At 40.6% G+C, this 288,358-nt stretch overlaps 7 protein-coding genes across 17 annotated transcripts; 3 read left to right on the top strand and 4 right to left on the bottom strand.

Moving 5' to 3' along the window:
* The first annotated feature begins 25,324 nt into the window (after positions 1–25,324).
* On the top strand, positions 25,325–46,912 carry LOC118230273 (noelin-3-like). The gene is made up of 6 exons (XM_035423141.1): positions 25,325–25,835; positions 36,806–36,949; positions 38,914–39,069; positions 40,098–40,317; positions 41,227–41,333; positions 41,594–46,912. The coding sequence occupies exons 1-6, from the start codon at positions 25,767–25,769 to the stop codon at positions 42,269–42,271; spliced, it is 1,374 nt and encodes a 457-aa protein (XP_035279032.1). The 5' UTR covers positions 25,325–25,766; the 3' UTR covers positions 42,272–46,912.
* A 22,316-nt stretch (positions 46,913–69,228) lies between these two features.
* LOC118229163 (retinal-specific phospholipid-transporting ATPase ABCA4-like) lies at positions 69,229–111,504 on the bottom strand. Of its 3 annotated transcripts, XM_035420874.1 has the most exons (51): positions 111,373–111,504; positions 109,063–109,173; positions 107,330–107,423; positions 106,541–106,682; positions 105,945–106,084; positions 105,122–105,249; positions 102,959–103,156; positions 100,818–100,907; positions 98,576–98,816; positions 97,850–97,989; positions 95,939–96,055; positions 95,303–95,500; positions 94,656–94,861; positions 93,462–93,638; positions 91,976–92,198; positions 90,999–91,220; positions 89,945–90,149; positions 88,590–88,682; positions 88,009–88,230; positions 87,339–87,516; positions 87,091–87,222; positions 86,473–86,612; positions 85,910–86,047; positions 85,330–85,520; positions 85,132–85,243; positions 84,398–84,603; positions 83,830–83,887; positions 83,075–83,158; positions 82,653–82,828; positions 82,155–82,279; positions 81,872–81,970; positions 81,405–81,594; positions 80,391–80,485; positions 80,185–80,217; positions 79,671–79,776; positions 78,940–79,014; positions 77,366–77,535; positions 76,438–76,615; positions 76,230–76,345; positions 75,599–75,746; positions 75,234–75,357; positions 74,532–74,661; positions 73,891–74,011; positions 73,734–73,796; positions 73,470–73,576; positions 72,925–73,066; positions 72,367–72,501; positions 71,795–71,898; positions 71,471–71,563; positions 70,871–71,120; positions 69,229–70,306 (listed from the first exon to the last, which is right to left on the bottom strand). In XM_035420874.1, the coding sequence occupies exons 2-51, from the start codon at positions 109,126–109,128 to the stop codon at positions 70,181–70,183; spliced, it is 7,047 nt and encodes a 2,348-aa protein (XP_035276765.1). In that variant the 5' UTR covers positions 109,129–109,173; positions 111,373–111,504; the 3' UTR covers positions 69,229–70,180. The 3 variants fall into 3 exon arrangements, with proteins under 3 accessions (XP_035276765.1, XP_035276766.1, XP_035276767.1); XM_035420875.1 differs by lacking the exon at positions 111,373–111,504 and having other exon boundaries at positions 88,009–88,227; positions 109,063–109,128; XM_035420876.1 differs by lacking the exons at positions 83,075–83,158; positions 111,373–111,504 and having other exon boundaries at positions 109,063–109,128.
* Positions 111,505–112,526: 1,022 nt separating this feature from the next.
* Positions 112,527–154,305, bottom strand: LOC118230067 (rho GTPase-activating protein 29-like). Of its 5 annotated transcripts, none has more exons than XM_035422798.1 (23): positions 154,135–154,305; positions 151,622–151,982; positions 133,361–133,504; positions 128,751–128,847; positions 128,552–128,624; positions 128,238–128,298; positions 127,642–127,782; positions 127,322–127,386; positions 126,949–127,059; positions 126,194–126,274; positions 125,729–125,896; positions 124,681–124,818; positions 123,815–124,005; positions 122,524–122,696; positions 120,882–121,010; positions 119,646–119,744; positions 118,780–118,943; positions 118,164–118,352; positions 117,762–117,899; positions 117,207–117,439; positions 116,234–116,558; positions 115,850–115,958; positions 112,527–115,563 (listed from the first exon to the last, which is right to left on the bottom strand). In XM_035422798.1, exons 2-23 carry the CDS (start codon positions 151,887–151,889, stop codon positions 114,569–114,571), a joined length of 4,092 nt encoding a protein of 1,363 aa, XP_035278689.1. In that variant the 5' UTR covers positions 151,890–151,982; positions 154,135–154,305; the 3' UTR covers positions 112,527–114,568. The 5 variants fall into 5 exon arrangements, with proteins under 5 accessions (XP_035278689.1, XP_035278688.1, XP_035278687.1 ...); XM_035422797.1 differs by having other exon boundaries at positions 115,850–115,961; XM_035422796.1 differs by having other exon boundaries at positions 120,876–121,010.
* Positions 154,306–159,275: 4,970 nt separating this feature from the next.
* Positions 159,276–166,683, top strand: LOC118230570. Its single transcript, XM_035423683.1, has 5 exons — positions 159,276–159,379; positions 160,818–160,998; positions 161,274–161,440; positions 161,624–161,757; positions 162,832–166,683. The coding sequence occupies exons 2-5, from the start codon at positions 160,825–160,827 to the stop codon at positions 163,605–163,607; spliced, it is 1,251 nt and encodes a 416-aa protein (XP_035279574.1). The 5' UTR covers positions 159,276–159,379; positions 160,818–160,824; the 3' UTR covers positions 163,608–166,683.
* Positions 166,684–167,615: 932 nt separating this feature from the next.
* Positions 167,616–182,104, top strand: hltf (helicase-like transcription factor). 4 transcript variants are annotated; one of them, XM_035421247.1, is made up of 25 exons: positions 167,616–167,709; positions 168,079–168,287; positions 168,815–168,981; positions 169,164–169,297; positions 169,841–169,932; positions 170,716–170,787; positions 171,486–171,677; positions 171,773–171,847; positions 172,082–172,142; positions 172,286–172,352; positions 172,580–172,653; positions 172,752–172,796; positions 173,300–173,401; positions 173,657–173,748; positions 174,235–174,378; positions 175,050–175,188; positions 175,413–175,548; positions 175,746–175,925; positions 176,221–176,345; positions 176,803–176,981; positions 177,545–177,667; positions 178,740–178,852; positions 179,396–179,576; positions 180,145–180,225; positions 181,244–182,104. In XM_035421247.1, the coding sequence occupies exons 2-25, from the start codon at positions 168,084–168,086 to the stop codon at positions 181,388–181,390; spliced, it is 2,925 nt and encodes a 974-aa protein (XP_035277138.1). In that variant the 5' UTR covers positions 167,616–167,709; positions 168,079–168,083; the 3' UTR covers positions 181,391–182,104. The 4 variants fall into 4 exon arrangements, with proteins under 4 accessions (XP_035277138.1, XP_035277137.1, XP_035277136.1 ...); XM_035421246.1 differs by having other exon boundaries at positions 167,631–167,780; XM_035421245.1 differs by having other exon boundaries at positions 167,641–167,877.
* A 256-nt stretch (positions 182,105–182,360) lies between these two features.
* Positions 182,361–194,975, bottom strand: gyg1a (glycogenin 1a). 2 transcript variants are annotated; one of them, XM_035421249.1, is made up of 8 exons: positions 194,818–194,975; positions 192,790–192,925; positions 192,158–192,332; positions 191,173–191,335; positions 186,730–186,856; positions 184,791–185,013; positions 184,246–184,296; positions 182,361–183,660 (listed from the first exon to the last, which is right to left on the bottom strand). In XM_035421249.1, the coding sequence occupies exons 1-8, from the start codon at positions 194,822–194,824 to the stop codon at positions 183,496–183,498; spliced, it is 1,047 nt and encodes a 348-aa protein (XP_035277140.1). In that variant the 5' UTR covers positions 194,825–194,975; the 3' UTR covers positions 182,361–183,495. The 2 variants fall into 2 exon arrangements, with proteins under 2 accessions (XP_035277140.1, XP_035277141.1); XM_035421250.1 differs by lacking the exon at positions 184,246–184,296.
* A 2,413-nt stretch (positions 194,976–197,388) lies between these two features.
* Positions 197,389–205,167, bottom strand: LOC118230825 (type-1 angiotensin II receptor-like). Its single transcript, XM_035424199.1, has 2 exons — positions 204,762–205,167; positions 197,389–200,448 (listed from the first exon to the last, which is right to left on the bottom strand). Exon 2 carries the CDS (start codon positions 200,385–200,387, stop codon positions 199,308–199,310), a length of 1,080 nt encoding a protein of 359 aa, XP_035280090.1. The 5' UTR covers positions 200,388–200,448; positions 204,762–205,167; the 3' UTR covers positions 197,389–199,307.
* Between the last annotated feature and the right edge of the window lie 83,191 nt (positions 205,168–288,358).

A 288,358-nucleotide genomic window follows, 5' to 3' on the forward strand; every position in this document is an offset into this window, starting at 1 on the left:
CATTGGCACAAGACAAAGCAAAACATTTATGCTGAGCTTGTACTTATATTCTGGCCTGCAACACCATAGTAGTTAAGATTTGATGACCGTGATGTTCAATAAAAGCAGTACTTTAAATTTTAGTATTGTCAACCTGCACAAAATAACCGCTATTAAATTCTTTGGACATAGCCATAGTACATGGAGTAGTCACATGAATAAAATATATCTTAATCAAATGAACTCTTAAACATCATGCAACTCAAATGTAAGCATAAAACATGGAGTTCCATTTTTATCCCAGCTTCATTTCAAGAGAGTTGTGGGCATGTGTAATATTTTACAGAATTCAGAAAAAGCCGTATACTATTAGAAATATCGACATAAATGTCTACATAAGAACAGCAGCTGTAGAAGAACCATTTGATGAATCAGTTTCTTAGCAGTGAAATTTCTCTCCTCTTTCTTGCTGAAGCTGAGACCTTGCATTTTCACAAATGTTATTTATATTTATGAGGGCAGGAGTGCAAACAAAAGCAGTGGAACACGGATGTTCTTCCTTGGCACACCTCATGCACAAACTAATATAGCACTATAAACAACTCTGGCGTAAGGAACAACTTAAGGAATACATGAGCTTAAGCTCTGATTGCTATAGAGAATATGTGGTAACAACACAGTAGTGAGGGTAAAATGTCTGTGTCTTCGAAATGTTGCTTAGAATTGATACTAAAACAGTTTGGGCAATACGTTTGCTATTTGTGTTCAGTTTACAATTGTCACATATGGGTGTTATGCAGCGAATATCTCACAATGTGTTGTGAATATCTGTCAAAGTTGAGAAGCAAATATTAGTCATTTGCTGGTAGCATACATCCAAACCAGTGGAGCTCATGTATGTCAGTGTTTCTGTAAAAAATTTAGTCTGGTTTATATAGTGGTCTTCTTTATGTGTCCCAGGTGTAGTTCAGCAAGCATGGGCAGCTTTATCAACAGGCCCAGTAAAGTGAACATAATTTGTGGTACAAGTTCCTTGAGGTTAACAGAAATTGGCTGTCTCTTCCAGTTAGTTCGTTCAATGGACTAGCTCCCTTAAATGGTGGGCTTTAAACAATTTGCACATGATGTGCAAAGGTTCTACAATGTACACACCACAAGGTGAAAGGCAAACAGCGGTTATCACAGTTCATATGTAAATTATGGATGATTCCAGATAATATGCATATTTAATTCCTGAATATGAATATTTGAAGATGAATCTTTGTGACTAAATCCAAATAAATCTTACAGGGCCAGTAGAACCCACTGAAAATTTTAATTAGTGACTTTGCGACACTGAATACTGTGGTGGTACCATTGGTACCACTTAATGCTCTTGGTTACTCAACATTGCAAACAGTGCTATGTATTTAAGATAAAAGTGACCATAGAATTTCTTACAGTAATTGCGGACCTTAACATAAAATATTTTACGTTTTTTTTTTTTGTACGACTTTCTCCATAAGTGACAACTGTGGAGCTAAGGACTTAGCTCCACATATATATATAAACCAGTTTTACTGTCCTTCACCTAAATGTAGAATATGCCTTTTTATCATGTCACACTGGAAAATGGTATTGTCATCAGCAGAATTTGTCATTTAAATACAGAATGTTTGATCTTCCATCACGCTGACTGCAAGTATTCTGACAACACACTGGTACATGCATTAATGCCATGTATAGGAAAATCGTGATTGCCAGTTACCAAGAAATAAAGATGAAAAGCCTGCTGTCCTGGAAAGCAAAATGCATGAAAGAGAAGATAAAAACTCCATCATTCATCACTGGCTGAGCGTAATTCCCTTCACAAATTAGAATTAATCGCACAGTAAGCTTCATATATCTGTCATATTTGCCCTTATATGTCATCCTCCAAAGGCTCCGCACTGCTCCAAGTTATTGTTCCTGAACAGCCACTGGGGAAATCCAATCAACTCAAGACTTTCTCTGCTGTGGGATGTGACCTACTCACGGAGAGACTGAAAATATATGACTGTGCATTGGACTGCAACGGCTGTGATTAAGTTCCCAAAAGAAAGCAACAACCAGTCAGCCGTCTGACCCTGCTAACTCAAATGAAGTGTGGATAAACAAGCTCTAGAAAAACATTTACGTGCATTATGCAATAATGTTTCGCTACACTGCCACACCTCCCTAGAGAGGAGAGAAACAACACAAGGAAAATATTTCTACTTATCTTCTCCTTTGCGTGATTATAATAAGTGACCTTGCTTCCCACATCCCACAGGGTAAAAAATTCAGATATAAAATAACAATAACAGTGAATGTAAGGATAATGTATGTGGTTAACCTGCCACCTGAATGTGTTTATGATTGGTCAAACAACAACCTATCCAGGTCTAGTGGACAGGTGGTCAGGTTATAGGAGTGATTAAATTGAGATGCATCTGCATCTGTACTGGGGAGGCACAAGGATGGCACGGGAACAGAGAAAGGAGAGAGGAGAAGGGGAGGCTTGAGAAGGTAATGAGTAAGGGACAGGAATATCTGGCCATCTTTAGAAATGTGAGGATGTTATCAACTTTCTCCTCAATGCAGACATTGTAGCCATCAGCAGAATTGGTAGAGGGAGGTAGGGATTTGGATTTGATAAAAGTTCATCTTAGCAGAAATGCCAGCTCATGAAAATACAGAAAGCAGGGTCTGGTACGTGGACAGAGCAACAGGATTTTGGTTAACTGCACCTGGATTTAAGTTTCCCCCTTAAGTTGCTGCCCATAGTTGGGTCCCGGTGGCCTGTAGGTTGTCAGATAATCAAGAAGAGGAGAGGATGCCGGAAAAGGTCCAGGAACAAGTGGGCCGAGGTGAGTCGGCCACTGAAAAGAGAGACAAAAGCAGAGTGTGTTGCCGTGTCAGTAGAAAGATGAGAAAAAAGAGGTGGGGGGAAGTAGTAACTTTGGAAGAGAGGGGTATTGGGTGAGAGGTTTCTGATCCATGAAAGGAAATCTTTGTGCAAGCAAATTTTCATTTGAGAAAGAAGTTGTTGCTACAGTGACTCTGCACCTTAAATAAGGACTGATATAAACAACAAAAAATGTACCTACTAAAACTAGTCAAATAACTAACTATGAAGTACAACATGACAACTATGAAACAGACAAATCAATACTAAACTCTACTGAATACCAAAAAGAAAGCCTTCGCCAGCTCCTGAAGACAGTGATGCAATTACTAAATAACTAAATAACAGCAACATATGTTGATACCTTTTTAACATCCTTATCGATATATATATAACCTTCTTTATTATGATGCACTTAACCTCTTACTAAGTTTCCTTTTCCTACTGTAGTACTGAAAAAATAAAAACTTAAGATGACTTTGACAACATGGGCAATTTGCCTTTCAAAGAGCCTTCTAGCTACCCTTATTTATTTTTTGAGCCTTCGCATATTACTGTATTCCACCTTATTTCTGTCAGAAATGGTCTTATTGTGCCTCAAACTCCTAATGACATGCATCCATTAAGATTTTGGAATTAATTTTGGAATTAATTTGCCATATGCAGTGCACAAGAATTTTAAAACAGCACCACTTCTCATGCCCATTTTTGTAATCAAGGAGTTACACCCTGTCTATATTACTCAAAATGCTCTTGTACCTAATTAAAGTTAATGCATATGAAGTTCAAAATTGTAGAGCTAGATGATATGATCTTAATTTGCCAAAATACATCAAAGCTAACATGACTATAAAGTCCACAATGTGTGTTTTTGGCTGCACCTAGTTTTGACAGAGGATGACAGAGGACAGAAATGAAACAGGCCTTTGAACACAACTGGTATACACTGGTGTATAATCTGATACAACAGAGTTATCTCGTTGCATTTGTACATTTCATCTGAACAGAGACAGTTAAGTATATTGGTTTACAGCTTCATAAAAAAAATAATCCCTCTTTCCACCCAGTACCGATCTCTCAAAGATACTATGAGAGACAAAGATCATTTCTTTGATGGACCATTGAACACAAAAACCTTCAGGAAAAAAGAAATCTATATCCAAACCCAAGACAGGCATTTGAATGAAAACATGGTACATCAATCTCAAACATTATTCAGATACTCGCACTTTCATTGATTTCTGTCCCAGGTATCACTAGAAGAGAAAAAATTTATTTCTTGTATTTCATTGGTAACCCCACTTAGAAAGGTTTTTTCCCATCCGGCTGCCTGTTCACAGTTCAAACAGTATATTATTTTGAGACAGACCTATACTACCAGTCATATGATGTAATCTCTATGGGAAAGATGGTTCTATTCCAGTTATTTTCACATATATTGAATTTGTGAAGTCCAAGGCAGTTGACTTTTTTTCTAATATGAAAAATGACATATGGCTCCTTCCTGTGCACAGCAAACATATAAATCTGAAGTTACTTCATCTCTGAGATAAGACAGAAAAGTCTTTATGGTTTCTTTGAAGTTTTTTGACATATTGAATACTTTTTTTATTAAAAACACAACACCAAGACCAGATGGTCTTTTCATCGTTCCTAAGTAGGGCTGATAGGTCAAGGGTTTTCCACAGAACTTCACTGTATTAATCAGACCTTTAATATAACAGATTAACACTATTCAGAAGGTAACATTACCGTGTTGGGTGTGAAATTATGAAAGCGAGGCTCTTGCGCTTAATGTTTATTGTCAACAATGAGAAAGCTCCTGAACTGCCAATCACTTGAAAGGTCCATCTTGCAAACGAGGTTTCTGTGGCAATATGTAGGCGTTATGCCTTCATTAAAATTTGAAGAACATCACACACCTACTCAGAAATCAAAGTACAGTCTCACGCCAAGGAATCTGATGAAAAGAACTTTTAACAATTAGCACTTTCTCTTTAACTTTTTTGGAAAGTCCATGACATCTCATCGATACATACATAACTTGGAATGGCTGAAGCAACAGGTGATATCAGTGACATAAGCTTCATTGCTACAGTGGTAGAAAAATACTGCTGAAAATATGTACTCCAATCTCCTATTCTGAGAAAAATTCTTAGGTCAGAATCAGGGAATTAAAAAAAAAAATGTATTTCATCATTGTCTTCAATGATTTTTGTAGACATCGAAACATCAGTCCTACCCTGTTCATTAAAACAGTGCCTTTTGCCCTGACCAAGGTGTGCTCCAGTGTTTGGGCCAGTCCCCGTGAAGTGCCCAAGTGCCCATCTTAAAAATGCATTTGTTTTTACACAAAAATTTGTGCACCCTAAATTTGGAGACAGAATTTGAACTTCAGTAAATCAGAGGCATTTATATGATTTTCTCTCGCCCAAAGAGTTGAATTTCACATTTCAAACACATTCTGTGTAGCAGGTAGGAAAAAATCAAATGTGTCGGTCATATTTGCAACCTTTCAACTAGTCCATCAAGAAAGAAAACAAAAAAACATGGTAACTGGATCAGCGTTGTGTCTTAACAATATAAAAAAAACACTGTACAAACACTGAATAATTTTATGGTACTATTGTATATTTTATAAAGAATCAGGAGATTTGAAATTATATGCAGTTGACATATCTTATAGCCAGATAAACTCATACATCAAGCAGTATCATCCTGCACACAGAATATGTCTATACAAACATATCTCTTCTTTTGATTCTTCTATTCAACAAAAAAATTCATCTTTCCTCAGTGATGGCCTGAAATATAAAATAAGATACTTCACACAGGATTAACAGAACTCTGAAGAGTATATTTGCATGCAGAAAGATGCCAAAGCATAAACCACGTTAGAGCATAAACCATGGCAAGTATTTCTCAGGTGAGAAGTATCTCTCAAGCACGGTGGCCCAACCCTGTTACTGGAGATCTACAATCTGTACATTTTCATTTCAACACTAATTTGGCACACACGATTCAACTAATTAGCAGGGGAACAAGATTTCTAGCTGTTGTATGAGGCATGCTTTGTTATGTTTGGAGTGAAAACCTACAAGATGGTAGATCTCCAGGAATTGGGTTGGGCGGCCCTGCTCTAAAGGATAGAATATAATCATTGTACGACTCAACTCATTTCTCACACCGTGTTTTGCACCTGGGGTGACATGTTTTAAAAACTAGCCCAATGAAAATCTTTAGTGGTGGACAATCACTGAACAACATTCCACTGCCAAAGCAAAACACATTGATGGTTTAACTGTTATAGTGGACATAATAATTTTTCAAAACTACAGCCAAAGCTTTGTTTTAAAATTCCTACCATACCATGAAGACACTGTCATATAATAAGAGATACCTGCACGTGTATAAGCTTATACATTTGAAAATATGCCGCAAACATTACAGGAGTGCAGTTAACCAAAGTTGTGAGAAGGAATCCTTATGCAACAATCAATTTCTCAAAGTCATGCTAGGAAAGCCCCTCCAGTTACAGTCCTCAAGAATACAAGATGGCTTCAAACTCTTTTGCTGGAAGCGTTACCATGGTAACCAATCTCCAGGAGACCTGTGGAACACAATCCAGCTCTTAATCACTGCCGTGCATGCAGAACAAGACTTTAATTCTCATTAAATGTAGATGACAATGCCCTGAAGAAGTTTGAGGAGCATTTGTTATTTAACTGTATAAGTGTATGGTGCGTTAAAAATTCTGGGTAAGGGCATCAGTGAACTTATTGTAGTTCAACAAACACAGAAATAACATAAGGGTCCTTCACCATTTTCCCAATTTTAATTGAACTTTAAGTGCTCATTGAGTAAAAAGAATGTTAAAGCCTTCTCATACCATAGGACACCCTGTCTGTAAGCAGAACTCAGCTCCATAACTGCAGGATCAATCCTTTGTTTTTTTTTTTGCCTTGTCTCTGAAATATCCTCCCTGACCACATCAGGGATCACCAATCAAAAGCTGGCCTAAAAATTGATGTGTATCCTGTTTTGTAACTCTGTGTATAATATTATAATTTGTATGTATATTTATCATTGTTCATTTACCATAACTTTAATTATTATATTCAATTTAACCTTTTTTTTTTTTTTTTTGAATGCATTGGGTTTATATTCAGTGCCAAGATAAGATAATTAGTGGTTTAGAGCAGAAAGGGTCAGTTTAGGTATAGCATGACAACTTTACAGAGAAAAATGATACATAAGAAATTTAAATGAATAAAACTCAATGTCAAAGCCACAGTAATTTCACTGAGACTTTATTCAATCAAATCAACATTTGTCCTTTTAATAAATCCAGGTATTATTTTATTCACCAGCACAGTCAGATTTGTTAGACTTGGTAGCTTTTGAACAACCGTAAATGTACATCAAAGTAAAGGACTAAGAGTCTGAAATTTACACTGCTCGATTTTACAGGAGGAAAACAATGTTTGCAGTTTGCATGAAAAACTGACAGCATTTGTAAAATAAATCTCAGGTATATTGTTTGTTATTGGCAGGCAAATGAAAAAAATTTATTATCATTGTCCTTGATTCTGATTGATAGTCTTTATAGGTCAAAGACCATTTCACCAGGATTTCATTTTTGTGGTCTCAGGTGGTCATTCATGTCCTCTAAATGTTCTCCCTTGTTTGAATGTCATAATAAAAGAACACATTAATACTCAAGGATGAAACAAACTCTTGCTGTGACCATCTTATACATGAGTGTCTTCAAATCATAGCGAAACTGCTCAGAGAAATAGAAAGCAGGCTTTTCATTAGAGTTTAGAGGCCAAATTCTAAGGGACTTTGAAACTCTTAAGGACGCAGCTGCATTGTAATTTCTTATTGTTATTCACAACAAAACCAGTCTTTCTGAGGTGTCCAGCTAGAGTAATAGATGGAACAGGTTAACTGAAATCCATAAATCATCAAATTACTTTTTTTCTCTATTCATGCTCACTCTGATATATGTATGTATGTTAACAATTCATATTTAAAATGCCTACATAAGAATGCCAACATTTAAATTACTATACAGACACATGCAAAGACACGTGGATGTCTATTGAGGTCTTAGGGTCATTGGGCACAAATAGTGGGGTTTTTTGATTGCATTTACATAGAGTTTGCACCAAATGCTTTGGTTGAAAGTATAGGCCTTTGTCCTTGTCATTGTTTCTCTATGCATTTGTAAGCGCCTGCAGGTATTTTTGCATGCACAATTATAATTATTTCAGAGGAGGCACTGTGCACTTGTCTCTTCTTTAGAGCAGTCTCACTTTCACCCCCTGACAAAACTAGAGAACATCAGATGATTGTCTTTCAAACTTCACTTTCACCCCCTGACAAAACTAGAGAACATCAGATGATTGTCTTTCAAACTATCACAGGAAACTTCAATGGTTTCATTTTACAAAAAAAATAAATAATCAAAGATTAAAAGCAAGGCACTGAGCAAAGCTGCTCAAAGATTCTAGAAGCTTCTTGAAGCTACGCTCTTGAGGGTAGATCTACTATGGTACGATACAGTGCACAGTGTAAAAATGACTGATTGAATAAACCACACTATTCACTCACAATAATACTGATGCAAATCAAGAAACTCATAATAATGCCCAAGTAGTTGGTTAAAGCATGTTAGCGATGCTACAAAAGCACAAGACCAAGACCAAGACCAAGACTTTTAGAAACAAGCAAAAACAATGGCAGGGCAAAAGAGTTTTCTAAACAGGAAATTAAGATCTTGGCACTGTGGTTCAGTGCTAACTTGCCAAAACTGAATTAAAGAATTCAACTGCAATGGAAAAGTCTCAGATATGAAAGTAAATCACACATAGTATCAGAATTATAGGTGCTACTTGATGTGATGGAGCAGATGTAAAAAAATAAAAAAAATAACAAAAGGACTGATCTTAAAAGGAGCACCAAAGGAAAAAGGGTTTCCAGTTCATCTCAGACACCATTTATGGGTGGGGTCCTCCAGCTGAGTAGAGACTTGATGGTAATGTATTGTATGTAATGAAATCTATGATCTGGAAGAAACTGCCCAGAAAAGTATTCAACCAGCTAAAGTGGTCAAACTGTATGATACTGGCACTGTTCAAACTCACACTCAAGGTGAGCTAATTAAATTACGCTATATTACAAACACTGTCATTCGGCTTTTTTATATGCATTTTATTAGTATGTTTCGTGTAGCCTATGCCATTTTACAATGGCACAGAGAAAGTACCAATTTGTTTTAACACCTAATTCCATTTCCACTGGCTTTCAGGCAGAATTTAAGGGGCTTTCTGGATAGTCTGAATCTAACCGCTGTCCAAATTTTTCTACTATATTTGCTGTAGCCCACAGTTTTAACTGACCTCTTACAGCAGATGGACCTTAAAAGAAGAAGAGGCGGGATCACCAGCACAGGTACAATAATGTGTTACCTTTTCAGTTGCAAAACAGGACGTCTCAGTAATAATAACCACGTTTCAACGTCTCTGCTGCATTTGGTTTTCACGTGAGGCTGAGCCTCAGATGATTATCTGAGCACAATTATGTATTTTTCAAAATTCAAAATGGGCCTTGGTGTCAAGTCTCGGAATTATCTCGGAATCTACAAATAAAGTGAAAGGCTCATTTCGCTCACAGCTATTTTTGAAGCTGAACAAGTGCTGATTCAATACCAATTATTGGGAAATTGCCTCTCATTTTACAAGGTAATCATTTCAATTTGGCACACAAATAATGGCGCAGGAATAATAATGACTAAAAAAGGAACCATTGAGCCATAGATATGATTGGTTGATTGACCAGCGAATGGAATCCTTCAATATTTCTCAGAACAACTTACTATGTCAATTCATAGAATTGGCCCATTTCAAATAAATGATTTTTTATTAAAGTAACGTTCTTACTGGAGTTGTTAAAGCACTTGTTGACATACAATGAAATAGTCTACTTTAATTATAGCAGAACAAAATTACATGTAGCAGGTGTTCAACATCATCTTTGTTGTCAAGCAATCCGAGTATTGAATGACTCAGCCTGTAACAACAAATCATTTCTGTCACTTTAAAACCCTAACAGGGATATTGTTGTAAAGAAGATCCACTTTCTTGCATGCCTAATATCAGTGGTGTCTTCCTCTTACAACTATGACAGCTGCTTTTGTCATTGACAAGTTTACGCATTACGTGGCTTTTATATAGAATGTGCTACATTAACCATAGGGTGTCGTGTTGTCTTAAGTGGATGTAATACGAATTGTGAATGTTAATTTACAATCATCTTTGTGAATCAGACAAGCATTGTATTGCGACATGCTTTGGGCTGATTGAACTGGCCAATTAGATTTACAGTAAATTACGCCTCAGTTATATAGTTTAAATAAAGAATGAACATTCTAGCTTCACATTAAGCGTGAACACTTTGTATGACGACCAGAGTTAATGAATGAATATTATCTTCTAATAATGGTTAAACAATAAAAATTGGCTCCACTAACTAATAAGAAAATTTAAGACAAAGACATATCTCTGTTTCAGATATTTTTGCTTAACTAATGCACAGTTATGTATGACAATGGATGACACTAATGTTATGCTGCCGAATTGCTAGTAAAACTGGATAAATATACTCAATCTTACAAGGCCGATGAAACTGTACTGTAGGTAATAGTTAGATTCATGCAAGGCAGACAAGTAACAACGAAAAATACTACTTTAGACAGTACCATCCAAAGTCCAAAGCCTCATTGTCAAATTAGCATACAAAAAAAACATTGATATACAAAACAGATCAAATTCTTAACTGTGAGGCCAACATCCAGTACTCACAAATATATAGAGCATATACTTTTACTGCCAAACACTCATGTGCACATGTATACACACGACATACATACAACTGTTCTTATGCATGTCAGCAGCACACCCACAGGCAAACATACTTTGCCAAAAGCCTTGTAGAGTTGCAAATATGAAAAAAAAACCTCTTTGTAATATATTAGTGTAGTTCTTACCTGTAGTATGAGGAGATAAACTTATTTTCCAGGTTTACGGTGTTTCCTGGAGGACTTGGCCTCTGCTTAAATGAAACATATCGGCCAAAGAAAGAATCGTTCTTAGTGGCAATTATACACAATCATACATAGATGCATTTATGATGACAAACAATCAAATAAAACAAGTTAGAGTTTATGTTTTGAAGGGGGATATGCATAGTTTCCATGCTCCGACAAGTGTGGACCGATACACCGATTACTATGTGCCTGTGTACTGAGGGTGATAAGGCATTGTTCATTGTTAAGATAGAGATTGATGCGTATCATTATGTTCTGGAATTACTGTTGTAAAGGCTTTATGGTGCGCCATTAGTATTAAATACTAATTTTGGTGCAATTACTTTGTAAATCCATCTTAATCAGCTGTTGTAAAACAAATATTCCTGATTGTCTAGTTTTATTTGACTGAACAAGACACGCACATGCAGTGTACCAGTGCTGAAGCAAGTCTGGTCTGCAGAAAAAATGACAGAGCAAAGACTGCATTATAAGCCAATCAATACGAATATATTTATGGCCTATACTGACATAAACACAGTGGGATTATGTCAAAGTGCTGAAAAGGACTGCAGTGTTGAGTGTGAGTGTTCTGTACTGCATAGCATTTCCACAGCATGTCAAATATCCAATTCAAGCATGCAAATGAGTTTAATCCCTGTGCTAAGGTTTAAAGAAGTGATTTGTTAAGTGAAAGAGGGCAATATCTATAAGGGACCACACAAAAAAGTCAATCTTGTGAAATTAATGTTGAGTGAAAAAGACATTTGCATGGTCTGTTGTGGAATAATTCTACCCAGCTCTTGGCTGAATCAGTTCCGCTACCAAGCACAGGCTGTTGCCAAGTTCAGAGGTGAGCAAATGATTCATGCTTGGTCAGTTAGCGATTCTTTTAATACAAGTTTGAGCTTCTTTAACTGTTACTTTAATATCAGTGGTATACTTTAAATAGATGCTATAATTAACCCTGTTTAATTGAGACATTCAGATACTTTAACGTGCGTTATCATGGTGATATGTTTTACATTTTCAAGTGTTTCATCTTAGATATATTACATAATTAAAACTCTTTTATAAAGATTTTTGAGCATGTGTCTTGTGTGCTGTTTGAATGTGAGAGTCCTTTCATCAAACTTGGAAAAACTCTGACACACGATTAGTTCATCCAGCTAAAGATTTTGGTACCTACACATGAAAAGAAATTATACCTGACTGAAGGGGTGTGATGTGACTTACTGTAGCTTATAGCAGTGGAACCCAATCATATGTGTAGGTTTTAATTCCAACCAATCACTACACCTGCAGGTGCAGTAATTGGTTGGAATTAAAACCTGCATATCTTGGCAGATCATGGCATATGATAGGGTACCACTAGGTGATAGCTAACTACAGCTTTTGAGATCAACTACACATGCACTAACACATATTCGCAGATATTATAATGGTGTTTCCGCAAATTAATTTTTCGCCTTATTTTCAGTTTTAGCACACATCCTGAGTAACTACCATCCCTTTTTTCAAAGTAAACTCAATTTGTGCATTTGAAGACTAGTTATGAACTATGAACTATGAATCAACGGTGGTGTAATAAACAAATATAAATGCCTGTAATATAAATGGATTCAAAAGCCAATGTGCAATGGCAAAAGTGTCAGTCATTTGGAGGCTGGGAGGGAGACGCATATGGTCCCATGAATTACAGCAGAATTGACTGTGTGAATTATTAAAGAGATAGATAATGTTGTGTTTATGCTGCCCATTACTCCGTAATTACCATCTTATAGATTATTAAAGACTCAGACCATTTAACTGTAAATCAAACTCAAAATGGCCAGCCATTCCAGGCTCCATCATTGATGTCATTAAACAGAATCATTCAAGGACTGTGAAGTGTAAGGTAAGTAGTCTGTTTACGAAAGGGGCATTAATAGTGTGTGCTTGAAGGGAAATCTTTGAGTAGATGCAAATGAATATTAACTTATAGCTTAAAGAAAATAGTGTATGTGTGTAAGACACTCAACATCTGGGGACAAGGTGGATGGGTAGGCAAATTCAGTAGACAAAGCTGTTGGAGGCCAGTATACCAGTATAACAGAACCCTACATCTGATGTATGTGTATATTAATATTTATTATAATAATAATAATGTATTTGTATTCTTGTGGTTATTATATAATTATAAAAATATTATACAAATATATGATTTCAACAGCTGAAAATGACATTATGCTCTAAATGTAGTTTTCTGTAGAAATAAGTCATTAGGGCAAATGCAAGTTATTTCCTGCATTTTCACTACAACCCTAGGCATTGTGGTACATTGACAGCCTTCAGTTGTGAAAAAAATGTATTATTCACTATTTATTATTATTTATCCCGTCTGCTATCGAAAATAAAAAGCATTACGATTAAACGTTAATTATTAATTACACAAGAAATGACCCTTTGACCCACCTCACCCCCCAGCCAGGTATAATGCATTTGCATGTTCCCAAAACAGGCTATATCTAGTTTTGACCTGAGCAGCTTGCAGTCAATACAGCTAGCTGCTATGGCTCATAAATACCATGTTTATGGATGCTGGGGTGTTTCTGGCAGTAAGGACAGGCTCATTCTTCAGCGGCCTCACGGGAGCCCTCTGTGCTGAATTGGGAGCACTCCGTTCACCCCCTTGATCCAAGCTGTGGCAGGCTACAGCAGTGGGTACGGGCCAGGCTGTGGAAGGGGACGTGACTGGGGTTTAATGGTCTCTCTGGTTCGGTCAGGAATCTTTACTTGCCAGATCTATCTCAAGCTACGTGTAATGAGAGCTCTAGCCTTCACTTTCGATGAGCTTATTTTATTAGGGATGGAGAGAGGGAGAGAGACAGAGAGAGAGAGAGTGAGAGAGAGAGGGATACAGTTAAAAGCAAAAAGTACAAGCCATGATTCAATATTTAAGAGCAAACATTTATAAAAGGACTGTTTTTGTACCTCATGAACCCTAAATATGCCTGTCATGTGAGGGATTTGTAGAGCTTGAATGAACTTGTAAAACAATGCTACTCAGCAGTGTGTGCAGGTATTTGCTCCAACCATGCACTGCACCATCTGATTTCACTAATTACATTACATTACATCCTAGGTTCAGGAAGTAACTCTACTAACAAAGATCTGTCGCTGGTCAATACCACGTTATTTTTACAACTTACAACATCGCAGTAATGTCAAAATAGACATCGTGGGGACTATATATAAGTTCCTTTTAATGACATTATTGTGTAGCGGCATTGTACTCACTTCCCATTGATGCCCATTATGTTGTGAAGACTATAAATGTGAAGTTCCTTTTAGTCGCATTGTGACAGCGTTAGCTTTAGGTTGTTTTATTGTTTTAAAATGTAATTAGCCTACATTACACGTACATTGCAGATGCTCGTGTTGATTTACACAACTTAATCATTTTTACATACTACACATACATGCACAGCAGATTCAGATTAAGCACCTGGTTCAAGGGCACAACGGCAGTGTCTTACCTGGGAATCAAACCGTCAACTCTGAAGTTACAAACGTAGTTCCTTTACTATTGCACTGGGTCATGACCCACACAGAGGTGGTCCGAATTGATGTCTTAGTAGTGACTTTGCTCTGACTTTACCATCGCCACTAGCACCAATGACCACAACATACATGACACAAATGCAACACAGTATTGCACTTCGAATGCAACTGACCCTTCAAAGGATGAACATATTTAAAGGTATAAAGTGGGTTAAATGTTCAATGGGAAAAAAGAAAATTATTTTGTTGAAGTGTTATCTGGCATCACATGGATGACAGAAAAATATAGTGCTTCCAATTTCTCTGCAGGGTCGGTCACAGCTCCTGCAGTCTGCCAGCAGGTGTCTCCATAGTGTTTCGGTGTCCTGTGTTTCTCCCTGATTGTTCTATTGGTTGATTGTTGTGTTAGTCAGTTTCACCTGTGTCTAGTTAGTATTTGTCATCACGCCCTTATGTTTCCCTTTATACATGGCGCCTGTTTCTCACTTTCTTTGCTTGCTTTTAGTCACCTCTTGTGTACAAGCCTCTCTAGGTTCTCGTAGTCCTGCCGTTTGTTGTATAGTTTCCCTTGTCTTTTGTGTTCCAACCTAGTTTCCTGTGTTCATGCCTTGTGCTAGATTAGCACACTTGTGTGCTTCCTGGTTTATAGTTTTGCCCTGTGAATCATTAAATCCCTTTTTTGTCATTGTACTGCCGCCACCTGAGTCTGCCTTTACATTTGGGTCAACCAGTCACCCGTGACAGTAAGACCATGCCAGATGAACCTAGCTGAGGCAAACCTGTTTCCTACTGCAATTGCTACACAGGGTACCACAACTGCCCATCATAAACAACATATGCACTTTAATGAGAACCTGTAGTTCCTCACTGCCTCAGTGCTCCAGCTGTCACCTCCAGAGGGGATTTGCGTACTGTGACCACTGGCCCAGTCATCAGTGAAGCTGGATGCCTCCGGCAGGAATCACATCTCCTTCCACCAGAGCAATATGACGGGAAGCACGAAAAATGCAAGAGCTTTCTGACTCAGTGCTCCCTAGAATTTGAGCTACAGTCCTTGTGTTTCCTCACAGAGCACGCAAAAATCACTTATCTCCTTGCTGCCCAGGAAAGCCCTCACTTGGGCAACTGCACCCTGGGATCAGCAGGACTCAGTTTTTTTTCTGTTATCAAGTCTTTGTCAGTGAAGTGAACACCGAAAAGTCTTTATGATTTCTGTTAACTGCCATTCCACATGCAGGAGATTGCTGACCTTGAAACTACAGTCCAGCACTGTTGCAGACTTCTCCATTGACTTTTGTACAATGGCCATTAAGTGCAACTGGAATGAGGAGGATTTAAATTCTCCCAAGTCTCTTTCCTTGGTTTTATTGTGTCTCAAGGTCATGGACCCGAAGGAAGCACAAGCTGTGCTGGAATAGTCGACTCAAATTTGTAAAGCAAATACAATTGTTTCTTACAATGGACTTTTATCACAAGTTAATTAGGAACTTTAGTTCTGTTACTATCACTCTCACTGCCCTAACTAAGTCTACCACTCATTTTTTCCCGGTCCCCAGCTGGGGGAAGTTTTTTATAGAATTGAAATCGTTTTACCTCAGCTTCTGTGCCAGGCCATCCTGATACTGCCAATCCTTTTACAGTAGAAGTTGATGCATCGGGCAAGGGGCAGCGTTATCAAAACATTCCAAACACAATAGCAAATTCCACCCTTGTGCTTTTTCCAAAAAAAAAATGATAAAGGAGGCCAAAAGGCTTAGTGCTGGTTTTCATGTTTTAATTTTATGATTTATTTCAGACCTGGTTATAAGAATGTGAAGCCATGACCTGTCTCACTTGTTTGATCCTGCAGCTAAAGGTAAAGAGCTTGCATCCATCAATCTGACATTCTACACTGTAGCGCCTATTAGATGGAGCATTAAAGCTATCGTCAAAAGAGCATAGCAGGAACTGAATCTGGGAGGGGGGGGGGGTCCTGTTAATGTTCTGTATGCCCCTAGCTCTGTCAGGTCCTAAGTCATCCAGTGGGCTGATTAGTCCCACCTCACTGGCCATCCTTCCTAGAACTGTTGAGTCTTTAAAGAGAAAGTACTGGTGGCTATCATTAGAAGGCAATGTCTCCTCTTTTACTACTGCCTGCCCTGTTCGTACCCAGAACAAGACCCAGTGTCAGGCTCCCGCTGGTATGCTGCAGCCACTTCCTGTTCCCAGTTGCCCTTCATCACACATTGCTTTAGATTTCATAGCAGGTCTCAAGGTAACACAATGTTCATGGTTATCGTGGACCGTTTTTCCATGGTTGCTCATTTTGCGGCTCTTCCTAAGCTTTCAGCCAGTGACACTGTTCAATTAGGCAACATATTTTTTGTATCCATGGCCTACCTGTATATATAACACACCACCATTCATTTAAAAAAAACTTTTTGCAGCCTCATTTGGATGACTACCAGTTTGTTCTCCAGCCATCATCCTCAGTCTAATGGACAGACTGAATGGATTAACCAGGAGCTAGAGGCGTCTAGAGATGTCTTGCAACATTTGGCTTCCAATAACCCCTAGTCTTTGTGCCAAGTACTACCTTGGACAGAATACTGTAATTTTTGATTAGCTCGGCCATGGGCATGTCACTCATTCAGTACCAGTATGGTTTCCAACCTCATTTGTTTCCTGAAATGGAGGGAGAATGGATGGTGCCCTCAGCCCGGGCTTTTGTCCACCGATGTCAGCAGACCTAGAAGAAAGTTCAAAGGTCTCTCCCACAATCATCAACCCTGGGTCCCTGGGTGCAACATTCTGGATCCTAACTTAATCCGTGAGTACCATCATTGCAACCCCCACACCCCTAATCAAATGTCAGGAACCATTCGTAGGGGAGGGGGTTCTGTCACGGTTCCTGCTGTTCACCAGCAGGCGTCTCCCTAGAGTTTCTGTGTTCTGTGTTTCATCCTGATTGTTTAATTGATTGTTTTAGTGGTTGATTTTTTTTGTTTAGTCTAGTTCGCCTTTTTCTAGTGAAACATTTTTTTTTTTTTGTGAAACACAAGTTGGAAGCAATGGAACAATGTAAAACAGAATCATTTTAGGGGAGTAACCATGTTACCATGTTTAAGTAGTTCATATTCAAAAGGCTCTATTTTATGAAACAGAATCTCAGCACCTTTACAACAGGAAGAGAGCAACCGAGATTCTGAACCTTTTGAATATGAAGTACTCAAACATGTTTACTCCCCTAAATGGATTCTATTTTGCATCGCTCCACCACTTCCAAGATGGAATCTTTGAAATCCTGAATTACAGGCTGCCCAACAAACTCACCATTATAGGACAGCTGAACAATAAGAGACACAACTAATGCTTGTTAATGAAATATCTAGCTTCTTCACGGACTAGGCTTTCAGACACCTACGGAAAATGTTTGGTCCATATCTGACATTTCTACTAGTACATCTTTCATTAATTTGTACAAACAGATTAAACGGTTGTTTGTAAGAAAATTATACAAGGCAGAGACACAAAAGTACAAAGATGATGTACACCTTTCTTGGAGGTATCTGATACTTTAGCTGGATACTCCGCCTGACCGCATGTAAGTGATGGTTTCAAATAATCTATTTTGGAATCTATGTTGGAAGTGATGGAACCATGTAAACAGAACCAATTTAGGGGAATAACCATGTTTTTATGTACTTCATATTCAAAAGGCTCTATTTTATGAAACAGAATCACAGCACCTTTACAACAGGAAGTGAGCTGCTGGGATTCTGTTTCATAAAATAGAACCTTTTGAATATGAAGTACTCAAACATGTTTACTTCCCTAAATGGATTCTATTTTACATCACTCCACCACTTCCAAGACTTGATGGAATCTTTGAAATCCTCAATTACAGGCTGTCAGGTGGCCTAGCCTGCTAAAGTACCAGGTGCCACCAAGGCAGAGAGGGTAAAAACATGGAGGTGAGATGAATGTACAGAAAATAGCTGGCTGATATGTGAAAGAAAACTGAAGTAGGGTGAAGGAGTGATTACTGAATATTATTTGCGGTTGAGAAGATGGATGACAAATAAAAATATACAACAAATTAAAAAAAAAAAAACCTATTCATTAGAGTTAACAGGTGGTCTGGGTGGGATAAAATGCAAACAAATTATTCATTGCCAAATCAGCAGTTTCAAATAGCTTCATTTCAAAGGCGGTGCTAGGGTAGCGCATTTGGCAAAGCTAATTAGTTGGCTTTTGTTTTTGTTTTTTTTCCAGCTGATACAACTCTTAATACCAATGTGGTTCAGTTGGTATGAGAATACTCTGAAGAAAGGAAACTTTACAGGACCTAAAACCTAAAATATAATACTTCATGTAGTGGAAGCCAACAGTGGGACTTAGCATCATGTGTCAGCCATCTGTCTGGGTTTAATCTTCCACGTGCTGTCTGACTAGATGTGGAGAAGTGATAGAGAAGACACTGGCTCTTGGCCCATAGTGGCTGTCAGTCCCATACACCACAGACAGTGAAAACCAGGTCCCTGGCACTACATACAAACTGCTGGCATAGGGAGCAGAACATTGCATCTGCTTGCTTGCTGTACTCGAACCACGCAAATGTCTTAACATATTCAGGAGGGAAGGCTCGCATCTGCGTACCAAAAACAGTTTTGCGATACTTCTGAAAACCAGGCTGAACTGGTCCACCATCCTTTGTGGTTAGTGGGTGCTAGATTGACTTGCTCCCTCACATTCTCCTGGAATGCTGCTCTGGTGCAGATTGCAATCCTACCTCCAATGGTGTAACATATATACATTGTTTCTATATGCTTTGTAACAAGCTTTTAAATTATATGAGCAAAATTAAAGCCAGGATTCAGAAGTAGTGAAGAAAATGAGCATAAACCTTGTATACCCCATCTTCTGATTTTTATTTATTTGGGGGGGTTTGGGAAACTTAGCTTTTCCAGCCTCTTAATAGCACCACCTATAGACACACCCCTTGTGCCACTCAACCCATGTTGATGCCAATAGGTCTGCAACTAGTACCAAACCAGAGAAGGGAGGAGAAAAAATACTATTTGCACTATACAAGATGATCAATTCCTAATACTGCTGTCACCTAAATAGGCCCCGAAAAGTAACAACTGAGTATCAAAACGAACCTATCTTCAAAATGTTCTCAAAGTTAATTTGTTTGCATCTTGCAGTGTAGCCTCTGCTCTGGCTTCCATTGCAACAGATACATTGTACAGGGTGAAACAGTGTACTATTACATATATAGGCTATTAAAAGTAAACATTCAGGACCTATTGAAATATATTTGTTCAATTACCATAAGGCCAGTATGGCATTTTATATAATAGCTTTTATAACGATTTATGTAAGTCGACATTTCTATCATAGTCCAGCAGTTTTCTGACTCATTGCAATGACCTTGCATGTAGACCTGAATGTGATGAAATATACTTTGATTTCGTATTGCATTTGACTTTCATGTTATGAATGATATCAACAGTAACTCATAAATATGCAATCTGCACTTGCAGAGCATCCGGTTTTGAGATTAGGGTTACGTAAAAGGTCTCTATGACAGCAGGCTGCAAACATTTGGACTGGATAAATAGGAAGGAAATTAGTCATTCGTGAAGCATGTAACTTCTCAAACCAAATGACACTACACATCTGGAGAAAGAAAGTGCACAAATAAAATTAGAATGAAACTCTTCATACAACAGCTGTACATAGACATTACCAGTTGATTCAAAATAAAACAGCCACAATAAAGGGTAATGCAATGGCAGTGCACGTATACATTTTTTTAAAGAAATCATCCAATATAATAATCCAGAGCCAAATGAGTTCAATATCACATCCTCAGATGTTACATTTGCATGCATACCTAGAGTCCATCAATCACAAAAGTATAAATCTCAATGGAAAGCAAATCTGTAATTAGCTGTTGGGTAAGACTTTGAGTGGGAACACAGGCCTTTCATCTCAACCAAAGTTGTGAATAGAATGAATGAAAAAGTAGCTCTGATGGACCCTGCACTCTGAGGCTGTTGCCGAGCAACTACTCCCGAGGGGCGGGAAAGTTCAATTCCTCACTGGCTCACTCAGAACCACTGCCTCGAAGACCTTGTCAGGGAGAACAGCAGGTGCACTTAGGCTGAACTGGTGCAAGCCACAAATCTTTTTTTTTTTTTTCTGTGGAAAGCTTAGCAGCCGTACGATCTGAGAACCCTCAAAGTCAGTCAATCTTGAGTCCATGATATGAATTAATGGACCTGTGTGTGTTTGCGTGTATGTGTGTGTGTGTGTGTGTGTGTGTGCGCGTGTGAGTGTGTGTATGTGCGTGTGTGTGAGTGTGTGTATGTGTTTGTGCGTGTGTGCGTGTGTATGTGTGTGTGAGTAAGGAAATGGTTTCACACTCTGATTTATTAATTTTTGCAAATGATGGCATTTGTTCCTATCATTTTTGGTACTGAAAGAATATACATGCAGAACCTTAGCTCGCTCTTCCATCCATAAATTATATAAATTTTGGAAATAAAACTTGGTAAAATCTTTTTGGCAGACTAATCCAACCAAAAAGATATGCAACAGAGACCTTTCTCAGGGTAAGAAAATGAATACTTTAACATTCATTTTCAGGGTGAACTCTTTCCCTTTAACATTCATTTAAAGTTTACCTTTAACATTTTTGGATTAGATAAGTATTTGAAAATGACCTCTCGAGAATGGACAAGAGAATAAGACACAGAGCCACTTTTCTTATTTCCTCAGAGCCACTCTAGACATGGTTGAAATTGTTTCAGCTGCTGTGAAAGAACCAATACGGCCTGGATATTGGCTGTTGACTTCTGGCATAGTTTCTGTCGACAGTTTATCAGATATGAGAATAAAGAATAGACAGAATGTTTGTGTGTCTCTGAAAACTTTTTGTTTGTACTTGTCTTCAAGGAAGAGTAGTGTGCAAAATTTTACCAGATAAACAATTATGTTCTGTAATATGCAGTAGAACGGGCATAAAATGGGCAGTAAACCTGAAAGGTTCATACCCTTGAAGGCCAAACATTGTTTTAACCAGAATGCATTAATGAGGAATTCAATACCATAGACCGCTGCCTTTTACCATTGACTATTTTATCAGAAACAGGCATGTAATTACGTGGATCGCATTTAAAAAGTTGCCCTTTGTGAATATCTCATTACAGCATGAACTCCAGCTGAGCCGGGCTGTACCCACCCTGCTCATGAATAAAGCCTTCCGCTTTTAAATCCTATTATCGGGCAAATGCGATGTAAAACACAGTTCGGAGACGTAATTCCCTCTGGATGGCCTTGGTGAGACTGATTTGAATATCTACTCTGTTTTTTTTGCCTCTAATGTCCCAGAAATCAAACTTTGAAATGTCAGCTCCTCGCTTTTCCTTTCGCTTGTTGTGCCCTCCCAACCCAAAGGTAAATTAAATATCTAATTACTGCTTGAGGTGCACTGGCATAGCACTATTTCTGAAGCAGTATTTAGACTGAAGAGCAATGACAACTCTGATGAAAGGAAAGGTCTTAATATATGTTCCATTTTATTATTCGAAAAGCATATTATATGGTGGACAGTGCATAATGTAGTCTGCACAGGGACCAAATACATAATTCCGCCTATTTGTGAAGTATGAGTGATGAGAAAAAAACCGATGTCCTCATTTTCAGGGTATAAATGCAGCTAGCAATCACTATCACATAAAAAGAAATTCCCAGCTTACATTTTTGTTCTTCCTCAAAAGATTCTTTGCTGGTATGTCTTATGTTTAAAAACAAAAAAATTGTTAAATGGATTAATAGTGAATTTTTTTTAGTCCTTTATCTCTCGCACCACTTTCTCAAGGCAATCAGGATTGCTTGTTTCAATCTCTGCATAATCTTTATATTCAGATAATATCCTACTATTTGAAGGTAATCCGCAATTATTATTGCCCCACATCATAAATACTCTGGATAAGTGCGATATCTTAATCTTACAGTGAAATAAACTGGCCAAAGTATGCAAAGCTTTTTAATGGACATTTCAATCCCACCAAACATAAAAAAATAATTTTAATGACCCACGACACCTGGGTTTAATATGCATTTGCAATACTTTAACTCTTTTCATATGCCAGTAAAACTTCAAAGGGTTAAAGTAAATTGTTTATTATTATGTTGAATAATCATTTTACCCATGTCTACAATTTACCAATCATTTTTGCTTACCTCTAAATCCTTGAATAAAGGGCACAGTAATATTTAGGTAGACCTTAATAGATTGATCCAAATATCAATATTGTTGTAAAAATGTATCTTAAGCTGTAATTAATTATCATTTCTAATTTTATATGGAACAAAGCAACTGTGAATAAAATTCTCATAATTAAACTGCAGACTGCCTAAAATAGCATACTACTCATAAGCATTCTCATTGGAAGAGTATTCTCATGATATTTCTCTAAAAATTCCACTAACTTTGCAGAAATAAATATGGTTTATCCCTACACACTCTGAAGGGCCTTCTGTAGCCCCTTCAAGAAAGTGTAAAATATGATTTGATTTTAATGCATTGTATTAAATATGGTTTTGGGCATCTGTTCTGCAAACATTATTTTACTGAGGAACCAGTTCTGATTTTTGAATCTGGGCAAAATAATCACTCCAAACAAATGTAATGTTCCAGCCTCAAAAATGCTATAAACTACGATTGCCACATGAATGAATGATTTCCACTGCATTAGCAGTTAATGTAACATTGTTATGTAAAATTACTAAAATCTCTCAAATCAAGGGCTAATATATTTACTCTGAAAGCAAAGCAGAAAGTGCAGATCTGGGACCCATTTTGCCATTTAGCTCATCAAAAGAAAGGCATGTCCACTTCCCTATTTTAACAGCCATCCATTACATTCACGTGGAAGTTTGTTCTCTTTTCACAGACTGTCTAAAAACAGTATACCTACTATTTCTGATGATTTTGATGATTGATGATTTTTCTAATGGCCTTTGTTTGTTCTAGGATATAGAGCAATAGTTAAAAGAAGAGTGGACCATTCTCCCTGTTTTCATATTTTTACTTTATCAGACAAGAGCACAGAGGGTAACAGGTAGAGAAGGGACCACAGCACAGAAAGTGTACATGAAAACAGTGTCAAGCCCTTGTAATCTGTGTTGTGAGAAGGTCATGGATTTTAGTCCTTTAAATGCATGATGCAGAAATGCCCAAATGTGTACTCGTTTGGACCCACGTTTCTGCAAATAAATAAGACAAAACTTAAGAATGTTTGACGACAAGAACAAGTGCACCATTCAACTGCTGACTTGAGAATACCTAGCAGTGCGTCAAGCCTGGTCTTCAACACTCCAAGGGTTATTGCTTCTAGTCTCGTCTCTCTATTCCATGGACTGTGTGAAATAATGTCTCCTGATCAGTGCAGAATTTATTCTTTAACTAAATTCCATCTTGGGCCCTTTGTTCAACTGGGAGAACTGAAGAACTCAGATTATCCCTTGTTCACCAACTAACCTAATTTTTTTAAGTCTCTTCATGTCTACATTCTATAAACCAAAACAAACAAATCTGGCACAATAGAGTGACAGTTATAAGGTGACAGTCTGTTCTCACACCTGTCATATCATTATGGTGAGATGTCAACCAACTGGCACAAAATGGCGTGACAACAGGTTGCTTTCATCAGTATTTTACTGATTTCAAGGTCATTAAGGGTTTATGTCCTCATTAGTCTTATAAGGAAGCCATTCATTTGATGAGTAATCTGTGAAAAATATAGGGTGAGCCAGAGAGAGGGGAAATCCAATGAACGGCTAGTTTCCAGCACCTAAGGCAGAATCATCAATATTAAGGATTTAAGCTTAACAGGGAAAAAAGAGAAAATATGAACCTGTGACTTGCCAGTCTCGAGAAATAATCAAACTCACATGTTGCCTTTTGTATAGAAATAGTACAATAATAGGTCAAGGTTTCTGCCGCACAAAATGCTGCATAGTTCACGAGTCAGTCAGCTAGATGAGTGTAAATATCTTGACCCCATGCACACACATAGAATCATATATTACTGGAGATAGTAATGCCAGACCTACTGTATATGTGCTGCAAACTACTGCACCGAATACCCACTGGTCCAATGAACATTTGTCCTTAATCTTCCATAAAAAAAACGTTATACTTATTTATTTGCCACATATGTTTATTTAATGTGTATGGCCTCCAATTTTGTCATCGCTGTACATGCCAAACTGGGTCTGTGGAGAAAAAGTAGCCCTTGCATCTCATTTTGAGTGAGTTTTAAGGACGACTGAGCAGAACTGTAACTTGTCATTTTTTTAAAAAGAAATTTAAATATTTTGTTAATTTTTATGTTTCCATCATACTGCCCCTGTCAGACAAAATGAACAGCAGGTTCACATACCCACATCCATATAATAAGATGTCTACCAATGAAATTTAACAATTTCACCTGTAAGAGACTATGTTTTAAGAAATTAAAATGTGATTGTGAGTTTTGCAAAAATATTATAACATAAAACAAGACACTAAACAGTGGCAACTAATTGCATAGTGGGCACAACGAAAAATAATTAACCATGTATTTTCTATGTGAACCCTTGAGTTTTTAATTTTTTTTTTTTTTTCCAATATGCTGTTGCTTTTTTGTAGTACATAAATATATGAATTACCATTTATTGAATATAATAATTGCTTCCTTGTTATTGATTAGATGTTCTCAAGGCAAAAACAGCTGATTGATGCTTCAGGACTGTGGACCTTTCAAGGACTATGAGTACCCGACTTACGTTTATGTTTTACAGGAGCCTAACTGAATTCTGTACTCTCTCTCGCTCTCTGTATGTGTGTGTGTGATCATATGTTGGTTTATGCCGCGCACTGTCCTTATCCTGATCAACATGAGCACTTATTGCAGAAGACCCACGAGAACGATCAAATCCACCAAATGATGTCATTTCAGACATACAGGTCTCAACACCTCCCTCGCAGCCTACCATTGCTATCCATCTGCTCAAACTTTTCTGTGATCAGTGCCACGCGACGCGTTCCGACGCGACGAAAGCCCACGGAGCGGTAATGAAAGTGGATCTATCTTTTCTTTTCTTTTGGGAGGACTTTCACCGTCGGCCGCTAACCACTAGTAAAGCTTACAAGGTCCCGCTGTGAACACTGCGCGTGAATAAACGAGGAAAAGACAACTGTCGCCATACAGAATGCGGGCACTGTGCAGTATTCTGGATCCTGTACTACTGCTGATACTGTTCGGATACTACCCGTCTATGGTGAGTACCCACTATCGTTTCGTAGGCTGCATGCTTGATATCAATAAGCACGTCTAAAGAAGGAAGACTGTAAAAGTGACTATAAGGAACACAAATACTCAAACATAGGCGCTCTTAATATTGGTAAATGTGTCAACACCGAAATCGCAAAGAACACTGCATTTGAAATAATATTTAAAAAACTAAATTGATATTTTTTTAAACGAAAAAAACGACGCTACATTAAAGAGGAAATTGCTGCTATTCAGCATCCAATGCAACACACTGTAGATTTTCATATTCGAAGATCATGGGCTATCGGGCGTTTCTCTCATCCGAATGACAGCGCGGTCATTGAAAATATTTGAGTAGCATACAGCCTAGTACATACTGGACTCAGTTAATGTCATTCAAGGCATTGATCTTGGGGAAAAAGTACAAGTGGGCTTAACCGAGTAGAGTGGTCGTAAGTGTTGTTACACAGTTAGAAAATTGTTTCTATCTTAGGTAGGCTATCTGAAGTTTAAAACACATTTGTACCTATAGCTTTTGTCTATCGGGTTTTTTTAATTAAAACTTACTGTGAGCTGTTCCGAAAACCTGCGAATTGTGTGACATCCTATATGAACAGCTTGTCCATGAAAGAAGGTGAATTTAATTTTCACTAGAAATCGTGGAGGATTTGTATCATGAATGTGAATGGGTAGTTCTTGCAACCGTGCACTTGTATTAGGCTATATATTGTTTGAAAATGCCCGTTTGTGACGCAGTATTTTTCGTATCTATATTGGTATGTGGGTTTTCAATTAAAATAGGCTAATAAAGACAACTGCGCGACTTCCTATTATAATCGGCCAATTAGGCTACTTTCCAACAGGGCAGTCGTGTTCAGGTTTGGTCACGCTTTGTAACAAATTCAAAAACCGTCACGACAATGTTGCCTAAACGTAAATGGCCGATACTGATTGCCAATGCTTACGACAATACATAGGCCTATACTGTTGTGGCATAGATTTGTGTTGTTTATTAATGCTACAGATATGGCCAACGTGACAGATAATATTTGCACTAGTAATTCCTCTCTTGAACACACGAGCAAGTTCATTCTTGAGAATCACTTTTCCATTACGCGCATGCAACATGAATATGTAAGCTATAGCAGGGAACTAATACTACATTGAACAAAAATAATTAGACTGACTGAATATTTCAGTTATGTCTCAGCTAATGCTTTCATGTGCGATTTGCAGCAGGGCTTCGCCTACCAAATACGGGTATGGTTGCTCCTGTCTCTGAGCAAAGCATGTTAACTGTAGGCGTCTGTTCTACACGCGCACATGTAACCACATGCCTGCTGAGAAATATAGCGTATTCAATTAGGGGTGTATTTACTTCAAAGACTTACCTTCCAACTTTTTACACTAGCCTACTTGTTTATGTTTATGTTATCCAATGTTGGTCAATGTTTGACTGAAACATCCACTTCCCGGCATTTTTATCGATTTCACTTCTCTAATGAACGTTGCCCGACGATTAAAAACGGAAAGTCCCCCACGCTTTGGTGATTCCGTTTTATTTATTTATTTTTTCACGAATCAATCATTCCTTGCCAAATTTATCTTACCCACCTCGCTCGCAAGCACCATTGTGGTCGATAGCGCATGTCCAGTGTATGATTAAACATTATATTGGTAAACAGGTAGTGGTGAGCATTACCGTTTTATTTATTTATGTATTATTATTATTATTATTATTATTATTATTATTTAGTTTTGTTCGATTTTGATTCGGTTTTGGAAAATAATCACGGTTTTCGGTTTCGATTTCAGTTTATTTATTTATTTTTTTAAATAAATATGAATGCATTATGAAATAATGGCAATTGAAATTATTTTTGAATGTATTTTTTATTGAAATTGCAACTTCAAAAAATATAAATTTGCAAAGGCTTCAATGTTGTGACTGCATATTGTAGCAGTTCACTTGCAAAAATGATCATTAATTTGGTCTTTAAAAGTAGATGTGAATATTTCAAGTGTGAATATTCAATATATTGTATCACACTCTATTGGCTCTGGAAGTAAAGAGATTTTCTCTTTGGCAGGCAGGCAGCCAGCAGTGGTGGGTGGACCGATTCTTTTCACAGTATCGGTTCCTTCGAGCTGATACATGTAAATGTATTGAACCTTTCAAACCTCCCGGGTTTTCATACTTTTTCTAAAAATGGCGTCAGTTTCTCCGTGACACTTTGTTATAGTACATGCACGTTCGACAACTAGTGCTGCACACCCCACCAAACTTCTCTTCAATGCATTACCATTCATCATGTATAAGTTTACATTAGTAAAGATTAATATTCATTTTAATACATTGATTCTGCATCTTACTTGTATGTAGGTAGGCTATGTAAGCCCAATACGATGTTACAGAAATGTGACTTTACTACATCAATTTGTCGTTCTTCCTGGGCAAGTAGCAGACGTCCTAGTTCAAGAGAACGGTTCATTCGATCTCGTTCAGTGAGTGCAGGCTGCCCGTCTCGACTCAAGTCCGATTCAACTCGCTCATTCATTGACGTCCTATAGTTCGAGAGGACGGTTCATTCGATCTCGTTCAGTGAGTGCAGGATGTCTGTCTCGAGTCAAGTCCGATTCAACTCGCTCATTAATTGACGTCCTATAGTTCGAGACAACAGTTCATTCGATCTCACTCATTTATTAGTTGTCCCATTGACGTCATATAGCTCGAGAGAACCGTTCATTCGATCTCGCTCATTCACTGGTTGTCCCATTGACGTCCTATAGCTCGAGAGAACTGTTCATTCGATCTCGCTCATTCATTGGTTATTCCGCTTGCTATGCTTTGAGCGCTGCACCTACCGTAGCAGGCAGAAGTTTTGAGTGGAAAAATGCAGGGAGAGTCCGATTCATGAGCACTCGGACATTCGACAGGCTTGCTCAGTACATACCGGACACTAAAGAGTCGTTCAAAAAGATTAGTTCATTCATTTTCCCATCACTACTAGCCATCACCATTCAATGTCATCAGCCTACTGTTTTCGGGTTTCCTTAGTAGAAACATTAGCATCTCAACTAGTAATGTTGACAAAATTATTACACCAAATTTGAGGCAGATATGACATTCGGCTGAGTAAAAACTAGGCTACCATTTTGTTAGAAGCATTTTTACAGGATATATATTTGTTTTTGGGTACAATCACACAAGCTAGTTAACACTTGACTGTTATTCAAACTAGCTGTTAAGCTATTTTCAAGTCTAGCCGTCTAACTGGAAAGCTACAGCTATCTAGCTAGCTAGACAGTGGAACAGTTGTACTGTTGCTAGCTAACTAATTTTTCCGAACAATACTAACATTCGGTGGCTGGAACTCCTCTGTAACATAAAGAGGCCTAATCATAGCTGGCTGGCCAGCAGTCTATAAGTGTCGTGCACTGTCAGGACCCTGTAGGTTAAACTGATTAACACTAACACAAACAAGAACAGTAACAACACAGTCTATGCAAAAATAGAAGCAGTAGTTAAGACACAAGAGCATTAACTAAGTCAACTACGAAACAGCGACCTAGTTACAACAAAGTGCTGAAGTCCTTTATATATGCTTTATATTTTTGGCTGGGTCTATAAACAATGTGTAAAAATAACATAAGAGTTTGCCACTTAGATGCAACATTGGCTCATTTTAATTTGTTATAGGAAAAAGTACAATATGGGCAAAGACATTCTATATGATTGGCTGTACTGTAATGTTACTATCCTGAACTTGGGTACTAACATAATGTAAGCAGTACACGGTGGAAATTGTTCAAGATGTCATTGCCTAGGGATGATAAATCTACCCCACCACTTTGAAACTGTCCCGGTCAATTATGCTTTATGTTATGCTTTATGTTTATATTCATTTATTCGTCAGGATTGATCACCATGAACAATGGACACAAGAACGTTATGGCAGGTAACATTATTATTAGTAATATAAATAATATCAATAACAATATAATAAAAACTATAATGATGGTGGATTTGTGTAATCTTAGGTCAAGGTTTAATACTGAATGTATTCAGATACACCAGATCTGTGCAGGCAAGTCTCAATATAACCCTTTTCAGCATCGATGAGTCAATCACAGCCTCATGCTCGTTCATGCACGGGTGTGCCCGTGTAAGCAGGTGCGTGCACAGTCACATAAAACCATCCAGACCAAATTGGAATGAAATAAATCTTGTATATTCTTCTGTGGGGCTCAGAAAAAAATTGGTGCCTGGAGAGTAATTGGTTAAGTGTTAAGAGAATTTTTTTAGTTTTAAAGTACTGCCCAAAATAATTTTATTTGGCCAGGGTAAATTCATAGTTTTGAATGGACTTTAATATGGAAAGAAGCGTACCAAACTGCAATACCTCGAGTAAGCACTGGAGTTTGCGAGCTTTATGGAGAATGGCAATCCCAGGTCCCCTGGTGTGTCCAAACTATCACATAACTTGTGTGTCAGTAGGCACAGTGGACTATGGTCATTGTAGTTCTTCTGGTGCTTATTTCAGCTCAAACTGTGTTGAGTTTCCGAAATCAAAACTAGCTGGCTTTTAAAAACTACAACTTAAAAAGTACTATACCGAGAGTGGAGAAAAACACAGTTCATCCTCTGAATTAAGCCAATTAGAATAATCAAACCGACGTTGATAAATTAATTATTTAAACGCAGGAAAAAAAAACACATAAATGTGGGTTATTCGCCCTGCACTAGAAACAGGGCATCTGCTTAGTGGGCTGGTCTAACATTTTGAGCCACTCATTAAACTGACTCATTGCTCAAAATAAGAGGTTGTTGTATGACTACACCCCATCTGTTTATTGAAAACCATGATATGACGTGGACATGTTGGTCGTTATTCCATGAAAGCCTTGACTATAGACTGTGGGTTAGAGTGAACTACAACACTGCTGTCTTCCAGAATGATGTTGTTTATTTGATGAGTTGGTAATGTTGCTAAATATTGGATTTAGTGTGCCACTGCGATTCTGGGAAAACTATAGAGGTGTCACTTCAGGAAAGGGTTCAAACAGAAATAATGGATTGCCAACATGAACAACGTGGTTAAAAGAATCACCAGTATACCACCAAGGGTTAAGGCTTTGGTTGATCCACCAAACACATTAATTGACCTTGTGCTGGCCATTTTATGACTTGACTTTCTTAATCCATCTGAACACAGGGTAGGATACACCAAAATGTAACTTTCTTTTTGTTTTCCCTGAAAATGTAAATAGTCTGCACGTCAGTCTGAAATGTGCATGAGCAACACATGGATTCAGCACTGGTGACATGTAAACAACCAGTCCTTTTCACAGACAAGCTTTTGGTAGTCCACCCACTCATATCTGCCATGTGGTTTTTAGACATCACCAGACAGCAAATTCCATATTCTGAGCGAATCTCAGAATCGTGAAGGGCTGTTTGTATTGGACACTTTGATTTCAAACTAGGTTGAGTCAGCGCGACGAAACAATAAATATAAGGAAACTGTCAACGGCTGGGGTGCTGGCACAGTGCATGTTGAGAAAATATTACTGCATCCCTTATCACAGCTGAATATTAGCATGCATTATTCATTCCAACAGACCATTTATTGTTTTTTTTGTTTGTTTTTTTAAGATCTATGAATATTCCATGCCAGGGAAAAATGTTGTGCTCTTGTCTGAAGAGAGAACATTTTGAACTGAGGAGAATTATATGGTATATGTTTTTATTATGGTGAAAAAAAGCATCACTGAATATCCAAATTTATGTCAAAAGAAGAATAAAATCGGCCAAAATTATGTCCACCAGATGCTGCAAATGTAGTAAAATGATTGTATTATGCAGATATATAACATTAAGGTTCCTTGGCTCCAAAAAAAAAAAAAAACTGCAAGATGCATTTCTGCTAATTGGAAACAGGATCACTAATTCAGGTGATTAACATGGCAATGCAGACTTAATCTTCTACTTATTTATTTCATTGAACAGCTGTGGCTGTTATGGATGTCCTAGGAGTAGGAAAACAGAATTGCACCTTGAAATTATATAAATAAATGGAAACAACTTTGTTTTGATCAATACTTCTCCCATAATGCAATCACAAGGTGCATTCAGTCGACGTGTACTAAGCAGGGCTGTCACGATGCCAAAATTGTAACTTTGGTACCGATACCAGCACAAGTATCAGGATGCTGATACTAAAATGAAGGCATGGTGAGGAGGGTATCTCACAGATGAATTGACCAGGGTCGCTATTTAATGCAGAACCACCTTAAGTCATGTCCGACCTGTCTGCTAGCCCGTCATCTGTTGAAGCCCCTGAAGTGGTCGGGATGGTTACTGTACTTGCTTAGCTAATTTGGACACATTGCCTCGCTTAGGCTCTTAATTCTTTGTATGTTTTTTATTTTATTTTATTTTTTATTTTATTTTTTGCAAAAAGTTTGGAGTGTCTCTGTGTCTCTGGGGCACCCATCTCATCATTTGCTCTTGTAGCCCCAATTACGTGTCGGCATCTAAAAATATGATTCTTTTACATTTTTGCTTTCATTGGTTGCTGATTCAAGGTGCACTGGCATAACACCTACACCACTGTAAAGCGTTGACTCTTGTCACATTGATGCAAAAAAAAAGAAAACAAAAGCCTTGATCTGTAAAATACTACAGATAACAAAAGAAGTGACGAGGTAATCCTCTTCTTGAAAGTAAGGCTGAAAATAAATAGGTTTATTTTCAGTTTGATGATTATGGTATTTTATAATCCAATAATTGTCTGTGACAAGTCAAACAACTGCTAATACTACAGTGATGGCATTAATAGCGCTAAAAACCCCCCATCTGATCCCTAAGCAATCAATCTGCTCTTTGTATACAGTCTAGCAGCAGTCATTATTCATTATGCGTTGTTTCCATTTAGCTGAAAGTGTTTTCATGAGCATATGAAAACAAGTATTTCTATGTATGTAAATATAATGTCAAACGCGAAATTCTGTTTTACTAAAAAATCCACTTCTTACCTTACAAACAGTGGAAAATTATCTCAATTAGATAATATAGGGCTGAGTAAACAACCTAAAAGTAAGCTGCTGCTACCCCCTCTATGAACTACTATATGGCAATATATTATTGTAAATCACGTATGATTTATATTTTTGTCATTTAACTCTTGAGCTTTCAATCTGTTGTGATCAGGTGGTTTACTGCTGACCAGCCTGATTTACAGCAGTGTAGCAGCTGATTGCAGGTCAGAGCATTCAGCAAGGTAAAACAAAGTGGTTTGATTGTTTCTAAGTGAATTTAATTTGTTTATTAACTAACAATTATGAAGATTTTGTGCATAGAAGTTCTCCAAAGGACAGCATTTGACTGAAATGTAGGGCTTAGTAAAAAAAGAGAGAATGGTAAATATAGAATATTTGTTTTGTGGAGTTCCAGAGGGTACCACTCTCAATGGAATTAGCATCTGGAAATGGAATATGGCTGGGAAAAGAGATATACCATATATTACCATTTGGAGAAGTTTGGTACCATTTGGAGAAGTTTTTCAGTCCTGTATGTTTGCGAAGTGAGACTTCCATAGGTTCAGGGGATTTGGTCATTTTGATATAAATATCCTCTTTATTCAAGCTTTGAACCATGCCTGTACTGTATTAATTTTGGAGATAATAGGGTTTATTTGAGACAGGGGGATTCTTAAAAAGCCATGGATTTTAAGTGGGATTCAAGGGGTTAAGTAAAGTAGTGCCGTACTTCATTTCTGGCATCTGTTTTGCGGACAATGGGATGGCCAGGATATAAACAGTTTTTCATAGTATGCTGGTGGCACTATTACTGCCTCAGAAATTCAGCCTGTGGGACTGTATACAGGCCATTGGCAGGGGCCATGAATAGCGACAAAAAAAATAAATAAATAGGGAGCCTTGTGTAGCACATCCAGCTAAAGCACTGGCCTTTAATGTCATGGCACCCCCCCCCCCCCCTCCCCATAGTCTGGAATCAAATCCACATCTAACAGTTCAGGTGTCCCACAAGGTGTTGGTTGTTCAAAAGCCTTAGCCACACAGACAGCATTACTGTTAGGAAGGAATGTCCAATATTATAGTGGCTCTAGGTGCACATGAACTGCAATCCTCATAAAAAATGTGCAGCACGGCTGGTAGACTGACTGAGAAGAGGAGGCTGGCAGGATGCACCTCAGAAGTCTGGGGAATGAGTTATCCTGAATTGGAGGATATTACCCTGACAAGACAGGATGACATATTAGGCTGCTCTTCCAAATATTGAAAAATTTTAAAAGGGCATATCTCAACAGGGGTTTAATATGGGCAGAAATTAGTGCCAGCAGAAAATTAATCTAAATAGCAAAACTTGAGTTTGCATTGCAGTAATTTGAATTTGTCATGTTTAAACTAAATTATTTTATTAATTATATATATATATATATATATATATATATATATATATATATATATATAAAATTTGAATTGCACAACTTGAATTTGTATTTCACTATTTGAAATTGAATGTAATGTTTGAAATTAAATTTAGGCACTCAATTTTCACTTTTAATTTACAGTTAAAAAATCAAGTTCAATACTATTTCAAATTCAGTTCTTACACAATTGAATTTCAGTTTTCTGGAACACACAGCCAGGTAAAAGCAAACAAGCCAAAATTCAGTCAAACTTATTTTCTATCCTCTTTTTGTATTGTGGTGGTATGCAGTGCACATAACAAAGCTTTATGTCACTGAATCCTACCCAAATAAAAGTAAGATCTTGTGCTGTTTAAGAGTTTCAAATTCTGACCACAGATTTTACATTATGGGAATTAGAATTCTGAGTGTATGTGGACGTTATTAAAAAAACCTGTTAGCAATTAAGGGTTGTAGAAAGGTGTGATTAAAAGACAGGTGTTACATCACAGCGAAAGCAGAGGATGTGAGATGACAGAACCATGCTTGCTTCAGAACAAACATGAAAAACACCCAACTGCACCCTCTGCTTGCCTTTATGTTCATCCGCCAGTCTGATTTGCATAATAATGTAGAGCTACTCATTAACATGGCTGCAAATACCTGAAAACACATCTTTCCTGGTTTTGTGGAATTGAACAGAAATGTGGCAGACCTCATTGCAGTGATGCAGGGCACCAGATCCAGGTTGCCCAGGGCAACAGCAGGCAGCACGCTCTTGATATTTGACAGTAACTAGAGTGTTTGGTGGGGTTGAAATGCTGTTGGGTTCAGTTACACTCTTAAACACTTTTCATGGAAAAAATAAATACAGCAAACCAGAATGTTGGGGTACATGATGGTTATTATCTACCATCATTGCAGGTAATACATATAGAAATTCATTATATATAGATACATATGTCATATGAAACTGGACATACACTATATGGCCAAAAGTATGTGGACACCCCTTCTACTGAAGTAGTGGGTCGGCTACATCAGTCATACTCATTGCTAAGTGGTGCATAAAATTAAGCATACAGCCATGCGATCTCCATAGACAAACACTGGCAGTAGAAGAGCTCAGTGACTCAAAAAGTAAGTTTGTCAAATTTCTGCCCTGCTAGAGCTGCCCTGGTCAACTGCTAAGTGCTGTTATTGTGAAGTGGAAATGTCTAGGAGCAACAACAGCTCAGTCGCGATTGGTAGGCCACACAAGCTCACAGAATGTGACCTCCGAGTGCTGAAGAGGTCATTTTTAAATATTATTTGGTGGGATAACAGGAATCTCAGCAATGGGCTCATTCCAGCTATCCTATTTAACACTATGTTTGCTTCTTGAGGCAATAGGTTGAAATACATCAGGCATCAAACTTTAGAAGGTATGTGGAAAAACAACGCAATTGCCTTCTTCATAATGTAGCTGTATAATTCACAAGTCACTAACAGAATTAATGGGAAAAGTACAAACTTTCTGCTCTACATAGTTTGTGTGAGGAGCACTTAGAGTTTCAGCCTCACTTGCCTAAAACCAACACTTTTCTGCCTGGTAGTTAATTGGTTGGGTAATGTCTGCGATTGGCCAGTGATTACACTCACTTGGTGTCCCAGGATCAGAGGGCAGAATCTAATTCAGCAGCACTACTGACCTCTAGGGCCATATCTTAATGTCCCTGAACAGCTCTCCTTGGTCTTTGCCTAGGTGATATAGCCTTCCATAGTATTTTGCTACGTAACATCTAGAGTTAAGGGATTCATCAAACAAATACACTAAGCTTCAACCTTGAAGAAAAGTGCAGATTTGACTGTAGATAGAGGTATTGGGTTAAGAAGGTGTATTATGAATATTTCAAAACTAAAATATAAATGGAAAGAACTCTTCCATTGAAATCCTATGAGCAGTTTACAAACATACTCTACAGCTGATTCAAATTCTCTACAGAATCTTTTTGGTTGGGTCTTTTAACATCCTGTTTAAACTTGGAAATAGCTGCTTAAAAGCATGCAATTTGTGGCTTAATCATGCTGCGAGGATGGTGGCGTGTTCACAACATCCTTTCTGGGTTTTCCAAGAGAAGTGGAGGAGCCACTGAAAGGCCATGCTGCATAGGGAGAGGTGAGGTGATTAATCATACCTAGAAAACACTATTTACTCAAATAACCCCCCGGAGAATCAACATTTTACCGCGGGCTGCAGCATCTTTTATTATAGACTGCTCCTCCACCCCCACCCTCACGTGTGCCGGAAACAAAGGCATTAAGAAAATTGAAATCTGAGCAGATAGCCTAAGTATTATTGCTGTAATCAATGTATTGTGTAGGATGAATGACTGTAGGCTTTCAAAGGGTCTCAAAGTCTGGGTGAGTGATATATGACTCACTTGAGTGAAGGGCACGTAGGCACATGAATGGCTTCCTTTTTATTCCTTAACCAAAGAGTTGAGGTGCATGTGTGTTGTGTGTGTGTGCGCGCGTATTGACAGGGACTCTCTCCCCACAGACCGTCGGCCCTAAGGAGGGCTGGCAGGTGTACAGTTCGGCCCAGGATGCTGACGGCCGATGCATCTGCACTGTGGTGGCCCCAGAACAGAACCTCTGCTCCAGAGATGCCAAGAGCAGACAGCTCCGCCAACTGCTGGAGAAGGTACAGTACGTTTACATACACAGACATTCACAATACACACAAGCATACGTACACACGAATGTTCATAAAGACCTGACTGAGTGAATGAATTCAGACTCCAGGCAATCAGCGAGATTTATTAAACAATTCTTGGAACCACAGTTTTTATATTAGTTGAGTTTATAGACTTTCATCTTTCATAAACAGACTGTGTCCTTGGTCCTTTCTTTCAGAATTTTGTTCTTAGCCTCAGGTCTTAGGCTCTAGAAGTCAGAGGTTGAATGTTGGGCTGCTTCACAGTGTCAAACACCCTGAAATTGTGGAATATACTGTGCAGCACAGAGTAGCACTGGATCTATGAACACATAGTCTATACCATATAAACTCAATAAAGGGAATATAAGCCAATATCCCCCTGTTACTATATGAAGGGCTTTCTGTTTGTGTAATTTCTGGGTGTTCACACTCTATTGTTTAATTGTTATTTATTATTGTTGTGGTAATTATTTTATTTTTATCGGTAACAAAATGTGTGAAAGTAATAGGAATTATAAAATATAAAATAATTATGAAATATAAAAAACGAATATTATCCATCTGTCTGACAAGACAGTGATGTCGTAAAATAAGACACAGACCTCAATCATAAAAGGAATTATCACTCCACTCCTTTCTAAAGGACACTCCATAATTTTCATGAATCGTTGGTAGTTGGTTGCTTGTGGATTTGCTTTATGCTGCAAAAAAGATGAAATCATTACCACTTATTGATTAAACTTGTAAGACACAATCAGGTTAATCATATACACTGCATTTCCAAAAGTATGTGGACTCCCCTTCTAATTATTGTATATTGTTATTGTGAAATAGAAACATATTGGAGCAACAACAGGTCAGCCAAAAAGTGGTAGGCCACACAAGCTCACAGAACGGGACCGTCGAGCGCTGACGCATGTAACAATCATCCTCGGTTGCGACACTCACTAAAGAGTTCCAAACTACCTCTGGAAACAACATCAACACAAGCACTGTTCATCAAGAGCTTTATGCAATGGGTTAACAATGCCAAGCAGCCATACACAAGCCTAAGATCACCACGCACAATGCCAAGCGTCAACTGGAGTGACGTGAAGCACACCACCGGACTCTGGAGCACTGAAAACGTGTTCTCTGGAGTGATGAATCACGCTTCACTATCTTCCAGTCTGAAGGAGGAATCTGGGTTTGGCAGAATGCATAGAGCGAACTGTACTAGCCCAAATAGTGTCAACTGTAAAGTTTGGTGGAGGAGGAATAATGGTCTGGGGCTGTTTTCTTGGTTTGGGCTAGGGCCCTTAGTTCCAGTGAAGGGAGATCTGAATGCTACATCATTCAATGGCATTCTAGAGAACTGTGCGCTTCCAACTTTGTGGCAACAGTTAGGGGAAGGTCCTTTCCTGTTTCAGTATGACAATGTTTCCCTGCACAAAGCAAGATCCATAAAGAAATTGTTTGCCAAGTCTGATCGGGAAGAACCTAACTGGCCTGCACAGAGCCCTGGCCTCTATCCCACCAAATACCTTTGGGATGAATTGCAATGCTGACTGCGATCAATATTAGTGCCCAACCTCACTAATGCTCTTGTGGCTGAATGGAATCGAATCCCCACAGCCAAGTACATATGGGTGGGATGTTCATACTTTTGGAAATGTAGTTCATTATAAATCTTTTACAGGATCTCTTAGCCACTGGTTTTATGTGTTCCTGTTTTCTGCCCTAAACCTGATTAATATAGCTTTAAAATTCTGAATGTGATGCTTTAGTCATGTGCAGAGTTCAGTTTTTCTCCATATTTGGAAAAAAGGAATATATATTACTGTAAGAAAAGCTTAAAGTAACCAACATTTTGATCAGATAATGACAGCACTGGAATAATGTAAGTTTAACAGCATCTGTGTTGCTTGGTGAGTGCTTTAGCAGATTTAACGTTATTGTGTATTCTACAGGTACAGAATATGTCCCAGTCAATTGAAGTGTTGAACTTACGAACACAGAGGGATTTTCAGTACGTTATTAAAATGGAAAGTCAGATGAAAGGACTGAGATCAAAGTTCAGACAGATCGAGGCTGACAGGAAAACAAAAATGACGAGAAACTTTCAGGTAAGTGCTTTTTCCTGGTTTCCTTTAATTGTTTTGACTGCTATGATGGCCTTTTATTGTAACATAGAACGTATTGAACTTGGGTACTCAGCAGTTGTAAACAGAGAAGAAAATAACAACATATTTAATGCATCAAAACCCCTATGCATGACACTATTTGAGTAGTAAAATCATATTGTAGTATAAGGTCACTGCCTCATCAACCATGACATCAAAATAATGTGTAAACTTCTGCAGAAAATAGGGTTTGCTTCACAAAAACACAAGAATCACTAGGACTCACATGGCTAACATGGAGTAACCTAATACATGGTAGAATAACAAGTACTGAAACAAATAAAGCCAACCAAAACCATGGAATAGTACATTGGGGAAACACATCAGATAAGCAAGAATACTAACCAAGAAGCATGGCAGCCAAGAGTCTTGTTAAGCTAATGCTAATGTTACCTTTCTAGCTGCAGAACCACCATTAATTTTGTACAGTAATGTCAGCTCAGTGGCTAGCAATGAGAAGACACCAGCTTTCAGAAATCTGCAGTCTCATAACCCATGCAATGGAAATGTCTGTGTTTAGTCTGGGTTATTCCTGCATTCAATACATTTACAGGTATGTTGCACTGTATTGCGTGGAATCCTCTCCACAGAAAGACACTGTTTTGTGAGTCACTTATGGGGCTTGTGAAACCTCAGTCATATCTCAAGATTCTGTACTGCACATGCAGTAAAAGAAAAACAGGGCATTTTGTTGTCACAGAGTAGTCCCTACAATGTGTAACTGACTTTAAGTTCAATGTCTAATTAAGTAGTTTTGTAGTCCAAGTTAAGTAGAAAGCGAGAGCCACACTAAAAACAGTTGTAGCAGAAGCATCAGTTAGGCAAATATGTTATAAAAATCTGTGTATTTGCAATCCATGAACAGGCTTCCCATGCATCTAGCCGGTGATTCAGTGTCTTAATTTGTGAATTTAAAAAAATTAGGATTAGGTGTAGGCCAATGTGTTTATGCTCTCATCCACGTGTCACAGGAGTTGAAGGATAAAATGGATGCGCTGCAGCCCTTGATCCCGGTGCTGGAGCAGTACAAAATGGATGCCAAACTGATCTCCCAGTTTAAAGACGAGATCAGAAATCTGTCTGTGGCACTGATAGGGATCCAGGAGGAGATTGGGGCCTACGACTATGAGGAACTGCACCAGAGGGTCCTCAGCCTGGAGAGTCGGCTGAGGAACTGCATGAGCAAACTGAGTGAGACCCCTTTTTCACTGGCTCCGCTACGTGCCTCATGACCAAAAGCACCATGTAGGACAGGAGGCAGCCGCATATTAAAATAAGCCTGAATGCTGGTTACAATGGTACTTACACTTAATGCCAAGGTGTATTACAAGCAAGGCAAGCTAGGTGAATAGCTAACAAGGTCTAAAAAAGTAAACGTTTGGATAAATGTAACATTGTTTGAATCTTTCAAAAAATGCTAGCTAGTTATATTATCAAAATTATTTTTGCATGCTGGTGAAAAATAGCCACCTTATAAATTGTCTAATCTTGGATTAGCTAAGATATTACTATCTTTATTTGATCTGAACTCCTACAAATGTCACACTTAAAAGAAACACCTTACCACATTCAGTTTTTATGTAGTGTCTCTTGCTTTCTTGCAAGCACAGGCTGCTGGCATGCTGGACCTCATAAAGAAGGAAAGTGCAGAAATTCAATCTCCACTCCACCCATACAAGTCAGTGCTTTGCACTGTCGGGAACCCTGCCGATCTAATCAAGGGAGAATCAATTTAAGATCCCCTCACAGAAATGACCAGTCAGATTTATTTATTTCTTTATTTATCTATCAGTCTCAACAAACCATTTTCTTCCAGGACCGTGTGAATTTATTGGTTGTCCGTTGGGCTTTGAAGTGCCACTGTCTGGGAAAACACATGGTATCCCTGGTCATCCAGACTATTTTGGCCACCCCGATGGTGGTCAGCAACAGTGCATTAGGCGAAATTGCTCATTTAAATTTTCACACAGCCAGAAATGAGACGACATGGACGTTTGCGGTGGCATTGTGGTTGTAATATGCACAGAGTAATGAAACTAGTTTGGTTGCAGAGGCTTGGAACTGACTTTTTAAATGATATCCATGTTTCTTCATTAACAGCATGTGGCAAATTAATGAAAATCACTGGACCTGTGACAGTAAAGACATCCGGAACCCGGTTCGGGGCATGGATGACTGACCCTCAGGCATCTCTAGAAAATAACAGGGTGAGCCTTGCCAGTCAGGAACTGTCCTTGTGTACTTAATCAGTTTGTTTTCTCAGTTGCATTACTACATGCATATACAGGATAAGCATGAACGGCATTCTCAGTCTATAAATGGCTATGGTTTATAAAATTATTTTGTATTGTTGGGTTAATTTATATTAGTGTGCTAATAAAGTTTTGTGGCTTCAGATGTAATAATCGTATAATTAAGATGGCTGTGAGAACATAAATCTGTCTTTCCCCACTATTTTTGGATACAGGTTTGGTATATGGACAGTTACACCAACAACAAGATTGTCCGTGAGTTCAAGTCAATGGATGACTTTGTGTCTGGAGTGGAGTCGCGAACCTACAACCTGCCTTTCAAATGGGCCGGGACCAACCACGTGGTCTACAATGGCTCCTTGTACTACAACAAGTACCAGAGCAACATCATTGTCAAGTACAGCTTCGAGACGGGCCGTATCCTGGCCCAGCGGGCGCTGGAGTACGCCGGCTTTCACAATGTCTATCCATACACGTGGGGGGGCTTCTCGGACATCGACCTCATGGCAGACGAGCTGGGTCTCTGGGCTGTGTACGCCACCAATCAGAATGCCGGCAACATAGTCATAAGCCAATTGGACCCTCAGACTCTGGAGGTTCTCAAGACCTGGTACACGGAGTATTCCAAGCGGAACGCCGGGGAGTCTTTCATGATCTGCGGGACCCTCTACATCACTAACTCTCACCTGACCGGAGCCAAAGTCTACTACGCCTATTCCACCAAGACATCCACGTACGAGTACACAGACATCCCCATTCACAACCAGTACTTTCACATGTCCATGCTAGATTACAACGCCAGAGACAGGTCCCTCTACGCCTGGAACAACGGCCACCAAGTTCTGTTCAACGTCACGCTTTTCCACATCATCAAAACAGACGATGACTCTTAAAAAGGAATACTTTACAGAAAAAAAAATACTTATCATTCCTGGTGAAGCACTTTTGTAAAAATATATTTTTCATTCCTCCAAAGTGGACTGCATTTACATTTATCATTGTTCCTTGAAATAATGCCTTTTATAGATTTGCTTGAAAAAAAAAAAAAAAAACAGCTATAGCCTCCAATACAATTAAGTTATGAAGAGAATTTATTTATTTATTCTTGTCCTGCTTTGCATTTTTTCCCAAAATTAGTGATTACACAAGTGATTAGTTCTTGTGTAATTGTGCTAATGAAAGCATGGAGTTGGAACACTGACCAGTGCCCTTATTTTTCTCTAAGCACCAATAAGCTTGCCTTATTTACAGTACCTAATTCTGATGATGTTGTTGATGAAAGTTCTGTCAGCATTCGCTAATAGTATGGTAATAATTTACCAGATTTTCCATCATTCGTAATAATTTGCTAATGATTTAAATTTAGTCATTTAAATATTCAGTTGCTTACACAGTTCATAAATGTTTAAGGAACAAAATGCAGTAAGGCCTCTTGCTGCAACCTTCATGCAGTTGGTGACATCATCAACTGTGCTGTGTAAGGTTAAGGCCACAGTCCTAGACAATGGGCTATATCAGATGTTTTCATAAACCAGTATTTTGAATTAAACTTTAAGGGGTAGGGATATCACCAGTCATGTATGGTCTCAACCTTCCTTCTTACACACAATGAAAATAATTAATATTTTGCAATAGGGGAAACTTCATTTTGTACAAGAATGATTATCATCCCTGTTGCCTGGAAAACTTCAAAATATGAGCTGTTCTGTCGTATAAACAGTTATAATTTGTGATAAGCTGCCATTATGCCAAAAATGTTTTCTATCTTTGAATCTATATCCAACCAGGGCACTGTTTCCCAAAGCCCTCATCGTGCTAAGATCACCGTAAGAACCCTGGTAAGGTGCATCATTGATATTTAAGGTGTCCTCACAACTAACATTGCTCTTAAAAACCATCATAACTTGCCCCAGTCCACTAAGTGTATCGTAAAGGCACAGAAGTGCAGTTCCAAGCGCTCTCCAGTTTCTTCCTACACTAAGGAAAGCATTTAGAGTCAAAACACAGAATAAATTAAATTAAACTGAATGTCTGCTCATACAGTATTTCATTATCAAAGTCAAAATAATGTGAGCGCAGCTAACAAATTAAATGCAACGCATATGAATACATTTATAGTAAAGAGATGGTAAAAGGATGTAAATGGGATTATATGTAAAGAACGTAAACTGTGTAAGTCACTCTAAATAAGAGTCTCTGCTAAATGGCTAAAGTGTGAAATGAATACAAACTATATTTAAATTTTATGTCCACAAAATGAAATTGCGGTTTTGATTATTTTTAGACAGACTAGTCATCCTTAATGAGCATTTAACTCTGCCTATGATGTACTCTGTGCCGTTTTGGTCAGAATGTAACAGAAATGTAACATGTTAGCAATGATGAATCTTTAAGTTCTATTATTATTGGGAAACAGTGCTCTGTTCCTAAAGAATATTGTAAATTATTGCAGCGACCATCCCATTTACCTGTAAGAATCAATGCATTGTTTTCATTAAGTACAGTGAGCTGTGATAAGTTGTTTTCCCTGTTAAATTGGAATCATATATGTGTACGTGTTATCAGTATTATTTTGTGTTTGTATGGACATTCACTGCTGTATATTTATCTTGTACTTAAGAATATTCATTTTAATGTGAACAGTTGAATATATATTGTAAGTTGATGTAGTCTTGTCACAGCTGCTGGTGTAAATGGTTTTAAGTGACAGCATCATACTTATATTGAAGCAATTTAACTTAATAAGAGCACAGTAAATATATGAGAATGAAGGTGGTGTGAAACATTTGCCATCTTCTGTCATTTAATCCCTGTAATGTTGTTTTGTGCTGTAGCTATAGCACAGTCTGTGGTTCGACCACACCTGGTCTCGTCTTCTCGTTTGTACTGAGCCTTCAGTGCCAGTATCTGAAATTTACCTCAGTCCAGATGGCCAATTTACACCCCCACATGTTTAGGATGGAGAAAACTTTGAAAATATTTTTTAGTCACTTTCCCGTTATCTGCATTATTCTGTACTATGTAGGATTGGATTTTAACGTCTGTCTATAACGACAGGACAGTGAGCACACTAGCATCGTAGTTATGATCAAAGATGCTGGTCTTAATTTAAACGTGATGCACTTCTATATTTATTTTCTGGTTTGTACCCATTGATTTTCTTCCACTTTTTTGCCCAGCGGAAACTTGTTGAAATTGTGAACTGAGGATTATCGTGATATAAGTCACTTTTGAGTCGCATGTACTTGTCCAACAGAGGAGGGAGGATCTAATGTGCTGATGTGGCAGTAATTCAAGGAACGCTGACTGGCTCAAACTCATCCAACCCCGGATAAGACGAGGTGGCGTCCTGATGGCGTGTGAGTCCCGGGTATAGTTCACTAATGACTGACCTGGCATTTAGACCACCAGTACATACAGTGCTTGTGCTTTATGGTCTGAACACTAAAGGTACAATATTGATGAAGGTCAATCGCAATCCCAAAGCACATGATCATCTTTGCAGTGTAAGAGGGTTCCCTGGCATGTGGAAGGTCCCCGTGCTTCCACAGGGACAAAGGCTTTGTGCTCGTGTGGACCTTTAAGATGTGTGCTCCCAAACTGCCACATTACTGAGAAATGCACACATACTCAGTTCCAAATGAACCACTGCCACAGAATTATCCAGCAATCTCGGCCCTCAGAACAAACAGTCCTCAGCTTGAAGAATGCCTTCCTGGGTCCATTCTCAAGGCAGTAAAATTGTCAGCCAATACCGTGTATGATTTGTTTTGGAACTGCCTTTTCAATCTGAAAAGTTTATTTCCCTTAGGAGAAAATCCCAGTTTAAAATGTCACTACATTGTAGTAGACCACAGAATGGTTCATGCTTTCATCCAGATTGTTATGTTGACAACGGTCCTCCTTTAAGTGGCACATCTCTGAAAGTATTTGTTTTCGCATTGTCATTTTTTAAAGTAAATGTTATCATCCTTTATATTTTATCACTGATTAATATCCCCTGATAACAAGAACTCAGAAATACTTAAGTTAACCATCGACTACAATTGGTACTGTAACTTTAGCACCCAAGTAGAAGAAAAGCCAGACACACTGCAGTAAATATCAGTGAAGCCACATAATGTGACACTATTAACACCATTAGCAGTTTTGAGACCATGCTGCATGCAAGCCTTAAAATTGTAAATGCATTACAACTTACATATTTACAGCCTCCTGATAAAATTTAACAGGTCACCTCTCCTGAAATTTTTATGTCAGTGTCAGTTTATTTGTTTTTTTTTTTACCGATGTTTATTAATGTTTTCCTGTTTGCTTCCTAACCGCAGGCCTCTTTGTGCCTTATGTGAATTTAAATGTAGACAAAGAGGGAATATGCTGCTAAAGGCACATATTCTCATATTGTGAGGAGGACCACCTGCCAACACATAACCTGGCATGCGGCACAGAAACTCACCTCCAGTCACGCTTTCCCCAAAAGGTTCACCGAGGTGTTTAGCTCCTGCAGTGCTTCCATGGTAACAAGGAAGGACAGACCTCTGGAAGCATTTTATTTTTAGGTGGCTTGATTCATAGTCCTAGTAAATGTTACTTTATATTCACAGTGTTGATATAAATGCTGATATAAAAATTTAGGCCAAAAAAAACAAGTTTGGGAACAGATGTTTGGCTTGATTAGGACATAAGGTGTGCTGATTAACACACACACACACACACGTACACACACAAAAAAAAAACAAGATTCTGGGTGTTTAATCCCAGAATGCAATACCACCCATTTTCTGTCTCAACCAACACCTAGGAAAAGCCAGAGTATCAACTTTTATCATTTCAGGCAAAGATATGAAATGCATTTTACCACACAATGTTATTTCTCCTACCAAATCTCTTTCAATTGCAGTGCTAAAGTACAGAGGAAATTCATACTGACCTCCATTTAAAATAATAGTAAAAATATTGTTTTGACTTATGACTTTGTCTTTTACCGAATTAGAAAGCTACTATTATAAAAAAAAGTGGGAAGCGAATGCAGTTTTTCAGAGCCAGGAAATTAAATGTTAAATGTTATTAATGAAAAGCTCAAATGTTAAGGGCAAACTGCCAAAACAGGTAATCTGTTATGTTGCTTCTGGCCTTTAAAACAGTTTGTTGTCATATTGTTCATCAGAGAGGTGTGTCCTCAAAGTGCTCTGTGCCACCTAGAGGCAAAAACTGCACGAGCCAGTAATATTCTGCTGATCTCCATTGTTATTTATTTTGCATATAAGTGCCATTTCCAGAATACTGGAATCTTTAAACTGTGAATCTTAATGCATGATGTCCCCCAGGGGATTGCCCAAAAACACAATATTTTCCCTAAACATAAAAAAACATAATTTTAAAAAATGATATATTTCATCATTTCTTAGACATTAGTATAAACTAAATCTTGACTGGTTCATATATCCTTGTTCATTTTGTGATAATTGAAATGAAATATTTTTGTTGCCATTTGTGGATATGTAAAATATAGATTCTAAAATATGACATCAGAATTTGCATATGTAACAGTGTGTTCATTAACTGAGCTATTCAAATTTCACTATATTCTTGAGGTAGGGGTCCACAGCCAAAGGGCAGTCATTTTAGAAGTCTTTGAGCTGACAACCTTGGAAGCCCCTGTGTTAAGCCATAAAAAAGTGTTGGCACAACAGTACTAACTGTTTTAAACATGAGAAAAGAGTAAAGAGAAAATACGATGTAATATTTTGTCTCCCCTGCAAATGCCTGAGACAGAAGTCCCATCTGTGGTTCAGAGATATGCAACAAGGTCATACGTTTCTTGTATTGATCTGTGTGTGGTATTCGCAGTATTTCAAAAAAAGGGCTCATTCCATTGTTGAGCAGAGAAATTCACTTAGAATAACCAGGTACAATGAGGCATATCGGTATAAGAAAAAAGGATTAATTTCTGCAGAAAGAGTTCAATACTTACACAAAAAGAGATGAACTAGCCCGAACTGAAGAAAACGGGCAGTCGCTGCTTTTCATAAGCAAAAAGTGTTTTGCCAATAACATACACAATTCTATGTCTGATTGGTACATAGTTAAAACATTTCATACATCCAGTTATATGAACCTTTACTCAAATGAAGATCGGGAGGATAACAAATCACAAATGCACTGCCTGTTTATATAAGGAATCAAATACATTTTGATTATATGAATTCCAGACAATAAAATGAACATCCCATTTGTATGTAAAATCACGGTCCTGAAAAAAATCTCATGGAACGTATTGAAAAGGTAGGAGAGTGATCCTGGTATCCCAGCAATATTACCAAATTGGCTCCATGCCTGCGGCTACCCAATCAACTGCAGCCGATTGGCGACACAATCCCTCGCAGTCTCTACAGCCACCTTGATTCATTCACATTTACATTTCACATCTCCCAGGTCATCCACAAGCCTATCAACAATATCCATCAGAAAAGCCACAATTCTTTTACACAGTCAAACAGAAATCCTCTCAGCTACGTCTTCCACCTGCTGAATTTGAAATGTGTCTGAAATCCCTGTTTGTATAATGGAAAAGACAGCAGGTGTCCACAAATTCAATGCGAGGCCCTTTGACAGCAACAAAATATGATGCTCCACGAGACGCACAGTGAATTTCAAAGGAAATCAAAAAAGTACACAGGCTTTCTTTAACCAAGTTTTTTCTACGGCTTAAGGGCTATAAAGCCAATTAAATTATACTCTATTGTCTTAAGTTCTAGCAAATCCGGTTATGTAAATGTAAAGGATTTATTTTCTTGGTGGATCTTTGTTTCATAATACTGAAGGTATTCTGCGGGATTTATTGTTTTTCCAAAGGATTTTGTGACATTATTTTTAGTCTGATTAAAAATTTCTACTTTAACCCCTGCTGCACAGTAATAGATTGATTCAGTCTTCTTCTGTAAGACTACCCATTTGTTCCTCTATGGTTTAGACTACTTCTTTTCAAAAGATATTCATTTTTATTTTACATACTGCGTGGCTGTCCAGAAAATGTAAATAAGGACAGATAAACAGGAAGTCTGGCAGACATTAAATGCATGGGGCTTACTGGTTTGATTGCACTCACTTGTGTCCAGATGATTACTGACCTGCAGTGTCGATGGTGGGAAGGACAAAACCCTGTGGGATGCAGGGAAAAAGGCAGTTATGAAGCAGAAATGCCTGATTACCCCAGCAAGAGGAAAACAAGCTGGCACTGGCACCTCTGACATTTTTTACTAAATTAGCTGCATTGTCACTGATAATTCCATTATGTGGAATTGCAGGTTATGCTTAACAATCAGGATCTGAGTTGTGGTGAGTGCTTAGAGTATGGTTGAACCCAAGCCTCTGTACTGGCTGCTGGTAGGTGAGGTGACTGCCACTGTGGGGTGTCTCTTAAAGAATTGAACTTGATTAAGTTCCTAGGTGCATCAGAAGAACATTGGCAATGCTTTTGGATACTTTTGCCCCATACATCAAACATTGGCTACATCATTGCAAGCTTTGTAGCATCCTCCTACCCTGCACGTATTTTAAAGGCAGACTATGCCATTTGTCCAGCCCTGAACATACAATATAGACAAAGTCCTATACTAGGACAACCGTAATATGCAACGGTCAGCTAGAAGAGGTTGGGATATGCTGTAATGACTTAAAAATAATTTTACACTCATAAAACTTTCAAGTCCTACTGTCAAGTCCTATATATTCTGCACTTTTGTATACAACATGAGGATATTTTATAACTACTTCTATCAGGTTTCTTAAGACAGTCCCCATCAAGAAGGTTTGAGTGGTTCTCACTAAACTAGCCTCCCATACAGACATTGTGAAAAGATGTAATTAAGATAATGTGCAGCGAGGAGCCGTGCCGAATCAAATTTTCAAGCCTTGGTTTTAAACAAATGGATTCATTCCCATGTGAAAACCAAATCCAGGTATGACCACACATAAATCAAAACTAGCCTTGACAAACATCTTTATACTGGGAGGGAATAAAACTGTCCCTAGAGCCTACAACTTAAACGGCATGATATTAAAAAGCTGTAATACAACGGTGATAATTACCATTTATATTTTATTAATATAGATTTTTTTTTTTTTACTGCTGATTCATAATCCAGAATTCTGACACTTCTTTCTGATGAAACCAAGTTTGATGCGGTATGTATGACTCACCAAACCCTATATTCAACCCATAATATTGTAGAAAAATCAGTTAAGACTGCATTGGTTGTATACCAATTGTGGATATGTAATATTACATTTTGGATTAACTGCACAGCAGATCTACTTTTTAATTAAATAGCACATTACAGTTTTTTTCACAATATTTAAATGATGTGTTTATGTTTGTCTTTGGGAAACAATAAGCTCCCACACAATTCAGTGCTTGATACAGCAAAGAAAAAATAAGTGGCTGAAAGAATGGACAGTATTGCACATACATTATTATATATATGACATTATGATGAATAATCATTCATACCATATGCACATCACTCCTCATGCCCACTGTTGCATTAAAGAAGAAAAATGTGTACCCAGCAAAAACCCAACAGTTTCAATTAGGAGGCAAAATGTAAAGCTTATTAATGCATTTTTTACAAATCCTATTTTACCTGAAGGTTAGTTTCTCATTTAGCAAAGATATCCTTAAGTGAACTACAGGCTGTAAAACGAGGGAAACATTTCCTTTTTATTTGAACATCACATTCATCACTGAAAACCAGCATATGTGTCTGAGATCACACAGTTTGGACTGGAGGTACATTCATTTGTGTTGTAATTAAACTCATATTTTTATCTTAATTGTGTATTTATTGCTTTTGACAATTAATAATAAACTATATTTTATCTATATTATGCATGTCTCTATATCCATTTTGATGTAGTTCCTTATATTCTCTGATTCTGACTACTTCTCATATCTCTTTGTTGGATAGTGTGCTTGTACACTAAAAAGTGCTAAATAAATAAAATATATTTTACATACATATATTTTTTTTTAAATATGACCATAACAAACGCCTTACTACTGGTACATTAATGTATAAATGGTCTGAAATTGGAATTAAAACCATATAAAAGCTCCACCTTCCCTTTAAAGTTAAATAAATGCAGGAATTAGCAAATCCAGGTGAGGTCCTAGCCAAAATACAGGAGCCTGGATTTTCCACCACTGCCCTCTGCAACTCCAGTTCCTGTATCCATTCATAAGCACAATGATACCAAGTTGGAAAAGCTAAACATCATCAATTATGAATAAGTTGACAAGGCAAGAATCAGCTTAACACGCTAAAAAGTTTAGCCCAGGTAATGTTAACATGATTTATGCGTTCAGCAAAGTGGGATATATCAAGTCAAGATGGCATCCATTTTTTAAAGACATACTGATCTCCAGGTTTCTGAGCATCTGTCTGTGCTTTCAATGACCACAAATTGCAAGCACTCAGCAACCCATGATGTCGCCGCCTTAGTACAATGCTGTAAAACTAAAACTTATAATGAACTACATAACGAGCTTCTTATGTTCTGTTTAATTGAGTTTACTTTTCAGTTTCAAATGAAGAAACCGGTAAAATGTCAAATGAGAGTTTTGATAGAGATTTGTGTTTCACTTTTCATTTAGCACAACACAGTTCCCATGAAGCACTCCGAAGTCAATGACAAGGCACAGCATGCAACTAATTGAATCCCAGTTGTAACTAATGCTAGATAAGCCCTTCAAGACAGAATCCTGCGTCATACTCAGTTGCTATATTTTCATAATTTACTGCTATTAATTTACTGTCAAGCCTTCTTTAAAAAACATTCAATTCTTAATTTATTTATTTTCTCCCAGTTTACGATGCCCTTTTTTCCAACATTTAAGTCCATCTCATTGTGTCTGTGAACAAAGACAAGGACGTCTTTCAAAGACTGTTTTTACTCCGCAGTCCACCAGTTGACTTATGTAATCATTGCATCATCAAAGTATGCTTTATAGACTACAGGTGGCTGATCAAAAGTAAAATTCATCTGTAACCAGAAAGCTTGACTTTGGTAAGCACAAAAAAAGATTGTTTTCCCCAAGTCTTCTTCATCCCGGTAGTAAAGAATCTTAAATGTACATTGCTCCATTTTGCCTCCTCTTGTTTTTCATTTATTTTCAAACAGATGACATGCTATCAGATTTTGCTAACTCCATCAGCACTGAACACTGTGTTACTATGCTACATGATCTCCACTAAACACTTTTGCAAAGTACAAATTTATATTAAAACATGAACATACTCATTCTTTTTGATCATATCTTTGCAATAACATTAATTTACACTTGAAATATTTAGTTTCACGCCATCATCTTGACTCCACCATTATGATTCATTATATTTCAGTGTTATCTGAAAATATGGCCTGACTGAAAATGAAGCCAAATTTGACAGCTAATTCAGGACAGCCAACTGGCTATGCACAGTCCCTTTTAATAAATATACACAGGAGTCCGACATTTTTACTTCTCACTCTCTGAGAGATATGGATCATGCAGCATTGGTAATACCATTATTGATAATAAAGGCTGACACTACTTCCATAAATTACATACACTCACAAGACCTATATTACCTCTTAGCTGAAATGAACCCTCATGGCTGTTATTTACATCCTACGCATTGGGCCAGTACAGATTAAATTGTTTCTATAAATTTAGAAATTGGAGTCCTTCCAATTGACAATGACTGCTGTTCCTCGTCTTCTGGCTAATGTGGAACTGCACTTTCAGAAAACCACGACTATCCTCCAGTGCTTCAACACATTTTTCATTTATCAAACTTGACATAAATTTAACTCTAAATTTGACTCAAATCGATAATCCTGCATATGCATAAAAATGTATTTGTCAAGGTTGTGGATACCCCACATAGTAACGGTTTCCCTGATGAATCACACTTATCTTACAAATTTGTGTGTCTGCATGAGCAGAGGCTCCAAGCTCCTTAACTAGACTTACATGGTGTGCCATTCATTAAATATTCATCAACATAAAGTTGTTTTGCCTATATCTTCTAATACAGTGGTTCCCAACCTTGGTCCTGGAGTACCTCTGTGTTTGCTGGTTTTCATTCCAACCACATTTGCAATCCCAGAATTTTAACAAGTTGATATTTTTTCTTAATTAGGTGTTTAGAGGGATTATTTACCCTCTGAATGAAAACCAGTATACACAAGGCTACTCCAGGAATGAGGTTCGGGAACCTCTGTTTTAATGAGAGCATCTTCAAATACATAATATACAACATGATTTAGAAAGACCTCAGTGTAATAATGTTCCACTGTATTACAGTCTTTAATGGGCATTGAAAAAAGGTTTAAAAAAGAACCATTTGGAGGTCATGGGGGTCCTTAGCCACAGGGCTCTCATTTTTTAGTTTTGAGATTAATAAATTGTGGGTACAAATCCTATAGTACATTAAAAAAAAATTTTAATTCCATTACATGGTGAAATCAAACCATTTGTTATAATTCGAATATCAGAGCAAGCAAGCTGCAATATTTTTTACATTGTGCCAAAGTGATGACAGGCATATATGCACCCACCAGAATTATGCTACACAAGTGACTGCACCAAATATGCTGCATAACATACAATTTGGCCAAATAATCCTGAAAAATAATTGATGCGCACTTAGTTTGAGGATTTTCCTTTTCCAAATTTATTTCAGCAATTACACAACCCTCCCTCTTTACTTCTTAACTCTCCTTCTCCTCCATTCCTTTCGACAAATGAATTTTAAGACCATTTCTGCAAGACAACAGCAGACATCCGCAGCTCCTTTCTGATGTCACAGCCCCCCTCTTGCCCCCTTATCCATCTGATTCTATGACCCACTCTCCTCTGCCCAACCTTCATTTTAGAATCTTGCCTTACAGGCACTGAGATATCTCAACCGCTACCATCACATCAACCAGTTGACTATAACCCTTGACCCCATTTCCTCACCTCTTCTCCAGCATCCAGCATCCAGAGTTATTGCCCCATCTCTCTAATCCTCATTCCCACCAAACCATGGAACCTGCGGCATCTAATCAACTTTCTTACTTCATCTCGCAGAATGATCTTTTTGACCACTTTTAGTCTAGTTTCAAGGCTAGTTGTCAAATCAGACTGCCCTCTTCTCCATCACTGAAGCATTTCAGGCAGCTGGAGTATCTTCCCTCTTTTCTGTTCTAATCCTGCCTAAGATGTATGCAGCTTTTGATATTGTAAACCACACACTCTATCTCTCCGCCCTGACTACACTTGGACAAAGAGCGGCAATGTAGCCTAGTGGTTAGGCAACTGGGATTGTGACTCAGAAGGTTTTGGATTTAATTCCTAGGAGGGGCGTAACAGATGTACCCTTGAGCAAAGTAATTTTACTTCATTACTTCAGTTAAATGTCCACGCATATAAATCGATTCTATGTATAAATATGATCTGTGGAAATCGCTTTGAATACAAGTGTCTCCTAAATGCTGAAATGTCAGACACATCTTTGAAGTGGACTGAATTCCACACCTCAGGAAGGTCGTTTAGGGTTTCCTGACAGAGTGGCATGCCCATAACCTTCCTACGATTATCCAATGTTCTGTAATTGCCCCGTCCTCTTTTTCCTTTACGTGCACTCTCTTCTCCCCCACTCGTGGGGCTCCTTCCTTGGTTTTTCAGATCTTTTCCTCTCTTCTCTTCCATGCAACACTCACATTTCACTATGCACACCTCAGCTTGCCCCTTTATTTCCTTCTTGTCAGGAAGGTCCCTTTCTTCCCATTACGACTGCTAGCAGTAGTTCAGTGGGTACACACAAAGCTGACAGATCGGAAATTGCCCAGCGACAGACAGAGAGTCGGAGGCTAAAAGTACCACCTAATTTGTGCCGGACATTTTCTGAATCGCTGCACAGTGGGGAGGGGCAAGAGTCCTGGAGACTGAATGATGTCAACAGAGCCACGGGGAGTGGAGGTGTTTTTGTGTGAATGATAAAAGGATGATTTGATTAAACCCTCATTGGAATTTATTTAGATTAGTACAAGAGCACTCAGAATTAAAAAGCACTTTGCTGTACAGCTGTGGTATCCTCCTCTGCAAGAGGCTACTCCCCCACTCCCCAACTCAGCAGTCTCCTTGTTTAAATACAGCACATTCTTGCAGTTTGATAGCTTACAGGTAACCATTTGGACTCCTCTGCTAAGTGACTGTACAGCATCATTATGCTGTCACCATTTTGTGTACATTGTGTATGGAACTGTGCCTAACAAATGCCCTCAGGGCACGTCCTGGGTAAATAAGAGACGATGTGCTACAGATTTACTGCGTCCTAATGGTCGGTGTCAAGTTAAGGCACCCAGGTACCATTATAACAATGATGCACCTGTTGGAAGGGAAACAGAAAAGTAATTTGTTTGAGATGTGTCCACAAAAGCAAGGTGTGGCATTTGCTCACTTAAAAAATGGTTCTTGCATCTGGCTAAGTACACTGCTTGCAGTGGCCTTTTTGTTATTGATGACATGCTTGCAGCAGGATAGTGCATGACTGTGTATGTAACCTAGCTACAGTAGGTTGACCGCAGTTTTGTTACTCACAGACCACCTTTGGAAAGCCATTAAAGTCACAGTGAGCACACACACTTCTCGAACAGAGCACCGTTAAGGCTCTATTTCCTGAATCAATTTCGCATGGGTATAGTCAATGGCGCGGCATGTGGGTGCACTGGGCATGGCTATTTAATTCTGGTATTTTGTGACCAGGGGCGAGGAGCACACAGCTCAAAGTGGTCGGTACAGGTGGAAAATAGGCTGGATTATGATGATTATCAGTGGATGTGTTGCTGCTGCATTCGTTCACAACCAATCAAACCTCGTTTCATTCCCTTTCCAATTTCCATGGTCGACCACTGCAATCAAAGATCCGGATGAGGATATACACTATATGACTATGGGTGGTATGTGGCTGTTTTTCATGGTTTTGGCTAGGCCCTTTAGTTCCAGAGAAGACATATCTTAATGCTACAGCATACAACCACATTCTAGACGATTCTGTGCTTCCTCAACAGTTTGTTAAACATGCATAAACATACTGCAGCCCCAAACATGAAATACTGTATCTGTGACAACTGAAAGTCAACTGAAAACTGTGCAACTGAAAGTCACTCCAATCACCTTGATCTATTTTTCTTCTGATTTTTGTTTGTGGTGATCATAATCACCATTATTACTGTGTCTAGTGGATATTGATCTGCAGCTTTTATATCCTTTTTTTACCAAATTAATATTTTAGAGTATTGCAAAGAGCTTGAGAAGGCTCAGCTAACCACCTTGAATGAAATGCTGCAGAGGTATTCAAATTCGATTTACCGCATAACATTTATCTTGCCAAACATATTTCCTGTAACCCCCACATGACTATACATGAGGTTCTAAGCGAACCTGTCATTATTGTGAACTGCACACACTTTAATGTGTAACATTAGTCCAATTTCATGACACATATATTCTCTGAATTGTTATCCACTGTTACAACAGATCATTGCAAGTCCTGATGCATGCTGTGTTGGTACGACTACACAGCTTCACTGTGCACTGTTCTTAAAAGGAACCAAAGGCAAATGATGTCTGGTGTGGGAAGAAGCCTCAGTTTTCCACCCCCTCTTCTCATTAAATCTTTGAATAAATATGCAAATGAGACTCTTATTGAAGTTTGTCCAATGTGTCCTGATGTTGATTAGCCTGGCGCTGTGTAGTGCCCTGTCAGCCCAGGAACATAGGGCTTCCAGTGGGCACGGTGACTGACAGGCCCCGGGCAGATGGGGACCCATCACCAGCAGGGCAGCTGCACATTGAGTCAGACTAATTTCAATGACGCCACTGCCCAGACCAGAGTGTTCTGCACATCACAATAAAAACTATTATGGAAAGTAGCTCTACAAATGCGTCTTTGCGGAGATTGATTGACGCCGGCTTAAACGATTTCGTTTTTCATCAGTATTACAAAGAGAGCCAAGATGTTTCCTATGCAGGTTTTTTTTGTGTAGGGAAAGGTTCAAATGAATGCTACAAGATGGACAGTAAGGATAAGACGGCATGAGAGGAGAGGCTTGAAGTACCTGTCATTTGTGTTGTTGGTTCATGGTTTACTATTGCTTAGCAGCTCCAGTACAGAGGGACCATGAAATGTATGTGTGTGTGTGTGTGTGTGTGTATATGTGTGCGGAGGTTTGCAAAACTGCAAGTTCAACTGAATCTGTGTTGTTCTCCAACTGACTCGAGGCACATCCTTTTCACTATTCATGATTCTGTTTATTTGTCTGTGAATGTGAACACTGAACCATCAGCCAAGAGAGGCACAGTCTTAAGCGTCTCGGTTTCTACCCCTCATATGTCAAAGCATTACGCGCAGCAAAATGAAAATGGATTTATGCCACATTACCAGACAAATGTGTTTACATTTATGCAGTTCTGCAGCATATGATGTTTCTCAGAGTAATTTAACACTATCTATGAAATTAAACGTCCAAATTTTCCCTGTGGCTCCTGTAGCGCATTTCATCTATATTTAACGGACAATGCAATCTATTTATTAAAACAGTTCATTTCCTCTAAACACTGAACCCAATATACAAACAAATTGCTGTCACCGCAAAAACTGCAATAATAACTTTAGTGCAGACAATGGGCCTCATTCGTACAACTTTTCTTAAATTATTCTTCATTTTGTTCTTTGAAATGTTCCTACAAAAAAGGGATTCATGACACATGAGCAGACCTTTGTTTTTGTGCACATCCTAGGTGTATTAGAATGAATGCTGACTGTTTGTAAATTTCATGCACAATCCTGTTCATGTGATTAGCATAAGGAAACGGCCATGAACAAATACAAATAAGAAAAAAATGATGAATGCCAAATTGTTCTTGGAAACGTTCCTACGCACATTTTACGATCAAATGTGATCATACACGTTTCGCGAATGAGGCCCAATGTTCACAATATATTGTATATGTCACCAATGCAGTGCAATAGGCTATCCAGATAACTAATCCTTATCTGGTTTACTAAAATCACAACTCAAATGGAAAAACAGGGAACTGAAGACATTATTATGGGATTATTACGATGTGTCAAATTTAGCCTATAGTTTCTTTTGGTAAGGCTGTCCTAATTGCATTTATTTTAATTTATTCAACTCATTCAGCTACCAGGTATTTACAAATGGTATTGGGTTTGCTTAGATTCACAGGACGTTTGCATTGGACCAATCATCGATTTACAGGACTGCTAGCTCCACCCCAAAATTCCTAGTACTTTTTTTTGGCAACTCTCTGAAAGAGTGGAAAAATTTAGTTCTGAGAACTATCACGGTTCGCTTCTGCTGCCAATGGCAATGCATCCAGAACCAGTGATCACTTTTTCACAGCACGGTACAGTACAGCTCAGCCACGGAAAAGGGGCTATAGAGACATGAATGATCTATATACAGTTTAGCACGATTCTCTGTTTGTAGTTCATTATTTACTTTTTAATTACCATTCGCCCAATGGGCTAGTGCTCTCTTTTTGGTACTCGCCCTTTTTGTAAACCGCTTGCTTTGGGTGAGCAGGCAACCTTAATTTCCAGCCCTGTTTATAGCTCTTCAATGGATGTTTTTGGAAGAATTCTTTGTGGCTTAATCTGCTAGCACACATCGTGATAAGTCTAGGAAGTTTTTCTGTGCTAATAAGTCATCTACAGTAGCAGCCCATGGGAAAGGGGTCTGTTCAGCATTGTTCACACAGAACTGGTCATTGTGGATGGCTGTAGGATTGTTCAATGTGAGAAGAATGGCCCCTTTTTAACCTTCATAACATTCACTGTGTGGTCCCAGAACATACATGACCTGACCACAGGAACAGAGGGAAACGCATTTTCAGCATTCTTATTCTTTAAAAAGGCTTCTTACTTTCTTTCAGCTTCACTTCTCGACAACATTGTTGTAATATGAATGGAATTGTGAGGTCGGGCTTTAGTAAAGAGTGGTGGTTGTGGCTCAGGTGGTCTTTAATGTTCATCTGTGTACAGATTAACAGTAAATGGCTGTACGCCGAACTGGCCGAGCTCACTTTGAGTCCGCTGTCACGCACGGCTCCAGACAGCAGGAGGCCATGTTCTCCTGGCCCTAGATGGGATTTTGTCTTGCGCGTACGTGAGCGGAATGACACAGAGCCCCCCCCCCCTTTCCTGTTCCGGGGAGTACAGAAATCAGGAGCTCTATCAGATCTGGTTACAGTGGGATACGGGTGGCCAGCTTTCACACTGCCTTTTCCTGGGGAAATAATCCTGCGGCATCATTCTGCGAGACTGCGAAAATCGAGCCTTCAGCCTTTTCCTGAAGTACGTGAGACGTTCAGCCCTGCGAGCATGGAGGTCTTGGGAGCTATGAAATATCTGAAAATGAAACGAATTGAAATGAGCATCCCCTCTGGAAGCATGGATGTAAAAGTACCTGTCCTTGTTATCAGTCATTCCTCAGCTCTCTACAGATATGGAGAAAGGTGCATTAGGTTTGGCTAAATGGTCTGGACAGGATCAGCAGCCTCCTGGAAAATCACAATGCCCTGCAGTATGTACTGCAGGGCATTGTGATTACACTACAGTATGTACACTGAATTCACTTGCACATGGCGAGGGCAGTAATGATACTGCAGTAATGAGTCTGACTATACAGTTTTGATCCAAGGACATTTTTTAAATCGCAACATGCATTGTGGTGAGTGTATTTTTAGCTGCCAACCACTGCAGTTTTGAATAAATCATAAACATCGGTTTTTATATTCCAAGCACACTGCATTCCAATTTTTTGAAGAATCTGCCTGAATTATCAGTACATGGCAAAGGCTTACAGCATCTGGCCAAACGTAAAACCATTGCTATCTGCTGCAATGATGTTCTCCCATCTACTTACTTGCTGCATGGGCCTTCTGGTATATACTGTAGGCATCGAAGACCACACATCTTGACTATGACTTTATATTTTTTATGCTAATGTTTAGCTTTGTTCTTCCTTCATTAATTAATATGTATACATTTTTCACTGTTTAATATTTGAATATATGTTTATTTTAAGGAACATTTTATTTCTTACCTTTAACTTGTCTAGTTTCTTTATCATCTTAGCAAATATTTGCATATCAAACACCTTTCCATTGTGAGATTTCATTGTTTTCATCACCTTTTAAATATAAACAGTTGGCATTTTGAGTAAACATGCCAACAGTATGGTTTAATGTTTCTTTAGCTTTCCACAAAAACTCAGTGTTCAGTCAGTGACCTTCGTGCAATCATCAGAGGCATGTCTGAGATAAGCTCATGTTCCCTTTCCCTGGATTTACAAGATGGATTTACAAGACCCAGCACCGCATCAACATACCTAAAACCTGTGCCATCAAAGGCTTCTGAGCTCAAGTAGGATTCAACATAAAGTGCAATGCAGAGCGAAGCTAAAGCACGATAATCTGTATCATTCAAGTGATTTCGCGACGCATACAATGTACAGGGACATTCATTACTCAGCATAATACAATACCCGCAGTTCAATATCCAGTCAATGGAGAAAGCCTGCAGGTCAAGACACTGCTACTGTACTGCACATAAAACTGTTGACTAGGCTCTCAGGGGGTCCCATGGAACTAGGTAATTAATGCATTTTGTCACTGTTATAATTCTTTAAACACTTGCTGATGTAATTTATAGCGACCGCAAGTGTTGATCACCAGATGTGGCACATGTAGCTACAGATTTGTTATTAATAGTTTTAGACTGATAGTAGAATACACCACATCTCTGATAATACTGCCATACGAGACACATTACATACAGTGGTTGATGGTGTGAATCTGGAATTTTTGGATGAAGAATGATGTGTCATAATGATTTTTTTAAAATTCATCACACATACACACACACAGTATATGAAAAACAGAATTATATTAACTGAATCTATAAAACACCAAGAGGGAACATATTTGTGAAGGAAACAAAGAATTCATTTCTATTCCAAACATGGTATACAGATCACACTGGATTCTTGGATTTTAAGCCTCAAGGTTGCTTACAGCGTTTTAGCTGATGCAAACAAAATAAAAAATAATCCAAAACAAACATCTCTCCCTGTTCAACACAAAAAAAAAATGTCTGATATTGTGCATGCCTCAAACTTCTCTGCCTACGAATCAACTTCTCGGACCAGCGATTATGAGGGCCAACATCATGCGCACCACTGCACCTGTGCTAAACATTTTTTCTGCACAGCGCAGATATACCAAGTCTAACTGCATTCCTGAGTTTAGCAAAGGTTTAAACAGAATTACGTGTTCTAAGCTGGGGGCTGGAAATGGACAGTTGAATCTTTCCAAAGATGAGTGTTATTAGAAGCTGATAGAGACAAGCGCCCATTAATATTAAGAGAATAAATGTATTTCTGTATAGCAGGCCTATCTGCGATGGTCGTGGTGTAAGTTAGAACAATACATGTGATGTCAGACTTACGAAGTTTGTGCTAGTACTCAAAAGACCAAATCGAAGCTATAGCAATACCTGAGAAAAAAAGTGGTGTATCTTCATCGCGAATTTTAAGAGCCCGCTCGGACCGCTGCGTTTCCAGGAAGCCAGGATACAAATCACTCCAGTAGGGGCAGTTCTTAAAATTTTCAAAGCACCCGAAGCTTATTGTAGAACGTAAATGATGGTGCGAGCCGAACAATCTCTCAGCATCCCCTAGGAGCACGGGCAATACTTAGCCAAGAACACATCAAGAGATAACGACAACATCGCAACTTTGATCAATTTGCCGAGAAAGAAACATGCATCACGGCTCCCTCAGTTACTCTAACGCTGTTGTTCATTTTGGTCTTTCAAACTTTGGGGGAGGATGGGGGAATGTGACGCACCAGGGGATTTAATAAAATACGGACAGCTTCACGAACTACTGACTGATTGAACAGCTGGCCGAGCTACTGCTTAATTTGAGTTAATTTTTACCCCATTTAGAAATGATCAGGTTTCTCTTTTCCTTTTTGTCACTCACAGGTTTGGAGTGAATGCACGAGGTGCTGCTATTGCCCCCTGGTGGTGAAAAAGAGATACACGGATAAATACACTGATCCACTGTCTGCACCTCGAAGGCATGCAGTCGTTATGGCATAATGGCACCCTGGGCTGCTCTACGGAAAATACCAGCAGTTTAAAAAAATAATACTTCTAATGATCGGTACTTCGTTGTTATGCATACCTAAATTTAGCTTTAAATGTATTAGTCAGACATGAATATAATGCTTCAAGTCAATAATATAGGAATTAAGTGCTGTCCATCCAACCATTCATTATCTATACCCACTTACCTGGGAAGCTTCTCCGACACTAAAATTAGCTGAACTATCAATTTATCAGTAGCATGTTGAAGGATACACAGTGTACTAGAATTAAGAAATGACAAGCACGTGGTAGCTCCACCCATTCATGAAGCCTCAATCTCCAAAAGATAAACACACAGCAAGTGAAGAGCCTTTGCAAGACAAATTTGTTAATATTTCTTTAAATACAAAACATTGTGTGAGTGCAGGGATATTAACTAAATTAATTTATATTGGAATACTGTGGCAATATTTAATGGAACAGCAGTGCTTTGGACATGTTTAGATATTTTATGACAAGATGAAATAATCTAAGACCACGGGGCTTGAAATAAGCCTCTTTGGATTTCGATGAACTATTTTTCTTTCCTCTGGAAACTTTCTTTTCTGTTTTTTCTTTCTATATTTTTCCTCATATCTGTAAACCTTTACAACCAGCTTCCACAGTCTCTTCAGAAACCTTGAAAAAGGAAAGCATTTTTGCCACTGACATGGAATGCTGCTGTGCATACTTTCGAGTCGAGCACACTTCCTCACTTTCACTTTCTTGTCGCTTTTCTTTGGGATTTTTTTTTTTTAAACAACAACTCACAGAATGTCGTGGGCGTGTTTGCAATACAGCTAGCCCTTAGTTCAGTTATCGGTTCAATAGCAGGTCTCAGTGATGCTTTGATTCAGAGCACTTTGGTGTAACACAGGTGGAGGAAAATCCAGTAGAATCTATATGATTTATACCTCCTCAAATTACCTTTGATGACTTGGGCAGGCCCTGCTCTATGAGCAGATGACCGCATCCAGACACTTTTAGACTGTGGGCCTGGGGGAAGCTGGGGAAGTTGACTACCTTTAGATTGTGCTCCTTAGCGGTTTTCAGAGCTGAAGGGATCATAGCACCCAATGTGAAAGTCAATAAAGACTTCAATGAACTCGGAAACAATGATTGCACTGTCACTGCTCCCCAGTGTTTTCATTAATGGGGACTTTAGGCATGGACAGTTACGCCTTACTTAAAGTGACACATGTCACAATCATCCACTAGGTGATTTATACATAGCAGAATTGTTATTGCCAATTCCATGTGAATGACTGATGCTGTCATTCGCCTTATAAATCATTCATTATTTGCCCAGATGGTTGAATTGTACTACTTGTAGGTGAATATGGAGAATCTCCAGTCCACAACTGAGTTTTAAATCAAGCTTCAGTTTGAACATTTATAGAAGATCCCTCATGTAATTACATGAACCTGCAAAACAGGGTTGTCTATGATTACAACCAAGATATCCTCACCTTTGGTATCAGCAATTTTCAGCATCCCTCCACCTGCTTTTTTCTTTATATTTTCAAATAATATTTTATTTTTCTTGTGGTCATAATCCCTTCCTTGAACTCTATGCCCAAGCTTAAAACTAAAGAAAACAACTGGGTTTTGTAATGCGATTCAAGCTGCAAAATGTCTTATCCTTAAATTTACAAAACCCCTGACTCCACTTTATAGTACTCAGAGGAGTGATCAGTTTAATTGGCATCAAGCATTACAGAAAGATTTGGAAATAGGTGAGAGCTTTGCCTATACCTTTTCTTTTTCCTTCTCTTTCTGCACCAAATTCTGGTACTTCACTATTAGTGATGAGTACATCAGGAATGGGCCTGCAGGCAGAAGGTGAGAGTATATACACCACAGAGAGCATGCGGTGAGAAAACAGGTGTGCTGTTAAATGTGGGCATGCTCACTGTTCCAGAGCAAGAACAGAAGAGTATGGTCAATGCAAGCCAATGCTGGCAAAGAGAATTTACCAGTGGCCTTCCATCCTGCAGTTCCACCGAGAATAGTCGATTCAAAGCTTAGTACACTGATCACGTAATGAAAGAAACACAAGCGCAGAGTCCTTAGGAAAATAATAGGCCGAGAAAAAATACGTTCACTTGTTATCTCAGTTGGAACTTGACCCCAGGGAATCTGACCAAGGGGCTGATTTTTATCCCGCCTCATTAGTGCATCAGTTCCTTGTCCCTTGTACCATTTTACATGCACTTCGAATGAAACGGGTTGAAACACCGCACTCTACACAAAATACTGCTGTCTCGTGTTTTATAAAAACTGTACGTATGTGACAGTCAGCTTGTTCAAGTTTAACCAGAAGATTCCATGCGTGCGTTAATTAATCACTCGCCACACTGCAGCGGTGTTACATTATGTTAAATGATCTGTAACCACAAGGCCCATTTTCATGCCAGATGTCATTTTATTATTTTTTATAATTGTGTACTTGTACCTGTGACCAAACAGGATCCTTGTTGAGGCAACTCATTTCTGATTCATCTGTTATGTTCCCCCTTTTTTCTCCCCAGTTTGGAATTGAGCATGTCTAAATCACAGCACTGCCATCGACACCTACAAAAGGAGCAGTAAATACCTAATGCCCATTGCTATGATAGAGTGCTGTGCATTGCCCTGAGGCTGCTCTGCACATACTGCTTTTTCTTCCAAGCATAAATGCAGCCACTGAATTACAACAATCATAACAAGCTTCTAATTGCTCTTAATTAGGCACTTTTATTAGCAACTAAAAGATGATTAACACTTTTAAATTTTACCAGGCCACATTATCACACGTAACAATGCATATCATTAATAGTACACATCCCATATTCACATCCCAGCACCGTTAACCAGTCTGATCAGCTAAGGCTTTTATTTTCTGTAATCTGTTATATGACAAATGATAAAAATAAGAAAATTATAAAATTAAAATGAAACTATGGGCTAACGGGGGAAATCGGTCCCAGTTGCTGAAAGCATGGATGCTTGCTCACTGAAATGAAACAATGTGAGCAGTAATAGGAGTAGGCTCTGATAGGCATGCTGAGTTTTTCCATTTCATCAAATTGTTTATATACAACTTTATGAAGAATGTAAATCTAATGAGGTGCCTGTGATGTACGGTGAGCAGGAGTGTAGTATAATGGGTAAGGAGCTGGTCTTGTAACCTAAAGCTCACAGGTTTGATTTCCAGGCAGGGCACTGCTGTTGTACCCGTGAGCAAGGTACTTAACCTGTATTGCTTCAGTATATATCCAGCTGCATAAATTGGTGCAATGTAAATACTATGTAAAAAGTTGTGAATGTCCCCTCTGGATCTGCTAAATGTCTGTAATGTAATCAGTTCAATGTAATGTCATCACTCGCTCAACAGAATACAGAGTCTCAATAATATCGGGTTTGGAATAATGTGTGTGTGTCTGAGAGTAAGCCGGCATGTATGTGTGTATGTTTATGTGTCATTATTTACATTTATTTAACCAGATAAGTCAGTTGAGAACTTCATTCCTATTTGCAGTTGCAAATCAGAGAGGGCAGTGCACTTTCGCTCCCCAGGTGTAGCCAGTCAGATGTAGTAGCAGGTCTTTGGGAAATTAACAAGGACACCAGGCTTAACGTCCTTATGTTAACCTATACGGTGCGATCTTTAATGACCACTGTGAGGCAGGACCTTGAATTAAGGTATCATCCAAAGGAAGGCAGTACATCACCTTCAACAGCACATTCCTCACAGCTGTGCTGAGGCACTGAATTTTACTTGGTCCTGAGGGAAGGCTACGTCTTATCAGCCTACCCACACCAACCACCCTGCACAGAAAAGTCTTCAGCTGTTTTCTGTTTTTGACATTAGCAGGATGCATGGTGGCATTGGGTGTTTGTGTGTGTGTGTGTGAAGGCGAAAGAGAGAGAGAGAGAGAGCATGAGTGTATGTGCATTTTTTCCCATGTACCCAGTAATTTTACTAACCCATTAAAAGGTTATTATAGGGCCAGTCAGTCCTCTGACAGATGTGCCAGCTCAGCAGGTGTGGCTGTTCAGATTACAGCCTGCAGCAGCCAATACACATACAGTGCCCTGTAGATCAGAGCCCAGTGAAAATAAAATGGCCAGACAGATAAGGGAAATCTTTTGATCCCACCAACTGGCCAGGTATTGGTCAAACTGAACAGTTGCGCCATCTGAGGACTATAGGATGGTTGACCTGTTTTGTTTATATTTTGGTTGACATTTTTATTAAGACGTTAAAGGCCTTTACACCTTTGCCAATAAGTTAATCTCTGTTACTATGGACTATAAATATGAAATAGGGAAGACTGTCTGCTCTTCTTTTATTTACAAAAAATGTAGTGAATGTGTCAGCTACAATATAGTGGCCTCTGTCCACATTTACGGTGTTTTGACTGGTGAGTATGGGCAAAGCCCTCACAGGAGTATGATTTGGGCTCTGGCTGGGCAGATTCACAGATCTGCTGCTATCGGTTGGTAATGTTTGCTTTTTTAAATGAACAATCTGATTTAACCACAGACTGTTGAGGAAATGTCACCCTGCTGTTGCTCCTCTGTTGAGTACAGCAAATGGTTTCCCTAGGAGTGCAGCCCAGGAAAGAAGGGTCTCACCAGGGTTTCTCACCTCATCACACATTAGCCCCTCCTTTTAGTGATGAGGTCCCTGCCGTTCACCTGCGGCAGCAGCTGAGCTGGCTTAGTCATCCGACACTATGGCGGTGCAATGGCCTGTAGAGGGAAGAGAAATGAATACAACAGTCTAGCATCCCCTGTCTCAATAAACAGAATCCTGAACAACAAGAAAAGTGTTATAGGAACCCACAGCACAGATACAATGCATTCATCATCATCATCACCATCGTCATCAACTTTTTGTTAACTGTTTTCCAAGAAAGAAAATTGATCTTATAAAAGAAATAATCCCTTGCACATGTATTTGGTTTATTTTGTACAGATAAAAACATATACATTTAAAAACTCTACAGAGTGGAGTATTATTTTACTGAAACCCTCAACTTACTTCATTTACATTAACATAAAGTGGTTTACAATTACAAGCATTTTTGCACATTTCCTTTTAGAGAATAAATGTATTCTTGATCACAAAAAATAATTGTTTGTTTTTTTTATTGCTTGCATTTGGCACTCAGAATTAACTGAGACAACACTGCTTGAAATTATCTAGTTTTTTTTTCCAATTTACATCACAGAGCATTGCATTTCTGCTGTCCTTTATGCCTTTGTTAAAGCAATGCTGTGCAGAATTTATGAAGTACATAAGCACTGTCCTTTACAGTGTCATTGGTAAAAAAAGAAGCCTCTCTAAAGGCTGATTTGATTAGAGGCCATCTAATCATTTTGGTAACATCGAAATAGCTACAATATAATGTGTGCAGTGTGATTGCATTGCAACGAGCCGAAAGCTCATTTGAATAACTTGATTTGTTTCCGTCCACAAGTTTGCTTTAGTTATCTGGCTAACATTATTCAGCAGCATGTCAAATGTGGCCCAGGGTTTATAGAAGGCCACCTTTTCTCTCCTGCAGAATCACAATGAGTTGTCGATTGGATGCAAACTGCGATTCTTAAGATTCTACATCATCACAGACTATGCACTATGCATTCCTAAAATGCAGCAATTTGCATAATATTGTGTACAAAAAACCTTGATGGTGGGGTTTTAATTCGACATTTCTCTTTCCGGATGTTATGTGAGAGGACTGCACTGAGGTAAGCGACAATGTAATAATCATTGTGTACCTCAAAATGCCAGAAATTATAATACAAGGAAGGTGCATGTACATTTTGTGTGAATCGCAATTGTTTTCATAAACTCTCATAGTGGCCTTAGGGGGTAACTTTTGAATACAGCTAAAGATTATATAAAGTTTCATTGGCTTCTCACTTCCTGGTTATTTTTCTTTGTTATATTCTTTTCTATCCTTCCGTCAGTAGTGGAAGATGAGCAGTGCTTTGACTCTTGACAACTGCTTACATTTAGTTGTCAGGTTGTGCTTGCATAATAGTTCTGTTAGTCTTAAATCCTATTTTGTTATCTGGGATATTTGCTGTCAGAAGCTGAAGCACTCATGAGATATTAGGATATATGGCTGTTGGGACCACTGCAATGTGGGCTCTTGCAAATTAATTTCACTCTTCCGACTTACTGTGTAGCGATATAAATACAAGGCTCCATGAATCTCCTAAATGAGCGGAGCAATCAAGTTATCAGTGACTCACCGCTTTCAGTGAATTGCTGAATTTTGCTGCAGAGCAAAGGCTTTTAGATTTGTATATGGGTAGTGACTGTCAGCACGCGGTTGATCTGCCTATTATGGGATTCCTGGAGTCGCGGTCATCGACCGCCATTGGCTTTTCTTTCAAATGTGTTAGGGCTGGAGAGTGGTGATGTTATTGTCCTTCATTCTCTGATATTTATCCCATAAAGCAGTTCATATCCATTATGATCCGTACCAATCAATGTCATATGATTTCTGACCCTGTCCCTGTCTTTTTTATGGATGGCCCTGCTTCTCATTGAGATGTCACTGGAGCCATCACATTAATTGGAGAACTTTTGCACCACACTCACTTTTCCCCATTGACAGGCTCTTGGACCCCTAGGACCCCCTTTACTGTGGGATCGCTGGGCTAACAGATGGCTCACAAACTGTAGGGGGGAAAACTGATTCCCTCTCGTGCTGACAGCCCCTCACTCCCAGCATGCTCTGTTCCTCTACAGAGGCCAACATCTACATGTGCTCCATGGTGTGCAGAGATCTCTGGTTGTCCTCAACCAGATGGTGCTCTCTTTCAGAAGTCTGGAATCTTGCAAATCTACATTAAATCCACACCAGAACTTTGCATAAGCACTGCAATGCAGTTATTATTTGAAACGCCAGGACACTACTACACTGTCCACTCATATAGAGAAATTGTTTCTGCAGACGTTCTGGCTGAGTGGTATTCATCCAAGGTACAACATAAACTTTCTTTACAGTGTTCTCACCCAGAAGGCCTATCCTGTGGCCTTCTGGGTGAGAAGACTGCTGCTTCACACCATGACTCCTGAGTGTGTTATGTGAACCTGCATGTTTGCAGAACCATGACATGATTTATATTCTAACAGCAAGACAGACATTGATGCTAGCCAGACCAAGGAAGACCTCTACAGGTAGCTTTTCTTTTATCTCAGCTGCGGAATTCAGGAACATGATCCGAAAGTGCTTCTCCCTGCACTTGTGCGGCCTGAACCAAGGTTAGGACGTGGTGGGGCCTAATCCCAGAGTTAAGAGCCTTTGTAAGTGCTGTGCCTCATGTATGATAGTCACAGAGGCAGGAATAATTCAGTCCTCTCGTTAGATTAAGGTTTTTTGCGACACCACTTCTGCTCTTGCTGGAAGGGGCTGTTTACTCCTTCGGTTTCTGTCATGCCTGTTTTCCACAGATATTATCGTGCCATACTTGATACAGTTTCAATTGTTCTCACTCAAAGTGTTCATTTGGAATAAAACTGTAAAGTGTTATAGGGAGAGAAACCCTTGGTTCTTTCTTTTCATGTTGAGAAGCAGAAACTCAGCACAACCACAGTACAGTTTGTATGAATGTAGCTTTATTAAGCTTCATTACCCTTTTATGTACAACAAGAGGAAAGCATGTCCACAATGATAGTCTCTCTGATAACTGTGATTTGTGTTATAGACATAAAGCAATGCAATGGCTGCACATATTTGTTCACACTCCACATGTCTAATGAAAGCAAAGTAGTCCATTCGTGTAGAAACTAAGAAATGGATCGATATGCAGCATCATGAATATAAGCACTGAAGCAAAAGGAATATGAAAATTAATATTTTCTTGAAAAACACAATGTTACAGGACTTAGAAAAATAAATAAAACTTTGGTATACTTACAGCAAGCAATGCAAATATTTGTAGTAATATACAAATTTATTACCTAAGGGGCCAACTGAACCTTCCAGAATGTGTTTAAGACAAACAAGAAATAAAGAAGGCTGTAGCTTTTTGTCTGGAAAGTCTGGAAAACTGAATATTGAATAATTAATAACAATAATATCTGCTTTAAATTCATCGTCCTTTTTTACCTTTAGGTACAGCTATGGGTTACCACTTTGTGGTAGATTTAATCCGTCATATCAGTAATAAACCCACTAAAGTGCTTAGAAATTCTACAATAGCCTATCCCTGCCTCCTTGCACAAACATATTGTATATCTCTATGGTAGTGTGAAAGACCAATTAGGGTCTTAATTGCCTCAGTCTCTCGATCTCCATTCAGGAGATGTTTACGTTTTATTATTGGCGTATTGAAAAGCTTGAGAATGTCACCTTCCTCCGTAAATATAAAGAAATCTTTAAAAAAGACTAAATCCAGCCGCAATAGGCTATGTCCTTCATTTGTTATACCGGAACCTGGCCGATGTCACATACAGAGTGGACCTGGTAAACCACAGTACCAGTTGGTCTGTGTACAGGCATGCCGCGGATTGACCTCCCCGCTGGCAATTTTGAATTCTATGGTGGTCTACGGCTTGTTCCGGAGGTCTTTGAGCGGCAAGATCTTCATTTCCCGCCGCGCCCCCGCGGCTCGAGGGTGCAGCACGAGGTCATCGTCTTCACCCGACTGCTGCTTGGCAAAGTTAACGAACACCTGCACAACACACACCAAGGCGCTACAATGAGACATATAATCTTAAATTTTAATTAAACTTTAAACCCCGAGTTACTGCTGAGGTGTATGCCTCAATGTCATGTAAATTATATAACCTGATACAAATGTTTATCAGTGATAAAAGTGAAAGAGAAAATTAATTTCCTTAAAATGTGCAAATGACCAATTCGGTGCTGTTTTAAGTGAAAAAAAAAAACACACTGAATGTGCACAAAGTAGGCTACCGAAAACAGGGGCGCCAATAATCTTCCACATTTGGAAGATTAGATTATACTGTGCATAACAATATTTTCCTAGAAAAATGTCATACGTACAAAGTGTAAATGTTAATAATATTTCATAATTAATGATAATTATAAGTAAATAGTTTTCTTCACGCAGTTCAGCAATTCTAAAACCACAGAACAAGACTTTACTTTGCATTACCTTGCAGATGTAAGGAGGGCAAATTGTGACTGAATCCAGGCCTGTGGGTATGGCTACAAGTGACTGCACATTGGTATGAGCGCAGAGCAGCGGAACAGATTGAGCGGTTGACCGTACCTGGTCGAGCGTGGTCTGGGAGACGGAGTAATCCTCGATGTTGAGCTTCTCCTTGTTGGCCACCACCAGCTGGAAGATGCGGGCGAGAGAGGAGGAGGCGATCTCGTACTGCAGGGTGTTGTAGTGCTTCTCCCTCTGCACGCAGCCCGGGAAGCTGGCCTCCATGAACGCCTCGGCCGGGTTCAGGTCCGGCGCCAGCCCTGGCTTCGCTGCCTTGATCTTCATGGTGACCACGTAGCCGTCGCCAAACCTGCGAACCGTTAAAAGCACGGAACGGTCTAGAATGCTGGGGTTCTGGTTCAATCCCTCCTGGGGTACAGGTCTGCATTAAGAGAATATTGTCCGAAAGGGGCCGGTGTGTTTGCGGATTTTTGTTCTAGTCCAGCACTACGACACTTGATTATACATATCAAGTTCTTAATCGAAGTAATGATTGTTGATTGTTGATTGTTGATTAGTTGAATCAGCTGTTGTAGTGCTGGGCTGAAAAAAAAACCTTCAGCCGCACCGGTTCTTTTCGGATAAGAGGAGACACCCCTGCTCGAGGGTAATGTACCCTATAATTCTAGATAAATAAGAGGTGTATATGTTTTGACTTACTTGTATTTGAGGTGTTGGATGGTGCCCAGGCATTTGAAGGTTCCGTTCACCATGATGACAAGCCGGGTGCACAGAGCTTCACACTCCTCCATGCTGAGGTATCCCAGAAGGGGAATTCCAGTTAGAACAGCAGAGCCTCACCCTCCCACCCCCCGCCCAACAGAACATTTCTCTCTCTCTCATACACACACATCATCTGTCAATCTCTTGCACAGATATATGTGTGTGTGTGTGTGTGTGTGTGCATGTGTATGCGTGCGTGTGTGTGTGTGTCTGTGTGTGTGAAACTGGCACAGGGCCCACAAACAGAAACGCAGGGCTTGCCTGTGTGAGGTCAGAACCACAGCTCTTCCGTCCTGAATGACACTCATGATGGCGTTCCAAAGGAAACGACGGGAGTGTGGATCCATGCCAGTGGTTGGTTCATCCTGTTGAGTAACATACAAGCACACGGACACGACACGCACGCACATATACACACAAAAAACATTCACACAAGCATGCACAGACAAATGCAGGCATAGATAGGACAGACACACACGTGGACACACACGTAAACACACATACACCGATTCATGGTGAAAGTTCCATATTGATGCAGGCAACTCAATACAAATTTCAAAAGAACTGAGCAGTCAATAGACATTGAGCCGAATAAAAAAACCTGGAGCTTTAAAGTGTTTTCTACACTGCCACGATTGTGTTAGAATACTGGCAAAGACTTTCCAGCCAAACGTAGTCTCAGTAAAACAACCCCAAAAAATAACCTGCAGAAAATCTAATGAACTCCAGACAGCAGCCCATCTGGAATCAATGACTAATACACAAGCAAGATCCATGTGGGTGTCCTCAAACTACACCTACACGAAAAATGATGGCATATGAGTGCCCCCTACCAGCAGAACCAGGGCCGGGCAGCCTATCATGGCGATGGCCGTGGACAGCTTGCGCTTGTTCCCGCCGCTGTAAGTCCCCGCGCAGCGTTCTGCGTACTCGGAGAGGCCCAGTTTCTGGATCCCCCACTCCGCCACCTAGGGGACAGAGAGAGAAGAGCAGTTCAGGCCAGTGTCCTGAAATACACTGCAATGTAGTCCTTATGTATGTTACATCCAGACAAGGCACGTGCTTGATAGACACCGATATATGCTGGAGCAAACAGTATGCCCCCTGCTGTGCCCTTTTGGCTGCAGTGATTTATATTAAAACTCAGGTGCCCTTAGTCCATGATCTCCGCAATTGCAATCCACCCCCAAGGTCCCAGCATCTGATTTTCAGCATACGCCCACCTACTAGTCTGTGTACCGTTCTAGTACAGACCTCCTGCTTTGTCAGACTGCCTTCGGATATAGTTGTAGCTGCCTTTGCTGTGAAAGGTTCAATTAGAGAGCTCTTGTTGGACCTGTACAATGTGGCACACGAAATGATAAGCTGGGTGCGTCGGCTGGTTCACTCACCCTGCTGATCTCCGATTCGGGCACCCCCCGGAGGCGGGCATAGAGGTGGAGGTGTTCCCGACCAGTCAACAGGTCGTCAATGGCATCGAACTGGGGGCAGTAGCCCATGTTCTGATGAACGTCCAGGATGTTGGTGAGAATACTGAGGAAAAGTGGCATGATTTAAGAGAACACTGACATGCGCCATAATAAGCCAACTCGCACAATAGTTCACACAAGCAAATGCGCAAATCAAATATGCAAAGATATGCATGAGGGGAAAGTGTACCCACAATGCTGCTGTTGCTCCCAAAGACACTGTTTTTATAATACCATCACAATATTGTTAATGCATTCTATATGATATGCCACGGTTGACCTGAATAGTTTTTAAACATCCTGAAAAATCAGGATTCTATGGAAACTTTCTAAGGAAAAAAATTAAGAACTTTGCAACAGGTGAGAACATGACAGTCGGTCAAACGGAGGTGAAACTGTGGTTTGTGCATTTGTATCCTGACAGTCTGATGGGTGTGGTCACCGTTGCCACGCCCCCAGGTGCCTACCTGTAGCCAGCAACCGAAGCCTCCCCGGCACTGACATCAGTGTCCCCGGTAAGCATTTTGAAGGTGGTGGTCTTTCCAGCGCCGTTCACACCCAGGAGGCCAAAGCACTGGTGTATGAGAAAGAGGATCAGGTTAGATTGAGCTTTGGGATTTTGCTATTACACAGGCGTGATTAACTTTGGTTTCCTTGTATGCTTGTGAGGTGGGTAGGGCGCATTTGAGCACTGAAATACACAGGCACATCCAGAACGCACGTTGGCGTACCTCCCCTGCAGGCACGCCCACGCATATCCTGTCCACCGCCGGCCGCTTCCTGCCCACGTACGTCTGTTCGGAGAGAGAGGAGGGAGACAGACGCGTCAGCTGACCCAAGGTGACAGAAAGGCAGCAGGACGGACGCCCCTCTGCTCGCTGGGCTCACCTTCGACAGGTCCCTGATCTGCAGAATGTCCTCCTTGTTTCCGCCATTGTAGATCCTCTTGCGTTCCTGAGCCACGTCGCCGTCCTCGTCTTCGACGGACGTGCTCGGGACTTCCGACAACCTGGATGAAGACCACTAATTCGGTGAATTGTGTTCAAAATTTGTTTTAATTCGTTTTTTTTTTTTCAAATTGAGTCTCATTATAGCTCAGATGCTCACAGCATAATCAGTACCATTCATCAAATGAAAGCATGAATGAGTTGTTTTAACCGTCAGTGATCTTGCGATTCAATTCCTTGTATTGTAGAGCGTAAATTGCATCAGAATGATGTTCAGTATGTTTGACAGGATGATTGATCATGCTGTAAAGCCATTTATCACTAGCTCTATATCTTTTTTGTAATCTATACTATCATGACTGGCCTTAAACCTACTGAAATGCTCTCTTAGTTTGGAAAAAACATCTGGATCAGAGTATCTGTGAATATTTATATAATGATATAGTTTAATGCAATATAATGTAATGGGTGGACATCATGGTGCTACACGTCCAAAGCACTTGCAATTGCCAACAGAAAAACTGCATGTTTCCAAAGGGATGCCACAAGGAAAAATCAAATTTCTCTTATCAGGTGTCTCACCAATGATCAAGGAAGAAGCGGTATTGGATGAGGATTGTCAAAATGAAATACACAACGCCTTCAGCGGCCATGAAGGCCATGTTCTTCCCCACAAAGTCCCACCTGAAAGGATCCTTACTGTACTCTTCCCCTGAAAAAAAGCAAAGGAGCACGACATTTTCAAAACAGGCACAAGAGCTGTCCCAGCTATCAAGGGGAGCTGCATCAGAGGTCAACATTAAGGCACAGGGGTTGCTTGCTCCATTTCCAATCCAGCCAATCAATTCAATTCAATACAATTCAATTTTATTTCTATAGCTAATTTTTACAGCGAACCCTCACAAAGACACTTTACAGAGTTGCAAGAAACAGAGCAAAATGCGAAAACAGAGCAAACACCAGGCTTGAACCCCCAAATAGCAAGTACATGAGTTTAAAAAAAAACTTCCAATGGGGAGAAAACCCTCAAACAGTGGTGATAAAAATCTCCCCAAAGGGAAGAAATCTCGAGAGGAACCAAAGCTATAGAGGGGGAGCCCATCCTCCACTGGCCAGCCTGGTATAAAGTAGCAGTAGAATGGAATGTCCCAGAAATGCTACAAGGGATCTATCGCAGCAAATAAAATCGGTAAAAGCGGGTTACAGTTGAGGTGATAGCAAACAGGAATAACAGAAGACCAAATGTTATAGTTCAGTATAGTACCGTTTAGAGGAGCCACTCACCAAATCTGGCGTAGACGTCGGTCACGGCCTGGTTCATGGCCATGTCGATTAGGCCACGCCCCAGGCAGAAATGAGGAAATATGAGCAAACCTTTCTTCAGGATGTCATTAAATTGCAGTAGGGCCTGGAAAAACCAAAGCACCGTTATCAAAGCAATGACCTAAGCAACACTAACAACCAAATGAGAGTAATAATCACTATCATCATACTAATAATTTCATGATAAAGTAGTCAAAATATAGTAATAATTATAATGGTGACGAAATAATAATAATAATAATAATAATATAATAATAATAATAATAATAATAATAATGTGTGAACTACACTGCATTAAGTGAGAGAGTTTTTCTGCCTTCTCTCACCCGGTTGTTCTCAAAGAGCTCCAAAATGAAGGTGATGGCACTGCTGTTGATCCCGATAAAGAGGTTGATGCAGGAGAGTGAGACGTAGGCCGTGCTCGGGATATTGAAGAGGTAGGACATCGGGTACATCATGGGCGTCACTGACCACCTGCAGGTCGCAAATTAAGGGCAAAAGGGGCATCGCTCAATCAATAACTCTTTACTCATGGCTGAACTGAGCCCTCTTTTAAAAAGTTTTCCAAGGACTGTTCGCAAAAGGTTTATTTGCTAATACTTGACCTCACAGTTACTTTTGATCATGTATTCCTTGAGATGTATCAATTTTAGAGAGAACTTGGGAGTGTCAGAACATTCCAGATGGAGAAATTTGATGAGTGGCTTTTTCTAGAGGGTTTCAAGGCAATCGCCAGAAATATAGGAATATTTTCTTTAACCCCATGAAAGACAACTTATACATACATTTAAACTAAATTACATGATTATTCTGGATTAGAAAAAAAATTAAAACTTGATATTTCTCTAATAATTCTATAGATAGAACTCTTTTAATTCTGATCCAGTATGATGTCTGTATGCCAAAGCACATATTTATAAGAGTGAAAGCAGGGTGTTAGCACATCTGAAACTTTACCCATAGAGAAGCAGTAGAGCAACAAGGGCTGGGAGGTTGGTCGGCGAGGTGTAGCACTTCTTATCGAAAGCCACGAAGATCCCCACCACCATCGCCGTGCTAATGGAGTAATTGATCTGGAAGAGAAGCGGGTGAGAAAAAGTGGGTTCCAGATGGAGTGGTGCGGTGTGTGTGTGTGTGGCGGGCGCGAGTGGACATCGGTTCTTACCATGTCCCAGAAGAAGTTGGTGACCCAGTAGACCAGGGGGCTGACGCCGCTGACGAACTGCAGGTGCTTGGCCTTGGTGACGCGTTCCTGGATCAGGTAGAGCACGAAGCTGGCCGGGACGAAGGACATGGCGAAGATCACGCAGATGGCCACCACCGCGTCCACAGATGTGGTCAGCCTGTGGAGGCCAAAGCAAACTTTTAAAAAAACCACCTGGGAAAGCCAACCAATCACTGACAATTTAGCACACAGGGCCCACTGACAAAAGACAAAGGCACTGTGCAAAAAATGTAAGCAGTGATGAACATTAACATTATATAGTGAATATGAGGTAAAGAGCTGATTATTCATGCAGCCATTTAATATCATAAGGGAATGCAAAGGAGCACAGGGAAATGACAAGGCCAATAACCGTCAGTTAAATATATTCAGGATATAATTACATTACATCCCTGTATATTACACAGTATACCCAACCTCAAACCAATGGTAACTACAAAGCTTCTTGAAAATGCATACAATTTATTAGAAATTGTATTTTAAACATTTTGTACAACATCATTGATGGTGGGATTCTATTACCTATCCATTTTGATTCGAAGAATTTTTACAGACAGACCGTAAAGAGGGTTAATTTGGAGGAAGAGTGTTTGTTCAGGTGCAGAGGAATAGGATGCCTCCTGCTGAAGGTTAGCTCCCCGGTGCCTGTAGCCTTCAGCCTAGGCCCATGTACCATTTGTGAAACAAGCAGCAGAGGCTTATCCATTATAGTGGCTGTAGTGGCTTGTCCATTTCGCTGATCATCACTGTACACATTGCTGTAGGAACTGTGTCTGCTTAATGGCCTGGACTAAAGCAAAACATCCTCTTGGATAATAAAGATTGGCTTGAAAACAGTTTGGACTTGACTTGGCGATTGAACACTCACACAGTAACTTCAGAGAGCTGCTCTTTGGTCAAGTTGAGCGGGTGGTTGATGGCGGTGATGCCGTACTCTGCTGGATTGGCATTGGGCGGCAGGTTTGCCCTGAGGATGGCATTGTTGGCCACATTCAAGAAGGACACCATGGCGTGCCAGCCCTTGTTATTGTACCACACCTGCAACAGGACAGGAAGAAGGTGATGCACCACTTCCTGTTTCATGGTTGATTAGCTCATTTAATAATAATAATAAGAAGAGGAAGAAGAAGAAGACAATTCCTGCAGAAATTGTGAAGTGTGGTTGCTGCCAATGCAAAGTCGACTTTGTGCTGAATAGAGTGAACAGTGTCTGTAGTATGAGCAGAAACAGAGCATTGTGTATGCGCTATAACATATATACAGAGCTAAATTAACTCTTCATCAAAACTTGGTGGTTGCTAGGGTGTTGCTAGGTGGTTGCTATGGTGTTGTATGCGGTTGCTAGGATGTTCTAGGTGGTTGCTAGGGTGTTGCAAGGTAGTTGCCAGGGTGTTTTACATGGTTGCTAGGGTATTCTAGGAGGTTGCTAGTATGTTTCTACGTGGTTGCTAAGGTGTTCTAGGTCATTGCTAGGGTGTTGCTAGGTGGTTGCTATGGAGTTCCAGGCAGTTGCCAGGGTGTTGCTAGGTGGTTGTTATGGAGTTGTCGGTGGTTGCTAGGGTGTTCTAGGTGGTTGCTAGGGTGTTGGTAGGTGGTCGCTATGGAGTTCTAAGTGATTGCTATGGAGTTCTAGGTGGTTGCTAGGGTGTTGCTAGGCGGTTGCTATGGAATTCTAGGTGGTTTCTAGGGTGTTCTAGCTGGTTGCTAGGGTGTTGCTAGGTGGTGGCTATGGAGTTCCAGGCGGTTGCTAGGGTGTTGCTAGGCAGTTGCTATGGAGCTCTAGGCAGTTGCTAGGTGGTTGCTATGGAGTTGTAGGCGGTTGGTAGGGTGTTCTAGGTGGTTGCTAGGTGGTTGATATGAAGTTCTAGGCGGTTGCTAAGGTGTTGCTAGGTGGTTGCTATGGAGTTCTAGGCTGTTGCTAGGGTGTTGCTAGGGGGTTGCTATGGAGTTCTAGGCGGTTGCTAGGGAGTTGCTATGGAGTTGTAGGCGGTTGCTAGGGTGTTCTAGGTGGTTGCTAGGTGGTTGATATGAAGTTCCAGGCGGTTGCTAGGGTGTTGCTAGGTGGTTGCTATGGAGTTCTAGGCTGTTGCTAGGGTGTTGTTAGGGGGTTGCAAATGGAGTTCTAGGTGGTTGCTAGGGAGTTGCTATGGAGTTGTAGGCGGTTGCTAGGGTGTTCTAGGTGGTTGCTATGGAGTTCTAGGCGGTTGCTATGGAGTTCTAGGTGGTTGCTAGGGTGTTCTAGGTGGTTGCCAGCCAAAGGCAACCACACTAATTAAAGTCCAAATTTTCTGTCCCTCATAAGTCTGTGCATCTGGTAATCTGTCTTTTAAGATGCATATGGATAAGCTAATTTAAAAAGCTGAGACCTGTACTTCGCTTCTTATAGTGGAATAAGTCCTGCTTCACTCTTGACAATGTAGTGTATTCAAGAACAGACCTCACCTTCACATTATATTCACTCTCCATATACCTCAGGAAAGGTCCTATTTCTCTGATAGCAAGTTTGGTATAATTACCCTGAAAAGGAACGTAGGATTTAATGGTATGCTTGCAGGAAAAAAACACTTAGAAAACATTTTGCCAAAATGAGAAGGACTCACTTCCATATTGTTTCAGTAATATGCCACAGTAATTTCACAAAATAACAACCATCATTAAACTTCTTGGGACTTTATATTGCTACGCCACCATTAATGTGGGGAACAGGGTAGGCATTTCTATAAAAAAAAAAACATGCTCTTACACTCCTAACTGCAAAGTTGTTTCACTGAACCTGAAGCCAGCCATATATATCCATGTTAAATAGAGCTTTGCTTACAAGTGCACCATGCACTGTGTAAATGTACTGAATAATTAATAGCCTTGCAACTACAGTGAACTTTCTGCCCAATGAAAGGGCATTGGGTTTTTTTAATTTAACAAGTTATCTGGGATTGGTTATTACAATGATCATTTAACATATACATATTGGACATTTAATAGTGTATTAATTAACTTTTATTACAATGTTTGAATATGGAACCTAAAGAAAGCCACTGGCCCTTACTGAGCAGGTAGATTAATGCTTGGCATGTCCAACCAAACACTTTCCCAGGCTTTAGTATTCTAACGGAATCCTCTGGAGTTCTTCCTTGCAGTGGATTAAAGCCACATAAAGTATACACTATACATACCCCTGTGATGTTGAGCATGCGCCCCAGCTGGTAAAGGACATCCTGAATAGTTCTGGGGTCCACATCAAGGATAGGGAGCTGCCCCCCAACTGAGATCCCTCCATACCTGAAAATGGCCAACACAAATACAGGCACTGAACTCTGTCTCTATGTCTGAAATTCCTCCCAAGTGCTCTCTCAAGAAACCACTAGAGGGCTATATTGCGCATGCAATGAGCTACTCATGGGTCTACCAGAGGCTGAATGCTGAATACCTGACCCAAGACTCAAACATATTTACTTCCAGGATGTTAACTGACAGTCTGGGTCTGGGACTGGGACTGGGTCTGGGTATGGGTCAGGGTCAGGGTCAGGGTCTATTTTGTTTACTTGGGTCTCATGTACACAATACCTGAGAGAAGCAAATATTTTGGATATGGGCAAATCATTTTTATTTATTTTTTATATTTTATTTGTTCGGAAATAACATAATTACTCAGGAACAAGACATCATATTTAAAAAAGGAAAATTTACCTTTGCTCGTTCACCCAGTATTTGCTTTTTAAACTGCAAACAAAAGTAAAATAATTTGAATGCAAGAGTGTATTAAATATGAAACGTTTAATTATTTTTTGAAAAACGCAAAAAAAAAGAGACTTGGAAACATATAATTTATGGAGAAATTAAGCAATGAATGGAAAAGCTTGGGCTTGTTACTGTTCGGAGAGATGTGGTGTTACCTGGTCCTGATTAGACTGGGGTAGGTTTTAACGAGATAATCAGAAATGTTCCGGTCACTGAGATCCAAAATAACATCCCCAGTGGGCTGAATCCTCTGCAGGACACACATAGCAATTACAATTAGAATGACACTGATACTTCAAATTTACTTGTTTGAATAAACTTTGTTTTTTTTTATTCTAGTCACACAATTCCCAGAATCCCCCGTGGCTACAGTGCCCTATCTGAAGGTGACCCTCCAACTTATTTGAGCTCCAGTGCATAATAAAACCTAAAATCCCACCAAAAGCATCTGTCTCCAAATGTCTACTAGTGAGATATGTTACATGGACATACAAAATGGCCACCTGCTGCAGCACCATGACACATTTAAAGCAGATGATTGCATCAATGTATTTAAGCATGAAAGGAAAATTAGAATTGGATATCTGGGTTCTGTAGTTCCTGGCTGATATCTAGGAATTATAGATTCAGCAGTGATGGCACAGCTGGAAGTATAGACCAGTACAGACATCTCTGTTCAAACATTTGGCAGTTCAACAACAGATCGATAGAGGCAGACAAACAGACTGATTAACAGATAGTTAGAGGGATGTAAGACAGATGGATTGCAGTTGGACAACACACAGAGGTCTACACGCAGACAAATAGAAGGTGAACAGATGTGGGTGAACAGACAGGGGCAAAGACAAGCATTGGTGCAGAAGCAAACATTCAGATGGAGGACAATAGACCAAGGTAAGTAGACCAAACAGACAGTCAAGACAGAAGTGGATAAATAGAGGTTAACAAACAGACAGAGGTAAACAGACAGAGACTCAAAGGGGAATAGACAGACAGAAACAAACAGTGAAAGAGACACACAGTGAGAGGTACACAGACAGTAATGAACAGACAACAGATGAACAGACAGTAAAAGGTCAATAGACAGTAATGAATAGACAAACCGGTGGAGAAGCAAAGGGCTATAAAGAGGCAGACAGGCGGGAGCAGGGTGGAGGACGAACACTAACCTGAGATGGAGGCAGCCCTCCAGCCCCCAGGGGGCAGACGGGCAGCATAGTGAGCTTCCTGTCCGTGCTGCACTGGCAGCTGGGAGAGGGGTTTAAGGCGTTCCAGTGGGGGCTCAGCAGGATGTTGGAGACCACAGCAGGCACGGTGGGCACCCCCCACTCCGTAGTGATGTTGAGACAGGGCATATTCCTGAGAGGAAACAGGGAGTTTTTTTTTTTCTTTTCAATCACTGAATTTCCAGGCAAGTGTTTGTGATGAAAAAAGGACACACTGATTTATGTCAAAGTTAGAGTCAAAGTAAAATTTTGATTGAATCCAGACCAAACTTAATAACAACTATCTCAATCATGGTGAATGTTATGGCTATATCTCGAGTGAATCCCAGCAGGTCAGCATATTGTAATATTTCAGAGAGCTAATTAGAAACGTATTCAAATACAATGCCCTGCCACTCCACGCTACTCACTCAAGAGGCTGATCCAGCATGCAACGTGTTCCAAATCCAGGGCTATTTAAAAGCATATTTGAAAAATGGTGTATGTGCTCATTGGATGGTCGTTCATTGCTGAAAGCAGAAAACGGAACAGAGAATGTGTTAGAGTGCAGTTTAAAAAACTTATTAAAACAGACAAGTCATTTAATCTATATATTAGAATCCAGTCTTGCTCATCAATTGTGAAAAGATCCTATTCAAAAGAAGCTAACCATAGAGGTTCATTAAAGCTAGCTCTGTGCCCAGCGCTCTTTACCTAAAGAAGGTGAACTGCTGACCGTACATCCAAGGCGTGAGAGTCAGGCTGGGGTACTCCCCAAACGGAGGTACAACCAGTGTGAAGAACAGGGCCACCAGGACAAAGCTAGCCGGCAAAACAATCTGTGGAAAATTTTAATGTTAGTACATCTGCAGGTGAGAAAAGGCTAATTAGCTCACCTTTGCTCTTTATTTGCCCATTAAAAACAAACATAAGTCAAATATAAATGCAGAGGAGACAAAGCAGGTTGCTGAAAAAGTGCTTCTAAAATATCAATGGGCCAATTAAACAGAATTATAACATTGTTAACCTTTCAGAGGGAAAAATATTGAACTATAAATGCAGCTACATTTATACAGATCTGACATTTACTAGAGCAAGTGAGATAAGAACCATGATTCAGGGTATGATTACAACAATTGCAACAATCAGGACTCAAACCTGCATCCTCCTGGTTGAAATCCCTCCTCCCTATGCGGCGTGTTGCGGGCATACCTGAGCCAGGAAGTCCTTGCGGCTGCGCGTGGCGTGGTGGAAGCGCTTTATCAGCAGAGCGAAGAACTGCTTGACGACCAGGCTGCAGCCCTTCACCTGCCGGGACCCCCTTCCACCGCCGCTGTCAGAATCGCCGTGGTTACCCTGGCCATTGGCCTGCTTCACCCCATTGCTCTCTGTACAACAGCAGGCATCAATGAAGAATATAATAATAATAGAAAAACAAAAGACCATATATTTTATTTTATAAAAGAAAAAAACGAAAACTGCAAAAACTACAAAGCAGGTGAATGACTAGGAACACCACTGTTGCCACTATAGCGCTGCATGTGCATGTGGATTTTGATTGGTTTAGCCTTTAGGCTATTTTTTAAAGCAATGCATAAGAACTATAGCCAAAGCAGAACTGCGTTCCTCTTCACCTGCTGCCAGTTCATTGTGAACTGTGCCATTTTTCTCGCTTGTGACACTGGTGCGGGCTTTCCTCTGCCGCAGTGTCCTCTGGTCTATAAGGTGGGGGTTCACAGAACAGACACAGCACAACACACGTCAAACACGGGAACAACATTCTTGGGTCAACATGGCTACCATAGAAAAATGCCAACACAAACAACGTAGACACAAGAGCAAAAATGCAAGCACAGAAATGGAGGGACATACGGTTTCAAGCAAACCGGGAGAAACAGGCCAAAGAAAGTAACGGCACGTATAGAGGATCACACCAGACACACAAACATGGGGAAATATGCCAAAGGCAACAGCAGCAGACATGTACTCGTGTCAGACAAAGGACTGAGACACCGGACAATGTGCCAAAAACCACAAAAGTATTCATATGTCGCCACATGCCAAACCAGGGAAAGATCAGCCAGGGGACGAAACATGAAATACAAGAACATCGCCACAGGCAACACACTAAATACATAAGAGCAGGGAACACATAACATTACAGGAATATTGTGCAATCACGTGTGTGTGTGTATATATATGTGCGTGTCTGCGTGTGTGTGTGTCTGTGTGTACGTGTTCGGGCGTGTGCGCGTGCGTGTGTATTTTATGAACAGGCAAAGCTATGGGGGGCAGTGGCAGGAAATGAGATCGTATTTGAGGGAAAAAAGGCTAATTGCCATGTTTGCGAAGTAGATACACATGATATATGCTACAGTATGCCATTTACCTGGGATGGCGTTGCCATTTTCTGTTGCTTCCCCCTCGGCTGTGACCTTCAGGAATATCTAAGAAGACACATCCATTTAGCTTTCAGTTCTACCTTAACACACTAATATAGCAAAATTTGCTTATTATGTCCATCATCTCAAAATGCAACAAATACATAATATAAGAAAAGAATGACAGTCTCTTGCCAAGGCCCAACTATTAAGACCTAATAAAAACTCAAATCCAATGGAAAAATGCCAAAGGAAAGTATTGGAGCATATCACAGTAAGTTACATCAAAAAGGGCAGAGCTTTCTCACATTTGAATGTACTGATTAAGACTGCGCCAATCCTTATAGAATAAATGGAATAAACCTTGCAAATGGTTTAATTTGAGCAGCTATTGGATAAAGTCAAGACCGCAAAAGCAGCATCCCTCCCAGGATTTGAACCCAAAACCTCCAGGATCCAGTGTGTGCTTACTCTCAGATCAAACAGCACTAGCGATAACTTTGATTGTCTATTCTGGATTTGAGTCCCATCAGCTGCCCTGGATTATGATGTCATCACAGAAGGACCAGTCCGTACCTCCTCCAGTGAAGTGTCAGAAATGCCGAAGCTGCTCAGGCCCATTTCTGACAGCGTCTCCTCCAGCTCACGGAACAGGCTGGCGTAGGACCTGTACTGGACGTCCTTGTTGGGCAGCAGGTACGTGATCTCCTGGCCAATCATCTCCAGGAGCTTGGCCTCAGGCACATGGTGGTGGATCAGTTTGGTGATGCCGTCCACATCGCCTGGGAAACAGGGGAAACCTGTGAGCACCTCATCTTTTAAAAATGTTATCCCATTTTTCCCAGCCCTGGACTGAACTTACTGATCTCCTGCCAATCACAAACCAACCAACAACTTCTTGAACTCCCCCTAAACAACCCTTTTAGTCGACATCAGGAGGAGACGCAGACACGTGACTCCTCCAATTCATGTGATGCCTATAGTTGCTATTTTCCACACTGCAGACACACCACCAATCATATACTGCCCATGTCGTTGAAGGATAAAAAAACCTTGAATTAAAAGGCTGAGGCAGAAAGGCCAGTCCAGAGTCCAGAAACAGTGTTTGGTTGGACATGCCATACTTCCATAAATCAGTTCATAACTGTCGCTTTGTATGTGTTCAATAATCCAGATAAACCTCTAGGATTCATTTCCAGTTAGTTCCCTTCAGAGGTGACACGGAAACAAGGAGACGTGTGGACAAGGGAAAGGAAAGAAGGAAAGTAGGATGCGTTTTTAAATGATGTGAATGCAGCCCCGGCCCTCACCGTCCATGGTCCTTTCCACAGGCAGGACCTGGGCCTGGTTCAGGCTCTCCTCTTTGTGCTTGGTGCAGGTGGAGCAGGCACAGGAACACTCTGACGCGCAGTCGCACTCGTTCTGCGACGGGGGAAGAACACAGAGTCACGAGAGAAGCACTCCTCAGAGCGACCGCACGCAGCCACGGAGCGCTCGCGGTCGATCACCTCCTTCCTCTTGCGCGGCCGCTGGTCCTTCACGCGGCGCACCAGCGTCAGGTAGAAGCCCACGCCGAAGTAGTTCTTGAGGAAGAGCGGCGAGCCGCAGCAGTGCAGGCGGCCCTTGGAGATGATGGCCACGCGGTCGCTGAGCAGGTCCGCCTCGTCCATGTGGTGGGTGGACAGGATCACCGTCCGGCCTGAGGGTGGGCAGCAAGGGGGGGGGATTATGTGATTTGCTCTCTTCATTTATGATGTAGTCTTGTTCAGATCCAAAACTAAAAACAACTTTGCATAATGTGTAACTTTATGCTCTTATGTTATAATAGCATTTACATTTCTATATACACTAATTTTTTATTATTTTTATTTAACTAATTCCATAATTAGAAAGCTAGTTCTTTTTAAATTTCAATGTTTGTACTTGCTGGGCCATAAAATGTATTATTCAAATTGTATGCCATAATTTAAAGTAAAGCATGCAAACTACATTTCATTAACTGAGTAAAATAGTGACATTTTTGGGGTGCAGGCAGTTGTGTTGTGCCTGCATTGTTTTGCATTCACCAGCAGGTGGGGCTGTGTGTACCTGAGCGATACTTCAGCAGCAGGTCCCAGATTGATCGTCTCGAGTAGGGATCAACACCAGACGTGGGCTCATCAAGGATGACCACTTTTGCCCCGCCCACAAATGCCATGGCAACAGACAGTTTCCTCTGCATGCCCCCTGAACGTCAAGAACAGAAACCAGTTTTAGGAAGGGTAAACATTTTATACCACAAATGCCATGGCAACAAACAGTTTCCTCTGCATGCCCCCTGAACGTTAAGAACAGGGACCAGTTTTAGGACAGGTAAACATTTTATAGAAATGCCTTATAGGAAACTCTAAAAATAAGCTGCGATTAACACTCAATTTTTTTACATTATTCATTTTCTACCCACTTTGGGCATGCATATCAGGAGCACTGAAGCTGAGGAACGAGTGCCCCTCAGGCCTGAGGAACTATTTTATATTGCACAGCCTACACAGACCTACAAAAACAATTTTTTAGACTAGTTTTCATGCAGTGAAAGCCAGTGAGCCTGAGCGTGTGCCACAGTTTATGACAGGTTGATGGGACGTTTTAAAGGAAAAGGTTGTGGGACCGACCCGACAGGTTCTGTGCCTCGTCGTGCCTCTTGTGCGGCAGGCCCAGGTCCTCCAGCATGTCCTCGACCTCCTGCAGGGCATCAGCCTGTGGTCTGCCCTTCAGCAGGGAGTAGAACAGGATGTGTTCCTCCACGGTTAGGCTGGGGGAGCAGGGAAAGAGCATCAGCACAGGCTCGATTCGAGTCTTTCAACCCCAGCGAGAGCAGCATCTACTGTTTTTTCTGGGTATTACAGCATGTGCCTGATGAAGCACCAGCGAACGGAGCAGAAAAACCGACAGATAGCAACGCAGATAACAGTGCAAGAGCTGAAGTGGCCCATAGTGGTATAATACTGTTTTACATACTATCACTTCAAAAGCTACTTCTCCAATTACAAACTAAAAAACTGTGCAATTACAGTGCTACAGTAATCACATATTCACAACCATAACAACCATAATAATTAACAGATAAAGACCACAATGTTTTTTAATCCTTATGATTGTTACAATAATGAATGTGATTCTAAATTTGATTCAACATCTATTTTTCGTTTTGTGAAGCTGTTGATGATGAGGATGATTTATTATTATTATTATTATTATTATTATTGTAATGGAACCAAGTATGAACCTACTGGTTAAACAGGATGTTGTGTTGGGGGCACATGCCCAGAGACTGGCGGATGGCATCTATGTCGGTACGGATGTCCTTCCCTTTAATGTAGGCCGTGCCTGAGGTGGGTGGGAACAGGCCCATGAGGATGGACCTGGGCAAAGACAAGAGAATAGTAGGGGACATAAGTGAGAGGGAGAGTCAGTACTGTACAGGTGACTGGCTCTCAGGTGAGTCAATGAGAAAGCAGATTTAAGGAGTGTGACTAACATGGTGGTGGTCTTTCCCGCCCCATTGTGGCCCAAAAAGGAGGTGATCTGTCCCTCGTAGAAGGTGATGGTCAGTCCATCCACTGCTGGCCGGGAACCACTGTTGAACACCTTGACCAGGTCCTGAATGGCCACGCCCACAGTGAGACCTGTTGGCTCTGGTTCGAAGAAGAGGTTCCCTGGAGGGTGAAGTGCAGTGAGATAGCATCACACACACACATACACACACACACACACACAATTTTCAGAAAAGACAATACAGGAAAAGGAAATTAAGGATCAGGACTAAACTCACTCCAGGAAAAAAGGATTAAAGTAATTTAGAACTGCATTAAATCACTGAAGAGAAGAATGTTTTTTTTCTGAACAGAATGAGCGCTTTCAGCACATATTAACTAACACAAAGAATGCAGTGTACTAAAGCTGACTGAATGAAAAGTGGTACTGCAAACAAACTCAAGGACAATTAAACTGCCAGGGCTCCTAGATCCGGTGGGCCCAAGCAGGAGGTTAATTTTTTACTAACATTTCAGAAAATTCCGTTAAGTACAATACTACTTTGTTCTTGAAAAGAATTTAGTTGCCTGTTGCACGTACAAAATCTATAGAAGTAATTCAGTCATTTGGTACACTGTGATCCCTTCAGTTGGAATCTTTTTTCCCAGGTTTACCTGCCGGCTGGTCTGGCTGCTCTCCCCCTTTAACCTGGTCCTGGCCCACGTCTTTCTGCTTCTTCTGCTGTTCCTCTTTCTCCTTCTCTCTCTTCACCCGCCGGTCCTGGTGTTTGCAGGGCTTCTTGTCAGACCCGTCAGACTCCTTGCCTGACTCCGGTGGCTTCACAGACAGTCCGTCCTCCGGCTTGTCCGGGCTTTCCGTGGGCGACTTTTTGGCTGCTTGGTAAAGACGCGTACAAATGGGACTTCCGGTAAAATATCACCATGAAACCTTTTTCCAGCTGAACGTGCTGCTCAGTTTCAATCCATATTTTCCAATCATATTGTTGCTAAAATCATTCAACCAGATAGTTTTACTTGGCTGAACTTTGACAGCTTAAGTCTTACAAATACTCCATCTCAAAAACCGGTGACTTTCTCGTTTTCAACAGCACATAACTTAACCTTGCCTACACAAGCACCATTGCCATTGCCGAACAGGATTTGACCCACAAACTCCTGGTTCACAGAACACAATATACCACAGTACAAATCTTACAAAAACTGGAGAATTCTCTATTTCTGATGCAGGAGCTGACCTTGATCAGGTGACTGTGTTTGTGAGGGTCCTTGTCTGGACCAGTACGAGGGCTGGAAGGGGAAGTAAAAGGGTCGTCCAATTCCATACTGGCCTGTAAAAAGCAAGAGTAAAGCAGAAACAGTAAAGCAGAGTGTTTGTTCATTGGATTGAGAGCATTCCTAGTCGTCCATAAATATCCATGTACATGGCCAAATGAAGTTTATAGGCAAGCTATATATCATATACCATATGCAATAACTGTCTGGACCTATATTCTAGAAAATGAACCAACAGCTTTCAATGATAACATACACTACATGGCCTAAAGTCTGTTGACACCTGACATCCAATATCCCATCCAAATTTATGGGCATTAATACGGAATTGGTCCATACTTAGCTGCGCTAACAACCTCTACTCTTCTGGGAAGGCTTTATGCCAGATACTGAAGCATTGTTGCAGGGATTTGCTTCCATTCAGCCAGAAGAGCATTAGTGAGGTCTGATTGGGCGATAAGGCCTGGCTCGCAGTTGGTTCTCCAACTGATCCCAAATGTGTTGGATGGGGTTCAGGTCAGGGCTCTGTGTAGTTCAGTCCAGTTCTTCCATACTTCCATTTCTATATGGACCTCGTTGTGTGCCCATGGGCATTGTCATACTGTTGGAGGAGTACAGAATCATCTAGAATGTGTTTGTATGGTGAAGCATTAAGATTTGCCTTCATTGGAAGTAAGGGGCCAAGCCCAAACCCTGAAAAACAGCCCGAGACCAAGGGGTGTCCAGATACTTTTGGTCATATAGTGAATAATTCTACAAATTTATGTTCTTTACCCTCCCATCTTTGTTTCTCTTGCTCAACAATAGCTGAAGACCAGGAATTGGTTAAAAATAATTTGTCCATTGCTACATAGACAATTTAACATTTATGTTATTTGTCCTTAATTTAAACAAGTAATCTCACTGAGATCAAGAAACTTTTTTTCCAATAGAGAGCCGCTATCAATCAGACACATATAAAACTTTTGTAAAAAACCAATACAGTTCAGAGGTATATTAACATACAGCAGTCACATGTCAGTCAACATGTCGATCAAAGGGGACAAGTACAAGCAGTATTAAAAAGGTTAGCATTTAAGACTTTAAAATCTTCCATTGGAATGACATATTCTAATTTTAAAGTTCATTGTAGTTCATTCCATGTGTAGGGGGCATAGTAATTAAAACGGTAAATACATACACACAAAATAATTCTCATGAGATATTCCTCTGGAATAACTAAAAGAATAGACCAAAGCATGTAGGATAGATTTTTAAATATTCAGCTTGGAAATAAACTAATGAAGAGTAAATCTGCCAGCACACTGAAGCATCGCACCTGGAAATATGTTGTCAAGGTACCAGGCCAGGACCCCATATAGGAAGCTGTCGAACAGCATCATACGAATGGAGGTGAAGAAGGAGTACTGGTCCCCCTCCAGGGGGCTGGTCCTAATGTTGTCCCACTGAAGTCCCAGACCTTGCTCTTCGTACCGGGACAGGTATTCCGTCCCAAAGCCGAAAGCCACCGGGGACAGCAGGCTCTGAAATGTCACCAAAAGGAAGTCATCCCAGTCCTGAAGCTACAAACCAAAACATCTCAGTAATGGATTTAATTATATAAATAACATTTTCCCCATTGTGGAACATATCAGAAGTGTTTCCCCCAATTTGGATTAAGGTTTACCCCCAACTGTAACAAACTCCATCAGATTGCTTTATGCAGACTAATGTGTATTCTCCAAAATGCATTTAGCCAGATGCTACTTTTCACTCAGCTGTCCACCAGCTGAGCTGCAGTTACTGTGGAGTTACTGTACAGTTACAGGGAACTGCACAAGCTCAGGTTGGAGGACACCTAGTCAACCAGAACAGCTGCTCTTGTACAAACTGAGACGGCACAATATGGCAAATGAAACCCTTAATCTTATTGAGTAATGCTACAAGCATCTGTGCACTACCCCGTGGGGCTAACAGTTAAAAAAGGTTCCTTTTATGCATTTCTGCAACCTAAACACCAGGGGTACATCCTAAATGGTGAAGGGTACAGGTGCATCCTTATGAGGACAACTAACTGGGATTCAAAACCATCAGAATCCAGCCACAATGGCTGCTCAGATATTTGGTTGAAAAACAATTGTTACTAAGTCGCATTCCTTCCTTGTTGGGAGGATGTCTGAATTCAAACAAGTAAATTCCTCTGTAATTGTTTCGCCCCTCCTCTCCTTCCATGTTTACTTGTAATGTCTTCAGAAATAATCAAGGAAAGAAGGGAAGTTAAGGACACAAGGAGAATTATTAAAGAAGTCAAACACAACCCAGAAGGCATGTCTGCACAAAAGGAACCCAATGTTGTTGATGTGTTTCCTTGAGGAAGGCATATGGTGACGTACTGCCATTATCTTCATGTTTTTGGTGATGCGGTCCTGCCAGGCAAAGCAGAGGATATGTGGCAGGTAGAGGGTGAAGTAGATGATTCCACTGCAGGCAGCTGCCAGGTTGGCCTTGTTGAAGAACACGCTCATCAGGAAACATTGCATGATGGTTGCCACAGTGAACGTCAGCAGGAACAGGAAGAGGATGATGGGATTGCTGTAGTTCAGCACATTCCCTGACTATAACGCAACCACACATAGAAGAATATTTTAGTTCAGCTGATGATTTTGTAGGATTCTTGGTTTTTTAAGTAAGTTTTTGTAAGTATGACTAGCTCTACATGGTTCAATATTAAACAAATTTCACACTTCTGAAAAATGGAATAAATTAGGAAAATGTAATTTGATTAATGAATGTGGTTAATCACATTTAATGCTAATTGTGAATATTATATCAGGTCCAAACTGAGAAAAAGCTCAATCTGAAAACCTTAGCTGCTGAGGTCAAGCAGGGAAAATGCACGTAGCAGATGACCTTCACAAAATCCACTAGATGTCATTATTGAGTGTGTTATGAAGACTGTCCATGTGAGACAAGCAAAACATTAGTATATTTAGATGTGACATTGTACAGGGATTTAGTGTGCCCTGATGATGCAGTACACAGTGTTTGCATGCCCTGCTAAGACTATAGAATGTTAGTATGTACTCATGAGACAAAAAGCAGAGATTGCATATGTGTCCGGATGTGACAGTAGGGATTCAGTGTGTTGGTTTAAGGCAGTATAGTTTCAGTGTTCTGATATGATGCCAGATTGTTATCATGCTCTGGCAGAGCAGCAGCGACTCAGCATGCTGTGATTAGACAGTAGACTCATTTTGCTGTAATGAGACAGTACAGTCTCAGTGCACTGAAATAAGAGTTCTGAACCATGATGAAACGGTTCAATGTTGGTTCTGATTCAGATGACAGGCAACATATGGCGGTGTGTTACCATGACGATGGCGGTGAGCAGAGCCGTGCTGGCGGTCATCATCAAGAAGCTGTCAATGAACCAAGTGTACCAGATCACGCTATTGGCAACGCCCATGGCCTTCAGCATCTCCTTCAGCCTCATCTCCTTCTCCAGGACGATGCTCTTTACCATCATGGAGACAGAGTAGATCCAGGCTAGCACCATAAAGATGGGGAAGCAGCGGTTCAAGGTGATCATGAAGCTGCGATCCGGAGAGAGGGGGCAGGGGTCAGAGGTCAGCTTCAGGTTTAGAGAGAGATCAGGATTCCTTTACGCTTGGACCAGTAAGCATGACATCTGCACAGACCCACTGACCTTTCAGCTGCCTGGACAGTGTGTCCCAATGACAGAAGCCCTCTGCATCAGCCATTGCCAATCAAAGTAATTTTAGGACCAGTGGATCTACACAGATGTCATATAAATCAGACCTGACATAGAAGAACAGGAATGCCATTCTCAGGCTGCATGCATTACCTGTTCACTGGTTATTGACTGAATCGCTATGAGGACTAATGTGTATTAGATTACATGTACTACAAGACACATATTTTTTACATACTATTTACTTATGAGGCTGGATATTAGCATATCGGTAGTATAAATCTGATAATTTTGGTCATGTTGAAGTTTTTATTACAGCCTAATATATTAAGGGAACAGCTTTTCTCTGAACCCTCATCTCTGATTCTTCACAAACCTGGCTGGCATCCCATTAGCTGACTGCTTCCCATGCCACACAAGGCTACAGTACTAGTCTTACATGGGGAACAGAGGGTAGATTGATTTGCTGAATTTTGAAAATGCTCTATGGTCTTTAATGTCATGGTTGGATGGAGAGGGAGAAGTGAGATAGCCTGTGTGGGCAAAGCTGGCAGACCCACAGAGGAACCAGTCCGAAGATGAAACTGCCTTTGATCTGCCAGACTGTAATGACACTTCACTGTGCCTTATGGAAAGAATCTTTCTCTGTCAGTACCTTCTTCTGAAAAAAAAAAATAGCTATGTGAATGTGTGTGTGTGTGTTTGTGTGCGTACATGCATGCATGCATATGTGTGAGTGTGTGAATGTGTGTGTGTGTGTGTGTGTGTGTGTAGTATAATGGGTGAGGAACTGGTCTTGTAACCTAAAGATTGCAGGATACTGCCGTAGTACCCCTGAGCATGCAAAAAGATGTCATCATTATTACATTATTATTACTACTGGTGTTTCATGACAGCACGCCACAGATCTGTTTGTCTTCATGCTATTTTCTTATAAGCTTCCATTTATAATTAAGTTCCAAATTATTAGACTTGAGTGTTAAACCATTAAACCATGAACACCAAGTGTAACAGTATTTCACAGACAGACTTTGTAAATTGACCCACTGTCCTAGAATATGCATAATAATTTTTGCATGCTATCACACTAATTAATTTAATTACACATTGCAGCCAAACGGTCTTATTAAAACACATCACTCACAGGTCATCCACATAGCAGGGGTAGGGCATCTGCTGAATGTAGACACCCAGAGGCCAGTCCACGCCTGTCTGGCTCTTGATGATGCCGTGTTCAATCATGTCCTGCAGGTAAGCAAAGCCCCCCCAGACGTACCGAAGGTCCTCCATGGGATCGGCTCTTGGGCCTGGGTCCCAGTACCTACGGAGGGATGCGATTGGTGGGATCAGAGATGAGGGTGTGGACTTGACCCAGAGGAAGTGCATTGATGGTAGGGGAGAAGTCTTGATGCAAAAATGACTGCTCATTGGACTTGTCATGACTGAGTGGTTTCCTGAGCAGCCTGATGACTTATGGCATGTCCGGATTCTCTGAAGGCACGGACTAAAGCTTTAAGATTAAGAATATGAATGAGTTTGACATAACAGCATGTAATAGTTAATAGTTCCTCATTCACACTTGGCAACCACAGTCGACACAGTCAAACTCTCTTAGCATGGAATGTCAGGTGGCACAAAATGCCACTGATGTTACCACTGTCTTCCTGCAGTTTCAGCTTAGGTATCTGAAAGGATTGAGCCTTTCTATTCAAATAATTTAATCACAATTTAAAATGGGAAAATCTGACTTCATTCCCTTAAAAACAATGCATCTCGTAATGGGTCTTTTTCACTGAAGCAGTTTAGGCCCTAAGGCTCTACTTATGGGAACCAAGCCTGTTTCCGAGCACAGTTCCTTCCTCCTGTGGTGAAGAAGAGGGAAGAGGAAGTAGGCTGTGTACCTAGAGTTGTTCCTCTTGCAGTCCACAACAGAACAAATATTTTCTACCCAAGAGGAGATAATTACCAACTAAAGACATAAATACCTCTCACAATCTATTGCCTCCCAACTCTGCCAAAACAATCCCAGAATCCAATACTCTGAGGCTGATGCAAGGTTCTCTCGCTTCAAAGAAATATTTCTTTCCTGTTTCCTGCCTGTCATTGGACTATTCCATTGAACTATAGCAGGGACATGGGAATTATGCCATATGTAGGGGGCTTTGTAAATGTGAAAATCTGCATTAAGAAAACCCAGACTTGTGAGACAGCTAAAAAAGCCACAAGGCAAATTTAATAATAAGTAGATATAAAAAAGTGCATTTGTGTCAAAAAGCTACCACCCCGCCCCTTCGCACAAAGCAAAATCAAGGTCTACGGCTTATTTGTAGAAGTGTACCTGTCCTTGATTTTGTTAGTGCGCTCCACTGCATCAATGTCCATGCGGATTTTGAACTTTACATGGGTGGGAAGTTTGGTGGTCCAAGGATACATGTCCTGGAAGATGAGCCCTGCCCAGAACTTGTTCTCCTCCAGGAGGTACAGTGCCTGGTGCGTCATCTGGTCCTCATCTGTGTGGCCGATGAATTTATCCAGGTTTATGCACTGCAGGGAACCAGAACCAGAACAACCCGGTTAACCATTATAGCTAAATACTGAATGGATAGTCTTGGGACACAGACATGAAATTGGACCTCTAAACAAGAGGTTGTGAGTTTGAATTCCCACTGAAACATAGCTGTTACTGATAAAGTGCTTGACGTTGTGCCCTCAACATCTCAACTGCTACAGTACATCGACATTGATATTAGGAGGTGTAAATTGTTGAAGCTGCCAAGTATAAGGGTGTCTACTATAAAAAAATAAAGTATTTGTTTCATTGGTCATTTTATTATTTTGTAAACATGTCCAGTATATAACTTGAAAAGTGTTTCATTATTTTCACAAGTGAATGAGAAGTGAGAAGTCAAAGATGATGTATTAAAATTCCACTACTCTCAAAACATTAGCACTATTGTAATAATTCTCCGCAATGTAGGCACCCACCTCTGTATACTGGTTGAACATGCGGATGGCCTGGTCGGTCAGATTGAAGATATTCCTCCAATCAAATTTGGGCATGTCCTCTTCACGATCCTCCTCTGGTCCATTGTACAAAAAGTTCAGAATATCTTTGGATGATAACTCAGTTTCCTCCAGTGCATTGTCAATGAAATTCATCACCGTGGGATTTCTGATGGTTTCCTGTGAGGGATGAAGATCAGTTTGTTGTAAAAAATGAAATAATAAATTGTGCCATGGTAGAGAATTTAATAACCAAACATGTCTCCGGAGTTCAGCTCCTAAAATATTTTTTTATGACTCCAATCTTATGAAAACACATAGAGCATATATATGCATATAAAAGAGAAGTTTCTCTTTTTGGAACTTTGTCAAAAGCAACATAACACATAAAAAGAGATAAGAGAAGACACCAAGTTTACTGATAACACTTAGTGGGTAACATTTAGAATCTCTTGAAAATAAAAGAAAAGTCAAGAAATGTCAATTTGCATACCTGTATTGAGTAACAAATAAATAAACATATAACCACCTTGACGCTACACAGGCAATGGAAACAGCTTTCCTCTGGGAGCCCAAAGCCGTAACCTTTCACCCTGATGAGAGGGTTGCAGGGCTTACCCGGATCATGTTCATCTGAACTCCGCCCTGGAAAAAGTTCCAGATCTGAGGGCCCGCCTCCTCCCAGGCTTTCCCCATGTTCCTCAGCCGCTCCAACTGCTCAAATGTGGTATTAGCCTGGCCAGAGAGATGCACATGGGCAGTGTGAAAAGCCAAATCCAATGCCTCAGCACAAAGATGAGGGAACTGTGCTGCAGAATGGGCAATCCACCTAGTGAAACGGGTCCTGATTGGCTGTGGTCATTGAAGATAGCACTTTCTTAATGAGCAGCATGCAGTATGCAGGTTACATCTGATTGACTGCACAATAATCAGCATTACCTGCCCACATTTCCCAGATCATGACTACAAACAAGAATTGAGTTCTCAGTTGACCTGCCTGATTAAATACTATTTAAAATATATATTTTCCTTCTGTCAGTTCGGAACAGCATAGACAAGCACAAGCTCTGCTTCAAAACTTGTGATGTCAGCCACTGCTTCTAGTAATCCTGTAGTCCAGCGGTAAAGGTGACATGTTGAAGGAGGTTGGTGTATGGTGAGGCTAACCATCCTGCTGAAACCCCTGCCTTTCCAGGTAATACTATGGCAAACTATACACTGTTGGCCAGTCAGTGTTGGCCTAGATTTGATACCAGACCACATAGCCCATTCACACAATAGGCCATCAATCTATACTATACTATACTATACTATACTATACTATACTATACTATACTATACTATACTATTACTATTACTATTACTATTATTACTATTATTATTCTGAGTAATAGTAGTAGTAGCAGTAGTAGTAGCATTATAATTATATCTGATCACCATTCAAGATCAAATCTGGGAGGAAAGCCAAAAATTACATCACCCTGCTGACTACCAATCTTATCAAACTGAATGCTTTGTTAAGGAGCCACAGAGCCAAAGCTGCCCTTGGTGGATGCTGTAACATTTCCAGGAACATGTCTTAGAACAATTAACATTGCATTTCGAGAGAACTGGGGGAAAAGTTACAAAACACACAGAGCACTCATCCTAGTAAGAGTCCTGTGCCTTGGCTGTCTACTTATGCCTCCCCCAAAATTTTGGCTGCCAACTGTGTATAAAGGGCTGCTTTTCTGGATGAGACAGTCACTCCCTGTTCTTGATTTAAAGAGCGACAGGGCAACAGCTGTGCTGCTGTCCCTCCCACTAAGGAGGTACTTCAGCTGAAATACCTCATTACACACCCATCTGTAACTGTACAATGCATCTAATAACAGAGCTATATAAATTATAAGACAAGGGGATTTGCTCAAAAAGACACATTTGGTGGGTAAGGAGGGAACAGTTCCTTGAATGGGGTATACCTCACAGGGTTACCCATAATGCATGGTAATAAATCTGCCCAATTGCAAAGTTCCAAACGGTGGATGTGGGGCTTGATTTCCAGAAAGCCAGCCTGGCGTAGTTGTCAGACAGTGAATCCAAATCCATCTGTATGTCAAATTCAGAATGAAATCTATGGAAGGCTAAATTCCAGTAACCTGCATTGCTTCAGTATATATCCAGCTGCATAAATGGCTACTACATAAAAAATACAAAAGATGTATAAGTCACTCTGGATAAGAGAATCAGCTAAATGCCCATAATGTATTGAGATGTGTTTGCGACATGACAGATCACGTGACTTTCAAAGTTCCCACAACCTAAAAATGCTTCAGAAACGTCATTCGACCAGCTGGATATGGTGTCATGTATTGTTTAGAGCCATGGACTCTTATCATCTTACTGTTGGGGGGAGAACCCTACCGGCAAAAATCCAGCTCAACAAGATCAGTCACAGAATGTCACACTTGTGAAACTGCTGCTATTCCTTGACAATGGCAGGTGTTAAGCCAGTAATTGCTGTAGCGTAATTCCAGCGGGAGTGCTTACACTCTTGAGTATCTGTCTCACGGCGGGGGAGTCGGGGGCGTACACGACCTTCCCCATCAGCAGGGGCTTGACCGAATTCCACACAATCTTGGTGACTGGGTTGGACTCCAAGTTCTGCATCAGTGCATTGCAGAAAGGTGCTGGCAGAGGAGGGGAGGCAAACATAAAGAGATATTATAAATACTGTCAATTTATGTGTTGATTTATTATTATTATTATTATTATTATTATTATTATTATTATTATTATTATTATTATTATTACCACCGTCACAGTTATCCTTGTTGTATAGTGTATTATTTGCCAATGTGTGATAATGTTTTAATCTATTACTTTATGGTTCAGCAATTTTTACAAATGTATTTCCTGAAAATAAAACATTTTAATTATGAGAGCAGTGATTGAATCAATGATGTGTGTCGGCTTATTAATCATTGCAGCAGATCTCCCCACCTGCTGAAATCTGAGAAATATTTTTTGTACAGATAGCCAAGGGTAGTCTCCCTAAGGCCTTCTTATTTGGACGAACTCCATCAAGCTGCTATGTTCTTTTTCCGTAATATTTAATAGCGGATTTCAGACAGTTTTTCTTTTTCCTTCGACAGATCTTCAGGTTACTCCTCCAACATTAATTTTTAAAATATATGAATAAAAATATCTGTGCCTTATTGTCCCAGAACTCAACACAGGTTTCCCAGGGGAATAGTCATGTCAATGCACACTCACTGGTGGTATCGTCATAGATGTAGTTTTTTGTGTCCTTGCTCCCATTGATTCCCAGGAAGGCCTTGTAGTTGTTGTCCTCATACCAGTTGAAGGAGAAGACACGGGTCCCGGCGCCCTCAGGGTACCCGCAGAAGAGGTCCGATACGGTGCTTATCAGCTGGCTGAAGGAGGAGGGCACCCCCATCTGGAAAAGCGGGTACAGCACCCGCAGAAGCTCTTTGGAGCTGCTCCTTTCCGCCAACTTTGAGGGGGGTAGGACAGAAGATCCATGAATGAACACACATAGGTTAAATCTCCACTTAAGGCTCTGTATGTTTGTAGTGAAAAGTACTTGGGATAGCGCAAACTTATCACAGTAAATAAAATGCATTTTGCCTGGTTACAACAGATACAAACCCAGCTTAATCAACACACTTCACACCCTGTATTCCAATAACATTTAACACACAAATAACAGCATATATTTAGCCAATCAGCCTGGTAAATTAAGAAGACACATATTGTAAGACATGAAAGCTACATATGTATAGCTGTTCTATTAAAAAACACATCTCAAATCACCTATCTCTCATACTTTCATGTTTTAATTAAGTGGCAGTGGTAACAACAGAGGAATTTACAAATGACAGCTAGATAATTTGGTCAAACTTTAAATTACGTGTATTTTAAAAAGGCTTTATACAGCATATATACGTATAATGACTTATGTCACAGTCAGCATAGCATCCTACATAATCTCACCCTTTATATTTAGCCTTTAGCCAGGTGACATTGTTGGTTGTGGCACATTTGGCATAACTTGTTCCATAAGAACTTATGTCACCGATTGTGAAGCATGACATTTGCTTATGTATGATTTATGAAGCCATTGTGTCCTGTTAAATGAAGGCATTATATATGCTATGTAAAGCCTTTTTGAGATACACTTCATTTGAATTATGACAATTCAATTAATTATCTTGCATATGCCCTGCCATCTCTCTCTCTCTCTCTCTCTCTCTCCCCCTCCCTCCCTCCCTCATAACAAGACCAGAATCCGTTGTTTTTTCCACACAGCCGCTGATTAATTTAAACAAGCTGTCATGTTGATCCACTTGGCAAATTATGGTGATCTTCAAGGCATATATTTCAGGGGAGGGAACAAAAAATGACAAGGTAAAAACCACAAAAATAATTAAAGACGTTTGGCCTACTCTCTGATAATGTAAAAAAAACCTTTAAAGGCTCCACCTCCCCACTCCCCTATCCTTTTCCTTACCAGGGTGTTCCCTTTCTTTATTAGGGCCACTTCCTGTATAAACTAGCCAGAGAAGGTCTTCCCCAACTTTGTCTGTCTAGAAGTGCCTACAAGGACCCCAGGATTGTGACTGAAGGGGGAATTTTTGTGTGTAATGTTCATACTGTAGCTGGCAACAAGCATGGGTTGATTTTAGCAGACTATGTTTTTGTCAGTGGTGCTAATGTGAGGTCATTCGAGTTTTGGAGTACATACTGGCCCTGAAGTTCACTTCCCATCAGACCCTCAGTGAAAAGTTGCCAAACATTTGCCATACTTAACTTTCTCATGCCCTCTGCACAGCCTCTGTGAAGCGAGGACCACACACATTTACACACGACTACGCATGGTAGCAAATAACTTGAAAAACAAGGGTGAAACAGGGTGAAATGGTTTCTCCAGAGGGTTCTGGCCATAAATAACATCAACCATCAGGAAGTTCTACCTTCTAAAGGAAAAACTAGAATCCCCAGCTGGCTGTGGCTGAAGCCAAAGCTGATCCTGAAAATAGCAGAACCGGATTTTTGGGAAACAAGTCGTCAATCGTCTCCCTCAAAAAAAATAGTGGATAGGTGCATGAGGGTTTAGCGTCGCCCGGGCAACGGTTGACAAATGCAAACCCCACCCACAGGATGTCACCTCAGCGATTGTCCCAACAGGGACTGGCTGCACAACAATTCAAGAGACGCCTTCCCTCGGGGACGTGCAGTACAAGAGAATAGACCTTCCCATAATTCACCTGCACACCCAGACCTGTGACACCAGCCAGCCAATGAGGTACAGGAGGGGGGAAATGTTCTGCAGGCTTTTCGACTTGGAAGCAGAAAGAGATGGCTTTCTGCCCCCTAAGCAGACATACCGTAAACCCGATTCCCAGTTTGTGTTTACACAAAGCAAGAGAGGAAGCCACAGATTCCTGAAGGCTAAAAATAAGGGCTAGGAACCCTGGAGCCAAGGAAGGCTTACCTCTTGCAGTTTTTCGGACACGGCTGACAGCACGCGGCCCCAGAAATGCAGGTCCATGCCAGACGAATGGCTGTCCAGAACCTGGGGCAGCTGAGAAAAGAAGGGCCAACACAAAAGCTTGTGAAACGGGTGGTGTCACCATGCTTGTAATTATCACGTCCGTCATTCCGAATTCAAGCTACAGTACCGCTAGTAAAGTGTGATAGCCACTATCAAAATTTTCTGTTTTCTGTGCTTCCAGCTTTCTTTTTATATATGGTAAACTTAATCAAAGTATTTGTATTCAAAGACAATCCTATGATTTTAAAGCATATCGTATTAAAAAAAGCCAATGAGTCGTCACACTAAGCTAATGGTAGTCATAATTTAAAAAAAATGTCCTATGTCATGTTGCCTGTATACAAATTAATTATGATGTTGACAATGTCCCACCCTTTCCACTTCCCAAGAACATTGTGGTGCTTTCCTTCAAATTTTAAAAGAAGGTACAATAAGGAAATGCTGGTCACGTTATACCATTTCAGAATTCTGTACAGCTAACCTGATTACAATGCAGGAGAAGGACATTTCATATCTTAGTTTTTTTTAACAAAAACGTTTCTGCCATTTTTCGTAACATAGTTATCACTTCCAGTAAACATCTCGTTTCACCTCCAACTCTTCCGACTGCCTCGAAACACAATGGGCAGCAGTTCAGGAAATGCTATGTGCTAACGTGAGCTCCAGAATAAGACATCCTTCCTATGACATTCCTCAGCGTCTCTATAGATTACGCTCGTCTCAAAAGAGCGGGAATAAGGCAAAGCACACCATTGTTCGGGTGGCAAGGGTCCTTCATGGTGAAACTTTAAATATACATTCTTTTTTTTGGGGGGGGGGGGGGGGGGGCACAGGGTTTGCAAGTGGTTCAGCTGCAGTCAAGTAAACCAGAAGTCAAAATACCAAGATTTAAGGGGCTGCTTAAAGGACCATGATTGCTATTGTGCTGTTTTTTTCCCCTTTCTAGCTTCAAAATATTTTACGTTTTAATGCAGCTGAACTGTAACCGACTGTGAAGAAAAAAATATGTAACCAAGCATAAAATATACAATGGGTTTTTTTTTTTTTTCTACCCCCCAAAACAATTATTTTGTAATCAGCTGAAGTAATGTCAATGACACTCATATCAAACCAGCGTTTTTTTTTTGGGCTATCAGCAGGTCACCATCACAAATTGGCACTGAAGCCAAATAAATGTGACTGTGTCAGCTTTTTCTCTGGGTTACTCTGAGTGGCATATCAGTGCCTATTAAGGGAAGCTGTCTTAGCCTGGTCAGGAGGTGTGTCCTCAGTAATCTCATTATGAAAATAGGGCAGGTGAACCTCATCGCCCTGAGCCGGTCACCAAATGCTCCCTCACCCACACTCCCTGGAGTGAACTCCACTCAGTCCAAAACTGCCTCAGAATGGCATGAGCAGCAAAGGCCGACAGTGGGAGAAAAGGGTTTCCTTTCACACCCCTCTGCAGTTTGGCCCAGCATAGTGGGTTAAAAGCGGGCCAAAAAGACAGCATTTTGGATGTTCTCTTCATCTGCTGGCAATGGAGAAAGGCCATGAGCGCATACGAACCCGCAAAAGTGCAGCGAATCACCTGTCATTTCAAATCACTGTCAAATAATTGTCAGAAGAGCTGTGTTTAACTAAACATCTCATTGTGAAGGCTTGAATCGCATTGTTATTCATACACAGTACATCGATTTTGCACTTTAAGACAAAAGCCACAGACCATTTTGCGCTCTCGAATAAAAGTCACTAGCTTCCTTGACTTGGTTGGTGTTGTTGGTTGGGGCTGGGTCATGAAGGCATTCAGTACCTATAAACTTTAGGTGGGTGGGGGTAGGAATCGGGAATTTTGGCCTAACCACAGCTCCTCATGCACGGGATGCAGGATACAGCATAAAAATAACAGATTTCACAAAGGACAGGCATTTACATGTTTCTATTACAAGACACCATATGAATGCTTTTGAAAAACGTTCTGAATTTTTATGGCGCAGAAATGCTTGGTCTGGGGTCTCTGCAGCTTCTACCAACCCCTCAAATTGCAATTGTGGGGAGTGGTAACAAGCGCATGGAGGCCAATGGTGATTTGGTGGACTGACCAGACGGAAGAGCTTGAAGAAGTCCACGTTGGCGTACAGCTGGTCCTCGATCTTCTGCAGCTTCTGCTGGGTGAGGGCGCACATAGCGTTGTGAACGCTGTACTGGCCCCTCCAGCTGGGGAAGAGGATGAAGCGTGCCAGCAGGGTCTGACTGCAGGCGATGTCCTTCAGCGTCAGGTCCGGCACTCCGTATGCAAACTGAGGAGACAAAGCAGCTGTCAGCCTTCCTCGCTCCACCCCACGGATCATTCACCACCTCATAAAGATGCCCCGGGGCTACCAGTTTGGACACTCTATGTTCACGTGATCTCTTCATCTGTATTTACCTATAACTATAAATGCATGTCTCATACAAGGGTAAAAATAGTAGCATGTGCTAACTCATAGATGAAACTAGTAGACTATAAGCCTTGACCGACAGTTAAAAAACCAACAAACAAACAATAAAAAAACCCAGAAACTGACAATCACCATGTAACATACGGTACAACAGGACTTCTGTTTGAGTTGTATTATATTCAGCATTCACAGAACTCCCAAAGCTATTTAAGGAAAAAGGGTGTAATGCTTGTATAAATTCCTTAGTTAAAGTAAAGGACAAAGCACTGTGCTGACAGATTTACCCGAGGATTTGATATTTTCAGAGAACAGTCCCTGAAAGAAAAACAAAAAAAACCTTGACAAAAGGGTCATGAACCCTTTTCCCAAACCTATTCATGGGACTTTCTTATGGGTTGTGCGTTTATGCACGTCGCGTTTGATGGCTGCACCTGACGCCCGAAGCTTCCTGATCAGTGACAGAACTACATCCTGGTTTCTTGACCTGCCTTTGATGGAACCAGCAGATGATGGGGCAGGAAGCTTTCTCCAAGCAATCAGCTGCTAATAGCATTACATCAGGCTACATAAGTTGTCTAGCAGATGCCTTTAGCTGGAGAAACTTACACCGCTTCCATATATTTCAGCATTACCCGTTAATACACATGGATGTTCTTTAATTGTACCTATTGGGCTAAGTACCTTGCTCAAGGTTACTACAGTAAGTGTCCCAATAGAGATTTGTGCAAGTTACCAGCCCAGTACTGTGCACACTATACAACAACAACCAAACAGCATGTCTGAAATGCATTTGTTCCACTTTGGGTAGTAGCATACTCCAGGTGGACACATCCGGCGGCCTGCAGTCTATAAAATGGCTGTAATTCTTAGTCAAACCTTAGCCTCCTCCCTCTCTGGACCCCCAGAAAGTCTATCCACAGCCTCCATGAGGACTTAAGCTAGCGAGTCTGAGATGTGACTCACATCCAAACGAAACCCAAGAGTAAAAAAAAAAAAAAAAAAAGACATAAATAATGAAAGTGTACAAATACAAAAGCAATGAGCCAGGAAATCCCAGGAAAAGGTTGCTACCACTCCCACATTCCAAGGCCTCCTACCCCGAGCTGCCTTCTTAGTATGATGGCAGGGAGGACGCAGTGGGAGTGGTGTATTTTCACTTGAGTTGCACAGTCACTGTTAGTATTCCAAACCTGTCCCGCACATCCGCATCCCCCCCACCCCCCGCCAGGCCTCCCAGACCCAGACTCTCAGGGGCCAGCCACCGTCTGTTATCCTGACAGCAAACAGACAGAGGTACACCGATAGTGGTGAATCACAGGAAGGTCCTGGCTGATTGACCGATGAGGAATTATCCAGCCAGCACATTCCTCAGAAGGCCACAGTGAAGCCTGGGCGAAGGCCAAAGTAGGCACATGAAAATGTTTGCCGTTTTACATGTGAAAAGCATGTGGTTTTAGAAGCCATTTTCTATTGGTGATCTCATCCCAGCATTTCCTTTTTTCGGAGTTGGGGGGGGGGGGATCTCTTTGTTTTCACAGCTTTCAGATCCTGCATGCTTTCGTTTCCCACGCATTGCGTGGCTTTCCCAAAAAGACGAAAATGCGACTCAAAGCGATTCACCGTAGTGCGATTAATATCCAGACCTTTCTTTCTATAGAAACAGACTGCACTAAGCTACTCCTCACAAACTAAACCATTATTTAAATCATGTCATAAGGTTTACCCACAACTGATAAAAATAGTTTGAAGTGGCAAATAACTACCCCTTACCTAAATATATATTTTTACAACTTAATCACATCTGATCTGGGTGGCTTGGCCTACCTGTTCAGGCCGCACCCTGGCGTTCATGAGCTGGTAAACGACAGAGTGTGGCAGCCGTGCGTCTCTCAGCAGGAATGACGTGAGAGTCTCGTCATCCTTCAGAATATCTTCAATTTTCAGCCCTCGTCCTGGACAGGAGGAAAGTAAGGGGCTGCTGAACGAGGGACAGTAGCAGCTCACAGGGAAATGTCAGCAGGAAGGAAACGACTGATTGAGTGTTTGTTAGGACTTCAGGAAAGCACAGGGATAGCAATGTTTGGGGACTCTGAGAACATTTGCCTGCCTGTGAGAAAAATCACAAAACAAATTCACAAAAACTGAATAAAAGGTAAGAGCACCATGAGGCTGTGTTAAAAGCTATGGAAATGAACAATATATCAGTGACATATAGATTTTAAGAAGTAGTAGTAGTCAGGCTAAGGCAGTGGGACACAGTGGCTGCAGTTATTTGCACGAACCACACCCTTTGTCTCGGGGCCTTGGGGAAGACGTTCGTATTGTCCTCACTTTGAGTTTAAATACACCAGTAATAAGGCCAGACAACCCATTGGAGAAAGACTGCAGCTGAAACTTTCTGCAACTGAAAATAGGCACCCCCAGGGGCACTGTTCATTCTGGAGGAATAACTCACTGATGAGCAGAACATGGCGACCACATAAAATGCAACATATTTCCATTTATGGTAAAAATGAGGAAATATGAAATAGTTTTTTGTAAAAAAAAAAAACACACATGGGACATATGCTACAATTAGTACATTATAGTGTCAAAATTTAACATTCTGCGCTGATATTGATTCATTTGCTTAATGGGGATTTCCCACCTGAGATCTGAGAGGGGTTGTTGCGGAGGGTATCCATAAAGTTGCTCATCACACTCAGTTCCCGCCACACTCTACCCAGCTGCTGGAACTCCGGATCGTTAAAGAGAAGCTCCTGGGAGTCCAGATAGAACCTTGCCAGTCTGGGGACAGAGACACAGAGCGGTGAGTGGATGCAAATAGACACAATGTGTGCATGAGCATTTGTACACACTCATACATTATGTGCAAGCACACACACAGACACATATATACAATCAGACACGCATGCATACACATGCAAACGCATCCCTTCTCCCTTTATGTTGGGTTGTTGCACATTGAAATTACTTGCATTACTGATAATGCACTTTATAGGTGGAATTTATCATAAAAATACAGTAATTTTCTAACATTCTCTAATAATATCAGCATGTAGGTAACACTGGACAGTACACTACATTGTATGACATCACTGCAATAATCTCCTACCTTACTTGGGTAGCATATAGTTGGAAGGTTTGATATTAGTGATAACTAAGAACGTCAGCATGTGAATAGCACATGGGACAGATGCAGGACAAATGCTTTGGGAACCAGGGAGTGGTTGGCCAGCTTACATGGAGTTGTTGTAGTTGGAGACTACCCCGGGGGACTCTCCGCGGGTGGGGGACCGAAAACAGGGGTTGTTGGCATTGCAAAATATGCCCTGGATCCACGGAAGTATCCCCGTGGAGGGCATGGCTTTGTTGGGAAAGTGACCTGTGTAAACAGCCAGTGTACAGAGTACCATTACCCAGGGGGCATAGCAACAGCTTTTGATTTGGGAACAGAAAAAATAGAATTTTATGTGCAATCTGAAGGTTATTGGTTCAGATTCTGGGAGGTTGCAAAGTGCTGGAATTCTACTTCTGCAGAGAAATACACAACTATACAAACATATCCATTGTTTCACAGTAATATCCAGGTGTATATAGATATATTCCATTGAATCCACATAAAAAGGCAATGTACAGTATGTAATAAAATTAAAAAGAACCTTAATTTAAAAAGGTCTTAGCAGTTCAGGAGTTTCATCCTTTGAATGACATTTAAATACATAGCAAGAGAAATCACCGCGCTCACCCGTTTTAATTTGTTTGGTGCGTTGAAACCAGTGAAATATCGTCAATTGAAAAGAAATTGGTTCGCACTCAAAAAATGGCTACAAAGCTGCACACTGAAGAAGGCAACATGCCGAAACGTTTGTGCATGATTCTGCATTAAAGAAAACAAAAACAAAAAGAATAATGACTTTTTTTTAAAGCTTTGTAGCCATATTTTAAGTGCGAACCAATTTCTTTTCAATTAATGACATTTAAGTAAACGTATGCAAAAAATGTATAGCGATAAACACATAGAAAGCTTACATTCATGTTGGCGGTAGAGAGGGTTAGCCTTCCTTAACCACACCAGTCCAATGAACAGCACTATCGGCCACAGAATTTCAACAATGAATCGAATCTATGGAGGAACAAAAATAAATCAGTGCAACCCCTACAGGCTTGACACACTTGGAAAGAATGTTATAATATTTTAAATTCTCTATTAAATAAAAAATAAAAAAGTTTTTTTTTTTCCTTTGTTTTGTCCTATTTGGAACTGGCAAATTGCAAAACACACGTTGGCAGCCACAAAGCTACTTTTCACACTGCAGCCCACCAGCTGAGCCGTGCAGCCATTGTATCAGAGGAGTACACGTGCCATTGGCACGGACAACACCCTCATGCCCTGGGTGATGCTACAGCTAATTATGATCTGCCCTCTGGGACTGCCAGTCAAAGCTGGCACGGGCACAGCCAGGATTTGATACCAGACTGAGAAATGTGTCACTGAACTGAAAAAAAAAACTGTTTTTACAGAACGAGCCAAATGACAGTCACTGGTTATGCTTATTATATGTTATAAAATAAGAATAAATTGTTTTGAGTTACATCATCATGCTTGTGCTCAAAGGACCTTGGTTCTTTTACACATACTACCCAGGTGTAGTTTCTGGTTCAATATCACAGGTACCCTTAATTGCATCAGCCATTGAATTGGCCACTTGGGTTATTACGTAAACTAATTAAACCACCTCTTCCACATGCAAGACATACCCACTTTCCAGAAAGCTTCATTTCAATCTACAATTAGATACGTTTCTGTTAAATGATTACTGCAGAGTCACCATCAATAATATTTTTCAGACAACTACCCAAGCTTCACTTAAAGCTTAAGAGCTCTAATTAATCATCGAGAGTGTCTCTGGCACTGCGTTTAATACTACAATTACATTGGTTATTTCAAGTGACGTAAATCAAAAATGGGTGTGGACAGCAGGTCAAAAAAATCTAATATTAAAAAAAACCAGATTCCAGCTGCAGTGTAAATGTAGCCTAAGACATCCTTTAAAAAAAAGAATAGGGTCCAAATAAACTGCCGTTGTGTCGTGACATGTCAGGAATAGGAGCAACAAAAAATGAATGTGAAATGCTGCTGCATGTTAACCCTTTAAGTATTTGGTCTTTGACCCATCATCATTTTTTATCCCTTAATGAGAGAACCATTATCCCCCTGCTCAGTAAGCTGGAGTCAAATTTACATAAGACATAAACAGAAATATTCTCAACCCTCAAAATTACACTGACAAGAGCATGCAATTAAGCATTTAATGAACAGAAGAACAGCTGCCCCTATTTCTTTTCAAAACTAAATGTCTCCGTGAGTGTTGGAGTCTGTGCCCAGCCCAACTTCAAAAGGACTCTACCGAAATGCTTCTGAAATGTAACGATGGCTAAATGGGTGACTGAACTTTCACAATAGAGGTAACTGTGGGTCCTAAGTGCTTAGCTTCTTCCTGTCCACACTTGTTTGGCCTCATCCAAGAGCCATTGTGTGTAAACATCTCCGTGTGTACTTTTATGTCTTCATTGAGGCAGCTGCTTTAAAGTTACGGCCCCTCCTGACCTCTGACCCTTCAAAACAATGCCCTGTAAACGCTTGCCTTTTTAATGGGTTGGTTACCCTTTATTTGCAAGCTGATATTCCTCACTGGACCCGAAGGCCTAATTAAAGGTGACGTTACTTCTGTCTCCTCTGGAGGTGAGGCAACAGGTTCTACCTTTTGTCTCTTGCGAAGAGTCCAGTTTTTCCACAGCAGTAGCCGGACCTGACTGCCGGTGTTCATGACTCTTCTGAAACCCCAAGAAGGGGTCACCAGCAGGTCACAAACCTGGAACAGGACAAAATGATAACATCTCCCAGCTCAGATTGACAGGTAAAGAAAAAAGCCTTATGTAAATGTTTCTCCCAGGGAGAAAGTGTTTGGTCGGACAAAGCATCAGCAGTCAGTTCGCCTTCCAATCCAGGAATCCAGACAGGCTGCAGCCCATCCACATTGCACATGACCTTTATTGTGTGGCATAAGTGCATACTTGCTGATGAAGGGAAAGGGTTTTCAAAATGGCTCATCAGAAAACTGCTACAGTAGAATTATTCTGAGGCCTTTCATGACACAACAAGGGCAACTACACAAAACCATGGAAACTGTAGAAGTGATCACCTTTTTTCATTGTGCGAAATATAGCGATATTATATTCCAAAATATAGTGATATAAGTTAAAAGGTTGCTTGATTCTTTTTTAAATATCAAGATAATTTCAGACATTCTTGTTTATTTTGTTCATTTGTTTTGACATTTCTATGGATTTATTGGTGAAAAGCAAGGGGAAAAATCAATTTTCTAACCACTATTGGAAAGTGGGCTTCCACAGGATAATGAGTTTTAATGAATTAAATAATCCCTATGATGAATTTAGTTCACAATAAGAAGCTTTCTGTGCTATTTGTTTGATAAAAGTCTTGAATGAAATGAAAGTACAATAAAAGGGCATCCGATCTACTTTATATTACCTACTGATAGGTAAGCAGATTGTTAATAGGCAATTAGCAAATTCCATAGTCACTGCTGTAAGGTGTGGAAATGATGGAATGTAAGCTACACAAAATAGGGTTTTAGGCCACCATGTGTGTCACACTTAGTTAATATACATTGAAAACACTGTCCCAGATATCATTCAGAATATCCAGAATCCAGAATATTGTGGGCTAAAGACCATGAATGAATACTATGACTGACATCTGTCTTGCTTTTTGTGGGTAAGATCCAATACCATTATGGAAGCACCAGAGCCATTCACTCTGGTGTTTCCATTGTAAATAAAAATTATATATTTGATTTTCATTATCCTAGACAAAACCAGGTCACTCTGCACTTGTTATGTTCACATTTCAAAGAGGAAAACAGGAATTAACAAGAGATATCAGCTAAATGCCAAATGAAACTGCGATATTAGATAAATTGAATTATTGGATATCAAAATAGAATCCTGAGACATCAGAGCAACATAAGGAGGAGAAGTGGAAGGCACGTAAAGGCCAGTAAATGCGGCCTAGTTGGCTTGGCATTCACTGTTATGCCATTTTTATCAGTGGGCCAGCAGTTATACCCCAACATAGGCAACCAGCAACTGAAAACATCCAAATTGGCGCTTAAGTATGGTTTGTTATCTAAATACATAGAAAACAGCATGAGACTAATCAGCAGGCAATTCTAACGTAACAATAACTGGATATTCCAATGTAAAAATCTCTGGACACCATAGGTTTATAACTGATTGTCACATGTTAGGTCATGTTAGATGCAGACAATTAGACCCTGCCATATATTAGCCACCACTGACTCTAGAGGCAAAACAGCTGTTGCTTTTGGAAGTTGTCTGAGACAACTGAGCATGCCAGCATTGGCTAATGACTGTTGATACTGTTGGGAAAACATACAGTTATATGCAAATTCTGGAGCAACTCTGCTGTTAGATTATTAATAGTTGGCTTATTACAGTACCATCAACTTTGTGCCAGAATTAGGCTCTAATAGTTACCACCAGCTGCAATATCCAGCTATAAGCCTATCCAACATTTGCACTCCCAGATCACGTTCACAAGAAGGCTCCTTGTTCGAACTGGAATACCTTCAATGCATGATGCCAGCATGTTTTGGTGCCAATTGTGAGGAATACGGTATACAGAGCAAAAATGGCACTTGAAATTACACTAAACCATTCTCTCTGATCTCATTTAATTTAAATTTTCGATTTACAACAGGAGAACTCACTTAATTTTTTGTTAAACCAGTTTACATGTGTTTGTGATTACATAAATTAAGTTGACATACTGGTGATGTTGCACAAAGACAAATAAGGAACAAACTATGATTTAGGCAATATCGTGATACAATATTAGAGCTACACTTTGAGAAGTGTAGCACGGAAGACCATTTATATTCTAGCCCAAACTCAGCAACTGGTGTTCAGTTTCCTTATACACACAGGGAAAGCAAAACAGCCCAATTGAGAAAAGTATACTTGCTTACCTCAGAAGTGAAGCGGGAGCGTTTAACCGCATCTAGGAGAAAAAAATGACAAATAAAAACGTTTAGCAGGGAGCTACATGTCGTTACTAATGCAGACGCTTCTTTCAATTCCAGGTTGTGCTCCTAATCAGATTTCCTTAAGCTTCTCTCTTCTCTGACAGGCTCAGGAAAGCACATTCATCCATTTTGTGGAAGAGCTGCAACCCTGCTAGTAACAAATAATTCTGTCTTTTGGAAGATAAGGACGGAAATGTATTCGCGAATAATGTTACTAACTTAAAAGTATTAAACACATACAATTATGTTGGCTTGTTATTGTTAATAAACTGCTGGAGCTGAATCATCTCTGAGCTGCTCAGGCCTGGAATACACACGACATAATTAATTAAGACTGGAAGCAGTGACATGTCTGTCATGGTTGCATATAATCGTGCAAAGCTCCTGTGATATGAATGCAAACTGACAACAGTTTCCCCAATACATTTAACAGAATGGTAACGCTACACTTACGCATTATTTATTAGACTCCGTGTGTACATAGACACTACCTTCGTTACTCTCAAAGAAAACTCCAGACACTATGCTGGAATTCTCAAATTTTAGCACGGTATATGCCGATTTATTATAAGTGGCTGTTCTCTATCCATATTCTTGTCTCTTCTGCGCGGCACATATACCATATCTTGCCAGGACAGGCTTGTGACTGTGTATGAAAAGTGTTATAATTTCTATATAGTGAAACCAAAATGTATGACAATGCCCTTTAACAAAAGCCGAGAATCTACTCTTTAACAACATGCGAATCTAAAGGTGTATCAACTGGAGGGCCGCACACGGTCTGCAGTTTTTGGCTGCACCGCAACAACGGAGCCAGGCCTAAAAACGCGAATGTCTGTGACTGAGTGCCTGAGTGAGTGATGAAGTTATACCATTGGTCGGCCGGTCCAGCCATATACTAGGGTTTTGACCTGGTCTTGTCTGTGGTTTTCTTTTAATCAGTGGCCAACATAAAGCCTTGGGAAAAAATGTGTGTGGCCTCAATATTCAATGAACAGCTTAATCAGCTTTTTGGAAAGCTGTGGACATATTAGTCAAAATTTGAAGACCCAAAGTATTTATTCACAACAAACTGGGACTAGGATATCTTCCTTTGCATGTTTTCAAATAGATAGTTTTATTTTTTGTCATTATTCAGACAATTATACATAAATAAATGTGTGTACATTATTAAATGTATTCCGGTGATGCACCAGTACTACCAGTAAAAAAATAAATAAAATAAAATAAAATAAAAAAAGTCTGCCATTAGCATTGTTCTTGGTGCACAAACTACCTTAATTAAAAACAAACATGACACCAAAGCACACACCTGCAGTAAACTACAAATGTTCTTTTGGAGGTCCATACAGAGGACACCATACAGCATAAACACCCTACAATAACCACTTACTGGGTTGAAACAGGGCATTTCCCTTGTCATTAAGAAAGGGGAAATCTAATACATACAAAGAATAGGGCTAAAATATGTGACTCAAGTCTTTGGGAGTTCTGGGTTCTAGAGGACAGACCCTTCAATTATCTGCCAATTTACACCTGGAACATCAGGTGACGTCGCTTTTAATACAAGTAACTTTTTTAGAAGACAAAATGATTGATTGAATAAATTATTGAATTTAGAGGTAGAGGTAGAATAAATGCGAGTACAGTCTAGCCCCACTTACTAATTACCCTAATTAACTGTCAGCTGTGAAAGCTCACATTGAGCTTCAGATGTTGAGGCCCAGGTTCAATCTAGCCACAAAACACTGTTATGAGCTTTGAGTGACGCATCAGTACTAGTTTGTGATGTTCTGCCAACACTGTGAAAGTACTAAAATAAATTCACACAGCAAGGAAAAAAATCCACTGTAGTTAAACTGAATCTGAACTCTTCCAGGAATTTATATGCGTGCTCTGTAATGCATAACAATATCTCTGCATTGTGTTGATATTTGTGTTATTAATCAGATCATTATGAAAAGATATGAGACTGTGCAGGGTAATTTTTTTAAAGGACTAGGGGCAAAATACTTATGTGAAAATCATTAGCCTAATACCCTGTTCTATTCGCAAGTGATCTAACAATACTTCTGAATGACCCATGGCATGTGCATGACCTGCATGAACTAACTCTGAGAATTCATCATATGCATGCTGCAGCGACTGTAGTGACTGAAACAAACAATCCACAGTATCCTGTAGTGAAACAGCACCCTGAATAGTTTGATGGCAGTGGAACAGGGAATGAGTCAACTGTATGCGCCGAGCATTCACAAAGCTTTCACCTTTCAAAAAAAAAAAAAAAAAAAAGACTGATTATCTGAACAGACACCAGAACTGAAACCATACAGTCAGTTGAGGTGCAACCGACTCAGGTCACTCCTCCGTCAACGTCATCACCCTAATCCAACTAATAATGTGTTACCCATATGATCACATATTGTGTGGGTAAAAATGTACATAAAATACTGCTGTAATGAGTTTGGTTACCATTATTTTAATGTATATCAAAGCCCAGAAGGTGCATCAAAAAATATATGGAAAAAAACAAGACATACACAACCGTAATAAAATAAAAATAATTTTGGCATTAAACCATACAAATAAAAGAATAAGATATTCTTATATAGTTCTTATTGTCTGAGTGCTTCAATTTTATCTTTAACATCTTGCAAATAAAAATAAATTGCACAGTTTAAAATGAACAGATTTGACAATTTTGCTTTGAGTTGGAGAAAAACAGTGATGCAATTTACAAAAAAAGTACTTTATTTTCAAGAGATATGACAGGAATTGTTTATGTAAATTCAGAATATTACAGGGTCTAGTTCTTATTACTTTAATAAAGCAACAGTAACTAATGTGTTAAATATCTAATAAATACACACTTTTCCAAGTAAGTGGATAAATTTGGGATCAACCACTGTTCCTTCGAGCTCAAAATGTGACATCATAAACAGGAAACAAGGAATATATTAACGAACATAACACTTATGTGGTCATTTTTCACAGCTCTTGAAAAATTTTGTGATTTCCCCCAAAATAACAAGTTTTTTTTCCTTCTTTTTTCCAATATACAATATGGCACAAAAGTTCAATTTATATATGGATATATACGTATAAAAAAATATTTGCAACTTTTGAGTTTGTTTGAGGGTCATACGAAATGCGCTTCCCTGTGCTCAAACTCCTGCATCCGACGGGGTCTGAGGCGCTGATAAACTGGTCTAGCTTCGGTGGGACTGAGGTTCTCAGGGCTCTGGCTGGGAGACTGGGGCGGGGAGACAGAGGCGGTGGGTGGGGGGAGGGACTCTGTGGGCGAGGCCTCGCAGTCCAAGCTGCTGTCCACGGACTCCAGTGTGCCTGGCCCTGTCTCGGGCCCTGTCTCTGGCACTGGCCCTGGCCCTGTCTCGGACCCCGTCTCTGGCCCTGTCCTTGTCTCTGTGCTGCTGTCAGCCACGGTGCTCAACTTGGGCTCCGTGGGGGTAGGCAGCTTTGCCCTGCTACTGGAGGGGGGTTCATAGAAAGTTCCGGGTGGGGGTTGCAAGGTACGTGGCGCCCTGAAGGTAGGTGGAAGGGGGTTGGACTCGCTGACGTTGTCCTCCCTTCTCAGGGTCCTTCCGGGCCTGATGGAGACTGTGTAAGGAACGTTGGGGAAGAGCGTGCTGACTGTACTGACTGTGTTGTTCCCTGCGGCCTGAGAGACAGAGCCAGCGACAGTACATTTCCCAGACTCCCCTGCAGTGGAGGCAGGGGGCGCGTTGGCCACGATCATGGCGGTCCTCGGCGTCATGTCGAAATGTTTGTACTGCCTGTCCCACGTCCGCCTCAGAGTCTGCGTGTCAATGTATGTGTTCCGGTAGTGCCCGCCCACCCTGGCAACGGGCCGCTCCGGCTCCGCCCCCTCCTCGATGGCGGGAGTCCGCTCGCGCTCGGAAGCGTTTCTGGAATTGCGCTCGCTGAGCTGGGCGGGCCCGAGCCGGTGGTCCACGGGCATACTGATGGGCCGGGACCCCAGCTTGCCCCGGGGCGCTCGCAGTTGGACTTTGGTCGTGCTGATGTAGGGCCTGTTGATCACCAGTGTGGATCTCTGGATCTCCGGTTGGCCGGACGATGAGAGCCCATTGAGTTTCTCAGAATTCCGAGCCACAGCTGTAAACAGAGCACAACATACGATTAAAAACAAAAGTTTTGTTATTGCTGCAAATTGGCAGATGCTCTTAGCCATTATTTTTATCTTATTCATTTGTACTCGTAACCCATTTATACATTTTCGGCAAAATGTCCAAACCGTCCACAAATGTCCCTTGTTTCAGTCTTCTTTCCTGTTGTGCATTATTTCTATTCTGTTTTGAGAAGCACTTTGTAACTTTGTTTTGAAAGGTGCAATATAAAGATGCCCGCACATTGCCCACACACACATTGCCATCATACTGACCGGCTGCAAAGTCTGCCCCATCTGGCTTTGCTTTTGCTGCCTTTACTTCACCCTGTAGGTGTGCGGAAGGGATCACAGACGCAGAGTGCCTTTTGTAGACTTTAGCACTCTGCTGTTAAACAGGAGCACAGGGGGAAAAAGAGAGAGAGTCAGGACTGGATTCAATCAACATAATTCCTTAATCTTGGTTGCAATTCAATCAATATTCACCATTACATTTTGGCTGAATTCAATCTGCATTTGACCTCATATTTGGCTTGGAGCCAATCAACATTCATCCTTGATTAAATCCAAGGATTAAGGCCAGGATTAAATCCACATTCTTACTTTGTCACAATGGAGAGTTATAGTGAGGCCAAGCTGGTAGAACATGGAGGTGCTCACCTCCTTGATGTCACCAAGCGATCTGGAGTGCCGGCTGAGCCGCTGCTCCTTCTCCTCGGCGGTCAGGCGGGTGACCACGCCCTTCGGGGGCAGGGGGGATCCCTCCCCGGCCGGGGGCGCGGCTGTGGTTGGGCTGAGGGGAGCGTCGAAGATCTTGTGGAAGTGACGGATCAGCAGCTCCACGATCAGGGCCTGGTAGGGGTAGTCCACCAGGGAGGACAGGGACACCTCGGCGTCGGTCTGCCGGGGCTTGATCAGCGTCGGCCCGAAGATGATGCCCAGGTTGCTCGCGGTCATTTTGTTCTCGTCTGCATTTTCTGTCACTCTGAGGCGTGGTGGTGAGGAAGAAAAAAAAAAAACAATCAAATGGGACCTCTATGCTGATTACTGTAAGAAACATGAGCACACGTGATGACAAGAACACACCAGTCAGCCCATTTAGGCTCATTGTTGATGAACCTTCAATGGTCTATTCGCGACACACATGAACAGCATTCTAAAAACATTTGTTTTTCAAAGGCAACAATGGCCTTTGAAACACTTAGAATTCCAGTTTTTTGTATGTACAAAGTTTTTACAGTGAAGATATGCTCAGGAATTAATCAACAACTGAATGAATCAACAACTCAACTATTTATCAAGAGGCAAAGCTTCAGAAGAACTTGAAATGAATATTCACTTGTTTCATGCAATATGGGTTCCCTTATTTACGACCAGGTGAAGTCTAAGGCAGGCTATTTTTCATCTAACCTACTGAGTTTTCTGTTATGGTCCAGGTTAATCACGATGGGCAATAAGACAGTAGAGATGAAGGGATGTGCATGCTAAATCACACAGGTGAAATCAATGAATACATTGATTGTAGAGGATAGTTGTAAAAGAGACTACAAACCGCTCTGCAGAAATTATTCCAGTGTTCAACCACCAAACCTCCCGGCCCCAACTGCTGGCCACTGTAGAGTACATAGCATACCTGTACAGGTGCTGTAAGAGGAACCGCAGGGTTCTGTAGTGAGCGGAGGGCAGGTGACGGAGCAGGTCTCTGATCTTTAAGACGACACGGTTGAGCTCCACGCTGAGGGGGGGCTGCTCGGAGGCGGGGCTTTTGCGCGCCGCGTCCACCTCGTCCATGATGGTGCCCTGGCTCTCCTTCGCCAGGCCAATGAAGTCGTTATAGTAACGGAACAGGATCAGAGGTTCGGGTAGCTGTGCACCAGAAAAACCAAACTGGTGTAAATGGCAATATACACTACCCATTCATATTACACCATGTTCATAATTTTTAAATTTTTTAAATAAAGTGAATCGTTTACTGATTGGAATCATTATTTACTGTAGCCTTACTTGAAACAGTTCTCATTTTGTGCCTGTAGACCTTCGTTTAATACAATAATAAAGATCTCATTAGAACACCATTTTCTGTTGGGACATCTACACTTCACTAGCTAAATGTATATCTCAGTTTAAATTTTAAACTGAACAAATTGCTCTTTTGTAAAAAACACTGCGTTATCAGTGGGAAGCGTACCTGTCGGAGGTACAGTTTGAGTACGTTGCTGATGTCGTGAGGGTAGAGGTCAGAGAGCTCCACCAGGTCCTTCCCATTTTCAAAAGCCTGGCAAAGCTTCTCAACTCGAGATTTCGCTCCATTCACACGGTAGATACCCTTTACAGGTAAAAGAATAAACACAGTTTTTGTTACAATGCTAGCCGCTTCAAGAAACATTTTGATAAAATCAAGTGCCTGAAAACTGGATAAACTCAAAACTCAAGACAATAAAGACTTTTGCCAGTGAGTTAGAAAATGATAAGAAAGCAAAATAGCTCGAGATTGGGACTTGATTTATGGTTTCATAAAGCATTCACACAGTTCCCAAGATTCCCACATCTCAAGATTTGGTATGCAGATTATCAGTGAGTGTGAAGCTACCTTGATATTTAGGGCCCTGTTTTCGATCTCTGAGATGCACTTTTTGATGATGAAGGGTATTCCGTCAGGGCTGTTTTTGACGACCTGGGTGAAGTCGATCCCAAAGAGATGAAGCTTTCCATGGAGCTTCTTATGACCGCACTGAATAGCCAGCGTCTCCAGACACTTTTTGTGGCATGCCAAAGAGCACTGGGAACGAAAGGGGAAAACTGTTACCAACACTTGGAATAACAACACGTGACAATTTGAATGAAAATGTAGGAATATATATCGGCATGGATGACTAAGTTGACTAAAGATGCAACAACAGCTATGCTTTTAACAAAATCCCCAATCAAACATGTATGAAGAATATATAATACAACAAATGCACACATATTTTTGGAATTTCAAGTTAATATATTGCTTTTGTGAACTTTGTAGCTTGACGAAACCATTTCACCTTTATCATCATATTATCATTGTTACAACTTTGACGCCAAAACAAGCTGCTCGCACAAAAGTAATTTAGCCCATTGTAAATCAGAATTCATCCTTAAATTTTACTTAAAATGTAATAAGTATGTTGTTGGAATGCAGAAACCAAGCAAAATGGGCAGTATCCCAGCGGCTTCACCTCCTCGCAGTCCGCCCCGTGGAACACCACCAGGCCGTCGCACTCCCGGCACTTGGACGGCGCGCGCAGTTTCCGGAGCTTGTGGGTCTGAGCCGCCTTGGACATCTGGGCATTCCGGAAGGGTCCGGGGGAGCTTGCCGTCTCTGTCACCATCTCACCCAGGCCTGGGACATAACAAGGGTGAGGGGAGGACACATCCCTGTCAGCGAGCCTCAGGACAAATACTGACACTGCATATTTAACTCATTAGTATATTAATAAAGTGTTAATGCTACTGACACAAAATATTACCTTGCTGTAAACTACACGATCCTGAAACAACCTGAACATAATGTACAGAATGCAATTTACTTGCACTGCACTTCTAATACACTGTAATGGAGATGATATAACAAACAATATGAAATAAAGGTATTTGAGGATGTCAGAAACTAAATTAAGGGAGCTTAAATGGCATCAAACCCAAGTGACATGGAGGATTAATGTTCCGCATATACTGGTGTATGACGGTTAAGCCAAATGGTACCACAGATACTATCACTTTCAGTGTCAATCTGTTAGTGAATTCATTTCTGTTGGAACTCCTCTGTACACGCAGTTAGCGGATTTAACTGTTTCAGCAGACAAAGCACAAACTCCCCTCGCGGTTTCTAAAATAACAGATGGGGCGGGGGGGAGAGACTAGCAAGGGAACCGTTTTTAGGAAAATGGGGGACTGACCTCGTGGAGCCGCTGCCAAAAACAACATCAGCTCCATCTGTGCAGCTGGGCTGAGAGTAAAAACGGCCTCGCAGAGATGCATGTGTTACGCTTTACTCAAAAAAACAAAAAAAAAAACAAAAAAAAAAACCCGCTGTTTCACGTACCGTTGTCCGAGGGGGAAGGGGGCTCTCTCTCGTCCAGGTCGTCTGCAGAGGACATGGTTCCTGTAGAAGGTGTCCTGGGGAGTCGTCTCTTAAAATCGCCTGAACAGAAAACACAAAGCCAGAGCTTTACTTCATGTCAGAAGATGACTATGTACTATGGAATTTACTCCACGTACAATCCGGTTAAGAAAGCCTGATTCAAGTTGAAAGCGTGAGAAAGCTTGTGCATGAGTCATTCTCTGTGTATTCATACTTATTGCAGTTCTAGTGTATTTGGCTTGGAACTATGTACTGCTATGATTTTGGCTGGGTCTCTTTTGAAATATAGTTTATCTCTGTGGGAATTCTTGTGGGAAATAAATAAAGATTAAATAAAAATGTAAAAGAAAGCAAGCAAACAAAAAGCATACAGGCATCCAACAATTTTTATGTCACAAGCACAAAGCATGATGGCCAATTCAAACGTGTGACTTCAGGGGGCATCTCCAAGTTACATTCCTAACACTCTAACCATCAGGAATACCTTGAGGCAGCGCTTCCTCTCTATGGAGTACCAAGATTAATCTCACAATGAAACAATCAAACAATGACCTACACATGAAACTTGGAAACTGAGCATCTACTGTAAATGGCATTGTAAATCCTGACTTTCAGCAGCCTCGATGATTCATAGTCAAATGAGCATATCACTGATGATTAAACCACAAAAACAGAACTACAAACAGGACAGAATTTACTAATTATACTTCAGGTCTATGGTTTGCAATAACAGAGGAAGTCGTCTACGGCAAAGTCAAATGCAAAAGCCAGAGGTCTGCTAGAGAGGCTTAGAATTTCTAACGTTGTTTGGGTGGCACATAGCAGAGATGCCTATAGGCATTCTGTCACGATAATGACAAGTTTGCAGCATGCATCACCTGACTCTTTCCTTTAGGAACAAACTGGTATTGCGCCAGAATGACAATCAGTCTTCCATGAACAGGGCCCTGGGCCTTGGCAAAAATATAGCTAGCATGTTATCTCAAGATCACGACACATAACTCAGGTATTACGCATTACCAAAGCAGTTATCTCAAGAGGCTGAAATAATAATTTTGAGATTCTTAGAGAGTGAACCACAAAAATACTGCTTCACAATGACCTCTGCCGGTGGTGACCACATTGTTAAACATCAGAGATTCATGGGAAGTGGAGTTTTTGTATCCAGTGGAAAAAGAGGTGTCCACAGACCTGTACCTGGACTGGCGGTGGGGGAGTCCATGGAGCGGGACTCGCTGCTCCCCCCTGCGCTCTCCGAATCGCTACACATCCCCCCGCCCTGGCTGCCCGTGCCCCAGGCTCGGATGGGGCCTTGGGTCCTCAGCACTGGAGGGAGGAAGACAGTTAGCTCTGTTAGCGTTCCAATTTAACCCAGGTCTGATTATATAAGGCACTCATATAATACACCTTCATCAACACTCATGGAAATGTGTTGGGATTTCCTGAAATTGCTCATAAGTCATTTCTATTGTGGAAATGTAACAGTGCATGGAACTGCTGGAATACAGTGTAGCTACTCCGAAAACAATGACAAGGGCAATGAATCTTAAAAATGCATTTCATCCAGTTCAGTGTTCAGTCTACAAATGCAGTGCATACAAGCAACATGCAAACAAATAAACATATTATACAATTACATTTAAAAAGATATATATGAATATTAGAGAAATACTTGAATGTCAAAATAAAATAAATGAAAAGAATAAGGCAAAAAAATCCTCACCTTCCATAAATATTTCAATTACAAAATATTACATAGATATCCCAAATGTTTACTAAGGAACTTCAGAAAATAATAACAAAAAACTCTTTCTCTTTAAAAACTCTTTATTTTCAGGAAGCAACCAGCAGGCCAAGTTCCAGGAAAGAGGCAAATTGATTAACAATCCATCTGACCCTTTTGCCCACCCACATCCTTCCTCTATCTGAGGGAAGTCACCTGCAATCTCTCCTTAACTCCTTAGTGGGGCCACTGGATGGGAATGCGGCTCTAATGCGACTATTTAAAGGAAAACTCCAGGCTAAAACACTTACATCGTTATTAAACGTGTAGCAGCGATGTGAAATCCATTCCAGGGTTTATAATCTGATGTTTGTGATATATTTAACATTATCGGTACTACAACTTTTCACTTGCTATCCTGTCGGGCTTCTTCTGAATCTGCTCCAGTGCATTTTTTCCCTACACTACCCAGAACTACTCTCACCACTCCCCTTTTTGAGAACGTTGGCCATGCCCCCAAATCCCTGAAAAGCCACACACTCTGCATTCTGGACAATTGAGGCTGCTAGCATAGCAAAAATCAGTATGCCCTCTTGACAAATGACTAATTTCTCCCATTAGTAGTGAGGAAAATCAATTAGAAGGCAAAACCCCTGAAACGAATATCTCACACTTACAGTTGGTGCTATAACTAGTTGAAGACATGCCCTCATAACTCCATTGTGCCTGCGGTGACAATATCACCGGGAGTGATGTCACACTGTCTACAGAACTCGACTTCAGGTATGAAAAACTGAAATACTACACCAAACAATGTGCTGCGACAATGGCAGACACACTAGCACGCACGCACATTCCCAAGCACACTAAAATGCATAGAATGCAGTACTTTGCAAGCACCGTGACGATGAAAATTAATTGACTTTGAAAAGACAGAAAAGGGAAAGGGTTATAAATGTATGAAAGTACCAGTGCATATGGCACTGACAGAGAGCAGTAGAGCTAGCACTTTTTGCCTTTTTAAAAGTCATTACCCTAAGAACTTCCGCCCCAAAATGGCCACTGTCAAGGGATCGGTACAGAATGCCGTTGCTGGAGTCTCGAGTTGAGCGGTACCTTGAATATCGGTGCTGCTGTTTGAGCGACGATCTCCGATCTTCCCCGCCCGCGTGTGGACTGGACTCTCAACCTCGTCGGTGCTGTGAAAGTCACCCAACGTCACCGACACCTGGGACAGGTTCCCGTGGGAGGAGTGGGTGCTCCCTGTCGACCTCTTTGTGAACGAAAACCTGGAGGGACATGGCAAATGCAAGACAGTGAGCAAGATGCTGCGTACCAAAATTATGGTCACATATTAGTCTGGTCATACATATGCAAAAGACTGCAATTCACATCACATATGGCATAATAAAAAAAAATTAAAGAAATATAGCATCTAATGAGTTGGGCTTGTAACCGTAAGGTTTCAGGTTCAAATACCAGGAGAGTTCCTGCCATTGTACCCTTAAGTAGGGCATCTGAATTGTGAATGTGAATACTCGTGAATACTTGATATCATAGCATTTTAGTTATAGGCTTTGTAAACCAATAATCTAAAATGATCCCAGAAAATAGCATTTTCTTGGTACATGATCCATGGATACAACAGAAGTGCCAAACTAATTACCTGAACCAATAGCCAGCTAAAGGTCCCTTACGTCAAGAAGCAGCTCAAGTTTATGTGGAACTACGCAGAAAGGAGGAGTGTAATGCTTGCACACACCACAAATACTTCCTGAGGAAGGTCCATGACCACACATTTTATTGTTTCGGTTTCTCTAGTTCTCTCGCTGTCTCTCACTCAACCCACAGATTTGTCAGTGTTACTGTGTGTGTGGGCTACTGTAATGTTTAGTGATGAAAGCGTTATCGTTTTCTTGCCCAACCGTGAAGACATTACCGACCTTCTGGCCTCTATTTTATGGCTTTCGCATAATTTATACAACAACAAAAACTAGTGAAGCACGTTTATTTCCCCACAGCCCATCACAGCCCACAATCCAGTAATGTAACTGAAAACACAGCAACATAGAAATGAATGACACCCATACAGCTTAGATGAAAATGCCTGCCTTGGAGTTGCCTGGGTGATGGAAATGAACATGCGTCTTGGCTTCATACGGTTAAAAATGTATGTGTACACCAATTGGGCATTCACAGCTGAAGTGTGAGAAAATGTAACCGAGGTAAAGTGATTGGTTGGCAAAATTAACCTGGAACGTGGTTGGAACCATGTCAAAACAACCCAAAGAATGTGCTTGGTTGGTCATTCCAGAGACACCGAAACCATGTTGGTGAAAATGGGGTGTTAGAGGGGCCCTGGGGTTGAGAGTTTAGGGGGCGGGACGGGAAGTGGGAGAAATCTCACCCTGCATTTGGAGGCCCATAGAGATCAAAGGAGAGCGAATCCACCGGACTCCTGTCTTTGGGCAGGGTCCTCACGAACTCAGAGTACTGCTGTCCTGGCTCGTAAAACTTGGCGCTCTCACACAGGGCCTGGTAGTTCACTGGCAGTGAGACCACCTGGGCCTGCTGGAGCTGGAACCAGTTTACTGTTACCTGCAGGAGACAAAACGGGCACTGTAAGCATTCTCTTAAAAAGGTAACCAAGGCCCCTATTCATTTAAACTTCTAGAAATTCCTAAGCAACATGTCTAGCATTTTATCTCTCAGCAATTATGACATGTACATTTGATCTGAGATTCTTGGATTCAATAAGAAAGTGAGGCTTAAGCTGGGTCACTGAAAAAATGACCATTTTGGTCATTGTCTAGTGGAAGCATAGAGGAAAGAAGCTCTCAGCTGTCAACAACAGTGTGTTCAACGGTGTTCAACAATGGTGTACATGGTATGCAAGAAAACATTCTATTTATTGTCATGAGGAGGAATGACAAACATGTTTCTCATGTCACTCGCTTTCGGTTCCATGCTGTTACAATAAGAAAAATATGCATAGGCCTCGCTGAGCCTACGATGCACAAGGCAAACTGACTGACTTCAGTTGGCCGCAAGGGTGAAAATGAAAAAGGAAGTGTTCAGCTGCACGTGTTCAGCATGTGCCACAGCTGCTTACAGGGCGGATTTATAAATGTCAAGCCACACATTTTCTCCCTGTGTTATTCCATCAGAGAAAGAACCAACCCAGGTGTCCCTTAAACATGCATCTTGCTAGCTTGAGACAGCCCAAGACTAGATGCCTAGATGCACTGCCTCTTCCAGTACGCGCAGACTTACGGCTTTCAAAGTCAAGTCGCACTGAAAGACCAGCTCCCGGATACGCGCCAGGATCTCGCTCTTGTACTTATCCAGGTCCACGCGCTTCTGCCGGAAGTCAGCGACACAGGCTTTGTAATGGTCATTAGCCTCCTCTGCCTATAAAAGGGGAGGGGAGCCATTTCAATCAAACATTCCCAGAATTCAAGTGGAGCTTCATCATTGTCATAACACATCGCAGGACAGCGTTTAACTAAACTGCAGGAGAAGTACGGTGACTAACCCCACAGAATTTCCTCAGTAAAAACTACATCATCCAAATAAGACCAAATCTGTTATTTAATATCAAATAAAATATATAACTAAACATATAGCTCATTTACTGTTACCTTTATGTATTCAATAAAATGCATTAGACACCATAACTCTGTTTATTGCTTGTTACCCCTTCCTTAATAAAAGAATGTGGACATGCTCCTTTTTTTTGAACAAGAATATCAGGCTTAATCAAAGCTTTTACGCAAACTACGTGTTTACCAGAGAACACGTAGACTGCGTATAACAACAACGTTTATTTTCTGTTTGTCCTAAGTGAGAATTTTTTCATAGTTCTTAATTACTATTCAAATACAATTTTAATACAAGAAATAACTGCAGCAGTTATTTTGATTTTAAATAAGGTAATTAATTAAATGTCTATGCATTCTCAATTATAACCAATTTAGCAAAAAAACCAAGATACAAATGAAGCGTGGCACATAAAATCAAGGTATAACCTCAACCAAAGATTTGACAAACAATTACACTTCTAAATAGCAGGACAATAAACACACCAAAATAGAAATTTTGCATGATACTTTGAAATGAATTGCAAAGATATTCCTCATGCGAATTGATGGAGTCGGATATAGTGTAATGTATACGTCAGTTTTTCAGAAGGGTTGGTTTGAACCGGCCAGACTAAGCATTGAGGTCTTAGGCTACTACTTCCCCAGAAGTGAGGCTGAGATCAGAGAGCATGAGGCAGGGCGTGGTTCACACGTTTATTCCCGGCCTGGGGATCCCCTACCTTCTGCAGCGCCTCGTCCTCCAGCCTCCTCTTCTTCTCCAGCTGCTTGGCCCCGCCGGGCAGCTGCTCCTCCTCCGCCCGGCTGGTGGAGGAGTGGGCCTTGTCATAATCCTCCCTCCTCTGGGTCTGCAGGAGCCGGGCCTTCCGCAGGGCTCCGTCCGCCTCTTGCTGCGCCACAGGAAGTGCAAGTCAGCCATTAGGAGCGAAGCTGAATCACTTCAACTTCCTGTTCCCCGGTGCCCTCCTCCGTACTCCTCTCCAAACAAACGAATGCACGCACATACTTGCGCACAATTTGCTACATATGTTCCTCTCCACGTACCCATGCCCAGTTCCCTCCACAACAATACACACACACACACACACACGCACGCACACACAAAGGCGCATACACAAATCTACTCTATGAGCTACACACACACACTCTGTTTTAAAGCAGCTTATAAAATTCTAAATTAAATTTACCATCTTCTTCTGCTCACGCTGCCACTGCTCCTTCAGCTCCTTCCTTAGCTTATCCAGCTCATTCTTCCGAGCTTGCAGAGGCTGGGAACAGGCAAACACATTTCACCATCTTATCACTCGACAGGTCCCCTTCCACAGCACCTGGACAGCTTACAGGACTCTCACGCGTATTAAAATACCAAGCATGTCACAGCATAAGCACTGTTTTGTATTACACCTATACATGTGCACAAAAGCATCAGACAACAATTTCAGTGGCGAGCCTGCTGTAATATTAATGTTTTATAAATTTTACATTTTTTGGGCTGCAGAACAGCAATAAAAGATTCTGTATGAAGATGATGATTATCATCATCATGAGACATATATTCAGCTTCTACAGAACTAAAAGAAATTGGCTGGTTTAGCTCATCCAGGCCTGGTTAATATCACTGGTTAATATCTACAACCCACAACAAACATTTTAACAGGGTTTGACAGAAAGTGCTATGGGAGCTATGATTTATATCACACTCTTGTAATATCTGGCACTGCACAACTTCAGCTGCACTGGCTCTTACTACATTGTTAAAACAACTTGAAACACTACACTATGTTAATCAGGGTGTAGTTGTTCTAAGCCGTTTTAACCGGGAATAGCTGCTCCAGGCGATAGTAACCAGTGGACATTGCCGTATTAAAGTACCAAAGGCTATAATAAGAGAATCTGACCCATTTAAAATTGGTCTGCACAAAACCTTTGAACAAAACCCCACCTGCATGAATTTGTTGGTCTGCAGTACAGCAGCAGTCTGAAGCAGGACTTGGCTGTACTCAATGTCATTTTTGAAGGCAGAGATATAAATATCCCTGAATGGCATGTATTCCTGTAAAAGACACAGTTATGGTTTTAATGTCATGAAGCGATCAGAGGTACTTTCATTTACACATGGAAGTTTTCTATGACTAAAATAAAGTCTCCTTTTGGTAAATTTAAATACATACAACATTTTCATTTCCTCTTTTTTTAAAAGTTCCAGATACTTTCAGTAGAATGTCAACATCAACATGACCAGAACTGACAATCTCGTAATCTGAGAACAACAGCTGGGAAATTTGAACGATCAGATCCTGTGTTAAAACATTTACCTGTTGGCTGGCGAGTGTTTTTGCAGATTCGGCCATTTTTGCAAAGCTTTTTGCGCATTCGACATCTGTAAACAGAGACGGGGGTTCACATTACGCAAGGTTACAAACAGGAAAGCGAGACTCAGGTGATAACCCTGGTAGGGTAAACAGACGTGTACGCATTTATGACATGGTTTCCCCTGACCCATCCTCAGAAGAGGCTGCTGGGCCGTCGAGTTACAAAGAACCGCGCGACATACAACATCAGTAGGTTCCGGATGTTTCCAAAGCCAGAATGGTGAAGCAGAAGAGGTGACGGACCATGGCCGGCTGCTGCTTACCCAGGCTCAGCCGTTTGTCCACCCATGCCAGCACGTCTTTGGTGTACTTGGACCAGGCCTTGGCGTAGAGCAGCGCTGACTCCACGCCGCTGTCGATCCTGAGCAGGGTGCAGTCCACATCCTCCACCCGCGGCAGGGGCCCTGCGGGTCAGCGGGGAGGGGGAGGGGTCAGCGACAGACAACATGGTTATTGGTAGCAGTGAAGATAATCAATCCTGGGAAAGCATTCCTTTGGACGTACCACACTTTTAATGATCATATAAAGATGAAGAAGAAACTGTGAGATACCCAACTCTATTCTGCAGGCCTGAAGAGCCCTGCTGGCTATTTCGCAGAGTGGAGAGGGAAAAGCTCCCTTTAATGAGGCCACGAACAGAGCCCAGTATTATCCAAGTGTGCTACGGCGACAGGAACACTCATATCTAGAGCCGCAGGTGGCTCTTTATCTGTGCTAACACCGTGCCAAGAAAGTGCGCCGGGAATTCCCTACCAGAGCAGAACAACTGTATAAAAACCGAAAAGGAATCAAGCTTCCTGTGAGGCCAGAAGAGGGGGTGCAGGGTGCTGGCCTGTTTTGTACATGAATGGCATCTCACCTGGTGGGTCATCTTTCTCCGGGAGCGAGCTTCCAGACTCCACTGATAAGTTCTCAAAAGACTTCAAATGAAAATTTAAATAAAAGAAAGAAAGAGATGCATTTTACTGCCGGAACATTCTTTGTAGAGACACACAAAACAGACTGCGCGTAATGTAGTCAGTCTTTCTTTCCCCTATTTGAGTAGGCCTTCTGACCTTACTTTCAGAAGGCCTACTCATTTCAACAAATGTCCAAAACAAGCAATAGCAATTGGATCAGATCTCAAAGGATGTGCCTCACTAGGTCCAAAAGGACTTGGGGTTGACAGCTTACCCGGCTTCTCCTTGTCTGGGGGAGCCCCAACACCGTTTCGCTGTCCACATCTCCCATAAGGAAGTCTGACACTCTGTTGGAGGAACAGAACTCAGTTAGGGTCAGCACAATAAAATCTTGACAAAAATGCTGATTGTTTGGTTGTAGCAATCAAGGGAAGCAAGGGTGAAAAAAAAACAAAAAAAAAATAAACACTCACACATTGCCAAACGTGAATGCCAATGTGTCGATAGAGCTGTGTATCTCGCCAAAAATGTGGCGCCCGTTTTCCTCGTTAGCTTCCTTGAAGTTCACGCCTGTTAAAAGTGAGAAACCACTTGAGAACTCTGACTCACAAATAACACAAGCTGCGCATAAACACTGTACAGTACATTTTAAAAAACTGGCATCGTTAATAGCACATTTTCCAACATCAAAACAACTTAAATGAAGTCCAATGCAGAGATTTGTTTCCTCTTTTATTTTCTCGATTTCCATCATTGTTGCATTCGTGCTGTTGTGTTAGGTGAGACATCCTCAAAGGACCTTTCTGCTCAAAACTAACTTGAGCAGATTTTCTAGGAGTACCTTAACCTTAAGTTCCAATTTCATTTTAAACAATGAATAATTAACTTCCAGCACCACAGCTGGGTGAAAAAGAAAGGGGGAAAAAACACAGGTAAAAAATAAAGCCATAATGAGAAAATCCTCAATAAACAACCCTACGTCGATGAGGTGCCTGGGGCGGGAAAAAGATTAATATGCCAACTGGGTCTGGAAAGCACAGACATGGTTCCCCCTGCATGTTTTACAGCCTTACCCCTTCCTCTTTCTTCAACAATGGGTCTTTCCAGCTCTCCAAACAGCTGGAGCGCGGAAGGAAAAGGCGAAAAAGAAGCCAAACAGAAAGTGAAAAAAACAGACCTAACACAAAACTAATACCAAGGAATTTTGCTTTATTGTTCACAGATTTTCTGATTGTTCCCAGGTTGATAACTGCTGCCAGGGCTGAGGAGAGATTAAGCTAGTTTGCTTTTGTTTACATTAATAGAAGTTGAAATCTTTAAGAATCAAGAACAATGTCTTGGCCTGCATCACAGAGAATGAGTCCTCAAAATCTCACAAGTTTTCCTAAACAGGAAACAGATCAGTGAAGACGCGAGTGAGACGAACACGAGAAGCTCGAATACTGCTCTCCAGTGAGCCTGAAAAATTCAACTTCATCGATAGTTTCCTGTCTGCACGTTACACAGTGACAGGAAATGCTAGTGCAGCTCGCCATCTCAATCTCCAACAAGCGATAGTAACACCGATAACTTACCCCCACCGAAACAAAGTCGTCCATTTTTGAAAGAGCCCAAAGGGTAATAGCTGGTGGGTATCCCAGCCCAAACGCAGACTAGAGAGATTTCGTCTTCTGCTCAGGCAGATAGGGAGACGGACGGCTTTCCACTTTTCCTGGTGCAGCAAGACCTTCCACAAAAGACAACGGTGGCAAGACGAGACGCTTCCAAAACCTAAAGGTCTTCCGTTTAAAGGACCCAGCAGCTTCGGAAGGTCTTCAGGGAAGGTCCGGGACCCTTTTGCGATTCAGGAGAAGAGGCACCTCGGGGTGAAACGGGAGAGAGGTGCGAGACTCCCCGCGGAGCGACGCCAGACCTCCGAATGCAAGCAGGCAGCAGGCAGCTGGCAGCGGCGAGCGGCGCGTTCCCGCGGCAGTGACGTCTTCCTCAGGACATCCTGAGGTCCACACACAATGACCGCCCGCAACAATGCCGCACCGGCGCTCCTTACAACCCCAAACATGGAAACGACATCATCCTGCAAAAATGGCATTGTTTTCTCAGGACAGCCTAACACCTCTGAGACAATGAGCCCACAAAATCTTTTTTTTTTTTTTTTTGTCAACTACGGGAAAGAAATAAAAAGCACGGTCAAGAAAACGAATGTTTAAAGATTTGAAAAACGACAAAAGTTGGGTGATGGGGACACGGTTATCAGTCTAATATTTTCACAAAAAACGCCTAAAATGTACTCTTAACCAGTTAAAAAAAGTGTTTGTGTATTTGTTTATTTCTCTGAAGTGGCAAATTTGGTTCTCCATTCCGTGTTGAACTACCTTATACTATAAGAATAGGAACTGGAATCCATCTAGGAGTAAAAAAGAAGAACCAAACCAGAAAAAAAAATCACACACACTCGCGGCTGCAGAAAAGTTCTGAATTAACGGTATTTTTTCATTAAATGTTTATGGCTTCCCTTGTTCACAAAAAAAAAAAAAAAAAAAAAAAACAATGTTAGTGAAATAGGTGGATAGCATTCACACATGACAACACCAGTAACTGTCATCTGAAGTGGCTGGGAAAAAACTACACTTTAAAGTTGTAAACAGTCTCTTTCTGTATCTACATCAAGGGTACCAATAATACTGTCATCACTGCAACAGTTGACATCATGCCACATTTCAATGTGCACATACACTATTATGGGAACTTTAGAAAGTTCTGCATAACTACATGACATTAATGTATGATGGTGTCAGAGTTCAGCAAATGATAAGGTATCAATTATTTTGTGTACACGGTCTGCTTATTTTAGGAAGTGGTAAGAAACAGCATAGCTGGACGGATGTCTTGGCAAAACCAGTCAAGTTTTGATCGGTTAAGGTTACAGCTTTATTCACAATGACGGCGAAACATTTCCGTTAATGTTGGCATGTCTCACGCGGGCAAACTGCCGGAGCGACTTCTGAATGCCGACTCCAGCTCACACACGTCCCCTTATAGTTCTGGAACGTTCCAGAGTAAGACTGCACGTGTAAAAATTGTTAGAGACTCCTCCAGAGACATGCGAGGAGAAAAGAATTTCAGTCGCAGATGAAACCTGACACTTTTACAGCTGTGATTGACGGAGTGTGGTCCCCCGCACTCTCTCAAGTAAAAACTCTCAACCTCAGAAGTTAAGGAGAAAGTCACCAATACCATCAGGGTCAGCTTCAAGAAAAGAAGAGAATGTTCCATCAATAGACCAGTCTTCGGAAGAAAATTAAGAGAATGCAGAGCTAGGCACGTTAACTTCAACACATTTCCAACTCAGGGGCATCTTAGGCTTAGAGAAAATGAGGCAGGCACAAGATACAAAGCGCCTCTCGTCAGTCAAAAACTTTGAAGAATTTTGAGTCTTGAAACCGGTCAGTCCAAGTAACGTCACACCCCTTTCCATGGAAGCGGGAATTATCTGGAGCACAGGTGACTCGAACAGGCTTTTGGCATGAGGAGCCAGGAAGCAGTCATGCAGAAAGCAGCTGTTCTCTGCCCTACGGATCTGCGGCCACTCTCTCCACCTCTGGTCCATTGATGACGTCGGCCGTTCCCTTGGAATGTTCCGGTACCCTGGGGTTACCAGAGAAGAGTCCCTCTCATAAAAAGCGGAGGCACTGGCAGTAAAACCGTCACAGATCTATCTGAAGGGTCAGCGGTGTACAAGTTCCTGTCGCCGCTGTTGCAGACTGTATGATACATGATTTTGTAAGAGGGTGGGAAGTGAGTAAGAGGGTTCAGACCAGCGCTACAGTTAAAAATTAGCCTGCAGCACGTCTGAGTGACAGACATTCTATTTAAAGCACAAAGGAGGCCATTCTGAAAACAGACTCCACACTTTAATATTTCACCAATGTACTTTCTGTTAACATTGAACCCTTCAGATTCAGAGCCAAAGAGCAGCAGTAATGGCTCCAGGCATCTGTTAGCGTCATAAGTGGAAAACCAGCAGCCCCAGCCCTCTTTTTTTTTTTTTTTTTTTTTTTTTTTTTTTTAAACCGCCAGGCCAACAGCATAAAAGGTCCATTACAAACAGACGGCTGTAGTGGTGTCAAAAACAAGGCCTTGTGATACCTCGATACGGACCTCTTCACTTGCTGTTGTTCCCTGGATCTTGATCCACTATTAAAAAGCCAATAAGCGGTGTTGGCTGGGAGGGTTTCCTTTTGGAGAGGTGGAGGGAGTTAAGCTGCGTTGGCGAGGCAAAAAATGTTCTTCATTAGCAGAGAAAACCAAGCGTGAGCTCTGAGCCGCCAGCAGCGATTCGCTGCCGAAGCGGAGGACAGTTTTGGAATGCACGTCGCTCTCAAGAGTATATTTTCTGAATTCTTGTGCGGAGGCCAAGGCGAGAGTTGTACCCATGCACAAGCTCATATTTCTGGAAGGAAAACCTGCAAGTTGGGATTCTTCTCTTCTGTTCATGCAGGGCATTATAAGAGCAATTGACTCAATTAAACTCCCCACACCGCACTCACTCAGAACAGAGACAATGAAACTCTACACTAGCCTCCAAGGCCTCTCACAGCCACACAGACCACTCTGCATACTGTAAAAAATGAGGATCTTTCCCACCAGCTTGAATCAAATGTAAAATATTCACTTGTAAGAATTTCCCTTATCATCTCATCCATTTTGTAAATACTTATTGATAAATACATATTATTGAGATATTCATTTTCAACTCAAATATAAGAATGAAATCACCTTTGTCTTCACTCCCACAGAAACAAATTTCATGATTTCACCTCATGAAAATCATTTAAGGCTACCAAAAACCAGTGAACATAAATCAAAACTGTTCCACAAATCAGAACGCCCACATATAGGCCTAATGATGATTTCTGTACTCTTTCAACATATTTCAGGTAGAAGGCAAACAGTTTTTTTTTAATTATATGAATTTCCAATACTTTAGTGGTTTTTTTTCCAGTCTGTACACAGATTACCATTTAGCATCTTAAATCATGCTGAAACAGCCAGCTTGGTCGGCAACCTGGGCAGAGCACCTCACCTTTGACCTTGGCGATGACGGTGCCGGCAGCACTGAGGACGTCCACGGAGTTGAGGACCTGGTGTTTCCCAATGACGGCCTTCAGCGAGCGGAGCAGCTCACCCAGCCTCTCCTGCACCGTCTGGGGTGAACAGTCCTGGGTTTCTGCAATGACAAATCGACAGTCAGACTCAGGCTGGCCACTTTCACCGAGGATTAATTTTGCTCTAGAAAGGCACTTAGGGCAGCTCTGTGTACAAATTTAAAGAGCTCCATTTAAGATGTAGGTGCTACTGGGACCTGAGGTCACAAAGCAAAGTGTTTGAAAATGGATATGGTATTCAACCTCAAGCCCCAAACCAAACATATATTTATACCTTTATTTAAACAGTTCCCCTCTTTTTTCTATACTCTTGCTCAGTTTGGAATTAGCAGTTGAGCTGCTCTAGTCACTCCTGTGCCACTGTTGCCCGGTAAGGAGTTCTGTTGCAGAAGCTTCTGCACTGTTCTGAGGTCCTCTCCCATAAGCCAGAAACTGTGTCTGCACAAGGCGTCCTATAGTGTTGAATCTGGGGTAACCACTTCTCTTGAAGAGTGGGACAGAGGAGGGCACCCAGTGACGTTTAATGCAGCCGTTGCGTAATAAAGCTGCCCAGATTTTTGCTGTTTTTGCCATCTTTGGTTATAATATGCTAATGACAGCTAGTCCCAGCTGGAAGCTCGATTCCCTCAAGAGAGGGAATGAAATGTTGTCCATGCCCCAAGCTTGCCCCTGCGGTCAATGTTTGCCTCCATGTCCAAATATGCATGGAAATAGATCGAAACACAGGAAAATCAATGTCATACACTAACCATGTCACATTTGTAGTATGCTATTCCGTCACCCCCTCTCTCTAGCTGAGAAAAGAGTGCAAGTGGGTGCCTGAGCTAGTGGGTGAGAAAGAGTGTGTATGTGCGCATGATTCTGAATGTGTATGTAACTGTGCTTTGGTCTGAGTGCTTTGAGTGTGTGAGTGAGGGGGTATCACACTGACTAAGTGGTCGGGTGGGTGTGTAAGTGAATGAGTGACTAAGTGGCTAAGTGTGTGTGCGAGAGTGGGTAAGAGTGAGTGAGTGAGTGAGTGGGTGGGTAAGTATGTGGGTGAGTGAGAGAGTAAGTGGGGAAAACCATAGTAGTTGACATCTAAACAAAGGGTGCTGAAATACAACAGAGCGTAAACCACTTTGTGAAAACCTATTTTCCAGCTTCAACATTTTGTTTATTTATAACTAAATATTGTGCCCTGTGACCATAATGGTAGTTTAATCTTCTCTATAACCACAAAAAATAGAAATGACTCTTCCTTTAATCTTTAAAGATTAACCTTTTAATCTTTGTCATACAATATAAAACAAAGCCTGGGGCATTACCGCAAATTAAGGGTCACTGAGCCTATTCAATAAAAGCTTACAAAGGTAACCTTGCGATTGAATTTTGGGCTGCTGGCTGGCTCATCCTGTTAAGGGACTATTCTAGTGCATGGACGGGTCCTGTGGGGCAGCACAGTGGTGCAGTAGGTAGCACCGTTACCTCACAGCAAGAAGGTTCAAACATGTGGAGTTTGCATGTTCTCCCCATGTGCGCGTGGGTTTCCTCCAGGTACTCTGGTTTCCTCCCACAGTCCAAACACATACGGGTTAGGTTAACTAAGTCTAAACTGCCCTGAGATATAAGTGTGTGTGTGTGAAAGGAGTATGTGCCCTGCGATGGACTGGCAAACTGTCCAGGGTATGTTCCTGTCTCTCACCCAATGCATGCTGGTATGGGCTCCAGTAACGACGCAGACCAGGAATAAGCTGGCATATATAATGGATGGATGGATGCAAAAAAACTTTTAGCACATGTAAAACTAATAACACAACCAATGACTGGTGCAAAACAAATACCATGACCAATCATCGGTCATGTTATTGGTTTTGCGTGTGCTAAAAGGTTTTGCCTGTGCTAAAGGTCTTAGCAAATCAGGCCCTGAGTGTCTTCCTCTGACTCATGTCTGTGGGAGGCAGTAGCGGTGGTTGACATCACATGCTTTGGAAGAGAGAACATGACTGTCTGCTCACTCCAAGTTAATAGCAGAGGCTGCAGCAATGAGCGTTGATAAAACACGACATTAGCAAATTTGGGGGAAAAGGGGGAAAAATGGGGGGGGGGGGGGGGGGGGTAGCATTTAAAAATAAATATCCTTTTAAATTGGAAATGCATTTTTTTTAAAACACTTAGACGGGCTGCTAAATTCCAATAAGGGTTACAGCCAATGGCAGTTAGTTCATCAATGACCTGAACAAAGGTGATTATGATGAGCACTTTTAGCGTGTCATTCACATGCTCTCTAATGACTGTGCAGTCATTCAAGCTCTCCAAGAAACAAATAAGTATGCTATTAAGTGTCCATCCAGTGACCCAGCAGGACACATGAATTATCTGTTTTAGATCCCTACAGGTGGCCAATCTAAAGGGTGTACAAAATGGCAATGCTGACTTTCACAGAGATACACAAGGGACAGCCCCCAAAAAAAAAAAAAAACATTTGGGGGACAGAAAGGCCTATTTGGCAATGAAGGTAGTCTTTCATAAACAGTACTCCCCATGTGGGGAAATGAGGGTTCAACTGATCACAGAACTCTTATGAGAAAGTGAGAGAACAAGTGAGGGATTAAAGAGGGATTATACATACAGAAAAGAAATAAACGGAGAGAAAACAATATTTATAAAGGGAGATAAAACAATATTCATAGAATGAGTGAGGGGTAGAGAATGAGTATGTGAGAGGGACAGAGAGATACAGAACACGAAGGGAGACATAGGCTAGATGCTTGCCTTTCCATATAAATGTGGAAACTTGATAATAAAGCTTGTTTAAATCCCTGAATCATTGATATGAAGAGAAACAGGGAGGGGGTGGGGGTGGAGAGGGAGGTTGGGAGGTCCAACCTCCCCAGAGAAAGCCACATTCCTTCTCCTCAGTGTCCTCCCCTGGTCTTTGTTACAGGCCACAAGCCTAAGGGACCTAGAAGCCCCCCTGGCCTCCATGTGTCAAAAATGAGCCATCCCAGGATGCCATGTGGCAACAGAGCTTGTCTGACAGATAAAGAGTCTGGAGCAGCGGCTTAATAGCACATATTTGACTTCATTAGCGTCATGGAAACCCCACATTCCTGTATTGTATTCCCCTTGATTCAGACATTCAGGGGTGGGAGCGGGAATGGGGAGCGCACAGGCCAATTCATAATATAGTGAGCTCATTCACCGCAGAGATGGCACCTTGATAAGTGGCTCTTGTGCAGAAGCACTCACAGGGTCATAATAATGCACGTTCCTGAAGTGTTTCAAACTGAGTCACCTTTCTCCTCCCCCAAATGCTTTGTCTCTTTTTGACTGGCACAACTCGGGCAGTGATTCTAGTGCGGGCCATGCTTAAACAACTCATGAAATAAATTTTTTCTGCTTACATCATCTTAGACTTTTTTCTTGTTTTATTAGCCAGTTTAATGGTGTGTATGACAAATGCATTTCTAGTGCGTGATGAAAATCTGAGCAATGCTCAAAAAATCACAGCAGTCTAACATCATGTCTACATTTCTGTAGTCCACATTAAGGTCCTCCTACCTCTGTAGCATACATATAAAACACCACAAATATTAATTTTGTTAAAGTATCTTTGTGACAGTTTCTCTGTAATAAGTGTGAGATCCTGCCCAGCTACACTTAGGTTGTAATTTAAGATTAAACTCTTGGGAAATTTAAATCTACTCAACAAGCAAATTTCTTGTTACTGTAGACAGTATGACAAAAAAAATACATTTTTATGGAAACGGAACAAAACAATTGTTGGCACCCAATTAAAATTATGGAAATGATAATAAAACCATAACAACAAAATTTTCATTTTTTTTAGCACTGTGACAGATTTCTGGCAGAATGTTCTTGAAATCTGAGAATCATGGGAGTTTTTAATTTGAATGAATTCAAATGAAATGAATTCTGATGAACAGAGGGGGATCTTGTAGAAATGTAGATAGTCAGCAAAAAAAGAGGTTGCAATTCCATCACAATGTAATCATTGCATGACTAATCTGACCCTCCTCCTCCTTGTCTCAGGACTTCTCTCAGCCTCCACAAACCCCCCGCCTTCAGACCCCTGCCTTGTGATCCCTTAGAAACACTTCAGTCTTTTCCAAAAAACACATTCCTTTCCCCACCCGTGCAGAAACTCCATCTCTTCCTCTGCTAAATAAGCAGATTTTATTGAATGCAGATTAAAACCTTATGGCTGAGTGAAATGGGAGAGCCTGAACAATGGTGGGCATGAGGTTTCAACACGCTAGCTTCAGCATAGAATTAGAAGACGACCAAATATTTGATTACAGACAGCTGTGAGCTGTGAGGCCACAGGCAGGCAGAATTACAACCGAAAAATCAATTACTCACTACTTGCAGAACACATAAGCTACAGCTATGTTATGCATAAAGATAACAGGATATCAGATACTCTGCACTCCATAGCCAGGATTTTCTAAGCTAATATTTTATCCATCGATACCCCTGGCTCCTCTCAGGCCATGATCACTAAATGATCACATACATTTCCTATGCAAACTCCTAACAATCCTTGTATTGTTTATATATGCTATTTTTGCTATATATGTCAAATCACCTGCATTTACACTGCAATAAGTACAGTCCATAACAGCAGTGTTTAATTTGACTGAAGTGGATGTTTTCTTCCGAAGATTTTTGTGACATACTATCAATTTTTAGAAGTGGGTATTTACGACAGCAATTTAAGGCAAGTGCTCACATTATCAATTTTTAGATGTGGGTATTGACTACAGCAATTTAAAGCAAGTACCTTGCTCAACTGTACAAAGGCATTCTCTCTCTATGGCTTTAACAGGACAACCTTCTGACGCAGCCACCATGCCCCACTGCCAAGAACAACGCCTGCGACTGCGTGACCAATCGAGATGTAGCGGGTTTTCTCTTCATTTGTGACTGAAACGGGGAGCACCACAGCGCCATGCTCATGGGCAGCAGTGCACACCATTGTGGTTGGGCGACTCGGTTTACAAGTCCCGCAATCACGGAGTGATTTAGGACCGGCGGTACGAATTGAACACGACTCCAGAAACGGACATCACAGGCACTCAAATAAAACCGACCTCCTTTCAAGTTCCCTTTTGAAGAGCCGAGGGGGAAAATGTAAACACTTAACCTTTAACACACTTGATTGGTCCCGTGGAGCGCCGGGGCTTCCAGGCACTAAAGGCGGAGCCTCCGGTTGGCCGGGTGGCACAGGGTGGCCCACCTATGGCCCACGCCCACGATTAGGAGATCACAGGCGGCCCGCGAGTAGGCAGGACACACACACCCCTCTGCCCCCCCCCCCCCCCCCGCCCCCAAACTGAATCCCCACCACCACCACTTTGAAGAATCCACCCCCATGGTAGCGGACAATAGGCCATCGTTACAGGCCCGATTTCCAAAGACAAACGAACTTCCTTTTTTTTTTTTTTTTTTGGAGGGGGGTAGGGGTTTCCCCAAAGCAATTCATACAAAATAATGAACCTCGTTCTTAGTCACTGGATTTCAATGACACTAAAAGAATACGATTCCTCGACCATGGAATACATCCATGTTATGCACGGGGGAAGCGAATCATATCCCCCATTACAGAAGGATGTTTCTTAAAAACATAGTACAAACAACCATTATGAACTCTTCAGCCATGAACTTCAAAACCATCCAGCGTCACATTCGCTGCAATTAACCAAAATAAACAAGGGGGCTGCTGGGTGGTCTCACGCCCTGAGAGCACTGTACCAGTGCCCTTAGTCTGGTTTGAATTCCTGAAAAAAAAATTGGGTTAAAGACTGATTTTAAAAAAATTAAAAAAGAAATGAAAATGGGCCTAAACATGTGCAACTGCTTAACACTAGGGCAGTAACCTATAAGTACGTAAAACTGTTTCCCCAGCCAGCAACATGTAATTAATTTGTACCTTTTTTGCATGTAAAAGTGTTTTCTACGTATGGATTATCCAACTCACATAATCTCAAGACACACACGATTAAACAGGACCGAATCACAAATTTCTGACACCACTTCCCTTCAAACCTTCCCATACAAACTGCACAAACACACATATTCCTGTGTCAGTGAATATTAAAACAGCGCTGTCAGACGAATCGAAACTTCTACCTCCCACGTTCCTCCAGTAGGCCAGCCAGGCCCTGGGAGGAGCCCGCCAACCTTTCTCCCATGATTCCTCCCGCTTGCATGGAATACTGACAAGCTGGTATTCCAAATATGCCTCCTTTCACGGGGCTCTGAATCCTCCCACGGAACCCAGGTTCGCGCTTGGTGCGTGAAGCTCGGCCTCTGGCCCCAGGAGGGGGTATCGGTCATGATGCTTTTTTAACAAAGCCACAGCGTCTCTCTGCAAGAACACTGCTTATGGGGGTCGAAGCAGAAACGGCTAAGGATGAACTTCTCTTGAACAACAGAGATTTGTGGCTATGCATCACCAAATAATTTAATTGCACCATACATACTTCTATGAGAAGACATCTTAGGAGTGCACGGTTGGCTGAAGCAAGCAATTATAAGTCCAGTCTTGGAAGGGACAGAGTGTGTTTGGCACAGCCAGCAAATACTTCTATGCATTTTATGTATTTTCCAAGTTTTCCAGAAAACTTTAAAGAGATCTCAATCTCCAGTCAGATCTATAGGTGTAAAGGTAAACTACAGATCAGAGAAAAACCTGATGTGCCCTTTAAAGCAGTTGAGGCACCAAACGATCTGTGGTAGCCTTTTTGAAGTTCGTATACTATACTCCTAGCTGTGTGCCAACATCCCCTTCTGCTGGCAAATTTACAAAAGTTTAACGTGCACTTTGTAATTCCATACAATGAATTACTTCTGGCATCCAAAAGACGTCTCAGGTTTCTCCTAAGCCTAAAGTACTGGGTGTCCTTCACAGAAAACTCTCATTGATGCCAACAATGGCTGTACAGCAGACACATTCAGGCCCCCGAGATAAACCGAGATGTTATCTGAGGGAGCAAACCAAACCACAATGCAGAACAGCAGAGCACTTGATGACCGAAAGGAAGGGCAAATGCGTTTGCGTTGCTTATCCATGCCTTGGATGGGCATTCAGTTCAGTCACTCAACCTGAGCGCCATCTCGCTTGGTCTTAAATCGAGTGAAAAAAAGTAACCAAGCATTACTGTTTTTTCAATACCCAGAATGCTGCATTCAGTTGGTGACAGGCATATTCATAATGATGGTTAATGACTGGGGAAAAAAAATCCAAAATGCGGTCAGAATGAACCTTGGTTCACAGAATGTGACCTTAAAGGACCAGGGCTGGGCAGGGCCGGTCCCTCTCGGTAGGCCCAAGTGGAGGATGCCATTTTCACGTGTCAGCCCCAGTCAGGGGTGGTGGGTGGCTAAGACACTTTCATGCCTTGCCATCAGAACTACAAAAGGTAATTCTCACTCTCCCCCTTGAGAGAAAGTATCTGAGGGTGCTCTGTGCACAGGAAGTGTATGTTTTTTTTACATTGTCTGCCCATTACCAAACAAGATAAACAGTTTAGCCAATCTCCTTTTCTACCAATGAACAGTTCAGCATTACAGCGCAGGGCTGAAGTGCACCCCCTTTCGCCCTCACCACTGTTCTCTGCCAGGGTGACGGTTGACAATGACCCATCACAGGTTGAACATGGCCATTTATTCTTTTTTATTAGACACAACGTTGCTGGGAATTCTGGGTCCTTCCTGGTATTGAGCGAGGCCTCGATGCTCTGAAAAGCTTTGTTCAAATACTAGAGCCTGACAGGTTCCCGAAGCGCAGTTTTAAAAAGCTCAAGGACAGAGCTTGAGACTCACATGACATGAGTGCAAGTGGAGGGGCCCACAGGGCAAAAACATGACAACACACTTCTATTTGTGTAATTAATTGGCCCGTCTGTACATTTACACAAGCCCTGAAAAAGTCACTCTTTACAAAAGAAACCATATATGACAGCACAAGTATCCAAACTGGAGAGACTGCGTTGCTGCAGGAAAAATAAAATATATTTCTTAAACTTATTGTACTTATTCGCCAACAAGGATTCATATTGCAGTATGAATTAAAATTGAAATATGAAATATGATTGATCGTTATGTTCTTATTTGCCTTTTGTTTTTATTTAGATGGATTTCTAAATTTTTACTCTACTTTTTGATTGTAAAATTTAATCTGACCCAAGATTTATTTACCGGTCTTTGCAATCTTGAGAAATTGATTAATGGCGACAAATCTTTCACCTCAAAAGAGGTTAAACCAAGGTATTATGGAGAGGTTTTAGTGATGAGGGTGGGGTGAAGTAACCCTTAAGCTGGTGGAAAAGTCACCTTGAATTCTTGGCTTGAAAAAGTTCAGTGCAAATATTGGACTTTAATCACGTGTTCCCATCACTATGTGTGTGTGTGTTTCAAAAATGGGAAACATGAGAGCCAAAACTGAATATCACTGGATGACACGCACACTCTCGTTAAAACAGTAATACATTAATTACAGCCAGTAATAACCAAGAATGAAGTCAGAGAAAAAAAACTGTTTTAAGCCATGTCGGAACAGTATTAGTATTGTAGGAAAACAGTCAGCAAAGTATTTTTCATCATTGCACATTTACGATTTCCATGGCCGATTTGCACAGAAAAAGCCTTTCTCTTTATTACTCCGCAAAATTACTGAGGGAGCATGTCTGTGTGGCTGTTTTCAGATGTATTTGTCACCAAACCAGGAAAACAGATGTATTTGTCACCAAGCAGAAAAACTCAATCACAACACACGCCGTTTTTTATATTTCAAAAACAAAGAAGACTCGACACTGGAGAAGACTTTATGCCTCACATCAGTGTAGGGAGAACCACGCTTCCAATGCCAATTTTAGCAGTACCAATTAATTGACCAATTTTGTGTCCCCCCAACAGTAACTGGCAGCCTTATGCTTCCCCGCACCCCGTAATACAATTCATGAGAGGTGCGCAAATGTTTAGCCAGCCTGCTTCCACTCCAAACCCTTATTTTCTCTCGGATCAAGTAAATCCCTTTCTGAGGTCCAAAGTTTGGCATGTTTGGACAGAGAAATGTGGCCTTCGCCTCACTCAGGATTCACATGGACTCGCTGTCATACAAGCTGGGCATTAGCGGAACATAAAGGCCTAGCGCTTTTTGTGACATCTTGCATGTCCTAGATGTGATGTCACCCGTGTTTGCAGATGGTGACAAAAAAGGCACACTAAGAGCAACTTGTTTCTTGAGGCAGGAATCCTGAGAAAAACATCGGCAAACAGCCAGTCTTCATACACAGAATGACAAATACAGTGATAATCTCCCTCTCTTTATAAACTGCATGACTACTGTTGACTTTGAAAAAGCCCTAGTTGCCACCTCTTGATTAAACTAAAAATCTTATTTCCAAAATAAACACACAATAATGGATATGAACACCACTAACACTGATGTCATCTTTAAGGATAAGTTAACAAGACAGGTTAGGTCAGCACCCAGTGTAGTATGATGTCAGTCCATTACATCATCAGCGTGGGCATAAACAGCCCACCTCAGTTAACTGGATCCCGTAAAAGCAGCATAAAAAAGGTGAAGGGCTGGTTTTTGGCTCATTCTGCATGCCTTCAAGTGCTTGTCCGTGGTTACAAATTAGCCAAACCCACAAAATCCAGCGACAAAGCAAAGGGGCACCTCTCTCAGGCTCTTAAAACTGCTCTACTCTCCCTGCAACCAATCCCACCAGCAAAAACAGCTCGGTCCAAGACCGTAAATCTCCTCTCCCCAAGAATCCGGGGGCCACAACCACATGAAAAAAACCTACGGCAAAGAAGGGAAAAAGGGCTACCCCACAAATCTCAGACTTAAGTGTGGCAGGCCATTAAACTCTACAAATAAGATGAAGGCCTAGGTCCGTTCCTCAAAATGGCAGCACACATTGCAGTTACATGCTTCACTGTGTACAGGGATTACATTTTCATTTTCATTCAGTTTTCACCCCATAGAATCTTTACATTTAACCTTATTTTTGAATACTGACTGCATTAACTGCATTTGATTGTACAAAGACGACTGCATTACCTGTATTTGATTGTACAAAGTGTCACCATATTCGACTGAGCGAATGGAAGGCCTGCTCCATGCAAGTGAGGTGGTAAGGATGGGGATTCAGCCCCACCTCTGCTAAATTTAATTATACTGTACTTGATAATTGAGGAGAGTGCGCCAACTGGTTGAAATAAACACATCATGTGGTTCAGTGAGCAGGAGCTTGGTGTTCTTCCCTCTAGACCTGTCAAACTACAGCTGAGGAATTTACAGTTATTGTGACCTCAAGCTTAGAAGTTTTTTTTTTTACATTAAAATGCAAAGTTCAGTCATGTAAACATATCACACTATATGTTGTGTTACTTCCCAAAACAGTGTACTGTAAAGCTGTTTACTGTAAAGGTGTACTGTAAAGGTGCTTTTAAAGGCACTGTACCGTACTGCAAATCTGTTGACCAAGCAAATAAACACAACAACAGTGGTGAAGGCCTTAGCTTACAATGATTTGCACCAGTGGACGACAGCTTCCATCAGAAACATGTTCACACTTCAAAAACTGTGAGAGTAACTTATAACTGACCGAAGTGAAAGCAAAACAATGTATAACCATAACAGGGATTTCACCCAATTCTACTTCATCAAGTTTGATCCTGAGGAGTATTTAGAGTAGCTTTTGCCACAGGTCAGCTTAAGGTCTGCATAAAAGGAGCTTTCAATCAACATAAGTAGTTTACAGTGACTTGTGACAGAGAAAAGCCTGATGTCAGTGAAAAGACTTCAAGCTAATTTTAGACCGGCCCTTCGCATAGACCAGTTTCAACAGAAGATCTCTACACCATTTTTAGGTTCTCTCAGAGGACGGGCAGCTAAGCCAGTTTCCCATAAAACCACAGTACAGAGGAGAAAATATTATTTCCTTTGCAGTTGTGTGGGAACATACTAAAGCAGCTTTATCAATAGTACTAGAGGATTGTGCGCGTACGTGCTGGGTTGCGCGTTGCTATGCATTATTAATAATTCAGTCAGTACAGAATTGCACAAAACCACCAGCAAATACCAGGGCGAGAAACTAAGGCAGTGTCTGCATGTAGGCTATCTCTGCTGCCGCTATGATGAATGAAGGTTCAATTTCCAGTCAGGGAGATAAAAGATGGGCGGACACATGTAGGAACAAATGGAAGCTTCTGTTAAATCTCAACATTTACATTTAGGCATTTAGCAGACACTTTTATATAGAGCGACTTACATAGGCGCATACATACAAACAGATCTGAAAATGAAACGAGCTGATGACCACTGCCATTATAGATACACAGATTTTTTTCTATCAGAGCCATCACCAAAATGACCAATATCAGCAATCTGACAAGTGTAAATCTAAACAAGTCCATCGAAATTAAATAAATGTGACATAAAAGAAAATAAATAGCTAATACTCACAATTAAACGACATGAGAATAGGACTTGGCACTAAATTTGTATACAGCAGAATATTACAGACTAGGACTTTCATCAAAAAAGTTGCTAAATTGTCAATTCCAATGTGTGCTGCTCTTTAAAAATGCATTGCTTGAATTCTTGATTTCCTAAATTAATTAAAACACATTTCATGCACATTTCCTGTCATCCTTTGAGATCACTTCTGTTCCGTTTGCCACCAGAGCATGCCAAAAATGACCTGCTGTCAGTACACCAAATTGCTCATAACAAATTCCATGCCAAATGCCAATTTCACCATGTGCCTACTTGTTTCCACCAGGCCATTCGTTCAGACTGTTGGGGAAAAAACAGCTTATGAGAAATAGATTCAGATGACGAGTTAAAACTGAGCCTGCATCCATAAAGGTAACGCAGCCATGTGCACCCCTGCTGATAGTCAAAACATCAGGGGTCTTGTACAACTTAATATCCATTCATATTTCACACATTCTGTCTCTGTTTACACACAAAAAAAATCACTGGCACTGGAAGGACCATGACATGAAACTCAAAACAAACATCTTGCTGCTAATGTTAACATAAGAGCACGCCCATTTTATCAACTTGTTCACAAAAGCACCGGAAACTAGGCCAAATTATGTACTTGTCAACCACAGACCCTTGAGCTTAACACTGTACATATTTAATTACTCGCATATTTAATTGGGTTTTTTAAAAATTTTTTAACTGAGGTGGTATTTAGCTGAAGCCACAAAATTTGGGTCAGATAACTATTCAATAAAGAGAAACAAAATCTCACAAAACAATACAACTTTTAACTTTTTTTTTTTTTTTTTTTTTTTTTTTTTTAAAGAGTCGCACACTTAGTACCCGCTGATTGAGTCACTATAGCAACAAGCGAACGTTTGTTCTAAAGGAATGTGGAATATGCTGAAAGGGGGAGGAGGGGGAGGGACTAACAGCTCGACTGTGAAAACCAAGGGTCTGTTTTTTCACTTTGATTAAAATGATCATCCCTGCCATTAACAGCTAGAGGCCAATACTGTCACAAAAACACACCTGATATATTCCCTTGGATGTTTATCTTTGAGTGGAAAAACCACCTTGCACCTGTGTCAGAGAGACAAAATCCATTATAATAATTTATAACATAGTTAGAGTCTAGCATTTATCCAAGCTGACTGGTTGAGCCTTGACCACACCCCTTGCAAACAAGGACAGTCTGCAGCATAGACAATCCCAGTTTTTGAAATATCAATCCTAAAATTTTGCTTAAACAATATTGGTGATTTTCAACACATTTGCTACCATGTAACTGTGCCAGTAACAACTCGGCCGGCATCTTGGCAAATGAACTATATTTCCAGATTGATTTACACCTGCAACATGATCATTTTCACTTGTGATATCATTTATAAAAAGGTGTCTGTATAGATGCACAGACCACATCATGACGTGGTTTGGTCCCTTTACAATGACTGAACATAAGCTGAATATTAAATGCAGTTTCAAAACAGGATAAAATTAGGGACATATTTAACAGTTGGAAAACGCATGTGTCCCTTGTGCACGACGTGGCCGTTCTATAACATTCATATCTAATACTGATACGAAACAAGTGAAATATGTTTTTTAACCTCCAAACACATACAAAGTAGCTGCCTGAAGCAGAGAGGGCAGGAGACGAAGAGAAGGACGGAAGCAGTACGAAGGAGAGATTACTAATGTAGCTTTTCTCTGGCGTAAGTGGGAACGGGGCAGGAGAAAAACAGGGCAGAGGTCAACCACTTGCGTTCGTGAGAAACGTGACACAGAGAAAGCCGGCTTGAGGCGGGCGGGCGGGACTGGATGCAGGGGCCCACCTGGCCCCTACATGGCTCGCGCAAAACCTCCAGAGGATTACCCATATCCAGAGCAAATGCCTCCTTCCAGGACATGACTGACACAAAGTCATTTGCACCGGCCAATGGCTGAAACATCCCGAAAATATTTCAAAATTAGAGTGAAGGCCAAATGTTAAGACCCAAATGGTCAGGGTTAAAACCACAGATGACCTATGAACCCTGGAACCCTCCATTTTGAGTACCATAGGATCAAGCGACACATTTTTTTTTAAATGACTCAAGTTTTCCTCCTGGTCACATATATACAGTGTCCTGTGGCCCTGTATACCAAGCAGGACACACCATATATCTGGTCCCACAGATGTAGGACGGCTTAGAAAACCTACAAGCGCCAAAGCTGCTTCGCCACTCGGTTTCAGCTCCAAGTGTACAGCCTGTTGGACGTGGGGGCTTGCTTTAATGAGGACTTACTGCCTTTGGAGTCTTAGAAAATAAATATATATTGAAAGACAACAATGCAGAGGGTCACTCTGTTAACTGACACCTCCAAACGATAGAAAAAAAAAGTTGATGCCCGTGCCACTTTCCAAGCCAAAAGCCTTCCGAAATGGACCCTGTATGCACAGTCCCCATTTCATTTTTTTTAAAAAACAACTGACACATGCTATCCATCAGTTCATTTCACAATGCCAAGACTGAACCATTCAGCAGAATGGGGTGAAAGGGAGAGAGCGAGGGAGAGAAAGCAAGAGCAACAGAGAGAGAGAGAGAGAAAGGGAGAGAGCTGAGATGGGGGAGCATAGGAGAGAGAATGAGGTGAATTATCTTGCTGTCATTAGAGTACATCAGAGTGCACTCCTCTGTTGTGACCACTGCCACTTAATTAAAACATGCAAAGGGTCCCCTTGTTATGCAAATGCAGATGCTTGCCCCCACATGCTTCCACCCAGGGCAAAATATGCAGCTGCCATTTTCCATGTCATTCATGAGTAACTCAGATCAAGAACCTTACTTGAGAGAACAGCAGCACTGCCTTATCTGGGATTTGAACATGCAATCCCATTGGGAAAAATCGAGTTTGTTAGCTAGCCCATGGAATGCTGCATCGGTGGAACGCAGGATATTTCAAAACCTGTGTTTTACACCAATTCACTTCAGTTCTGACAAAAATACAGTTTTTTGCCATTATATGCCAACTCACAATAATAACACAAAAAAATGTAGGCTAAGTGGTTCATAATGTTATTATGAGGCTTGTAAGAAACGTACAATGAAATAGTGGGATTAGATGGATGATATAATCTCCAAATAATGTTTAGGTCAAAACTAATTCTTGCCACACAGGCTAATAATATTTTAAAAACCTAGGAGTGATTTCTGTTCGAATTTACTCATTTTAAGCAAGCTAGCTAGAGTGCGGAATCTCGTTTTTGACTTCTCATTCAAATGAAGTGCTTCCTCACAATGCTACCAACATCTGTGTAAATATTATGATCAATAAACAATACAAAAGTCAGACACCCAAAAATGATTGGCTCAAAGACGTAGGAGTAATTGTTTTTTTGTGGTTCAAGTCTGGGTCATTGCCCCTTGTAATCTTAAAAAAAAAAAGATCTTGGAATACCTGCGTTAATAGAACAGTGTCATTTTTCAGCATAACAAATGCAGGACCTGCATTAACACCACCACTATAAGCTTTTAGACACATGGCTTTTTAGCCATCCATAATGCGAACAATGCATTTCAACTAAATTTTCCATGGGTTATTGGTGACCAGCACTTCATGCAGATACAAAATCAATGTTACAAAGGGCAGAGTGTCCTTAGAACCACAAAATTGACCTGCTTATCACACAACTGGTGCAAACCAAACAACAACCCAGTTCAGTATCTATCTTAATGACATGGTTTATAGCCCAGTGGCATCCTCTCAGAAAAACAATACCCCCCCCCCCCCCCGACATGAACAATGAACATTCATACTTGCCCAAGTTACCTGTCCAAACTAACTGAAACCCAAAATAACATGAGCTGTAATGGTTCACGATATGGAAATTCTGGGACTGATACTGGCCAATATCTATGTTTATACCCTCATTTTACATTATTGCAACATTTGCTGATAATAATTATTCACATTCATGGAAAAAGTAGGCCGAGATGATCACAGACATTAAGGTATGAAGGAAAAAATGTAACAAATTTGGCAGTTTATCACAGTTTGGCCATTCACCACAATTCCGGCTATTTAAATTGTTGAATGAAAAACAGAAAAGAACTGTATATGATTTCTGCTAATCCTCAACTGACCCCACAACATGCCTATGATTATGCATTTGATTATTTCTATGATTAAGGTACAATATTTTGCTGTAATTATACAGTACCTGGTTAAAATTAGGCCAAAACAGTGTCACGTTGCATCCGGACAAAATTAAATTGTCCTTTTTCCTCTTTAGACTGAAAGAGAAATTGATCATTTTCCTAAATTAAATTTTCTAAGACAAGTCAAAAATCAGAAGTTTTAAAACAAACATAATGAGGGAGCGAATAAAAATAACCTATTTTCGGGTCCAGTGCTGTTGTTGCCACCTGACACAAGTTACACTCAGAGTGCATTCATCACTCCACAACATAATTTAGCCACATGCAATCACAGTCATGTGGTTTGTTTCCGTCCCGGCACTCTATGTATACTAAGAAATAACCTTGACTCATCGTTCCTCAATTTGATTTTAAAATAACCGACGAGCATTTAACACAGCCCTCTATTTTCAGCCTGAACATCTTCCTGATAAAAAAAATGTAGTAAGTAAAACCATTTCAATTTTGTTTAATAAAGTTTTTTTTCTGGACTTGTACTGTATCTGCCTGATGGCAATCATTCACACCTGTTATTTATTGAAAACAGCATCAAATAGCCTACAACCCAATATTTTTCTAGGACTAATTCCAGCATTGTTTGCCCTGGAGCATCATTGGCAGTTAACACTTAAATGAGGTTCTTTAAATGCCTGTTTGTTGAACACAGTTAAAATACCCTCACATCCCAGTACCTGAACTGTAACACCTTTTACTCAATATAGCCTACTCCACTATCACCTCAATGCTAAAATCCTCTTCTCACTGGACACCAATGCCTATCTACATAATACATATGTGATTATATGCACCATACACAGAAAGAATATAAAACTAAAATAAGTGTTTCATCAGATGTATCTAGCATTTATGACCAGCCTTGTAAGGTCCCCAATATCTGAAAACTTCTATTCATTGTTTTGATTAGTCCTACATTTTTTTCCAGAAAATTTAGTCAAACAAACATAGAAATAGAAACACAGAATGACACAGAAACACAGAAAAAACATGATGAACAAGAACATGAGTGACAACAGGGATAGCAAATAACACAGGAAGAATAGGACAGAGTTACAGGAATCTTCACTGCCACTTAAAAACTTAAATAACCAATTCATAAAAAATATAAATATTTCAAATGGTGCTGTATAGTATTTCTACTACACAAAGAGAACAGATTAGGCTCTTGTGCATGATGTAAGACTCATTTTTGTACTGATAACAGGGAAGTAAACCAACAAGTAAAAAAAAAAAAAAAAAAACTGAGGGAAATGGCTGTGGTGAGCTGGAAACTTCCACAAACTTCAAAAGGAAACGGCATATTTTGACATCAAGCCATGTCGCACAAATTCAAAACACGACCCCACCCAAATCCCCAAAAATAGGCAGCTTTCTAGTAATTCAGGTTCAGCCATAGTCCAACAGAGAGGGGACCCATGGTGAATTAAAGATACTGACTGGAGCGTAAAGAGAAAAATTTGCATTAAATATTTAAAAATGAACTCCCGAGGAAAGTGCTTAGCTAGTCTGAAGTCGCAAAAATGCACCAGGTCAACAGCCCTTACCAGGCTGATTAGTCGTATGTGCATTGCATCTAACCAAACACTTTCCCTTGACCTAATTTTGTCAGAATCATCCAAGGTGATTTTAAAGCAGTCTCAGTATCTCTGTGTAAACAGGCACTCATTTTCTTTGGAGCGGTTGTTGGAGACATCACTTGGATTAGAGTCTCAGGCTCAACTGTCACATAACAGCCATGATAAAAGGTACCTCTCAATCCACACTTTCTGTCCCGCCATTCTGAACAAATTAGAAATGGTTTAAAAACAACATGTGCATCTGGTTTATGTTTGGGCCTATGGTATTTTGAAGGGAGTGAGTAATTATAGATGAAAGAGCCTTATTTTCTCATGATTCCAGTCAAAACAAGCTCTGCTAACGTCCAATTTCTATCCCTGTCGCTCACTGAAATATCCCTCTCCCACTGTAAACTGACAGGAGAAAGCAGACTCACACAAAGCACTTTCATAGTCAGTCACGGCCGGTCCTATCACCCGAAGCAGATAAGAAACACAGAATCTGCTATAACAGTGAGCCATTCAGAACTGCTTCAGGGACAGACCACCTCGTTACAGCACAGGTCATCTGTGCAGGTGGGATCAGCAGCAACACCAATGCAGCAGCTACGCAATGCAAAGAACGGAAAACATTTCACCACGGTTGTCCCCGCGGCCTGAGGCTGAGATAGCACGGAGTGAGTGACCGTTTGGTCAGAGACAGGCTGATGAGGCCGGTGACCCCACCTGTACTGAATGTCTGATAAAAACCTAATCGGGACACTTTTTCAATGAGCTTGTCCTCAACAACCGCCCTTCCACTCACAACAGACAAAGCCTGTGCCCAAAAAACTACGAATGTTATAACCAAGAAGCATCTCATGCCTTGCTGGGTTATTAGCGCCCTGGCCCAAGCCCAATCGGACGCACCTGTGGAGCGGAAGGCCTCCTTCAACCGCAGCAGCACGTCGGCGAACTTGCGGACATCGTTGACCAGCTGCATGATGTACTCCGGGTCCGCCCCAGGGCCGTCCGCGCTGCCCGACCGGGAGCCCGCGGCGCTCAAGGAGTTCCTCTTGGCGGAGCGACCCGTGCCCCACGTCCCCGAGCCGCCCGACGAGGGGAGGAGGTGCGGGCCGGGGAGGCGCCCGAGGCCCAGGGAGCGCTTGTTCCCGCCGCCGTTGCTGTGCCGCAGCATCCCGGCCGGTGGCGAGGCTGCCACTCCGGAACGTTCCGAGGTCGCGCTAACCGTGGGTCGCGCGCCGCTCCCGCCTGCGGAGAGCCGACCCCCCTGCAGGGACGAGAGCAAACAAATGGGAGCTCCGGCACAGAAAACGAGAAAAGAACAGCCCCCCTCTTTAAGCTTTCGCTCCCACGCTAATACTGCCTTCACACTGCAGCTCCCACTGTTGGTCAGACTACAGCCATGCATTCCATGCCTAAAATACCCACCACCCATAACCACATGACCATTTTACACATTTTGTTCTGTACAATAACAAACTTCTTACTCTGGGGGTGTGTCCAGTTAAAGTAATCCTCAGTACAATGACGCGTGTTGTGGTCCAGAATCACACCACGAATGTTCAGATCCTGACTGTGGCCAGCAGGCCTACTGGGTGGACACATAAATGGTGACAGCGCTGGCCGGGAATAGAGGATGCCAGTCAGCTAGGTACTCCCAGCCTCTTAGCAAAAAGCACCTCCTCTAGTCCACCAAATGCTTGTGGTCCAGTTATGCCAGCTGTCAATGTCTGGCTGAATCATAAATGCATTCCATTTTAGAGGGGAGGCGACCTGTATGGTGCATCAATGTAATTGATGTGTGGTGACACTGTGGCTGTCAGGGTCATATTTCATACAATAGGAGAGCACAGTTGCAGGCAGCCTGTAATTGAAGCATCATACTGGAACTCTGTGGCAGCACTGACCAAAACACAGCAAAACACACACACACGCACGCACACACCATAACCCCAGAGCAAGTCTGGCAGCAAAGGTGATTATCACACAACACAACAGATCAGTTAACCCAGTCTGGGTTAACTTATCACAGAATTGCTTAATCAATGTGTTTAATCGGTTTGACACTTAATTGTTCAAATATCAGGCCTGTCTCTTTATAAAAGTTGAACAGAAACTAAATCAGGCTTACGAAGGCATATTTGTCAAATCAAGTACTGTACCTTGTCCACTTGTAAAAGGCAACAGCTGTACAGAGCCTTACCTTCTTGTTCGCACCTACCAACCACTGTAGTAGGAACTTCTACAATTAAGACACCTAATAAAGTATGACATTTAATGCTAGGATCTCAGTCACACAACAAATTCACAACATCAGTGTTTCCTTCAGTTGTTCAAAATAACACTTGATAAGTTTGATAAAGTATCATTTAGCTCACTATTATTAAACTGGATTATTGATAATCTAAATCTGTGGTAGCCTGCATATTCCTCCCTCCCAATCAAAAAGTGTTCATTCATACGTACAACAATATTCACTGTCAACTGTTGAGGTTGCCATTACACGGCATCAATTTTTGGCTTTTCATTTATTTTCAACAAATCCAAAACTCAGAACTTGCCAACGCCCAATTTTAGGGTCTATAATACGCATAAACATGGCCTTATGGGGCCCCAGTTAGACCGCATGCCAAATCACACGTCTACCATCTAAACAGGATTATCTACAAACCACGAAATTGTCTCCCAGGGCACTGAAGTGATTGATCGTGTCCCCTGGAAACCAGAAAAAAACCGAGACCTGACTGCGTAAATTTCGAGACGTGACTTTCAACATGTGAAGTACAATTAAATCTTTAAAAAATAAATAATAATAATAAACACAACATGTTCCGTAATTCAAAAATGCATGGGAACACAACAGATAGCTTCCTAAATGACGCAATCAATCTAGCCTATGTGGTTTCCAAAAACTATTTTAGGCCGTTAAAATAAGGCTGCAGCACTTCTAACTTTTTAAATACACAGTTCATTTTTGCTTGCATCATTTAGCCAACAGTTGTGTTTCTATGCGCGCACGGGACATGCTAGGATACAACTCATTTTTATCCAAATGCAATTGAGAATAGCGTTCAGACCTCAGGTTGTGACCTCAGGGTCAACAACTTACACACTTACGCTTTGCCTTAACTTTCGTATTGTTTTTAACTGACCGCAACTTCACAGCATATTAAATCACACAAGCACAAAGTCTTGTTCAATGGGTATCTGAGTCCACCTATATTAAAGCGAATACATGCCAGCAAAATTCCATCCATCAGATAGCATTTGTGTTTTTTGGGGCTACATCTTTAATTGTTACCAAGTCATGTAAACTGATAGTGACACGCATGCAGTGAAATCTTCCCTTAGTCGGTCCAATTTGAAGAGCTGGTCGGTTCCAATCAAAACACGTTTAAACACGAAGTGAAGATACTTACTCGAATTACAATTCCGATTCATTGCACTGTAGATGATCCGGAAATATATCTTGACTTTTCAGAACAAAAGAAACATTTTAAACCCCATCCAATGAGTGTAGTTCAGCATTACTTCTGTGGGTAAATCGCGTAAAAGTTTGGGACCCAACATTCGTCCCGTTCACTAGTCTCCTCCTCCTTCACGTGATACACATTGCAACTTATGATTGGCTAGCGCTCGAATTGCTTCAGTCCCTTAATAACAGGTGTTAAAAATGTTGCATCGGTATACTGTCTTTTCTCTTGACCACAGCCAGGCCTGCATTCTTGTTGTCAACTCTGCAATGACTTGACACTGGACATCTAGGTTACAAATGAGCAACACGCTGCAAAAAGTTTTTGTATTGAAACTTTTTCATTGATGGGATCTAGCTGAGCTAAAAATGTGAAAGGAGGGTTACCAGCAAAGGCTGGTAAAGGCTTGATCATAGTTTTTGGGGAGAGGAATTCTTGATTCCACACTTCCAGACTTCTTGGTTTTCTCTTGGTTAATTAACTGTTTTCTTGGGTTCAAAGCAAGTTTTCTAGCAGACTGAGGTATTGAGATGGTTGATGAAAATATTGATTTTGTTGCATTAAATTTGCCAGCATGCTTTGGGCTATGCATGAGGCACTTTTGTTTGCATTTCTGAACTTCAATAAAATGGTGCTATGATAAGAAAACAGCATTTTGTACCATATCACCATATCATATCATGGCAATACCCATGTGAGGACATACCATTGGTTTTTGTGATTTCGTTCAAATGTTAACGCAAAGGTAACACTGTATGTGTATGTGAACATTTTTAAAATGAATTTATTTTTGCCTGTTTGAAAAACTATTGAAATTCTCTCACTAACCCTCTTACAGATCATAACTCTGTCCCTCTTGAGTTTTCAGTTTGCTTTCCAAAGACCTTCTCTTAAAATATGCTGTCATAAGTCTCTTGCATCCTACAAACAAGATAATGACAACCTCAATAACACTGAACTTCTGAGTGGATGCTACAAGTCCAAGAAGCTTGTTTTTTTTAAAACAATCGCAGATGATGCTCCTTAGAATTTTACTACTATGTGAAAGTGTATTCTCAATTTTTACAATCTAGTGACTTACAAAAAGCCAGAATAAAATAAAGTACTCCCCACTAGACAGATAAGCAAAGGCAAAGTGTAAAATCAAAAACATAAATAGCTCTTTAGTCCATCTAGTGGAACATATGGGTATTGACCTACACTGAAAAATTTATTCAGGGTGTAGGCAGGTTTTGATAGTGTTTGCAGTGATAAGGGACAGTTGTTTTTGGAAGCTGACAGAGGCATATTTGTCAAAGTTAATACGGATAATTTTGTATTAATCATTATAGTTTCTCTGAATTTTATTTCATTCTACCTTCTGTAATCCAAATTCTGATTTAAATGTACTGTCCTCCTGAGATCATTTTAAAATTGAAATCCAAATTCAGTGGCTAAATTGAAATCAATTTCAAAAATCTGAATGGACCCCAACCCTGATACACAGTGCGTAATGGCATTTGTATAGAATTTGAAATATAGTCTATATTACGTATTATAGAGACACAGTCGCGCTTCAGCCAGCTTATTCAGAATCCCGGTGTTCACAGTAATAGAGATCTCATAAAAAACACGTTTTCAACGTACAAAAATGCCAAGTTACTCACACATACAAGACATACATCGTCTATAACTCATTCATTCAGACTACCAAAATCCAGGGCTTCGATTAAAGGCGCCCATTGGGCGCCCTTCAGTCGCCCAATGGGAAGCTATTGCAGCTGATTTTTGGCGACTACGGAACTTTTCCAACAGTGTCGGCAGCATAGACTGAAAACACGTGAACATCAAGGAACCGCCGCAGGCCGGGAGCGACTACTAGGCTACAACTACAAGGGCGCACAATCCATTGTCCTGATGGCTACCTGCGACGCCAGATATCGGTTTACCATGGTGGATGTAGGCGGATACGGACGGTAAAGTGACGGTGGGATCTTCAGGGAGAACAGATTTGGTTATATGCTGCTTGAACACAAGCTGAACCTGCCCCCACCAGCCAATCTTCCTGGAACAGGAGTCAAAATCCCGCATGTAATCGTTGGTGATGCTGCGTTCCCCCTACACAACAACCTCATGCGTCCCTGTCCAGGTATGTCACTGATATTGACTTCAATTAAAATTAATTTCATGTAATATTGCCCCACTGCCCCTAAATGTTTGTAGTGATCACAGCTACATTTGCACATAATGATTTCCTATTCATTAATACTCTGTATGTTTTACGTTTTGCTAAATGGGGATGAACATGACCATGGAAAAGCAGATCTACAACTACCGTCACTCCAGAGCCAGACGGGTGATTGAGAACACATTTGGCATTATGGTGGCACGGTGGAGAATCCTCGGTTGAGCACTAGAATTTCTGCCTGACAAAGCAGTGAACACTGTCAAAGCTTGTATCGCTCTACACAACTTCCTGGCCTACACTGATGAAGTCAACACACCTGTGAGCAGATATATCCCTGCTGATTTTACAGACTCAGACACTACAGGGTCACCTCAGGCAGGCGAGTGGCGAAGAGTGGTGGCAGGGGACACAAATCTTTTGGAACCTCTAGATCCTCATTACCTTTCAAGGTGCCGTTCCACCAGAGCTGCAATTGGTGTACAGAATGACCTGATGGCCTTCTTTCAGTCACCCCATGGAATTGTGCCATGGCAGAACAACATAGTGTGTCGTGGCTAACTTGATCAGTAAATTGTAAAAGTACTGGTAATTTGATGGTCATTACACACCATCTCCTCCGACGTCTTCTCTTTTTTCTGCGTTGTAGTAATTTCAGTAAAAGCAATTGTTGTTCTATATACATATATATATATATATATATATATATATATATACGCTCACCGGTCACTTTATTAGGTGACAGGAGTGGCCCCCGGTGTGGTCTTCTGCTGCTGTAGCCCATCTGCTTCAAGGTTTGACGTGATGTGCGTTCAGAGATGCTCTTCTGCATACCTCGGTTGTAACGAGTGGTTATTTGAGTTACTATTGCCTTTCAGCTCGAACCAGTCTGGCCATTCTCCTCTGACCTCTGCCATCAACCAGGCATTTTCGCCCATTAACACTCCGTGCTATGATGGCATCATAAATAGAAGTGGATGATTGACGAGTGTTTTTATGTTTTTGTGCATGGTAGATTAAATGCATTTACAGAATACAGCCTTTTTTTCCCCAAAGATGGTATTTCTCGATATAATTGTGCCGCCGTGTTAACACATTACTATGGTTGCGGGTCAGGCACTCTTCACGGTAAGAAGAAATTTTAGGATAGCGCTTCCGATTTTTCTTGTGTCGAAAGTGCTGCGACGGAAACAGCGATAGATTTACACACTACCCACATCTGTAAACAATGTAAACAATGCCCCTTTGTTTTTGTCTAACTGTTTTTTTTAAAGGTTATCAGGATTTACTATTTGGTAAATTAAATGCTAAAGCCCTTAAGCCCAATCAGCGCAAATACAAATGAGTAAAACCTTCATTTTAAAAGTAACTGTTTAAATAAAGACCTGTTATAAAATCAAATGTATAAACAGTAAGTGAGTGTATAAACAGGAACCAGTGGTGGAAGAAGTATTCAGATCCTTTACTTAAGTAATTGTTCATATTTACAGTACGTGTATAAACAGTATGTATAAACAGGAACTGACAAAATATTAAATTGTGCAATTGTTCATATTTACTGCTACTGCCTCTCAAACAGTAGTTTGTAAATGTCAAACATCGCCTGTGCCCTGTGCTCCTCCGGCAGCCTCCGCAGCATGTCTGCAGCAGTTTGCCCAAACCTGAAGAGCTCATTGTTGTTCTGCGACAGTCTCTGTTTCAGTTCCACCCTGCGTTTCTCCAACTGGGCAACCTGCTTCTGAAGCAAGTCGGTCTGTTCTTTCCTCTTCCTCTTCTGTGCCATCCTTGGGCTTGGGGAGAGAGGAGATGGCTGGGGGGACAGAGGAGATGGCTGAGCGGTCTGGTGAGGTCAACTGGTGAGTTGACCTCACTACTTGATGTCGATGATTCTGAAGGTGAAGGTGGGCGTGAAGGTGGAATGTCTGGTGGTTGTCGGTTTTCCTCAGCAACTGTTTCTGTGGGTGTCTCTTCAACAGCTGAAGTACTTGAGGTCGAATCACTTCCAGCCTGTGATTGTGAAAGAAATTGCAAATAGCAATTTCGACATAGCTCAGGAGGTAAGAGCGGTTGTCTGGCAGCCGGAGGGTTGCCGGTTCGATTCCCTGCCCTGGGCGCATCAAAGTGTCCCTGAGCAAGACAACCCCTAATTGCTCCCAATGAGCTGACTGGTACCTTGCATGGCATCCTTTCACCGTTGGAGTGTGAGTGTGTGTGTGAATGGATGAATGAGAGGCATCAATTGTAAAGTGCTTTGGATAAAAGCGCTATATAAATGCAGTCCATTTACTAAATAGTTTAAGTTAGTCTTTGTAATTATACATCCAGGTAATATATGCATTCAGTGTCTATACACGGACTGGCAGAGCCATGAAAACGAGAAAACGACATATGGCTACATTGGCAGAATACTGGTTATTGCGTTTTTATTATGAGCAAGCCAGATACAATTACAGTCTATTACATATTACATTTTTGTTTCACGGAAGCTTGTGCAAAACACTTACAACATAGAGGTTTATGATACAAAGAACATGTTATATTTACCTTATAACATGTTATGTTGTCGTCATTATTTGACTCTGTGTCCCGGTGCTTTATATGCGGTGCCAGCCAGGCAAGAAACAAATAAAATGCGGACACTTTTTCCCCACCTGGGTCCCCGCTCCTCCTAGCGAGTCCTTTTCGGAGGCGAACGTACTTGTCCCTCAGGTTCTTCCATTTCTTTATACATTTCCGTGACGTCCACACCGATGTTTGTGGAAATCTCTTTCCATGAATTTGCGCCATATGGCAGTCTTTGTAATGTGGCGAAGAAGAGTCGTACAAATGTACGTAACGGATGTCCTCAGTTCACCTCTCCTCGATTTGGTCCATGTTAGTTCAACACACTTCAACTCGTAGCCTATAAATCAAAATCCCGCGAGAGATGAATAAGCAATTTGGATTTCCTGGTTCGGTCGCCGCCTATCGTTTTGGAATTTGGTAAAACTGTCAAAACGATTTCACGACTGTTGCTGTAATTTGCAGGTAAGTGATAGTTGTACGGGAGTAAAACGGGCTAATGTTCCCTAGCTTGTCATATAAAATAGCCTAGCAGGCTGCGCAGCTTACTAGCTGGCCAGCGAAAAAGATTGTTGTGTTACGTGCGTATGTATGATGGCACCTAAACAAATAGTGTTGACAACCCGGACGTTTCCTCCGTCATGGGTTCACTTGACAGATTTCGAGTTATTTTTTTCCCCCATAGGGAATTCATTTTCTGCTGAAAATGAGGTCTGTGGTTAACGTTTGTCTAAGACAGTTTCACGTTTTGGTCTACGAGATAAATTGCACCCATTAATATCCGTTATGTGCTTTGAAGCCGTTATGTGCTTTAAAAAAAATAAATTGATAACAAATTGCTATACTGAAACTACATGTATAAATGTAGCCTACATAACAGTTTCGAAATCCACGATTGAGATATTCATTAATTAATATTAATATAATTTATCTCGTAGAACAAAACTCTCTGTGGCTTCCCAGATAGCAAACAATTATTGAAACTATGTTAAATCAACATTCCACTGTCAACGTTAATTTAATTGAATCAACGTCGAACTCCGATGTTGATTCTTCATCACTTTTGCACCCTCGGTAAAACAACGTTGAAATCATAACTAAAGGTCAACGGGACTTCAGCCAATATTAAACCACAGCAGATTACTATTAATACTTCAAAATATTGTGAAAAAAATATGTCCTGCTTTATCTACAGCCAGGATAAATGTTATGAAATATATCTATAGCCCTATATTATGAAACATTAGGCTTTATCTAATATATAGATGACAACGGACAACTTTACATCAGTTTAAAAAAAACAAGTTTATTTAGTTCATTAAAACAAGTTTATTTAGTTTAATTTTATTATTTGCGAATTCACTCCTGCGCTGTCTGGCGTCTAGCCCCAACCATCCGGTCCGGAGCGTAGCGGAGCCATTTTGAACTGCCTGCAAAAAAATGAAGTTATAAATTTCAGATTTAAAAAAGGTTCAACAGAAATTGCACTTAGAAGTGGAATAGGCATAGGCCTACGTGTTTCGTAGCCTCAATGGCAGGTTTCAGAAATAATCCTGCACTGAGGACTGCAATTCATGAAAGCGTGTAGGATATTTTATCATCTGTTCAGATGGAAAATCAGTGTTTTTTCAATGTCGTCTTGTTATCTGGGTTACGTTCACCACAGACCTTATTTTTTGGCAGAAAACGAAAAGGGTAAAAAAAGCGAACGAACTCCCGGATTTTAGGACTATAAACTGTGACACTCTTCTGTAACAGCGGATGAAATATATAGTTAGTCTAACCCTAACTCGCAGTATAGTCATCTATCACATGCTAAATTGGAATCTGGACACTAGAACCTTATGCAATACTGCTGCTCAAATGTGGGCTACTTTTATGTTTTATTCAATTCTGTTTTTAGAGGTACCATGGAATTTAGGCGATTCAGCTTCTTAGGTGCGGACCAAACTGAAACCTTGTCCCGAGCAATGCGGCGCTCTGCAGAGGACTCGGCTGCAGCCGCGGAAGACGAACCGGAGGATAACGTACTGTTTGGAACCATTAGAGGAAGGGTTGTCGGATTACGTCACTATGCTGGGGGTGTAAGTATCGTTTGTTTGTAGATAGGTTTCACTGGTTATATCTTGTTTATGAATTTTGAACATTCGTGAAGGATGTTTCTACAACACACAGGTTCCCGAGTGTTTAAAACATGAAATGTTCTACTTTTCTGACAACCTATTCACCTTGCTTGCAGGGCTGGGCAGAGAGTTTTTGAGGGGGAGTGCTTAAATGAGAAAAGGGCTTGATACATCTTGATACAGAGGGCGATACATCTGTTGACAGCTTGTTTTCACACTTCTGAATGTTGGCACAGGTTAACCAAGGAGAGATGGTGTCGCTGGTCAGGGAACCTCACAACCCCTATGATAAAAACGCAGTTATGGTTGCCAATGTGCACGGGAGCCAGATCGGGCACATCAGACGCCAGCTGGCTGCGCCAATGGCCTATATCATGGACAACAATTTCGCCAAAGTTGAAGGGTCAGTGTCAGTCCAAAGTCAAAGATTAATTTAAAAATATTTACATTGAATGAGATAAATGAATTTTTAAATGTATTGGGGCACATTTGGTGCATATTAATGATTGATATTAATAGCCACATAATTAGCCAGATTGCACAAAAAATAAATTGTAAATTATAACGTGTTACTTGATGTCTACAGGGTTGTTCCTATCAGTGTGAACCGTACTTCCAGCATGCCTGTCTGTCTTTCCTTCTGGGGGAAGGAGGAGAATAAAACAGCAGTATCTAATGAACTGAAAAAGCATGGATTCCAACTCACACTTGAATCAAAATGTATGCCTGGTTTAAGTGTTTGTCCTCTCTGTATACAAGTAGCCTAATAGCATTAATAGTATTGTTTCAAACAAATATTTTAGGATGATGCATTACTTACATGTGCATGAAGCAGGAAAAAAAATAAGGATGAACTGTCTGCAGACTGCAACAAAGATTAAAAATTGCCGGTTTTGGATTAGTCTGCAAGTGGAATCACATAACAATAACAGTTGATGAACATTTTGAAGGATGTGGTATTATGATAAGTAATTGGGTTTTGTTACGGAGGGAAAATGTATGATAGGTTATGATATGATACCGCCAGCTACCCTGAGCTAATAAGCTAATGAGGTCCATCTAACAATTTATCTGTCTATCTTATATTTTAGACCACAGTAAGAATTTCATACAGAGACATGAAAGTGGTTGACAGCTGCGATTCATTGAGTCATAAATTGATATAGGGAACATGCTATACCATACATATGATTTGACCAATTAAATTATTTAGAGTAGAAGTTGGAAATAAATATAGAAATGAGTACAACTGTCCTTGCTCACGCCTGATGCACATGCAATTTATGATAAATTTGAAATGGATTGGCAGGTAATGTTGAGGTTTCATAGAGCTGGAAAATGTTAATATAGATATTGTTTCTTTCACTGTTTATTTCTTTAAATCTGGCTAATTCTCCAAATTGATCCTGTGCTGCTGTATGAAAAGGCTGCCATGAGCTATTTTGCATTTAAATGGTTCATCCAATTTTTCCATAAAATGCCATGGGACTTTTTTTCAGATATTCATGCCAATTTCAGTGCGCTTTACCATTTAGTTTACTCTTTTGGCTCACATGGCATTCTGGGAAGTGCATTGCATTATAGTTTAAAAAATAACAATTTCCCCAGTCACTTTGCATGTTATAATTATTAGTTGACTGATCACATGAACAAAAATCACATTCCTAGTTTATACTGTTTTGGTTTCTGATTACTTTTTCCCCTTGTAGCTCCCTTCATGACTTAGAATTGGATAATCAGAACTGCTTTTCAAATGGAAAGGAATTACTCAGTTTGCACTTCTATTTGTGACAGGTGGATCGCAAGGTGTGACACCAAATAGGACTTCACACCAATGGCTTGCACCTGGTGTTTTTCCAATCTCCACTGTTGAGGAAGTAGTGGCAAAGTATGGTGAACAGGGATGTACCTCGGTACTCCACAACCTGAGGGTGACACAGCAGCAGCAGGAGGCTGTCCAGTCAGCCACAGTTGGACAACAAAACAACCCTGCATGGTATGCACTCCGCCGAGGCAGACTGACGGCCAGCAATTTTGGGGCAGTGTTGTTAGCCGAACATGTTACACCATCTCTCATAAAGCGAGTGTTGGAGCCATGTGACCTGGATGGTGTGGAGTCTGTAGATTGGGGGAATGAAAATGAGCAAGAGGGGGTGAAGGCCTTTGAGACAGCAAAAGGCCTGAAGGTACAGGAGTCAGGGTTCTGGATCACAGAGTCTGGTGTCCTCGGTGCATCCCCAGATGGCCTTGTGGGTACACATGCCCTGTTGGAAGTTAAATGTCCATTCAGGGAAAGGGAACTCACAATTGAAGAGGCATCACTGAATAAGGACTTCTGCCTGAGGAAAGATGGCAAAACATACCAGCTAAGACAAGATCATAGATACTGGCACCAGGTCCAGGGCCAGCTGCATATCGCAAAACGTGACATCTGCTACTTTGTCGTTTGGACAAAAAAGCAGAGCATCATTATTCCCATCAATAAAGATGCAGCTTGGGCCAAGTATCTCAACAGCCTGGAGGATATATACAAAGTCCAGTTGCTCCCAAAATTGCTGGAGCAGGTATAAAATGTTCGCACATTGCACACAAGTTGCCTTCTTGTTTTGTGTTTTTTTTTTAATGTTAATGCATGGAGATGGGCTACTTTCTAGATACTGACCTGTCCAATGGGACAACTTATTGAAAGATTATTATTTTCTGTTGTGTTTTTCAAAAAAAAAGTTTAATGAAGTCATTGTTTTGCTCCCGCTACCAAATTACAACCTCTTATGCATCTTGTGTGCTTTCTAGAAAGATGCAATGTAGCCTATCACAGGGAATATTCTGCCGGTTATTTAATCACCCCCAAAATTAAATTTCAATAGAAAAAAAAATTTAGAGGTATCTTTTGAATTTGTTCATGCTGATCTGAAAGACGTAAAAGACAAAATGGTGGAAACCGTCACCAGAATGAACAAAACAGACCAAAACATTTTTGAACTGAAAAACACGATGACGGAGTTGTCAAGATATAAAAGATCTGGGATCTGCACCTGCTAGGGCTGGATGAGGAAAACATTCAAGAGAGAGTTATCAAGATTGGCCAGGAAACGGCACCAGATTGTACGGGTAAACTACCCGAGGTATTCGACAGTGTCTACTGGTTGGGACATCCACTTCAAGAAGGCCGTCCAAGGGCTGTTATAGTCCAGTTTTCCATGCAACGTTACTGTGACAGCACATGGAAAGCGGCAAAGAATTATTATTACTTATCTGCGGGAGAAGAAGCAACGTTTTAAGGAAGATTTTTCTCTGGAGGACAGGGCGAGGCGTAATTTGCTCTGGCCACTGGTAGAAAGAGCAAGAAAGGATGGCAGAATTGCCTACTTCATTGGAGCAAGGGCGTGCATTACTGAGTGCCGGAAAAAGAAAGGACCTCCACCCACCAAAATCATAATCAGACAGCTATTTAAAAGCACTGCAACCACTTTCCTGCAGACTGTGCGATTATGTTAAGGCGTTAACTTGATTGAATGTCCACTGCAGAGTGATTTTGCATCTTACTTGATATGTGAATTGTGGTGTGTGCTGTACTGCAAGCACAAGGAATGCATGGACAGAACATACTTAGTAGGTGAGCGGACTGTGCACCGCACAACATGCATATTTTTTTAGTTCTACTTCTAAGAGATTTTTTTCCCATACAGGATTGATTGAGTGCAAATATAGATACAGTCAAATTTCCAAATGGTTTAAAATGACAGCATTGTATTGTATTGATAAAGACCATTTCCAATGTTCAACCAAGCAGCCAACTAATATTGAGCTGATATAAGAAAAAAAAGAGTTTATATATTTGTTATGTGTTGTACGATAAGTTTGATTTGTTTGTTCTAAAATTACACTGAGAAACTATGTTTATATAAACAAAAATATATATAAGCTTTTAAATTCAAATATCAGGAGTGCAGGCCTTTGGTACTGTTGCACTTCTATTTCTCAGAATGCGAACTCCGTAGATTGTATGTTAAAATATATTTATTTTAATGCTCAGGGATTAAGAGACAACTATTTTTTTATACGTTAAAGATTTTGTTTTATACAAGAGTCTCACTCAGGTCTAAATGATTCAAATTCTTGGAAAACTCAATGGGGTGAATAGGTCTGGCTTTCACGTGGCTATAGTCACTCAGCTGGAGTGTTAACTTTAAAACATAAATTCTGTGGTGACACTTTATTTGTATCACCAGATGAGAATGGTCATTTTATTTTTTTGGTAATATTTAAAAATGATTAATTGGTTCGTATCTTCTAGGAAATGTGTATGGATATAACAGTAAAAAAGAAAATATGAACTTTATAGAGATTCTAAACAACAAAATTGAATACATAATTGGAAAATTCACAAATATGAAGATGTTATTATGATTCTATTGATATATGGCCTAGTCAACACTATGTCTAACTATATCTAACTAAGATGCAATTATAATATTTCCAAAACCCCTATAAAACTCTCTCTTCCATATTGATAAACAAATCTCACCTCATGATTACTTCGTTTGGAATAACCAAGGTATTAAATTTAAAAACAAGTCACTTTTAAATAAGAAATAGTTTGAAAGAGGTATATTATTAGTTAGTCAACTTCTTGATTCTAATACAGCGATTTACTTATTGTACACAACTTCCCAGTCCCTCCAAAGGAATATGCTAATATATTTGATATGAGACATGGCCTTATGAGAATCTAAACTGGAAATGGACTTGGATTTTAGCTAAATATTAGCTAAATAAATAATATTTGTTAACTAGCAAGGTAGTAGAAATACTGTTTAAAATTCTACATAGATGTCAGAATCGACCGACCAAAGAATGTACTTTAAAATCGAACATGTCATGTGATATAGCCTAAGCCTACCCTGTGTGGCTTGCTGTGGTTTGCTAAAAATCTGAATGAACCCGAAACTGATATTGTGGTGATTTGTGGGTTTCCCGGGTCAAAAAGAGTCCCTGAGCTGATGGTAAGAATGAATTTCCATGGTGGAGTTTTATTTCAGCATACTAGTAGGCATTGGGGAGCTGCACAAAATTGATCTCACTGGCCTACACTCACTCGCTATCACAGCTCCAGTGAGGATGACAGACATATTGTAGCAGAGAAGGAAATGGGTGCTCCATTTTTTATTTTATTTTGCAGGCTATTCTCTTATACAGGCTATCCGCAAACATGGGTGCCAGCTCCCCCTCTTCCAAAGACCCCACAAACATGACTAGGAAATAACCAATTGTTAACAGTTAAATGGAAACAAACGGGAAATTAACAGGTAAACAAGAACAGCATCTGCCCAGCCTGCCCTTTAAACGTCTGTGCGTTCCATAAGTCACATTTTATATTTTTTCCATTTTTTTTTAATACGGTTTGTTTTAATTTGTGTGAGCTAAGACATTGTTTCATGTAACTTAAAAATTTTTTTTTAAAAATATTTTGATTCCAATTCTTTTAATGGCAGGCCTGGATTTGAAGTTATGATTTATAGACTTTGCTTTCCATGTATAAGTAGCTTGGCATTGTTTTACTTTGAAAATGTGTTCATCATCAGATATAATTTCTTTTTGTACTGTGAATGACAAAGAAATTAAAGTGTATGTCATATTTTTAAATGGAAGCGTTTTTAATGGGCTATTGTACATGACAGACTTACTAAGCTATGTCTGTTTGTCGGTAGAGGATATACTGTCAAGTTCATAAGTATTTGGACAGTGATGCAGTTTTCATCATTTTGCCTCTGTACGCCACCACAATGGATTTGAAATGAAACAATCAAGATGATAAGTGTAGACTTTCAGCTTGAATTTAAAGGTTTTGTCAAAAATATTGTATGAGCAATGTAGGAATTACAACCTTTTTTCTGCTGGTCCAGAGTCAGTTATTTTCTTCTCCTACTAATGGTTAAAGTTAGGACCTGGGAAGGGAAATCTGATCCCAGACCAGCAGCCAGCAGTTAAGGGCAGCCAGGGCACCGCACTTGGCGGGTAGCCTTACAAGCACACGTGGTTGTGACGTATATCGTGCGACTTTGATGTTAGTGTAGTTCAGGACCACCAACACATCGTAAATCGACATAAATCCGTTATTTTTCCTTCCAGAGATCGAAATAAATAGAACCAAGCACATGCTACGACAGAGAATGACGGTCCCAAAAAAAACGTGACAAATATTTTATTTTTAATCGCTATAGATATTTTACAATCAATGAAAAGTCAATAGGATTTTAACATTGGGCTGTGACGTCACGAACCAGACGCCCCCTGGAGGCAATTTGACTTACAAGCTCAATTGTACAATGGCATTTGTACAGAATTTGAAAGAAAGCCTATAGCCTATTAGCTACATATTCTAAAAGCACATTTTATGTTCCAATTATAGTAACACTGTCAATCTTTTTATGTACCAGTTATTGAAACTTTTCGTATATGGTTGCCATCGGTCGAAATACGAAAAGTTTCAATAAACTAACTGGAACATAAAAAGATTAAGTGTTCGCATCGTTCGCAATACTCTAGTCAGAATCAGGAGTGAAGTTGCCTCGTTCTACTGCGCATGTTCATTGCTTCGCAAAATCCCGCGACAGATGAACTAGCTATTGTGGATTTCCTGGTTGAAAGGCCGTTTTCAATTTGGCGCTGATATATTGTTTACTAACACTGATCAAACTGTCAAAAATATTTTCGGACTATTGCTGTAGTCTAGTTTGCAAGTAAGTGATAGATCTAAGGGAGTAAACGCGCTAATGCTCCATAGCTTGCCAAATGAAATAGCAGGATGCGCAGTTAACTATACAGCCAGCCAAAAAGGTTGGTGTGTGCATATCTACGTTGGAATCTAAAGGAATTGCAACAGGAGCTAGGCGGATAAAGTAGATAGTTAACCCTAACTAGCTGTATAATTACCAATCGCATGCCAACTTGGAATCTGGACACTGTATATATGTTTAGAACCTCATGCAATACTGTTGCTTAGATTTACTCATTTGTGTTTTATTTAATGCTGTTAAGGCATCATGGAATTTAGACGGTTCGGCGGCGTTGGCTTGGAATTAAGCTTCATAGACTTCTTTGGTTCGGACCAAACGGAAACCTTGTCCCAAGCCATACGGCGCTCTGCAGAGGACTCTGCTGCAGCTGCTGATGACGAACCGGAGGCTAACGTACTGTTTGGAACCATTAGAGGAAGCGTTGTCGGATTACGTTACTATACTGGGGTTGTAAGTACCGTTTGTATATAGCTAGGTTTCAGTTTGAGCTGTATGTTGTTTGTGAATGGTGTTTCTACAACACGCTGGTTCCCGAGTGTTTAAAAAATGAAATGTTCTACTTTTCACCTTGCTTTTACTTTTCAGCCATTCACCTTGCTTGCAGAGCTGCGCAGAGGGGCAGTGCTCAAATGACAATCGGTTTTACCAACCTAGAAAAGCTGCTTTACAACACATGGCTAGTTGTTGTACAGAATATATTTTGCCGAAATGAATAAATGAAATGAATGACAACAACAATAAATATGCAAATCATTTGTTGTATCAAGTCAAAGGGGCACATCGGGCACTTTGGGGGGAAATGGGCACGGGCACTCGGAGCCCTCTGCATGCCTGTTTGCTTGTTAGTCTCACTACCTCATTGAGAAGATTAACGGTGACCTGTTTTAAAAAATTGGTCAAATTGTTGGTTTGATAGCTATTTAGACAGTGATCCGTCTGTTGACAGCTTGTTTTCACACTTCTAAATGTTGGCACAGGTTAACAAAGGAGAGATGGTGTCGCTGGTTAGGGAACCTCACAACCCCTATGATAAAAACGCAGTTATGGTTGCCAATGTGTACGGGAGCCAGGTCGGGCACATCAGACGCCAGCTGGCTGCGCCAATGGCCTACATCATGGACAACAATTTAGCCAAAGTTGAAGGGTCAGTGTCAGTCCAAATCAAAGATTAGTTTTAAAAGTATTTGTATTGAATCAGATAAATGTATTTTGAAATGGATTGGGGCATATTTCATGCATATTAATGATTAATATTAATAACCACATCATTTTCTGGATTGGCAAAAGAGAATGAGTTAATTATAATATGTTCCTTGATGTTGACAGAGTTGTTCCTTTCGGTGTGAAGAATGCTTTCAACATGCCTGTCAACCTTTCCTTCTGGGGGAAGGAGGAGAACAAAACGGCAGTATCTAATGAACTGAAAAGGCATGGATTCCAACTCGACCTTGAATCAAAAGGTATGCCTGGCTTAAATGTTTGTCCGCCTTTATAAAAGTAATAGTATTAATAGCATTGTTCCAAACAAAATTTTTGGAATGGTGCATTACTTTCAGGAGGTGCATGAAGCTGAAAAAGGACAAACTGTCTGCAGACTGCAAAAGATTGAGAAATTCACAGTTTCAGATTACTCTGCAAGTGCACGCACATAACTATAATATTTGATTAACATTTTGAAGGATGTGGTATTATGGTAAGATAAGTATATGGGTTTCTTTACGGAGGGGAAATGCATGATAGGTTATGATATGATACCACCACCTACCCTGAGCTAATAAGCTAATGAGGTCCATCTAAAAATGTATCTATCTTATAGATTAGATCACAGACCGCATTGCATTATCATTCAAAAAATATATATATATATCCTGTCCCTTCGCATGTCATCATTTTTTGTTAATTAATTTTTTAATTAATTCTTTGTAACTCCCTTAAAATTAGATAATCAGAACTGCTTTTCAAATGGAAAGGAATTACACAGTTAGCACTTCTATTTGTAATAGGTGGATCACAAGGTGTGACATCAAATAGGACTTTACACCAATGGCTTGCACCTACTAAAAAGGTGATGGCAGTACCACTGACACCTGAACAGGTATTGTAAGTTAAGCATTTCTAACAGCAAAATAAATGCACTGTCATGTAGTCTAATAATGATGTGTTTACATTTATGGTAATGATGTGTAGGTGCAGTCTAGTGTGTTGAGGATGTTGCCTAGTCAATAGGGATCTCAGTTTGGCTCCACTGTTCATCCTTTAACTGTAAAAGAAGGTTTCATTTAGCGACGAGGAGGGATACTTTTCCAAAAAACAAAGGTAGTTGTGGACCATGGGGTCAGAAGTGGGGCCTTCAACAATGCACTGCCCCCCACCCACATGCAGCTGAGCTCAACCTTTGTAGCATATACACATGGACGTTGCTCAATAAGTAAGCAGGGTAGATCTCAATATGACAAGGGTTATTCTTATGGCATTCCAAAGCATTGAAAAACAAATGAAATAAGTTCTGACATTATCAATCTTGCCTCGTAGTCATTGTTTGATTTGAAATATAAATTTGATTTAGTACAGAGGGAAAACTGTCGATTTTAAGTAATTGTCCCAATACTTTCATTTAACTGTAACTTATATTATGTCTTGATTTAAAATGCTAATCGCATTTTGTACAAAAGAATGTTTTGAACTGTTGGGTGGATTTTTACATTTCTAAAATATTGACTGGAAGCTAGCATGTGGTGCATATAGCAGGGGATTTTGCCTCAGATATACGAGAAAGTCAGTAAGCTGTACTCCACTTATTTGGTAGATTGCCCAGTTTTTGTGCCACTGCTTTAACTCCGTGTTGTTTCCTGTCCTCCTCTGGTTTCCTGCCTCTCAGCTGAAGAACGCCTTTGACAAGCTGTTTGATGACCTGATGGAGGACAAGACCCGTGAGATGGAAGCAGGAAAGGTGATTAGATGCATAATTTCACTCTACTTAAAAATAGTTCATGCCATCAACTTTCAGGCAACTGAAGGGCCAGTGAAGGGAATGTGAGGTCTCATGAAACCAGAAATGGGTGGTGCAGATATATGCCTGTACATGTGACCCAAACATTGTGCTTTGCTGTGGAGTGCAAATTATTTAGAATATCTGAACTAAAGTTATTAAGTTAACTATTTGACAGCTCACTGTAACTCTAGACACTAGATCAGGATACCTCTCTTTTCCATCACAAGTAATGTATGGATTTGAATGTGTTTATATTCAGAATTATCAAATTCAAATCAAAAAGTCATTGGGCCTCATTCACGAAACATGTGTACGATCATATTTGATCGTACACTGTGTGGAAGAACGTTTCCACGAACAATTCGCCATTTGTCATTTTTTTTCTTATCTGTATTTATTCAAGGCTGTTTGCTTATGCTAGTCGCATAAATAGGATTGCGCATAAAATTTACAAACAGTCAGCATTCCTCACTTCATACACCTAGGATATGCACAAAAACAAAATTCTGCATGTGTCATGAATCCCATATTGGTTTTCAGTGGAGCATTTTTAAGCACAAAAGCAAGAATAATTTAAGAAAAGTTTTGTGAACGAGACCTATTGTGTGTCAGAGATATTTTGCTTTGAATTAAAGTGTGTGCTGTAATTGTTTTAGGCTGTGTGCACATCATTACTCCCACATCAGAAGCAGGCTCTGGCCTGGATGGTCACAAGGGAGAACAACAGTGATTTGCCACCATTTTGGGTGGAGAAGAACGGCCTTTATTTAAATGTGCTCACCAACTTTGCTGTACCAGAGAGGCCGGACAGTGTCCGTGGAGGGATCCTGGCTGATGACATGGGACTGGTAAGAGCCAAATCAGGCCTATGGTATTATTGGTAGAAATCTATTGTCATTGTCTCATAATGAGAAATCAGATTTGTGAACTGTTTCTCTTTAAGGGAAAAACCCTCACGACTATTGCTCTCATTCTGACCAACTTTCACAATGGGAAACCAATGCCTCTGGAGAAGATGGTAAGTATGCACTGGATTAGGCAGTGGCATGAGGAAGTGTAAACTCTTTCTAGCATTGCTCTCTCAGAATAAGTTCTGTGTGAACCTTTGTGCCTTTGAGCACAGATGAACTAGACGGTGGCAGCCCTAAAAATGCATTTTAACATTCCCAGCAGGGAGGAACGGGGACAATATAAATGGAACTGAATGGAGTTCAGCCAATGGATAGACTGACTAGTTTTATGTCTTTATTAGGAGAGCACACCACCTGTTCCAGGATCAGCGGGGACCAAGAGAAAAAAATCGGATCTGAAAGGTGTGCGGTACATCTGAATATCTGTTTTTGAAGGTTTACAAGAATCAATTTAATTAAAAGCCTAGGTGCTTATAAAATGTGCTGTCATGGTAATGACCTAATTTGTGTTCTATCTTTGTCACCTTTATTTTGACCTACTGTAGAGAACAATGGAAAGAGGAGCGGTGAATTAACATTGGAAGAAGTAGCGACTCCTTCTTGTTCAAAAAGGTAGAGGTCTATCAAATGTCCAATAGCAAAAACACTCTTTTAATGAACAGGTAATGTCCTTGTCTTTCATCTTATAGCACTGAGTACATCTGCACTTATGGCAGAGTTTGATGAAACCACAGTCAGGAAGTTAGATGCCAGTTGTATGATCAAAGAAAACATAATACAGGTCTGGATGCAGATAAAATGTGGTGTACAAACCTTGTGCCTGTGAACTTTCTTCAAAGGCAACAGGAAGACCCTGTTCTGATTATCATCGATTCAGATGATGCAGAAGAGGTTGTAGCACCTAAGAAGAAGGGTATGAATCAGTGGCCCTGAAATTGTTTGCAGTGATATTGATTGTCACATTGTTTTGGTCTGTGTATTTAATCTTTTTTTGATCTGCCTTTCTTTCAGCAAAAACAAAAGCAAAATCAAACTGTCCCTCTAGCACAAAGAAAGGTAAGTCCATTACGTGTTTCACTTTATTTGTGCCATTGCTTTTAAGATTACTGCTGCTTTACTTTAAGTTTGTGAATTTCCAAACTGTCAAATTCAACATGATTTACTCTTTGAAACACCATTGATCCTTCCTAATTTTTTCATTTGATGCATATCTGATAAGAGTTCAAAATATTTTCCATTTTTATTCAAATTGGGAAGTGTATGAATAAATACAGGGAAACCTGGAATATTTTATTTCGTTTTTTTTGGAAAATTTCCATCATTGGACATGCAATGGACATGGACATTGGATTAAATCCTAACTATGATAAATGCAATATTTTTTTCACTATAGCAAGTTGATCTTGGTTCTTGTTAAAATTGGCAAATGTTTTATGGAGATAATTTTCAAAAAACCAACACTTGCATTGTTAGCAGAGTGCAGTTGCATCGCACTCTTTATTTCTCCCAGAATGCCCCCTGAGCTACAGTGGGTAACGCTGGGTTCTGTGTGGCTCAAGGTCCCTTTATGCTGATGGAGGACATGGACTTTGCTTCTGCCCTGGGTGGGGGTGTGGTGGAAGGAAGCTCTCATAAGAAGAAATCCCAGAAGAAGAGTCAGGGTATGCCGCTGAAGTGTAACACTGTATATAGTACTGGCAATGTATGTAAATATGGTCTCTGTGTATTTCCATAAAATATCTATTTACTTATTTAAATTTCTTTATTAATTTCTTCTGAATAAGTAGATTACATTGTGTGATAGATTTGGAAGATTAACCCACTGGAAGATTATCTGGAATATTACCCCTCTCGCTTTGCCTTGGTACGGATTGATATGCAGAGTAAAGGGATTTGCATGTTTCTGTCCTTCACAGGAGTCAGCAAAATGCCCTCAAAACCCATTGAGAGCAATGGAGCCAGGGCAACCTTGGTCATCTGCCCCCTCTCAGTCCTCAGCAACTGGCTGGTGTGTAAGACTATGGGCCTGTCATTATGAGGGATGCTGTGAATCCCAGACTCACCATACCGCCATTTTCCCTGTCCTTTCATTGGCCCAGCACATCGTCATATCATTTTTATGTACAGGTGGTAGACGTTGATAGATCAAGCCATGCCATTTCATTGTACTTTGTATCATTATTTTGATGTTGTAGTTGGTCATGCCTCCTAGTTTGACTTGGCATAGGTTTGGTCAGAATAATGTTTACTGTATGAACTGGGCTCAGTGTGTTCATGACTATGAATAATTGTTACAAATTGAGTATTGTACCTTATCGGTCCTGTGTTTTGTAGTTGTTCCAATGACCTTCGGTATGCACTTATTGTACGTCGCTTTAGATAAAAGCGTCTGCCAAATAATTGTAATGTAATGTAAAGTAATATGCAGGTGATTTGTTGAGCTGTGTCGATCAAGCCTTTTTACAGCCTTGCTTTGTCATCAATGCCTTTCCAGGATCAGTTTGAGCAGCACATCCGTGCAGATGTGGAGCTGAGCGTGTACTTGTACTACGGCGCAGAGCGTAACCGGCAAGTCAAGTTCCTGGCCCAGCAGGACGTTGTGCTTACCACCTACAACGTGCTGTCTGCTGACTATGGGGCAAGTGGGCTGGTGCCCGATTTCTGTGGTTCTCACAGTAATAAATATTCTCTGAAAATTGTAATGTCATCTTCTAAATCATCATCTGAATTTTACTGTAATGACGCAAGTACGCTTAGTGCTGGAGATAACCTCAGGGGAAAAAAATCTACATTTTACCTACCAATTAACATTTAGCATGCATTAACATGTTTTTGAATTTGAACCAAGGTAAGTATATTGAAAATCAAGCTCCTTTATATGTGCTTTTCTCAGATAATAAGACACTTTGCCTGAGTTTTGTGTCAGAACTCATTTACTAGCTAATTGTTTATGTAGAACCCTATTGATTCAACTGAACTACTATTCCTGGGCTCATACACAATAATTGTGCTTTGTGCACCTATAAGAAAAGTGCTTTTCTATTTTATACGTTACACTTTTTTATTGTAATTCGTGTGATTGTTATGCGCGGTTCAGATTTCAAGATCCATGTTTGCATGAATTCAATTACTGAATTCATGCAAACATGGACCTTGAAATCTGTACTGATAACAATCACATGAATTACAATAAAGGTGTATGTATAAAATGTAGCTCTTAAATATAAGCTGCATTGTAGAGGGGTAGGATCTGAGTCCCGTGATCCTCTTTCTCATGAGAGTGTCTCTTGCGTCACCTGCACCCTTCAGGGAAAGAAGTGCAGTCCTCTGCACGAGGTTAAGTGGCTGAGGGTGGTGTTGGACGAGGGGCACGTTGTTCGGAACCCCAACGCGATGCAGAGCAAGGCCGTGTTGAGCTTGACAGCAGAGAGGAGATGGATCTTATCAGGTGAGAATGCTGTCCATATTAAAAGTCCATATTCACATTTCTCTATCAAATCAGATCAACTGAGATGTCATATCATCTCAGGGGTTGTGTTGTCTTTTAGATGCACAACAGCATCATACTTTAATGATCTGTCCTTTGTTGCACTGATTTAGTTTAGACACCAGGTGGCGCCCAGGAACTTAATGCGCATTGCCGTTTCAGCTGCAATTACTTCTTTTCAACAGGCACTCCAATTCAGAACTCCCTGAAAGACCTGTGGATGCTCATCTCCTTTCTGAAGCTGAAGCCTTTCGACGTGAAGGAGTGGTGGAACCGGGTCATTGAGCGGCCTGTCACCCTGGGCGACAGCAAAGGGCTTAAGTGAGTATTCGGGGACTAGCAGGGTGTTTTCACTTCATGCCACCGTTTATCCAAAGCCTAACTTACAAAATCAGGGAAGGGCATTCAGTTTCATGTGAAGAGTAAAATCTTTAGCAAAGAGTTCCTATACTGTCTGCAGGCATACCAAGATCACTGTCCGTTGAGAAAAATGCCTTTGTCTTTTGTTATTCCACCAGCGACCTGCAGATTCTGATTAAGGGGATCACCCTGAGGCGGACCAAAACCAGCAAGATGGCAGGACGCACGGTGGTGCAGCTGCCAGAGAAGAGGGTCTTTGTCCAGAAAGTGACCATGTCTGAGGAGGAGAGGCTGGAGTACGAGACCGTCAAGAGGGAGGGCAGGGATGCAATTGGCAGGTAGGGGGATGCTAGCTAGCAAAGCATTACATCACATTACATTAATTTAGCAGACGCTCTTATCCAGAGCGACTTGCACGGAATTTACATTGCATCCATTTATGCAGCTCAAGGGTACAACAGCAGTGTCCTACCCGGGAATCGAACCTGTGGCCTTTAGGTTACGAGACCAGTTCCCCATTATACTACACTGCCGCCCCAAAACCAGCTTTCAGAGAGGCTTTTCCACCATTTCAGGGAATGCAAATATGGATCTTACTTCACTCTGGGGTCCTGCTGCGTTCCCCTATTGCAGGTATTTTGATGAGGGGACGGTCTTGACGAACTACGCGGACGTGCTGGCCATCCTGGTCAGGCTGAGACAGTTCTGCTGCCACCCGCACCTTCTGGGGAGCTCCCGCAGTGCACCGGGTTCGACAGGTGAGAGTGGACAAAGTCGTAAATGTACAACAGGTACCCATAACTGGACTTTGGAGTGTGGACCCTCTGGGTTGATCTGTGAGGTAGAGCAACCCAGAAGATTGAACCAAACCTTCTTCAGGCTTTGATTTTGGAGTACTTTGTTATTTTTATAACTCCAACTGGATATGTGTGTTGAATGGAAATTATAAGGTGAACTACTGAGTAGCCTCAGGTGTCCTTCAAATGTACAATGATCTCTCCTCGAGCTGTGGCAGTTGTAGGATAATTTCTTTTGTTAATACACAGTTTTCCTGAGATTATAAAATTAGTCTGAGTTAGTCTCACTTTTGTCCATTTCAATTTAAATTCCTCCCAATTGGTCCGCCCACTGTGTTAGCACGGAAAGCTGCTTTTTTAATCCAGTTCGGGTACGGACACCAGCTTTCCCACCTTCCCCCCTCTCTCGAAAACGCAGACGCGTCCACGCCCAGCGAGCTGAGGGAGCGCCTGATAAACAAGATCACCCTGGTCCTGAGCTCTGGGTCGGACGAGGAGTGCGCCGTCTGTCTGGACTCCCTCCGGCAGCCGGTCATCACCTACTGCGCCCACGTGTACTGCAAGCCCTGCATCTGCGAGGTCATCCACTCCGAAAAGGTCGGCAGCCTTCCCTTACATCACATTACAGCCATTTAACATACGCTCTTATCCAGAGCGTCTCACACAACTTTTACATAGCGTTTACATTGTATCCTTTTATTCAGCTCGATATATACTGAAGCAATGCAGGTTTAGTACCTTGCTCAAGGGTACGACGGCAGTGCCCCACCCAGGATACGGGTGTTTGTACACACCTGCTTTGTGTGTGTGCCTACCTTGATGTCACTGGTATATTTGCAAAGACTGCTGCAATCGATCTTTTCTATTTGTTAGTTTATACTTCACACTACTCAGTTCTATGAACGTGAACCCACATTAGTGTTGTGCCTACCAGATGCTATTTCTTTTACACTGTTCTTCTCATTCTTACTGTGTGTGAAATGGATGGAGAGAAGTGAAACCTAAAATTAAGGTTGCACTTGCAACAACTGGTCTGGTAATTGAAAACGAATTTTCAGCTTAAAAAAACCCTATTCACACACATTTGTTTACATAGAATTGGCCAGAACTCCTAGTACCTTGGGAGAGAAATGTGAACTCTGTGTGTTGTTGTTTTGCAGGACAACGCCAAGTGCCCGCTGTGCAGGGCACAGATCCGGACCCAGGAACTTGTGGAGTACCCGGGGGAGGACGCAGAGTCGGCATCCGCTGACGACAAGGACGCGTGGAAGTCCAGCTCGAAGGTGAGATGACAGCAGTGGTTGGGCAGCAGCGGTTCCCACACTCCTAAAAAATCTTTGAATATCGTCATGTTCAAGAAAATAAAACCTAGGACTTGAAATTACTTTGAAGATGAATTTTTACAGGTGCCTTGCAGGTGTGTAATTGTTGACAGGGTTGCCTAATCTGTGGTTTCCACACTGAGTCAGAAGGGGTGAGACAGGTCACTCTGCTGGATTAGTTCCCGTGGTTACTTCTAACACCTTCTCATGTCAAAGTCCACTAAGCCTGACCTGGCCTAAAGGCAGCCGAAAAAGGAACGTTTGCTGATTATAAACCTGCTGTATGCTGGGTGGAGCCTATGTTGGTCAATAGTGAGCAAGGTCAGTTTCCAAGTTGATATTCCCATGTGAATACAAACAATGTAGAAACAACGGTGGTCCGTTAAAAGACGGTAGTTCCCTCCCCTCAGCCCTAAATTGCTGTAGTCTTAGCTTGAGCCTCAACTATTCCATTGAGGTACATTAATGATCAACATTGGTAAACATTGGTAAACATTTTACCATTTACCATTTACCATCTCAATTAGTCATCTAATTACCACAAATTAACCTTCTAAAGCAGGTAGATTGATTTTGAAGTAAATGTGTGCTGACTATTTTGTCACTTTCTGCTCTGTTTGACAGGAGGGACAGACAGTACACTGAATGAAAATAGAGATGAAAAATATTGCAACAAGCAACTTCATTAAATGTATTTAGCATGGACTATTTATTTTACTGATTGATTTTTTTTTTAAATAATTAGGCCAAATGCAATTATTTTTTAAATAATTAAAGTGAAAGTGCTGTGGAAAAAAACATATCTGTGCAGGTGCAGAATATTTTAATGGTACATTCTTATTAATGAGCAGCACATAAAATTCCAATCAGCTTTCATGGCTGGAAATGTAGTAAGTTTACAGTACTGGGGTTCCTGTTGTCGTTTCCTTTGGGGAACCCAGGCCAGCAGAAAGCGTGAAGCCCTCTGTCCTTGCCATGCCTTAACCCGTACGGTTTCTGAGGACGTGTTTGCCTTCACGCCTGTGTGCTTCAGGTGGAGGCCCTGATGAGCAACCTGCTAAGACTTCGGCAAGAGGATCCGAGCATCAAGAGTCTGGTGGTGTCTCAGTTCACCAAGTTCCTGTCCCTGCTCGAAGTCCCTTTGAGGTCAGAATTGCACATGCTGTTCTTACAGGCTGATCCCGTCGACTGTGTGTAATGTGTACCAGGATGACACTGTTGCACTCGTTCACTGTCGTGCTTCTCGTAGCGTTTGTACTTGACCTTCCAGTTGTGTTCACTTTCTTCCATTATTCCTGTATAAGGTTAATTGATCGTTTTCGCAGATTTCACAATTAGCCACTCAGATGTATAATTAATCACTTGACTGCTGGTTGAGTGTTTACAGGGACCCGGGAAGAAAACAATTGAAATACAATCCCCTGCATGTCACATAATAAGGACAAACTGGTTGGGCCAACTCATGAGACAAGATTGCTATTTTTAGCTAGGAAAATACCGGAAGCGGCAAAAATAAAATAGAAAAATTACATTTTAACAGTGAGACTGTAATCTGAGATTTTTGAGATGAAAAATGAATCTGAACCATCAAACCGTCCTCCTTGCTCTTCCACTCCTCACCTCCCAACCCTCTCTCCCTCCTTCCCTCCTTCCCCTCTCCCTCCTTTCTTTTCTCCCCCTCTTTTGTAGGGAGCAGGGCTTTTCTTTCACTCGTCTGGACGGCTCCATGAGCCAGAGGAGCAGAGCCAAGGCCATCCAGGCTTTCCAGGACTCTGCCCAGGGATGTCCAACCATCATGCTGCTGTCACTCAAGGCTGGAGGGGTGGGGCTAAACCTCACAGCGGCCTCCAGAGTCTTCCTCATGGACCCAGTGAGTCTCTGGCACCATTAGCCGTGAACTCTGCCTCACTGTGCCTATCCCTGTGCGTGTACCACAATAACAAAGAACAGCCACAACATCAGGATCTCCCTGAAGGCATTCTATAGTGTAGAAAACCATATGGCTCAGTTTTGTTCTGTTTAGATGGTCTTTTTTTTCTTTTTAAAGCAATTTGTATCCTCTACATTTTTAACTCTTTGCTCCCTTTGCTTTTCCCATTTTGTTGAGCATGAAATATAGATCATTACTCATGTTTATTTTGTACAGTCCTTTATTGCTTATCTTTATGAGGGGTGCATTTCATTTTGGAGGGCAATGTAGCCTAACCTTTGCAGTATTACATTTCAAATTAATTTATAGCTATATTGTTAAGTAGGCTCCATCTGTGCGGTTGGATAACTTGTACAGTATTATTTCTCAGTATCGGTGTGCTGCAGAATTTCTTGCAGTAGCATGCTAAAGATAGGTGTGGTTGCCCACACACCGACATGAGCACTATTTCCATTTCATCTGCTTTGTATAGATTAATCCTGTTCTCTCTGCTCGTCGCCCTGTCTAGGCGTGGAACCCTGCAGCGGAGGATCAGTGCGTAGACAGGTGTCACAGGCTTGGCCAGAAGAAGGACGTGGTTATTACCAAGGTGACCCTTTCTACGGCATTCTTCTGTTCTCATTAGAGTAGATGGGCCTTAGTAGTACAATCAAAATGGTGGCATCGTGGGCTAATTTGCAAATTGGCTCAACAATATGAACCATAAAATCGTACAGAAGACAAGCAACCCATGCTATAACAAAAAAGTGCTATAGGCTGTCTACACAAGTACAAACAATGAACAAAACAATGGCTTTAGCTGGTTGCACTGAACACTGTTTGAAGCGATGCTTTGTCACCTGTCTGGTCTTCTTCAGACAATGAGAAGCTTGCAGCATACTGTTACAAGCCCACCTAGCTGTAAGATTACACATTGAATTACGAGAATCAACTATTATTAGCTTTTACAATGGCGCCATTTTGACTGTACATATGTACAGTATGTAGGTGTACAGCATACAGATAATTTGGATACTGGAGGAAATCAGAGCGACCCTATGTATACAGGGTGCTTCATGAGTCCTGCATCGAGTATTAATTTCTGTTGAAACTATTAAATGTAATCAAAACGACAGCAAAGCGAGCGTTAACATCCCATACTCGAGTCTGTAACTGTTTGGTTGACAGAACACTGTCCAGGATATAGTTTTTTGGCATGTGGAGAGTGGAATTCTTCAGTAATCTCTGCAGGGTCCCAGAAGCAGAACCAATTTCCTCTTTTTCCCTGAGGCATGCATCCTTTTCATACCAGCCACTGTGAAATCTATTGCCATGAACTGCATCAGCTTCTTAAAGGTCAAAAGATGCATTCCCCCTTCGTGGGCCCCATGCAGAGGTGGAAAATCCAGGTTCAGACAGTATGAAATGGAATGAAATACTCCCCAGTATTTCATTCCTATCCCTGGATTTGCTAATTATCACAATTCTTCAGCCAGGAGGTAGAACTAATTAGCGAAATCAGTGCGTTCATGGGTGGAAGAAAGACATGGCAGGACTTCTAGTTTTTGACCCCTGGACTTTCCACCTGTAGAATAAGCACCCTTTCCTTTTCCCCTTCCCTCCTCCAGTTCATTGTGAAGGACTCCGTGGAGGAGAACATGGTTAAAATTCAGAGGAGGAAAAAGGAGCTGGTGGAGAAGGCCTTCGGGGGGAAGAATGCGCAGGACCGAAAACAGTCGCGGATCGAGGAGATTCGAGCTCTGATGGAGTTGTAGGGACCCCGGCCGTCAGCTTTGCCCCCCAGTTTATTTCAGCAGAATTACGCGATATGCCTCATTTCAGTACACCTCGTGGTGAGGATTCACTTGCTCAAAATGTTCAACATTCCCAGAGAGAATGTTTTTTTTTTTTTTTTACATTCATAGATTCAATTGTGGCTACCCAATATTTTTTTAAAACACCTCTTCCTAGACCTTGTCATAAACATTACTTGATAAGAAATGGATGTTTCAGTGTTTGAATTGTCCCACAATACTTTGTTGTATACGGTGTTGTACTAATGACTTTACAAGAATACCACAACCCCCAAGTTTATTTTTATTTCTTTCAGCACAGATAACCTTGCCCTAGACTGAATGGCCACATATTTGACATATAAGAAAGAGGAGGAAAGTACTCTACATTGGCTGATAAGAGAGGACCCATAATGTGTTTAGACCACGTCCAGGGTATTTTTACGAGCAAATACTGCAAGTACTGACAGAGTATTTTTGATGTTCCATTTCAGTTGTAGGCACTAGCACTTGAACAATGTATTGCAGAAATGTATTTTTGGATGGATTTTTTTTGTACCATAAACAAACTGAGTTCACAGTTGTGACAATAAAAGATCTAACGTTCATTTGAACTAACCTTCTGCATGCAACGTCCCATCAAATCATTCATGGCAAGTATGAGATTTTGAGGAGTAAAAATGTTTTGGAAATTAACCATGCTTGGTGTCTCATTCTGTTAGGACACAGACCCATACTTCGGTAAAGAATCTGGACCGTGCCAGTGGTGACTGTGGGCAACAGCCCCGCATGGCAGCGCCGACTTGGTCCTAGCAGTGCCCAGGGAGGGAGTTGGCAGGTTAACTGCTATATTGCATGCCAACTTAACACAAAAAAAAACATTGTTTTGGATGGGTACAACTGCCACAAACCGTAAATTCTATCGAAGAATCTAAACAAAATTCATCTAAAATGCTGGCAACCTTGTTTGTTTATTGACAAAGTACCTTCAGCAGAACAAAGTACATTGAAAGTGACAAGACAACAGCGTTCACAACACTAGTCTTTTAATTTTGCAGATACAGGGCCAGTGCTACAAGCAAGCTTAAATAATCCAGTAGTTTCATTTTTCTCCCATAAGGGAACTAAAAACAAGAGCTAGCTGAGTGTACAGTGTTGTACACACTGACTTGGGGGAAGACCAGCAAAATATCACACTTCAGTCCTCCAAAAACATGGAGTGTAATGGCCCTAGTTTCCACACTGTGAAAGGAACAAGTGTTAGGAGAAAGGCAGAGGGTAAAAAGCTTTGAAAGGAGTGATGGTAGCAGGTAAGGTGCGATGCAAACATTAGGCTAAAACTAAGGCCACTGTCAACTTTCTCTGAGGGTATTCTATTGCAGACTTTGAGGACAAAAAAAAAAATTGCATTTTTCTTGAATTTAAACCGGGTAAAGCAATACAACAGGTTTCCATCAAGCAGTTTGGTACAAACATGCAAAATACTGTACAGAGGTGTTCACGGTTCAAGGCTTGGGACGTGCTCTCTCTTGATCCATATAACTCACAGAACAGGACGACGCAGGAAAACTTACAGGAACTTACTTTTATGTAAATCCTGTTTAAAAAGGGGATTTCACTTCTCTCCCCCTCCAATAGCTTCTAATGGGAGCACTCCTCTCGCCAGACAGAACACATTTCCTTGCAGTCTGGATAACTGAATGTCACTTCCTACTCAACACGACGCAACGCTAGGTGTAAGCCTAGGTTCTGTAACTGATGTCCAATTTTGGCAAATTCTTGCCTCTCAGTATGCGAGTATTAGAGAGAAAGAGGAGGGACTTCTACATACAGTACAGTATACCGCGTAGTTGCATTTTGCTGCTAAGAATTTTAAAGACATTTATCCATCGTAGCATCACCTCCACCAACATAGTGGAGCCAGCAGGAAGATGAATGCACACTGTATTGAACCATTTTTAATAAGAACCAAATGTGGTTGACCACCTGAAATTTGACCGCATTCCGTGTTTGCCAAAAGCCTAAATTTGTGTAACTGCAAATGCTTTCTAGATGCATTTTTACCCTCCCCCACCCCCTTTCCCTTTTTAATTTAGGAAAGAGTCCAACTTCCTCTGTATGTTTTCAAAGCTGTCCATGCCCATGTAGTCTGCTTGGCCTTGTTCCCACTTCTGCTTGCGTTCTTCTGAGGAGATGGTGGGGGCTGGGGGTGGCGAAACGTGGATTTGGGACACCCCGTGATGAATTTCGTCCTGAAAAGAGGGGAGGGAGAACGGGGTAAATACAGTCTCAAATATGGACTTCAACACCACATAGCATTTATTCACCAGTTTTTTTTTTTTTTTTTTTTTTTTTTTTTTAAGATAAGCCATGCAGCACAAGCCACCTTTACCAACAGTGGTGTTTCGTTGCTAACAGACAGCTTCCCTAGCGCAGGGTGGCACACCGTGAGCGTAAAGCAAATAGGGCGAAAGGGCGAAATGAGGAAATGACCCAGCCCACACCGTCAACTCTGATCGCCACCGGTTACAGTCAACAAGTTCACCGAACAACCAAATCAACAACAAGCAGGACCGACAAGAAGCCAAAGCGGTACATCAAATGCGCAACTACGTTAAACCCGGGAAAGGACCGTCTTCGGCTTGGCGAGAGGCAGGTTTGAGCTCCGACACCAAAGCAGAGCCCCGGACATCCCTTTGCACACATTGCTTTGTATGGAATGGCCGACCGAGCGCCGCGCTGGGAATTCTTTTTCGGATCAGTCACCACAGAGCGATGTTAGAGGCCTCTTGAGAAAAAGCTCAGCCACAGCTAAGCATCAGGCCTTTATTGCATACCTTATAGCGGTCACAAGTGACTGCTGGAGGAGGAGAGGCCGTTTCGATGAACTGCGCCAGATAAGGAGGGGAGCACACAAAGTCAGACTGCAATCAATCTTCCCTTCAATCAACCAGTCCTTCTGAACAATAATTAACCACTTACCGAGTGCCCTTGGAGGGGGTCGACAACACAAGATCAACTTAGTTTTTATTGTCTACCTCGCTTTGTTTAAATTACTTGTGGTTTATCATTACAGATCATTTTTATGGGGAAAGGACAAAGCTCTGAATTAATTATACAATCCATAATTATACTCTATTTTGACACAGATGTTTTCCAATCCGTTTTATGAATAGAACTTCAAGATTCAAAAGAGAAATGGTTTCACATACTGGGTTTGGCTATGGCAGACTTGTACGACAGTTTAAACCAAACAAACTAGCACAGAGACACTCCGCAAAACTTGAGTCTTCATGACCAGTCCTGCCCCCAACCCCGCCATCCCGTTGAAAAACGGGGGCTTTCCTGTTCATATTACCAGTGGGTTTTCTGGGGTACTCACTGTGTCCTCGCATCCAGAGTAGAAGGGCTGGCTCCCATACTGTTCCTTCATCATTGACAGCACTGTGCCAGAGTAGATGTCCCACCACTTCAGAAGGTAGTCGGGGTGGAGCGTGGAGGGGTCCTGCGAGTGCCCCTTGACGCTCTTCGTCTTGGCGTCGTACGAGTAGTTCCACGGCTTCATCTTACCCAGGAAGTGGACCACTTTGGCGTCGCTGCCGTACCTGTGAACGATTCGCAAACAGCGGCCCTGAAGAAGGATGCCGACAAATTCCCGCGTTTAAGGAACGACTGCAGACCTATGGTAGCCAAAAATGCAGTACTCATTTAAGACTCAGTCAGCGTCAGAAATCAGGGGTCTAGCTTGCCCATGGAATTTTAAATGCACAATTTCAAAATCTGCGTTTTACACCAATTAATGTGTTCTGATAAAGATACTTTTTGACATAATATGCAAACTTACAATAATAACACAATGAATCTACGTTGTTAATTTTTTATGACACTTGTAGCTGAAGCAGGATGAAAAAACTACAGATGTTTTGAAGTTTTGATCAAAACAAGCAAATATAAAAAACGATTTTATTAAAATATATATTAAATATATGCAATATTTAATATATGCAATTCAATATATATATGCAATTTCTGTTGTAATTTATTTGTGCTGAACAAGCTAGCTAGAGCGTGACATCTTGTTTTGACTTTTCATTCAAATCAAGCACTTTCTCTTCAAGTCCTGCAATGCCACCAATGGCTGTGTAAATATTAGGATCAATACACAACACAAATGTCAGACACAAAGACGACTGGCTCAAAGAAACGTGGAATTATTCTGTTGTGGTTCAAAAAAAAATAAATAAATAAAATAAAAAAAATAAAAGAAGAATAATATCTGAATTCTGTCATTGTGGATGAATAATAATTTAATACTAAAAATAGAATAATGAATTTGGTGTTCACAGCCAAGACCATAGTCAACCAAGGTTGAAAAGAAACACGACGGCACAACATGTATACAAATATAAGCAGGTGTACACGGTATACTATACAGCATGGCGCTTCCAATTACTGCTAAAGGCCCTTGTGTGTTTGAGAGAGACTGGGACTCGTGCTTGTGCTCACGAGTAGCCCGTGTTTTCATCGACGGTACAAAACACGTTCACCCGCTTCCTCTCTCAAACACCGCTGCCAGGAGAGGCTATAACGGTCTCCTAACCTGGGGCGATCACTCACTCCACAATAAGCAAGGCTTTGTTTACCGGTGAAGCGAGCGGAGGGGCGGGGGCTGGCTCGCGAAAGAGCCTCGTCTGTCTGCGGCATAAAAGTCTTTAAATACAGCTTTCTATTTTGGGAAACCGCTGGGATCTGTTCTCTGTAGGCCCGGAGTGGATATACAAGAACAGGGAGCCAAGGCCCGGGACAGCAGTTGGTCCCTGTCGCCCCGAGTAACCCGACACCTCGTGCGAGCACGCGCCCAGTGCGACCTTGGATCCGTTTTATTCTCTGAACTTTCAAGCGCAGGAGGGACCGCACCGCGTCTACGGTCCAGGGCTGCCTTATCTCATTAGCGCAAGCATATCATAAACTTAAGCAATGAAGGCACTTCAAATAATGAATAGTGAGACCACACAAGCTAACAAATAAAAATGTATGGACATAGTTTATCGTGTACTCATTGAGTTTAGAGCAAACATATTATACCTTGCGCAATGACATAAAAACCTAATACCGCTCGTCTTCATGATTGCATAAAGGAAGATTGAACAGCAAAGGAATTAGTTCTGTCAACACGCCCAGCTCTAATTATAATTTATACACAAACAAATTCAAGATTTTGCTCAGATCTAGAGCCAATAAATATGTGACACACCCTCTTGTGTGTGAATAGGCCAAGTCACAGGGAGAAAATTTTTTTTTTTTTTTGTGGTGACACTCACTGCTTGAATGCTGGGAGATAAGAGTAGATGGCTATGCTGCTAAGGTTGTAGATGAAGGGAAGGTGTTTTGCGATGTCCGCAGTCGCCCAGTTGCTGAAAAAGCTGTTGAGAACTCCCTGGTCCCCACCTGCAAACAGAAAAGCACCCCATTATTAATGCAAAACGTGAACAAAGAAACAGTTTACCAGTCCATCTAAGGAGTGACCAAATACATCAGATAGAAACACTGTAAAGATGGACAAGAGAATGAACACCCTCACATATACAGGAAGTGGGTAGTATTTCACAAACTTCCACAATGATTTTTAGAGAATGAACCCTGTCTGAAATACTAGCTCACTGAATGCTGTAAAGGTTTTGTTGGTTAAACCTCAAGTAAAAATTGAAAGTGAAAAAGAATACTCGGTAGTACTGCGCAAGGGGGGATAAATGTCAGTCAGTGAACCAATAGCGCAGACAGTCATCCACGGGAACTGTAATCGTGACATAACCAGCCAGCCATAGCCCCTGTGCTAAGTGTGGAAACCCCCCCCCCCCAGTCCACATGGCTGGGTTCCACAGTGCAGCAGACAAAACCTTTATGAGAACACTGTGCTTCAGTGATCCACGCACCTGGGACACCACTGCATAAATACCGTGGGCTTGGCTTAGCTGGCACGCTTCCCGAAAATGGAAGCCTTTGAAAGTTGCAGCCAGCGGACTGACGAGGGGAAGCATCAGCCACTTAATGCCATTAACACAGCGTGGATGGCTTTTGTTTTAATAAATCAATAGAGTAATGCAAGAGTGGCCGGGATGGCCAGTTCTTTTCAGCACTTTATTCCAAGTGCCCCCAAGTTAAAGCACAGGCTTATTTTTGGTTTCCATTTGGAATCTTGGCAACCACAATGAGTGTACCCCAAAAAAGACTTCTGAAAGGGAAAACTCCCCCCTTCTGCAAAGTCCAACTGGGGTGAGGGTCCAGCCCCAAATCTGGCAGGGTGAGAGAATGTGAGGCCAGACATCCTGTAGCCTTAGTCCCCCACACATACAAAGTATGGCATGAAAACGGAGCCAAACTTGGGAGGCAGTTGCAAGCAGAAGGCCAGCCGTCCGCTGCTCTGGTACGGGAAATAGAATGCACATTATCACACACGAGAAGCATGGATCAGAGCAAGGTGGGCCGATTGATTTGTGGAGCACTGGCTTTGCTCTAGACATTGCACAGATGACCATTCTTCCAGGCCTTTTAAATCGGCCACAAACCCCGACAGCAATCCGGGGAATCTGTCTGCAGGCACACAGGGCGTAATATATGCGCATTAATTAATCTACAGTGGCATGAAGGGGGAGGGGCAAACAAGAGGGCCAAACACTCCTGCCAGGCTCTGCCAAAGACACACACACAAAAAAAAAAAAAAAAAAACCTGAAGGACGGTCACCCCGGGAAACGATTAGTTTGCTTCTTCGGGGCCCTTTGTGACCCAGAAATTCTGAACACATGGTTCCTGGCTGCCACAAGGCTTTCAGGACGGCCAGACTTCAAGTGTGTAACTAGAGACAATGCATCGAAAGATTTGCCCACTTTCATTGAGTAAATGCTGGGAAATCTATATCTTGAGACAATAGTAGCCTTTGCATAGTGGGCACAGCTCAGCATGCCCAGGGACCAAGAACAGGCGTTTCCTTGTACTTTTTCAGACTGCTTTTTCTTTCAGTGAACAATGGGCCAAATATGAGATGACAGAACAGTGATGCCAAAAGTTACTGATGTGCAGAGCAAAAAGGTTGCAGTACACAATGAGAGTGGCTTAAAGCCACAACGGGAGTGGCTTATTACAAGTGGCTTGGGTGACAAACATTTCACACATATAGATGTAGATATGCCAAATTCAAATTGTGATCAAGCAATCAAGTAAAAAAAAAAAAAAAAAAAAAAAAAAAAGACTTACTACTACAAGGATGACTACACAGCTATACAGACCTAGACTTCTTGTGACAGAGGAGTCATGTTCTGTATTTCAAAGCCTTCAACAGCAGCCTTCAACCACTGTCTGATTTATCCTAATTGAGAGACAGAGCATTCCACCAATAGGCACTAGCTTTTTCCTGTAATTGTGCATGGACTGGAGGGCGTACAACTGTCCAGTTGGATGAGTGCATGTATTTTAGCTGACAACAAAAAAAAAATCCTACAACAAAATAACATTCAGTATTAGCTTAAGGCATGCTGACCAAACCATGTTTTAGAGACCTTGGACTTTGCTAGCTTACTGTAAAATGGGGCATGATATTTTTTGTGGACACGCTGGAGATGCTCATGCAAAACGTGGCTCCAGATCAACCGCGATGCGAATCACGCGCTCTGTATAAGGCGGGCGGCTGTGACCGCATTTCCAAAATGACATGCGGTTACTGATCTGCGACAGGGTGAATCGCTTTAATGGATGTGTGCGGGCTATTTCCAGCACCAGGGCTACGCAACCTGCGACACCTGACCACGAACGCCAGCGTCCATGCGAGAGGTTAACGGGGTTCAGAAACACGAAGTCCGGAGAAGTAAAACGAGAGGGCTACACGGACAAAGACGTGGTGTGCGCTAAAGTAGAACACACTAGAGCACACAATACATCAGCCACAAAAACATAAAAACCTAGGCTGAATCAAATGCGTTGTGTGACACTTGCAAATTTAACAGAACAAGATGCATATAATGACAAAATGTCATCCATGTGATTCTGGCACTGAAATATTCCAGCAAAGAAAATAAAGCACTACAAGAATTTCCACAAAAAAATCTCAGTTCCAGCGCCTCTATAAAGGAGCAATGCTTGTGACTGAACTTCAAAACTCAAGAATATTTTCAGCATCACCAGCTGTAGATTAATTATTCTTATATTCTAATATTTTAAGTTAGCTTACAACAGATAAGACTCTACTGGCTCCATTCGCCTACTCAAAAAAGGAATTGTATACAGTGTGCGCATATTTTCTTTAAAATGACACATAACCAAAACTAGGAAAAAACTCATACCAAAGTAGGACTGTGGCATCATGCACCCAACTTGAAAGATGACTTTATGGAAAGGGCCTGTGCTTATAAAACACGACTAAAAGCAAGGATTCAGTGAATAGGCTTTTTGTGTTTAGGGAGAATCGCTGCCAAATTCCTCAAGCAGCTCTGGAATACAGTCTGGAGACTTGGTGCCAGAGTGCCAGGACTGTTATGCAACATCAGCTGGGCCCATTACAGGTTTGTGAAAGAAAACAAGGCTGGAAAATTTAATTAAGCACCGGAGAGAGAAAAGCGTGCGTGATGTAGATCAAGCGGAGGTAGGACTATCAAGTCTATAAAGAACCAGCGGCTGCCTGTCAGTGCCATCGAGTATGTGGCTATTGCAACATGGGATTGCTAGGTTGCCCCACCCCGCAAAGCATCCCAAAATAACTACCGGCAAAGTACAGGCTGGGGGAGTGATGGGAGGGTCACAATGACAGAAGGGCCTTGTATTTGAGCTCACACCTCTATAAAGAAGTTACTTATAAAACTGCCCGTGTAATTTCTTCATAACTTAAGCCCATGTTACAGCACTGAAACAGCCAGCCAGCGCCTTAGAATAGTCCCAACACCACAACTGCATTTGTGAAACACCCGATTGTGCAAAAAATTCACAGTTGAAATGGTAAAAAAGTGTTCAGAAATCCATCATTCATAATGCTGACAATGGGTACCCACTACACCCCACAGTGGGTCTGGATCTCCATAGTAATGTGACTTACAACCACACGGTGAACTTAACTGTAGGACACCTATTTTAAAACACACATGCACTTATCGTCGTTATTTATGGAAATATCTAACCCTAAGGGCACACATGAAGGACTCAAAAGGATAATCACTACATTACCCATCGTTCTTTCCATAAACAAGGATAAGCACATGTGTTTAAAAATAGGTGTGGCCTACAGTTCAGTTCTCTAAATCACAATTTTATCAAGATCCAGACCCACTGTGTGGTTATAAAAATCACGATTTTATGGAGATCCAGGCCCACCGTGGGATGTAGTGGGTACCCATTTTCAGCATATGACTGGTGGATTTTGTAACACCATTTCACCATTTCAATCATGGGTTGTTTGTTAATCGGGTGTTTGAAATGTGGGCAGTCCACACATTTGACCACTAACTTGCTTATTTTCCTTCCTGTGCTGGTTAGTTACTGCGTTGCGAGATGAATGACGTTCTAAACATTGCGTTACAAACATCCTGGCATAACTTTTCCTGGGGCTTACAGGGTATGCCAGAAGTAAAAACTTCAACAGTCTATTAAAGAGGAAATCTGAGGAGAAGATCATTTTCATAGCGCTATGGCATGTTCAGCTAAAGCACAAGTTCTCAGTGCAGTTCACCCCCCCCTCCCCCCCCGACCCCACACACACACACAATGCAAATGTCAAACTGACCATCGAAGCTGCCGTCCTCAGTGCAGAGTCGGATGAGCTGCCTGTAGGTTTCGTTGGAGGGCCGGAACACAAACACGCCGGAGTTGAAGCAGTCCGGCCAGCCAGGGTCCGGAGCTGCGGACAGCTCCTCGCGATCAAACAGCTCGTCCACATTCGACAGTACCTGGAACACGGACCAGAACCACACTTAAGACTCATCCCTTCTGATATCCTGCATAGCCAACCCCCCGACTCGTCCCCCCACATCACACAATTGATGTTTTTTTTACATTTATAAATGCAAATGAGAAAGCTCATCTAGTACTAAAAAAAAAAAAAAACTTGCTAAAAAAAAAACAAACTCAAAACTATTAATTTTATTTGTTGTTGACAAATCCAGATATCCTTTAAGGCTTTGTCCGTTCTGAAATATACATCAGTAAGTTGCCTTACAATTGTATATTCAAATTAACATGAGGCTTCCAAGTCGAAGGTAGCAGCTCTTTGGAAGTGAAGCCTCCATTGTTAATGAAACTGTATTATAGCATGTTCCAACATTTACTTACATACAGAATAGATTCAAAAGCACATTGAATCACATTTGTATATTCCTGGTATGTTGAACCCAACACCTTTTCAGTGATTTCCTTTCTCACAGAATCACACTCTGTAAGAAAGGCCCAACCCTGTTCCTGGAGATCTACTGTCCTGTAGGTGTTGACTCCAACCCTAACAAAGTACACCTTGTTCCACATCTAGAGATCACGCTGAGCTGCTAATTAGTAGAATCAGGTGTGTGTCAAACTAGGGTTGAAATGAAAACCTATAGGACGGTAGACCTCAGCCATGCTCTAGGCGATTTCTAATGTGTCATCACATTCTTTGAGAGTCCTTTCACACCATACCTGATCTTTTATATTAGGCACATACACAGTACAACCTGGACGAATGTTAATTAACGCACACCATGTGTCATGTGTTGCGCGATTCAAGGCCGTGCGCTGACCAGTGTGTCGGCGTCCATGAAGACACATTTGGAGTAGTGCGTCAGTGTCCAACAGTGTAGCTTGGTAAAGGTGACACCGAGGTCCGGCCTCTTCATCAGGGCCAGATGGGCAGAGTCTTTGCTATCCAGCAAATCCACTAGCCGGACCTCATCATAGATCTTCTGAAGCACTTCCCTGTGAGAGGGGGGGAATGGAAAAGAACTATTTGCAGGCCAATTGATTTTACAACCAATCTATCATCCCTGCATAGCAGAGCTGACCGCTAGCATAAACATTGTGCAGGACGTCGTTTAGGACCACAACCACTCCTGAGCCACACAATTTATTTATAACAATATTTTTAACAAGAGCACTTTAGGGTCACCAAAACCAGCAGGGCCAGCTCTGCTGTGTAGGCCCGTGGAGCATTTGTTTGGAGTCTCTACCCTCTTATCTGAAGCACAACACCATTATAGCAAGCCTGCTTTACTTAGCCAGCTCCATTTTAGAGGGCCTTACTGAAACGGTGTACACAAAGCCCCACTTCCCCACTCTCATTTCCCTTACCATTTAAATGTGTGTGTGTGTGCGTGCGTGTGTGTGTGTGTGTGTGTGTGTGTGTTCGGAGGCTAGTCTGGGATTTGAACAGTACCTGGCTGGTTCGGTCACATGGGGGCCAATCAATGCCACCAGATTCCTGGATGTTTTGTGGGTGCGCAGGGATCTGCCAAGCACCATCGCTCCCTTTGCATAGTTGTCATTGGTGGCCAATGTGACGAATGCCTGGTCTGTTAGAACATAACAAATGTGCCTCACTTAAAGCAGGTAATGAAAGCACAGAAAGTCTTACACAGCCCCCTTGCTGCTGTAAACTGGCATGGGAGGTTTGCAGGAGGTGGGGTGGGGTGGGGTGGGGTTACCCCCCCCCCCCCCCACACAAAGGAAAGCCTATATTTTCCATGTAGGACTCGTAATACGAAGGGAGAAAAAATGAACACGTGTATGTATGTACAGTACAGTATGTCATATCTCCATTTTCCTTGTGCAATGAATGAACACACCCACTTAACAGAATGACATGAAGACATGTCAAGAGCACGCAAAATGTCTAATGGCTTTGTCCCCTTAATCCACTGAAAATGTGTAAAGCTGTATTTCTAAAACAATTTGCTTCTGTAAATGGAAATAACTCCATGACTTAAGTCTAATTTTAAGTTTCTTGTGTAGTAGTATTAATACTCTCAGGTTACAAAACCTGGCATTTGCCCACTACTGAAATTCCTTTATTTGACAATATAGTGCTTGTGCACAGCTCATCCTGAGGGCTGTTTAAATCACACCAGTTGAGGTCCATTATAAAAAGTCAATCATACCGATTTGCTGAACTGCCTGATAAAAAAACTGTTATGCAAAATTATATATTTATGTATGGAGACGTCTTCTTGATTTTGTTTAACTATTATGCTATTACACAAACTCAAACGCGGGAGTGTTTTTAACAATCATCCATCTTCAGCAACCACAGTTTTAATGATGTAAAATTAGAATTAACCCAGCAAAATGCAATAGTATATGAATAGTTAACATGTTGCCTCGGCGATTTACTGCTCCACACTAGCCCATAGCGTTGTTAAAATGACCTCAGGGGCGAAAACACAGACCAATACCAATCCTATTAAATTAAAGATTTGTTTTTATTAAGATTCGCAGCGTTTGAAGAAAGTATAGCCTGCCCTACTTGTAGGCTAGAGCAAAGTAGCTCACAAGAACGTGGAACAGGCGAAAATGTAACGAAAGCGTAGTTTTTGCCATGTTTCAAGCATGGTAGAAGTTCTACTGCCTGATTTCTCGTCTCCAGCCTTCTAGATTCCGAGAGCTAACGTACTGAACGACGTGACCTGCAGCATACGTGAACTTCCAAGAAAATGTCAGGCTCGAGTGACGTATGTTAAATATATATCACTTACTTTCAATAAGATACAGGAATACAGTTCAGGCCTCCGGTGGACAAACAATATTAGGCCCACGGAGCCGACTCAGTTCTACGTGAGATACAATTACAACTGAACTACTTAAATAAATGCAAAAAGTTCGCTATAGCCTCTATGGGCAAGCAACTGCCGGGTACAGGTGAGCGCATGCTCTTACAGAGATGGCTTCTACCGTTTCAACACAAATTGTGGAATAAAGTAAAATATACATTTCTGCTTCCCAATAATCTAGCCTTTCCTCTGTAATTGAAGAAGATCATGCCTGATCTGTAGTGCTGTTTGGCTAAACAATAACAGTAGCCATTGCAACAGGAAATATATTCTGTCGCAAAACTGCCTGTGAAGAAATAGCAGATAGCCCGGAGTAGGGAAGCTGCTAGGCCCACGCCTCCTATCGGGGATTTTAAATCGCTGCAAAACTTACGTATGTTATCATTCACAACTACTAACGAATACTGGTTTCCTTTCGACAAAACGCAGACCTCCATTTTATTCGTATATGCAATGCAATACCATACTTGTAATTAATAACACAGTGTAAAATGCGTGTGTTCCGAGGGCGTGCAGCTCCGTGCAATAGGCTACGAACAGGAACACAGTGTCCGTTTGACCATTAAATGCGTGACATTACAAGCAATACGCTTCAACAGAACGTGCTTTTCAATTTTATTTTACTAAATTTTACGTACCTGCCATGATTCGTATGTAGTTAAAGCTCCTGTTCGTAGTCCCACACTAAAACGAAGCAGCCTTATTCCCCAGAAAGAGCACGCAACGAAGACAACGATAAATTTATAGTAGGAGGAGGACTCAGTTGATATATTCAGTCATGTGATCACTTCGGACACACACACCCCCTCTCATAGAGCTGCGTAGCCTATACTGTTTTTCTGTTGTAGTTGTATACATTGTCGCAAATAACGCACATATCTACAGCTTATACATTGGTTAATATCATGATTAATAACCTACACGTTAATAATCGCGATACTTAATTGTTTGATGCTTTTTCATCAGTTATTGTGGAAGCATTAGGCACGTATGGAAAGGTCGTTATTTTTACAGGCAGTTTCACTGCCAATTTCACAACAAATATTATGATCATTGTTCTCAAAATAAAGACTTTAGGCCTATTTAGTGACGGTTTATGCAATTTGAATTAGTATAAATTTCAGACTTTGTGAAGCCTGGGCTAGTATAGTGTTTGCTCAACATTATGACTTTTTTTATTTGATTGCTACAAGCCTGATTGCTTCATCGGAGCCATCAGATTTAGCCTACTAATTTAAAGATGGAACTTTTAAGCAGTGGCGGCGTGCCCATTCAAATTAAGAAGTGGGCACGTGCCCCCTGAGATTTTTATTTTTATTTTTGGCCTCCAGCAGATATAAAATTAACATTTTGTACCCGTAATTTGTAATTTCCTATTTATAGCCTACATGATGATCTCAAGTCAGAAGTATTTTTCTAAATATGACTGAGAACATACTTTGGTAAAACCCTAATCCCTTTTTCCCCATGTTGCTAGTTCCTCCCTCGAGTAAACTGGCATCAGATATAATAAAACCGTCACAATATATTTATCTCAGTGGGAGTGGGCTGTACACATAGAACTGTACCACACAATGCACATTAGGTTAACGATATTTTAGCATGAAAATATAGGGGACCAAGGATTGTGACTATCCGTGAAGCTAGCAAACTCCAGTGGATACTCGCGGTATTGCTGTTCAGTAAGCCTCTGGTGCCAAAAAGCAAACTTCCCCATCGAAGTCCATTTAAAACTACAAATTTACCCCTGCCAAATTCAAGCCGCAATATGTAGGTTTTGAGAAACGAGTGAGAGAACTAGATTTTGGAGGGGGGAAAAACCTTCCACCCTCTCCCTCCAAACGCTCCAAATCATGGAGCATTGATAGGAGTCTGGTGCAGTGGAAACGTTCTCTGAAGTGATGAATTATGCTTCACTGTCTGGCAGTCTGGCGAAGGAATCTGGGTTTGGTGGAATGCATTGTGCCAACTGTACTGGCCCGAATAGTGGCAACTGTAAAGTTTTGGTCGAGGAGGAAATATGGTCTGGGGCTGCTTTTCATGGTTTGGCCTAGGCCCCTTAGTTTCAGTGAAGGGCGATCATAATGCTACAGCATGCAATGGCATTGTAGAGAATTGTGTGATTCCAACTTTGTGGCAACAGTTTGGAGCAGGCCCATTGAGCATGACAGTGCCCCTGTACATAAAGCGAGGTCCATAAAAAAATGGTTTACTGAGTTTGTTGGGGAAGAACTTGACCTGCCTGCACAGAGCCCCGACCTTTACCCCATCAGACACCTTTGGGATCTGTGACAACCATGTCTTCTGTGCCCCTCAGTTATAATGTCAATAAATTACTTTAAATCATTGTTTCCTAAAGACCACCAAAGGTATTTTGGCAAAATGAACTGACCTGAGTGCTGTCGATCTTTATGTGGTTACAGAGTGCACATGTAACTACATCATTCCCTGACATCATCAATCGTATTTACTCCCCCAGTAAGAGACCACCTTGTGGTCCAAAATGAAAATAACACTGCTGGTTTGAATTCCTTTTATTTGTTGTTATATAATTGACCGTGTCTTGCGCCTTGAATAAATAAATCAAATAAATCAAATGCCCTGTCCAAGAAATTGCAATTATAGGCAGGCTGCCATGCCTTTAGATATAGGTAACCAAATATGCAGGCCTGCTGTACAAAGGTAGCCTATATACCTGGCTGTAATAGTACTAGTGTGTCTGTATTCCAAACACTTTCAAGCCACAAGCAAACCATAACGTCTTTCATTGGATCTGGTTACATATGGAATGATACAGTCTCTAGAGTAGGGAACACCCATGACAATACATGGAGACCAGCAATAGGCCTATTTCATCCATTTATTCCCGGTTTGTTTTGTTTGTAATGATAAATGTACTGGGATGTGCCCCACATCTCTGTAGCATTGTTGGTGGGGAATATCGAATGAGCTGTCCATTTCCTTCAACCCAACATTTGAGGATCCAGGAACAATCATTCAGGGAACAGTTAAATCAGTGTGTAATGCTGTTGATTTTAATTAAATATTGAATTAAGTATCACTTGTGATGGCTTACACAACCATTTGAATTCATTTCAGTTCGCATTATACAACCTTTCACCCCACATGAACGCACTTCTAGGAAGTAAGTAGCCTACCAACAGCCATGATGTGGCCCTCAAACCAAAACAAAATACATGCATTCCCAATCACTGTGTGGAAATATTTATTTTAATATATTCATTTATAATGGAATGTACACGTACAAAAAATAAAATATTTAACAAGACACCAGCACATTTTAAACATCACATATTTCACAGACTGCACTCAGAACTAACGGGAATACACAGGTGAGGCCTGACAAGTTCAACAGTAACTTTTTACAGTAAAATTCACTCCACCTAGGTTTAGAATGATGGATATTTCCTTAACAAACACCCAACGGTGACTAACAGAGCTTGCCTTTAATTTATTATCCATTTATACAGCTGGATGCTATACGGATGCACTTCAGGTTCCAGTCTTGGCTCAGGGGTACAAAGGTAGCAGCCTACCCCCCCACCCCCTGGAATTCAAACTTGCGATTGCAAGTCCAGTTCCATAAGAGTTCAAGTCTAGTGTCCCTTGTGTCCTGTAACATTTCATTTCTCCCGGGTAGGTGATGCAATGGTCAGTGTACAATTAATTTCCGTTTTGCTCAGCGGTTCACCGATAAGCCTCATTTTTAATATTCTAATTGAACCATAATCATTGTTCCATAAAAGCCCTTCAGAGTCTTCCTTTAATCAGTTCTACGGTAAAACCAGGCAAAATATAGCGATGTGTGCATGTGAATCGAAGACTGAAAACACGGAAACAAACATTCACCAGTCTTGACGACCAAAATGAAAGTTATTATTACCTTATCACCTGGGTTTACTCCTCCCTGACTAATGAGGTGAAGTAGTACCTATGTAACATTTGCACAGTCATGCACAAATCACTGACATGTACCATGGTCAGTAAAAACACACACATACACACACACATATATATATATATATATATACACACATACACACACACACAAATTAAGTGAATTGAACCACATTTCAATCAAAAGTGTCCGTCAGCTCCTCATTCAGTTTCACACAACGTATTCCCTACATACATCATTAAAATAGAAATATACGCAAGTAAAACAGTTTAAGCCTTCCAAATGTAAACCTTTCAGGGAAAAAGATTTGTGTCAATCAGACACATTTTTATGTCAGGGACATAAAGCTACATACCATTTTGTCTGGCAGATGTTGGATTTGGACAAACAGAACATTCCTATACCCAAAGTAACTCGGACAAATGTGCACTTTCTGACTGAAATGTTCTTGTCAGGACTTACAGGCGATGAATTTACAGCCATGCCTAGTTTTTTTTCAGACCTCACAAAACATGTGTTTGGTGTGTGGCTAACAATGTGTGTTCAATCCATCACTCAAAATCTCAGGACAACACTTTGCTGTTCTATTGAATCTAACCACGCACTTCCTCTTGACTTAATCAAGGTAATTATGTTTCAAACAGAAATGAAAAGATCTGTAATTTCATCAATAGCATTTTCTGTTTTCTGCCATTAAATGTACATCAAATCACCACAGATAATAAATTACTATAAGTTATAACTTCATATAGCAATCATATAGACTTTGAAATTTGGGAACAAAAAAAAAAAGAGTGGATCTGATATTGGATGGGATTTTCCATAATCTCTCTTCCGAATCCAAAATAAATTATAATCTGGGAATTTTAAGATTACATTGAGGCATACAGAGCTTCACCCTTAAACTGCATGGGAGCTTCCCAGGCAGAAAGGAATTTCTCATATACTGTATAGGTTTCTTTGCTGTTCAGCACCAGTCCATTCCCCTTTTTAACGGCTGGCCTGAAGTCTGTCAGGTACTTCACTTTGTGCCCCTTTCTCTAGGTTAAGTTTGCAGTGACCTGGCAAAAGAACACTCTTTTTGCAGTGACATTCAACACAAGACTTAAGCACGCTGCAATGCCGTTGGATTCTGTAATGGTGCAGCACTCCTCCAAACCCCCCGATTGTACTGGGACAGGTGTGCAGAGTGTCGCCAATGTCCTCCCCTCACTTGGCGGGCTGCGAAGAGGCGGCTTTGGCAGAGGTGAGGCGCAGCGTCTCTGAGGCGCGGTAGGAGAGGGTGCTCATCTTGGTGGTGAGGCTGGGGTGGGAGTGTCTGGGGGCGGAGCCGGGCCCGCACCTCAGCAGCCGCAGGAGGTTCCGGCGGAAGTTTCGCCCCACGAAGCCGTACAGGATGGGGTTCATGCAGCTGTTGAAGTAGGCGATGCAGATGGTGAAGGGCAAGGCGGTGTCGATGATGTCCAGCGTGGGGCAGTTCTCGATCACCTTGAGCAGGGCCAGCACGTGCATGAAGTGGAAGATCTGGTGCGGCACCCAGCACAGGAAGAAGGCCAGCACCACGGCGGCCAGCATCTGCAGCACCTCGTCGCCTCGGGAACGGCTGCTCTGGACGCGCCGGGCCTCTAGCAGGGCCCGCCCAATCAGGCAGTAGCAGGTGACGATGATGACAAAGGGAATGAGGAAGCCCAGGACGCTCTTCATCAGGCCTATGGCCACCAGAACGTGGCTGAGCTCGTGCTTGTCCAGGGTGCCGCAGACGGTGGTGTTGGGGTGGTTGATGGTGAAGACGTCGCGGCTGAGCGCTGTGGGCAGGCTCAGCAGGAAGGCAAAGGCCCAGATGAGGACGCAGGTGATGCGGGCGTACACCACCGTCCGCCGCTGCCTCGACCGCACAGGGTGCACGATGGCCAGGTAGCGGTCGATGCTGAGCGAGGTGAGGAAGAAGATGCTGGTGTAGAGGTTGAAGATGGTCAACCCTGCGCTCGCCTTGCACAGGAACCCGCCAAAAGGCCAGTTGTAGCCCATGGCGGTGAAGGTGGCCCACATGGGCAGGGTGATGAGGAAGGTGAGGTCGGACACGGCCAGGTTAAGCACAAAGATGTTTGCCACTGTCTTCAGCTTCATGTAGCAGTAAATGACGGCCACCACCATGCTATTTCCCACGATGCCGATGACAAAGTTGCAGCCGTAGACAACAGGAATGAGCGTGTAAATGTAGCTGTGTCTGCCGGATGTGTTGCAGGTTATATGGATTCCCTCCGTCCTTCCCACTGTTAAGTTCTCCATGCTGTACGATAAGCAAGATCCCACTACTTTGTACAGGCCAAGAAGAGATGCTCACAGCCTCCTGTACAGAACACAGCACAGTCAGGAATGTAAATCACGATCCCAATGTTAATGTGTATCAAAAACAGCAATGAAACATACACATCCAACGTTGGATGGATGTTTGAGGGCGACACATTAATAAAAAAAAACCTGCACACAATGATACTGTTTCCACCATTTATTGATAACATGTCGCTCTGACGTGGATCTTTGTCAGGTCAATCAAATCACAGTGTTATCATGCATACAGTACTTAAAAATGGTTATGATTTGGATACAGTCATATTTCAATTAAGGTGTTTACATTCACCATGAAATAAATGGCTGTTGAAATTTATTTATGCTCAGAATCCAGAATTTTCCTGCAACTGTATTATTTGCAAGAGATTTTATGCTACATTGTGTTGTTTTTTTCAATCTTTAAAAAATAACTGGCAACCACACAAGTCCTGACATTAGTGTTTCTTAACAAACACCTCAAAAATTGATAAATAAATCTGTCTAAGCAAGAAAAGTGGATTGGAAAATGACAGGGGACTGACAATGTCATTCAAGAGCGGTTACCCAACTGATGTTACTGGAAGGTGAGTGGGTGGTTTTCATAAGGCACATCAGTGATGTATAATAATATGTAAATATCATGAAGCAGTATTAATTCCTGTTTAAAAATAAAATGCTTATGTCATTCACAGCAAAGTTAAAAAGTAATACTGCCTCATAATACTGTATTATGAAGTAAAAAAAAAAAATCTAAATGTAATAATTTTAGAAGCTCTTAAATTACTGTTGGCCCCAACACTGCCTAATGGCTAAACCAGCTGACATAACTTCCAAACAGAAGTGTGGTTTCTAACCATTCCTGAAACATGCCAAGTTTCTACTTTCGTTACTTGTAAAAAGGTGCATCGATGTGTGCAAAATCATAAGTGTCAAAATGTTCCTGATGAAACTATCTTCTTTACTGCAGTTTACTTGGTTGGTTGTTTTGGGGAAAAAAGAAAAGCTGTCTACATTTGATTAAAGTTCTGATTTGATAAAGTTCCTTTCAGCAATTGTTCTCATTTGTTGACACAGAATTAAAACACATTTTAGCTATTAAGCACAACGTAGCAACAACTCATGCCATGTACACCATTCCACTAAATAGTCCAACAATTTAGTAAGCTTTGCACCAAAATGCTAATTAGAATGGATGGCTTTTGTAACGCTAGATAACATTTCTATAATAAATGTTAATTATTGTTTTATAAAGCTCATTCAATTTTATATAGATGAGATCGTGTATAAATCTAGGTAACTCAAATGCAATGTTTTCTGTACACCACTAGGTGGCATCATATTTCTTGTTTTCAAAAGAAAACCCTGAACCATTTCGTGCATTGGTGGCGTTGGTCGTATGCATATTCTGCTCATGTGGCTTTGTACGTCAAGGTGATCCTAACTGAACGGAAAACGCATATAGCTGCATTATTTATCTTATGTCCGTTTCAACATATTGTGTGGATGTTTAGCAAATTGACCTTTCTTTATCTACATTTAATAAAGCAAGAAGAATTTAGGTCGGAGTTGAACTTTTTCTGTTAATTATTAACTCGCAAACAAATGCATGGGTCATTTTTTTCTCATAAACACAATTCAGCTAATCACCTAAATTATCTTTCCAGACTGCGTTTTGTTTTACACATGCATGTATTTGCATTCAAAGTTAAGGACAAACCTTGTTTTAATTAATACAGGCATAAGTAACATTTAGCACAAGGTTTTACCCCGCTGAGTACAGCGGTATCGCTTTTAAATAAGCAAAGGAAAGATGGGTGCCGTTCATAACTGTTTCTGGCTCTTGTCTTTTGTGTCAGAGAGCAGCAGACTGGATTGTGTCAGTAGGCCATTCCACCCAGAATGTCACGGCTCTGAAAATCCGTCTCTGTCTAGAATCTGCTGTTAGACAGAATGTCCTTTGAATGATAACGGCCAGATTGCAAATACTATTACATCGCAGTACCCCGACTATTCAATTAATTTTGTATTATTTCGGCATTAGGCTAAGCTGCGCTGAATTTGTGCAATATACTTCTTTGTCCGGGGTCGCAGTACATCGTCTTTCAAGAAAATTGCCTGGCCTCACGGTAAATGCATTCTTCTGAAATCACTTCCTGCATAAGCTACGCAAAGACATTAGTTGCAGATGTAACTGGCTGTGGCAACCGGGACGACGTGGGTGCCAAGGGCAACACTATCCTCAAATATCATTTGTTGAATTTCCTCTTTAGAACCTGGCTGCAATAAAATACGATGACACAGATGTCACCTCTTTAGATTTAAAAGTGTTTCCCTTAGTTAATGATTATGGCAGGCGTGGGTCGTAAATTGCGCTGGTTAGGGAATACGATACTAGATGATCATTGTTTTCATTTAAATTCTAAACATTTCTCATGCTCTTCCAGTTTTATTTTGTCTTAGCTATTTTCCACATCCCATTGACCCCCCATTGACTTGCTTATGTCTTTTTCATGATGTCAGAAAAAGAAAGCCAAACACTTGCTCTTGCATTGGTCCTGAATGGCAGACCAATGACAGACCATTATAAACCGTTTTCCTCCCTTTTAATGTTAAAGTTAAACAATTCCACAGGTAAATCAAATTGAGGTTTGAAGGTTAAATGAATAAAAATAATATGTAATTGGATGATGAAGCTCTTCAGTTTTTGTTATCCAAAAGATTTGTCCTAATATCTGTCCACAAATAATGCCAGGCCTAATCCAATTCAAGTAATGCAATTTTGGAGAAAGTTCACTAAGTAAGCTGTGGCCCTATAGCTGGTGTTACCAGTAACAGGAATGTAAACAAGTACTTGACTGTGAATGGAAAACAATTATGTGCTAGGTGCTAGCCGATCAATCACAATGCATTCAGGCATGGGCACGGGCCGTTGTGGATTACACAGTTTTCTTTCATTCATGTTTCCCTCCCGCCAAAACGTGACCTCAAATCACTTGTTAACCCCGGTGTCCTGAATTGCTGACTGAAAGGTACCCTTTACAAAAGTACGAAACTCCGGACACGGTGGGGCCACCACTACGTGATGCGGAAACTCTTCCACTAACTGATCATCGCAAACTTATGCAGCTTGACAAACCAACACCGTTGGGACAAGCCAAATGACTTGAGCAGAGCTAGATTATTTTGGATCGATACATTAGTTAATGCTTTGATTCCTTCAAGCCCAGTTATTCATGGATCTTTTCTTATGAAGATGCAGCAGAGGAACCACATCAGATATCCAAAAAAGAAGAACAAAAAGGAAGGAAACGCAGCATGAATCTATCGCTCTGTTCACCAGCATTTAGAGCTGGGGTACTTCCAGATCTACTCGTCCCGAGACAACAATAACTCACGAGCAGAATGTCACAAGCATTTCTCCAGACCCGCAGATGGTGAGAACCTCAGGAGAAACCTAATGGAAAACAATACTACGCCTTTGGAACAATGTTCCTAGCTAGTCAGCTCAGATCTTTCCCCACTCTCAGTCTGAACCACAACCAAACACATATGCTTTTAATGTATTTTATGTGATGCGTGGAGCAACAAGACCTTTAGCGGTTTCCTGAGCTCCGTGACTGCTTGATCAGATATATATGTAGATGCAACTGGGCATTTTTTAGAAAAGGAGGCACCACCGTGCTCTCAGGAAGGGAAAGTTGTGACCTTGTGTTGCGTGAGTTTTGCAGATTTACCCCCCGGCTCCATAGAGTCCCCAGTGAATATAAGAGTAGATTTTCTGAGATTCAGGAATGATGTTGGTAAGGAAATAGATATTTACCCCAAGAGAGGTTACTGGGAGTGCTGAGTTACAAACATTTTCCAGAATTTTCTTCCCTAAAAACATTCCAAGTAAAAGTCCTCGATCAACTTCAAATTTAGCTTCAATGCAAAAGACAAACTGTCTGAACAGAGGCCAAGATTGAAGAAGTTCTATTCCCAAAAGTTTGGAACAACTTCTTAAAAGTTTTTTTTCCCCCTACATTTTATTTATTAGACAACAGAAATATCCTGTGAGTGAATTGCGATGCTATTTTTATTGCTTGTGATCCGCATGTGTTAGGAAATCATTTCACATAAATACTGCATGTGTGCATTGAATGAACAGTAGGCTATCGGCTAATAACAAACAGATGTTTGTGGACTCCACTGTGAACAGCTTTCAACGAAAGTCCAAATGGGAAGAATCTTTGCACTACACAAACACTTGAAGATGCAACCAAAAAATGAACAAAATAATAACAAGAATAATAATAAATGACCATTGGCTGATTGTGGCCGAGGTGTCCTTACCTGGGGGTTAAACGGCAGCTGTCCGGTGATGTTTTGGAAGGATGGAGGTAAAGTGAAGGAGAGAGAGAGAGAGTGAGAGAGCGAGTGGGGTCCAGCTCCCCAGTGAAGAATGAATCCAAGTTTGGCCGAGCGGTGATGCTGCCAGGCTCACGCACACACACGCGATGTGCGTGCACACGCACACACGGCAGAGGAGCGGTCCCCTTCAGTGTATCAGCCCCTGGGCTGCGGGCTGTGACACCGCTGTCTGTCTCTCGTCATGGCAAATGTCCGGCTCGCCTCTTTCCACTCTCGCTCTTATACTTCCCTCCCGGCCCCTCTCTGTCCCCTGTGTGAGAGTGGGGTGGCTCAAGAGACTGTATTAATAATACCAAAGTGTCCTGGACATAGGGTCAGAGGGAAAGCGGAGGAGGGACTGTGTGTGCGTGTGTGTGTGTGAAAGAGAGAGAGAGAGAGATTGAGAGAGAGAGAGAGAGAGAGAGAGAGAGAGAGAAGGGGTGTGAGAGAAAAGTTGGGGAGGTGAAATTATTTTAAATCCACCGCTCATTTTATTCCACTTATTTCACTGCTACCCTCATCCACATAAGCCCACATGAACATTAGATGACACATGAAAGTGCTAGTGCAAAATCATCATGAACAAGAGAGTAAGAACAACAAAAAAAACAGCATTCAACAGGTCCGTAGTTTGAAATGTCATTCCATAAAACAATGCTCGGCCTACAGAGTCATCCTGACTGAATAAATCCTGAAGAATTTTACACACATCTGCAAATCTTTATACCAAATATTTGTTAAAAAGTATTAAAATGTGAATATCAAAGTTAAACACAGAACAGTCAAACACACACACACCAGAGCATACTTTCAGAATCCTTTTTTAAGTGTGCTTATATTGGCAGATGACCGCATTATCACTCCTGGATACTTGACACTGCCTGAATATGATTATGACTTTCAGGGGTTAGCCAGGATCAGTACTCAGTTGCTGAGGTGATGGGGGGCACTGTTAGCACTTTCACTGAGTTAAAGAAGAGAGCTGCCTGAATTCTGAAATGATCTGCCGAGGTTCTAGACCAAGGGCGTCCAATCTTATTCGAAAAGAGCCTATGTGAGTGCAGACTTTCGTTTTAACTCAGAACTAAGTCACCTGATTCTACTTATCAAGGTTTTGATTGAAGACCACAATTTGTTATTTAGTTGAATCAGGGGTCATAGTGCTAGGCTTAAAGAAAACCTGTACCCACATCAGTCCTTTTTTGGATAAAACTGGATACCCCCTGTTCTAGATTGATTTTTCTGATTTGTAGAATGGGTCCTTGAGTCGTGGGAGAGGCCCGGTGAATCAGTGATCGTACTCAGTAGTTCTTTCCCCAGGAAGGCCTGTCAGCACCTCTTGTGTCAACAAGCAGATGAGTTTCTTCCTGTCCAGCCCCAGCAAACATGGGCCCTGTTTAGCACTGATATTCACCACAGGGTTCCAAAACGGCAAGTTAAGTATAAGATGTTGGTTTGCATCTTTAAAAAAAAAAAAAACAAACATATTTTTAGATTAGACCCAAGATTTTGTTTCTCTCTATGGAATGTCCAATTTAGGCGAATTTCAGTGCCTCAGCATCCTGTGACAATTCAGGAGAGTGCAGACTAGCACACTTTTCACTCTGCAGTCCACTAGGCAAGCAATGAGTGTTTGCCAAGCAGTACATACTCACAGACCCTAAATGATCTGACAGATACCCTTTCACACAATGATCTATAAAAAAAATCTAATATATTCAGCATGTAAGTAGTGAATATACAATGTTGAATCATGAAGGCATGCACACACACACACACACACAAACACACACATGTACACATCAGACCCAGGCTGCCAGTCTGATTAGATCACAGGTGTCAAAGATACTGTTAAGTGTATGATGAAGGGTCATATCTGTAAAGTGGATTAAAATTCAGTGGGCCGCTACCGTGTACTAGAACACTGTGCTACTCTGCTACTGCTCCTACAACTGGTATTACTTTGATCATTAATATCAAAGTGTTGGCGCTCTTCCTATTACCGCTACACTAAAAATAGTACTGCTTTTACTGCACTGTATTGTAGCTACAACAATACGGTTGCCATTACACTGTAATGTGTCAAAAGAATAAAAGCCTGACATTATTACAGGTGTCACTAAGAAAGAGATGTTTTGGCAAAGGCCTTTGTGTGCTATATTTAAAACAGTGTCTGATATAAACAAGAGAATAAAGGTGGAGTCCTTAACAAAGGAAGACATCCGCCCCCCCCACCCCACCACCCTACCCCCCACTGGGCTTCATTACCGTATTCCTCGCTTCATACTGACGCAAAAACAACACCGCCCTTTTCTAAATGGGACGCCATAATGAGATAAGGACACAACAAAAACTGCGTGGCTTCAGAGGCAACCTCTCTCTCCTGCCACGGTGTGCGAGCTGGACCCGGCGCGTATCGAGCGCAGATTCAATCCGTGTCACTTAGAGACGGTCTCTCAGACTGATTTTGGCTTCGCACAAGGCACGCCAGGTGTCCCGGTGTTGCTAAAATATGCTTATTGCGCGATAAAACATTTGGCAACCTGGCAGGGGTTCAATCACGTCTATCAGACACTGAGATTGCTATTCTCATGCATCGCTCTTTCAATATTCTCTGTTACATCTGTGGCTGCCTTCTATCTCCAGGCTGATTTTCCCACTGGCAGCATTTGCGAGAGTCTAGTGCTGTGCTTTCAGGTGAATATGTGAACGTGATTACTGTTATTTACATGCAAAGTGCAAAATTACCAGCAGTGTCTCTCCTCCTGTAGAGAGATGCTAAATGAACGTAAATTATATATTTTAAATACTGTATTGAATTGTGTATCTTTTCAAATGACTAACATCATTACAAATTTGACCTCATGTCTCATGTGACCCCCCCCCCAATAAAGTAATAATAAAAAACCCTATCATGATCTGAAGACTGTTGTCTTGGAAACAGGATGTTATTTCAAAGCAGAACAACAAGACATAGTTACATCAGGCACAAAGCAAAACACAGATGCTCCTGATTTCTGAGAAGAAGCATTTCCATTTTAATATTTCACTTTTTTGTTAGAAGGAAGCTTTTGTATAAAGACCTTTGTCAAAGAAGGTCTTTTTCCTGTTGGGATTGTCTGCCTTTTGGAAGAGTAATGAGGATTGGTGTTAAAAGTAATTTTGAAGTGGATGGAACCTGATTATTGTTACCACTGGGATTTATAGAAACCCTGGAAGGCTTAGCTTCAGGTGGGCCTGCGCCTTTGAACGAGTGCTTTAGTCCATTAGTCCAGTTGCCAGGGGCCTCATCCATAGAATTTGCGTGGAAGTCACCCTGAAATTTTATCGTACGATCAGTTAAAAAACTGTGTTTGCATGCTTGATAAAATGTGCGTACGAATGAAAAAAGTTTCGTAAATCACACATACGCAAATTAAATACACAAATATCCCAAAAAGTGTCTGCTCTAGAATGAGCTTTACGACTCCGCCCAGAGAACGACCTCAATTATCCTTATATGGTGGCATCGTGCATATGCACTGTACTTATTTCACAATTTAAATTGCTTGGAAATGGCAGTGAAGCACTGCTGAACAACGCAATTGCAATTGTAGTAAAACGTAAGGAAACATCATGGCAGAAAATCAGTAATAAAAAGAAGAATTCTCTGAATTGCCAGATTGAAGTGCTGTTGATTGAGGTGTGGGGAAGAGCACAGCTATTGTTTGGTCCCATCAGCAATACTACATCCAGCAAAACTAAACATATTGCTTGGCATGATGTGGCAGCTCTGGGTAAATGCATCAGCTCATGAGACATTCGTTCTCATGAGCAAGGAAATCTGCCTGGTCCATAAAGATGTGCTGACTGTAACTCTCTGTTTGTGAGGTCTTCCAACAGTGCTAGTGCAGCATGATCTTCTGCATGTGAATAGCTCACACATTTTACATAGTCTTGTGTATAACAAATTAATATTTCATGACTGAAAATCAATTATCACATTATTTCTTCTAGTCTCTAGTGCTATCGCGCCATTGCTTTCAAACACGTTCCTTAGGCCTACTTTGTCATGCATTGTAGCTATTCACACTTTTTGTCTCTTCTGTTGGTTTAACAATATTTTAATGTCTCGGCATGCTTATTAATGTAAATGTTAGCCTATGTTTCAGGAGCTGCCTTTTAATAATTGTGCTGTGTTTATGGATGTTAATACAACTCACATGTAGGCATTGATGCCATTTTTTGTGGGAAATTTGTCTTTATTATTCACATATTGCTGTAGCTTTTAAACAACCAAACTGTTGCATTTACGCTGTAAGGTTCGTACACACTTTATGCTCTTCATATATCATGGCTGCTGACAGACTGGGAAAATGTTTTCCATGCCTGGAATTGAGCTGAACAGCCACAAAGAATAGTTTGTATGGATGGTCTGGAGTGTGCATAGACGTACACACATTTTCAGGACAATTTCAAGGTTTATAAATCTCAGTGTCGTCCTGGATTTCAGTGCATGCATAATTTACGATCTGTGTGTACAACAATTTTATGCATGAGCCCCCTGGACTTTAATAAGGAAACAGCTCAATCTTCAGTATTAAATCATTTGTGCCATGAAGAGTGTACTTAGTAAGTAAATCCCCCTCAGATCAAATTGCTTGACAGGGTCCAAGCCGAACATGAGAAACACAGTGTGACTGCATCACCGGAATTAAACTGCCAGGCCTCTTCAGCACCGTTTCATGAGCATTCTGGGAAGTCTGGGCCACTCCTCTGAAGGGACCAGTGTTCGATTCCAGTCACTTGTGAAAAAGGATCATTCTTTTCTCGTTTAATTGACGAAACTTAGGGGCGATGCAATCCTTGAACCCGAGAGGCGCTGACATTTGGTCTAAGCCGTCCCATTTTTCATCTGAGACGCTTCTCGGCGATCCTCGTTTCCAGGGGCTGAAATATTAAAAAATCCCCCGTCAGGCGTTTTTTGCGCGTGATATGTTTTCAACAAAAGGGAGAAAGAACACTGATTTGATCGAAGTGCCTAACCTCGTTTCGGGGCGACTGGACAGGCGAGCCGGCGCGTTGTCGATGACGACCGCACGCGGGTTAGCGGCGGACAAAGCAGAGTAAATGTCAGCGGCTCCCTGACATGGCCGTTAATCCCTTGTTATTGTGCCGGCAGTTTCGTGAAGAGCATGGCCTGTTTTCTGTCAGATTCCTTTATTAGCGGCCATTAGCTTACAGGTCCCTGCGAGAACACGTCACAAGACAATGTCTAACACAAAAAACACATCACCTCAAGGGAGACGGGGAAAACTTGAAAATGCAAAGTTGGCTGGACTCATCAAGGAGAGAGAAAAAAAAAACACATGCTCTATACAATATATTTTCAAGACAGAACTGAAAGCAGTAGTTGTGCTGCTCAGTATATCAGTTGACATACCTGTTATCATGCTGTATCAGTGGCTGATATGCAAGGTGTATACAACCGCAAGGGTCAACAGGCCCCTGACATCACTAGCTCTCCATTATTATTGTGTGGGGTAAATGATACCGTAAGCCATTCCTGGGTAGCATGGATATATTTTCTTTTAAACTCTCTGTCCTGTGATCATCGGTTATGGTTAACTGCAAAGATGTGCTTGTTTAACAGGGTCTGCACTAAAAATCATAACCTAGTGGTGATGTAGAAATTTTAACAAACCTAGCTGGTCAGATGCTATTTGGAGAGACATAATGACGACCCCCACTAGTAGCTACTCAAGAGGCCACGTGTCTCAGATATGCATTACCAGTGTTTCAACAGAAGCTGACAGAGACCACTAGGATAGTTTTTATTATTATTTTTTTAGGATAGATAGTTTTATTTTTTCTTCTTTAATTTGTGTTTGTAACAAGGATGGAATTTTCAAGGGTGGAATTTTCAAGGAGAAGCTAAATATTGACACCACTTCTGTTACCTGTGTGACAATTTTGCGTTATTGGAACTGAATGCTTTGCACAGCACTAAAACTGATTTGCTTTATCCTTTATTCATCCAGAAGACATGCACCTTTGACGTAACTTTCTAAAGGAGGACTCAGCCAAGTTTTACACTCATCACTATCACAAGCAAAACCAGACAAAACCGACTTCAGCATAATACTTACCTGAACATGACTAAAACTAATTAAATGTAACATTTTCTCCAGCAAATGCATTTTTCAGTGATTGTATTTGTGAACAGGAAATCATTTTAGGTGATTCATTGATAGATATTGTCTAGATAGGTTACCTAAAATGACATGAGACCATCCAGAATAGTGAATGCTTCCAAGAATGCCTGTTTACACTAAATAGCCCTGACTATTGAAATGCACTGTTTTGATAAAGTTGTCACTTGTCATTTTTAATTCATGTTATCTTTAAAGTAGGCTTTTGGATTGAATAAGCTGGCTACTGGGCACAATTTCGTAGACAGGATTGTAGGATACATTTTCCGGCTCTGGGTCACATTTTGACCTCAGCCAAAGGGTCAAATGTGTTGACGTCATGGTGTGTGTGTGTGTGTGTGTGTGTGTGTGTGTGTGTGTAGAGGGAGCGGGGGATCTGCTTGAAAGTATATCTGTAATCCATCACAGTGACTATCTGACTTCTGCCCCCATGGACCAGCGGAACGTTGTGACATTCTAGAACGAGAACCTGAATCTGAAATTCTAAATGTGTGTGAGAGAGAAAGAGAAAGAAAGTTTATGACACTGAGTGCATGAGAAAACACAAAAGAGATTTCACCACCATCATTTTTGTCTGCTGTGAGAAGACTGGCTTTTCAAACCTTTGCTGCCATGTTACAATGCGAGCTGTCAATTTTTTAACCTTATTGCGAACACCACAGGAAATGCAGACTTATCAATCCAGTCTTCCATGATATGATCTCATTCCACAATCCCCTATCCACACATCAAGCCGTCTGACAGCAAATGAACACATAGCATCTGCGTAAGCCCACCTTAAGGCTATTTCTTTTTGTACGGAGCACAAAAACAGGATGTTTTGTACACAAAAATTGATTTTCCGAGATTGAAACAGACACATATTTCAGGGATGTATTTTTCAAGATAAGCAGGTTAGTTAATGTGGCATCAATGGAGGATAAATTAGATAAACACATGGCAAAAAGCAAACGATGCCTTCAAGCTACCAATGTAATCTTTCTGGAACAGACTGTGTTATTAGGGCTATTTGTTCTTTAAGTTTTCTTTTTAATTACAAAACTAATCATTAGGAACTGAAAAAAAGAATATGCCTGAGGTATATTAGTTGTGAACATTTTGAGTTGCTTTCATTATTAATCTGAAAGACCATTAGTAGTTTAGACTATCAGTAGTTTGTCTAACGGGCTACCATTTCTACATTGACACCATACAATTCATTCATTTACCTGAATGTAAATGAAAGTATTTGAAAGAGGTGTTTTTTGGTAGACATTCTGAAGAGGCAAAGGCCTTAGCTCGTGGGATGGTTTACATTGTGGGTTGGCTGTACCCTGGTTCCTGTCTTGGTGAGTCCCTCTCTGGGTAAACACTATGCAGGATGCATTCATCTCTCTTTCCAGCACCAGGCCTTTCATTCCCGAAACCCAATCAGGCACTCAGTACAGAGGGAAGAATATGGGACTCCACCCTACCCCCCTTTCATAAATAGTGCTAGGAGGCAGCATGGATTGAATTTTCCTGTGAAGAACAGACCTGCTGTCCCCCAAAAAGAACAAAGCAAATGTATGCAATTTCCTCGAGGCCACCAATTAGCTTGTGTTACTAATATTGTTATAATATTGTTTATGGTTATACTATTATGTTATTATAAGGATGTACACAACATGCAGCTACAATGCAACTACAGTGCAATTTTACTTCACACAGCTGCCGTGGATGGTGTGTACACAACCCTTCTGTTACATCAAAGAAAACAAGTCAACTTGAGGATCAATACCAGAGGGAGCTAGTAGGGTATTGGTTTTCATTACAGGCCAGGTTGCTGCCTTTCCCATGCAGTGATTGCGTCCGAAGCCTGGAGTGTTGCCACAGTCCAGCTGAGTCAACACATGGCTTTTTGGGACGGAGAACCTAAACACAGCCGACTTGTGCTATGCCTTCGTGTTTGGACATTTTTATGGTCTTGCAACAAACAAATCCTGTCTCCTTGACAAATGAGATAATATACTTAAGAGGGCTTGAGTTTATTTTCTGCTGTTTCCAATAGATTTATAAATAAACAGTACTGTGGGCGTGGTGCTAGCTCTGTAACTGTGTCCAAGATCTAACATTCAAATTAGTGAATCAGCATCACAGGCCTTTTAATCAGCAAGGACTTCCAATAAAATTAAATGTGTCACTTCAATTCAGTGCCATGCTTTGATAAGCATTGTAGTCAGTGTGTGCTCACTGAATGCGTTCACCACCCTTGGCCAGGTCCGGGCTATTGGTTTTTATTCATTTTGTTTAATTTTGTTTTCCATCATAACTGTATCATTGGCATTTTTTCCCAGTGGTCTGTCCCAGTTTCCCTTGTGCCTCAAGAGATACTGTAAAAATATGCACTAATGTGACAGGCAGTTCATCTTTTTTTTCTTTCCTGCCAATATTCCTTAACCTTCAAATGTTACAGCAAAGTTGGTATTTGAACTGAATTAGAAGTTCTGTGGGAAATGTTTTTTTTTTTTTTTTCTCTCAGCTTTATTGAAAGCTTACAGTAAGCCTTTGGCATGTCTGTAACTGTTTTTAACCTGTGATGCATGTCACTCCTGCATGGTATTTTAATCGAGACTCAATGTGAAGAAACGTGATTGTAGGATAGATGACGTGCAGTGTTTTTTCTGCTTGGCTTCATACTCCTGGATGCCAGATTTGCCTCTTGGTACAAATTAGGTCACAAAAATGCCTGCTGCATGAATCAGACTCAACAAGCGACTCTTCAACAAGCGACTCTTTTTAAACTGATCAATAGAAATGTGATGTACGTATACACTTGAGAGCTTGAATGGACCTTTTACTGGTATTTTACTCCCTAGAAGTAAATACATTGATATTAATAATAATATTGAGGTAAATTATATTTTCTTCATGTACGTTTTGTCCATAAAACTTTACAGTTGGCTATATTCTGGGAACCAACTACAAAGAAATTGCCTGAATGCTGTACGAGCATGCTGAATCAGCTCTTTCAACCCCAGTTAAAATTCTAACCTTTTTGAATATTTAAGTATGGATTCTTACAAAGGATCAACCTTTCAGGCTATCATGCTCTTTATGTTCAGCACATAAAAAAATACAGGCTTTACCCTCCAGAGTGACTGAGAGTGCAACTGTGAATTCGAAATAGGGGATACAAAGATGTTTAAAAAGCCATTAAGAGCCACTTTAAATTAAAAGTGAAGCCAAGCACGGCATCCTTCACTCTTAATAGTTTCTTCCTCACCAGAAATGAATAATGAAACCGTTCCATTTTTAGGTAGTATTTTTTAAGCCTGAACTCAAGCTGGCAGTTGGTCCTTATGGTTTTGGAACAACCTTCAAAAGAATGATCCGCTGGAACTGGTCTTGTAACCTAAAGGTCAAAGGTTCGATTTCCGGGTTGCACACTGCCGTTGTACCCTTGAGAAAGGTACTTAACCTGCATTGCTTCAGTTTATATCCAGCTGTATCAATGGATGCAATGTAAAAGTTGTGTAAGTCACTCTGGATAAGGACGTCTGCTAAATGCCTGTAATGTAATGATCTGCGGCCTGTGGTTGCCTTTTTGTCTGCCTGAAGGAGCACACATTCCTTTGAGGGGCTGGCCCACATTGTCCCATCATGCTAGGTTCCATGGCCTTCGCTAATCAGCTGAGGTGTCCTGAATGGCTGAGCACTTGTTCTCAAAGGCTCAACACCAGTGCTCACAAACAAATGAGGGCCAGGTTTCCCCTTGTTACAGACTACCTGGATAATTGTTTAGTAAAACAGTTGTAATGGTTTGTTCAATTTTATCCTGGGTTTGGGTCCTCGATAGAAGTGCCTGTTAAAAGTTAGAAATACATATACTCTTTTTCCTGGTAAATCAATTTCTCCGTTACTCCAATCATCATGTTCACCACATGCAGTACCATATATTTCCAATGGAGGGTAGAAGGGTGAAACTGATGTTGGAATAAATCCCATGCCCATGCATTTTGAAATGCTGGTGGTCTTTATTTTTTTTAAATATGAAAAATTCTGCAGGTCCTGGAGCACCTGTTAAGGTAGGTGTCATCATGAACACCAGCACGTACCACGATATTTAAATAACAAAACAATGCACACCCCCCCCCACAATGAGCTTACATGATTTCCATTTTCATTTAAAAGTTCTCATTAAAACATCTGATAATTCAACATCCGATGAATTAATCCAATGAATTTGGTTCAAAGTAAACGCATATGACTCAACCACATGGTTATAGTTTCATGTGACACATACAATTTGCACATTGACATGGTAATCTACATGTGCTAAGCCTGTACTTATGAAATGCCCATGTTTTGCTTTGTGAATGAGCCACTGTACTATTTCTCAGTTGCCTTTATGGGAACTGCAATGATCCCATGAAGTACACCATCTGCCAATGAGTTGGCTGGTAGGAAAGTGTTTGCGAGGCCTTATGAGTCACTACCAATCAAACACAGGTCATGGGAGAGGGGCAGAATTGGTAGAAAATAACACAGCCGACGGGCATCCCATGCTGACGTACAAATCAACTTCAGGGACAGGAAAATAAACACATGTCCCAGTATGGAACAGTTTAGGAAATGAAAGGGGAACCTATAGCCAAGCCATGAGAAGATTATTATTCACCTTACATGTATCATTCAACATACATAATCTAATTTAATCATGATATTTGTATTTATTTGAAAAGGAACTCCAGGGAATATTGCAGTTTAAATGGGCACAACAAGGAACACACAAAGTCATTGGGGTCTTGTAAAGGTACCTTGTATTTGCACTTGTACAAATGCAAAAACTTTCCCCGCAGGTTGCTTCTCTCTTCTCTTTTTAAGATGGCAATTAAACATTATGCCAACACCTCTACAAATAACAAGTGTTAATAATTGCAGGGGTTGTTCTTATGTCATGATTTTTCAGAACTGCTTTATAGTGAAAGGTATAAACTCATCTCCATGACACTCGCATGGGTGATGCATGGCAGGCATTTTAGTGCCATGAATGCTCATCACACATCAGCTGAGCTGCAGAGGGAGGGAAAGGTGTCACAAATGCCCTTCTTTTCCCCCTGAGATTGCTTGCTAAATTTTGAGAATATTATTGATGGGGGCCCATGGAAGAGCGTAGCTGCGTTTAAGGAGTGCCCTCCCTCCATGCCCCACACACATAGCCATGCTCAATCGCCATTGCCCATGTGCTTGTTCAGTCTCCACATGCCAACGCCATGAGGGTGAAGTTCTCGTCCCCTCCCACAAAGGTTGCCATGGATGCACTCACCAAGGCCTGAAATTCAGTTGCCTAATGAAATACCGGACAGAGAGCTTTGTAAATATTTTCATGGTTGTCGGTGAATGACCAGCACTACCCCCGTTTCCTAATTAGCTGGGATGGGGGGGGATGGGGGGGAGGAGGGGGTGGTCAATGTCCAAACATTTGCAGCCATGGTCTTTGCAAGAAATTCACATCCAGCTTACATTTAAGTACTACATCCTCACACTTTCTACTTTTCATGTTGTCTACCTTTCCATCTTGAAATGCAATCGTTCACACAAAAAATACTAGAATGGATTTTTCTAAGGGTCAAACAAAAATCTGTAAGATGAAGCGCCCTCACACGAATAGAATACCCTTTGGAGCTTATCGCCGCACTGCTCCCCAGACAACAAAAAAAAAAGATGACGTGGACGCAGTGAAAAGTGGACATGGCCTCCCCTCGTACGCGAGCCTCGTGCTGGGCATCATTCCTCGCAGCTGCGGCCTTATTGAATCTGCTCGCGTCACCTGCTGAGGGAAACGCAGACGCAACCGACACTCACTGATAGCTAACCGGATTATTTCATATGGCACACGGAGCTGGCTTGTGAACCTCTTAGCCACTTCTCACTTGCCCGGGTCCCATTAAAGGGATTCGTAATACGGTTATTGGAGAATATTCATTTGTCATTCTATTAAATGACACTGTACGTTGGGGATGAGATAATGTGGTGTGTGAAATCAAACACTGCATCTGTTTTACAGCACGAGAGTACACAAGCTGAGAATAACGTGTACCCTCTGTGCAGCACGTAGCCACGGGTAAAAGTTCGTAAAATTCATTTTATGATGATTACAGCTCATTAAACAAAGGTTTTAGATGACAGTGGCTGTCATAAGTTAAGAGTAATGCATTCTCAATAATGGGGACTAAGGACAACAACAAAAACTACTCTATGAAACCAGTCAGAACATGTAGTTTTTATAAGTATTATATTTAGAAGATCTTGAAATCAAGTTTTCAGGAAGAAGATAATCAGTATCTGCATGGTATGTGCAACCATGCCATTCCATGATTTTATTTTGTTATTGCACCTAAACAAAACCAATGCTACATAAATCATGTTACCAATGCAAAATGTAATGCTGGCTCCTCTTGTACACAGTCTTCCATGGCCATTAGTGCACTGAAAGCACACAGATATCATTCGTTATCTCTAAGTTTATAAATATCCCTAACAAAAACGCAAGACATTTGTGCATAATAGCTTGAGGTCAGTACTGGAGGGGGGGGGAAGGGGGGGGGGAGTTATTCCTGTACTGACAGCAGTTCTTTGATGCCAGATGTAAACAATGACCCCTCCCCCCAATGCAGTGTGTGCACTGTAAAACATCCGGCCTGCTTGGCCCAACTTATTATGTTTTTCTTTTACTCTTAATTACAGCCAAAGGATGCCTCCTACTCCCTCGGATCAACTTGTATTTCCCCTAAGTCCTGAACTCATTAATCATACCTAACTCTGCAAGGGAAGGTCAATGTATCTAGAAGCATGCTAACAAAAACGTATAGTAAAAAAAAAAAAGTATTTTTAAATGGATAATAGGCATATGTAGTAGGGATGGTGCCAGAAAATGGCAATACTCTCTGTATGTTTTCTCTCCTCACACATTTGGCCAATATTCAGTTTCGGATCTTATTTCCCATCTCTTTGATCTCTCTCTAGAGTTAACCTTGGAATTGCTTTTCCTCGGTGGCGTCAGATGAAATTCGCTAAGGGGTTTAAAATTATTGTGGAGCGGGCTTGTATTCTGTTGGATCTAAACTCCTCAAAAAAAGCTTGGAAATTTGTGTTTGGTCGATCATATCTCTGTTGTCACTGTATTATTAGCATTGTATCTTATATCATTGGAAAGCCTATTCATTTCCCTTTACAATGATGTCCCATTTGTAAGGATCATGCATTTGTGGGATGAGCAGCACAGCTGATTATGTGGGTGGGGTCCCAAGTGAAATGTGACAAATTTCCCTGCCAATGTCAAACAGTGTATTCTCCTGTTGGTATTGACTCTATTGTTTTGAGTTGTTTGGGAGATTGGATGATCGAACTCTCTATCAGTAACAAGGAAAAAACAAGACATATTGGTAATTTTACGCTTTATTCATTGAACAAACAGTCAGGAGTTTCAGTAGTGGGTGGAAGAACCATACGCAGCCACAACAGCCTGGCACCTCCTCCTCATGCTGGTCACCAGCCTGGTCACGCATTGCTGTGGGATGGCATTCCATTCCTCAACCAGGATTCGTCGCAGGTCAGCCAACGTGGTTGCGTTGGTCACTCTAGCACGTACAGTACGCCCAAGCTGATCCCACAAGTGTTCAATTGGGTTGAGGTCTGGGCTGTTGGCAGGCCATTCCATTCAACCACCTTGGCTGACCTGCGACAAATCCTGGTTGAGGAATGGAATGCCATCCCTCAGCAACGCGTTTACTGTCGGTAAACCAGAGGAACTGAATGTTTTTTTCTTCAATTCTAAGTGTTGTGAAAGTAAGGATCAATATTGATATTTCAAGGAAAAATACATTTCATTATGGGTATAGCATTTTTTCTTTGAATAATACACATTATGACTGTATTAAACTTTAATTTTAACACCACTTTTGGTGGATAATAGGTCCAGCCTACTCACTATCAACTGCTGGGAACCCCAGACTCTTTCAAATATCATCACATTGCTCTTTAAAAGGCATTTTACCTCAGTATCATGAGGTAGTGTTGATCAGGAAGCTGACATGTTTAATTTTAATTCAGTCTTCTCTCCAAAGACCATGCCATTGCCATTATAGAGTGTATTTCAGAATTTCGGAAACAATACCACAGCATTCAACACCCGGTGAACACAAACATTTGTTGATGTTATTGTGGCTCTCCATAGTTACAACTGTTTGTTTTAACGGTGAGTAACTCACACCTCTCCGGTCTGAGGGCAATCATCCCATAAATACCCAGATTCTCTTGGAGACAGCCTCATCCCCGCTACTCCTAAATTTAAGTATTATTTACAGACTAGGTGTGTATCTTCTTCATCATTAGTTACTATATCCCTGGCCCTGCATTTCCTGCAAAACAATGTCAGAAAGCAAATAGGTGAATTTCACGTGATGCGGACAGATGTTTTAAATAAAAAAATTGAAGGGAGAAGATGAGAGGACTCACTCATCCCCAAAGATGATTTATTGCACTCAGAAGGGCGTTTTTGCGAGCACGGGCAGGAAGGGGGGGTGTGCAACAGCACAAATAAGTGCGTTATCGTGCAGACGCATCAGCATCTCTCTGGAAAGTGCGCACGGTTCGGGCAGATGGAGGCGGTAGTCGCTCGGGTAACTGAATCAGCCTACCTAATGTATCGCCTTAATGGCCTTTTGTTCCCGCTGAGCGGGGCCTGGGGGTATCAGGCATAGCTTTTGGCCGCTCCCGCACGGGTAAGTTATGGCCTCCTCACAGTTCCCAAAATGGCTGCTCGCTGGTCAGCCCCCAAACAGTGTCTCTTTTCCCTCTGGCTTACCTTTAGGGTTGTATTTTCTTTAGTAAAACACCCGTGCATGCTTGCAGTTCAGTGAGTCCCACCCAGCAAAACTGTCCACAGGAAAGGGATCTAAACAAAGCAGCTGCAGTGTGAGTTCAATCCTGCCTAACCTTAACCTAAACTGGACTAAGCTAGCTGGACTCCTCTTCTGTTTTGATGGAAGTTATCACAAATGTAGGCTCTGTATCACCTGCATAATATTCAGCTATTTTCTAAACCATTACTTTCACATTCTTTTCCCAAGTTGTAACATCCAGTCTTAGACATCACCGCAGCCACATCGGTGCATTTGGGAGAGTGCACACAATCACATTCTATAGCGTGTGTTGCCATCTGTGACTTATTTTCACTCTGCAGTTTATCAGCTGAGCTTTGCAGTCATTGCATTGGAGGATTAAAGGCAGACTACAGGATTTTTTTTGCTTTACCTGATCCTTCCCTTCCTGGGAAATATGGTGGCCATTGCTGCAGTTGCTGCAGTTGGCACTGCCATGGTCAGGGTTCACTAATGGCTTCTGACAACACGACTTTAGGTTGTTGCATCAAGTAAAATACAGCTGGATTCATCACATTGTCATGTCTCTTGGTTCCTGTGCAGTTAGGGAAATATATGAGCGATGATGCAATCTTTCATGATGCATATTTGAGATGCTTTGGATGTGTAACATAAGTGTGCTGTCATGTGGACTGCATAGACATTCAGTGTCTCAAAACCATTAAAAATGTGGTAGTGTTTTGTTGTAATGTGGTGTTATAATGTGGCTTTTGTAATTTGTCAGGGTAGTAAGGTCAAACGTACCATTTTCCAAATTAAGCTGCAAGGACCGGCTATTATGGAAGTCCGGTCTTTAGCCTTCTCACGGTTTAATTAAAATCTGAATCAATGCAGTACAGCATCTTTGTGTCTCTGCTGTCAGACAAAACAGACCCTGTGGGTCATTGAATGGTCCTGTTGACAGTCCAGAAAAACCCTTCTTACATTTCGTGGATAAGCTTGATTACTTTACGTCACTTCTGCCAGTCTGATCAGACACACCACTCTACAGAAGCATATCTGTTCAAATAAACTGTATGTTCAAATAGCAAGGATATAAAAATTCAAGTATTTTCTGCAAAAGGAACTCCATGGCTCAGTGGTGAGGCCACTGTCAGCCTGTTGGACAAAATTTAGCCTCCACATGTATACTGGGTGATCACACCCTGTTCCTCACCCAAATTAAGCTTTGACCCAGCAGGCATTGACATATGCAAAAGGTCCCCGGGTTTCACAATTTACACTGCTGAAAAAATAGGGGAATAAACATTAAATATATTGTTTTCCGTTTCCTCGTCAGATGTATTGCCATTATGCACATTCACACGGAGGCATTGCCAGACTGGATGTAAAGCGAAGGATTCGCAGGATGGACATGCAGAAGTTTATTGAGTTGCAGTGGAGTCATCCACGGACAGCACGGATGTCTGTTATCAGTGACAGTGTGACATTACAAAGCCCCTTTCCTGTACTTAGCTATAATCATCTAGTGTCTTGTAAACACTGCGCATATTTGTATAAGCCCAGATATATATTTGATGCATCATTGAACATTTGTGGTAACGTCTTGTAAAGTCTGAAATTATCCATGTAGACTTACAAGCTATGGACTTACTGGCTTGACAGGGCAGATAGACAGAAAGGGGTAAGAAAGGGGGAAGTAGCTTGCATTGATTTTCCTATTTACTGCAGATTAAGTTTTAAACCCATTGTGTCCTTGACCTTATGGAATGGTAGAAGCCACAAGCTGACAGTATGCTACTGTTCGTACATTTCCAACCACAGTGCCCTGGCCTCAATTCAGTAAACATTTGTCCTGAACTTTGACTTGAAAATAAATCCAATAGCCACTAGTGTGGGAACAGCATTGTTGTACAATCAAAATTTAGCAGATAGCATGTGGTTACTCTGAGTTAATCTGTGATAGCCGCAGTGATTTCCATCAGGGGAGCACGATTCAATATGAACAAGCGACAGCATCACGTTGAGTCACTCATTTGATTTTACAACATGGTTCCCATGTTATAATTTTAGCAATCTTTGGTAGTGTTTCTATATTTGAGCCAAAAAGGACACACAAAAAAAAAAAAACAACCTTTGGGACCCTCATGTTCAGGAAATATGTGGTACAGAGTGTGTTCATGGTTCGCACAGATCTACATGCTGAAAAAACAATCAGAAAATTACATGAAACTAGACAAACAAAAAAACAACCACAATCTGGCCATTAGAGCCTTTGTGTACCACAGAATCTTTCCTTGTCCACAGGATCCCAGGCTTTCTAATTTCATTCTCATTTCTTCTGAAATGATTTGCCGGAAATCATAAAATAATTTGTGATGATTAGTACTTATGACATATTCTTCAGCGCTTCACCCCTGACTTCTTTTTTTTAGCTTGTCACCGCAGCAACCAGTTGCCTTTCCAAAAATGGAAATATTAAGCTTAAAATCATAACTGCCAACCGGTAACTGCTACATCCCAACACATTAGAATTAAAGCATGTGTAGATGAACTGGCTGCTAGCTCTCTCCCTCACTCTCTCTCGCTCTCATACACATGCAAACACCCACAAACACATGCACGCACACACACACAACAAAACAAAAACAAAAGCAATTAAGTGAAGCCATTTTAGGAAAATGCCATAAAGCAGCAGAAGAAACTACCCATTACAGAACCCAGAACATCTATTCAACATGTAATTCTTACTCCACCTCCTTTCTCAGTGAGCGTAAATATCCCCTGACTTCCCAATTCCCATAAAAACCTTGAACGTTCATCACCAATTAGTAGTATGCCAGCTCTGTAGAATCTTAATTAAACCCACTGAATGCTTACAGGCTCCAGTGGACCTGTACCTCAAACCTTTTCGCACCCAGCTCACTGAATGGCTTTCTTTTCTTTGCCCAAGAGACAGAGGGAGAGAGAATATCCAGCTGTTAAAACCCAGAATGGCAGTGAGTACTGAGGCTGGGACTATTATATAATGTGTTTTTATTTCTATGTACAATTGTACACTCATGTACTATTGCTTCAGTGGTAGATATCATTACTCTGTCTATTATTATACAAGGTATTATTACCTTTGTCACATGGTATAGAATTTATCCTGACCATAACTTAACTGTTTGGTTCATCTTTACTGTTTAAAACTCATTATCCAAACAAATATTATGTTGAAATCTTGCTTAAATCGTTGTAATTTAATGAACCACATTTTGGTGTGTGTGTGTGTGTGTGTGTGTGTGTGTGTGTGTCCCTTGTCTCAGTACTGCCATCATGTGGACATAGTCTCAATCACACCCCAAAGGGAAAGTGGCGTCGAAGCATTTTAATGCATGGAGGCAAGGAATCACCTGGGAAACAGGAAGGTCAAGTTTCATAAGAAGCTTTAAGTTCCCCTCTGTTTGCTGAGTGAAGACCTGCAGAATGTTCAGTCTAATACCTGGGACCCCATCAACTGTGTTTGCATTGCTAAACAAACTGAACAGGTTACATAAAAGGGATTTACCTTGTTTATCTGATCTCTTTCATCATGTTTTGGCCTACAATCTTGCAGTCAGAATTTAGTACATTTTTGTAGTTTTAAACAATGTAAATACTCTGTTAACTTCATATATATAACTTCATAAATTTTCTGCTGACTGAATTTGATGAGTCTGCTTGAGACCACAGTGTAGAATAATGTTAAGGGAATTTTTCTTGTGTGTACTCTATGAAACTTTATGTATGACATAAAAAGCTTATGGTGGTACGTCAAAGCTTATGACATACAGATGTGATGTCTGCCCCCGTGTGGGTTGGATTGCAAACTACATCATCATGTGTCCTACTTGAGTAAAGAACATATTCCTTACCCTGTGAATACCCTTTAAGTTTATTTGTATATGTGTAGCACCAATATATTGGCATTCTTAATTTGTGATTTTTGTGCCATTGGAAGGTGGTTAAAGCAATGATATCAAGTCATTACACAGACTTGAAACTGTCACATACTTGAAACTGTTATTTGCATTGAGAAACGCCTTGAGTAATATGTAGAAACGATTGTAAAATATATAACCTACCGCATTGGTGACACATATGAATATAACGAGCAGTAAATGAATATGCAAAAACATATTGGAGGGCCTCCATATATTCCAATCAGTTATTCGGTGTAATACATTTGTGTTTTTCAGTTTATGGCTGTTTTCATTGTGTTACAGAAGTAGCACAAGCTGACATGTGGTCATTTCAGAACCATACAATGTGTTGACCAGGTCCTTTTTTTTCTATAAACGCTGGCTTTGTAGACTGGAGAAAAAAAACTCAAACTCAGTTAAAAAGGAAAAGGAAAAAAACGACACTGCTGCATCAAGCAATTTATGAGTGCTATCTAATCTCCCATTCCCAAATTAATTAGTCAATTAGCACAGCGAATTAGTAAACCGTTATGATGCATGGAAAACGTCCAAGGGCTGCTGCCAGTCCCGCCTCACGGAGAGAGAATCCCGGGCCGCGAGCAGCTCTCTCCATGAATTAGAGAGGCTGTAATAAAATAAAGTGTTTTTCCAAGCAGGGGCGCAGGAGTGGCAGAAACGCAACTCCATCTGCGTGAAGTGTAATAAAATCTGAAGTGACAGCCAATTTATTAGGCGAGCATAATTATGTGGTAATTAAATAATTGGCTCTTTTTTGTTTTTTTTGTTTTTTTTGTTTCGCGAAACTCATTAATGGCGTTAGCCTGAGCAAGGTGCGGCCACAGTTTAGCCTGCTAGTGGGTCGTCATGAGACAGTACTGGTGCATATGTGAAAATGGAGGGGGAACCCATACGAATGTGTGAATACAGCCACACATGCACTGATGAACGTATGCATATGCCTACGCATGCATTCACACAGGGCACATATGGACAGGTGCACATTTGACACAAATGCACACATGTACACAAGGACACATATGCACAAGTACACATGCAATGCAGACACACACATGCAAATGTACACATGCACAGAAGAAAACATGCGGACAGGTACACATGCAACACAAACACATACGGACATGCACACATGCGCGCAAGAACACATAGATAACTACGTACACATCGCAAAGACAGACACACACATAAACATGTGCACATGAATGCAAAGACACATGGACAACACATGCAACACAAACAGACCATTGCACACCCACGTGCACACAAGGACACGTATGGACAGGGGATCACATGCAGCACAAACACAGACACACAGGGGCATACAGGCTTTCATACAAGGTCACATACATGGATATTGACACATGCATGTACATATGGAACACACATGCACTGAAATGTACATACACACAAGTGAACAGCCACACACATACACGTATACGTACATACATGCTCACATATGGATACACGCACGGTCCCCCGCAGCTATTGTGACCTTTGTCTCATGTCATGAAAGCTGGCCTAGACCCGGGTGATCAAGACAATTACCAGCACAGCTCCACTTCAGGCATTTTGTAAGACATCGGGGAGGCACAATCTCCCTGTCCCATGGTGCTTAATTAGAAACATTGATTACTTCCATCCAGATTACTTATAATGAACTTTTTTTATATTATTAAAGGTCAGAAGAAAGATAAGTCTTCAGAACTGAGCGACTCCAAACTGATTGAAAAGACCGAAGTATGTTTTGCTTCCTAGCAGAGGAGGGGAGAAGGGAACGGGATGATTGACAGCCACATATTGCAGAGGAGTGACAGGTAAGCCCGGCGGGAGAGTTCTCCGGGGTCGGAACCACTGGGGAATGCAGAGGAACGGAGCGTGAAGAAGAGACACTGTCCCCATAGGCCCAATCCCTGATTAATACAAGTACTTCAAGAGCATTTAGAAGCTTCAAAACAGCCCGGAGGCACGATGTGTCTGTTAACTATGTCACTGTGGTTGGTGCCTTTTTATTTTTTTTTCCCCTACATGGCGTTTATTTGGCTACCGGCTCTCATTTCTCTCCTGTAATATTAGTTTTGTGTTTGTTTAGAATGGGTGCCAGTTTCTCTCTCTGTGCGGATGACAGCTGTAATGCAAGGAGGAAGGCAATTGTTATCAGCGGTTCCCACTGTCTGCCCGGCAGCCAAATCAAATCAAATCTTCACTCTGCTGCCTCCAAAAGCCATTCCAGGCCCAGCGATACCGGTGCCAGCTCAGCGCGCCATAACTGCACTTCAAAACAAACATTGGAATAAAAGTCAACTGCTCATTCGAAATGAGGAGCAAGACCTATACTGCAACATTTGCAAAATTACAGCCTATCAGTGTACGTTGATTGCGAACCTGCTGGAGACCGTGTCCTCAGCCTGCAAAGTGATGTAAACAAGGGTTTATTGAAACCTGGCTGTAAGATAAAAACTGTTTCATTGTGAGCTGAAAGAACCCTGCCTATTACAAACAGTAAGGAGTACTTTAAACGAGGTATCTTGAAAGTTATTATAAGAGTCACATATCTCAGAGACAGTGATATTATAGTTATCTGTACCAAAAAATTAATCTAGGTCCACTGCCAATTCAAAAAAGATAACAAAGTAGGAACATGTGACTGATCAAGATTTTGTGAACAATGTTTTATACCGTATTTTTATTTCTCAATTTATAGCGGTGAGTCTTAGTCATATATATCAGATATATATGTGTGTGTGTATATGGATAAAACTGCAGTATTTCCTACATGGATCACACGATATGGATGTAAATACTCTGAAATGAAAACTTACAGTCTGCACTTTAACATCATATTCGTTATTTACCTCAAATATAATGTGCTAGTGTAGAGGATAGAGCTATGCCCTTTTTTATCTGGAAGTGTCCTATGGAATAGCACTCTGGTCAGGAAAATATGTTAGTCGGGTTTACTTCTCAGGGTGTTAAAGTTTTTACATTAATTAGCAGTTCACGAGAGAACGATGTGACCCACTTACAACCACAGTAACTAGTATAGTTTGTTCTCAAACGTCACCAGAAATAAGCATTTAAGTGCTTTATTTATTTATTTTAAATTCTTCCCGGAGGAGCATGCCCCCAGACCCCCCTAGAGTTATTGACAGCTACAGGAAAGAGAACCATATGTTCTTGGAAATGATAACATATTCTATTAGCCATCTTTAAGCAAGCATGGGCAATTTGTTGACAATATGCAAATCAAATTGCCATCCAGCAGGTGACCTATATGAGGTAGCAGCCATATAGTGTGAATGATTTGCATTCTCGTAAAGCAAGCGTTTACCAAAGGCTAAATAGCGAAACCATGGTGCTCAGCAGAAACTATTTAAATATACATACAACGAAGATGAATAACGCAAAAGCAGCCTGCTCTCCCAGCAGCCGCAAAAGACGGTCTGCTATGATATAATTTGAAACGCGTAGTTTAGTAAACCACATTTGCTTGTGGGATTGAACAAATACGAAAGGTTATTAAGCATAAAGACCATAGCAGTGGGGCACTGACAATAGCTTGATTAGCATAAATGGAAATGATATATATTTGGAACGTATAACATTAGTTTTCCTCTCCGGAGCTGTGAGAAATGATGGAAATAAACACTGCATCTCCTCCCCCAACTCCCCACTGTGATGTGCGGTATGATTTAATGAAAGAAAAAAAAAACTTGGACTGATCTGGTAATGTTTATGTGATTAAATGTTTGAATTTGCTATTCCAGGTATCCACAGTGTGTGAACCTTCCTATCAAAATGTTAGATGCGCAGTTTATGATCCTAGTCCCTATGTAGGTTCCATGTTAGTTATGCTGTCCAGCTAAATGGATGTGATGTAATGACCATTGCATTAAATAGGTTACATGTGAGTTGCATTACTGTGAATTAACCTTTTTGAATCAGTAACAGTGTAGCAAGAAATGGTGGAATTAACTGTACTATTAGCATGCTCAGCAAATATTGAACTTACATGTTGACAATTAAATGACGTGTTAAAGGTTGTGCCAGCAAAGAGTCACTAGAAAAGAGGACTGAACTGTCCCAGTCAATTGCCCTGACCCAGGTGTGCCTTGGTCATGTGACAGGAAGGGTTAGATGCTCAGCGCACCGCTCAGGGTTTGACAGTGGAGACATGTGTCTCAGAGAGAGAGGGAGAGGGGTAGTCCTCACACAGTGGAGCAGAAGACATGGAGCCAGGGATAAGGAGTGTGGCCGAGTGCATGGGGGAATCCCAGTGCCTCTCCTCTCCCCGTGCTGGCAGTAAAAACAGACTCGAGCGAAGAGCAGCTTGATGACTTTACGCATGGTCTCCACCGAGACGTCGACGGCTGTTAACCTCTCAGATTCTCTGATTGATCGATTTGTTTGATTTAAGTGCCCCTGTGAGCATTCCCTTTCGAGTGGATCCAACAAACTTCTCTCTTTCGTTAATGGTGATCCAAGCCTGTGTGCTAGATTGAAATGTTGCTGGTTGCTTTTCGCTTTTTTTTCTATCGGCAGTACATTGCCATTTCATTTAAGCCGGTAATCAACATCTTGTAATGAGGATCACATTCTGAAACACTTCCATAGCTTAACCTGACCTTTACTTTAAAATAATTGTGTGTATTTATTTCTTACGTCAGTCAGTGTGATGTCCAAAGCAAACATGTTTCTGAAGAACAATGTGTTTGTCGGTCGGTTGATGAGGTAAACTAGTGCACTTGGGGGAAAAACAGTCATTTCTGCATCGAGCCTGTGCCTGAGTATCAGCCTGTTCAAGTTATTTATTGACATTCTGCTCACATTAGATTCATGGCACGTTGACAAGTTTGCTCACTCTCATCCTCATTAACATAAGGCCTAATGAGGAGATTTTCCACTGGGGAAGTGACTAATTGCTAATACATTTCTGCGCCACTCCTTGCTTTTGAGCTCAGAATATGATCTCAGTCGTTTCACTCCATAAAAAATAAACAAACAAAAAGCCCCATTAACCCATTTTATGTATAAGGTCAACAATAATGTGCCGTTTGTAAGAACAGAAAGGGTTAGGACAGGTCCCCTGTTGAATGAAAGTTCAGTCTGGTGACCTGCATTCACGCAGCCAGTTATGGCCTCTTAAAATGGTTGATGTTTATGACATGACTCACTCAGATTTGGCAAGCTTCTTTCTCTGTATATGGCCTCCTTGGAGGAATAAATAAATGAAACCCATAGCACACATTTACCCCAAAGCACACATTTACCCTTCAGCACAGTACTTAGCCTGAACTGCTCCTATAAAATATCCAGCTATACATAGAAAATTTGAAAAGAAATCAGTATTTCATCATGAGCAGGTGAGTCTATGAATGTAATCATGAACATCACATACCATAAGTATGTTTCCCCAATAGTGTTTTTTCTACTTTTTACTAAGACTTTAGGCTCTTTAATCTCCCAGTCTTCACTTGCAAGGTTTTATGTGTTTGCGTGCGGATGGTGTGCATTTCCCCTCACCTGTGCGCTCTGGGTCAATGTGATGGATTTAGACGCAGTCTCACCTCTACACCCCAGAGGCTAACAGTACTGTGCGTCCAGTAAATTTGGTTTGAATCTTCACTGCTGGTTGTGGTTTGGCTCAAGTGACATGAATGACAAAAGAAATGGATGCGCTTTGGAAACTGGATGAACGTTTTGCTTAACTAAAAAAAAAAAGTAACAATAAATACAATCGCCAGAAAGTATTACCATAAAAGCAATTAAATGTCAGGAAAATTTAAGACATTCCTTTTACACATTCCTTGACACATGGGCCCTGAACTGATGACAAACAGCTAACAGTTTGGAGTGAATATATTTGCCATTACTCCAGCACAGTACAGGCCTTTACGTCATAGGGCCCCAGAGCTGACTGGAATTCAGGAATGCACAGACACCTGTCTTGTCCCTTTACACACTCTATACTTAACAAAATGCCACTGGACTTTAGTTTCTCACTCTGTAGGTGCTAAACATGGTGTTGTTTTTTGGTTATACATTGATTATTAGTGAGCTCAAGGTCTGACAATCTGGTACAATTTCAGGTACAATAATCCAGAGCATTGAGCATTGAGCACTGAGCAGGTTGGAGCAGAGAATCAGAAACGTCACATAAAACCCACTGTAGTACATTGCAGGGAGACGTTTCCCAGTAATTTTGCCCCCAGAGGCTCGAGAGCTGTAATGATGTGCTCATCCATAAGCTCTAAATACAGTATCCTCTTCTACAACTGACTTTGCCCTCCGCACTGGTGCTTTTCTATCTGTGGGTATCTTTGCAATTCTTAAGCCTATGTACATTTTATTACTGAATTTTATTAGCAATGTAGTAATACGTGTGAGTGTTCGGGCTTCGTTTAATTATAGCAATTTTAATATACACAGTCGAATAGATAGTGTTAATTTAACTCTTACAGGCATTATGAGTCTAGGAAGAAAATTAACTCAATTAGAGTTGATTTAATGTTGAGCATTTTACTGTGTAGTAACCAGGGCATTATTGGCCTGATGTAACATTCCATTTTGGATTTAACAAGATTTTATCCCAGCACTGGTGATTTTTTCACTGTGTTCTCAAACAATAGTGTCAATAGCCCTTTCTCTTTAGATTTTATATTACTCTGTTTTTTAATTGATGGAATGTGCTACTTCTTTTGGTTTAAATTTTGCTGTATTACATCAATAATAATAATAACCTTAAAACTGATAAGGTGTAATGCATTTTAAAATTGGGTCCATGACAAGGAAATAACAAAACATGGACTATCAAATACATTAACATATCATCTGTTTATTATCAATGAAGCACCAGAGATTAAGAAATAAATACTTGTGTAGGCATGGATCTGTATCCTTTCTAAAGAACACTAACCTCCAAAGCAAAGGTTTCCGAAAGTTGAGGATACTTCTGTGCAGTCACTGAGTTTTATGATTTTAATTTTCCCACGGACATTGCCGACATAAATACACAGCAGCTCAGTGGGTTGCTCCAATGTGTGCCGTTAAACCTGAGGTGAGGTGTAACAGGTCCACATTCCAGACTTTAATCATGACTGCTGTGAGTTTTCTTAGCGGAACATTCTGGATGGATAGTGAAGAGCTGGAGCAATATCTGTCATAAAGCCCCATTACAAACTATAGAAGTGTAGCTATAACAATGAAATATGTAAATCATTCAAATGCAAATTAATTGAGTTCACCACACCCATAGCTATAAAAATGAACTCGTAGGATAGCAATAACATCTGCATAAAATGAAGAAGTCTGAAGTCTCTTCTGAAAATTGCAGTTATGTATACAGGTGAGCATAAGCCTGTTCAGTACTTAGTATTTTATATTTTGGGATATAGGCTGGTTCGGTTTTCTTGAATGGGGAAATGAAATGCAGCTGCTAGTTTCATCTATGTCATTTCAGTGACACGTTCTGTACAATGGTTGTGATCATGGAGGCTTTGTATTCATGTTACTACACACTGAGGATTGGCTACTGTTTTTATTTCACAAATAAGGCAGAAAGGTTTGGTTACTAAGACAAGCAAATCACCATTTTAAAGCATATCAGTTTGGTATGATTTGGTTGCATAATCTTTTTGGCCTACCTTTCTCACCTGCATTCTTACATTGGTCATTTTCTTTCCTATTCTTTCAAGTGAATGGCTCCCACCAAAATTGAAATGCAGTTCATTTGTGCCACCACTATATGGGGAAATGGGGACCCACTGATGCCTTTCGTACCCTTGATTTTATACTGATTGAAGAAATCTCAGAAAGCTGTCAACCACATAGGAAGAGAGAGCCGAGAGAGCCCTTCCATGGCCAGCCATGTTTTTACAACAATTCCTTGTCATACTCCCTGCCTGATACTTCAGATAATTATGCCAGTGTGTTCTTGGAACACACTGGTTCTTGCAGGTTGGAACATTTTCACCTCTCTTCCAGTAGTATGGTAGTCTTTGACAGGGCTTTCACCATAAATTAGCCACTGAGTCTCTATTGTGATCCAGATGAGGATGGAACCCCACAAGATTCAAGGGGATATTTTTGACATTCTTACCTGTACTGGAAATGACTTTGAATTATGTTATTTTCTTTCCAGGTATCCTTATTCAGTACCTCTTATACAGCTTACATTTTTGCATGCTGCCCATTTATCTAGATATATATTTACTGAAGCAATTCAGGTTAATTACCTTGTTCAAGAGTAAAATGGCAGTGCCCCCACCTGGGATTTGTAAGCCCATTTTCTTTGACTTTCTTTAATTTTAAGATGTCTTTTGCTTGCATACTTAATTCACCCACCACGAGGAAGAGGAATTCATCATTAATCCTGCTAGATGAATGTGGTAACAGCAATTGTAAGATCAGGCTATTTTTTTTTCACCCTAGACCAAAAATGTATTTTATTTAATCTGTGCTATATCGCGGTTGTATGAACAATATTGCATTTTTCACACCATTGAATCGAATATTCTCTAGGCACTGTGGAGTTTAATTGTAATCATCATATTTTAAGGACACTTCTTACATTATGGGATGCTCTTGGAATCAACTGGTTGTTATATATGGGGAGAACACATTTATTCGCATTTCATATTGAAGGAACTACTGTAAATCAGATTTTCTTATTAACAATGGTTTTGTATTTTTTTTTCAGGTAAAGGTTTTTAAGGGTGTCAGATGTTGGAAAATGTTTGAGGCTTCCCTTTTGAGGCAGCAAATTGCATATTTGGGGAAGGAAGACGACTGTTGTTGAGTTAGGAGAAGATTCACACTTCTCTTACAATTCTGTTCGCACCCCAGATTTACGTTGAAGATTTAATTAAAATGGCGCATTTTAATACTGGCACTGAATGTCAAGGAGAATCGTATTTACTTTATCAGAGGGCACTGTTGTACAGCACATACTATATGACTTCCTCTCGTAATAGGGTGTCTGCAGCCATAAGAGACCTGATGATGATGTAATGATATCATATTTTTTTGTTTATTTTTGATTATCTTCCATTGAAAATGCTCCTTTGTCTTTAAATTCTGCACTTTACATGTGATGTGTCCGAGAGGACAAAAGGTGGCCTGGAGTATTGGAGATGAGGGTCTATGTGACCACTGTGGATTTTGCCCCTTAGCACTGAGTAATGAGCTGCAGCAAATCATAGACTTTTTGATGCTGCTAATCCTGAATTTCCCAGGAATTGCTGCTGACGAGGGGAGAAAGCTGCAATTGTTGTGTAATAATTAAATGGATGGTTGACATTCATTACTGGAAGTTCCAATCAAAGCTCTTTGTGGTTAAACTGTATAGAGGCCAGCAGCCTTATACTAAAGCAATGGTGAATATCACTTATGACATAACCCACCCTTTACTTCATCCAGATGCTAGCATTCTACTCTCTGAAATATAATAGAAACCTAACAAGTGTCCTGTACTGGACCCAGGGGCCAGCTCAAATGAACCCCCTTCTGAAATACTTGTGCAGGCCCCGACAAAGAGTAATACTTCCTTAAATTAACCACCAATTGAAATATATTGCATGACACTTTCAGCTGCTGGGACCTCTTGGCCTAAAACAGCACAATGTACTGGGGTTGCAAATGTACCTCACCGTTTGTCTCTGTACTGTCCGCATGCAATGTCTCTATCCTTCTGATTGATCACCACACGGTATTAGATAGTTGATACCTCCTTTCTGTAAGCTATGCAGTAAATTATTCATATTACATTTTTAACATTGTCCATTTATTACTGTGGCAGTTTATGGTATAAGGGCAAGCAGTGCCTAACCCTAATCCTGTTCCCTGAATACCCACTAAACCACAGTGCAATAAATTTATCTCCCACATGTAATGAGAATGGCTTTCTGTGTATTTTGCCCTTAGTGTACTTTGTTCATACTATACTACAGAATGATCAAGCACATACAGTGAGCTCCATAACATTTGGACAAAGATATATATATATATATATATATATAATTTCTTTCTTGATTTGGCTCTTCTTCCTTAGCCTACCAGGCCCTTTGTGATTACTGAGCCTATCAGTTCTTTCTTTCATCTTAACGATGTTCCATATTGACTGAAACCATAAAAAGTGTTTTGGGGTTTTGCAATTATTTCATGAGAAGCTGACAAAATAGGAAGGAGACTGAATCAGTGAAACCATCTCAGATTGAAATACAGGCTTCTATCTCTGATTGATATGATTGTTTATTTGTAGACAGCTGTAACTGAAAGGTGCCATAGAACATTGTTGCTTCCCCAGAGGATGGTCTGTGAGTAGAGAAATGGGGCATCAACTGAGAATCATTGTCTGCCATTACACCTCTCAGTGCCTTAGTCCCAGCCTCCATCTCACTTTCTCTGAGTCTCTAAAGGGATGTACTTTTTAAAACTAAATAGTAGTCAGTGTATATAAATAGTAAGTCGTGTATGCCTGTCCAACCATCTAGACAAAATGTGCATGTGAACATGCAAACTTTCACAACATGTTGCGTAAGTGAATACGTCAGAAGTACTTTTGGCTCTGCTGTCTTCGTAGGAATGCGCAAGCGATGCTGACTGGATTTAATTTGACTTCCTGTGTAACTAAACAAGCAGGCGATGTCATGGCTTTAACAAGCTCAGAGGAATTCGGTTCTGCGCAAGCCTCGAAAAATATCTGGCAAAGAACATTTAGATTGGCTGTGGACTGGTGTCTCATAAATCACGAGATCTGCTCGTCAGAACATTTATAATTCTTTCCCTTCGTGCCTCAGCTGTTTATCGGGTCAGAAGTCTGGGTTTGTTCAGCTTTCAGACTGGACACCCTGTCTCTACGCCCCACTGTCCTCGCACGACTATGGCTTGGACACGTTCAGTTCCTGTATTGAAGGGTCAACGTTTCAGAGTTCATTACCAGCAATGTCACAAAGAAAATATCAGTAAAATGACTCTGTTGAACCATTGGATTTCACTTCTAAAAACTATTTAAAAAGAAAAGATCTTTCTGTGCTGTACTCAAAAAGAGAAGTATTTGTTTTTGAGCTACAAAATTAGGGAAATAAGTAATTTTTTCATGATATTTGCAGAACAGCACTGTAACACCACAGTGCAGGAGAGTCAGTGCTTGTCTGATGGGTGACCTTATTAATTAAGCTTTTTTATTAAACACAAGCTTAAGAAGGATCAGCTCTGCATTTACAGGTTATTTTTTGGCCCATTATTATTGCCCATTGCTGCATGCTTGAAGACAGCAATGGAAGAATCAGGCTTCTTGAATTCAAAAATGTGCTAAAGCTATATGCTCTATATGAATCAATCATTGTTTTCCTGTGGAGAGCAAGTCGGTGATTGACAGTTTATTGTATCTCCTCTTATTATTAAAACAAACCTCAGTCTTGAATTCCGCACTAGCATACACTGCCATTATTCAGTGCCTGTGCACACCACCAGAGGGGGCTGCTAGTGAAGAGGTCCTCAGACTCATTAGAAGCTCACGATTTATGATGTGGAAGCAGCTGCCCTGTTTTTATGCACCAAACTTGTTTCAGTCTGACCGCAATACACACAATCCTCAACTGTGCAACAAATTCGAGGAAGTCTCTCACAAAATGTTACGAGTTTGGCCATAACTGAAAGGACTAAAAAGACTCATGGAAGAAACCAAAAAAAGGTGGCCTGCGCCACTCCTACGGAAATAACGAGTCTAGAAATCCATAGTGTGCTTCTCGTTTAAAAAGAAACCTTCTTAACATGGTCTGTATGTGCTCTGGACTTTCAATCAAAGGCTTTGCCAGATAATATTCAACTGTATTGTTCTTGGGGAAAATCTTTTAAGCTATGTGACATGAAATTAGAAAAATATTGTATGAAAGTTTTTTGAGAATGTCTGCAATTCCTGGAGGGCCCAAAGACCATAAATGCTCCATTACCTCCTTCGTCATTAGTCGGAGTTCACCAAGAGGTACACCTTTAAATGTTTCTCCTTTATCCGGTCCCATTAGACTTGGGTCACCACAGGTGCTGTTACCCTATGCTGCCAGATTCTGAATATTTAACATATGACCAGATTGTGTAGAAAATACTGTAGTAAAATGTGGGTGGCATGTGGGGCCCCACACTCTCAGCAGAATCGCAAGAGAGAAACAGACATCTACAGCCCTGTGGGGAAGGGGAGCCTATTACAGCGACAGCTTTATTAGAATATAATAATTTAAATAAGTGCAAGGGGAGCCCTCTGCCTGACTCATTTCATTTGAGTTCTTCTCCCTTCGAGAAGACAACCAAATCAGGAGGAATCAAGCTAGATCGCTTCTCGAAATACACAAGCAAATTAAGAAAACAAGCAGCCATTCGGGGGGTTTTCATGGAAAAAGATGGACAAAGCCCAACGAGATTATGTCTCCTGTTGGTAAAGGCCAGAATTATTAGGCGGTAGGGGTGGAATGGGGGAATGGGTTGGATTTCCTTTCGTTAGCCACTAGGAGGAGTCAGATTCCATAAAGAGTTTTTCCACCGAGAATTGCCTGAGACCCTGCCAAGTCAAGAATCGACTAGCCAGGCCAACAGTAGTAGTTTTCCATGTAGACACTTAGCTGTGTCTTTGTGTACTGTATTTTATCTCGACACACTTCAGTTGTGTGAGCAACATTCATAATAAAATTTTGACAGTTACACCTACAGCAGTGTCATCGTCTTTGTGTTTCTTTCTTTTTCGCTCTGTATTACACTTTGTGATGAGTCATCTTTGACATTTATTTCTTAGGTTGAAGGTAGAAATTTATTAATGAAATTAATAAAACAAGTAAATAAGATTTTGTAAGTTATAATTTTTCAATGAAAAAATACATTAAAATAATATCATGATTTTGTTAAAGGAACATGTGTTTTACTATCCAGATTATCTTTGTGTAGAAGGATCTGTGATTATTCTCTGCCATTTGGTCTATTTGTAACCTGTCAGCTCTGTCTGGGACAGAACTCTTGCTGACAGGTCTTCAGCTACAGGACTCATGTACTTGGACTGCAGGGCTTGCAGAATGCACAAGTCTTGAAGAAATACTGCAAACATGCGCTTGAATTCTTTCTCGGAAAAATAAGCCATCCAAAATAGCTGATTGTGGTTAACGGCACTGATGATGTCTCTCATTTGTTTTGTCTCCCAAATCCAATTTGCAGTCAGACAATTCTGAAACAGAACAGTGCGCTTGGAGCTGGAGGAGGAATCCCAGAGGTATCCCTCCTCAGATGTTTAATTAAGAGACAACCCTGAAATACTAAATGTTATTCTTGACAAACTCTCATGTAACTGATATTATTCAATATGGTACTCCCATCATTCCCATGGGGCATTACAGGAATTCTCAGATTCTCCTAAGTGTTTTCTTTCAGATTGCCATATGAACATTCACTTGTAACTGTGGAGCTGTGACATAAGTATTAAAACATTTATTTTATTTGAAGTTGCACTTAATTAGCTCCTTTATATGGTAACATTCATTTCTTGAATTGTTTTTAAATGGCATTGCAGTAACCGCAAACCCCTCACAGTCATAGTTAATAATTGTTTATAATAAATTTTTAAATGCAGTTTTACACTCAATTTTGTCATCAAACATGCTCCTAAGTGTAATTTTTCCTGTTAAGACTTCATGGTGGTGATTGAATTTATGGATAAGTTCTTTGAGTGATAATTTCCTGGTCTGTTCTGAAGACTTTTATGCTCATCAGCCCAGTGCATTTACTAGCCTTTCATCATTACAGTTAGCCCTTTAGCACAAGTAGCGTTTATAGGCTTATACATCTGGGCCGATTTATGTTTTAGAAAATATAGCTTTTGGCAACTGTTTTACAGTGTTTGTTCCTATGGATGTTAATTGCCATCCGTGCCAAGGTTACTTTTTTCCCTTTTAAATGGAACTGGCTTTAATTCTGGCTCCTTTTTGTGAAGATCTTTTTAGTCTCGCGAAATATGATTAATCTTATTAGTCATTCAAGATGGCCTCTGCTTTTGTGTGTACATTAACCGACACAATACGCCCCCCCGCGGGGTAAAGTTTAAATGTGGATTAGCAGATAAAGCCATCCCTGATTAGGTTACTATGGCGCTTGGGAAAATTGGATTCGCCTTTCACCTTATTTCTAAAACTTCTTCGCCCTGGTCTCTGCATCATCCCTTCGCACCCTCCAATGTGTGAGGATATTAATTTTGAAGGAAATTCTTTGAACAATTATGCAAATGGCCATAAAGCAACACAATACAGTATGGGAAACAGGGACAAAAAATAGACTCATTAAGCACAGATGGCATAACTGCTAAAAGCCATTTGTAATATGGATGAAACAATTTAGACAATGTGCAGCGCACTACATAAATGTCATCATATTATGTTATGTATGCCTCTGAAAATCATTGCTTTTTGTTGTTGTGGTTTCTGCTTTTCATTATACAAGGTGTAACTATTATTCTTTAGTTATGCTTCAAGCCCTTTATATGGTGATATGTATTGTTTCTGAATTTCTTGCTAAAATATGCTTTGAACTGTTTGAACTACATTACAGTAAAAATCACTACATTTATTATAATATTTGCAGAAACCAATGAGCAAACAAAGGTGTGGCAGAGCATTTACCTGTAAATGTGTAAATCTCCTGAATATTGTTTGGATTGGCATTCATAATGTGGTGATTTTTTAAAAATAGGTTGAACTGTTTACATACTATACAGTACATCGTCTTTATCATCCCAGAGTGATTAGGGCCATGTATAACCTTGATTGCAACAGAAACTTTGAAGGTTTTGTTTACTGGGCAGATTAGACGCAGTCAAAGAGTCTTATTGAAACTGGCTTGCATGTAAGGGCTCCCGTCTCCCCTGTCTGCACATCACTGGTTACTGAAATTGTATGTAATTAGCTGGAATGATTTAAGTTTTGGAGTTAACCATATATTGTTTTTAATTATTAATTCTATGTTTTGCAGGATACATTTAAATATTAAAACAGCAAAAAACAAAAAAAAAAAAAACAAGCAAAAAATCTTATATTTTACTAAATGTTTGGTTGAAATCAATGCATCGGTATTAACCATGGCTCAACAGAGAAAATGTTTATACTAGTACGAAGACGGAAAAATATATATATATATTTTTTTTTTTGACGCAATGGAAACAGGAAGTAAATGCTATATCTCATAATTGGAGAAAAGTTCAAAAACAATTTCATAGATATTATACTGTATTTCTATAAACTTTGTTGCAGCTTTGAGATGCTGAAATTGATAAAAAACCGATTAAAAAGAAGCAAAGGGACCTAATAATCAACAGTGTCAAGCTGATAGTTAGATAATGAATAGTGTTAAGCTGATAGTTGGATAAGTTGTTCTTTTATGTTTCATTTTGATAAGGTGGTCACAGTTTGTCCCGAACATGGTGAGTCTTTTTTTTTTATCACGGACGACAGGGCAAACTGATAGCAGGGATTTTATTTGCTGAGTGACCTGCACACAGAATCTCCCGCATATACCAAAGTTCACAGGAGCCAGAGGATAAATGGAGACCTATTGCACTGCAGCAACATATCATTGGAAATAACACTGGTGTGGTTGTGCGGGCACAAAGTATGTGTTCAGGCTTTCTCGGACAACTGTCATCCGAGACTTTAAGAAAACCATCTTCATTACTCTCACATACATTTCTCAATAATAACCATAACAACAACAACAACAACAATATTATTATCATTATTATTATTATTATTATTGATGATGATGATAATAATAATAATAATAATAATAATAATAATAATAATAATAATAATAATAATATAATTTTTTCTTTTGCAAATTTCAAAGCATGATATACTGAGGGTGCAGTGGAGTATTGACTCAAGTGATGTAGAGCACACACCAGGCTGATGCATGGCAGCTATTTTGCACCTAAACGCATGCCACACATCATTTTTTTCAGGTCGGGAGGCAGGGGTTTATTTAATCAAACTGAGGAATGTTTAGATGTCCATAAACAATATAATGTAACCATGTCCCGCTTAGCTCTGTCTCTGTGCTGTTTTCGTTGAAATTTGTTATGTAGAGTACAAAAATCATACCAGCAGATATTACGCTCAGAATGGGCAACAAAAGGGTTCATAGACCTAGTTCATATTTTTATTACTTTTGCATTTGCTTCTAGTGGAAATGTTTTCATGATGTGAACAGGAACAGCAAACTTAGATATAGGTGATGTACTGTATGTGGATCTGCAAATTTTAAAAGCTGATTTAGCATAAGATTTTTGTTACATGCCTTCCAAAAATATTGCCAATAAAAATTATAATAATTTAAAAAATCTCTGCCTCAGTTCAAAATATTGAGCCGAAAATGTATTTAATTATGAAAGGAAAATTTACTTTAAGCTGATGTAAATGTAGGAAGGAGCTTTATATACAAATTGCAATATTATCACATAACTAATGGTAAAATTATGCTATTAAAGTTGCTGTTAAAATTATTATTGATAACCTATATTAAAACTGTGCTCACACTGGATTTTCATTTAAAGTTTGAAAAAATAAACATTTTTTATATATTATTTTTTAAATGGTAACAATAACAACATATGCAAGTTGCCACGTCATTGATGACATTTAAAAAAAAAAAAGTCCTATGTAAATTTTTTTGTCCTTTTGGTTTGAAAGTTTTCATTCAATTCAATGTATGTTCATATTTATTAACTCATCTAATATAGGTTCAAATCCCAATGTGACTGAATCAGTATATAACATTGGTAAACAGAAAAGGAAACAGATTTTTGCGGCTCAAGATATGATATTAACTGAAATAATAAAACGTCTTCCCACGGGTCCTTAAGACTTGACATGAAGTATAAATTCTCCTCCGACATAATCATACTCATATGTGAATTTATGGTCATTGACTTACATAATGTGCGTACATTGAGATCTTTAAACACGTTACCCTCTTCCAGGATGCCTGTATGTGTGGCATCAATAAACGTAATTAAAGAGTAAACTGTATAAGCATAAGGAGAAATAAATTGTACTGCATTGGGGAGGTATGGGCACAGCCTGGCACACAAAGCAGTACTTTTAAATGATCGATAAACTACCAACGTCCCCGCTCATTCATGCTCTAAATGGGACAAAGCATACCACTAGCAACAGTGTGAACATAGAACCTGCATTGTTGATATGTACATTTTCTTATGATTAAATAAGTTCTTAAGATATGGTTTTGATTTCAGTGGTCTTTAATGTTTTTGAATAATTTACAAATGCACAGTCAAATATGTTCTTCACTCATTTTTGCGATTCAGAAAGTAACCGAACATTCAGAATATCTAAGCATATTCAAAATATCAAAATTCTGTCTCTCCACAAATATGTTGTGTGTATAAAATATACACACAAAAATATTGCTTTGTTGCACACAATAATAGCAATCAGGCAAAGTGATGATTTATCTTTAAAAACTAGTGATTTAAAAAAAAAAAGTGATTAGACTTAAAAACTTAGATATGACTTGTTTATAATCATGTTTGTCTAAACACAACAATTGCACCAAACAAATCCACCAGTTATTTTAAAGGGAAGAGAACAAAATGCTCTTGGCTTAAAAGCCAAAAAAAAATCTTCTTTTTCTGTTCTCTGAAAGTTACCTTTTGTCTGGTCTTTTGGGGTTATAGTGAGACACATCGGCCCCTCGTGGCCGGTAGATTATTAAATTATTTATGGATGAAATGGACACAACTTGAATGGAATTGTTAAACTACCGTCAGTTGTTGAAGTCCTTGTCAAAGACACCGCAGTCGAAGCTGAGATGAAAAGCAAGTTTCCCCAAAAACATTTAATATGGCATGAAAAGATATGACATCAGACCCAGCAAAAACACAAGGAAAATGACTAATGTTATTGTAGCTGAACGCATCAATCACGCTCGCTGCTTTGCAAAACAATAAAGTTTTGTTTGCATTTCAGAGGTGACAAACAACACTTCTGACTGGCTTCGCGTTGTCGGTTTCCATTACTCAAGACCTGAAACAAGTCAGAATTAAACTGTGGCTCTTAGTTGCTAGGCAGCCGAGTTCTCTCGACACAGAGGTTAGGTTTTCCTTTCATCGGTTGACAAGAACGGGTGAAAGAAGTTTTTGAAAAAGTCGATAAAGGCGGTCGAGGAGGGAGGGGATAATTGGTGCGGCCGGATTGCGCCGCTCTTGTGTGGAAACTTTTGGGCTGGGGCAGAGAAGGGGTACGGTTGCAACAGAATTTAAACTCTTGTACACAAACTTGACCCGGGGGCTACTTTGGGTTAGCGCTGTTACTCGACTGTGCGGAGGCTCTGACGCCCTGGGACTGCTGCAGTGGCACTGAACCTTATAAAGCGTGTGAGAAATCAATAAATGCTTTTAATCCCGCAAAGGCTGTTTCAAGTCTCAGCTTCACTTTCCCCCCAAATATGACTGCGCCAACATTGTGGTCGACCTCATTACAACATCCAGATGTTAATATTTCAACAGTGTTGCAGCCTTACTGCACAAGGAGGAAGAGAATAAAAAGTGTAAAATACATAGGTCTTTGAAATTATGGTTGATGTCTAACATTGAATTTTAGAGTAAAGGGTACTTTGCATGTATGTGTGTAATAATGCAAAATTAGTAGTGTGATAAATAATAATACAAATGCTATAAAAATATCAGCAACAAATGAAAAAGTGAAAGATTTGAAACAAGATAGTGTTCATATTTTTCCTTTACTTTTTCAGTCAGGTGAAAATATGAAAGTCAGGCTTTTGCATTTTTTTGTTAATCAGCCAGAAGAATAGCTCCTTGTTCTAGTAACAATGAATGCTTTTCCAATGGGCCTTTAGTAAACCGGGAGAATAATCTCAGTGAAGGGGGCACCCTTTCAAAGAGGGAACCAATTAACGCTGGATTAGCATTCATTCTTATTTACAGTTGGTTTTGTGCTCCTTCTTTAGCTCTGACTTCCTAAAACAAAAAAAAAAAAAGAAGAAGAAAAAATCCACATCCCAAGGGGCTGCAGAAAGAGGCAGTCGGGGGTGGGGGGGTCGGTGGGGGGGTGCAGTTTGGACGCGAGGCGCACTGAGATGGCCGGCTCCATTGTGAGGACGCCACCTCCTTCTTTATGTCCTCTCGCCCGACGCCGCGGTACACCCCGTCAGCCGTGGCTAATCTACGGGCCTAGCCCGCGCCGGCGTCTGGGCCCGCTTCCCCCCCGGCCCCTATTATCCCCGGATCCGCGGCTTCGCCGGGGATCAGCCCGGGCACATTAAAGCACATAATAGCCCAGAAATGACAGGCTTAGCCAGGGATCGGGAGGAAGCCGAAGGCCCGGTTTGAGCCGCGAGCCCCTTATTAATGCGGGGAGTGGGGAGTCGGGGGGGGGGGAGAGGACGAGAGCTGGAAGAAATGACTCTGGGTTCTGCCCCATGGAATTCCTGAACTTTGGGTTGTTAGGGCCAGTGCTGCCATCTGAGGCGTTAGTGACCCTTGGATTTCCTTTGCTTTGATGAAGCTCATAAGGGGCCAGTGGGGGTGTTAGCGAGGGGGGGCGGGTGGGGGGGGTTTGCACGGTTCCATACGAGGGCCCCAGACCTCTCAGCTGGAGAGCCGTCTGGCGTCAACCCACAGTGAAAAATAACCAGAGGATAACCAACCATCGGGGGGCGGGGGGGTGGCGGGGTGGAGGGGGCAACACGACGAGGAAGAGAAGCGCGCCCCAATTAAGACTGGATATAGACACCATTTGGGAAAAAGCCCCTCGGTCCTCCGCGCCGTCGCCGTCGCTCGGCTCAGAGTTAATCAAGCATTGTTTGCCGTCGCAGTTGTCACCCCTGATGTCATCATCGTCGGCGTCGGCGTCGCTGACGGGGGGACTTTGGCGGGCGGCGGCGCGGCGCTTGTTTGTATTGCTGCATATTATTATCGATTAGCCTCATGTCAGCGCTAGCCCTTTATGGTTTCGGGCCCACAGGGTCCCCGAGATTGCCTTGGTTTTTCATCGCAACTGCACTCTTAATTGCCTAATTTGTTATTTGATTTGTTAAGTTTAACCCCTGTCCCGGCTCCGGAGAGGCAGTTGAGCGGCACACGGGCTGGGTACTTCGGGTAAGCTGCTGGGGGGGGGGGGGCATGCGTACTTTGATGTTGCAGCAGCCCATTTCTAATGTGATAATTAAAAAAACAAGCCGTATTGCCATTAAAAATGTGCAATTATTACGTAACGAGACAGACTCCATCAAAAAATGTAACGAGACAGACTCCATCAACGGAAGACTGTGTGGCATGTGACGCTCAAGCAGAAAGAAACTGTTTTAGAACTTTTATGACACAAGAAAGAAAATCATTCACAGGCATTCTGTGTATGATAATGTTCTCCTCATTTCAATGTCTGTTTGAGTGCAAAATGTTGAGCCTGGATTTTGCATGCACTTCAGGTTTATTGATATACATTGTATAGATCGCAGATATGTCACAATAAAAGCCACAGAAAATGTTTTGAATATGATCTTAATCCAATGAAGTTTCAAAATTATTTAAATGTTAATAGTCCTTACATTTATTTGTACAATATGTTGGTTTAGGAGGTGTTTCCATAACCTCAGGATATCCCTTGAACAAGATTTGTTTACTTGATCATATGCAAAACAGACAACTGAAGTAATATTAGTGAAACTGAAAAAATACAGTGAAGTGTTTGATAATTATGGTATTCAGTTTCACTACAATTTAATATTTTTTAATTTTACTTAGTATATGGTGATATGTTAATATTGGACATTTTAGGCATTCAGTTCAGCAGTAACAGGGCGTACATCATTTGAGAAGTAGGGTAGCATAACGTTATAATAGTGTGGAGTAGTCAATACTGTGAAGAGGTACTACATTGATCTGAAAAAAAACTTGTAAATCTTATTCAACAAATCAATCAGCTAGAGTCAGTTGATCAACCGACAATCAAGACCTTGATTAGTTAAGTTCTGGTGCTGGGCTGGGTGCTGCTCCCACATCAGCCCTTCTCAGACACGATTTGACAAAATCTGTAAAATGATGGCTGTGTCATTCATTTTCTCTGATAATTGGCTGACTGTACCAGTTTCTCCTGGAAGAACGTGCTCTGTCCCTGCTTCTACATGTAGAATCTTAGTCAGCAGCAGTTGGCAGAGGTGGTCAGGCCTTTAAATGCTGAGCCAGTCAGAGAGCAGAGGGATAATATATTTACTGTCTCCGTAAGGGGAGTTAGATGTTGGCTTTACCTGAGCAACATACAGTAGACTAGATGTCACAGCCAGTGAATCCTATCTGAAGAAAAACACATTTTCAACATTCAAAAATGCCAAGTTACTCACACATACAAAGCACTGTCCATAAGTCATTCATTCGAACTTGCAAAATCTACGTCTGCCATTAAAAGTATCGATATCAAAATTAGTTACAAGAAGACAATTTTGGCTATCCTAGCTCACACAAATTAAACACACTGTATTACATATTTGATGACACAGTGTTGACAGACAGAATATTTGTTCCCTTTAAATGTCATCTATTAATACTGGAAATCATAGGTCAAAAAGTAGAACTTGCCACTAATTAAACTAATTCATTTACACCTTTAAAAAGAAAGAAAACTGTTATCTTTGAACTATGTTGTATATCTGGAAGAGAAGGAAAATGATTTCATTCAAAGCTAAACTTAATTTGCAAGATCTTAAACCTGAAACCAAAGACTCTTTTAACATTAAACAACTTCACCGCTGTTGAATCACTGCTGAAATTGTGACATTTGTAAATACATGAAAGGAAGCAAAAACATGATTGGCCAGCATTGCTTAAGCTCATACCCTATTGGCCATGTGTTGTACTGTGGCAGTATTATGGGATGTGAAGAAAAACATGCAGCATATGCCAAGTTTTCCTCAACTGGCACAGTGCATCATGTTCTTTATATTGAAGCAGTCATGTGAGACAGAACTTTCCTGGAGCAGGGTATTGGTGCAGACGTATAAAGTATTTAAGATCCATAAAACATTTTATCGACAGAACCATAAAATATAATATCTGAGAGGCTACCTGGTGCTCTGTAAAATGCACACCTTTTGCATTCTTTAATGACATAGATTCTTGCATTCTGCAGATCTGTTGCAAAAATGTGATAAAATGTTTATTGAAGGGATAAAAATTTGTGTTTGAAGCGTGACTGATTGGTCACATGCTAGTTAATGTGGAAAACATTCAGATTGGCCTTTTCAGTTTAACTTGAAAAGAGAGAGACTACATGGCATTTTGGGTATTTTAATGGGTCACCTCAATCTGCTTTGCAGCCTGGAGTTCATTCTCAAACACATTATATATCCATATTATCTTTACTAGCCTGATTGAAAAGAGACTTCGCAAACTCTGAAATGAGAAGACCTACTAACTTACCACTGCATTTGACCAATCAAAATGCTGTTTTACAGAGCAAAGTGTATTGATTATGTCAAATTTGTCGCCAATTGGTAGAATGTTGATGCCCTGTCTGTTATGGGATTTGTGAAGTCACTCAGTCCTATCACTAACCCCTTCAGCCATTCCATTATCCACCCACCTCCATTATCTTTCTCTCCCCTGAGAGCGGACGTCTGCATGGACACAAATGGCCAGTAGAGGCCTCCAATGCTTTTCACAACACACTTCCTGATGCCCTTTCAGTTATGCCCTGAGAAAAAGCACCAAAGCCAAAAAAAAAAGAAATGTTTTGCTCCTTATGAAATGCTAACAATGGATTTCAATGGGATCATAATGTCTGCTCAGAGGAGTATTTCTTGCGAAGACTACAGCCTTTTGGGTCCTCCCTCAAAAACCTAAAAAGACAGAAAAGAAGATATGCAGCTAATGCTGACATCCTTCTGAACATCAGCTTCGTGCTTGGAGCTTCCCAACCACTGACATTTTGCATTATAAGACAACGGTTCTGGCAGAGGATGTTAGTCTGTCTCTCTGAGACATGCATGTCGTACCACTTTAATATTTAATTTTTAAATATTTGTCTTTTACATTTTTTCTGATATTCCTTTTAAAATGCTGATTGAATTTTTCTTACCAAAAAAACCCCCATTGTTTCCATTAGATATACTCTACTCGTAATATAAACATTCAAAGGGGCAAATATAGCTGTGGTCCAATCGGTTAAATGTTCTACTCTCACAAACATCACTTGCAAACCTTATTCAGGACAATGTGACACAGCACCAAAGAACATACTTGTTTCCTAAGGGAAGATAAAGGGAGGGAGGGAGTGAAACTGTTGGAACTGGACCAATCTATCCACTCGGAAAAGAACTAAAAGCTAGAAACAATATAGCTGTTGCAGTTTTGTGTGTTCTGAAATGCAATTGCTTTGGATTGCATATCACCTTGCGGCCAAGAGTCTTCATACAATGATTGCTTTCTATGCTAGTTAATATACTTTGCTTGCTAGTTTGACATATGTGGTATTTATTATAGTAATAGTATTAATAACATACTTTATTAATAATAATACAAAAAATACTCCTGTTTGTGCCAAAGATATTCACACATACATACATATATTAATAAACATTCTCAATGAGTTTGCACTGGCTTGTGTGCTCATTTGCTTTCTACAAACAAGGAGCTAGTTATGTAGCTAATCTGAAATAATAATTCTAACACTGCACTCTAAGCATGGTCTCACACAAGCTGGAGATCAATTTTATATCAAGCCACAAACTCCGCAAAAATATGATATACTCATTTATTCAAATTGCATTTGCAAAATAAAAATAATTTTCAGAGAACGCTTCACTTGTAAACAACTTTATCCACTTTCACTGCAACTGTAGTATTCCCTCACCCAAAATGGAGGTGGAGGGGGGTGAATTTGAATTTTTCCTTTGTATTGATAATGGTTTGGATAGCACTCAATAGGAGTGAATGAACAACTTCAGTACTCAAGAGGGATTCCTCCAAGTGGAAGTGATGAGTGTAAGTGCACAAGGGTATATCTTTAAACAGACTGGACTGCAGTCTGCTGACTCTGTCATTGTTCAGTGAGGAGCTCTCGGTGCCCTTTAAACATGAAAGTTGAGGGTACTTTTTTTTATACTGACGTGGTCACACTGTACCCCTAAAAAAGTATTTCGGAGCCAGGTGAACCTAAATCCTTGACCCCTCCAAGAATTTACCCATCACCCCTCTTGTGCTCCACTGACAGCGTCTTTTCTTCCTCGGAGTCACCGCCGCGGATTCAATATCCAGTTGTCATGGTGATGCGGCGCTGCCAAGGAAAATGGGGGCTACCTCAGCCGCCCACAGCAGGGCCAAAGAACCGCCGCACTTTTAGCGAGGGCCATAAAACACAGGTCTTTATCCGCGCCCCGCTTTTGTGCTCCAGCGATTGTCAATAAAACTCCTTCAAAGAGTAACATGGACATCTTAATGGCATCTGTCACAGTGTTAGCGAGATTAAGTTTGTTTAGGAACTTGGGGGCAGGACAAAAGCCAGTATTTGCTCTGCCGGGAGCACAAAGGGCTTGTTTACAATCAGCGATCCCGAATAAAAAAAAACCTAGGCCCTCCTTGAGTATTCGCGAAACATCAGTTCACTTCCAGGTGATCTGAAGAGGGTATTTAACATATCATCATCTCCTGGGCTTGGAAATAATTACCACCCAAACAAAAGGCCTCCGTCTTCGCTGTTTCTCCGAGGCACGGCATTCATGAAGACGCAGACAGATCCTCTCTTAGCATCGCTGGGATCTGAAAACGGGTGCCATGCACACCTGATAGTCCTTCAGCGGCAAATAAAAGACACGGAAAAAAGAGCGGTCTTTCCGTGACAATCCCTTAATAATAAGGACTGTGTTAAATTCTACGGCGACAGCCCGAGCAAATATGTAAGGCTCGCACACTGGTCTTTAAGGATGAGCGTCGGTGTCTGAGAGGATGGGAGCAGCCTTTTCTGTTCAACTGGCAGTCCGGCCAGACGTCGTTCAGCTGACGCATTCCCATCGCAGTCTCCGGCATTGCAAAGTAATAAAATATCCGGCTTCACATACAATTTTTTTGTTTGTCTGTTTAATTCTTGGGTGCTTTTATTTTGTAGAAAAATAGAGAGATAGTTGCACACTCTACTATGCTACCAAGTAACTTATTACACTCTGAAGAAGACACTGTGTGTCAAAACATAGTTTAAAAAAAAATAAATTACTTGAGAGCGTAGTAGGGTATGCGACTATCTTTCTATTTTTACGATTGCTTACCTTTGGCCAGCACCTTGCCATATTTTTGGGTGTGCATGCTCTCTCCCTATGAGCTTTTATTTTTGGACAAAAAAGTTGATTAATCTATTAAGGATTTTTTTAAAAATTTACACAGATTCAGAAAATTCTTGTTTCACATATTACTGTACAGTTACCCATTCCATGTATGTGTTGCTTTGATAAATTATTTTTTAAAGTTTGAAGGAATGTTTGAAGAAATAGGAAAAGTCTTGGCCATGTGCACTTTGATTTCCCACACTATCAGCTGCTGATTACATTAGGGATCCATTAAAGAAGAGTCGGAATACATTACCCAACAGAAAATCTAATTTCGGTAAAAGAAAATAAACTTTCATCAAGATCAAAATAGGTTTTTTGTTCAGATTTTCTTGCTCCAAAGACACCATGTGAAGAATCAAACTGTGAAGATCGCACGGTGGACACTTTGATTGCGGAATACTCCAAACAACCCCAAGATCACAAGAGAAAGGAATCTGGATTTCAAAAGTTCATATTCTAATGGAATAGAAGGCAGAGCAACAGCAGAGCTCCCATTAACTGCTCTAAATCATATCCATATTTCTGAAGGTTATACGGTGCTGCCTTTGCATCCTTGTTTTTCTGCGCGATATTAGAAACAGATGCCATGTTTAAAATTTCTGGACTGAAGCATCATTTTCAGAGATGAGCCTGTTGTTTTTGTAACTGTTCAGAGGGTCCTCTGTGGCTATTTTTGCCCAGATATTTCATTCCTCACAAGAAAATGTTTGCTTTTCAGTTCAGCCTCTGGCATATTCCTTAGCCCATGCTGACAATCTGACCTGCGTTCGGTTATCATTAGCAAAGCAAGCAATTTGCCATTTTTATCTCTCAATTTTTCTTATATCCCTGAAATGACTTGCATGCATCTGAAAACAAGTCTTATTGCTTGCCATATGCATTTTGTTGTAATGTAATTCATTACCAAACTTACACTGTAAATAAATAATACTGTAATTTGCTGTTAACTTATTTACAGTAATATACTATCTTATAACATTCACAGTAAATAACAATTCAATTATAACCATATTCTGTAATCTCACAGTAAATGAGACCATGGATTACTGTAATACAGTTGTATGATACCGTAGAATTACAGTAATCAGTTATTTTCACATATCAACTGTAAATGTAATGCAACTCAGTAGCTAGTAATTTCCCATAAAATTACAGTTAATATTATTAAATACCATAAATTTGACCATTTATTGTCATTGTAGAATACCTTTTCCAATCAGTAAATTAAAATAAAACAAAGACAATAGCCATTCTGCATATTATATTTTCTATGCTGACAAAATTATTTGCATAAGACTTTATGATTAAGATTTTACTAGAGGCTCACACATTGATAACCAGAAATGAACAGTTTCATTTTTATATTTTTATCATGCAAAATGATGTAAACATAATTTTAAAAGTAAATGTGCAAGTGCAACAATACATAAACCTTCAGAAAAGATTTTCAACAAGAATATAAAAAAATGGAAAAACAACAATTTAAAAACCTCTGATGAATGAATGAATGAACAAATGTACTGACAAACAAACAAACAAATGAATGAATGAATGAATTAATGAATGAAGATTCTCAAAGTGCTATACAGTGAAGGGGTGAGCTCACCTCAACCACCACCAATGTGTAGCACCCACCTAGGTTATGCATGGCAGCCATTTTGCGCCAGAACGCTCAGTACATATCAGTCAAGGTGGAGAGGGAGTGAATAAACATTAAAACAATGCAACTATAAAACTTTGAATGTAAACAGAGAGTACAGTCTACTGAGAAAATTATGTCTACACTGACTTCTCCTCAAAATCAACTTGTTTTCTCAGAAAAGTGCAAACTACCTGGTTGAAGCCCCCCTCTTCTTTAATTGATTTTGAGATCCCCTCTGGGTTGATACCCAAGAAGCACCTGTAAACAAAAGGTCAAGACAAAAGCTTTCAGTTTCTTAGACATTTTGGCATGGTTTCTCCAAGGTACACAGAATAATGCCTCTTTCCTTGAAACACTGGATACAACAGAAACGTACTCAAAGCCAAGAGATTGATGACACATCTAATAACTGAGGATGCAGCAATCAACTGATGTCAGAGTGATGACAACAATACTCTTCAGAAGCGTTGCAGTTGTAAAATAGTCAATTAAACGGTTTGTTGGCTAGTAATTCAAGTATAAAATAATGTTAAATCACCCAATGAACGCTCCTTAAATTGTTTTTTGTTAGTGCTTTGATATTGGATTTTTAAATTATTTTCACCCTGGACCACTGTCAATGGATTGCAGGAGACAGTGGTGGGCTATGGTGCCATTCAAACTTACACACTTGAAAAATACAATAGAGATGGTGAAACATAGCACTATTGGTGATTGCTTTGGTGAATGCTATTAGGCATTTGGCTCCTTAAGTATCTGTATTCCAGAGACTTTGCATTGCACAAATCTGAACTAGCAACAGGCATCTGCTGAGGTACTGGAACTGTATGTGCAGTCATTAGGAGGGGTTAGAAGTGCATCTTTAGGCAAGCCAGTCATTTTGGGAAAAACCTATAATACTGCCCGTGTGTCTATCCATCTAAATATCTCGAAATATTCCCTCTGCAGTTTTAATTTTACTCAAGATTGAACAGGCTGAGGCACTTAAAAACCTATTGTTCTGACCACGTCTCCTGTAGATATTTAATCTCTCCCTTCAGAACCTGTTCTTGGTCTCTTTTACTTCTTGGTCCAATCATTAAGCCCACCCACAGTGTCTCATGCACTCTAATACTGCAGTTAAGGAGATAATAATTCCGTTTTCCCCTTTCTTTTTCTCACTTCATACAAAATAAATTTTCACTGATTCCCACCTGTTGACTCTTCAAACTGATTTCTCTTGAAACCACCCATTTACTCAAACCTACAACTCTACTGGGCCCATGGTCCCTGCCCACTCAGTTCTGTCTCGCAGTTCTGTGCAGCTCCCCAAAATCTCTGGGGGCTGTTTACCACTCACATTATGTTTGGAAGCTCCTATACATATATAACCTTACTGTTCCTGTAATAGTAGGATTCAGCTACACAACTATGAGCTCATCAGGGCCTACCCAGCTATGAGTTTTGGATTTTCAGAAATATTCTTCGAATACTAAGAAGGTTAGGGGAAATGTTCTCATCATGGATATTTGTACATGTCCATGTCACAAGGAACACTGCAGGATGAACTAAACATTTCAGTTAAAAAATCATTCATTCATTCATTCATGTTGTAATTGTATTAGGATCCTCCATGATGTTTTTCATAACAAAATGAAAACCATCAGGTTTCCATCAGGAAATTTGTATGCAACATCACTTGCACATTTTTCTGCAACATTGACAGAATTTATTTGGAAAAATGAACATGTTCTAAGGTTGGGGAATGTTCTCATCACAACCACAAGTCTATCAATTCCCCAACATTCTTGAAATATTTTGTGTTATCTTCATAGTTATATGCTCTATGACTGAATGTCTCTGTGACTTCCAACCTTTCTCATATATAATATCTATGACAACTTAGACAATAGCACTTGTGATAATGTTTTGATTTGCCTTCTGTTGAATAAATAACTTTAGTTGTGTTATCGTCATTACTAATACTAATAAATCACTGCAAAATTTTTATCAAAACACTGCTTTTTAAAACTGTAAATTACCTTTCATGGAAACTTTTATTTTTGTACATCTGAAAACACATCAATATTTATGTTTTAGGTGTTCTGTAAAACAGAATACCCGCGATATGACTCTAACTATGTGCATGCGGTGTGGTTCTCAAATGTAGTTCAAAGCATGCTGCCTCAACAAAATCCCAAGTGAACTGCGTCCGACAGACTTTCCGTCAGGCTTGTTTTGAAAAACGACCCCCGCCTTCTTCACTAAGTGGATCCACTTTAATATTAAAAGAGTGTCGGCGTTGCGCGGCGAGTTAGAGGAGTCCCATTTTTCTCGCCTCGGAAGTGAACTTGACAGATGGCGCCATTAGAGGCCTCTTCCTCCTGTCCGTCCCAGTCCTGGCTTCTTTACAGCTCGTCGTCACGCGCTCGGGAAGGTGAGGGGCAGGGCAGAGGAGAGGGAAGGAGACGGACAGAGGGACGATTGTGTCAGCGGAGGGAAAAGGGGGGAGCCGGTCAAGTGTTGCGTTTTGTATGGGACGGAACAGTGGTTTGACCGCAGTTGCGGACCGCGCCCTGATCCTCTTTGCGCCCGTTTCCTCCTCTCGGCGAGGACCACCATGAAAAACCCGCAAGCCGCTTAAAGAATGACCCGCAATAATCAGCTCTGCTCTGTGGGAGCGTGCAATTCACTTCTCTTTTTCTCCCTCTCCTCCGCACAGCCGCTAGAACAGGAAATAGCACCTAGACGATTTAATCTCCGGTTAATGAGCGGTCTCCAAACAGGAGCTGCATGCTTATCTGCAGTTTGTTTAAAGGGTGCCAAGAAGAAGTAAATGCCCAGGGATAATGTCTAGATTGGGGAAGAACACTGATTTGGCCAGGGCTCATTTGAAAGAGATTGGGATTCATTATTGCTCACATAAATAACTGGTGATATGCATGTACTATTGTGGGCTTTAAGGTATAGGTTATAAAAAATCTGTGGTCTAACTATTGCAGCTCTGGGCCTGGCAGTTTAGGCATTGGACACAACACTGTGCTGGAAAACAACACATTTTCTATGTTCTTTCTCACATGTTGGCTCAGGCTAAGGAGAGACAGACTATCAGCAAACTACCTTATACAGACAACCAGGATACTAATGCATGACACAAGAATGTTACCTCAGATATTGTAATTGTTAGATATTTTTGCAGTTTTTGACGATGGTCTTTCTTCTCCCATCTCTCTCCTCATTCATTCTTTTCCATTGGCCATTACTCATCTCCTTCCCCATTTGGGTCTGGAACAGGAAGGAAAGAAAGTACTCAAGATAAGATGCAGGTAATATTTTTAAACTACTTCATGAGATATTTACAATATAAAAATATTAGCAAAGTACTTGCATAATACAGACATTACAGCATTTAGCAGATTCTCTTATCCAGAGTGATACAGATTGTTTATTTCTTACTTATTCTAAAAAAACCCATTTATACATCTGGGTATTTACTGAAGCAATTCAGGTTGAATATTTTGCTCCAGTGTACAACAGCAGAATCCCACTTGGGAACTGAACCTTGAATAGCAACAAGCCTAGGTCCCTAACCACTGTATTATACCATTACCTAACAATTGCATAGCAACCTGACGCAGAACCAAATGCTGGAAAAAAATTTAAATATCAACCAGTGCCATTGCAACCAGAGTAATATAATCTCAGTTTACAGATTCCCGGTATAGCCCTTTGTAACTTGTGCGATCGATTCAGAGGATTAGCATTCTGAGCAGTGCTGTCTTCTCCCGAGCTCATATTGAAAATGTTCCCTCCTGTCCTAACTCTGCCTGGTGGTTTCTCCATCTACTGCCTCAGCTGCCTCTCCCCTGGTGCCAGACAGTCCTTCAGTATCTCAGTGGGACTCACCTGGATAAATGAAACAAATGGCCACAGACAATCTTTTTGTCTGTGCTGGTGACTTGGTGACAGCTTGATACTCCCAATCAAAGATGTTCCCCTTTTTTTCCCTTTCAAACACTTAGTTTTTGTCAAAAGAAAATTCTAGAGAGAAAAAAATCAATTTCTGCAGCTCTTCCTTGTGGGATATTTGGACATTCTGCCAAATGCTGTGTGGAGTTTTCCTTCCCTCATTTCTGGCTCATGTTTCCACTGGTGGGCCTTTCGGCCTTGTCGAGGGGCACTGGCTGACTGCCCTGTCCTCTGGCTGGATGACACTGCATGTAGACCCTGAACTTTTGTCACTCAGGTTGTCTGCAGGCCATCAAAGATGAGTAATTGAGTTTAGCTAGCAGAAATGACAAGCCATTACATTGCTGTTTGAATGATTTTTTTTCAAAAGCTGTGGAAACTAAGACATTGTATTAAATGCAACACAGCTTTATACAAATATTTGCACAGTGTACCACATAGAAAGTGCATCCACTCTGTCCCTTGAAATACTTCAATGAGAGTTCAATCAACTTGCTTTTTTAGCTTTGTCTCAGCCAAAAGCACGCTATACAACTTAAATGATATGCTAAGTTAGGTCCCTTATGCACCCGAGTAAAAAAAATTCAAAATGTGTAAGACTTTAACACAGTGTTGTATTTCCCTCCGCACTGTTTATAATGATGCCCTTTCTGATTATTGCTCCTCTCAAACTGACGCATTGCCCTAATCTCTGAGACGAGCCAGGGGGATTTCAGCTGGATCACACAAAGCTTGCAGGCAGAATTGGATAACCAAGGAAAAAAAAAGTAATGCAGGGGAATGACATTCAACAAAACTGAGCATCCTAGGGACAAATTCCACCAGGAACACCTCAATTCATCAACGTCAATAACATGGGTGAGAGCAGGACCGGGCTACGTGCATATTAATTGAGGAATAATCAGATCAAACCGCTACAGTTTGACATTTACGAGATAGGGCACTCTGTCTTGTGGATGGAGTGAGATCACTTACACATTACAAATTCCTTAATACGAGAACACATTTTAATTGCATGTTATCACCTTCTAATTGTTTCTTGCGTTACATTAAACAGCCGGGTAATTACTCCGCTGTTCTTGGTGTAAATAGCCTCAGGCTATTCTCTCCCATTGGGGGTGAAGAAGGACTAAGATGGGCAGATGGGAATTGAAGTGAAGTTGCAGTCTCACTGCAGTACATTACCGCTTCCGCACAAAAGAGAAATTACAATAAAAAGAAAAGTGGAACAAGTTGTCGCTTATGTCTTTGGCAGCAGTCCATGCTGTGATTTGCCAGCTCCAGCTATCTGACAGTCCAGAGCGACTGAGGCTACGCAAAGCTCCGGCAGATTGCATTACATTATATTAATAGCCTGGCATTTAGCAATTCAGGTTAAGTATCGTGCGCAAAGGTACGACAACAGTATCCCAGTTGGGAGTTGAACTCACAGCCTTCGAGCAGCAACCATTATACCGCAATGCCGCCCTGCGCGGTGTAGTGCTTGGGAAGACAGAAGCTGGCTCTCTCAGCATAGGCCTATTCTATGCAGCTCAATCTGTGAAACTTTGAGGAAAGGTAACGCTGTGACAAAACTGGAGGGTACATAAGGGAGAATGTCATTCAATTGAAGAAAAAAAACATTTCCATGTTATGGCGTCATGTTACAATGAAGTGACATTTTCCTAAAAGTTTCCCAGTGCATCTGTTTGGAATCATCCCGAGTGACCTTATTGTAATATGCTCCTGGATTAATCTGAGAGGGTTTTTGGTTTTTGACACAAAGCAGCCTGCTGGTTTTCAGAGAACCTGGACGTAAATCCTCTGATCCTAAAACTGTAAACTGTATATAACATATGACTGTAACTCATATAACAGTAAAAATACCAAGGGCAGTTTTCAAATACTTCCTCCTCTGGTATTCCATCCTCTCCGATTCGCCATTGAGAATCAGAATGTAATAAGGGATTTATCACAGAAAATAATCAAATGGGTTGAGCAGGTAACAGTTGAGTTATTAAACTAGCTGATGAGGTAGAAAGTACAAATTAAGTGATGTTTAATATGCTATCCATTTGTGTGTGTGTATGTGTGTGTTTGTGTGTGTGCATGTGTGTGAGTGTGCACTTGCTTTTATTTGAGTCATTATGACAAAAGAGAGCAAGACAAAGAAAAATACTTGCATTTTATATTTGACACAGTTGTTTTCCAGTTACACAATCCATAAAAAAACATTGTCTGCATACCTCTGGCTCCACCTCATTAAAGTGTAGGCCAAGAGAGAAATGACAATTTTAAAATGTCGGGTGTGCGTATGATTGGAATATTAATTAGGTCCATCCATGACCAGCAGAAAATAACAATGTCAGTGGGCTGAATGGGCTCCATGACCTGTAAAAAGGCTATTCATATGCACCAGCCTGCCATAGTTCATTCTGTTAGCCAAGAACACAGACGTTTTTCACTCTCGCACGAAATGTCCCAATTGTGCCACAGCTCGGCATTGTGGTCCACGTCTGTAAAACACGTACTTTTTATGGAACCTGAAAGTTAACATTCACAGATCACTCGGGGCATTTTTCCATGAATAGGCCAATTTAGATAGCTCGCTTGTGAGAGTTTCTATCAAGTGGCCACAATTACCGTATATCTACTTGCTCTTTCTAGTGCTTCCTGTGTTTGGGTTATAATTACATGACATGGGCCGCAACTGACAAAAGAAAGGAAATATTTCAACCACTCCCCAAGGATCCCAGCCCCCCCCCCCCCCCCCCCAAACCCTGTGGCTCCCTCACCCTCCGTCACCCCCACTCTGCTGTTCAGCCATTGCTGTGCCATAGCAATTCTTTGCATTCATTCATTCAAATGTTCTTTTGTCGGCTACAGTTTTAACCCTAAAATCAGGAATGCCGATAGAAAGATACATTAAATTTTTGCACAGGAAAGTGGCTTTTGACGCAGATCTTTACGCTTTTTAAAAGGCTTTGGAGCATCCAATGTGATATTACGTGTTAATATTTTTAAATCAAATCAGCTAAGGCATTATATAAAAAATGTATTTTAAATACAAAAAAATATTTTTTATAAAGCAAACATAGTCCATAAATGTCAAAAGTCTACCTCAGCAACAGGTATGCCAGGATAACACAATCATATAAGCTTTATTTGATGAAAGGATTGTAACCGATATGAATTACAGCAGGAAAACGCATGCTAATGGGGAAGGGCCAGTGATGCTGCCATTGTCGGATAAGGGCCAATGGGCATCTGGCCCCATGAGGACTGCCCACACCCTGCAGGGCTTTGTGTGGGCAGCACAATGGCCCTGTGTTGGGCACAGTAAAGTCAGCCGAATTCATTATCCCATCAGCTCAGTTCGCCCAAATGCCTGCCCCTCTATCCTCTGGTGGGGACAGACCGCCATGTTTTATGAAATTTCCACCATGCAAAGTTTGCTGGGGAGTAGCACAGTGAAGAACCACATCATTGATTATGAAATTCCCTTTCAATGCATATAGTCATTTAAAAAGATAAATATTACAATGTACAAAACAATTCCTGGAAACATCATGATAAAATGTAGAAACTGTAGTGTTACAGCATACACATGCACAGATATTAGATATTACAGGCTGATTCTAACATTAATATGTGTGAAACCCCCCCCCCCCCCCCCCCAGACACACACACGTACACACACGCACACACATATTGTATCTGAATCTACATTTGACCATAACTTTGACTCACAAGTAAAACAAATACTGTTTTATTCATAAATGCTGTTTAGTAGATGTGTGTGAATAAATGCAAATTTTCTATTTATAAATAAGGCCAGTAATCATACAATCCACTAAACTGAGTTTATGAAGAAAAAGTTTAATGCTTGTTTAAATTTAAAGACATTGTGCATGAACATTTTTTTTTTTCACGGAAGAGTAATACATTACAATTTAAAAACCCAACCATAAAAAGCCTGTAAAATGTCCACATGCATTGTACAAATAAGAAACTAATTATATCTTGTTAGATATGTTAGCTTTTTTTAAAAATACAAACAGAACTGTCATCAAAAAAGTAGTATTCATTGAACACAAAAAAATAATGCATGTTTTAACTGGGATATATAATCAATACATCATGAACTTTAAGATTTTACCTGCAGATACTGTAAATGTCTGGCACTGTTGTTATAGATTCTGAAAAAAGAGCAAGCCTTTCATTTGCCAAAGAAAACACTAACCCAATATGGATATGCGGTAGGTTTTGTGTGTATTCTGGCTCAAGGTAAAAGCTCAGGTCCACATATAATAGTTCAAATTGTTGCAACATTTCCCTGTGTTTTATTTTCCTGGAGCTTTAAAAACAAATATTTCATTCCAGGTACCTTCAACTGTATTTTACTTAACATACACAGGACCTGTAGACTGTAAACATTTCAGGAATAATAATATCCAAAAAATTAAATTAAAATTGATTTAGGCTCAATTCCTTTCACTTTCCCAAAGTTTTGACTCAAAATGAACTGCTTTTAGTGCTAACTTCTTCCATCAGAGTCACATGTCGGCAAGTTATTGAGAGATCATAGAAATACACTTCATGAAATGTTTTTTTTTTTTTCTCAATAAACCTTGCATTAATACTTGCATTGATTTGTAAGTCAAAGGACACGTTAGTGAATCCAAGCCATTGTCTGGCATGAAAAGAGAGCTCAGTGCTGAGTTTGTTCCTTCCCTCTCACTGTGCATGCATCACTCTATTGATATGATAAAAAGATGAAAAAATAAGAAAGGGAAACAATCGGAAGACCTACATTTTGAGCTATTATTGTATAAGCACCCTGCACATAATATTATATGTTTCTTGCAGTTAATATTATAATGATATTACTGCATTATTTTGTCATCATGTTAAAAACATAAAGGCAATTGGCTATTTAGCCTGTACCCCTTCTGCAACTATATGTATGTATAGTTGACCATTTTACCTATATGATTTAAACAGTGAGGTCAGTTGTTTGTGAATGTAAAAACAAAAACACAGATTTAATATTCAAATGACTAATAAACTGATAATAAATAAATCTAATATATTCAGAATTGAGAATATTGAACATAGAAGCACACACAATAATAGGAAAAATACATGCACGCTAATGGTAGCAGAAGTATTTCAAAATTAGCTAAATGCATTCAGTCAGATCCATCGGAAGTGCAAGAAGTAAACAACAATACACGGCTGATTTCTCAGAGAAGAGAAGAAAAGATCCGGGCGCACACATTCCCCGGGCTTCAGTGTTCCCGCAGAATGGCCCAAGGTGCCTTCTAAACTTCGGCGCCCGAGGACGGTGTAAATCCGCCGCTGCGTAGAAAACGCTTCCATTCGATACGAACTTAATCCCTTCCCCTGTTTACTAAAGGGAGGGGACTGCGCATGACAAAGCTCGGCCCGCTTTCCATTTCAGCTCCCTCCGCATGGTGTCCACCACCGGAGAGAACAACCGGCCGTTTCCTGTCCCAAAGGCTTTTCCACCCACCACGGAAATCTCTGCCTTACCATTATAGAGCCCAAATCAACAAGGTACCCCGTTGTGCGTCACCGTCCCACCCCCCTTTTACCTCGTGCAGATCAGCCATGCAGGTGTTTACTGAATCGTGGGAGGGGTGAAGGCCACAGTGTAACCTCTGTGTAGAGATTATCCAGGTATAGTTAGAGTGTGCTACCAGAAGAATGGGCTCTCATCAATGTGATTATAGTTTTGGGCTTTTAAATGAGCTTTTATTTCATTCCTATTTTCTATTTTCATTTGAAATTCAGTTTAGTTCCGGTTAGTTTTTCAATTTTGTTTGCTAGATTTTATTTCGTTTTTTATTTTGGAGATTTATATCTATTTAGTTTTAATGGTATTGTTTTAATTAGTCTTCTTATTTTATTTCAGTGGCAGAAAGTATATTTTCAAGAGTTATGTAGCAGGCCTACGCCAATTCAACAAATTTTTGTTAAATCTGAGAAAAAGAGGAAAAAACAACAAATAGAGTCATGGAACATAATCATGCATTTTGTATATTTATTATTAAACTGAAAACAGATTTGTCCACAGAGAACTTCAGTGAATCCATTCACAACAACATAAAAATTCATTGCCATGGCGATTTGGTTAAATCTAGCAATAAGGCTCTCAAGGCATAACATAAATTCAGACGTGTGTGCAGAGTTCCCCCTACCCTTGGCTTGGGAGGGTGGTCCACCCTGCCTAACATAGGGTCCACCCTGCCTGACAAATCTAAAATGTTATGTTTGGTGTTGGAAATAATATATAACAAGTAAAACCGACTAATGATGAATTAACTCAAAATTATACATATTTTTTGCTTATTGAACTCAACATGTCAGCTCAGAATAGAGAAATGTACCATACTGATACCAAAATTACACCCATCTCACGAAACAAGGACCAGACAACAACCCCTTGTTTATTTTAAAGAATATTCTGTTACAAATTACAAATGTCCACAGAGAATATTTGCTCAACAAACACTGGTGATGCAGGAGCACAAACAAGATCTTGTGCCACATGGGCAAGCTTAGGGTATAAAGTCTATACTCTGTTTTACCTCTTCAGAATATTTATTTAATTCAGAAGTGGCCTTTTCTGCTTGGCTGGATCCTCACGTAGGGAGGATGAATGTTCTGCCTGTAAAGTAATCACAATGGGCGTTCCACACACAAACATAAAACAAAATTGGCATCTGGCCTCAATTTATCAGGTCATTTAACAAGGAAATATACTAAACAGAGTAGATAAAGCTATTAAACAATTTCAAAAGTGCACGGACAGTTCAACTGTGTAACTTCTTTTACTTTAGAATTCAGAAATTATGCTTATTTATAGCTGCATCAAAATCATTGGGGTCATTATAAAAAATGTAATCACAGTGAAAGCATTGTTACACTATTTTTACGAGAACAACTCACTGTGGAATGTTGATGTTAATTGTTAATTGGTTTGTTAGATGTTAATTGGTTATTATTTATCAGATACCCTTGTATATTTAAGTGTCCTGAAGACATTAAGGCTACCAGGGTCCCAAGGGATTTCAATTTCTACAGCCATTTCAGAAGCAAAATGCCCTAGAATGCAGGGCTGCTAGGATTGAAACCAAGACTGTGATGTTCTGTGTAAGGACCCACACGCAGACCAGGGAAATCCAAAAAACGTTGTCTTTATTCAGTCCGAGGTTCGAAGCCAGGTAATCAGAGAGAGGACGGTGCCGAATCGAGTTTCCAAAAGAATAGTGAAAAGACAGGCAAAAAATCAAAAACCAGGAGATCGGAATGGCGAAGGTACAAAGGGACAGGCAAAAGAGAAGTCAAGGCAAAGCGAAGGTCGAACCAGAAGCAAACAAAACCAAAAGGGGCAGGCAAACTCGAAGTCGGGCAAAGGGGTGTCGCAGGAATCTCAATAGACAAAGGCTTACAAATAATCGGCACAATGAATATGATCAACGTTCTGACTCGGAGCTGGTGGAAAAGACTGACATTTATACACTGGGGAAGGTAACAATCAAGGAGGGGTTAAGTGAGTGAGGGAGGAGTAACAAACAACATCCAGGTGAAGAACATTAGGAAAACTAATTCAATGACAGGGGACTGACAAAACGCGGACTGGAATCACATAGACAACAATGATAATAGACGGCCTGGGTGAAGCAGGTAAAACACGTGCAGAGAGAGAGAGGTGCAGTCAGAGCAAGAGACAGGTGCAGGCAATTGCAGAACTCAGCGTTAGAGCAGGCTAGAAAGAAAAGGGGCGGAGCTACAGCGCAGCATGGAAAAGGGGAGACTGGTTAATGTATTAGTATAGTGATCTAAACTATCAAAAACCCAAAACTAGTGTGTGTTAGTCCATTAGTAATATTCACATGTTAGTATATTAGTGAGGTTAGTACTTTACAATCTATAAATTAGTAGGGATTAGTAGAAATTAGTAAAACTAGAAATAGGCAGGAAGTAAAGCGAGACTGGAAAGAAGGGGGGAAACCACGAAAACCCGGAACCACCCGAATAGTGAAATCACACAAGTACAGGGGAGTGAAGCAGCTCAGGGAACACAGACACAGAGACAGTACTGGGGAGACAAGTGACCGGGAATGCAGACTACAACAAAGACATTTTGGCATGTATAGCATTTTGGGAGTACGTATTTCATTAAATGTTGCATCCCATAACAGTATATACCAGTAATGTATACAGTATATTTGTTTTACAAATACCACTAAATATTGGTTCATGCCGTTGAACAAAAAAGTTAACTCACACAGATGACCATAATTAAGTTAATCTAGAAGATGCCATCTGCTACAGCACAGTGTCCTACAGTACAGGTCCAGTAAGTATACTTGGTTGAAGTCTCCCATCGAAGGACAAACCAAATCCAACACAACTCAACTTCAGATTTCAGGCATGAAAAATTAACATGCTGCTTGGCCAAACTTAGCATCTGTATACTCCAACATGATTGAATCTAATTTGCATGCAACAAATGTGTCTTAGTACCTGGGTTGTATTCTAAGCGGGAAACTTCTTAAATTCCTTGCGTTTCAGTGAAATCTCAATTTAACTGAACTGCTCAAAACAGCATTTTGACACCCCAGTCTTATCATTTACTTGGCAGGAAAATTATTTTGCAGCCTGCATGAGCAGTTGCATGGTGCTGAACAATTTTGTGACAATTTATTCAGGAAACTCTCACTGACATTCGGTTTGCAGTCGCTTGAAATAAGTCCTTAAACCCTTAATTATTCACGTGTAAAACATCCTCTCAAACAAGTGAACAAGTGAAAAAAGAGTCACGCGCATTCAAGTTCTGTGCTCGGGAACAAAATTAATCATGGATCTATGATCTATTTCTGGTATAGATTTCATATTTAATAGCCCAGCACTACAGTATGAGTTTGAATGGAGGTTTCAGTAATATTTCATTCAGCAGTATACAGGTATAGGTTGCTCTTATAGTACTCTTCACAGTCTTTTCGCTCCACGTTTGCAGTGGTGGGTTTCTGTGTGAAATGTTGGAAGTGTTTGTGTCCTTTTTCTAAGGGGAATGTGACAGTGATGCCTCCTGGAACGGGTGTTGCCAGGACGAAGTTGTTTTCCCCGCGGCTTATCAACAGCCAACAACTTGTGCGATTGGAGGGCGAGCGATCGAAAGGCAAATCGAACTTTCCCTCAAAAGTGTTACATGTGAAGACGGAATGGCATGACACCGCATTATGACAAAAAGGTGTCATGCCTTGATCTGGAACTTTTACTTTCGATAAAAATCTGTCCCCCTGTCAGAACTTTTACTCTTTTAAGGGTGAAAATTTTCCCAAATCTCCATGGCTGACACTGGATGGTGCAGTAAAAATAATCTGGACTACCTAAAATTGTTTAGACTCTAATATACTTTATATGAATCTGAGCAAATTGTAGTAGTAGAATCAGGTGTGCCAAATTAGGGTTGAAATGAATACCTACATGATACGAAACAGGTTGAGCGGCCATGCTGTAGGGCTTGGTCTGATACTTGGAGCAAGCACGTTGGCTGACTGATCCACTCAGGGTGGTGTAAACGTTGAACACACACATACACACACACAAGGTTACGAACAGTTAAAAAAGGGGGAAGATGCATGGACACTACCACAGTTAATAAAGCTCACAAACTAAGCTACAGAAAACGAAAGGTGTGAAATATGCTTTGCTTTTCCCCTGGCCTGTCAGCAGCTGCCTGGCCAAAGCACTTTCTATCTATCAACAGATCTTTAAATGATAACCAGCTGAGGCGAAAAAAAAAATAAAAATCCTCACGGAATCCCGAACAGACACAGATACATTTGCACAAAGGCACGCGCGCGCGCACACACACGCTCACACACATACAAAACCCAATTGCAATCGCTTCATTGTACTCGTATTGTTTGTCACCGTGTAGGTTGTTATTACTCCAGTGAAATGGATGAACACAGCGCTTTCATCCAGGGAAACTGGGCCTAATGACACCATTTGTCAGTGCCTTGTGGGCCTGAGCTCATGAGCTCTCCTTCGTCTCCCAGTGCTGGTACATTACCTCAGCACAGAGTGTAGACAGCAGTAATGCCAGATTCACTTTTCTTTTTTTTGAGATATGGATATCTATTGTTTAATACATTTTTATTTGCCAAGGTCAAATTGTTAAAATTTGAAAGCTCTGGTGTCATAGGAGCATATGCTGATCATTAAAGAAATACCTGGCTAGAATAAATTAAACTATTGATGCCTTTTTTCTCTCAAAAAATTCAGAAAGTGCGAAAATAACTCCTCTTGGTATCACTTTCTGCTTATTTTTTTTTTTTGATGACCAACATGAAATAATTACTTGCTTTGCTCTCTGAAATTCTCTTTCCATTATATTTCTGTTTTGGAGAAATGGTGGTGAAATTGCACAGGGCTGCTGTTCTGTGCAAATTCTTGTTAATATTATGCACAAAATGCATTTTGCAGTCTACTTTTTATCTATGTTTTTTTTTGTTTGTCCAAAAATGGATGAAATGGAAAACAATGCCCCCCTTCTTAGAATTTATTGAAATATCATTGAGACTCCTCTTCTGTAATTTATCTTAATTCAATATTTTTTGTTCTTTCATTTTGTTAGTCCTCTCTTTTTGTTAAACAACAATGTATGTTGCCTATCATAGAGGCAACATTAAGTTCAGCTGTTTTCGTCACATGTGTTGCCAATGCTGGTCTCTTGCAAATCAAATTCCATTTCTTTTGAACTGGAGCCCACAAAAAAGCCATCTGTGTAAACATCAGTTGTGCCTTTAAACTTTTGACACCTTTTCTCCAGCCAGCTGAACCAACCTCTTCTGATCAAAAACAACCAAAAATGCCGCTGTTGGAACTGTAGCAATGACACGTTTTACCAAACAAACAGGAGTTGTACCGTGTAATGTTCTTTGAGTGGCTGACAACAGTGTTATGTGCATCCAAAAGCCAAATACACGGACACATTTAAGAAAACACACCAAAAATGAAACATCACCAAAACTGCATCCACATTTCCCTCAAGATCAATGGCTGTCCCTTGTGTTTTAACTGCTATTATTACAGTAATCATGGTTGTGTCCCTACGTGGTATGGTGTACGCATTAGAGTATGCCTATCCAGCTTTCGGTCCTGTCGGCTGTTCACCAGGCCATGTCAGTGGATGACAGAGGGGGGGGGGGGGGGAAATGTGTAAAAACCAACTTCATCTACATGTGTGAAGTTACCGTCATTGGGTCTGACAGGTAAAGCCCCCGGGTCACGTTTCTACGCAGAAGATCACTCATCGAGAGTCCCTGTCAAATTCAGCCGTTAAATCAATTACATATGTCAAAAAACTGCTACCCATATTCCGTTCGGTAGGTGGTGGGAATAGAATAGTTTTTTCAGGGACTGTGGATTGTACAGTATGCATGCATGTGTGTGATTAAATCAAGCCAGCAATTTGATTATTCCCAGTGTGATTCCGAATGCACTGTTATAGTCAATATAAGAAATCGACGAAGAGTATATTTTCCCTCTCGCGTCATATTAATATCACTATCTTCAATCCAAGGTAGACGTAATTGTTGAAACACAATGAATTCAGCAACTTACAGTATCTGATAGCCAGAACTTTTCTTCAGATAAACACATAACAGCAAAGAGGCAATGCAAAAATAAAGAATGAAAATGGCTGGAATCGATTTTTGATTTTGTTGATTAACAAGCTGTCACAACCAATTTAAATCAACTCCAAGAATAACTGAAAAAATTAATTTTTTGATGCTTGGGCTTCACTCTAGCATAGGGAGGTAAATGCTATCAGTACTGTGAATTAGTTTGTCTTTCACAGATACAGTGAAACATCTTTTGGAGTACTTGACATGTTGAACATGTATTTTAAATTAAATGCATTTTATTACTTCCCATTGTAATGCCCAACACAAAACGCCGAAAAGGAATTGTACAGTTATGGTGTAAATGTCTTTTTCCCATGGCGCGCAGGAACTGCCGCCATGGGCTATGCATGGCAAATCGTGGTCACTCACTCACTCACAACCTGAGAGGGACATTTGGTGGGACGCATGCACAGGTGGTGCTTTATTTAGTAGGACGCATGTGTAGGTGCATCTCCCAAAATCATCACTTCGAACGGCCCAAGATTTTTAAGCACAGCTTTATTGCCTAACGTTACTTTAGCTAACCCTAACATGTTAGCGTTTCGCCTACTTTAGTTAACCTATTTAGCGCGTACCACCGATACAGGTGTATGGACACACGGAGGACAACAAATAACGTTACAGAGATGCCATAGCTAGCAAGCTATATAGTTAGCCAAGTTTCACTCATGGCACTTTGTACAGGTGCGCTGTGGGTCAGCACGGTTTTGTTCTTGTTTAAGCTAAGAATGCTATCTTACCTTATTTCCCCGCTTAATATCATGCTATCTTGTTTGAGACTGCTGGTAAGATAAAGGGAGAATTTACAGATCAGTCTCAGTGCCCATCCTCATCTGTAAATACCCCTATTTGTTCCAAAATGCATGAAATGGCTTGATGTGTTTGTGTCATCAGTATGTGGGGCCAAGTGATAAAACTGTGCTGCCACTTTCAAAAATAAATTGAGAAGCATGCTACAGCCAAAGAAAATATTTATCACTGCAAAGGAACAGCAAACACAGCTCTTCCTGTCTTCATATCTCTTCCTGATGGCCTATATATTCTTAGTCCTGCATCAGGCCTTGGGCCCATTGTATTATCTCTGTGATCTTTTATTTGGGTTTGCCCAGAATTCTTTTAACTGGATGGGGTGTCATTATGCTGCTGGCCTCTGCAGCTGAGGACTGTGAGCTGTCAGTCCTGGTTTCCTGTTGCAGTGTAATGGTGGTGACCTTAAAGATTCAGCCTGATCCCAAAATGAAGACTTTGTTCCCCGATAACTGGCCTAACTTAGGCATGCAGTGCCAGGCAGGACTGATGACATCACTAGGAGGTGGGGTTTAAGAAGTGGTCGTCTCTTTGACCAACACAAGCATCCGATATTTCCCAGAACACATTGCTTCAAGGAATTAATACCTGATCAGATGCCCCGGTATGTGTCCTCAGTGGAATAGAAGCATTGCAGATTTTTCATTCTGGTTTCACTTCCATTGGAATGTGAGAAACTAATTTTATCTTATTCAAAAAAACATATGCTTCAGTTAAAAGAGAAACACGCGTGTTTAAACAAGTTGGTGGTTTGCTTTCAGACATCTGGTTCATATGAAAATATGATCACTTGCTTTTCCATCTACATTCTACCCCTGGACTGTACTAAACTGACCTTTTTTTCTGGGAATTGTTGTTTCAGTCAACATGTCAACATGGCCTTTATTCTAATTTGATTTACATTACATTCTCGTGGTTTCATAATCCATTTAAGTGTGGTCCTGCGGAGGCGGGATTCACTCAAAGACAGAGGTTCTGGTGTCAGACCACCGACTGGGTGAAATATTAAATTAGAGGCCGCTTTAACCCCATTCCCTCCAGGAGGAAGATTATTGTTAGGGAAACAGGGAAATCTTTATACCTTCTAACAAAAATAATTAAGGTATCGCCTCTGTCTCACCTCCTTTTCATGGATTCATGCCTGAGGTTTTGAGAAAATCAAGACAGACCAAGTGAAAGCTTGAACCACTAGATGGGTTGGGTCTGTTAATCCGCCCAAAACCTGGTTTACAATACTGCGGTTCATGCGTGCTTTTACATCATGTAGCCTGTTGATCTGGTCTGAAAGGAAGATCAGCTGGATGTTTATCTTCTACAGGGTCCCACTCTACACCAGAGTACACATATACTGTAATTCCTGCTTCTTGTTGTATTTCCCTTCCAGGCGCACGCACATGAAGTATATATATCTGTAAGTGTGAATTTGTTGTGAGATAAAACCACCATCATCATATTTGTGTTATAAAAGGTGTGTTTTTCTTGGACAAATGCTTATTGGATTACACATTGGTGTTATTATTTTTCATTTATTTTAATTGTAGCTCACTTTAAATGTGAAAGCAGGTAAAAACAACAAAAAAGTGAAAAATCTGTGAACTGCAAATTGATTAACATTTTTTTCTTCAAAGAAGAAGATGATCAAAATTAATTTAGAGGAGGATAAAAATAATTAGAAATGAAAAAGTAATTAAAAAGTAAAGAAAGTCCAATTACTGTTGAACCAGCTTGAGTGTTTTTAAGTGAAATTAAATAATGGCTGTGATCTTTTCTGGCAAGATTAAACCAAATCTGAATGCAAATTATTTTTTTTCAGAAGATCACCCAATTATTAATGGCTTTTGAAGATTCAATATGGGATATTATTTGACTTGAATTCCTTAATCAGAACATATATTGTTCTTATTCTTTGCAAAGCCTATACTCAGAGTGAGAAGCACTGAAATATGGTGCAAAATGACATATTTTACTTTTTCATCTCAATCAGTGTATTTGCAAACACACACACACATACACACACCCAAACACGCACACACACACATGCACACACACACACACACACACACACACACACTCACATCCCCTCAAATCCATAAGTAAAGAAATAATGGGTTCCTTTGAAAAGAAGCAAGTTTAACTCACCGTTCCCTTTTCAGATGTCAAGTGTTTTGTTTCTTTTGGCTCGAGTCTCTGTGTTTGGGGAGTGAATGGAAACTGTGAATATTAATGAGGGAAAGCCTCACCCAGGTGAGCCTAGAACAGGGGCCATGACAAAAACTCTGCAGGTGTCAAGTTCTTCACCTTAGCCACGCTAATGTCATCTTAATAGACAAGGCTCCTTGCCAAAGACCTGTCTGAGCTTCAGACTCAAGGAGACAAAAAAGAAATAAGCTATGAATGGAAGGGGAGAAAACCCCCCATACATCAAGGTTTTTTATGGCAAACAGATTCATCCATAGTGTCAGACCATCACGGCCCTTTCTATTCAGTCGACCGAACCGCAACTCATATATATGCAGAGAAATGCACAACAAAGCCACTGGCTTTTAAGCCGCCAATTGAGTTCCTAATTCTGTTTCTGAACAAAAAAGGTGCTATTCACGAAGCTTACGGGAAAAAAGTTAAGAACACATCCTTGACAAGATCCTCTTTTCAAGTGTAATCCACCTTGTTCATTTTATCTTGAAGCTGAAGGGTGTTATATCCGATATAATCCAGAGACGTCATTCACAACGGTACATGGCCAACGTGATTATTTTCCTATTATAAAAAGGCTCTATTAGTGCCACTGGAAGGCAACTGGTGTAATGAGGGAATTAACAAACTAAGAATGGGTTAAACAGGTGTTGAAACAAATAATGTAATTAGAATCACCTCAATAGAAGAATGGCTTTCCATTTGAATACTCTCCTGTATTAAGAATATCTGCTAATCTCAGAAAGAGAGTTTTTCTCGCCCTAAGGATTTCAAGGAAAAAGTGATAGTGCTAATAATTTTAAATATTGTGACATTTATAAAAGTTAAATCAGGTCTGAGAAATGAATGAAACCTGTCTGGATGAATACAACTGACCACTGCTTTGACCAGGTAACAATGACTTTGTATGATTTCTGCCTAGAGGTCATTTTGATTTGTGTCCAATATAATTAGCCTTAATGTTTCAGCACTCTGTGATTGATATTTCTACGGCAATAATGAGAATGTTGAAGTTCACATTTTTCTGTAAACTCAGTAATAACCACTGGTGTGTGAGTAACACGTGTCAAGGTGAAAAACAGAATCATAATAATTATTGGCTTTATCTTTTTGCAGAAACATGCCTCCAAATCTTCCCATAACCAATTCATATCACAGTTTGAAATGCCAGCCATGTTGGTTGTCGCATTTCATGACTGCTGCATCCACTGTTTGTGAGAGTGCACTCTCCTCCAAAGCATGTGTTGGTAATCAATATTTATTTCGACACAGTGGTTGACCGAGTGACCTACGCAGTTACTGTATCTGTAGAGTGTACTTCATACACAGACTAGGTGAAGATGCCCATATGTGATGAGATATAAATGACACAATTGGCTGAAAAGCTCCTTCTTTGTGTGTTATGCCATTCTGTGCTGACCTGTGGGATTGCTGCATAGCCACATTGTTACTTTTCAGGATTCAATACCAAACATTGGGGCGATTCAGTTCCCACTCTCAAAAATCCAGTCTCTTAGGTGGACCATGAATGCACCTTTTTCTTAAACTCAAATTTAGGTTGAATTTCACCTGTTTAAGTAAGACTGATGAAAGGCGTTGGCAGTTTTCTTCAATGGATATAAAAAACATACATGGTATCACGTAAATGTACAGACAGGTGACTGATGAAAGGAAAACCCAGGACAGTGTCTAGTAAGGTTTCTAGTAAGGCATACACAGGTTTTTTCCATTAATTTGTCACCCGTCTGTATATTGTACTTGTTCTCCTGACATATACCAAACTTTAAATGAGGTAACAATTACTCTCGATTGACTAATCAATTGCCACAAACTCTTCGAAACAATTTCTTATTTTTTAACTCAGTCCGCACATTTGTGGCTCGTGGCTAAAGCCAAAAACGACAACAAAGACTAAAGCAAATAGACACAAAGAAAAGGCCGAAACAAAATTAAAGACTTTAGTGGAGCACGGGTTAACGCGCGAAGAGGGAGCAAGACATCCGTCATCTAGATGGCACACAGCAAAGCAGCGTGTGGCACCGCTAAATAAAGGTCACCATCGTAATGGTGACAGAAAGCTATCTGTTTCAGAGGGATGGAAACATACTCTTCTCTGGGATCCTATTAACCTTTGGGAGTTTCCAGTCCGCCCCTCCTGGCGTAGTCTGGCGTGGGTGCGAGAAGGAGCAGCGGAGTGCGGGAGACTGGGAGGAGGGAGACTGCTTCAGGGCGGTGCGAGGAGGAGGTGGCGGCACCCTTTCCCTAGAGTTTACGTGCTATTGGAGCCTTTGCTTCAGTGTGAAAGGCCCTAACCTGAAACCAAGCCAGCGCACAGTCACGCCCTCTGTCCAAAGCCACCTTATGTACTACCTCAGAGGCGTTTTATCACCAGATCCGGCTGGGCACTGTGAAGCGAGCCATCGAAGAACCTGAAAACAGCACACTGCTCAGAACAGGTTGTAGTACTGTCTTACCAATAACACTTATTTATTGTGTATTTAAAAATACCCAACGAAAATGGCGCCGCGGACATTCCATGCAGCAGCTGTTGAACAGCCCGTGTTCGATAAAACATGAGTGAGCAGATGCCACTGATAACAGCTATTCAAGCTGAACAAGTGGGATGAGGTACAGAGGATCAAAGGTGTACCCCCACACTTCACTGGATGTCACAATTGATGTTATCTGTACGCGCTAGAGTGGATTCCATTGTCATGTCAGTTGCACACGTTCCCACTTCAGCAACGAAACAGTGTTCATGATAGTCCCTTTTGTCCCGTCAGTCAGACCATCACTGATGAATGGGCACATCCAGATTTCATGCCAAACAAGCTTGTTTCATTACAAAATGAAATCATCTTTTCTGAAAACTATTACACTGCCCTCCACCCCCTCAACCACCACCACAATTACAATTGTATTGCTTAAGGCAACAATCTATAGCTCGCCAAAAAATAAACAAACAGTGGGTGATCTCGATTGTTTAACAGAAACAGTGTTCATTCATTACAGTTTTATATTATTCAGTTTGACATAGAATATTCCATTACACATCTAAAATGCACGGCCAATAGTTGATTACCTGTCATTGCAGGACCTGTGGAAATTCTGGGAGGTGAAAAATCTCTTCCTTGCATACATGTCAACAAAATGCATCATGCTTGTTAGATTGTACTTTACTTACACTAGGTCCATTTTAACAATGTATAACCTATTGTTTATCCTCTATAAGACATGATTCACAAGATGCCCTATACCAATCTAATATCATCACAGTCTGACACTATATGTGTTATGTACAAAAAGTAGCCGCAGGTGCTCTTCAGTGTAGATATTATAAAGAGGAGACAGAATAGTGCCCAATAGCCAGCACAGTCATATGTAATACAGACTATTCTTGTCTTTGAGTAACATATCGTAGATGTTGAAAGGTCTTGCCCTGTTTTATTAAATGCCATTTGTGCTCCAGTTTGCCTCATTCCTTGGATTAGACTGTTGTAAAGTAACCTGATTTCTTTCACAATTTACTTTCATTGGTTGACCTCACTGGTAACGATTCCCTGGGGAAAATGTTGCCAGGAAGACTTGACGCCGATAAATATCATGAATAAATAATAAATTACCACTTCATAGAACATCAAAATAAAGCACTAATTTGATTGACTCCAACAGGCTTTTGATATAGATTCTACAACAAATATTTTGTACCTAAGATGAATGCGATCTGAGGATTAAACATTCTCTGCACTTTAAATTATTCACCTCAACCTTCAACCTCCCTTTTAATTAAGCTTTATATACATACAACCATATTTACTCATGGCCACACTTCTGAGTTATTCCAAATCTGTCTGTTTATACATGCCAGGAATTTTTGGTGAGTGACATGCCCTATGGCCTGATATTAAATCCTGACCATGCCAATGCCTACTGTGGCTTTAAGCCCTGCAAGGTGGTGCATGGTAGGTGTGTAGTGTGACCAACTGTTGGTGACACATTTTTGGCTGTAGTGTGGCCCAGTCATGGAGTGATTCAGTCAGTGGGGTAACCCTCACCTCTTTTTTCACTGGCGGGCATCTGTGATTTTTCTGCGTGGCCTGTGTCTATTTTTGCAGTCCTCCAGTGGACTGTGGCAGCTCAGAGTGCAGACTGTAAAAAAGGCGTTGGTTGGCTGCACATGTTTCAGAACATAGAACATGTTGAAGTGAAGAAAGATGTTGCATGAGATGGAACGAGCCTACAGTTTCTGGATGTTCTGGCCTTGATGTTCTCAATTTCAGTACAAACTTAAGAAAAGCTCTTAATGGACATTTATTCATTTTTTTTGTAATTTGTACAAGTCTTGGGACAACCCCAAAACATTCCTTTATTTAAAGATCAGACCAGCCAGCACTTCTGTGTTGGTTGGATCTTTGCCTGTTCATTTGAAGGAATGTTTGGCACAGCCAAACTTTAACCTTTTTGAAGAAGAGTTTGGTGGTCAGAGAAAGTTTCATGAGTCGGCTGAAATGTGACAGAGAGCTGAATTAGATCTATAAGGAACTTCCCTTATAGATCCAATTGAGATTTATGGTAGGAATCATCTGAGTCCTATTCCTATTATTTAATGAGTAAGAACAGTATTCCGTACAACAACAACAAAAAAATTTAATAAATGTAAAATCAGGTAAATAAAAATAAATAAAAGTGTGGTAAAATAAGAGAAATAATAAAAGTGAATTAACTATGAAAAAGCTAAAGCAAAAAAGGTATGTCTTAAGATTTCACTTAAAAATGGCAATAGATTCTCGTCCTTTGGTAAGCTGTTCCAGAGGCGAGGACCATAGACATAAAATCTGTTCTTCCTTAACAGATTTGCTCTTAGGCATTCATGTATTCAGTCAGTGGTGGTAAATATTATGTGGCAGATGGACGTTAGATAGTCACCTTGGTTTTTGGCCCAAGTAGATTTTTCACAGGCACACAGAGTGCGGAGGAGGAAGGAATTTGCTGTATCAAAGCCGACCTTTCACCTCTCTGTGTGGTGTCCACCGCCATGTCTGAGTCACAGCTGAACAAATCTGACATCTCACATTCTCACTAAAGAAAACAGGCCTTGCAGTGAGTAGTATTCAGAACTCCATGTTTTTTAGCTGTTCCAGTAGTTGTGGATGAACTTTAACGCACTTTCACACTGTACGAGAAAAATTGAATCTAAAAGATGTCAATTCGAAATGCAGTTTCCTGCTGCAGTAACATTTTATCCAGCTTCATCGGGGTCCAACAGTATGAACAGTTCTGCATTAAAGTTACAAATTAAACCCCTTTCTGGAATATCCAGTCATCTACGTATGTCAGCTCCTGCCAATGCTGTCTCATACACACATTTGGGACAGGACAGACTACATGTCTTTCAAGGTGTGAGCAGTCGAAAGCTGGTTCTTTTCACTTCGCATTCCCACAGTGAGAACATGTTGTGTGTTCCAGGCTCGGGCAGTTTGCAGGTGCTGACAGGCCGGAGCAATTGCTCTTGTGTGATGAGCCGGAGTGTACCCTGCTGACCAAATGTATTCCTCTCTAGGCAACCCTGTAGGCAGCATGCATGTCTGCACACAGCATTCACAAGTGCAGGTAACACAGTCATAGTCAGGACTCAAATAAGGACAGTAGAGCATAGCATTAGAGAATGTTATCTTTCTCCTCATTCTCTGTCCTCATTTTCCCAAATAAATTATATTGACCACCAAACTTGTAATTATTCTGAAGAAAAGGACTGAAAACGTTTTGCTATGCTTTTGTTTTTGTACAAATTTCATATTCATTTTGTTTGTTTATTCAGGTCTATAACAAGGCAAGCCTGATTCACTCTTAAACTTGCAGCTTTGTTGCCATTCAGGGACATATCCTACGTCAAGGAAATTGACCTCTCAGGTCCACTTACGGTAAAGAAGTATTAGTTAGCTAGCTTTAATATAATCCAATTCTGGGTACTGTTTCACATACAGTATGTTTTGTTGCTAAAAGTAGCTGGATAGCTGAAGAGGAGAGGTTTCTTCTTTGGTAAGATGTAGTGAAGACAGTGTGAGTATTGCAGAAAGATCACATTTCTGGAGAGAGACTTCCAGGAGCTCCTTGTCTGTGGCTGTTGTTGGTTCACTGAACATCTTTGGAGTAAGATTCTCGATCCTGAGGACCAACCTGCTGCAATGCACTATTGTAAGAGTTCAAGGAAGTGGTTTGCGTGCCCTGTAGAGAGACAGTGTGGGGCAGGGGAGTCTAGAGAACAGGCAAGGAGAGACAGTCTAGACTGGGGACAACTTATAGACTGCAAATCTGCAAATGAAAAATGGAGTGAATTTAAATGCAAGTAAATTCATCCCAAAATAGTAAAAGCAGAAAAACCAATGAAATAATAAATCATTGTGGATGAGCTTGAGGGAGAAGATGCTTTTATAAAGCATATTAAAAAAAGGTGGCCGAGAAGGTGCAATATGTTAATATGTGTGTTAAGGATTTTTTTTTTAAATTGGGTTTCCCAAGGGTTCTTTGAATTTTAAAAGCATAATAATCCAAAAATGGAAATGGAATCTATGATTTGGGACAAATTGGAATTATTCCCTAAAAATACATGATTTTATGTGATAGCCCAAATGGTTGCTACAGGGAAAAGTCATGCTAAGAAATCTCCTGGCTTATTTTATACACATGCTCTTTTATATACATTTATATGCAGTATATGTCAATGTTTTCATCCATGATATTTTTCAATCATTTAAGAATTTACTAAACTACAACCTAGCCTCCTTGGATTTCCCATCAACATAGGGTATTCTCTTACTGCACACTTTGAAAAACATTAGAAAAGCTCCCTCGTCTCATTTCATTGAGCTTTGGATAAACTCCTGCATCTCTTCTCTGCTTCGACTCCCGTGGAGAGAGGCCCGGGCTCGAAGACTTGAAAGCCAATGCCTACCAAACAGAGCGACGGAGGGGGGCAGCCACAGTGCCGCTCTCCTTTCCATGTATCGCTCCACCGAGAGACTGGAGCGAGGGCGGGGCTTTGGCTCTTGACCTTCATGCGGAAAGGGCCGGGCCCCTGAAGGACAAGCAAGGTCCGTTTCATCAGAGCATGTTCCGTCAGCTGGGCGGGTGGCTGCCGGCCCAGTGCATCTGCATGATAGCGATAGCGCCACGGCTGCAATGTTTCTCCATGGTTTTTGTTCTGCTGAATGGTATAAAGGAGCAGTCGCCATCTTTACACGATAACAAAGCAATCTTTAGTACATTTGTGCATACGGGCACACATTCAAATGTACAAATACCATTAACTCCAAGGTTCGCTGAACTATGAAAATGAACAGATGACGGCAGGCTGCAGTATCCTCGTTATTAGTATGTTTATAATTTCTTTTTTGCGGTCCGTATTAAATCTGACAAGTCACGCAGCGCATAGAAATTGGAATGCCCAGCAACAGTGTTGGAATTAGGAGCAGCGCGTGGTTTAACTCTCCCTGACGAGTGAGGCCTGGCAAACGACTCCTTTCCAGCCAGTGGGGAATCTTCAGCCTGACTGACTGCCACCAATACAAACTGACAGCTCTCTCCAATACGGACGAGGACCAGTGAGTTTCAGGGATTGTGGGATGGGGGGGGATCTTGCTTACAATATTGCACATTGGTCTGTTGCTCCATACTGGGAGGGTGGGGGGGGGGAGGATTAGGAAAATATAACCTGCTGTATGGTGTACAGCACTAACCACCTTAATTGGAAAACCCAACCATGCCATGTGCTGTTTTCCTAATGTTTTCCCCAACAAAAATAACTATGTTTGTTCAAGTTAAAGTGATACCCGCCAATGAAAAGTCTGCATTCATAAATGCCAAAATTGAAGTCCCAGAGTCTTGGCAATATTGGTCCATGGATAGTGCAGGCAAAAACTGAAAGGCAAAAACTGTGGTATGATGTAAAATGAAATAAAAAATTATCAAAAGATAAGGGATGAGAACGAATAATCTCCAGATGTGCACAGTCAAATATTTGGATCATATCCACAACCACAAACCAATGCATATTATCTCACAAATAAACTTAAGCCTACAATTGTGATGAATTGCAATGCAGTTACACTTAAACGGAGCTCAACAACAAAAAAAAAATGGCTGATGAACATTAAGCAGCTCAAATGCTCTGTTTCTAAAAAAAGAAAAGAGGCAGAAATTCATACATGGCTTATTAAAGGGGGGGAAATATTTTGCTGAAGGTGATGGAAGTGGACAGTCGCACCCCACTGTCACTGCGTCTAAACCTCAGCAGAGACGAAGCAGCATGGCTCCCGCACAGCCCTGCCAGCCAGTCGCAGATGAGAAGATGAATCACCGGGATTACTCCGATGGGTGGCCATTTCGCCTCCTGCATGAATCCATTACACGAGCAGGGGGTGACCAGGCGATACCAAGCACGAGTGGATGCCCTGACCAGATTACTTTTTTTTTTTTTGCTAGCGAAATGAAAATGGGTTTTCAAAACAATTTACCTGAAAGGAAGGTAGAAAATACCCACGTTTCTTGGGTCAGGAAACAGAAATTGAACATTTAAACGTTTAAACGCTGGCACATAACTGTAAAGTTTAATGTTGCTGAAAAATTAAAACGCTATTAAAGTTGGGTTTTGAATCTTGCATACCGAGCAGGAACCAGAATCTAGCAGGGAAAAAACACTGACGTGATCCATGCTGAAGATTCAGGCAAATGAATTGCAGAGCAGTCTTTGTCTTAAAGGGTTTGGCGCAGGGCTGAACCTTAGGCAGACAATGAAAGAAGCACAGAGTGAAGGTCAGAGCCTGTGATGTGGGGTGATTGATAGAACTTGCTGGATTGAGAGGTGAGATGCGGAGTGGGTTGATTTACTCCTCTGGTTTCCATCTGTGTTGCGGTAGAATCAAAAGAAATTGCACGCAAAGACTTCAAGCCAAAGAAACATGTCAGGTCCACGGGTATCAATCAACAGTGCTGGATGAGAAAATGAAGACGTAACATTCAAAAAATGTCTTACAGGAACGACCCAATTTTCTGTGCATTCAGGGCTCTATGCAGCATTTTTCTACCCGTTTTTCAGATGCAACACAAAGTATTTTTTAGATAGATAAAATTGGAGGAATATATTGAACAGACTCAAATTTCATACTATGGTAGATTGTATCCAGTTTCTGAGAGTACTTTGGTTAATGCACCAGGATATAGGGCACTCTACAGGGCACAGAGCACCTGTGAAAGAGGTTGGACTGTTTCCCACTTTGTGCGTAAAACAGTGGAGTGCTGTGGAAGCCATTGCATACATGGCCGCACATGCAGACACGCACCCACGCATGCATGCACACACCGCACCCGCACACAGACAAGCGTTCATGAGCACACGTGTGTGCAAACACAGGTGTGCTCATAAACGAAACATACAGGACACATTCTCACACATGCCAGTGGGCTTCTTGTAATTGGCCATTTTGTTTTGCATCTGGCGTCAAATGTAAAGGATAAAGCATGTTTGCTGCGTTTTTTTCTCAGATGTAGCCTAAATGAACATCCCCCAAGATTTATGCTAAATAGTAATCTGACATAATTATCTGAAATGAAAATGCACATTTTAATTCCTGTTTTCAGATTTAATTGGCAAATCTCTAAATAGCCTAGATAACGCCTTGGGTATCCCTGAATAGTTTTCACATTTTGTTGGATTACAAATGATACCTTCACATTTTTAAACACTTGTTTTTTATTTGACTCTCACCCAAACTGAAAATATTTAAAGGGACAGTTCAGTTTCTCTTTCAGGGTTCTTTAAACAAAGAAGTTTCTGGTGATCCTAACTTTACAATAGTAGACACCGATCATTAGGGGATTTGTGGTCTGAAGTAAAAATATTTATATACATAAAGTAGCTCCAAAGCAGCTTTTACAGTAATGTTATGTTTCAGTGACTGTACATATTAACAGATGCATTTTACCAAATATATTCAAGTTAGATTCAGTTTAGAACAGTTTTTATATTGTGCCTCCACTGATTTCCTTAATGGCAGCTGTCACTTGTGTACCATAGATAAAGGTTTCAACAGAAAATTATATTCAGTGTAAGAATAGTCAGGTAATATACATATGCACAGATAGGCACGTCACATTGAAATTTGGTGGAAGCTACTTTTTCCACAATAACAGCTTTAGATCTTTTTGAATAAGTCCCTGCCAGACTGGTTGCGGATTATTTTTTCTCCGTTCATCTTAGCAGATTTGTTCAGCTCTCTCAAGTTGCTTGGACATTGCTACTGGTTGTGATTTTAAGGTGTATCAGAGGTTATTGATTGGGTTGAGGTCTGGACTTTGACTGGGCCACTCAAGGACACATTTTCAGTGTAGTTTTGGTGCTGGGGTTCGGATTGTTGTCTAGCTGATGGGTGAATGTTCACCCCTGATTCAGGTCTTTAGCCTGGAACAGGTTTTCTGACAGTAATTGCCTGCGCTTTGTACAGTTAGTTTTCCTTCAATTCTGTCTAGTTTCCCAGTCGCAGCTGAAGAGAAGCATCCTGATGGTGCCACCAGTGTGCTTCACTCTAAGGATGGTGTTGAGCGGGACCTGAGCAGTGTTAGATCTGCGCCAGACATAACGGTTTGCATTTTGGCCAAAAAGCCCAATTTTAGTCTTATCTGACCACAAAAACTTTTCCCACATTTTATCTGGGTCACTCTAGTGCTTTATTGCAAACTCCATGTGAGCTTTGGGATGTTTTTTAAAATCTTTTTAATGATGGCTTCTTTTTGCCACCCTGCCTTACAGGCCAGGTGTAGTGGTCTTAATATTAGCGACTGACATTTTCTCCATTCTCAGCTCTATAGCTCTTTTAAAGTAATTGTTGGCCTCATAGTTGCTGCCCTCACTAGTTTACTTCCTGTTCAGTCGCTAAGTTGTAGAGATGTCCTTTTCTAGGAAGGGTCAGAAGATGCAATGCAGATTCTGCCGCTTGATTATTGAGTTAGCGGCACTCACTGAAATGCCCAAATATTTAGATTTTTCCTCCTTTATCTGTGCTGTTTGATAATTCACTTGCTGAGAAAGCTCCTTGGTCTTCATTTTTGGTCTTATCTTCAAATTTACTGGCTGGCCAATGATGATCCCTCTATCCTGAGTAGAAATGGCAGAGGGGTTGAATTTGTTTTTATTTGAAAATGTGAGTAGAAGGTTGTATTTATAATAGATATTACTTGCCAAGTGTAAGTGTCATAAATGAAAGGTTGAAATTAACAGAACGGTTCAGGTGTGAACATTTGCTTTGATCAAAGCCAGAACACAGGCTGAGACATTAGCAGGCATGCTAAACCTGCATATAGATTCTAATGTAGTAGACTTCTAAAAATATATTAAATTACTCACAATTCTAACACATATGTACCCATATTTATCCTTAGTGTCGAACTGTTTTTGTCTCAGCATTACCGAACAATGCCTCCTAGGGCTACTGCTGGGAAGATATAGGAAAGGGAAATATGGAAATATTACATTATATGTAAGTTTGACCCAGAATCCAGCTTTTTACTCAGAATTACAGAACTATGTGGCAACCTAAATTCAACTTTATGAACATCAAAATAAATCAGTGGGCACCAGAAGTAAAATTAATTTCAACTATTTCTTCTTAGAAAATCACTATCAGTATCAGACACATAATGTTGGCAATAATTAGCAATATAGATTACTGGCTATTGTTAACTTAAACACAAATTTAACTTAAACACTTTCAAATATTAAAAGTATAAGCTTGGAACCTCAATGGTTTATATATTCATTTATATATATTGGTGACAAATATTAGTTAAATATATGTATTTTTTACATGTTATATATTTGTAATATATTTAAAGCACAATTTGAAAATGTATATGAATAGATATATATATTTAAAAAATAGACAAACGTGATGTGTTTTGCTTTACATTTGATACCCCATAGTATGTTGCTAATTTTATCCAAAACAGCTGTACAAGTAATTTAAATTAAGGCTTGTTTGGAATGATAGGTCAGTGATTACTGGGCAATTATGTACGATTAGTTCTATTCCAGTCTCTCGCAGATATTCACTTTGTTCTGCGGTAGCATGTTCCACTACGCTAGTGTAGTGCTTAAAAGCAATTATGTAAATCCGTTTTACCACAGCATTTTGGACTTCACAGTGTTGGTTTGGAGTGGTGTTGCCATGCCATGGCACACAGTGTTCTGCATTATTGGTACTTCTGTGGCAGCGTTTCAGCATCATGCTCATTGACTGAGTGTGTTGTTTTTATCCTAGTCAGAAATATATGGACATCTGCATGCAACAGGAGAAAAAAGGAACACGGCCTTTCTTCATTTTACATTATAATATAGTTTGAAAAATGTTTAAATGGTAGCTCAATCACTTAATTTTAGAGGTAAACACCCTGAGAGCAACCAGGGGATTCAAAGTACAGTAGGAAAGAAGAAAATTTGCAGGCACCAATTAAAAGAATCAAATCCAATCTTACAGCATCTGTCTGATTAAATTAAGCCACGTCAAGAGTATTTGTCCAGCATAGTATTCAGGATTAAAGGATTTTCTTCCATGGCTGAGTTGAGTATTCACCATGAAATGACTGAGCACATTAACAGGAAGATAGTTTACTTAATATTGGCAGGCAACATTGATCCTTCCCCGGACAATCCTACCCAAATGCATCATGTCCTTTTGTCTTTCATCAGGCTACAAGTGTGCACTTTGTAACTTGCTTCTCTGCATAAGCCTATTGAATGGAAGCAGCAGGGAACTGATCCTGAACATCAGGCTGGTAATGTGCTGGTCTGATCTGGTCTCAACCTTTATGTTAATAGCCAATTAAACAAAGAGTATGGCTTTATCCAGACTATCCATCACTGGCAAATAAATAATGAAATAGCAGATATTGCCATATTAATGAGCATGAAGATGATGTAAATAATAGCCATGACTGTAGGAGATTTTTAATAAGACTGGGAGTATTTTAATTTTAATAGGACTGATATATATATATATATGTAGAGAGAGAGAGAGAGAGAGAGAGAGAGAGAGAGAGAGTTAAATATAGCAGTAACCCTTCAGCAAGTCATTTAACCTGTGGCAATGAAACTCATCTCCAATGATATCCACTGTTAGTAGGGTTCAGTCAGTAGGGTTCCTTAGGATTATTGATATTTTTGGTTCTCCAAGAATCCATTGGCTAAAAGTCATCTATAGTGAGATATGTTTCTCCTCTGATTGGCACTAGCTCTTCTGTAGTACTGTGTGACCTGTAGTGTGGAACACACTCACTTTCTTTGCAGTGGAGTGCATTATGCTTCAGCTGCAGTGCTCCTTACATGGCTGCTGACAGCACAGCAATCACTTGGCCAGAACTGTGAATAAAAATGCGGGAAAAATAAATCCTGGCTGCCCTCATGCCATGTGCAGGGCACATTTAAGCTTAAGAGGTAGTGTGCCCACTATTTAACTAATGTGCATGTTGTCCTGCACATAAAAAAACTAGGAGGCTATGAAGCACCATGCCATCATTGATAGGCGGTAGCAATTGTATGAACTGTTTGGAATTCTTTGTTAGGGGTGTTCATAGTAGTATTAAACAAAACCCAGCCTTGCTACTTCAGTAGGATTCTGTTGTGGCAGCTTGGAGAACACAGCAGTGATTTTGGGCAATGTGGAATGTAACCATGGTAACTGGGATCACATGGCACCATACAATTCAATATTTTTTTTTTCACCAAGCAGCTCCAGCACCACATGTGCCTTCTAAAAGTTTGGTTCCAGCAGTGATTCATCCTTCAAATTGCACCAGGTTTGCTTTGTGACAGAGTTTTCTGCCACAGTAAAATGTCTAGTGCTAATTCAACTCTTATCAGATAACATTCGGACCCACATTCCAGAGTGGGACCAAATGGTATCTGTTTAGAGTTGAATTAACACTGTTAGAGTTGAATAAACACTGACATTTTACTGTGATGACGGTACAGAAGGCACACAGTACCCAATATGTCAGTTTTGGAATTGGGTTGTTGTGAGGTGTTTTTGTGAGATGTTGTTCAGAACCACTGCAGTAGTTGACTTCTAGTGACATTTGTGGTAGAAGCATTAGATCTTATTAGAAGCATTAGCTTGAATTAAATTTAATCTAAAATGAATGCCATTGAGCTTGAGTACCCTAGTACCTCTTTCAGTGGTAGCGCTAGCCCATGGAATGCTGTAAATGCATGGAAATGTAGGACATTTCAAAAATCTGCACTTTACACAAATTCACTTACGTCTTGATACAAAAGAGCTATTTATAATACACCAACTCACAATAATAACACAATAAATGTATGTTGTTAATACATACATTTATTGTGTTACCTCGTATAATGCAAACAAAAGCTCTGTACTCCAGAGTTGACTGTGCCTTATTGGAAAGTGTATTCCCCGCCTTATTGTGAATTTGGGACTCCTCTGGTTGACTGGGCAACTGCACTCTGCCTAGTGAAAGTGAAGCCCTCCAATGCAATGGCTGTGTGGCTCAGTTAGAAAATTTTACATTGAAAAGAAGTGGTGGCTAGTGGCATGCACTTCACATAACATGCATGCTGAACTGTGCTCTCCAGAAAGCTCTCCAGAAATGACATAGGACATTGGAAAAGGTAGGAGGGGTCTGCAGAAATGATGTGTGGAGACATTTGGAGGCACAATAGGGGGGAAAAAAGTGAATGAACAAACATACAAATAATTAATGTGACCAAATTCACAGGGAACATTTTAAGGGAACATTGTGTGACAAAAGCTCTCACACCTGCTCTGCTTGCTGAATATAGTTGAACCCAGGGTACACAGCAGCCAGTGGAGGTGCAGAGCAGTTACCCTCTCTGGGGTGATCATGTTTGTTTCTCCAGTCAGGAGCTGGGCTTTGTGGTTACACAGGTTTGGTAGCCTCAAACCCATGCTTGTTTCAATCCCACAAACCAGTACACATAAACATCACAGCAATTCTCGACCCACTTGAGATTTAGCTCTGGAATCTGAACCTGTGTGCCTTGGGCTGGAATCCCAAGTCCTTTGCTGTTTGCTATCTAAGAGCAGGGAACTTCACTTCTATTGAATGTTAACATAATCATTGAAGGTGCAAACTTGAAAGTACTTTTTTAAAACAAATTCAAAAACATGGTTGCCATGTGTATGCAAGTAAGAAGTGAAGGTAAGTCTTGAGTGAAGGACACACATTATGTGTTATATACTTTGCCATGGCACACTATCACACTGCATTTCTTTCCTCCTTTTAGGAGAGGCTTCCCCTTTTGTATCATGTGGTGTATGAGTCCTGTTTCCTGTATCAAAACCAGAAACATCATTTTAAAACACAAAATAAAATGGGCTGCAGTGTAATGCCGTTGTTAAGGACTAGTTAGCCAACGGTTTAACCTAGGTTCCATGGCACGACGTTGCTATCGTAAGTGGGAGGTATGTCTATAAGCAAGCATACGTATCCAGCTCTATAAATGGATGTGTGCAGTGCCATTGCAGTTACCATTTCAGTTACCCAGGAATAGGGATACTGTCAAACAAATCACTTGTAATGCTATGCTATGATAAAAAAAATACAATATGGCATGAGCCAGACAGCTTAAAGTGCTGTCTAATCAACTGGAGACTGCAGTACTGCCAGCTGGATGTGGCAAGTGCCTTTTGAGAGAAATTCTCTCTTTTATATAGCTGAAGGATAATTTGTATTCATTAAAGTAATGAATTACATCGTAAACAGTTAGCGCGAATCCACATAAATTGAAATACGTGATTGGTAGTGCCATCAGAAAAGAACCATGATAATAATTTCATTAACTTAAACTGCAAATGGAACATAAAATCCTTTTTAAATATTAAAACATTTCCCTAGGTTTCACATTCACTTCTTTATGAGGCCATTTTTACAAATGTCTTGATATTGTTTTCATTTATTATCAAGAATATGTTAATCTCACTTATCTCTTGTATAACCTGTTTGGTCAGTGCCATTTCAGAAAGTTGCTATTTACAATGCATGTCTAGTTGGAGCTTGAATTGAGTTTAGCTTTTTCTATAAAAAGTAATTATGCAAGGATTAACATGAGAAAATACTTTTACTTGGACATACCAATACCACATAAAGCTAAAGGCCCTTATAAGTCATCTTTGTGTATTTGCAGTGCCACTGTATTGCAGAGGGTTATTATTAAAAGGAAATATAGCTTATTGGCCAAGTTTTTGTAAATACAGAAAAAAAAAAACAGCCAATGCATGCTTGATGCATCAGCTTTCTTGTCAGTTTATTGTGTCTACTAAGAATAAATTTGTAAACTGCACTGACATTCTAATCTCCAAACCCACAGGTTATCTACAGTACCATGCAATCATATGAACTAAGCCATATGTGGTTTAATTTTACGTAATACAATTTAAATTTATGATGTATATACATCAAATTCAATAAGTACACAAATAATAAGGTCGATTTTGTTTAGAGAAAGAGTGGTGATGCACGAAGAATGTGGGCAGTCCAGTCTCAAGCTAAACTGTGGAATATGAAGTGCGGAAACCTATTCATCTTCCCCATTGTCCTTTGAGTGGGCTTCCAAATGAAAGTATTGCAAAAAACTTCAAGGATAACAAGGAAAGCTGAAGAGCACATTGAGAGTCCCAATAAAGGACTGATAAATGATTAATTCTTGATTAGAAATATTGCTATTTTTCACAGCTGTCAGTATAATGGAAGCATCAGCAACATTGGACGAGACAGCGCTTTCTCCATAATTGATCCTTTAGCTTCTAGCTGCGCCCCAAAGCTTTCCATTAATCAAGTGGAGAGAAGTTCAAGCTCTCTGACAGCATGGACAGCATTAGACGGGCAAAGTGATTTCTAGGTAGTCAGAGGAACCTTTTCAGCAATTCATTCACATAAGAATCTAATTGTTTTTTACCCCCAGAGATTTGGGTGCCTATTTAGGCCTTTAGCATCAGCTGCTGTTTTTTTGTGCCCCTGTTTGTGGTGTAAAGGTTTTGCAGCTTTTCGCTATGGTCCGCAGTGGTTTATGAGAAGACAAAAACACTGAATCCCGTTACGCAAGGATTTTTGCACAACATGGCAAAGTTCTGTGTGTTTTGATTCGAATGCATATTATTAACGTGAGTAAGCACCTTTTGGGGCACATCGGGCATGAGACAGCTAATTTAACATATGAAATCAATACAATATTGTATATATAAATCTGCATCAATTACCATACTTTTATGAAATATATTAATTAATTTTATGGTGTAGCATAGATTACTTACTTTTAAGCACAGAGACACAAAAATTCAGATAGTCATATAGTTGTCTAATGTGCCATTTCAGTAGAGCTTCTCAGATCAGTGACCCAAAATTTGGGCCTCAAGACTAAAGCTGCAAATGTTTTCAAAATAAAAATAAGAAGAACAAACTTTGTTTCCAGCAGTCTCAACTCCATGATAAGGTGTCTAAATTGCCAGCCATTAAAAATTAATAGGTGACCAGAGAAGCAAGGCACATTACCAGTCAAAGAGACGTTCATTAATTATGTCATCTAATTGGATTGAGGCAGGTGTGCAGTGCTTCGGCAGGAGTGGTCACTGCCAGGGAAAAGGGACCCGAGCGTAAGTTTTTCTATTAGGCGTCAACCCGTCCCCAGATCCGCCTGCGAATTACTCTGCGCGTTATTGATTAATGACCATAATTTATTACGGTGCCTAGGATCGTGAATTGAGTTAAATGCGCAATGAATCAATTTTTTTTTACCCATCAAATTATGAACAACGGCAGAATAGATGCCCCCCTTTTCTCTTTCCTACCTGCCTTGGTGTAAGACTCAGAAGGTATGTGGGTGTGTACTCTGGGGTGATGGGTGGGGAGGTGGTCTTGAGGGGGGTAATAACCGTCTTCCACTGGTTTAAGGTTTCCTGTCACCGTGACTGATGTCACATCGAGAAATCGAATATAACTCCGAGTGATGAAAAGACCACCGTATTCAAGCTTCTCGGCCAGCCTTCTAAAATAATAAAACACCTCTTTACACAGCTGAAAACCATTTATTCACTCAAAATAAGAACAGAGCCCCTGGGCCCAAATACATCATTGTTAAGTCAACAACATTATATTAAGCCGATAACTGATATTGGGTGGAAATGACCTTTGGCGACGTGACGATGGATTTCGGCTTTCCGAAATGCATTTGTACTGTACCTATCATTTCTCCAAACAGCCAGGACATGTATGAACTGTTAAGACCAGCTTTACAGGATTGTAATTGATCATAAATTCTGAACACAGTGCTATTAATCCTGGAGCTCTGGCTAACGCTCATTGATTTGAGACCATATTTTCTCTAGAAAGAGTATTGTTTCAAAAACAAAACAAAACAACAACAAAACAAAAAAACCTTTAGGGCCACCCAAAAAGATGTGTCACAATTATTCACACTTTCAGAACCTTGTGTTCACAGGGATAGTAATTTTATGTTGTGTTTTATGTGGACATACTGGAAGGAATCTTTTTCTTACATACAGAATCTGTAAAGATCCTCCAGACTGCATTGGTGGACTGCCTTCTTCAATTCAAATCACAAATGTTAGATCAATTTCAAATCTGAAGACTGAGCTGAGCATTGCAAAATATGACTTTTGCAGTTATTTAAACCTTTTTTGGTTTGTTTTTAGTTGTGTGCCCATAGTACCTTGACAAGACCAAAATGGAGCTTTTTTCATCCTATGCACCAGTAGTGGGTTTGGCGTTGGGAGAAGAATGCTTACGTTCCAAAGGGCATCATGCCTATGGTGAAATATGGT

The sequence above is a fragment of the Anguilla anguilla genome, chromosome 6 (assembly GCF_013347855.1).
Source record: "Anguilla anguilla isolate fAngAng1 chromosome 6, fAngAng1.pri, whole genome shotgun sequence".
Lineage (NCBI taxonomy): Eukaryota > Metazoa > Chordata > Actinopteri > Anguilliformes > Anguillidae > Anguilla > Anguilla anguilla.

What these genes read in the sequence shown, in the direction of transcription:
- LOC118230273 (XM_035423141.1), top strand. Translation starts at nt 25,767, where the DNA reads ATGCGGGCACTGTGCAGTATTCTGGATCCTGTACTACTGCTGATACTG. An exon ending in TCGGATACTACCCGTCTATG is followed by an intron (nt 25,836 to 36,805) that starts GTGAGTACCCAC and finishes CTCTCCCCACAG; the next exon opens with ACCGTCGGCCCTAAGGAGGG. An exon ending in GAACTGCATGAGCAAACTGA is followed by an intron (nt 40,318 to 41,226) that starts GTGAGACCCCTT and finishes CTTCATTAACAG; the next exon opens with CATGTGGCAAATTAATGAAA.
- LOC118229163 (XM_035420874.1), bottom strand. Translation starts at nt 109,128, where the DNA reads ATGAACACCGGCAGTCAGGTCCGGCTACTGCTGTGGAAAAACTGGACT. An exon ending in TCTCTACCGCCAACATGAAT is followed by an intron (nt 106,683 to 107,329) that starts GTAAGCTTTCTA and finishes CTGTTTACACAG; the next exon opens with GTCACTTTCCCAACAAAGCC. An exon ending in GTGGTTCTGACCTCACACAG is followed by an intron (nt 71,564 to 71,794) that starts GCAAGCCCTGCG and finishes GGGATACCTCAG; the next exon opens with CATGGAGGAGTGTGAAGCTC.
- LOC118230067 (XM_035422795.1), bottom strand. Translation starts at nt 151,889, where the DNA reads ATGCTGCGGCACAGCAACGGCGGCGGGAACAAGCGCTCCCTGGGCCTC. An exon ending in CGTCATCGCCAAGGTCAAAG is followed by an intron (nt 128,848 to 133,360) that starts GTGAGGTGCTCT and finishes CACTTTTAACAG; the next exon opens with GCGTGAACTTCAAGGAAGCT. An exon ending in ACGGGGCGGACTGCGAGGAG is followed by an intron (nt 118,353 to 118,779) that starts GTGAAGCCGCTG and finishes TTTCGTTCCCAG; the next exon opens with TGCTCTTTGGCATGCCACAA.
- LOC118230570 (XM_035423683.1), top strand. Translation starts at nt 160,825, where the DNA reads ATGGAATTTAGGCGATTCAGCTTCTTAGGTGCGGACCAAACTGAAACC. An exon ending in AATTTCGCCAAAGTTGAAGG is followed by an intron (nt 161,441 to 161,623) that starts GTCAGTGTCAGT and finishes TGATGTCTACAG; the next exon opens with GGTTGTTCCTATCAGTGTGA. An exon ending in ACTCACACTTGAATCAAAAT is followed by an intron (nt 161,758 to 162,831) that starts GTATGCCTGGTT and finishes TATTTGTGACAG; the next exon opens with GTGGATCGCAAGGTGTGACA.
- hltf (XM_035421245.1), top strand. Translation starts at nt 167,814, where the DNA reads ATGCTCCATAGCTTGCCAAATGAAATAGCAGGATGCGCAGTTAACTAT. An exon ending in TACGTTACTATACTGGGGTT is followed by an intron (nt 168,288 to 168,814) that starts GTAAGTACCGTT and finishes ATGTTGGCACAG; the next exon opens with GTTAACAAAGGAGAGATGGT. An exon ending in CAATGCCTCTGGAGAAGATG is followed by an intron (nt 171,848 to 172,081) that starts GTAAGTATGCAC and finishes TGTCTTTATTAG; the next exon opens with GAGAGCACACCACCTGTTCC.
- gyg1a (XM_035421249.1), bottom strand. An exon ending in CATGTGACCGAACCAGCCAG is followed by an intron (nt 192,333 to 192,789) that starts GTACTGTTCAAA and finishes CCCCTCTCACAG; the next exon opens with GGAAGTGCTTCAGAAGATCT. An exon ending in ACTCTGGATGCGAGGACACA is followed by an intron (nt 184,297 to 184,790) that starts GTGAGTACCCCA and finishes TATCTGGCGCAG; the next exon opens with TTCATCGAAACGGCCTCTCC.
- LOC118230825 (XM_035424199.1), bottom strand. Translation starts at nt 200,387, where the DNA reads ATGGAGAACTTAACAGTGGGAAGGACGGAGGGAATCCATATAACCTGC.